The sequence below is a fragment of the Dendrobates tinctorius genome, unplaced genomic scaffold (genome assembly GCF_039654945.1).
Source record: "Dendrobates tinctorius isolate UK_male_01 unplaced genomic scaffold, ASM3965494v1 ptg000022l, whole genome shotgun sequence".
NCBI classification, from domain to species: Eukaryota; Metazoa; Chordata; class Amphibia; order Anura; family Dendrobatidae; genus Dendrobates; species Dendrobates tinctorius.
Window position 1 is genome coordinate 66837864 of NW_027361690.1, and position 288358 is coordinate 67126221.

A 288358-nucleotide genomic window follows, 5' to 3' on the forward strand; every position below is an offset into this window, starting at 1 on the left:
TCACAAGAAACTGACCGTGTTGCTCAATATGTTATTCTGCTTAGTAAAAATCTTGCTAACACCTATGTTCTAGTTTCCTTTTCTTTTCCAGATTCAGCAGAAACCGACAACTGTTATAACCTGAAGCCTGGTGATTTGGTAGTCGTGAAGAGGCATGTCAGGAAGCACGGACTAGAACCCTTGTATGACGGTCCCGATCAAGTCCTCCTCATCACCCAACAAGCCAATAGCAAATGAAGGGGCATAATGTTTTGGTTTTTCGCATTTTTCATATTATTATTATTGGTAGAAGTTAAAAGTTAGAAGATATTCAAAGACTCAGAGATCAATATGATAAAGATAATGATCGTAATAAGGACAGTTGGTGGTCAGACACTTTCTCCTTTCTCAATCCAGCCAATTGATTTAAGGGAATTGGGGGGCTGGATAGCTGGGATCTTACAGAGCTTGTTACACATCGCTGCCTGTATCCTTGTTGTATATGTGATACTAAAACTTGTTCTTTGGTGTATTTCTGTATGTATTAGGAACTTCTGCACTAAGACAGCTAATGATGATACCAAAGGTGTCGTTGCCCCTACTCTTCAATGCACCGATCTCAAAAGGCTACTTGATGAAGATGTTGAAGCCAAGCACATGGCTACCTACAAAAGTTCCCCATCACCGTCATCAAAAATTGTTATTTGTGAACTGCAGTATACAGGGGGGACGGGTGAGCCGCGACAGCCATGACTGGTAACACGGCATCAGTCATGTGAAGACCAGTACCCCTCAAGCTGTTAGCTTGGGATAGCACCTCTGATGCTGCATATGTGTTAAAAAAATTTATCTAGGGGGGAATGTGAAGGGTTAATACTAAAATCAGAGTTGAAGTTTCGTTTTATCCATTCTCTGTAGGTTTTGTTTCTTAACTTTTGTTGCTGTAAGATAAATTTTTATAATTGGCATGGGCTGTCATGAAACCAGACTGTTCCCATCTGTATAAGATAAGGGAGGCGGGGGGTGTAAAACTCTGAAGAATATGTCATTATACTACTTTCTACGCTATCTAGGTACGGACATATATGTAGTTTCCGGTTTTCTTGCAATATTATTGGCTTATAAAGTGAAATGATGCTATTGGTACTTGAGAACTTTGCATAATTAAGCAAAAGATTATAAAAGATGTGACTAAAATAAAGGGGCTTAGTGATCTAAGTCAGCATGGGTTTCTAACTAATAAGTCATGTCAGACTAACTTAATTTCCTTCTATGACGGTATCACTGATTGGGTGGATCAAGGAAATGCTGTAGATATAGTATATCTTGACTTCAGCAAAGCATTTGACAAAGTCTCTCATACAATCCTTATTGAAAAAATGACTAAGTATGGAATGGACAAGGCAACTGTTAGGTGGATTCATAACTGGCTTAGTGATCGGACCCAAAGAGTGGTCGTAAATGGCTGCACATCCAGTTGGAAGAATGTCTCAAGTGGGGTACCACAGGGCTCTGTCCTGGGCCCTGTATTGTTCAACATCTTTATCAACGATTTAGATGAAGGAATTGAGGGTAAACTGATTAAATTTGCTGATGACACAAAGCTAGGAGGGATAGCTAATACTAGAGAAGAGAGAGAGAGGATTCAAAAAGATTTAAATAAACTGGAGAAGTGGGCAGCAACTAACAGAATGGTTTTTAACAGGGAGAAATGCAAAGTACTACATCTGGGCAATAAAAATGAAAAAAGCATATATAGAATGGGAGGAATAGGGCTAAGTGACAGCACATGTGAAAAAGACTTGGGTATACTAATAGATCACAGACTGAATATGAGTCAACAGTGTGATGCAGCAGCAAAAAAGGCAAATGCAATTCTAGGATGTATTAACAGAAGCATACAGTCTAGATCACGTGAAGTCATTATTTCCCTCTACTCCTCTTTGGTCAGACCTCATCTGGAATATTGTGTCCAGTTTTGGGCACCACATTTTAAAAAAGACATCAACAAACTGGAGCAAGTTCAGAAAAGAGCGACCAGAATGGTGACCGGTCTGCAAACCCTGTCTTATGAGGAAAGGTTGCAGGATTTGGGAATGTTTAGTTTGCAAAAGAGAAGACTGAGAGGAGACTTAATAGCTGTCTACAAATATCTAAAGGGCTGTCACATTGTAGAAGGATCAACTTTATTCTCATTTGCACAAGGAAAGACTAGAAGCAATGGGATGAAACTGAATGGGAAGAGACACAGATTAGATATTAGAAAAAACTTTTTGACAGTTAGAGTGATCAATGAGTGGAACAGGCTGCCACGAGAAGTGGTGAGTTCTCCTTCAATGGAAGTCTTCAAACAGAGGCTGGACAGACATCTGACTGGGATGATTTAGCGAATCCTGCTTTGAGCAGGGGGTTGGACCAGATGGCCCAGGAGGTCCCTTCCAACTCTACGATTCTATGATTCTATGATTCTATGATTCTATGATCTGCCTCGATCCTCCCGTACAGAGACCCCAGTCTCCGTGTGGTCATTTGAGTTGCTAGCAACACTGGAATAATTTGGAAATCACTGGCTCAACTGTGAAGGGTTAATTTTGCCCTCCCTAAATAGCTACCCCGACAATTGGAGTGAGAGTCTTACTGTGTCAGTGACTGGAAAAAATTTCTGCCATAGATAATTCCACAGGTCATCATGAAGTACACGAGCTGTGGCATTCCACCCCTGTTCCACTTTAGTACTGCCCATTTTTGCGGCGCTGACCAAAACTAGGGTGATAACACCAAGAATAGCAATATTTTTGCTCAACTCAGAGTTGTGACTTTTCAAAGCTATTTACTGAGCTTTTATGAATCAGGGCCATTGTGTTATAGAGACCTTCCATACTTATGTCAAGCTCTGCACCATGCGGCTATTTAGAACAATAGGATAAAAGGATAAGGATAAAAGTGTTCTTAAGTGTCCATGCAAAGAGAAAAGGTCGCACTCATCGAGATGGAAGTTTCACTGATTTGTTGACATATCATGAACATGTCAAGTCGGGGGAGTGACATAAGGAGTGCAAGAAAGGCTGACAACGGCCGTTTTGCGCTGCTCGAGCGCTTCAACGGGTCAAACAGTGGGGGGAAGTGCCGGGTTCATATGCAAATCACATCTCTCCATACCTCCTCCCTCCACAGCTGCTGTCTAAATGACATTGGTGAATTAAAAACATGCTGAGAGGCATTACAACATACAAAAGCATAAATACAACTTACTGCACAAGCAGAAAAAATGGTTACATCGAGAGATAAATTACAATGCATATTCATATATTGAAGACTACTGTTATTTTCATATGTCGAAAACTACTATTTTTTTCTTTTCTTTTTTCTTATGGAAAACATCTACAATCATATGTATTCAGAGACCAAACTGTCTCACTATTATTATAATGAACTATTAATATACTCACAGAAAGATAAAAAAAAAAAAAAAAAAACTTTTTCAAAAAAATTCTCCCAAAAAACTTTTTTCCCAAAACATTTTTTCCTGAAATAAAAATACAAATTGTGTGCAGCTTAATATCTGTTTTTTCATAAACAACTATGTACATGCATAGCTGTGTCTTATTATGGATAGACACAAAAATGGACTATCAATGACAAATCTCAATCCTAGCGGACAGAAACCGCTGCACTGAAAACGCACAATGTATATGTGCACGTATACTAAACAAACAAAAAACAAGTCACTAAACGATTCAAATGTTACGGGAAAGAAAACCCACCAAATTCAAAAAGATGTCTTTGCCTCAAATATGTGAAACTTCATCAAACTGCAATAAGAGACTCCAGAAAAAAGGTACCAACCAGGGAAGTCACATGTATACATATGTGACCTAGTTCTCCTATCAACATCAAGGGAAATGAGGGAAAATATAAACTCCTTCATAAAAAAACAGCCATGTCTATTCTATCATTAAAACCCAGCGGACCTGTCGCCTGAGTATTCATAATCCACCTGGATTCTCGTTTTAATAAGATTTTGTTTAAATGCCCTCCCTGCGGTGGTAAAACCACCTTCTCGATTCCTGCAAAGGAGAGAACATTAGGGTCATTTCCATGTGCATCTCTTACATGGCTAATTAAACGTGGGACTCCTTTTCCCGTTCTAATGGACTTAAAATGCTCACGAAAACGAATGTATAGCGGACGTATGGTTTTACCTATGTAGGAAAACCGACATGTGCAAAAAATCACATAGACTACATGGTCTGTCTTGCATGTGATCAAATCTGTTACTGTATGCGTGACCGCGCCCATATGTAATGTACGATCAGTACGATGAAATTTACAATAAGGACAATGGCCACACCTATAATTCCCTTGTGGTGTTCCTTTACTCAGCCAAGTGTCACGCTTAGTGATGATCCGATTCTTAACCAAAATATCTCTAATTCTTGTACTCCGCTTACATGAGATAAGGGGCCCTCTAGATACTATGTCGCTTAAATCCCTATCTTGTTCCAAAATATGCCAATTTTTTCTAATTGCTGCTCGTATCTGACGATCCATGGGACTATATCGAAAACAAAAGGTAAATCTCTTATCATTTTCGACTCTTTTATTTTTTAGAGGCACAACTCCTCTAACTTTATTACTGTGCTGAGATTTTACTTTTTCAAGTGTGATATCTAATAGAACCTTAGGATATCCCCGTTGTCTGAACCTATTATATAACTCTCTAGGTTGTGTTTCAAAGCCCTCCAAGGTATTATTTAAGCAGTGGACTCTCAAAAATTGGCCATATGGCAATGAATTAATGGTATGTGATGGATGGAAACTTGTCAAAAGAATCTCTGGTGCCATCCCAGTTTGTCAGTCACCTAAATGAGGTGAACCAGATGAACATGCTGTTCACACACAATTTTGGAGGGACACGGCTGGAATTTCTTGATGTCTTGCTGGAAGTAAAAGATAATGAAATCTGCACGTCAGTTTACAGTAAACCTTTGGCTACTAATTCCATCTTGCGTTATGATAGTTTCCATCCATCACTAGTGTTGAGCATTCCGATACCGAAAGTATCGGGTATCGGCCGATACTTGCTGTATCGGAATTCCGATACCGACTTCCGATATTTTTTCAATATCGGAAGTCGGCATCGGAATCGGAAGTTCAAAGTTGATTGACAGCCGAAATGACGTCATCATGATGCGCGGTAGTATGTATGTGGTATGTATGTAGCATGTAGTATGTATGTAGCATGCATGTAGTATATATGTGTTATGTATGTAGCATGCATGTAGTATGTATGTAGTATGTATGTAGTATGTATGTAGCATGCATGTAGTATGTATGTAGTATGTATGTAGTATATATGTAGTATGTATGTAGCATGTAGTATGTATGTAGCATGCATGTAGTATATATGTAGTATGTATGTAGCATGTAGTATGTATGTAGCATGCATGTAGTATGTATGTAGTATGTATGTAGTATGTATGTGGTATGTATGTAGCATGTAGTATGTATGTAGCATGCATGTAGTATATATGTGTTATGTATGTAGCATGCATGTAGTATGTATGTAGTATGTATGTAGTATGTATGTAGTATGTATGTAGCATGCATGTAGTATGTATGTAGTATATATGTGGTATGTATGTAGTATGTATGTAGCATGCAGTATGTATGTAGCATGCATGTAGTATATATTTAGTATGTATGTAGCATGTAGTATGTATGTAGCATGCATGTAGTATATATGTAGTATGCATGTAGCATGTAGTATATATGTAGCATGCATGTAGTATGTAGTATGTATGTAGTATGTATGTGGTATGTATGTAGCATGTAGTATGTATGTAGCATGCATGTAGTATATATGTAGTATGTATGTAGCATGCATGTAGTATGTATGTAGTATATATGTGGTATGTATGTAGTATGTATGTAGCATGCATGTAGTATATATGTGTTATGTATGTAGCATGCATGTAGTATGTATGTAGTATGTATGTAGTATGTATGTAGCATGCATGTAGTATGTATGTAGTATATATGTGGTATGTATGTAGTATGTATGTAGCATGCAGTATGTATGTAGCATGCATGTAGTATATATTTAGTATGTATGTAGCATGTAGTATGTATGTAGCATGCATGTAGTATATATGTAGTATGTATGTAGCATGTAGTATATATGTAGCATGCATGTAGTATGTAGTATGTATGTAGTATGTATGTAGCATGTAGTATGTATGTAGCATGCAGTATGTATGTAGCATGCATGTAGTATATATGTAGCATATATGTAGTATGTATGTAGCATGTAGTATATATGTAGTATGCATGTTGCATGCATGGGTGTAGTATATATGTAGTATGTATGTTGCATGTAGTATATATGTAGTATGCATGTTGCATGCATGTAGTATATATGTAGTATGTATGTTGCATGTAGTATATATGTAGTATGAATGTAGCATGTATGTAGTATGTAGTATGAATGTAGCATGTATGTAGCATGTAATTTTTTTTTTTTTTTTTTTTTTTTTTACATTCAACACATTAGCCGGATGATGGGACTACTACTGTCCCATCATTGGCTAATGTGTCAATCACTGTCATGGCAGCAGGCATCGCCCGATGGGACTTGTAGTCCCATCGGACGATGCCTGCACAGACCCCCGAAGCCTGCACAGACCACCGGCAGGCCGGCACAGCCCCCCGGCAGGCCGGCACAGCCCACCGGAGCCTGCACAGACCACCGGCAGGCCGGCACAGCCCCCCGGCAGGCCGGCACAGCCCACCGGAGCCTGCACAGACCACCGGCAGGCCGGCACAGCCCCCCGGCAGGCCGGCACAGCCCACCGGAGCCTGCACAGACCCCCCGGCAGGCCGGCACAGCCCCCCGGCAGGCCGGCACAGCCCCCCGGAGCCTGCACAGCCCCCCCGGCAGGCCGGCACAGCCCCCCGGCAGGCCGGCACAGACCACCAGAGCCTGCACAGACCCCCTGGCAGGCCAGCACAGCCCCCCGAAAGGCCCGTACAGACCCCAGAGAGGCTGTACAAGGCAAAAACAGGGTTTTTCTTATTCCGATACCGGAAGTCCCATAGACTTGAATGGGACTTCCGGTATCGGAATCGGCGATACCGATACTTTTTTTTAAGATCGGCCGATCCATTCCGATCCGATACTTTGAAGTATCGGACGGTATCGCTCAACTCTATCCATCACATACCATTAATTCATTGCCATATGGCCAATTTTTGAGAGTCCACCGTTTAAATACCTTGGAGGGCTTTGAAACACAATCTAGAGAGTTATATAATAGGTTCAGACAACGGGGATATCCTAAGGTTCTATTAGATACCACACTTGAAAAAGTAAAATCTCAGCACAGTAATAAAGTTAGAGGAGTTGTGCCTCTAAAAAATAAAGAGTCGAAAATGATAAGAGATTTACCTTTTGTTTTCGATATAGTCCCATGGATCGTCAGATACGAGCAGCAATTAGAAAAAATTGGCATATTTTGGAACAAGATAGGGATTTAAGCGACATAGTATCTAGAGGGCCGCTATACATTCGTTTCCGTGAGCATTTTAAGTCCATTAGAACGGGAAAAGGAGTCCCACGTTTAATTAACCATGTAAGAGATGCACATGGAAATGACCCTAATGTTCTCTCCTTTGCAGGAATCGAGAAGGTGGTTTTACCGCCGCAGGGAGGGCATTTAAACAAAATCTTATTAAAACGAGAATCAAGGTGGATTATGAATACACAGGCGACAGGTCCGCTGGGTTTTAATGATAGAATAGACATGGCTGTTTTTTTATGAAGGAGTTTATATTTTCCCTCATTTCCCTTGATGTTGATAGGAGAACTAGGTCACATATGTATACATGTGACTTTCCTGGTTGGTACCTTTTTTCTGGAGTCTCTTATTGCAGTTTGATGAAGTTTCACATATTTGAGGCAAAGACATCTTTTTGAATTTGGTGGGTTTTCTTTCCCGTAACATTTGAATCGTTTAGTGACTTGTTTTTTGTTTGTTTAGTATACGTGCACTTATACATTGTGCGTTTTCAGTGCAGCGGTTTCTGTCTGCTAGGATTGAGATTTGTCATTGATGGTCCATTTTTGTGTTTATCCATAATAAGACACTGCTATGCATGTACATAGTTGTTTATGAAAAAACAGAAATTAAGTTGCACACAATTTGTATTTTTATTTCAGGAAAAAAAAATTTTGAAAAAATTTTTGGGGGAGAATTTTTTTGAAAAAGTTTTTTTTTTTTTTCCTCTTTCTGTGAGTATATTAATAGTTCATTATAATAATAGTGAGACAGTTTGGTCTCTGAATACATATGATTGTAGATGTTTTCCATAAGAAAAAAGAAAAGAAAAAATAGTAGTTTTCGACATATGAAAATAACAGTAGTCTTCGATATATGAATATGCATTGTAATTTATCTCTCGATGTAACCATTTTTTCTGCTTGTGCAGTAAGTTGTATTTATGCTTTTGTATTTTGTAATGCATCTCAGCATGTTTTTAATTCACCAATGTCATTTAGACAGCAGCTGTGGAGGGAGGAGGTATGGAGTGATGTGATTTGCATATGAACCCGGCACTTCCCCCCACTGTTTGACCCGTTGAAGCGCTCGAGCAGCGCGAAACGGCCGTTGTCAGCCTTTTTTGCACTCCTTATGTCACTCCCCCGACTTGACATGTTCATGATATGTCAATAAATCAGTGAAACTTCCATCTCGATGAGTGCGACCTTTTCTCTTTGCATGGATTCCCAGGATTGACTGTTTCCAGGTCTGGCACCCGAGATTCCCAGCTGCTGGGCTTCTGTATGCCGCACATCATTTGAAGTCACACGGTAACAGCGGTGCCGTCCGCTTTTTATCTTGAGTTTTGTGTTCTTAAGCGTGTTGTCAGCGACAAGCAGCAAGTCGGTGAAAGCATCGGATTTCAAAGAAACCTCCTACACTTGTACTAACAATTCTGAAATGACAGATTTTATTTTACTTTTAGTAAAACTTAAGCAAATTAATTATTTGTAGGTCTGCAACTGATGTAACGAGAATTGAAAATGCATTCAAATGTAGGAGGAAAACATAGAAACAATCAAACAATATGCCCATGGTGCTGTAGTATCAGATTTGAACCCAGGTCTACAAGTTAGTACAACTGAAATGGTGTAATGAAATGACAGAGTTCATTTTCCATGGCCTGCTAAAAATGGAATGTTAGTATTAGATTGTTTTTTCCACCTTGATATAAAGTAGTAACAATATGCGTAGTTTCCCACCTGAATGCAATTTATATTGTAAAGAATTACCGGTACATTATTTCCAGTATAGCATTTAGTAATATATGACGGCATCATAAATGTAAAGCTTTAGAAGTTCATATTTAGAAATAACATATCACTTGTATTTTACTTTTCTTGCTGGACCATGGAGTTGTGCCCAGATGGTGCAAAGAAAGGAAGAAGTCTACGCTAATATTAGGCGGCAGAACTCACACTGTTTGCCCTCCGAAGTATCAGTTTTAAAACTGGGCTTGAGAAACTGTGCAAAAGCAACAGCTGTGATGACAGCAGAAGAAATAAATGAGCTGTGACACCATCCAGGGGAAGGCGAAAACATAAGGGAGCTCTGTGTCAAACCAGAGATAACAGGCAACCTGCAGAAAGTTCACTGACCCATACAATACGCGACTCAAGGTGACAAAAAACGTGGACTTTCCATGAACTTTAGCAGAAACTCATTCTAGCATAGATTTGCTCTGATATATTTATTTTTATCAATTACAATTTATTACTGCAATAGAGATCTAGCTGAAGGGTGCCAAGTCCTGCTAAAATATAGAACGGGAACTGCCTTAACCTTCCATCAGGAACAACTGATCTGACAGGCGCAGCTCTTTTAGTTTCATACCTACAGCCAGAAGGTCCATACCTTGTCAGCAACAAACCCAGTGATGTTGTGAAAAGAATGGCTGAGCCCTTATTTGGATCGGGTTGCAATATAGCAGCTGACAATTGGTTTTCAAATTGTGATCTGATTGATTATCTGAAAATGCAGAATTTTTCATATGTAGGTACTGTAAGAAAAATCAAAAAAGAATTGCTGCCATAGTTTGTAAATTTGAAAGGGAGAAAACAGTACAGCAGTATGTTTGCATTCAATAATGGAAATGTTTTGGTTTCCTGTGTACCGCGCAAAAACAAAAATGTAATTCTTGTCTCAACGCTTCATGATGATGATGCTAAAGATGCAGGGTCTGAAGCGCACAAAAAAATGGAATTAATTACATTTTATAATGCAACCAAAGGGGGTGTTGATACAGCTGATCAGATGTGCTCAACTTTCAGCGTCAGCAGAAACTCCCGGTGCTGGCCAATGGTCATATTTTTCACTATGTTGAATTTGGGTGGTATAAATTCACAAGTGGTTTACTTTGAAAACCAGCTTGAACCACTCCATAGAAGAGCCTATCTGAAAAAACTGGCCCATGAACTAGTGCTTTGAGTGCTACGCAGGAGAAGTATGAAAACTATTGGTATCCCCTCAAGTTCGGTTCAAAAGATTCCGCCCAGAAGATGAGAGTGAAAATCCACCACCTCTACCACCTCCCAAAAGAAGGAGATGCACCATCTGCACCATTGAAAGTGGACACAGAAGGCTTTCTAATTATGAATGTCACAAATATCATAATGCAATCTGCCTGACGCATGCAAAAATGATGTGCAATTTTTGCTCTTTGCTCTGCAGATGTGTTTTTTTCTGGTGAACCTTTAACATGTGTCTATTACAATTTTAGGTACCTTAAACTTAAGCTTTTTTCCCCTTTATTTACTTTTTAATAATAGTTATGCATTGAAAACTGGGGGATATTTGGCTGGAGTTGTGAAATGTGTGTACTTTTAGAGTTATTACTTTTCTGGTAAGTAAATGGGGGTTTTTTGCATCTGATTTTGTGTACTCTCTTTTATGACATCCCTATGAAGGTCACTGATCACTTTTAGAGTGCTGAAATTGAGACAATTAGATATTATAGGCATTTTTCTAGCCTGCACCTGACAGGCGCATTGTACCTGAACTCATTAGTGAAGGTATTGTTCATGTTGGAGGGTTACAAGTGTGGGGAAGGTGACTTGACGGACAGACTTGACTGGAAGTAGGAGGGAACGGTTGGTGCACTATGGACGGAGATTGACAAGGACAGCAGGGTGATAGCTGGGAAAGACAGACAAGAGAGTGCAGTTCCTAGAAATGACCACAAGATGCAGGGGGAGTAGTTCAGGACTCAACAGCAGCTTAGGGCTTGAGAAATGCTTAGTCATGGGGGTGTGGGGAGATAGGAACCCAGGAGGGGAATTCCCGGTGAGAGAGGGGATAAATAGGACTGGTTGGGGTTCCAGGTAGGCTAGTCCCTGGAGGAGCTCGGCAGAAGATGGAGAACAGCGAAGAGCTTGACCAGGGGACCGACAGGAAAGAGAGTCAGGGGGGTGGCCCTGACCCGACAGACCGCAGGACAGATGAGGCCCCGGGGGTACCGATTGGACGACGACCTCGAGCAGGTGAAGCGCTGGCAGTAGATTGGTCTAGGACAGCCCCAGCGAAAGATCCGCGAGGGACATTACTTCGACTGGAGGAAAGGTGCAGGTATCCGGGCCTGGAGACGGAGAACTGTAAAGAGGCTGCGGTGCGTTGCTGTGGTCATCAGGAGGACGACGAATAAAATCCGGAACTGTTACAACTGAACTCTGCCTCCGTCTTGTCCTTGCTTCGCCTGGTGTCTGTGTTGCCCGGACGTGGTAAGCAGTGGACCACCCCCCAATCCCAGCCCCTATAACACAGGGAACTGTCACATTGTATGTGCAATCTAATCCCCATCGCCAACTGCGCTATCCCCCGTCTCCCCTGCAGCTTCCCGGCCTAAATTTAGTCCCTACTTCTACTGCGGCCTACTACAGCGCTAGGCCATGCCCCCCGCAGGTCACCCAATCACACGCGCTGCAGCTCCGCTCTAACTCCGCCCACTCCGGCCAGATCCGCCCACTCCGAGGAAGCCTAAATTTAGTCCCCGGCTTCTACTGTGGCCTACTACAGCTCTAGGCCACGCCCCCCGCAGGCAACCCAATCTTACCTGCTGCAGCTCTGCTCTAGCTCCGCCCACTTCTGACAGCTCCGCCCACTCCGACCGCCCACTCTAGGCCACACCTCCCGCAGGCCGCCCAATCACATGCACTGCAGCTCTGCTCTAGTTCCACCCACTCCGCCCAGCTCCACCTACTCCGGCCGAACGAAAAATCTGCGCACCTCTCCTGGTCCTGGCATCACCGTATGTGGTGCATGGAGAGCAGGGCTGTGGAGGAAGGAAGACAGCGGGGCTGTAGAGGGAGAGAGCGGGAGAGCAGGGCTGTGAAGAAACAGAACGGGGCTGTGGACGGGGAAATCAGGGCTGTGAAGGAAGAGAACGGGGCTGTGGAGGGAGAGAGCGGTAGAGCAGGGCTGTGGAGGGGGAGAACAGGGCTGTGGACAAAGAGATCGGGGCTGTGGAGGGGGAGAGCAGGGCTGTGGACGAAGAGACCGGGGCTGTGGAGGGAGAGAGCGGGACAGCAGGGCTGTGGAAGAAGAGAGCGGGGCTGTGGAGGGAAACCGGGACACGGATGTAAAGTGCGGCTGCGGAGGGATAGAACGGGATGGCGGGTGAAGAGCGGGGCTGCGGAATGAGAGAGCGTGATGGCGGGTGGAGAGCGGGGCTGCGGAAGGAGAGAGCGTGATGGTGGGTGGAGAGCGGGGCTGCGGAAGGAGAGAGCATGATGGCTGGTGGAGAGCGGGGCTGCGGAAGGAGAGAGCGTGATGGTGGGGGAAGAGCAGGGCTGTTAAGGAAGACAGCGGGACCCATAGTTAGGTACTATGCCCGGGCAACGCCGGGCTCTTCAGCTAGTTGCCTATAAAAATGATGAACTCCTTTAAGCAGGGAGTGGTGGTGCACATATACGATGGGAGCAAACACAGTATTGTTAACTTGGTCAAAAATTCTGGTTGCACGCAGCCCAAATACAAGAGAGGAGCTGTTTCTCAAAAACTAAGCAGACGATTTTCTCCGATCCTCTTTAGTGTTTTTATCTTTGGAGTTGTTCTTTTATGTAATAAGGAATAATCCCCAAAACATACAAAATGATAGAAAATGAAGTTATGGCATGTAACACATTATGTTTGTTTTATTTATTTATTGTCATTTTTCCTCCGGTACGCCATAATTCAGTGATGCTGTAAGGTACATGTGTATTATCTACACAGTAATTAGAGAAGTACAGCGATGTGCTAGTTTAGATTAATGAGACGTTTTAACGAGCCATCCACTCATATAAGACTTGTTGCATTGTATGAGAGACACAAGAAGGACCTTTTTCTAATAAAAGGTTGTTGTATCGTCTGTATCATATGAGAGATCAGCCATATTATCTTAAATGCTTTAAAACATGAGGTAGTGGAAAAATCATCACTGAGCTAAATCCTGAAAGCAAATATAAAATCTTTGATTGAGAATAGGTCAAATGAATAGACACGAAGGCTATGTGCACATGCTGCGAATTCACCCGCGGATTTGTTTCTGCGGATCCGCAGGTAAAACCGCAGGTAAAATGACCTGCGGTTTTACCTGCGGATTGACCTGTGGTGTTCCCCTGCGGTTTGACACCTGGACAATGGAACAGGTGGCAAACCGCAGCGGAATCTGCAGAAAGAATTGACATGTCAATTCTTTCTGCGGATTCAAAACCGCAGCTTTTCCGCAGTGAAAAAACCGCAGCATGTGCACTGCGGATTGTAAATCCCATAGACTTACATTGTACTGTACACTGTCTGCAGAACTGCTGCGGATCCGCAGAGGCCAAATCCGCTGCGGATCCGCAGCAGAATCCGCATCGTGTGCACATAGCCTAAGAAAGATTTTATAAGATTTTCAGAGCATAACACAAAATAGTGCAGTAGAGATGCATATAGCAAGAAACCAAACAAATAAGTTGAGCTCAGTGATTGGCTGCAGCAGTGATGTGTGCTGTCGACACAATATCACTGCTGCAGCTGTAATACCATGGCCGCCGGGGGGTAGTCTTTTTCGGTCGCTCCAGTACTCACTGTGCTGGAGACTGTTCCATCTCCAGTATGCTGTTCAGCTTTGGGACTTAAATGACTGCAGACAGAGGCTGGAAACAACTTAAACAGTTCAACATTATTCTCTTCAGGGCACAGCACGTCCACAACGGCTACAGGACACTTTACTTGGTACCAGCAATACATCTTCATCTACAGCAGCATGTTTCTTCTTCTTCTCCATTACACACGATGCGAACACATGCAAGCAAGCGAGCACGCCACATGGAACACGGTGAACACGGCACTTAGACCCTTCTTCCTGAGACTGACTTCAGCCCACGAAGGAACCTCTCTACTCCGGTTTATCTCACACCTTTACGGCACTGTTGTCCTGCACGTCTCTATAAGCTGGTGGCTCACTAGACTCTTCACCCAGCTCCCGCTCTCAGCTGTCACTCCACAGGGGTTCACCCACTGACCTCCCTGACTTGACTCTTCTCCAGTCTTGGGCTGGTTTTCACAGACTGGCTTTGGTTGTCATTTCAGCTCTTGACTTCTAGCTGACTTGACACTTGAGACTCCTCCGTTAGTCCCCCTAGTCCTACAGTTCCAAGTCTCTAACTGTAGGACCTCCAGTGACTTCTCCTCACTGGTTGCTGCTGTAGGCATCTGCTGTCCTCCACCGTCCAATTTCGCTACCCCCGGCTCAACTCACTCATGAGGGAAAACTGTCTTCTTTTTGCCCAGGCTAGCCACTCCTCTAAATTAACCCACTCCACAGGTTCCCTCCGTTAGTGTCCCTTAATGATATTACAACTAACTCTATCTCTCTAACTAACTATTGTCATGCGGCCGCAAACACACACACATAACATATATACTGCACACAGACATGTAAGGAACACAGTTAATATATAATAACAATATTTACAGGGCTAGAGCCTCACCTCCTTACAGAGCCAACACACTCAGACCGAAGTAGTAGAGGTAAACTGACAATAACTGACCATGCTATGGACAGATTTCCAGAAGTTAGCCTAGGCCCATTAGTTCCAATGAAGGGAACTTTTAATGCTTCAGAATACCATGACATTTAGACCAATTGTGTGCGGAGTGCGGAGAAGGACTGTGCTCCAGTGTAGCAAGTAAGATTCCTAAAGACATGGATGGGTGGGTTTCAAGTGGAAAAAATAGACTGACCTGCAAAGACCTCAACCCCAGACAAACTTTTGGATGATTTATAATGTAGATTGTAAGCCAGACTCTCTTGTACAACATCAGTTTCTGACCTCACAATAGTTCTTCTGGATGAATGGGCAAAAAAATCCAACAAACTCACTCCAAAATCTTGCAGAAATCCTTTCCTAGCTAGATGAAGCTGTTAAAACCACAACAGGGACACCGACTCTATATTAATGCCTATTGGAGACTATCAAAAAGATTAGTACTCCCCTAGTCCATCAGCTGCCTCACGGTAGCTCTGTCAGAGAAGTGTGAACTTGCTTGGCTGGCACTCATATGCCTGCATTCTGGTTTCCAAGTGGTAACACTTTTGTACATAGAGTGTACCTTTATAGTGGCACTCTAACATATCTCATAAATAATTTCTTGGCTTCTTGCTGCCACTACTAGAGGAGCTAACTACATATCAGTTTATTAATGGGGACGTGGCAGCAGGTTTTCCCAATGCAATCTAAAGCCACCAACTTTAACTCCTCTGGTATCACAGTCCTGCAATCTGTTTGTAATCCCCCAACTTCCCCTGTAAATCCCCAAAATACCTTTTAAAATTCTCCCACACAGCATGCTTATTGGCATTGGCATGGCCCGGTCAGATGGATGTTCCTGATCTTTGCTGAATGCCTCCTCTATACCAACAATCATGTCCTCCAGCTTTGATGGATGTACAGCGCTGTGTGGATGACATAAGAAACGTCATAAACATCAATCCAGGCAGGAGAGCCCAATTGCAAGGATAGGGGAGGTGACGGGTAAAGACCAGCAATGCTCATTGGACCAGACAGTTCCAATTAGCATGGGAGCCTATAATTTCTGGACTGTGGTATGAAGGAGTTAAAGGTGGTGTCTAGAGTTGAGCGACTTTTGTTTTTTTATGGTCGAGTTTCGTTTCGTGAAACCCGACTTTTCCAAAAGTCGGGTCGAGCAAGACCGGCCGATTATAGGGAAAAGTCGGGGTCGTCCCGAAACACGAAACCCAATGTAAGTCAATGGGGAATAAAAGTCGGCAGTGAGAGGAAGACAGGAAACACACCTACAGTGCTCATTTAAATGCCAAAAGCATCAATTCTTCTTACTTAAGCTGGTCAACCTTAATTAACATCATAATACAAGTTACGCACTGAAAAATGGGGGTTATTTGGCTAAAGTTGTGGGGGGGTAGGGCTGGCTCCAGGTTTTCATGTGCCCTGGGCGAAAGAGCGCCCCTTTAACACATAATACCACAACTCATCATGCTCCGATACGGCAGATAAATAGCGGTATAGTACAATGAAAAATACTTCACTTTTTACATCTCATGACGAGGCCCATCTATTTCTCCATATAGAATCATTGGTCCCATATAATGTTTGAAACAGTATATGATGAGCTCCACATAATGCTACAGTATATGTTGGTCCCCATGGATGAAGCTCCACTGTCTTATGGGCCCAAATAATGCTCCAAACATAATGGGCCCCATTTCTAATGCTCTAGTGTATAATGGGCCCTGTAAATGCTGCTCCAGTGTCTGATGTCCACCTTTGGAATGTTCCAGTGTATGGTGGGCCCCATCTATCATTCTCCAGAGTATAGTGCTCCCCAAAAATTGCTGTCCCAACATTGAAAACAATCAAATAAGTCTCCTCGCTAGGGAATCCCTGTACTAGTCTGGACTCCTCGTCGTCCCCATCTTCCATCTCACTGCACAGTATTTCAACCTTGCAAGTGCTGTGATCCTGAGCAAGCAGGGGGGGGGCCACTCGTTGGCGACAGCACTGGCACAGGGCCCCTGATAGTACGGTGTTGTGTCTGATGGTGGGTGGGCCGAACCTGCACTTTCATCTGCAGCTTCCTCTTTGTCACCGTGTAAGATGGAACTGTATATGGGAAGGGTAACCTGAGTTTCATCAGGGTCAGATTCAGGCCGGGTAGCGTGCGAGGGGAATGTAGTGGTCTGGGTCAATGTACCAGCAGATTCATCGAGTAGTGGCTGGGCATCAGTGCACTTGTGTCGCCCCCAGGAGTACGGTCGCCACAGTGGCATTACCTTCCTCCTAGGGAGTGTGATGTCATGCTTGGGAGCAACAAAGGATCTCTCTAGCAGGTTAACTGATTGGGCGGCGTTATTCCCACGAGTCATGACCCTCCAAACAGCGTTCATGAAGGCAAAGTGTTTGTTTTACGTGGGCAGTATTGTTGCAAAGCTGAACCTTAAAGGAATGTCCAGAAGGGCACCACCAGGAGTGGAGCCTACGGCGTAATTTGACTCAACACGGGCAACCTCAACCATGCCAGCTACAGAACAGATGCACACATTGCAAGCTTAATTCCGTTAACAAACGAGACTCCGTCATGCCCCGCGGTCCGAGTCCGGCTTACTAGAGGGACACGTGAGGCTCTGGCACATGAGATTGCCCAATAACTGGTGTGTCATGCCCTTACATGTCCGTGGCTGCATGTGCGCTACACTGAAAAGGCCAGTGTTTGTCGCTTACAGGTGCAGATAACCCGCTGAACAACGTTAGTGATGGGGATCACTGATTACAATTATTACTCGCGAACGATGATTTCCCAGTAAGTGCAGATCAACAGCAGTTCCGGAATTAGGCCTAATCGTCATTCCTGAAAAAAATGAAAAACTTACGTGTGCAAACCACAGGTGCTGTAGCTTGCTTAACAGCTCGCCAGCCGTTCTCACGCCCAGTATGGGTTACACGTGATTGCACAAAGGTGAGAAAGGGTAGCGTATCCCCGGATAACATGTATGGATAGCGTACACATTCAAAAGATATGTCTATACATCAGGAGGCAGGCTCAGACGGTGTTAGGCCCAGTATGGCTTGCACGTGATTGCACAAAGGTGAGAAAGGGTACCGTATCCCCGGATAACATGTATGGATAGCGTACACATTCAAAAGATATGTCTATACATCAGGAGGCAGGCTCAGACGGTGTAAGGCCCAGTATGGCTTGCAAGTGATTGCACAAAGGTGAGAAAGGGTACCGTATCCCCGGATAACATGTATGGATAGCGTACACATTCAAAAGATATGTCTATACATCAGGAGGCAGGCTCAGACGGTGTCAGGCACAGTATGGCTTGCAAGTGATTGCACAAAGGTGAGAAAGGGTACCGTATCACCGGATAACATGTATGGATAGCGTACACATTCAAAAGATATGTCTATACATCAGGAGGCAGGCTCAGACGGTGTAAGGCCCAGTATGGCTTGCAAGTGATTGCACAAAGGTGAGAAAGGGTACCATATCCCCAGATAACATGTATGGATAATGTACACATTCAAAAGATATGTCTATACATCAGGAGGCAGGCTAAGACTGTGTCAGGCACAGTATGGCTTGCAAGTGATTGCACAAAGGTGAGAAAGGGTACCGTATCCCCGGATAACATGTATGGATAGCGTACACATTCAAAAGATATGTCTATACATCAGGAGGCAGGCTCAGACGGTGTCAGGCACAGTATGGCTTGCAAGTGATTGCACAAAGGTGAGAAAGGGTACCGTATCCCCGGATAACATGTATGGATAGCGTACACATTCAAAAGATATGTCTATACATCAGGAGGCAGGCTCAGACGGTGTAAGGCCCAGTATGGCTTGCAAGTGATTGCACAAAGGTGAGAAAGGGTACCGTATCCCCGGATAACATGTTTGGATGGCGTACACATTCAAAAGATATGTCTATACATCAGGAGGCAGGCTCAGACGGTGTCAGGCACAGTATGGATTTGACGGCCCAGACTACACAGCGGAGGAGCAGGGAGAGGTAAAGATTGCAAATGCTGGGGCCCTGCCCAAGCAAGGGGGGCCCACTCGTGGGCGTCGGTACTGGCACTGGGCCCCTCATAGTACGGCGGTGTGTCTGATGGCGGGTGTGCACCACCACCGTCAGAGACACTTGATTGCACTATGAGGGACCCTGTGCCAGTGCCCGCGCCCAAGAGTCGGCCTACCCACCTGTCCAGGGCAACGGCACTCGCACGGTGTCGTGCGCTAGGTGGTGACCTCGGCCATGGGGGGGAGGCAGCACAGTTAGGGAGTTTTAGAAAGTGGCATATGTTGATGTTGGACATTCAGCTGATGCAAAAGGCGAAATAGGTCAAGTCCCAGGAAGAGGTGGACCAAAGCAAGCCATTTTTCTGTCACCCTATGTGTCATCAGGGGAAGGTGGGACAAAATCCTTGGAAACCCATGCATGGTTCATTTTAATGAAGGTTAGATCATCCACATTTTGGGTTGACAGACGGGTCCTTTTTTCTGTCAGGATTGATCCAGCTGCACTGAAGACTCTTTCCGATAGCACACTTGCAGCTGGGCAAGCGAGCTCCTCTAAGGCATATTGTGCCAATTCAGGCCAGGTGTCCAGTTTAGCAGCCCAATAGTCAAAGGGGAATGACCTGTGTGGGAGAACATCGATATGGGAGGAAAAGTAGTTTGTAACCATAGTTGACAACTGCTGTCTCCTGTCACTTTCCATCGATGCTGTATTACCAGTTGTGTGAGCGGTACTTGAAAAATCAGTCCACAACATTGTCATGAAACCCCTGTCTCCAACGCCACTTCTGCTCTGTGCACCATGAACACCTCTGCCAAGCTGCCCCGGCCCGTACGGCTCGTGTGAGAACCATCACCGCTGCTGTGTGCTGGGAATGCCTCAAGCAACCGATTTACCAGAGTTGCTTGTTTATTAGCCAATATTAGGTCAAGGTTCTCCTGTGGCATGATGTTTTGTAATTTGCCTTTATAGCGTGGATCCAGGATGCTGGCCAACCAGTAGTCGTCATCGTTCATCATTTTGGCAATGCGGGGGTCCCTTTTTAGGATCCGCAAGGCATAATCTGACATGTGGGCCAATGTTTCCGGTGTCAATGATGCACTGCAAGTGCTGGTTGGAGGAGCACTTTCTGGCAAATCCACATCCCTCCAGTCACGCACAAACCCTGTACCAGACCTTGCCACGCCAACATTTTCACTTGCCCCACGAGATGCATCCTCCTCCCCTAAGTAATCATCCCCATCATCATCCTCCTCCTCTTCTTCCTCCAACTCGTCCAGGAGAGGTCCCTGAGCAGACAATGGCTGAATGTCATCAAGGATTCCCTCCACCTCTTCCTCCTCGTCAACATTGGCTGCAGACGCCTGCTCCTTAAGGTGCGTCAAAGTTTGCATGAGCAGACGCATAAGTGGGATGCTCATGCTTAGGATGGCGTCGTCTGCGCTTACCAGCCGTGTGCATTCCTCAAAACACTGAAGGACTTTACAGAGGTCTTTCAGCTTCGACCACTGCACACCTGTCAACTCCATGTCTGCTCTCAAAGTGCCTGGCCGTGTATCTTCCCACAAATGCATTATGGCCTGCCTCTGCTCGCACAGCCGCTCCACCATTTGCAGGGTGGAGTTCCACCTTGTTGCAATGTCGATAATGAGGCGGTGGTTGGGAAGGTGGAGCAATCGCTGCAGCTTCTGCATACGAATGGAGTGTACAGGCGACCGGCGGATGTGCGCACACAGTCTTCGCACCTTATGGAGCAGGGCTGTTAACTCCGGATAATTTTTGAGGAAGCACTGCACCACCAGGTTCAAGGTGTGAGCCAAGCAAGGTATGTGGCTGAGTTTTGAAAGGGCTATGGCTGCCACAAAATTACGGCCGTTATCACTAACTACCTTGCCTGCCTCAAGATGTACACTGCCCAGCCATGACTCAGTTTGTCGCTTCAAGTACTCGGCCAGCACCTCGACGGTGTGTCTGTCGCCCAAACACATCATCTGCAACACAGCCTGCTGACGCTTTCCACTAGCTGCTCGATAGGGGGACACCTCGTGTGCAACAGTAGCAGCTGCAGAAGGAGTGCTCGTACGACTGCGCTCTGTGGACGAGCTTTCGCTTCTGGAGGAAGAGGAGGAGGGTGGAACGCCTACAGCCAACTGTTTCCTATACCATGGGCTAGGCAGCACTCTCCCACCACCGCTGTCCCCTGTGGACCCTGCATCCACCACATTAACCCAGTGCGCAGTGATGGACACGTAACGGCCCTGGCCATGCCGACTGGACCATGCATCAGTTGTGAGGTGCACCATTCCACTCACTGACTGCTTGAGTGCATGGACAATGCGGTCTTTCACATGATGGTGGAGGGCTGGGATGGCTTTGCGAGAGAAGAAGTGGCGACTGGGTAGGTCATAGCGTGGTACTGCATAGGCCATGAGTTCGCGGAAAGCTGCGCTTTCCACCAACCGATAGGGCATCATCTCAAACGAGATTAGTTTGGCAATGTGGGCGTTCAAACCCAGTGTACGCGGATGAGAGACTGAGTACTTTCTTGACCTACTCATAGTGTCTGGGAGGGTGAGCTGGACTTGAGAGCTGCATATGGTGGAAGTAGCGGTGGACAGGGAGGACTGAGAGAGGGTTGATGATGGTGATGGAGTTGGTGTTCTTTCTGATGGCCTAGATTCAGTATTTCGTTGATATAACAGTGGGATTCCCTGACTGCTGTGGCCTTGCAACGACACCTCAACATTTGCTGCTGTGCTAACCGGTGGGCTTACAGTGGGGGAAACAATGTAGCGTTGCTGACTACCTTCTTTGTGATCAGTTGCACATGTGGCACTTGAGGTTTGGTGTTGTGTCCACGCTTGCAAGTGCATGGTGGTTAAATGTCAAAGCATGCAACTGGTATTCAAATTTTTCAGATTTTTCCCTCGGCTAAAGGTCTTTGCGCACTTCTTACAGATAACCTTGGCCTGATCATAAGGATTTTGTTCAAAAAAGTGCCACACTGCACTCTTCCTACTTTGGCAGACATTTTGCGGCCTAGCACGCTGTGATGTTTTGACCCTCTGGACAAGCTGTCCAGCAACTCTTTTGATTTGTCTTTGGAGTACTCCGGGCCTGCCAGATAACAGCTGTTGCGATGTTGATGTCTGCTGTGGATGCTCCTCATCTGAGCTATTGGAAGCAGCACCCTCTTCCCCCAATGGATGCCAATCTGGGTCAACAACTGGGTCATCCATCACCTCCTCTTTAATGTCATGTGCACCTTCCTCTGTGTCACCGTGTATGGTGGTATAGTGTGCGGGAAGGGGCACCTGAGTCTCATCAGGGTCAGAATCTGGCTCTGTACACTGCGAGGACAATGTAGTGCTCTGAGTGAATGTACCAGCAGAATCATCTATCAGCGGCTGTGCATCAGTGTACTTCATGTCATATTCATCTTGGCCTGGGTAATTCACCATTTCACTTGATAATCCAGGCATGGTATGTGAAAACAGCTCCATGGAGTAATCAGTAGTATGGCCTGCATCATCCTTCAATCTTGGTTGTGGTGAAGGACACAAGGAAAGGTGTGGTTCATGAACATGAGCCTCCAATGACGACTCAGTGCTTTTACTTTTTACAACTTCAGAAGAGGAGGCAATAGAGCTGGAGGCTGAGTCAGCAATGTAAGACAAAACTTTTTCCTGATGCTCTGGCGTTAAAAGCAGTTTGCCAACTCCTAGAAAACTAAGCCTTCGAAGCCTTATGGAGCCAGACGATGATGCAGGCTCAACAACTCCTGCATTCGGTCCTATTTTGCTTTTGCCACTACCATCAGATCCACCACCAACACCATCATTACCAGCTGCCAACCCCCGCCCAATTCCACGGCCTCTTCCACCAGCCTTCCTCATTTTTGGTAGAAATGTAGACAAAATCCTACAAACTATATAGTAATGTAAAACAAGGTACAAGGTGTCTATAGGACAGGGGAGATTTAGATTTTCTGCAGACACTTGTGGACACTGGACACTTGGATTGTGTGAGGCCCACTGAATATCACAGCGCTATGTCACAGGCTCGATGGCACAGGTGTGAAAAAAGTGACTACAGGATAAGGGAGATTTTAAATTTCTGCAGACACTTGTGGACACTGGACACTTGGATTGTGTGAGGCCCACTGAATATCACAGTGCTATGTCACAGGCTCGATGGCACAGGTGTGAAAAAAGTGACTACAGGATAAGGGAGATTTTGAATTTCTGGGAGATTTTGAATTTCTGCAGACACTTGTGGACACTGGACACTTGGATTGTGTGAGGCCCACTGAATATCACAGCGCTATGTCACAGGCTCGATGGCACAGGTGTGAAAAAAGTGACTACAGGATAAGGGAGATTTTAAATTTCTGCAGACACTTGTGGACACTGGACACTTGGATTGTGTGAGGCCCACTGAATATCACAGCGCTATGTCACAGGCTCGATGGCACAGGTGTGAAAAAAGTGACTACAGGATAAGGGAGATTTTGAATTTTTGGGAGATTTTGAATTTCTGCAGACACTTGTGGACACTGGACACTTGGATTGTGTGAGGCCCACTGAATATCACAGTGCTATGTCACAGGCTCGATGGCACAGGTGTGAAAAAAGTGACTACAGGATAAGGGAGATTTTAAATTTCTGCAGACACTTGTGGACACTGGACACTTGGATTGTGTGAGGCCCACTGAATATCACAGCGCTATGTCACAGGCTCGATGGCACAGGTGTGAAAAAAGTGACTACAGGATAAGGGAGATTTTGAATTTCTGCAGACACTTGTGGACACTGGACACTTTTGGATTGTGTGAGGCCCAATGAATATCAGAGCGCTATGTCACAGGCTCGATGCAGCAGGTGTGAAAAAAGTGACTACAGGATAAGGGAGATTTTGAATTTCTGCAGACACTGGACACTTTTGGATTGTGTGAGGCCCAATGAATATCAGAGCGCTATGTCACAGGCTCGATGCAGCAGGTGTGAAAAAAGTGACTACAGGATAAGGGAGATTTTGCATTTCTGCAGACACTTGTGGACACTGGACACTTTTAGATTGTGTGAGGCCCACTGAATATCATAGCGCTATGTCACAGGCTCGATGGCATAGGTGTGAAAAAAGTGAATTGTAGAATTGGGCAGAATAGGAATCTCCCTAGAGTGTAGGTCTGTAAGAACGGAACAAGTCCTCCACTTATCCTTCCACAGTGACACACAGATAGCTTCACTGTGGCTGTGATAACAGCCGTTACACGGTACTGTGTGAGGAGCGTACACCGCTGTATGGTGTGAATAAATGCACGCTCAGTACCTTAGCAGGACAAAAAAAAAATTGTGATTGCTTTTAAAAAAGCAGTTTGCAGAGCAGTGGGGAAACAGCAATGCAGCTGTCAGGAAGCCTTAGAAGGCAGCCTAACAACCAACACCGCTGATCCACCACAATATAGCCTCCCCTTGCACTGCACACACAGTGACTGGTGTGTTGCACAGGCAAAATCGCTAGCAGCAGAAGCAGTTTTTTTGTCTTCTTCCCTGCCTAACACTCTCCCTACAGAATCAGCAACCTCTCCCTATGCTAAGATCGGCAGAAGTAAGATGGCGGTCGGCGTGCACTCCCTTTTATAACCCCTGTGACGCCCACCAAAGCAAGCCAATCACTTGCATGCCCTTCTGAAAGATGGTGGCGACCCCTGCCTATGTCATCACGTTGCCCACAGTGTCCGTGGATCCTGATTGGCTGAAAAAGAGCGCTAAACAAACTTTTGAAACGCGACTTTGGCGCGTAAGTCGCCGACCTCGTGGCCGACCTCATCCTAGGGTCGGGTTTCGTTTCATGAAACCCGACTTTGCCAAAAGTCGGCGACTTTTGAAATTGTTCGACCAGTTTTGCTCAACTCTAGTGGTGTCTTTAGTTATGTTGGGAAAACCTGCTTACAGGTTCCCTTCAAGGTTCCCAAAACATTGGGCAGCATAGTGGCTAAGTGGTTAATACTGTTGTTTTGCAGCTGTGGGGTCCTGGGTTCAAATTCCACGAAGGACAACATCTGCAAGGAGTTTGTATGTTCTCCCTGTGTTTGCGTGGGTTTCCTCGGGGTACTCCAGTTTCCTCTCACACTCCAAATACATACTGATAGGGAATTTAGAGTGAGACAGTTAAGATAATGTCTGTAAAACGCTGTGAAACATGATGGTGCTATATAAGCAAGTAAAATAAATAAAATAAACTTAATCGATGATGTATAGCACATTCCCTCTAGGGGTGGCTCTTTTTAGCCACTATGTCAACAGGCAGGGGAAGCAGAAGCCTGCTGAATCCCACTCACTGCCACTATGACTCTCGCATCAGTCTTGTGTCCTCGCTAGCAAGAATAGTCATGCATGCTTTTTAATTTTTAATCTAAAAAAATCCTGAAGCCTGTGGTTCATGATTTTTATTAGAAGTATTATGCAATATAGAGACATCTTTATATTAATACAGAAATGTCTACATATACCTGTTTGCACAGGTATCAATTAGGAGGAAACATGTACCTGTCTTTTTCATAGGACAGTTGCAAAATACCTGCTAATTATACCAGTAATACCAGTATCTCTGTAAGCAGGTTGCAAGATGCAGTGATCGACAGGAGGCAGAGCAACAGTTAACAATTTTACTTAACAGGGGAATACTCCACACAGGGAGGCAAACAGTTAAAGGGAGGACAAAAACAGTTCAAATGCAAAACGATGTGCAGAGTCAATGAAAAACAAGGGAAAATATAGTGGTAGTTCATGTTAGATCAACTTAGCCAGTAGTCTTCCAGGCTGTGGCAATTACGGAGCCATTACTGTCACGGGTTTGTTCCAGTGGGGTCCTGTAGGCAACGATGGTCAAACTTCTGGTGTCTGGTACCTTCCGCTGAGCCCCTAGTCCATATGCTGCAGTAGCTGACAAGTTGCGGGCCACAGCAGTTTACAAGTTCAACGTGACTTGGAAAATATACACTGGCAAAATCAGGGCTCAAGCGTCTATCCCGTACCCGGTCCCTCTAATGTGGCACGTGAGCTGTACTCACGGGCCTGAAGCGTTTGACACCATGCTCTCTGTAGTCATCGGCACACTGCACCTCTCTTTGTCTCTCTCTAGTCACCGCTGATGGTGGGAGAATTAATGGCCACTGGCCTGCACAATGACGGTGCTCGCAGGATGGGTCACTCTTCTCTCTGGCTGCTGCAGAGCGCACGGCTCCCCTCACCGCAGCGGTCCCTCTGCAGATGGCAGGGGACCCTCTCAATGCGGCCTGTCGCGGCACAGGTACTCTGTAGGGGGAAGGGGGCGTACCGCTCACCTGACTGCGCTCTGCCCCGGGTTGGCGCCAAGCTCCTCGCTGCTGCGCGCTTTTTCCTCTTTAGAACGCCACCTCCCCGGGTCAAGAGGTTGGTCCGGCTTCTTATTTCTTTCCCCAGGCAGCAGGGGATGCAGCCTCGACTGGACCCAGCACGCAGGTATCCGCGGTCCGGTCGTCCCCCTTACATCTCTCATCGCCATTTGAAAACTGAGTGTCACACAGAATAAACCTTCAAGAAAACATGATTTTAAATCTGATAAAGGTCCTTCACTATTAGCCAGGCAACCACCTAGTCCCTGGGTGTATCGATACACAATTCCTACCACTAACTGTACAATGTTAGACTTTGCACTCTAAAATTAATATCACCCAGTTATGCATGCATTTTTAAAATTAATAACAGAAAAACAACACAAATTAGGGAACTAACAAAAGATGTTCCATTACTGTTGTGGGAGGAACGGCCCCCGTCGAGTGTCCAGGCCGGAACCAAGGGAGCCGTCATCTGGGTTCCGGGGGAAACTGTCCCCGGGGGACAGAATTCGGGGACGGACCGTTCTGACAGACAGATGGGCTGGGGGAGGGACCAGTATAAAGAAGGCGGGGAATTCCCCGGACGATGAGTCAGCAGACCGGGACAGAGCTGCAGGAGAGCATGGGAGAGACTGGAAGCTAAAGCGACCCACTAGTGCCAGAGAGGACGCTCACCGAGACTCCAGAGGGACGGTGCCAAGGCGACCGGCCGAGACTTCCTGCCCCGCTCCAGCCTGCGGCCACTGTGGCCTCAGTTCAACCCGCGGCCGCTGCCGCCTCTTCTCAGCCCATGGCTGTAGCCTATCCGCGGTCACCCATGGCCGCCGCCACCTCCCCTCAGCCTGTGGCTGTGGCCTGTTCCTGCCACCCACAGCCACCCCACTCTCGCCCGTGGCCGCGGCAGGTACCGTGCCGTCGGCGAACACCACTGCCCCGCTCTGGTCCGCAGCAGGGGCCGGGCCTCTGCTGACCGCGGACTCCCCATCACAGCCACTAGCTGCGCAGGCGGCCTGTCATTCGCCACCACCCATCGCTACCGCTTGCCCCAGGCCGGAGCCTGCGGCCCACCCGTCCAAGGGCGCGAAGACTCCGTCACACCTCAGCAACTGGGCCCAGCAACTACTATGTCAAAAGACCACCAACCCAAATGGCGTGAGACGTCTGGACAGCTAAGTTGACTTTACAATTAAGGACCCGTAGTCGGCCATACCGCGGCCCTATAGTGACCGGCTATTGCCAGAAGTAGTCGTGTTCTACCTATTTGTGTTTGCTTGTCTATAGCCCCTGCGAGGGCAACCCGTGTTACCCCTGTTGGCGATCAGGCCAAGACTGAGGAAAGTTCCCCCTAGTCTTATAAACATTATTTTAGAAAGCACCAAATTGTCTCGCGACTCGTCACTGCATCCTGCGTACCTGCAATTACCATACTATCACTATACAGCTTTGGCAAAAATTAAGAGATCTCTGCACAGTTTTATAAAAATCAGCATCTCAACATGTCTGACAGTCATTCTATTCCAGTGTCAGTTGAATTCCAACCAGAGTGCACCTCACTCTACTTAATGTGCTTCTGATTAGGTGATCACCTGAAACAAATCTTATTTAAAGAAGGAAAGTATAAAAAAAACCCTGCTGTGGTGTTCACAATGCTCTTGCAATAGGACAAGCTGGATGGCAAAACAAGTGCTAGTAATATCCCAAAAGAAATAGGGATGAAAAAATAACTTTTAACCATGCCAAATGAGTTGAAATGTCTTGAGTGAGGAAAAGAAGGGCTCAATTTTGGCTTTACTAGCAGATGGATACAGTGAGCGTCATGTTGCCTCCATCCTTAAAATTTCTATCAGTTTGTCCATCAAAGGTACCAATCATCCTGACCAGATTTTTTTTCTTCCGCACGGGCACATTTTTCTCCCAAAAGAGAGTGCCTATCAGTAGATAAAACCTCCTAGGGTGTACCAAATCTTTAGAAAACACTGGGGAATGCTTCTAGCAGATCTGAACTTGAAGGTTTTTGTTGCACCAAAACCTATCATTACATATAGAAGGGGACGATCTATTGGGGACCTGCTGGTTCATAGCCTATATCAGAGACCTAGGAGGATAGGGACTTGGTTGGACAGAAAACCTGTGGGGTTTTTTTAGATGTGAAAATTGCTCTAGGTGTGGGGTCATGTCTCAATGTAAGACCTTCTCTAGTGCAGTGGATGGTAACAGCTATTGTATTAGGGACTTTGGTAACTGTAGATCCATGGGGTTGGTGTACAAGGCCACATGCACCTGTCCCTTGGACTAAATTGGAAAACCATAAGAGAACTGAGGGTGAGGGTGGGTGAACACCTGAGTGATATAAAAAACAAAAGGGATACACCCGTTGCCTACCACATGAATGAAATACATGGTGGTCACCTGGGCGATATCACCTTCAGTATGATCGAATTGGTCAGACCCAAGGTTCGGGGGGGTGATTTAGACAAAATCATACAGAAGAGGAAGAGTGGATTTGTAGGCTCCAATCCCTCACCCCCAAAAGGTTAAATGAATGCCTATCATTCACATGCTTTATTTAAATGAACTGATACTTTGGGGTTAACTTGGTGTCATCTGCACTGAAGGCTTTCTGGGGCAATGGTTATTTTTACTGCATATTACATATTATGCAGTATCTTGCATATGCTACATTGAGAGCGTTCATCTATTTACATTTATTAATTTATTCTTTTTTATGTATTGGTTTATATTTGACTCCTGCTTAGCCTCTTACCACTAAATATATGCACGTTTTGTGGTTATTCTTTGCATAATATATGTTTCACTGTTTTCTCCGTTGTATGCGTTCCACAACATGGAACGCAAATTCAACTAAACCTCCGGACATGCGCAGAACACTGGAACGCATGTTGAATTTGCTTGATTTCTGGTCATGCGCATAGCGCTTGGTACACATGCTGGATTACAGACAGTGGAACACAAAGTAGGCTTCCGGCGACAGTGCCATGCAGAGGCTCTTATGATTGGGTAGGTGGCAGGTGCTTTCTAATTGTTCTGACCCGGTCTACTACGGCGATGTCAATTGGGTGTCTCTGGCACATCATTGTGCCTATGGATTGGTGAGGGTTATTTAAATCCGTCCATCTCTGACCGCTGGTTTTGCTTACTTCATCATGGCATCCAGCATTTGATGGCATCTGTCATATATTCTGTACTGTATAAGCCTCTTGATGAACCGTCACAGCAGGGAAACACATTTGGGCGTATACTATGCACGATAAGTGATTTCTAATGTGGATTTCTGTTTTTGCTGTTATTAATGCATTGACTTTATTAGGATTGCAACCTTTAAGCCAAAGTCATTTTTAGCCTATGGTGCCACTTGTTGGTCATGTTAGTGCATGGTAATAATGTTTGGTTAAGATCCTATGCATGCCAAGTGAATTTGAATGTGGCTTTCAGTTATTGCCACTATCAAAGCATTGACTAGTTTTAGGCGCCTTTAGTCTTAGATGATCTTAGTAGTTCCTAAGGGTGCCACTTATTGCTCATGTGTATGCACAGTAATAGGATGCCTATTGTTGTAATAATATATTTTGTTCCACAAATTACCTGCTAGTTCCTTCCTTTTTCTGCTTCTTTCATTTCTTCCCTATCAATTTATTGCTTTCCCACCTTTTCATTTAGGGTGAGTTAGGGGAGTGAGGGACAGTTCTCGCTGAGTGGGGGCGCCAAAATAGTTTCTTTTTAGGGTGCCAACCTCCACAGCAAGAAAGGTGTCAAATTGGTCTATCGCAGGGTTTTGTAGGGAGTTTTTGGTCTAGGTATTGTGGTATTTTCCTATTTTGTTCCCAGGGACAGGTGTTTTTTAAGCATGAAATATTAAAAAAGTATTTTTAAGGGAATATATGTTCACGGTTGGCACTGGGTTCCCCTTTAAAGAGAACCTGTTAGCATGATTTTTATAGTAATACAGTTGATGACCTGGCTGGAATGGCACTGAAATACAGATTAAATTGACACCTTTGGTGAAGAAATCCACTTTAAGGTTCTTCTTTAATCCCCATTTAAAGTTTTCTGCTAATTAGATTTTGGTGCACAGGGTCTGGACTGTGCACCTGGTCTTCTCCTCCCTGTCTGCAATTCCCTGCCTCTCCACCTGCCTCTAGCCTGTCAATGACTAGATAGTACTGAGATTTCAAGTGGAGGAGGCTGCTCATTCAAAGATCAGAGGTAGCTGTAGGGGCAGGGAAATCAAACAGGAAGTGCACAGTCCGGTCCATGTGCACCGAAATCTAATTAGCAGAAAATTTCAAATGGTGATTAAAGAAGAGCAGCAAAGTGAATTTCATCACCAAAGCTATGAATTTAATCAGTATTACAGCAACATTAAAGCCAAGTGTTTACTGTACATTGCAAAATTGTGCTGACATGTTCTCTTTAATTCTCCGCAGTGAATACCATTCCATGTCAAGTTTTCAAACAATTTATACATCTGAGCAAAGGAACGTAAAAAGCTTGAAACAAAGGAAATAATAAAATAAATTGTCAATAAAGATCATTCACAGGGGACTGGGCAGTAAATCATATGTAAATGTTTACGCTGAATGAAGATTACAGGGAAGGAAAGAATTCAACATTCCTGTGGTGGGATATTCTCCAGAGCATAGAGCACTGATAAATAGAGTTATCTATATAGGGCCATTCTACAATGAAATGTATGTCTATGATCTCCAGAGGTCTTTCCTAAAGATTTATTATTATTCTCTATAATTGTATATAATACTTTGTGAGAGATAAAAAGGTGCAATTATAAAGGGTTGCTTCATTTTAGCCATTTCTTAACTCATTTTCCTATTTCCCTCTTTCTCTATGCTATTGCCTTCTTTAACCCCTTCCCACTATATCCAATTTTCTTTTTTGAGTTTTAATCTTTTCCTCCCCTTCTCCTAAAAGCCATAGTTTTTTTATTTTTACTGGAATGACATGATCCATTTTACCAAACAATTTGCTGTGACACTGCCCAAAAAAATGCTTTTTTACCTTTTTACAGTGCTGATTTTGCGGTAAAAATTACCTATCATCGAGATTCTCCAGGTCAGTGTAATTACAGACATGAGTGTCCAGTCTTTTAATATTTTAGTGGTGAAAAAATTTTGTGGATAGATATAACATTTATTTATTTCATATTTTATTTTCCTGGTTTTATACCAATTCAAATAAGCGCAATTTTTACTTTTTGATCTTTTTTTCTGTTTGGTAAAGTAATCAGGTTAATTTTATATTTTGATACATTAAATAAATATTAAATATAAATATATATGATTTATTTTTTTACATACTTTTATTTCTAATAAGGGATGATTCACTTTTTTATGTTTTTTCAATTTACTTTGTTTTATATTTTTTTAAATCATATTTTTAAACTTTTTTACATTATTTATTAGTTGCCTCTACCAACTGATTGCCTGTACTATATTCAACAATACTTCTGTATTGCTTTATATAGTAAAAATCATTGTTTATTTTGAAGCCTAGTCACAAATTGTAATTGCTAAGGCAACCCATCAGCGCACCGTGATCATGTCATGGGAGGAACGATGGGCATGTTACATTTCTGGTGAGGCAAACAGAGGCATAAGCCACTGATAAGGTGTGCTGAGTTCATTGCAGAGGTTGCATCAAAAACGAAGTAAATTTTAATTCATAGATTTTGGAATAATAAAGTTTCAGCTATTGGATGTTTAAAAAAATGTTACTGTGTTAAAATAATCTAATTGTGCCCCTGCTAATTAAGGCTACTTTCACATTAGCGTCATGCGACGGCCGTCACCCTGCGTTGGGGCGACGTGCCGTCGCACGTTGTGAAAGTTGTGCAAAACGGGGGCAGCGGATGCAGTTTTACAACGCATCCCCTGCCCCATTGTAATGTACGGGGAGTAGGGGGCGGAGTTTCGGCCGCGCATGCGTGGTCGAAAATGGCCGAGATGACGCACAAAAAAAGTTACATGTAACGTTTTTGTGTGCGTCGCGGCCGCCAAAACACGACGCATCCGACGCACTACAGATGCGACGTGTGGCAATGCGTCGCAAAGCGTCACTAATGTAAGTCTATGGAGAAAAAACGCATCCTGCGGGCAACTTTGCAGGATGCGTTTTTTCTTCAAAACGACGTATTGCGACGTGCGTCGCACGACGCTAGTCTGAAAGTAGCCTAACATGTAATGGCTGTCTCTGACCATGCATAACTGCTGCAGTTCACTGTCAGCAGAACTGGTCAGGGAAGATAACTAGAAGGAACATAAAGCGCACATAGAGTCTTATCCAAGATAAAAGGAATGATAGATAATTCAAATTCACTCACCTATTGTGGTTTTGTGAGGCACAACCACTGTACTTAGCATTACCAGCTGCTGCAAGCCCCGGAGCGATGATTCCGTGTTGTGTAAAGAGAATGGGGCATAGGACTGCGCTGCTTGCTTCTCAGAATGATGAACCAGAGGAGTCCAAGTGGATAAAATAGATAAATAGACTTTATTTCAATGCGTTTCTTGGTGATCACATCACTTCCTCAGGACAGTTTAATAGATAGACTGTCCTGAGGAAGTGGTGTGATCACGACGAAACGCATTGAAATAATGTTCTGGTTTATCATTCTGACAGGCGAGCAACGCAGTCTGATGCCTCATACTCTTTATCTATCAAGGAATGGTCAGGGAAGATAGCATAAGTCACTTATGATAAGTGAGTATTCAGATGAAACAACACAGCTGCTGCTTTGTGAGGTAACACATTTCCCTGAGGTAACACATTTCTCTGCCTGTTTTATCACAGGAGTGTTTCTAGCCCATTTCCAGCTCTCTGAGCTCATCATAAATCAAGTTAGTGACATACAGTTGTGGCCAAAAGTATTGACACCCCTGCAATTCTGTCAGATAATACTCAGTTTCTTCCTGAAAATGATTGCAAACACAAATTCTTTGGTATTATTATCTTCATTTAATTTGTCTTAAATGAAAAAATACAAAAGAGAATGAGGCAAAAAGCAAAACATTGATCATTTCACACAAAACTCCAAAAACGGGCCAGACAAAAGTATTGGCACCCTCAGCCTAATACTTGGTTGCACAACCTTTAGCCAAAATAACTGCGACCAACCGCTTCCGGTAAGACCATTCTTCTTTGGCAAACTGCTCCAGGTCCCTGATATTTGAAGGGTGCCTTCTCCAAACTGCCATTTTTAGATCTCTCCACAGGTGTCCTATGGGATTCAGGTCTGGACTCATTGCTGGCCACCTTAGAAGTCTCCAGTGCTTTCTCTCAAATCATTTTCTAGTGCTTTTTGAAGTGTGTTTTGGGTCATTGTCCTGCTGGAAGACCCATGACCTCTGAGGGAGACCCAGCTTTCTCACACTGGGCCTTACATTATGCGTCAAAATTTGTTGGTAGTCTTCAGACTTCATAATGCCATGCACACGGTCAAGCAGTCCAGCGCCAGAGGCAGCAAAGCAATCCCAAAACATCAGGGAACCTCCGCCATATTTGACTGTAGGGACCGTGTTCTTTTCTTTGAATGCTCTTTTTTTCTCCTGTAATCTCTATGTTGATGCCTTTGACCAAAAAGCTCTACTTTTGTCTCATCTGACCAGAGAACATTCTTCCAAAACGTTTTAGGCTTTTTCAGGTAAGTTTTGGCAAACTCAAGCCCGGCTTTTTTATGTCTCGGGGTAAGAAGTGGGGTCTTCCTGGGTCTCCTACCATACAGTCCCTTTTCACTCAGACGCCAACGGATAGTACGGGTTGACACTGTTGTACCCTCGGACTGCAGGGCAGCTTGTACTTGTTTGGATGTTAGTCAAGGTTCTTTATCCAACAACCGCACAATCTTGCGTTGAAATCTCTTGTCAATTTTTCTTTTCCGTCCACATCTAGGGAGGCTAGCCACAGTGCCACGGGCTCTAAACTTCTTGATGACACTGCGCACGGTAGAAACAGGAACATTCAGGTCTTTGGAGATGGACTTGTAGCCTTGAGATTGCTCATGCTTCCTCACAATTTGGTTTCTCAAGTCCTTAGGCTAATTTCACACTTGCTTTTTTTTGCAGCGCGTTTTTCCCGCAAAAAAACGCATTGGAAAAACGCATACAAACGCATACAAATGCTGCGTTTTTTTCAAGCATTTTTATGAGCATGCATGAAAAAAACGCAGCGTTTTTATGCGTTTGTATGCGTTTTTAGTGCGTTTTTACCGCGTTTGCGTTTTTTTCCAACATTAGGTGGCCCCTCACACTAACCCAAACCATGACTTTACTAACCCTAACCCTAACCCTGACCCTAACCCTGACCCTAACCCTAACCCTGACCCTAACCCTAACCCTGACCCTAACCCTAACCCTAACCCTGACCCTGACCCTAACCCTTAACCAAACCACACTAACCCTAACCCTAACCCTGACCCTAACCCTAACCCTTAACCAAACCATACTAACCCTAACCCTAACCCTAAACCCTAGCTAACCCTAACCCTAGCCCTAAACCCCCTTAACTAACCCTAACTCTAACCCAAACCCCTAAATTCCATTGTCCAACTAATGGTAAAAAAAAAACGCATGCGCAAAAAAACGCATACATAAGCATGCCAATGCGCACATATGCGCACCCATAGACTTATAATGGGTGTCTTGCTGTAAAAAAACGCATTGCGTGCGCATGCGTTTTTTTGAGGCAAGTCGGACGCCCAAAAAATGCAACAGGATGCATTTTGTGCGCCCGAGCGCATACCGCAAAAAAACACATGCGCGGAAAAACGCATACAAGCGCATGTGTATGCGCACATAAGCGCATCCCATGCAAAGTATAGGGGAAAAAAACGCATGCGCTTTTTAGCGCTAAAATACCGCGAAAAAAAACGCAAGTGTGAAACCAGCCTCAGACAGTTCTTTGGTCTTCTTTCTTTTCTCCATGCTCAATGTGGTACACACAAGGACACAGGACAGAGGTTGAGTCAACTTTAATCCATGTCAACTGGCTGCAAGTGTGATTTAGTTATTGCCAACACCTGTTAGGTGCCACAGGTAAGTTACAGGTGCTGTTAATTACACAAATTAGAGAAGCATCACATGATTTTTCGAACAGTGCCAATACTATTGTCCACCCTCTTTTTTATGTTTGGTGTGGAATTATATCCAATTTAGCTTTAGGACAATTCTTTTTGTGTTTTTTCATTTAAGACAAATTAAATGAAGATAATAATACCAAAGAATTTGTGTTTGCAATCATTTTCAGGAAGAAACTGAGTATTATCTGACAGAAATGCAGGGGTGTCAATACTTTTGGCCACAACTGTATATTGTAAGTTCAGATGCTGCTAGTGCTCCTATATCACTAACTTGATTTATAATTAATTCAGAGGCTGAAAATTCAGCAGAACCTCTCACTCCTGTGATAAAACAGGCAAGGAAATGAGTGACCTAAAAAACTGCAGCTGCGAACCCCTGCTGTCTCATCTATATACTCACTTTTCATAAGTTACTTAATTTTTTTCCCCTGGCCAGGAGTTTTGGTATGTGCCAATCATGAACTGGAGCAGCTCTGTATGCTTGAACACACCAAATAACAGTGGCACATTTCTAAGATCTCGGGACAGAAAAACTTTTTTTGAGTACAGCCAACTGTGGAACTTATTATTATTATTCAAAGATGTATTAATTCAAATGTACTTTGTGGGACAACCGATTTAAGTGTTGTGTGCTTTTTAATTAATTCAGTGCATCTTATTATTGCACGCTCCCTTATAGTTTTCAAGTATTTTCAACTCAGATAGTAGTCAGAAAAATAAATAGATAAGGACTAGCAATCACTCTATATTCTGTGGACCAGACAGTTCCAATTAGCATGGGAACCTATAATTGCTGGACTGTGGTATGAAGGAGTTAAAGGTGGTGGCTTTAGTTATGTTGGGAAAACCTGCTCACAGGTTCCCTTCAAGGTTCCCAAAATATTGGGCAGCGTAGTGTACAAGTGGTTAATACTGTTGCTTTGCAGCTATGGGGTTCTGGGTTCAAATCCCACGAAGGACAACATCTGCAAGGAGTTCTCTCTATGTTTGCGTGGGTTTCCTCCTGGTACTCCAGTTTCCTCCCACATTCCAAAGACATACTGATAGGGAATTTAGATTGTGAACCCCATTGAGGACAGAGCCAATAATGTCTGTAAAGCGCTGTGGAATTAATGGCGCTATATAAATGAGTAAAATATATAAAAATAAATAAATTTATACTGAAAGACTTTCTGCAAGACCCCTAAATGAGATTACCAGTGAAAACAAGTACAAGTTATCACCTATTCACATGATAGGTGATGACTTGCTGACAGAGATGGGCGAACCCGAACATGGACTTCTCCAGGCACCCCAAACACCTGATGTTTCTCCGGTTGTCATCTGCATGACAGCGTGAGAAACACCGGCGGCTCTGATCAGCGTTAAGGTAAAAAAAGGTCTACCTCTGGTATCAGATGTCGGCTGATGGGACTACTACTCATATCAGCCAATGCCTGCTGTTGCTGATAATTATTGGTCCTATAACCGTCTTAGCTCTTCCTGTCCAGGATTCTGCCAGCTACTTGTCTACATCATAACATACCATACATAAGAGCATATGCACACATTAAGTATTTAAGGCAGACATTTCTGCACCAAAAGAAAAATAGAAAAAATGCTGCATAAAAATGTTAATTTTTGTTGTGTTTTTTTCATGCATTTTTGAAAAACGCTGTAAGATGAGGAAAGATTCAGCATACTGCAAATTTGAAATTGCTTCAGATCTGCAAGGAAAAAATAAGGAGCATGTGCAGGAGATTTCAGAACTGTCATTTACTTTGCTAGGACAGTAAAATGTTGTGTTTGTCACAGTAACAACGCAAAGTGTGAACCTACCCTAACTGATAAAATGAATAAAATATAATATTTATGTCATTTGGTAAATAATGAGAATTGTTGTTTTTGGTCACTTCTACATCTCCAAAAAATGGAATAATAATAACAGGTCAGAAAGTCATATGGCACTCAAACCAGTAATGATGGAATTAAGGGCTTGAATGACACAAATGTAAAAAGAAACTGGGTCTCTCTGAATATAGCAGCACATTTTTTTACTGTTTAAATAGTAAAACATTAAAAAAAATACATCAATGTCGTATCACCATAACTGTGGTGGCCGGACAGAGCTAACACGTTATTTTTACAATAAAGTGAACTTTACAAAAACAAAAAGCAAAAACATATTTTATTTGCCCTACCACTCGCCTCACAAAAAACAAATCCTTGTAGAGGTATTAAATTGAAAATTAAAAAAGTTACATCTCTTGGAAGGCAAAGAAGAATATTTGAAAGCAAAGAGGGGCTCACTGGACTCTGTCGCCCAAGGGCCAGCATAGACCTGAAGCCGGCCCTGCTCCCAACCAGGCATAAACCTGCTCTTGTTCTCTTCCTAATCTTCATTAGATATTCTTTCTACTTACTCACACTAGTGTGGGCATAAGGAGGAAAAGACAAAATGGATACTTTCTGGGAAGCCTACAGAGGATTGAGTCAACTCTTGATGTAAGCAATGTGCTTTCTATATACAAAGAAACATCCTTTTGCTGAAGTAGGAAATATGGCAGAGGAGACCTACCCTGTATAATAAAGAAATGTTCCATTGGATCTCAATGATGTATTGAGAAACGTTGCTAATGAACTTAGTAGAACTGAAGATGTCATCTATAATTTCACCTCAAACCTGACAGTTTGTTTTCGTGCCATGAAGGACAATCTTTAATTTCTCACCAAGAAACATACTTAAGGAGCTCAAAGGTCAGTTTCATTTGGTTTATCTCTGACATTAAAGGGGTTTTCCAGCTAAGACAAAATGGAGTTAATACATTATTTTAAATGAGTAAGGCATGTAACTAATATACAGTATATTACATCTGACAAGAGTCAAAGCTTTAATAGGCATTGATCCAAGGTTAAGGCAGTTCCTTTTGTGGCTTGTGTCCGACACAAGATAGCACTACCTGTGATGAGTATGAAGGAGGCGAGCTGTCTGTTCATTTTAATAGCAAAGCCAGCCCCCTTGTGTCACAGCTGTTGGAATTGCCATTTTCTTGGTTAGTTTAAGCCATTGTGTATCATCATCTCCGTAGCATCTTCCAAATACCAGTATTCAGTGAATTAGGACCCTATTGTTTCCATGCAGGGGCAGTAAACCTGTACAGTCACAGTACCGCTGTCAGTCTTGGGCACAGTTGTATCCAGTCTAGTTTGTGCTGTCTATCAGCAGTGGAACAAATCTCTCTGCTAGTTTGCAACATATTTAAGATATTTAGCTCAGAGTACATTTCAAAAACTGGGTAAAGTGTACACATTTTTTCTTTTGAGAGGACGACTAGATACGTAGTGTTCTCAGCATCTAATTCATTAAAAAATAATACTTTGAAAATGGTGAGGAATTGAAACAAAGTATACTCCAAAAGTTGTACAACTTTTCTTTCATATAGTATGTGAACATTATTTATACAAAATTACAAAACTATCCATTGCCATTTCTGGATGCTGCCTGTACCCTCTTTTGTGCTCTTCAGCCTTCATGTTTTGATCCTGTGATTTTTTTTCTGGACTCTTCCACTCCTTGTTTCTTGGGTGTGTTGTCATCGATTCATCCCTTCAGTTTGACCTCTGGCTCGGATTAATAATTCTACTCATTCATTCCTCACAGACCTCATTTGGCATAACTCACAGACCTGGATCTGACTCACAGCTACTGCCTACCGACCCTTCCGTTTTTTTACCGCTGATGTGTAGAGCTGTCGACCAGTTACTATCCTTAGGACCATGACCAGGGGATCTCATTAGTTAAAACTAAACCTACTTGCAGGAGTCCTTCATAATTTTATCTTAGGTCTCAATAAGGCCAAGGCTTTATAGGTTAAGATTGAGACTTGGGTGCAAAAGACAGATCTGGAAACATCTGACCATCTATGCATATGATGGTTATGCAAACATGTGGTATGTGTATGCAGTTAGGTCCAGAAATATTTGGACAATGACCGAATCTCTGTGATTTGGACTCTGCATGCCACTATTCTTTAATTAAAATTAAACAACTGACATGTAATTGAAAATGTAGACTTTCAGGCTTAATTTAAGAGATTGAACAAAATATCCTGTGTAATGTTGTAGAGAATCCTTTGCCGGCAATGAATGCCTGAAGTCTAAAATCCATGTATGACACCAAATTCTGGGTTTCTTCCCTTGTGATGCTTTACTACAGCTTTCTTCAGTTGTTGCTTATTTGTGGGTCTTTCTGCCTTAAGTTTTGTCTTAAGCATGTGAAATGCATGTTCAATTTGGTCAAGATCTGGTGATTGACTTGGTCATTGCAAAATATTCCACTTCTTTGCCTTAAAAAAACTCCTGTGTTGCTTGGCAGTATGTTTTGGGTCATTGTCCATTTGTACTGTGAAGCACCGTCCAAACAACCTTGCTGTATTTGGTTGCATTGGAACAGAAAGTAAAGTCCTGTACACTTCAGAATTCATCTTTCGTCTTCAATCATATCATCAATAAACACTAGTGACCCATTGCAATTTGAAAGCCATGCATGCCCTTGCCATTATACTGACGTCACCATGTATTATAGAGGATGTGATGTGTTTTGAATCATGAGCCGTTCCAAGCCTTCTCCATACTTTCTTATTCCCATCATTCTGGTACAGGATGATCTTACTTTCATCTGTCCAAGGAATGTTTTTTTCCAGAACTCAGATGGCATTTTTAGATGTTTTTGGCAAATGCTAGTTTGGCCTTTCCATTTTTAAGCTTCATTAATGGTTTGCACCTTGTGGTGGACCCTCCGTATTAGCTCTCATGAAGTCTTCTCTTTATGGTAGACTTAGATACTGAAACACCGACATCCTGGAGACTGTTCTTCACTTAAGGTAGATGTTGGGAAGGGGTTTTTCTTCACCATGGAAATGATTCTGCGATCATCTACCACTGTTGTCTTCTGTGGACATTCAGGCCTTTTTCAGTTCCCAAGCTCATCAGTGCGCTTTTTTTTAAAGAATGTACCAAATTGTTGATTTGGCCATTCCTGACATTTTTGCTATCTCTCTGATTAAGTTTTTACGCCTTGTGAGGTAGCGCTGTCATTCAGGGTTGGGGAACACTCGCTTAGCAGCGAATAATCATGTCTGGCACAGGTTTCCATAAAGCAAAATCACAGTCCATGAGGTTTATTCATCATCATAAACCAATCACGATATGCAACAGTCTTACAGCAGGGTATCTTCACACTGGAGCTCTGCTCCCCTTTAGCCCTCCTAGTCACACAGGCTGTGCTTCATCTAACCAACAGGCCATACAGTCTCTCAGTTGCAATCCCATCTCCGGGTTACCTTGCATGCTGCTTTACCCTGCAAACGTCCATCCCTTTCTCCCAGGGAATTGTCAGGCACACATCGCCATTAGTCACAGCGTCCAGACGTGCTGTCAAGCAGGAAGCCACACGAGACCTTCCAAACGGACCAATCAGGTCTCTGCATTCCCCACATGTGACCAGACCTCTGGTACCTTATATGGTCCATAACCACACCCACAGGTGATCACATGGCTATGACCTCACCCAAGGTCCTATTGCACACAACCACACACAGGCTTCCCTGACACATTGTAACAGAACGTACTAGTCAGCAGTACCTCTGCTGATCATTATGATCTTTCAGTATCCTACACCTATCAGGGCAATAAAAATGTTTATACGGCTGTCCTGGGACACCCACACAGCACCCCCTAGCGGACACAGCGGTCACTGCACCACATACCTCCCCCCTATGTTCAAACCTGTGGGGTTGAACACACAGCATAACCCCCGGCTCTCGAGACTGGGCACTCACTACACCTTGCCCACCAGATCGAGAGAACCGTCTCCATTTGTCATACGGCCTCATCTCTACGTTAGGCCTCCCCCGCTCCCAGCGGTCATAATACCGGTCATTGTCTTTGACCCTCCAGTCACGGTTTGTCTGCGTCATCAGACACTCTCTAGTCTCCACCTGTCTGCAGTACGCTTCGTCACTTGATCTGTCTCTCACTGACCGTCTCTCTCGGTTGGTGCGGTCATAAGTCTTAGTAGAGCCTGCTGTCTGGTCTGAGTCTGGCTCAGTCAGCGTCTCACAGGAACTATGGTCTTTCAACGTCATCCTGCCAGTCGAACTACCCCTTGCTGACACTCTTCTGCCATCTGCCCTGTCACTTCTTGGAGGAACCGTTTGGGTCCTTACATCTTGGGTTGGAGGCGGCCGCCACCTGGTATTCTGTATTTCTTTATTAATTCGCCGACGGTCCAGCCTCAACTGCTCAATTTCTTGCAGGTACTCCACTCGATACTCCACGAGCATCCGAAAGTCTCTCAGGCTTTCCACGGAGCCAACCACCATGATGGAAATCCTATCCACTTCCCTGGATACCTGGTCATCATCAGGAGGGATCCTCACCCTCACCACACCGGAGATATTCACAAGGTCTTGCATTACCTTCCCGGACCTTCCAATGATTCTCCCAATCAGAGTTTTGGATACCGGAACCACATCTTTCCTCAAACCCAACCGATCCATAGCCTCTCTTGCTATCTCTAGGCGTCGAGCAGCCTTCATATTACTCTGCCTAACCAATTGTTTGACACGTAGACACTGCAAATGCATCTCTTTCAGGACAGCTACTCGGTTTGATGTATCTTCCCTGGCTGATACTATCACCAACTGCCGAGTCTCAGGTGCCCAGTGCACCTCACACGCTTTGACCGCCTCTTTGAAAGCCTCATGTACCCCTTCCTCCGCACAGGCTTCTTGCATGTCTTCGGGTACCTCGATCACAGATTTGATGGTCGTGGTCTTGCTCTCTTCCTGGACAGAAGACTCTGGCTTTACCACGGACACTTCCCTCACTACAGTTGACCCGACCGGGTGACTGTCTTCTTTGGCTCTTTGCTCACCAACTTCAGGAGATTTTATCTCTTCGCGAGCCTTTGCCAAGATAGGTACCGGCAGTTCCGTCTTGTTATCACTCGGACCCAGCTGCTGCACATCTCCGTCCAAGCTCTTCTCCCGCAGAAGACCTTCTACTACTCCTCTGAGTTCCTCCATATCTTCCTTAAGGCTCTTGTTCACACTTTGCCAGGTGGACAGGTGACCTCTGAGCTCCAAGACTTTTTTCTCGAGCCCCTCCACCTTGTGCTCGGCCAATTGTCTCAAGATTCTTTCTTGTTTAACATGTTCTTCCACTGTCTCTTTTATTAGTTGTATCTCCTGATCTTGTTCTCTTTTGGCCAGCACATGTCGCACCACTAATTCTTTAACTATATCGTCAAAGGGTACCACTGAGTCAGTCCTATCAGTCGAGTGAACCCCCCGGTTACCCTCTGACTGTGTTTCTATTCCCGTTATCTTCTCGACCAGGTTACCACAGGTCCTGTCACAAGTTTCAGTCAGCACAGCATTAGATTCTGTCCTAGTGGTGGCTACTGGCAACAACATGTCACAGTCACACCACATCGTACGGTGAACTCCCAAGACACTCTCTATCCGTGTGTCAGCTCCGCTCTTTTTGTTTACCACACCATTCTCATTCACACTGTGGTACGCTTCAGGTGACGTCAGGTCAGTTAATTTGTCTGACGCAATTCTTTCTCCGGTCGCCCTTACGTCTGGCCTGTCCACATTAGGAGGCGTCAGCGTCTCAGTGTCTGCTAGCCCTACAGTAGAAACGTATCCATCCTCCTGCCCCACATCTTTAAACATGACAAAGTCCCGGTGTCTCTCAAAGGTATGCACTAAGTTTGGTGGAATACTACCACCTTGGTACTCCCCCTTTGTCATCTCAATTAGGACTATGTCCACCTTATAATTCACGATGACCCTGTGGAGGCAGCGACCTCTGACATTTTTCTCGGTCAGAGCTAAAATGAGCGGAGTTCCTGTGAGAGTCACCTGACTCTTTGAGTCCAGCCTACCAGGGACTCCTTCCCGATGCAGCATCATGGTACACACCTGCGGCCCATCGTCACTATCCGGAAAGGATATCCCACATTCTGAACAAGTCATACACACACTGCGGTACTCCAGACATACCCACTGAGTCATCTAGTGCTGTCATTTCTTCAAACTTGGCCCTTTTCTGGACCACCACCCCACTTTGGGTTGCCGCCCCCTCCCGGGACTCCACCCCTTTTTGGGTTACCGTGCCAATTTGGGACTCCACCCCCTTTTGTGCTACTACCCCGATTTGGGTCACCGCCCCCTTTTGGGACTCCACCCCCTTTCGGGATCTCCCCATGTCTGTTATACCGGTCTTCTCAGACCACAGTTCACACCACACAGCTTGTGTCTCTTACGATACCACACAAGTCTTTGTTGGCACCACCACAGCTCCTGCTGTCACGGATCACCGGCACCACCGGCTGCTGTTCACACACAGCTGCTGGTGTCACTGCAGCTCCTGCTGTGCCGTCTTCGTGGACCCGCCGATCCACCGGAAGCCGCTTGTCCCCTTCGTAACCCCGCCGGGTTACCGGAGCCGCTTGTCACCCTCGAAGATAAAAGAAACCACAAAAGCACGCCCATAGGGCCTTACCAGTGCAGGTGTAATGGGTATAAAGAAATAATACAGGGTACTCACCCTTAATAGTTGTGTAAAGCCACAACTACTGTATCCGCTTAGTCACATGCAATAAAGCTGCAGCAGGATGGTGTAGACAGACAGCGTCTGCTACCAATGCTCAAAGAGGAGATCCCAAAAAAGGAAAAACACCAGGTCCCTGTGCTGCGAGACCTTCGTGACCCCACTGAGCCACAGCAAGCACCTTCAGGTTTTGCAGAGGAAAAAAAGAAAAAACACATGCACGAAAAACCTCCAAAAACTCACGTTTCCTGTCTGTGCGCTATTCAGGATGTACCATCTCTGTACCGTCCAACACACAGGGCACACCGGGTGCTATTCAGGGAGCCGACCCTCCTCCCAGGGTCTCCCAACACACCGGCCTCACCAGGTCCAAGGTCATATCACGTGTTCCAGGGATCCGATTTCTCTCCCAGAACCTCCCAACACTGACCCTCCAGTACCTTGCTCACTGACCCAGGTCAGTACAACAACGAACACCTGTCCGTTACCTGTGTTGGCCACACAGGTCCTCGGGTACCTCTTATCCGCAGAGGCACCCTAGCAATCACCAGTCTCTTTCACTGAGCTGCTGTCAGTATATGGCTTTCACAACCGTCAGCCCTCCTGGCTCAGCGTTGCCAGTACTGCAACATGTGCTGTTGGAACCGCAACACTTAGCAACTGTTTTTTTTTTTTTTTTTGGCAGTCCTTTTCCGTTGCCCCCAGCAACAACGCTACTATATTGCCCGCATTCTCCACCATTTGTGAGGTAGCGCTGTCATTCAGGGTTGGGGAACACTCGCTTGGCAGGGAATATTCACGTCTGGCACAGGTTTCCATAAAGCAATATCACAGTCCATGAGGTTTATTCATCATCATAAACCAATCACAATATGCAACAGTCTTACAGCAGGGTATCTTCACACTGGAGCTCTGCTCCCCTTTAGCCCTCCTAGTCACACAGGCTGTGCTTCATCTAACCAACAGGCCATACAGTCTCTCAGTTGCAATCCCATCTCCAGGTTACCTTGCATGCTGCTTTACCCTGCAAACGTCCATCCCTTTCTCCCAGGGAATGGTCAGGCACACATCGCCATTAGTCACAGCGTCCAGACGTGCTGTCAAGCAGGAAGCCACACGAGACTTTCCAAACGGACCAATCAGGTCTCTGCATTCCCCACATTTGACCAGACCTCAGGTACCTTATATGGTCCATAACCACACCCACAGGTGATCACATGGCTATGACCTCACCCAAGGTCCTATTGCACACAACCACACACAGGCTTCCCTGACACATTGTAACAGAATGTACTAGTCAGCAGTACCTCTGCTGATCATTATGATCTTTCAGTGTCCTACACCTATCAGGGTAATGGAAATGTTTATACGGCTGTCCTGGGACACCCACACAGCGCCCCCTAGCGGACACAGCGGTCACTGCACCACAGCCTACTGATGGCATGTTTTTCATCCATTGAAAGCTCCTTTGACTGCGTGTTATAGGTTCATAGCAACAGCTTCTAAATGGAAATGCTACACCTGGAATGATCTCCAGACCTTTTACCTGCTTAAATGATAGATTAACAATGGAATTGTCCAATTACTTATTTTTGCTTTAAAAAGAGGCAGCTACATATTAAAGAGCTGTAATTCCTAAACCATTACTACAATTAAGATGTGAATACTCTCAAACTAAAACTGAGAGTCTGCATTTTAAGCCCATACAAAATTATAGAACTGTATCTTGAATATATTTTGGTAAGCAGCTAAAATGCCAAAAACTTGAGTCACTATCCAAATATTTCTAAATGTATTTTCTAATTAATTTTTATTACAATTTTCAGCAAATTAAATTAACAAAAAATTCAGTAACTCCTTTTCTTTCAATGGAACTTTATTCAGTGGGTTGACATGATGATGACAATACCAAATGTACATAGTTAGTATTTGGATTGTAAGTGTTAGGCATCAGGTTCCTGCAGCTGCACAGCAGGAATCCAGAGCCTTGCATCCTGCAGTCTCCCATTCTTCTCTGACCGCTCAGGAGCCTGCACGGCAATCTCAGCATCGCAGGCGCTCTGCTCAGACCAGCTCTGTAGGACTGGTTGTTACTGCCACCTCTGGGTCAGCAATAGCAGCGCAGGCTGCCCTGCAGCAAGCCACTCCAGTGGCTAAGTCCTCTCATCACGCTACTGGGCATGCTCACGAGACGATCTCCCATTGGAGATCGGGAGTCACATGCTCAGGTCCTTCTCCTGATCTGATTGGTCCATCCCAGAGATCTGGAAGGTCCCGCATGGCTATAAAAGGTCCGCATGGCCGCTCGGCCATGTGCTAGTGTAGTCTCTAATTGCTACTGTGTGAATGATGATGGATGCATGATCCTGCGAATGACTCATTAAGATCCCCTCCCTCTTATATTACATGTGTGGATAGGGACTTAGCCTTAGAGTCAGCACCAGTCAGTGGCAAGCTACAAGCCACAATGCTCATCTCCACAGAGCTAGCGTCCGACAGTGCGCCCCTCCTGGGCATTGTCGTATAGCGGCTGAGTCAGTTGCTGCACTGCTGTCAGCAGCACTTGTGGGCGTCCGCGGTAGCGACGCCGCACGCACGGTAGGTCTAGACAGACACCGACCCTGTGTCTTGGGCCCGAGTCCTGTGACCATATACCGTGCGTGCACACCGCTGAGACCTGTGAGGTCAACAGGCTCGGCATTTTTGTTTATGCCTTAAGGCGCCTCTGTGAATATAACAGAGTACGCCCAGTGCACACCGGGTGACGTTCAACCCGTGTGCGATATACCGCCATATTGTGCATTTGCCATTATATAGCAGCAGTTTAACACCTCTGCACAGTGGACCCCGGGCGGCGAACGCACTTTCTATTATTTTATATTTAGTGCGTTCCGCCGTCCCTAACAGTAAGCTTGCGAGCAGGGCCCTCACTCTTCTTGTTTGAATCGTTGAATAAAGTATTGATGTGTAATGTCTTACATAGTACCTACTTGTCTCCTCTGATTTATAAAGTGCTGCAGAATATGTTGGTGATGTAGAAAAAGAATAACTATTGTTATTTTTTTATGGTTTATGATTTCCGCAACGTAAAAAACATGTTTTACTTATACGCTGCTCAAAAAAATAAAGGGAACAGTGAAGAACCACATCCTAGATATCTCTGAATGAAATATTCCAGTTGCAAATTTTTTTTCATTGCATAGTGGAATGTGTTCAGAACAATAAAACATAATAATTATCAATGTAAATCAAAATGAATATCCCATGGAGGTCTGGATTTGGAATGATACTCAAAATCAAAGTGGAAAATCAAATTACAGGCTGCTCCAACTTCAGTTGAAATGCCTCATGACAAGGAAAAGATGCTCAGTAGAGTTGAGCGACTTTGGTCGGATCGGGTTTCATGAAACCCGAATGAAACAAAATAAGTTTCAGATGAAACTCGTCCGACTAGAGCAAAACAAAGTCGGAGTTTCGTCCGAAACCCGACCCCAATGCAAGTCAATGGGAAATAAAAGTCGGACCAAACTCCGACTTTTTTTGCTCTAGTCGGACGAGTTTCATCTGAAACTTATTTTGTTTCATTCGGGTTTCACGAAACCCGATCCGACCAAAGTCGCTCAACTCTAATGCTCAGTATTGTGTGTGGCCTCCACGTGCCTTTAAGACCTCCCTACTGTACAACGCCTGGGTATGCTCCTGATGAGGCAGCAGCCTGTGGTGCAATGTGACGTTGGTGGATGGACCGAGACATGATGTCCCAGATGTACTCAATCGGATTCAGGTCTAGGGAACGGGCGGGCCAGTCCATAGCTTCAATGCCTTCATCTTGCAGGAACTGCTAACACACTCCAGCCACATGAGGTCTGGCATTGTCTTGCATTAGGAGGAACTCAGGGCCAACCGCACCAGCATATGGTCTCACAAGGGGTCTTGGGATCTCATCTCGGTACCTAATGGCAGTCAAGCTACCTCTGGTGAGCACATGGAGGGCTGTGCGGCCCTCCAAAGAAATGCCCCCCCACACCATTACTGACCCACTGCCAAACCGGTCATGGTGAAGGATGTTGCAGGCAGCAGATCGCTCTCCATGGCATCTCTAGACTCTGTCATATGTGCTCAGTGTGAACCTGCTTTCATCTGTGAAGAGCACAGGGCGCCAGTGGCGAACTTGCCAATCATGGTGTTCTGTGGCAAATGCCAAGCATCCTGCATGGTGTTGGGCTGTGAGCACAACCCCATCTGTGGACGTTGGACCCTCAGACCATTCTTATGGAGTCGGTTTCTAACCATTTGTGCAGACACATGCACATTTGTGGCCTGCTGGAGGTCATTTTGCAGGGCTCTGGCAGTGCTCCTCCTGTTCCTCTATGCACAAAGGCGGAGGTAGCGGTTCTGCTGCTGGGTTTTGCCCTCCTACGGCCCCCTCCATGTCCCCTGGTGTACTGGCCTGTCTCCTGGTAGTGCCTCCAGCCTCTGGACACTATGCTGACAGCCACAGCAAACCTTCTTGCCACATCTTGCATTGATGTGCAATCCTGGATGAGCTGCACTACCTGAGCCACTTGTGTTGGTTGTAGAGTCCGTCTCATGCTATCACGAGTGTGAAACCACAACCAACATTCAAAAGTGACCAAAACATCTGCCAGAAAGCATTGGTACTGAGATATGGTCTGTGGTCCCACCTGCAGAACCACTCCTTTATTGAGGGTGTCTTGATAATTGCCAATAATTTCCATCTGTTGTCTATTCCATTTTCACAACAGCATGTGAAATTGATTGTCAATCAGTGTTGCTTCCTAAGTGGACAGTTTGATTTCACAGAAGTTTGATTTACTTGGAGTTATATTCTGTTGTTTAAGTGTTACCTTTATTTTTTTGAGCAGTGTATATACTGTACATACACAATCCACAACACTGAAATTACAATATCAAGAAAGAAAAGTCATGGAATTATAAAAATCACAGAATATCCATGTTAATGATATGCAAATTATGAAAAAAATGGAAACAGAATTTTTAAAATATTTAAATTTATTCAATATTGAGCATAAGCGTCACGCGCAGAGACACACACATTTACAAGACGTGACTGCTATCAATGACGTTATTAATGGTTGCCTTAGGAATGTTCTGCAACTCTGAATGCACTTGGGAATGCAAATCATGAAGACGTCCAAGCTGTACTCAAAGAGATACAAGTCTGGAGATTGCTGCAAGCCATGGAAGTACGTATACAGTGGGGAAAAATTTAATCAGCCGCCAATTGTGCAAGTTCTCCCACTTAAAAAGATGTGAGAGGCCGGTAATTGACATCATAGCTAGACCACAACTATGAGAGTAAAAATGAGAAAACAAACCCAGAAAATCACCTTGTCTGATTTGGCAAGAGTTATTATCAAATTATGGTGGAAAATAAACATTTGGTCACCTAAAAACATGCAAGATTTCTGGCTCTCACAGAACTATAACTTCTTCTTTAAGAGGCTCCTCTGTCCTCCACTCATTACCTGTAGTAATGACACCTGTTTGAACTTGTTATCAGTATAAAAGACACCTGTCCACAACCTCAAACAGTCACACTCCAAACTCCACTATGGTGAAGATCAAATAGCTGTCGAAGGACACTAGAAACAAAATTGTAGCACTGCTCCAGGCTGGGAATACTGAATATTCAATAGGCAAGCAGTTTGCTGTGATTAAATAAACTGTGGGAGCAATAATAAGAAAATGGAAGACATACAAGACCACTGATAATCTCCCTCGATCTGGGGCTCCATGCATGATCTCACCCCATGGGTTCAAAATGATCACAATCACAGTGAGCAAAAATCCCAGAACCATACGGAGGGACCTAGTGAAAGACCTGCTTAGAGCTTGGACCACCATAACAAAGGCAACCATCAGTAACACACTACGACACCAGGGACAGGTCTCACAATGCCAGATGTGTCCCCCCTACTTAAGCCAGTACATGTCCGGGCCCATCTGAAGTTTGCTAGAGAGCATTTGGATTATCCAAAAGAGTATTGGGAGACTGTCATATGGTCTGATGAAACCAAAGAAGAACTGTTTGGTAGAAACAAAACTTGTCATGTTTGGAGGAGACAGAATGCTGAGTTGCATCCAAAGAACACCATACCTACTGTGAAGCATTAGGGTGGCAACATCATGCTTTGGGGCTGTTTCTCTGCAAAGAGACCAGAACGACTGATCCATGTACATGAAAGAATGAATGGGTCCATGTATCGTGAGATTTTGAGTACAAACCTCCTTCCATCAGCAAGGGCATTGAAAATGAAACGTGGATGGGTCTTTCAGCATAATAATGATCCCAAGGACACCACCAGGGCAACGAAGGAGTAGCTTCATTAGAAGCATATGAAGGTCATGAAGTGGCCTAGCCAGTCTCCAGATGTTAACCCCATAGAAAACCTTTGGAGGGCTTTGAAAATCCGTGTTGCCCAGCGACAGGCCAAAAAATCACTGCTCTAGAGGAGATCTGCATGGAGGAATGGACCAATATTCCACCAACAGTGTGTGCCAACCTTGTGAAGACTTACAAAAAACATTTGACCTCTGTCATTGTCAGCAAAGGATATTTAACAAAATATTGAGATTAACTTTTTTATGACCAAATACTTATTTTCCACCATAATTTGCAAAGTAAATCTTGCCAAATTAGGTGATTTTCTGGATTTGTTTCCTCATTTTGACTCTCATAGCTGTTGTCTACCTATGGTCTATTTCACACATCCGTTTGTGTCCATCAGTCAAAATCCGCCGTTTTGCAAAAAAAACGGATCCGCCATTTTTCTTGGCGGATCCGTTTTTTTTCCCATTGAGTTGTATTACCGGCGGATCTTGACGGATGGCCATCCGTTGGATCTGGGTTTTTTTTGGATCTGCCAAAATTTTGACGTCCGCCGACATGCCCGAACGGACCATGCAACGTTTTTTCGGGTGGCCGGATCCGCATTTCTCACTGCGTATGCCCAAAAGACTTCACTCAGCCGCAAATTTAACCCTAAACTCTGTTCTGGCGGCGGAAAAATTCTCTATCTCTCTCTTCCCCCCCCCCCTCCCCAGGCAGTGGTTCCTTTAAAATTCTTCCTTTTACGGATCCGTTAAAATAACGGTCCGGTGCCAAACGTTGTGGTCAGTACAGCAACGGATCCGTTATCCGTCATTTTGACTGACCAAAAAAACTGATGTGTGAAACAGGCCTATGATGTCAATTACAGGCCTCTCTCATCTTTTTAAGTGGGATAACTTGCACAATTGTTGGCTGACTAAATACTTATTTTCCCCACTGTAGGCCAGGCAGGCTGCTCACAGTAGTAGAAGCTACGTGCGGCCTGCCATTGGTGTGTTGAAAAACGACTCCTGGATTAAACTCTTCTGCCTACACATCTAAACCTATTTGTCTATGCACACCTGCAAAAACCACCACTGCCAGTCCCCAAAAGATTTCAGACATGTTTTGTCAAAATCTCACTCAACTATATAGCAAGTTCTCCCCGTTTAGTATAGACACTGCCACTAAATTTTTTTGATCACGTTATTCTTCCCATTCCATACCATGAAGATGTCAACTTCATGGAAACAAATGTAACATTACTGGAAGTCCAAGCGCCTTCTAAATCCTCAGGCCCTGGTGGCTGCACAGCTCTCTGTTTTAAGAAAAAAATCACAAACCCTCGAAGCCCACACATTTTTACTCTCTTTAACACCCTCAAATCTAGCTCCACTCTAAATCCAACCTCTATGTTATCTCACATAGTTATTATGCCCAAATTTAATAAAGATAATCAAGCTTGAAATAACTTTCGTCCCATTTCATTATTAAAGAGATTGTCCACTACTCAAACCCTTTCTGAATCCCTGTTTTCCTCCAGTAAATTAATAGCACTTATACTCACCTCTGGTGCTGGCACCATTCCAGCGATGTTGGCAATGGCTCTCCCTGGGCTTGCATGACATTATGTAATGCAATCCCCAATCCAATAAGGCTTCAGTTCCCTCTTATCATTCCATTGTCTGAGTGCCCCTCATGTTACTTCTTTCTGCTCTACCTCCTTTTTTTTTCTTTGTACGTTCGGTCTTGTTTTCGTTGTATGTTCATTATTATATGATCTATTAAATATAAAATTCAATAAACATATTTAAAAGAATATTGACTCTTGGAATGTTTTCATGTTACATTGTGACAAATTCTTCATGGCGTTGCCCAAGTGGTCTCCATCGATCTCTGGCTAGCATTGTGTCCATGACAAAAGTGGGACTCATGGCTCCATTCCAGCCTCCATTGTCAACTTGCTTTGCACCATGATAACCTTTAAGAGCGATGGTGTGAAGTCAATGGAACACATGTACAGTTGTGGCCAAAAGTATTGACACCCCTGCAATTCTGTCAGATAATGCTCAGTTTCTTCCTGAAAATGATTGCAAACACAAATTCTTTGGTATTATTATCTTCATTTAATTTGTCTTAAATGAAAAACACAAAAGAGAATGAAGCAAAAAGCAAAACATTGATCATTTCACACAAAACTCCAAAAATGGGCCAGACAAAAGTATTGGCACCCTCAGCCTAATACTTGGTTGGACAACCTTTAGCCAAAATAACTGCGACCAACCGCTTCCGGTAACCATCAATGAGTTTCTCACAATACTCTGCTGGAATTTTAGACCATTCTTCTTTGGCAAACTGCTCCAGGCCCCTGATATTAGAAGGGTGCCTTCTCCAAACTGCCATTTTTAGATCTCTCCACAGCTGTTCTATGGGAGTCAGGTCTGGACTCATTGCTGGCCACCTTAGAAGTCTCCAGTGCTTTCTCTCAAACCATTTTCTAGTGCTTTTTGAAGTGTGTTTTGGGTCATTGTCCTGCTGGAAGACCCATGACCTCTGAGGGAGACAGCTTTCTCACACTGGGCCCTACATTATGCTGCAAAATTTGTTGGTAGTCTTCAGACTTCATAATGCCATGCACACGATCAAGCAGTCCAGTGCCAGAGGCAGCAAAGCAACCCCAAAACATCAGGGAGCCTCTGCCATGTTTGACTGTAGGGACCGTGTTCTTTTCTTTGAATGCCTCTTTTTTTCTCCCGTAAACTCTATGTCGATGCCTTTGCCCAAAAAGCTCTACTTTTGTCTCATCTGACCAAAGAACATTCTTCCAAAACATTTTAGGCTTTTTCAGGTAAGTTTTGGCAAACTCCAGCCTGGCTTTTTTATGTCTCGGGGTAAGAAGTGGGGTCTTCCTGGGTCTCCTACCATACAGTCCCTTTTCATTCAGATGCCGACGGATAGTACGGGTTGACACTGTTGTACCCTCGGACTGCAGGGCAGCTTGAACTTGTTTGGATGTTAGTCGAGGTTCTTTATCCAACATCCGCACAATCTTGCGTTGAAATCTCTTGTCAATTTTTCTTTTCCGTCCACATCTAGGGAGGTTAGCCACAGTGCCATGGGCTTTAAACTTCTTGATGACACTGCACACGGTAGACACAGGAACATTCAGGTCTTTGGAGATGGACTTGTAGCCTTGAGATTGCTCATGCTTCTTCACAATTAGGTTTCTCAAGTCCTCAGACAGTTTTTTGGTCTTCTTTTTTTTCTCCATGCTCAATGTGGTACACACAAGGACACAGGACAGTGGTTGAGTCAACTTTAATCCATGTCAACTGGCTGCAAGTGTGATTTAGTTATTGCCAACACCTGTTAGGTGCCACAGTTAAGTTACAGGTGCTGTTAATTACACAAATTAGAGAAGCATCACATGATTTTACGAACAGTGCCAATACTTTTGTCCACTCTCTTTTTTATGTTTGGTGTGGAATTATATCCAATTTGGCTTTAGGACAATTCTTTTTGTGTTTTTTCATTTAAGACAAATTAAATGAAGATAATAATACCAAAGAATTTGTGTTTGCAATCATTTTCAGGAAGAAACTGAGTATTATCTGACAAAATTGCAGGGGTGTCAATACTTTTGGCCACAACTGTAGCTAGATGTTTGTCTTGTACCCCAATGTCATGTAAAAGCCTTTTGATACTTTGTGTAACACTGTTTAGGCTTGGCTTGTGATGTCTAACTTAATTGTCAGAACAGAATGCATTACTATCAGCCATTCCTTCAATCTGACAGGACCATGTAGGCAACACTTTGAAGAGGTTTCCATAATGGAATGTCACACCGGTCCTAATTTTGGGAATATGTAGGGTGGCACAAGGTATGGTGGCTGGACACCTCTCATCTTTGCTTCACGTAAACTAACAGCTCAACATTACATTGACTTGGGTGGGGAGCCAGTGGTACTGCCAATTCTGCAAAGTATCTTAGGGGCAGTTTTAAATCACAGCAATGTCTGACTGCATGTTGCTATTGCTACCGTTGGCAACCTGTGTGGCCAAAGCATGCTATCATGGACTGCAGCCTGTCCATACTTGTCTCCCTTTGAGCACATCTGGGATATCAATTGCAAAGGGAGCTGCTAGCAGTGGATCTTGATGATTTATGCGTCAAAGTGATTTCAAAGTGGTAGAACCTTCCTCAGACATACACGAGGAATGTAAGTGTGTTTCTGCGCTTGGTGCTCATACTTGATAAGAAAATCAATGTTTTGTAAATTTTGTTTAGATTTCTTCACTTGCATATTATTAACAAGTCTATTAATCATGCAGTTTTTATAATTCGACAGAGCTGTGTGGAAGTTCATGGGACAAGCTGTAGTATTCACTAGTGCCATTTTGTGGTATATGCAACATTATGATCACACTTTCTTCTGGGTTTTTTTAGACAGTAGGAACAAAATACAGCAATTCTGCCATTTTTAACATGTTTTTACTTCTTTTGAACAGTAAAGTATATTTCTAAAGAAAAGCATATTTTTTTCTCACTTTCCCACAGTCATAACTTTTTCATATTAGTTTAGAGAGCTCTATATTAGCTTCTTTTTTTTTGTTACAGGCTGTAGTATTTAGGTACAATGTTGAGATACAGTAGATATAACTTTTTATGTCATCTTTTGTGAATCAGGATGAACAAAAATAAAAAAGGTGCCTCTTTTGCGGGGTGGAGGGTTTTTTTTCACATAAACCATTTATGTTTAGCAGTATATTGTCCAGACTATCAGTGATAAGCTATGATCACATGCCCGGTAATCATCCATAAGACCGGATCCAGCAGCAATCCATTGGCAAAAAAGTTGTGAAGACAACGTTTTTGTCCCTTTTAAAAAAAAATGATTTCAGCTAGATTCGTTTTTTTAAGCACTGAAGTCTGCGGAAACTGATCAGTTAATTAGCCATCCGTTGTTCTCCAATTTGAATTGGATCTGTTTTTTGTTACTGTATCAGTCTCAAATAGATGATTACTTGAAAATTGACATCCAGTAGTATACGGTATATTAAATATTTATCAGTTTTTTTTAAAATGGACAAGAAAATTGTGTCTGTACAACTTTTTTGCCAATGGATTGCTGCTGGATTCATTCTAACAAATTATTACTGGGCATGTGAACATGGAAATTTCCCATTTTGTTCCCCTTTTCTAGAACATCACATGATAAAATTAATGGTGTCATTCAAAAGTATGTTGTCTTGCAAAAAACAAGTCCTTATATTTTACAGAAAAATAAAAAGATTATGGCTCTTGGAAGAAGGTAAAAAAAATAAAATGCAAAAATAGAAATTAGCCATGTCAAGAAGGGAATAATAGGTGGTTGGTCTATGGCAGGTCAGGAGATGATCAGCCATAGCAATCCAAGAAAACCCAATAATAGAGCGCTAGGGAGTGGTATAGGAGATAATGGATTGACAGACTGAGTGCTTTCCCTGGCACTCCTTGGATCTCTCTGTCAGTACTGATAGCAGCATCTGAGGGAATAAAGTGCTGGGATTGGAGCTAGCTCTGAGCCCAGCAGCTGTAGTCCAGGTATACATTACAGTCAGCACACACAGTGAAGACCACAACTCTATCGTCTGCATCATCCTAATCATTAGACGTGTACGTCTTGATGTACACTCCCGTTCAGATGTTTGGGGTCAGCCAGACAATTTTGTGTTTTCCATGAAAACTCATACTTTTATTAATCAAATGAGTTGCCAAATGAACTTAAAATCTAGTCCAGACGTTGACAAGGTTCGAAAAAAAAGATTTTTCTTTGAAATAATAATTTCCTCCTTCAAACTTTGCTTTCGTCAAAGAATGCTCCCTTTGCAGCAATCACAGCACTGCAGACCTTTGGCATTCTAGCAGTTAATTTGCTGAGGTAATCTGGAGAAATTTCACCCCATGCTTCCAGAAGCACCTCCCACAAGTTGGTTTGGCTGGATGGCAATTTTTGCGTACCATACGGTCAAGCTGCTCCCACAACAGCACAATGGGGTTGAGATCTGGTGACTGCGCTGGCCACTCCATTACAGATAGAATACCAGCTGACTGCTTCTTCCCTCAATAGTTCTTGCATAATTTGGAGGTGTGCTTTGGGTCATTGTCCTGTTGTAGGATAAAATTGGCTCCAATCAAGTGCTGTCCACAGGGTATGGCATGGCGTTGCTAAATGGAGTGATAGCCTTCCTTATTCAAAATCCCTTTTACCTTGTACAAATCTCCCACTTTACCAGCACCAAAGCATACCCCAGACCATCACACTACCTCCAACATGCTTGAAATTAAGGAAAGAGAGCGCACATAGGGTGATAAAAGTGATTTTTTTGGGTGACAATACACAGTTAGTGCACTCACCTTTACATGTTGTGAACAGTCACAACCCCTTGCAGAATGTGAAAGGAACCAGTGATCGCTGCAGACTCCCGTAGACACCAATGTCACAAAGGAAGAAGAAAAAGACCGGGTTTTTATATGCATCCGCGCTGACCACACAAGGACAGAAATATTCTTCATGACTTTATTGTGCTGATGCATTTTGTGGCAGAACTGCCACTTCCTTTCTTTGGCTGTGAGGAAGTGGCAGTTCTGCCACGAAACATGTCGGCACAATAAAGTCATGAAAAATATTTCTGTCCTTGTGTGGTCAGCGCGGATGCATTGAAAAACCCGGTCTTTTTCTTCCTCCTTTGCTCCACCATGCTTGACAGATGGTGTCAGGCACTCTTCCAGCATCTTTTCAGTTGTTCTGCGTCTCACAAATGTTCTTCTGTGTGATCCAAACAACTAAAACTTGGATTTGTCTGTCCATAACACTTTTTTGCAATCTTCCTCTGTCCAATGTGTATGTTCTTTTGCCCATATTAATATTTTCCTTTTATTAGCCAGTCTCAGATATGGCTTTTTCTTTGCCACTCTGCCCTGAAGGCCAGCATCCCGGAGTCGCCTCTTCACTGTAGACGATGACACTGGCATTTTGCGTGTACTATCTAATGAAGCTGCCAGTTGAGGACCTGTGAGGCGTCGATTTCTCAAACTACAGACTCTAATGTACTTGTCTTGTTGCTCAGTTGTGCAGCAGGGCCTCCCACTTCTCTTTCTACTCTGGTTAGAGACTGTTTGTGCTCTCCTCTGAACTGAGTAGTACACACCGTTGTAGGAAATCTTCAGTTTCTTGGCAATTTCTCACATGGAATAAAAAAACAAAAAGGAAGAAATGAGGATGGCACTCACCGTTCATAAAATCCACTGACGTGGAAAAGGAGGGAAGGCACCTATATCTGTGTCTGGCCAAGGTAACCACCTCCTTCCTGACATCAGAATGTTTGATATCAAACAAAGCAACCAGCCCACTTAAATAGAGTACATAATTAAAAGACATAATTGTTACAAGAAACGATCGACAGCATAGATAACAAATATACAAAAACATACTTATTTTCACAAAAACACTGACATGTCAACCTTGTCATTCAGACCCGTCGGACCTGTTGTATGTGTCTGCATAATCCATCTAGCTTTCCTTCTCAAAAGCAGTCTGTGTAGATCACCTCTCTGCCTAAGTAAATTAACCTTTTCCACAAAAGCAAAACAAAGAACTTCTGGATTCCCCCCATGGTGTTCCCTAACATGACTTATCAGGCGGGGAACTCTTTTACCCAACAAAATGGAATTAAAATATTCCCTAAACCTCACATATAGGGGCCGAAGAGTTTTTCCAATATAAAAAACCTGTGGAAGCGCGGCAGCGTTCAATGGCCATCGTTCCCTAACCATACACATTGCTCCCCTGCCGAAGATTTTAATAGTGAAATAAAGGTGGATTTTATGAACGGTGAGTGCCATCCTCATGTCTTCTTTTTTGTTTGGATCAAAACATTGTATTTTCCAAGGATAGAGCACCCGTTCTTAGGGCGTCTTAGTTTGTGTTTCAATTGTGGGAACAAATTGGTTGAACAGCGGTGCCGGTTTCTTGCTTCTTTTTTGGATTTTGGACTGTTGTATCTGGCATGTTGCAATTTATATCCACCTAATCCCTCTCCACACCAGGTGATATATCACCTGCTTTGACTCCCTGTTATGGAATCTGACGCTTGGCCTTTTCCAATGGACTATTGGCAGGCCAGGAGAATGTGGACACCTATTTTTTAGAGTATGAACAGCATGCTAATATACACTCTTTAAGTACAAAAACTTTGGAATATAAGTTATCCACTATTGCTGAAAGAGAAGTCAACTATTTTTGGACCAACAATTCTTTGAATTCGTATGTGGACTGTGGCAAAGTCCCTCGAGGTCTCAGAGTATATACAGAATATATACAGTGCCTTGTAAAAGTATTCGGCCCCCTGGAACTTTTCAACCTTTTCCCACATATCATGCTTCAAACATAAAGATACCAAATGTAAATTTTTGGTGAAAAATTGTGAAGTTGAACTAAATTTATTGACTATTTTAAATTTTTGTGGAAATTCAAATACTGAAAAGTGGTACTTGCAAGTTGAAGGTACCACCATGGGAACTCCGATATCCTGTACTCTGGCCAATCTTTTCCTTGCTATCTTTGAGGAAATATATGTTTATTCATTGAATAATCTTTTTTTTAAAACATATTAAATTATTTGTGCATTATGTGGATGATGTTTTCGTGGTTTGGGACGGTACCCAGGATGCCTTCACATTATTTGTGGATTACCTGAGCCGGACCAATACCATGAACATGAAGTTTACATCACACTTTGGAGGCATGGCTTTGGAATTTTTGGGTGTAAAATTGTGGATAGAACATGGGATGATTCACACAGCAGTGTTTCGAAAACCATCAGCAGTCAACTCTCTATTACATTATAACAGCGCCCACCCTCAATATGTTAAACACTCTCTACCTTATAGCAAGTTTTTCAGGATAAAAAGAATCAATTGTAACCCCATGGGTTGTAGAAGACAGTCTCAAGATCTATATAAAAGACTAGCTGAAGATACCGGCGTTGCCCAGGCATAGTAACTAACTACGGTTAGTGATAACAAATTATAATGATTATATCTATATATATAAAGCTGAGTGTAGAGCCCCGCCCACTCCGCATAGCCATATTCACTATAATATCCCACATCATCCTGTCAGCCAGAGCTAACGGACTACTACCCCTAATCTCCCACATCGTCCCGTCAGCCAGAGCCGCCAGACTACTACCCCTAATATCCCACATCATTCCGTCAGCCAGAGCCACCTGTCTACTACCCCTAATATCCCACATCATCCCGACAGCCTGGGGTCAGAACCAGAGCGCTGAGTGGAACGGTCATAACTTCCATACCGGGGATCCCTTTAAGAGAGGCCTAGCGTCAGAACCAGAGCGCTGACTGGATTTGCCCTGACTTCCATGCCAATCATCCCTTTAATAGAAGCCTGGGGAGAGAGAATCAGAGCGCTGAGGGATTATCCCTATCTTCCATGCCGAAGATCCCTTTAAGAGAGGCCTGGGGTCAGTACCAAAGCGCAGAGTGGATTTGCCCTCACTTCCATACCGGGGATCCCTTTAAGAGGGGCCTGGGGTCAGAACCAGAGCGCTGAGTGGAATTGTACTAACTTCCATACCAATGATCCCTTTCAGAGAGACTGGGGTGAGAACCAGAGTGCTGAGTGGAATTGTCTTACCTCCCATACCGGAGATCCCTTTAATAGAACCTGGGATCAGAACCAGAGCGCTGAGTGGATTTGCCCTGACTTGCATACCAGTGATCCCTTTAATAGAATCCTGGGGTCAGAATCAGAGCGCTGTGGGATTTGCCCTAATTTCCATACGGGAGATCCCTTTAAGAGAGCCTGGGGTCAGTACCAGAGCATTTGAAGGCAATTGCCCTGACTTCCATACCAGGGATCCCTTTAAGAGAGCCTGTGTTCAGAACCAGAACACTGTGTGGAATTGCCCTAACTTCCATACCGAAGATCCCTTTGAGGCCTGGGGTCAGAGCCAAAGTGCTGGATGGATTTGCACTGATTTCCTTACCAATGATCTCTTTAATAGAAGCCTGGGGTCAGAATCAGAGCGCTGAGGGATTTGCCCTAACTTCCATACCGTAGATCCCTTTAAGAGAGGCCTGAGGTCAGCACCTAAGTGCAGAGTGGATTTGCCCTCACTTCCGTATCGGGGATCCCTTTAAGAGGGGCCTGGGGTCAGAACTACAGAGCTGAGTGGAACGGTCCTAACTTCCATACCGGGGATCCCTTTAAGAGAGAACTGGTGTCAGAACCAGTGTGCTTAGTGGAATTGCTCTAACTTCCATACCAATTATCCCTTTAAGAGTCCCTGGGGTAAGAACCACAGCGCTGAGTGGAATTGTACTAACTTCCATACCAATGATCCCTTTCAGAGAGACTGGGGTGAGAACCAGAGCGCTGAGTGGAATTGTCTTACCTCCCATACCGGAGATCCCTTTAATAGAACCTGGGATCAGAACCAGAGCGCTGAGTGGATTTGCCCTGACTTGCATACCAGTGATCCCTTTAATAGAATCCTGGGGTCAGAATCAGAGCGCTGAGGGTTTTGCCCTAACTTCCATACAGGAGATCCCTTTAAGAGGGCCTGGGGTCAGTACCAGAGCATTTGAAGGCAATTGCCCTGACTTCCATACCAGGGATCCCTTTAACCCCTTCACCCCCAAGGGTGGTTTGCACGTTCATGACCGGGCCAGTTTTTACAATTCTGACCACTGTACCTTTATGAGGTCATAACTCTGGAACGCTTCCATGGATCCCGGTGATTCTGACATTGTTTTCTCGTGACATATTGTACTTCATGTTAGTGGTAAAATTTCATTCAAATAACTTGCGTTTATTTGTGAGAAAAACGGAAATTTGGCGAAAATTTTGAAAATTTCGCAATTTTCCAACTTTGAATTTTTATGCCCTTAAATCACAGAGATACGGCACACAAAAAACTTGATAACTAACATTTCCCACATGTTTACTTTACATCAGCACAATTTTGGAACCAAAATTTTTTTTTGTTAGGAAGTTATAAGGGTTAAAAGTTGACCAGCGATTTCTCATTTTTACAACACCATTTTATTTTTAGGACCACATCACATTTGAAGCCACTTTGAGGGGTCTATATGATAGAAAATACCCAAAAGTGACACCATTCTAAAAACTGCACCCCTTAAGGTGCTCAAAACCACATTCAAGAAGTTTATTAACCCTTTAGGTGCGTCACAGGAATTTTTTTGAATATTTAAAAAAAAATGAACATCTAACTTTTTTTCATAAAAAAAATACTTCAGGTTCAATTTTTTTTATTTTACCAAGGGTAACAGGAGAAAATGAACTGCAAAAGTTATTGTGCAATTTGTCCTGAGTACGCAGATACCTGATATGTGGGGGGGAACAACTGTTTCGGCGCATGGCAGAGCTCAGAATGGAAGGAGCGCCGTTTGACTTTTTCAATGTAAAATTGGCTGGAATTCAGATTGGACGCCATGTCACGTTTGGAGAGTCCCTGATGTACCTAAACAGTGGAAACCCCCTACAAGTGACCCCATTTTGGAAACTAGACCCCCCAAGGAACTTATCTAGATATGTGGTGAGAACTTTGAACCCACAAGGGCTTTACAGAAGTTTATAACGTACAGCGGTACAATTAAAAAATCATATTTTTTCCACAAAAATGATCTTTTCACCCCAATTTTTATTTTCCCAAGGGTAACAGGACCCTAAAAGTTATTGTGCAATTTGTCCTGAGTACGCTGATACCCCACATGTGGGGGTAAACCACTATTTGGGCGCATGGCAGAGCTCGGAAGGGAAGCAGCGCCATTTGACGTTTTTGGCTGGAATTGAGATCGGACACGATGTCGCGTTTGGAAAACCCCTGATGTACCAAAACAGTGGAAAACCCCCACAAATGACACCATTTTGGAAACTAGACCCCCTAAGGAACTTATCTAGATGTGTGGTGAGAACTTTGAACCCCCATGGGCTTCACAGAAGTTTATAACATAAAGCCATACAATTAAAAAATCATATTTTTTCCACAAAAATGATCTTTTCACCCTCAATTCTTATTTTTCCAAGGGTAACAGGACCCTAAAAGTTATTGTGCAATTTGTCCTGAGTACGCTGATACCCCACATGTGGGGGTAAACCACTATTTGGGCGCATGGCAGAGCTCGGAAGGGAAGCAGCGCCATTTGACGTTTTTGGCTGGAATTGAGATCGGACACCATGTCGCGTTTGGAAAACTCCTGATGCACCAAAACAGTGGAACCCCCCACAAATGACACCATTTTGGAAACTAGACCCCCTAAGGAACTTATCTAGATGTGTGGTGAGCACTTTGACCCCCCAGTGCTTCACAGAAGTTTATAACACCCGGGCGTGAAAATAAAAAATTCGTATTTTTTCCACAAACATGATCTTTTAGTCACCATTTTTTTATTTTCCCAAGGGTACCAGGAGAAATTGGACCCCAAAAGTTGTTGTCCAATTTGTCCTGAGTATGCTGATACAGTAGTTTTCTCCCACATATGGGGTATCAGCATACTCAGGACAAATTGGACAACAACTTTTGTGGTCCAATTTCTCCTGGTACCCTTGGGAAAATAAAAAAATGGTGACTAAAAGATCATGTTTGTGGAAAAAATACGAATTTTTTATTTTCACACCCGGGCGTTGTAAGCTTCTGTGAAGCACTGGGTGTTCAAAGTGCTCACCACACATCTAGATAAGTTCCTTGGGGGTTATAGTATACAAAATGGTGTCATTTGTGGGGGGTTTCCACTGTTTAGGTACATTAGGGGCTCTCCAAAGGCAACATGACACCCGCAGACCATTCCATCAAAGTCTGCATTCCAAAACGTCACTACTTCCCTTCCGAGCCCCGACGTGTGCCCATACAGTAGTTTTCTCCCACATATGGGGTATGGGCACACGTCGGGGCTCGGAAGGGAAGTAGTGACGTTTTGGAATGCAGACTTTGATGGAATGGTCTGCGGGTGTCATGTTGCCTTTGGAGAGCCCCTAATGTACCTAAACAGTGGAAACCCCCCACAAATGACACCATTTTGTATACTATAACCCCCAAGGAACTTATCTAGATGTGTGGTGAGCACTTTGAACACCCAGTGCTTCACAGAAGCTTACAACGCCCGGGCGTGAAAATAAAAAATTCGTATTTTGCCCACAAACATGATCTTTTAGTCACCATTTTTTTATTTTCCCAAGGGTACCAGGAGAAATTGGACCCCAAAAGTTGTTGACCAATTTGTCCTGAGTATGCTGATACCCCATATGTGGGAGAAAACTACTGTATGGGCACACATCGGGGCTCGGAAGGGAAGTAGTGACTTTTTGGAATGCAGACTTTGATGTAATGGTCTGCGGGTGTCATGTTGCCTTTGGAGAGCCCCTAATGTACCTAAACAGTGGAAACCCCCCACAAATGACACCATTTTGTATACTAGACCCCCCAAGGAACTTATCTAGATGTGTGGTGAGCACTTTGAACCCCCCAGTGCTTCACAGAAGTTTACAACGCCCGGGCGTGAAAATAAAAAATTCGTATTTTTTCCACAAACATGATCTTTTAGTCACCATTTTTTTATTTTCCCAAGGGTACCAGGAGAAATTGGACCCCAAAAGTTGTTGTCCAATTTGTCCTGAGTATGCTGATACCCCATATGTGGGAGAAAACTACTGTATGGGCACACGTCGGGGCTCGGAAGGGAAGTAGTGACGTTTTGGAATGCAGACTTTGATGGAATGGTCTGCGGGTGTCATGTTGCCTTTGGAGAGCCCCTAATGTACCTAAACAGTGGAAACCCCCCACAAATGACCCCATTTTGAAAACTAGACCCACTAAGGAACGTATCTAGATGTGAGGTGAGCACTTTGAACCCCCAAGGGCTTCACAGAAGTTTATAATGCCAGGGCATGAAAATAAAAAAATTGTATTTTTTCCACAAACATGATCAATTAGTCCCCAATTTTTTCATTTTCCCAAGGGTAACAGGAGAAATTGGACCCCAAAAGTTGTTGTCCAATTTGTCCTGAGTACGCTGACACCCCATATGTGGGAGAAAACTACTGTATGGACACACGTCGGGGCTCGGAAGGGAAGCAGTGACGTTTTGGAATGCAGACTTTGATGGAATGGTCTGCGGGTGTCATGTGCGTTTGGAGAGCCCCTGATGTACCTAAACTATTGAAACTCCCCACAAGTGACCCCATTTTGGAAACTAGACCCCCCACGGAACTTATCTAGATGTGTGGTGAGCACTTTGAACCCCCAAGTGCTTCACAGAAGTTTATAACACTCGGACGTGAAAATAAAAAAATCATTTTTTTCCACAAAAATGATATTTTTGCCCCCAATTTTTTATTTTCCTAAGGGTAACAGGAGAAATTGGACCCCAAAAATTGTTTTGCAATTTGTCCTGAGTAGGCTGATACCCTACATGTGGGGGTAAAACACTGTTTGGGCGCATAGCAGAGCTTGGAAGGGAAGGAGCACCATTTGACTTTTTCAACTCAGAATTGGCTGGAATTGAGATCAGACGCCATGTTGCATTTGGAGAGCCCCTGATGTGCCCAAACAGTGGAAACCCCCAATTCTAACTCCAACCCGAACCCCAACACGCCCCTAACCCTAACCCTAGCCCTAACCCTAGCCCTAACCCTAACCCTAGCCCTAACCCTAACCCTAACCCTAGCCCTAGCCCTAACCCTAACCCTACCCTAACCCTAACCCTAACCCTACCCCAACACACCCCTAGCCCTAACCCTAGCCCTAACCCTAATGGAAAAATGGAAATAAATACATTTTTTTTATTTTATTATTTTTCCCTAACTAAGGGGGTGATAACGGGGGGTTTGATTTACTATTTATGGCGGTTTTTATGTTTGGCGGCTGTCGCACGCTAAAAGACGCTTTTTATTGTAAAAATAGTTTTTGCATCACCACATATTGAGAGCTATAATTTTTCCGTATTTTGACCCACCGAGTCATGTGAGGTCTTATTTTTTGCGGGACGAGTTGACGTTTTTATTGGTACCATTTTCGGGCACGTGACATTTTTTGATCGCTTTTTATTCCGATTTTTGGGACGCAGAATGAACAAAAACCAGCGTTTCATGAATTTCTTTTGGGGGGGTGCGTTTACACCATTCCGCGTGCGGTAAAATTGATAAAGCGGTTTTATTCTTCGGGTCAGTACGGTTACAGCGATACCTCATTTAGGTCGTTTTTTATGTTTTTGTCGGTTTTATGTAATGAAAACTATTTTATATAAAAAATAATTATTTTTGCATCGCTTTATTCAGCGAGCTATAACTTTTTTATTTTTTGCTGATGATGCTGTGTGGCAGCTCGTTTTTTGTGGGACAAGATGACGTTTTCAGCGGTACCATGGCTATTTATATGCGTCTTTTTGATCGCGCGTTATTACACTTTTTGTTTGGCGGTATGATAATAAATCATTATTTTTTGCTTCGTTTTTTATTTTTATTTTTTAAGGGGTTCGCTAAAGGGGTTAACTAATGGGACAGTTTTATAGGGCGGGTCGTTACGGACGCGGCGATACCTAATATGTGTACTTTTATTGTTTTTTTTTTTATTATTTCCAAAAAATTGATTTATTGGGGGGAATATTTTTTTTTTTTTTCTAATTTATTTGGCGATTTTTTTTTAATTATTTTTACACTTTTTTTTATTTTTTTTTTACTTTATTAAATAGTCCCAGGTGGGACATCACTGTCCTGTGGCAGATCGCTGATCTGTCACATCACAGATCACTGTGACAGATCAGCGATCTGACACAGGCAGTGCAGAAGGCTTCCTCATGCCTGCGCTTTGCAGGCACTGAGGAAGCCAGCTTCCGCAGGCCCCCGAAGGCCCCCGTCGCCATCTTGGATTCAGGGGCCTGGAGGAAGGGAGTCCCCCGCAGCAGCGCTGCACATTGCGCTGCCGTGGGGGCCTCAGGGAAGCACGGAGGGAGCCCCCTCCCTGCCGATGCTTCCCTTTAACCCCCGGTACACCGCGATCGTGTTTGATCGCGGTGTGCAAAAGGTTAACGTGTCGGGGGCGGTCCGTGACCGCCCCTGACACATTGTGCCGGGTGTCAGCTGTGGTAATCAGCTGACACCCGGCCGCGATCAGCGGCGCTCACCACGTGGGCGCCGCTGATCGCGCCGATGTACTATCCCGTCCCCGGTCATACGGGCCCGGGTACCGTGGACGGGATAGTACGTCGGATGGCAGAAAGGGGTTAAGAGAGCCTGTGTTCAGAACCAGAACACTGCATGGAATTGCCCTAACTTCCATACCGAGGATCCCTTTGAGGCCTGGGGTCAGAGCCAAAGTGCTGGATGGATTTGCACTGATTTCCTTACCAATGATCTCTTTAATAGAAGCCTGGGGTCAGAATCAGAGCGCTGAGGGATTTGCCCTAACTTCCATACCGTAGATCCCTTTAAGAGAGGCCTGAGGTCAGCACCTAAGTGCAGAGTGGATTTGCCCTCACTTCCGTATCGGGGATCCCTTTAAGAGGGGCCTGGGGTCAGAACTACAGAGCTGAGTGGAACGGTCCTAACTTCCATACCGGGGATCCCTTTAAGAGAGATCTGGTGTCAGAACCAGTGTGCTTAGTGGAATTGCTCTAACTTCCATACCAATTATCCCTTTAAGAGTCCCTGGTGTAAGAACCACAGCGCTGAGTGGAATGGTCCTAACTTCCATACCGGGGATCCCTTTAAGAGAGGCCTGGGGTCAGTACCAAAGCACAGAGTGGATTTGCCCTCACTTCCGTACCGGGGATCCTTTTAAGAGGGGCATGGGGTCTGAACTAGAGTGCTTAGTGGAATTGCCCTAACTTCCATTCCAATGATCCCTTTAAGAGACCCTGGGGGTCAGAACCACAGAGCTGAGTGGAACGGTCCTAAATTCCATACCGGGGATCCCTTTAAGAGAGGCCTGAGGTCAGCACCTAAGTGCAGAGTGGATTTGCCCTCACTTCCGTATCGGGGATCCCTTTAAGAGGGGCCTGGGGTCAGAACTACAGAGCTGAGTGGAACGGTCCTAATTTCCATACCGGGGATCCCTTTAAGAGAGATCTGGTGTCAGAACCAGTGTGCTTAGTGGAATTGCTCTAACTTCTATACCAATTATCCCTTTAAGAGTCCCTGGTGTAAGAACCACAGCGCTGAGTGGAATGGTCCTAACTTCCATACCGGGGATCCCTTTAAGAGAGGCCTGGGGTCAGTACCAAAGCACAGAGTGGATTTGCCCTCACTTCCGTACCGGGGATCCCTTTAAGAGGGGCATGGGGTCTGAACTAGAGTGCTTAGTGGAATTGCCCTAACGTCCATTCCAATGATCCCTTTAAGAGACCCTGGGGGTCAGAACCACAGAGCTGAGTGGAACGGTCCTAAATTCCATACCGGGGATCCCTTTAAGAGAGGCCTGAGGTCAGCACCTAAGTGCAGAGTGGATTTGCCCTCACTTCCGTATCGGGGATCCCTTTAAGAGGGGCCTGGGGTCAGAACCACAGAGCTGAGTGGAACGGTCCTAAATTCCATACCGGGGATCCCTTTAAGAGAGGCCTGGGGTCAAAACCAAAGTGCTGGTTGGATTTGCCCTGACTTCCATACCAATGATCCCTTTAATAGAAGCCTGGGGTCAGAATCAGAGCGCAGAGGCATTTGCTCTAACTTCCATACCGGAGATCCCTTTAAGAAGGAAGATGTGCCTATGGGATGGAGGATGTGTGATGGGTATATGAGCAGGGGAGGGGGGATTCATTTCTGTCATGTGCTCTTTGCTCCTTTCTGGGGGGCAGACAATGTCTGGGAGCTTATGTTTTCGGGGATGATAGATTTCTCCCACCATGTCAGTATCTGCAGAGGTGTTGTGGTGTAGTGGGAAAACTGTTGCTCATAGCAACCAATCACAGCTCAGCTTCTTTTAAACAGCTCTGGTGAAATGAAAGATGCTTCGTGATTGGGCGGTGATACCCACATACAATTTTATATATAGAGATTTCAGGATAGGGATTATCCCAGTGCAGTTTTGGACAGGGCTCTATCGAGAGCCGGAAATTTCTCTGAGAATGAGTCCTCTATTGTTAATCCTCCAAAAAAGAAAGAAAAGAGATTTGTCTTTAGTTTTAAGTTTGGTCCCATGGATAACTATATAAGATCAATCATTAGAAATAACAGGCATATCTTAGAGATACAGACCTTCAAGAAATTGGAGCAGAGGTCCCCTTTTTGCTAGTCATCGTAGCACTAACCTTGGAGATTTGCTAGTTAATAACCGCATGAGGGATGAACAGGACAATTGGTTGAGATCAGGCATCCCTAATGGTCATTTTAAATGCGGCCATTGTACTATTTGCCCCTTTAAATTAACTGGTAAATCCATCAGAATTGGTTCTATTTGTCAGCAAATACGGGACTTTATATCTTTGAAAACCGCATATGTGGTGTATGTCATATTTTGCTCTTGCGGCTTTTTTTATATTGGAAAAACTATTCGGCCCCTCTATGTGAGGTTTAGAGAACATTTTAATTTCATTTTGTTGGGTAAAGGAGTTCCCCGCCTTATAAGTCATGTTAGGGAACACCTTGGGGGGAATCCAGAAGTTCTTCGTTTTGCTGGTGTGGAAAAGGTTAATTTACTTAGACAGAGAGGTGATCTACACAGACTGGTTTTGAGAAGGAAAGCTAGATGGATTATGCAGATACGTGCAACAGGTCCGACGGGTCTAAATGACAAGGTTGATATGTCAGTGTTTTTGTGAAAATAAGTATATTTTTGTATATTTGTTATCTATGTTGTCGATCATTTTTTGTAACAATAATGTTTTTTAATTATGTACTCTATTTAAGGTGGTTGGTTGATTTGTTTGATAGCAAACATTCTGATGTCAGGAAGGAGGTGGTTACCTTGGCCAGACACAGGTATAGGTGCCTTCCCTCCTCTTCCACGTAAGACCTGCGGAAGCACGGCAGCGCGAAACAGCCATCATCCTCTAACCATACACTTTGCTCCCCTGTTGAAGATTTTAAGTGAAATAAAGGTGGATTTTATGAACGGTGAGTGCCATCCTCATTTCTTCTTTTTTGTTTATATCAAGACATTGCATTTTCCAAGGATAGAGCACACGTTCTTAGGGCATCTATGCGTCTTAGTGTGTGTCAATTGTGGGAACAAATTGATGGAGCAGCGGTGCTGGTTTCTTGCATCTTTTTTGGATCTCGCATGCAATAGCCTTCATTTCTAAGAACAAGAATAGACTGTCGAGTTTCATATGAAAGTTCTTTTTTTCTGGCCATTTTGAGAGTTTAATGGAACCAACAAATGTAAATCTCCAGATTCTCAAGTAGCTCAAAGGAAGGTCAGGTTTATAGCTTCTCTAATCAGCCAAACTGTTTTCAGCTGTGCTAACATACTTGCACAAGGGTTTTCAAGGGTATTCTAACCATTCATTAGCCTTCTTACACAGTTAGCAAACACAAAGTACCATAAGAACACTGGAGTGATGATTGTTAGAAATGGGCCTCTATACAATTATGAACATATTGCATTACAAACCAGACGTTTGCAGCTAGAATACTCATTTACCACATTAACAGTGTATAGAGTGTATTTCTGAATCATTTATTGCTAACTTCATTGGAAAAAGCTGTGCTTTTCTTTAAAAAATAAGGACATTTCTAAGTGAACCTAAACTTTTGAATGGTAGCGTAGCAAGCTACACCTCATCAGGATGTACGTGATATTGTGTTAAATGGTAAAGGACTCCAATTTCTCATAAAACAAGTTTAATACATTATTGTGGCATGCCAGTAATATCCTCAATAGGCTGAAGCTCATCACTACTGGCCACAAACAGCTGTGAAGCAATGACCCCTGTTACAGCTAGGGGGCGCTGTATGTGCTCCTCAGGATACGCACGAAGGTGTAACTGTGATGGTGAAACAGTGACTAGAATTATCATAAATGGCCGGTATGTGTCGCAGAGGAAGAGGAAGTCTGCGCTGTAAGCCCGAAATGTTGTTGCTATGGGACGTGTATTCCACAAGTGTTTTTGTTTACTTATAAGGGGGGCTTACAGGGTTAGTGGGAGAGCTGGGTGGAACTGACTGACCACACATACACCGCCCACCTATGGGGGTGGTTACAGCCATATAATGTGACCAGGGTTTGGGTCACATATTCAGAGTATATGGACCCGAATGGGGCTGTCATGTAAGGTCCTGGAAGGCCAGTGTGTTGGAAGGTCCTAACTTCCTAAATAGCACATGGAGAGGCCTTGGACTTGAAGGCCTGTGTGTTGGAAGGTCCTAGGAGTGGACGACTTCCTGAAGAGCACATAGAGAGGCCATGTATGTGCAGAATCTGTGACGGCACTGCGTTGGGGAAGATATCGTCCTTGTGTGGGTCTGGACTGTCGGGAGTGCCATGGTCGCAAGGACAGTGATCCCAGTGAGGCAGCTTTCCCAGGAGTGAGGACTGACAAGGAGACAGAGTGTGCAGCAGGAGCTCCTGTAAGGTAACTCCACAGACTGTTAGTGCTTGTTATGTTTCATGGATGTTATTGGATTGTTCGGCGTGCGGTCACCCACAGCAACTGGATAGTGAGAAGTCCGGCATGTTTAGTGACTGAGTCAAGTCGTGTACTAAGAAGTGTTATGGACTATATGTTAAGCCTGTGATATATAACGTGGCCTCAAGTGGTTTATGATGTCTAAATAAACCAAATAGACTGTTTTTGTGAGAAAACGTGCCTGTGCCTTTATCCTGTTGCCAAGCGAATGTCCCCCAACACACTCAGTAAGTGCTGTCTTACATAGCATAAACAACATCTGACAGAGTATTGCACAAAACCACGTTTTTTTCCTTTAAGGCCGGAGTCACAGTACCGTAGAATACGGACGAGTGCTGTGCGAAAAAAAATCGCATAGCACTCGGACCAATGTTAACCTATGGGGCAGCTCCCATTATCCATTTTTTTTCTCGCCTGTTTTATGTGCGGGTGAAATCGCAGCATGCTGAAATTTGCACCATATCTCGGCCGAGACTCACCAATGCAAGTCTATGGGTGCGAGAAAAAAACAGATTATACATGGACCATGCGTGTGACTCGCAAGAAATACGCACTGGTGTCCTTTAGAAAAGCCAGCAATTCAGTGCGCTATACTGTAAAATCACACTGACATGTTAAAATAGGATGTATACACATAGTATAGGTATATATATATGTCATTGACACATATACATATTTATATTTCATAGCGCTATAGATAGCAGAATAGGTGATAATTTAAATGTCGGCTTCTGTAAAATCATTGTAGAAGCCGACAGGATATGAGACATGGTTTACATACAGTAAACCATTGCATATCAGTTAGATTTATATATGTCCCTAACTAATAATGTTTTTACTGTGTGTGTGTAAAATATTGGAGATGTAGGTGTTAAAGAATTAATTCACGGGATAAAATTGTGTGGGCTCCCACGCAATTTTATCCACCAGAGCGGGAAAGCCAGTGACTGAGGGCAGATATTAATAGCCTAGAAAAGGACCTGTTTTTGGCCTCCCCCTGGCTAAAAGCATCTGCCCCCAGCCACCTCAGAAAAGGCGCATCTGTAAGATGCGCCAATTCTGGCACTTAGCCTCTCTCTTCCCATTGCCTTGTAGTGGGGGCATATGGGGTAATAAGGGGTTAATGTCACCTTACTATTGTAAGGTGACATTAAGTCCAGTTAATAATGGAGAGGTGTCAATAAGACACCTATCCATTGTTAATCTTATAGCATGAAAGGGTTAATAAAATACACACATTAAGAATAAAGTATTTCAATGAAATAACTAACACATTTTCTCCATCTTTATTAAACTCCCAATCCAATCGAAGCCCTTGTTCTCCTGTAAAAAATCAAAGATAAAAAAGCATCAATATCCCATACCTGTCCGCCATACAGTCATGTCACACGCCGCAACCAATCTCATGGGGATAAACAGTTTACAACTGGGAGTGGTGCGAATGCTACCACCCCAGCTATAAACCACTGTGGAATGACTGAAAAGCTGCCTGCGCAACTTCCCAACCTGACCGGTGATGAACTCAGTAGCGTGGGAAAGTTTCTGCCGAGTTCACCACGGGTCAAGCGGGGAGTCTGCGCAGCCTCAGTGATCATTTAATGAATTAACGGCTATTCTGCTATCTAGCTCTGTATGACATATATATATATATATATATATACACTGTATATATGTTTTTACGATTATTTGAGGCCATGGATCCTTCATATGTCCATTTTGCAAGCCGGCGAGAAAATCTCGCCATACGGATGCCACACGCATCCTTAGATGCGAGAAAATTGCATCCTCACATTCAAAACAGATTAAATACGAATCATTGTTCAGGGAACATTTCTGCGATTATCGTTCGTGAAAAACGGACCTATTTTTTATACGTTGCGTCTGACTCCAGCCTAAATCTGATAATCTTGTGCCATACATCTTGAAATATGCTGATCTACATAAAAAAGGCAAGGAAAGGCGCATTTGTATATTCTTCAGCTGCAGCTTGTGTACCTCACCGGATCCTTATGAGGCTATTGTGTTGCTGACTATGCTGTTGAAAGTAAGGATTCTCATCCAAATGACAAAAGTGTAATTCTTACTTGTTATGTGCATATAAAAATAGTTTTTATTTTTCTCATTAAAAGGGACCATTCCAGTTCTGAAATACATTAATGTACTGAAACACTGAAAGGGGAAAAAATGAATCGAAGCGAATCCTGCTTTGAGCAGGGGGTTGGACCAGATGGCCCAGGAGGTCCCTTCCAACTCTACGATTCTATGATCATGCGTAGCTATTTTGGGTTGTACTGCTTTGACAACAGTACCATTCGTGACCTAATTTTTATACTAAAATCAGCTCTGATAAATATACATGGCCGTTAATCATGTCACCAAGTGTTGGTAGGCATAGCATATGTATTATGTTGGTAGTTTCCAATAAGCAGCTGTGAAATGTTAAGTTTTCTGAAGTCTGAAAAAATTTAACCCATTCTGAATGATACAGTTTTGAGTAATATATGACAATGCAATTTTCCGGTATAACAAAATGGTTCCAAATTTACAGCATTTTAATTGAAGCTCCAGTCTGCATCGTAAAACTCTATCAGACAATGGGAAATATGTGGCGATACTCCTACAGCTGACATTAATATTAGCAATGACACCACAGAGGCAATGCAGACCGGAGACATCTTGTGGGTGTTACCTTTAACAAATGGATCATGTTATTTTGGAACACAAATGCCCAGAAATGTACAGCTACATGGGCTGTAATCGGAAAAGAAAAAAGCACATTAACACTCGCTACACTTCTAAAGAATGTTTTATTAATTGCAGGAATTGACCGTGGTAATACAAAGGATTGCTTCAAAACATTTCAAACAAAATCTAATAAAAGATATGGTTTCCGTCTATGGGAGACTGGTCTCAACAATAATATGTTAAAATACTCATGAACATGTGCTTTGAATTATATTTCAAATTCATACATCTGGAAGAAAGAAAATCCTTGACTATACAGATAGTTTACAAAACAGCACGGCGGAGCTGCACAAAAAGGTCAGAGGCGTTTCCCGTTAGCATAAATATGTAAATCTAGAAATATATTCTAACATATCACTATGTACACTTTGTCATTATATAAATTAAAAAATAAACCACCTCTGTCCCGTTAAACTCTGAGATTGTAACTCTATAGTTAAATTATATAATAACTCCCACCCCCTCACCTCGAAACAAAAGAGCACGCAAGAAAAGAACACCTAAAAGAAGACAAAACTTTAGTAAAAAAATTGCTTTGGCGACCCGTCCAGCATATATAGAAAGCAGCAGATTCATTTAGTAACAGTACAAAGAAAGAGATAAAGGGGTTATCAGAAATGATAAGAACAAGGCTACTCTTCCATAAACCGCCCCTTTTAAGTCTGCAGGCGGTGTGTGGTTTTGCACCTTGGATACCAAACTGTGACCGTGGACAAGAGTGACACCATTTCTGGAATAAAGTGTTCAATCCTTATAATATTAGACAACAATCAATATCTTATAATGGCCGAGATGGAGGAAAAAATGAAAAAAGCCGAGTATATTCTCAGTTAAGTAATATCACGTATGACCGCAAGACTTTGATGTTAGGCTGTGTGCCCACGATGCGATTTTTAAGTGTTTTTGCCGCGATTTTCGGCGCGAAAACGTTTAAAAATCTTGTACATGACACACCCCATGCATTCCTATGGCATTCCGCACATGCTGTGCTAATGCTGCGCTTTTTTCCGCGGCGGAATCGCATCGCGGAAAAAATTGCAGCATGATCATTCTTTTGTGCGGAATCGCAAAGAATTGCCACGATTCTGCACCCATAGGAATGCATGAGAATCACTTACTTCCCGCATGTGGCTATGCCCACCATGCGGGAAGTTAAGCATCTCATGTGCGGATGGTACCCACGGTGTGGAGGAGAGGAGACTGTCCTCCAGGCCCTGGGTACCATACCCCTGTAAAAAAAAAGAATAAAAAATCGGGGTATATTTACCTTCCGACGTCCCGCGCTGCTTTCCCGGCCTCAGCGTTCCCAGTAATGCCTTGCGGCAAGGTCCTGTGATGACGTAGTCTCGTGTGACTCTAGTAGTCTCGCGAGATCGCTATAGTAAGGCGAGACCAACATCATCACAGGTCTCGCAAGGCATTGCTGGGAACGCTGAGACCCGGGATGGCAGCGCGGGACATCGGAAGGTAAATATACCCCGATTTTTTTAATCATTTTTAACATTTTATCTTTTACCATTGATGCCGCATAGGCGGCCTCAATAGTAAAAAGCTGGTCACACTTGTCAAACACTATGTTTGACGAGTGTGACCAACCTGTCAATCACTTTCCAAGCGATGCTTCAAATCGCTTGGAAAGTGCTTGAGAAAATCGCGGCAAAATCGAGAACAGAATCGCGGTAAAAACCGTGCAATTTCTGGGAAGGAGTCCGGTTTTCATTGTGCGTTTTAAAACGCTACGTGGGCCCATAGCCTTAAAAGGCTTCATCTAACCTAAAGTTAATGATTCATATACTGAAGTTAGATTGCTGGACAAGGAATGCTACATCTGCTATAGACGCATGTACAGAAAGGTTCTTGAGCATGACTACAGGAGGTCCGTCACTGTAGTTGTCATTTTTTACTTGCTGCTATTCAGAATCTGGAGTTGTTGGGTTTTTTTTTGCTCCTGTGCCTCTCCATTCCTAAGATACAGCCTCCTCTTCCTTGGGTGTCAGCTCAGTCTTGTTAACCTAGGAGGCATACTCCGAGAAGAGATGAGGACCAATGTCTTCTAAGCCACCACTTTCTAGTAGGCGAGCAAAAAAAAAAATCGGCATAAGCTGTAGTACTAAGGAGGAGCCAAATATGTACACCTCGCTTTTGTGGTGAAACAAAAATTCTACAATTTGTCAAAATATGGAGAGCTTCCAATCAGAACTTCAATTAAAGACAGAATCAAATTAAAATGTCCCCCCTTTCTTATAAGGCATGAACAACACAGATCTGTGTAATGCTGAGTACAATGGATCCCTATTGTCTCTGTAAAACATATTTTGAGAAGTGCCCCTAAATGTGCGTACTACACCACTAAAATGGCAGCCTTTATCATTTTAATATCTGTAGCTACATAGAGGTAAAAAATACCAATATAATTATTTATGTAGGAGATATTTACTGTTATAAAGGATTGTGCTCAGTCACGACTCGTGTAGGCCGAATAATTTGACCTAATGGGATTTCTATGAAATGAAAAAAAGTCTATAGGCCTAACTTATGAAATCTGTGTAAAAGAAAAACTGTCAAAAAATTGAGGCTCAGCTTACGTTTTTTTAAAACCGTTTTGATAAAATGAAAGCTGCTCTGTTATTGGACACTCTGGGCAACAAAGGCAGTTTTCCCTTCTTTTTCGCACTGAAGTGAGAGTGCAAACGCTTTTCCTAACCCAGACAAGCCTTTTAACCTCCACATCGTTTAAGCTATCCTAATACATGTGACTGCACAAAGGCCACCGCAAGGTATGGCCTACAGAACCCTACGTCAGACTTTTGTGGATTCGGGCACATCACATGAAGAGGCCGACCAAGGATCACAAAGGAGTTGCCACACAATCCCTTTCCATCTGGCCCGCTAAAAGCTTTGAAACGCCAAAAGTGCTGGCATTCATTTGCAATCTTGTCTCAAAATAAGCAACACTGTTACTTTAAACACAGACATGCCGTTACAGAGCGCACAGGAAGTCTGCAGCCAGCTTGCTTCATTTGCCTAAATGAACTGGTAATTAAAGCACAGATGAGGTCTTGCAGTCATTAAATAGCTAATCAAAAAGGAATGACAAAGTACTTGTACTCTATTTTTAGCTTGTTTTTCCCTACAACCACACAAAATGGAACATGCAAAAACTAAGAGTAAGACAACACAGATCACATAGCAGCAAACAGAAAGAATTACAATCACATCCTTGTGGATATTTGGCAGTGTCACACACTTCTCAGAAAGGAAGCACATTATCCCGACGGTTAACTCTTTCTTGGCACATTGTCTTTGGGATGTGTGCTAAAAGGGGTTAAATGAGTCTACAATCAATTTGTGATTAAAAAAAAAAATAAAAAAACTATTGCACGCCAAGTTGTAGCTTGTATGCATAGTTGCTATATTGGTTGCTTACCTGACATGGGGGGAACTTAACCAAACCAGGACTGGCAGAAAAGCATCACATGGCTTTTCTGTAATATAAAGGGGTATTCCCATTTCCCCACTTCTGCCTCTGCTGCCAGCTTCCTGTGGTAGCGACCCTGCCTCCTTCCCAGTAAGCTACTGTAAAAGCGGAATATAAGATGCGCCGCACCATTTTATTAAAAAAAAAATTCAGATTTTCCTCCCCAAAATTTAGGATGTGTCGTAAGACCTGGTGCATCTTATAGTCCGCAAAATATGGTAATCCAAGCTTTGTTAGACCTAAATTATTATCCCAGCCCATGTAGCTTAATCTATAGAAGCAAAAATCCCATATATCTGTATTTTACATACATCTAATATGGAACCCTCAATGCGCCTCCAATTAGAAACATATGGAGGTTTTCGCATAGAATAAGTAGCAAAGTTTGTATATATCATAGTGGCATACTCCTTCCCCTAAAATCATTGTTTCTTGAGTACAGTGCTTCATAGAAGCTCCAAAAGTATTACACAGTCAGTAGGGACTCACTGGGGCTTCAAGTGGCACATTTTCTGCCACATTACATGTTAGTCAGTACTCGATCTCTTGTTCTATACACACCAGTCTGAACCACCTGGAAATAGATGTGGAGCTGTGTGTGAAGCGGAGTCATTACTATGAACTCCATATACAGTACATGTATATGTACATACATTGGGCCAGATTCCTAAAAGTTTTTGACGTAAAAAGTTTAGAAAAATTGCAAATTACATGAGGCTGTACTACAGTTTTGTGACTTCTGACATTCTCACACCATTTTTTGCCCAACTCTGACAAATTAGGTGGGCTGGGATGAGTGGCAGCATTCGCTATGCACAAATCTTACTTCAGCAGGGAAGTTATGGCGAGGTATACGCCATTTGTCCAATACTCCCGATTCATTAAGAGGTGTTCACCTCTGACTCCAGTATGCCCCCTCATCAAACCCAGCATGAACAGCGTCGGTCTTGATAAATCAGGGACCAAAGAATTATAAATCACCACATACTTATACCTTATGTTATAGATACATCACCTCATACATACCAACATCCACAGGATACAATATTGTATACATTTACATTAATAACACATTTCACATATTACTGAGCTACCTTATTAACCAATCCATATTACTACAACTCAATATACAGAGCTAAGAGAACCATTAGCGTTGAGATGTTCAAAGGGCTTTCCAACACTAAAAGAAAAGAATTTCAAGACTTGCTCTCCTTTCATATTTTAAGGCAGATAAAAAAATAAAGTTAAAGAAATTGCCCACTACTTATACATTAGTTATCTATCCTTAAGATAGGTCAATGTCTGATCAGACGGGGTACCTCCATCGAACAGTTATTATCGGTGGCGGCGGCCACATGTCGAGCTGCTCCGTCTACTTGTAGCAGCCGGTGTTTGATACTGAACATCCGCGACATATTCAAATCAAAAGCTAGGTCATCAATGTAAAAGTAGTGGGCAACCTCTTATGGGTGAATAATTATTGATACACTGCGCTGCCCCAAGATCGCGCTATACTGCAGCTATATCGCAGCCTAACGCCGGTGAATGGGGACCGTGACTGCAACAAGCAAATTGCAAAAAGTTGAATCCAGATTTTTACGACTTGCTTGTCGCAGACTTATAAAGGTAGCACTGCGGCTCCATTTACCTGCATTACACTCTGTCATTCTAGCTAGGCCAGAACGTAACATACAAAACAGGAAAACGATCCCAATTTATGGAAATCACGTGGTTTCATAAAAAATAAATCTATCATGGTGAGACGGGAATATAGAGGAGTATGGTGCAATAAGAATAATATTCACCAACCTTCAAGGTCGTGTGCCGACATTATATTTATATATATTACTGGATGTCCATAGCACATTGTTATCAATTTCTTCAACTCTTGGAAGGTAAAGAGTTGTATAAAGCCTCCGTTCACACATAATGATATCCCAGCGATCCCACCAATGATCCGACATGGATGGGATCGCTGGGACATCGTTAGGCTGATCGCTGGTTAGCTGTCACATAGACAGCCCCAGCGATCAGGACCAGCGACGCTGGACGCTGCATTCTAGTGTAAACGTCGGGTATCCAGGAGCCGCGGCTCCAGGATACCCGCTGTTCACCTTGGAAACCGGCATACACGCTGGTTTCCAAGGTAAACATCGGGTATCTAGGAGCAGCGCGACTCCTGGATACCTGCTGTTTACCATGGAAACCAGCGTGTACGCTGGTTTCCAAGTTAAACAGCGGGTATCCAGGAGCCGCGGCTCCTGGATACCCGACATTTACATTAGAAACCAGCGTCCTGCATCGCTGATCGCTGGTCTCTCGCTGCCACACGAGCGGGAGACCAGTGATGGAAAAACGGCCCAGGCCGCTCGAGCACGACCAGCGATCCCCGTCACACACAGCGATCTTGCTGGCGAGATCGCTGATGTGTCAAAAAATCAGCGATCTCGCTGTGTGACGGTACCCTTACTGGTTAATAATCTCCAGAATTACGGTTTATTTAGATCCTAATCTCGGGGTATTAACATTTCACATTGTGAAAAAGTCTAAATTAATTTTCTTTTACTCAGCCAGCGAGCATCTGAAATCCAGACATCCTACTACTGACTGCTTCCAAGGTAAGATATATGAGGGTCATGGCTCAGTCTACGTGGAAGTCACATAGATGAAAGGTTATTGAACGCTACATGAGAACAATAAAAATACAGGTGGAATACTTTCCTCCACTAGTATGGATGGATGCCAGATTGCAGCCCTCATGTGAGGTTTTCTGACTGATATAATATCAGATAAAGCAGAATGTCGTTTTGAATTGTTCTGCTTTTTCCTCTTCCTTATTTATCGGAGATTGGCCTGTATGGCTTCATCGCTCAAGACAAATAATCCCTTGATCTTAAAAACGATAATGGTAAAAAGAAGGCTAAGGGCTGAGAAGATGGAGAAGCTGGCATCTTAATATGATCATTATGGCAGAGTTACGCGGCACATGCAAAATATCAATGTAACAGTATGGCTCCGAGCCTGGTGCAATCCCATCGGAGGCCAGATCTTATCTCATTAAAACATGTAGAGTTAAAGCTATGGGTTTAGGCTGCAGTGTGTGGAAATCTCCGAGGACTTGATTCTTTTTTTTTCTGTGTGTCCTGCGTATTTTTATTTGAATACCTAGATAAAAGCACAGGAGGAAGCGAGGAAATTAAATCAATGCATGCAGTTTAGAGTTACACGTCAGTAAGTCATCTGAAGGTAGATGAGCCCCTATACAGCTGTGCAGCAACATACTGCCTTCCTGATGAACACAACGTGCAAACACTTTGGTCCTGTAGTAAAATCATCATCAGCCTATGAAATATAACCAACGATGAGTGATGGATAAATCAAAAGTAAGGTCCATCTTCTAAAACAATTCGAATGTATTAAAAAAAACCAAAAAAAAACCTTTTATTTAAAAATCACACCGACTGATTGTTCTGCATCTGCAGCTTCTCTGCAGAGGTATATGTCTTTATGGTAACAGACTTCAAACTCACATTGGCCGCCTGTCCCCTACTGATTCCAATCTGAAGCAAGTACTGGAGGTTGGTAATAAGTAAAGAAAAGATGGACGAGAGTAAGACTGCAGGATCCGGTTACCCGTGGTTTGATTTGACCTATTACTATGTTTAGTAGTCTACTACTCATTTTAGAGACGCGAGAACCAAAACATGACTGTGAAGGCGGACATAACTCTGAAGAATTGTTAGGCTCAAAATGTGGAGTGTCAAGAATCCGGTCCAGCTACTTGGAAGAGTAATAACTGCTTCCCATGAAACACTGTTTATCTAAGATCTTACCTCGCATTGTATTACCTTTATTTGCCACGGCTAGTTTATAAAGCATTGCGGCCTATACATCTTAATTGCGCCCATACACCATACAGAATTTCAGTTAAAAGATATGGATGCCAATAGGCACATTTTTCCCACTTCAAAGCAAGAATTTAGAGCTAAAAATGATGTTTAATTAAAGAAACACTCCCAGGAAGATTTTTTTCTTTAACTTATCCTGTGTTTAAGTGGAAGGTGTGTAATGTGTATGTGGTAATACACTCAGCCACCATCATCTTCTCTGGGATCCAGGGCCTTTCCGCTCCTCTTCTCAGTGACGTCACTGCTCTTCAGGCTATCTGGCTCACTCTATGCTCTACACATGAGCCGGAAGTCTCTTACGACGCAAGTCTATAGAAAAAGAGACTTCTGGGTCACAAGACTGGTGACGTCACTGAGGAGAGGAATGGTGCTGGATACCGCAGAAGATGGCAGTTAATGTCAATTGTGTCTTAGCCGTGGTGGCCGCGGACCACTCTATGGCATATATCACCAATATTGAATAACTGATCTAAAATATTAAACAGCTGCCTCCCAGACATGTTTCGCCATTGCTGGCTTCTTCAGGGAAATGAGGCTGCTTCTCCACTCATAGGCTTTGGCCTTACGAAATCAGCTGAGTGCTGCACTAGGCTACCTTATTAAGTGACCAGTTGTAATTGTAGGACAGCCCCTTAAAGTTTAGTAGTCAATTCTCCCACTTTCAAAAGCCACTGCTGCATTTGCACCTATGCAGTAGTTTTTAACCACTGGGGACATTGACTTTGTCAAACATGATTTAGTTTGTTATTCACAGACGACAGACATATATATATATATATTACATACTATATACTTAACATAGAAAATATCCAAATATATTAATGAGAATTATTATTTCATGTACAGCATAGTGACCTATCCTTAAAAATATTTAACCCTCTTCTCCTATAGATTTTTTTCAATCACAAAGGTTTTGCCCTAATTATCTGCTCTAAACAGAGAACAATAAAAATCTAAAAGAAAAAAAAAACATACAAAACAAAAGCCACCACTGGCAGCAACACACTGACACAACAGGATATTGGAGATGATCATTTCATACACATTATTTTCAATGATTGGTTGGTAATAAAAAACAAAGAAAAATTTTCATTTTGAATGGAGCCACAATTAAGGGTTAGAAAATGTTCCCGTACCCTACGCAGCGACATGGTATGAGCAATTATGTGCATACAAACTGGTGGGAAGCATATTGAACACATCGGCCACTTTTACATTAGGTGGAGCGCCTATGTGTGGCTAAGGCACGCTGACATATAGCCAATATTGACGAAAAGGAGGGTTCTCTCCGATGCTGGAGTGTTAAAGTTGAATCACGGTGATCTGCTTAATTCCTCAGACTTCACTATAAAAATTGTGTCATTATCGGTATAATATCGCCTCTTGCTTCGCAGAATCTGGTAGTAGATATCATAAAATGTGCTCCATTATTTTTTAAATTACATGCACTTTAATGAAAAATAAAAATTCAAGTGTTACCTCAAAAAGGACCCAATTTTTGCTTTACCAGTGGAATGTTTCCAGTAATTATGGTTTTGTGTAAGGTCTTATGGCAGCAGGTCTTTGGTATGTACTATGAAAATATCTAATCAGACAAAAATCCCCCCTCCCAGGACTGAAAAGTAATAATCCAGTTAAAAGGTAGTCCACGCTTCTATCCCCATTTTTGAAGTCTTCAGGTACATAAATATGGGCTTTTAGCATAAGGGGAAACTCATTAATCCAGGTCATGTCTTTGCAGATGAAGGTGCGTGAAGACATCATTTTCATATTTGTTTTCCACAAGATTAAAATTTCCAAACTCCACTTCAGACTTTTGGCTTCACTAGAATTTTGTCCAGATGTTGGTAGATCAAACGTTCTTACCTGCCATGAGAAAAAGATCAAAAAGAAGAAGAAATGTAATAAGTTATGTATCTAGCGATCGTGCGTTAATTATTCAGAATGTGTGCGTAATGCAAAGACAACAATGACATTTCACAAGTAACACAAAGAGAGATTCAAAGGAAGATTATGGTGAAAAGAATAACTCAAGCTTGAAAGAAGAACCTAGACTGTATACCAACATACCAAGGAGGCAGTTTTCTTAGTGCTGTGATCAGAAATGAAAGACAATAATATCTTTAACTTGTACAAAGTTTTAAAGTTGATACACAGGTATGATATGATAGGTGATAACTTGCTGATCGATCAAGTCTGATTGCTGGATCTTGCACCGATTCCAAGAATGGGGCTCTGCAGGTCATCATCGGAATGGAGCAGCGAGGGGAATGCCCAAGATCAAGTCATTCTCTACGAAAATGCTGCGGAAAGGGTAGTACAGAGAGCGTCAATTTTAGGCAATCCCGTACAGAATGACTAGAACACCAGCATACAAACTCAACTGAAGCTTCATTCAGGCTGGGATCTGCAGAGACCTGGTACAAAGAAGGGCAAAGCTCTTTTGGGGCAGACTGGATCATACATTGTGGTTGTAAATGTGCCCCTTTCCTTTGTCATTTTACTCTTGATTGAACTTTTGCATTTGTGTTTTTTTTCTACCAGATCAACTACGTAACCCCAATAAGCCTATTCAAAAGCACTAGAAAGCTAGCTCTACAAGATGACTTCAGGAGAGCACCATGTTTTATAGTTTACTGACCGCAGACCCTTCATTCAACTCTTCCACAACTATTTCACAAAATGCACGTTATGCATATTAGAACGCTTCTGAATAAGATATGTGACTTAATTGGGTCCAACAAAAAGCCCAAGTTTAACAGACATGCAGTTTTAGTCAACTGGACCAAAATCATGTAATCTGAACAAATTATAATTTGGGCTACCATACTGAAATCTGAGAATTTTGTGTCACCCCAAGCTACAGAACAGGATGAAGTTCGGTAGTTTTGCATATAAATCTTTTTCAATAGAACACATTCACATGATTGTTTTAGCTAAACTATGCTTCTTTTCCCATTTATTTAAAAAAAAAAAAATTGTATCCTAGTAGATAAGTTTTAAACAGTATTCCTATCTTGTTTAGATCAATACTTCTTCATCTTATGCATTATTATATTAAATGTAATCTGTCACCAGATTTTTGCCACCTAATCTGAGAGGAGCATGACTTAAGGCCCCATTACACGTAATGATGTCCCAGCGATCCCACCAACGATCCGACATGATGGGATCGCTAGGACATCGTTAGACAGCCCTTCCAGCGATCAGGACCAGCGACGCCGGACGCTGGTTTCTAATGTAAACATCAGGTATCCAGGAGCCGCGGCTCTTGGATACCCGCTGTTTACCTTGGAAACCGGCTTACACGCTGGTTTCCAAGGTAAACATCGGGTATCTAAGAGCCACGCGGCTCCTGGATACCCGATGTTTACATTAGAAACCAGCGTCGCTGATCGCTGGTCTCTCGCTGCCAGACGCAGCGATTCGTGCTGGCCAGCGGGAAACCAGTGATCGAAAAATGTCCCAGGCCGATCGAGCACGATCAGCGATAACCGGCAAGGGGGCCGGTCGCTGATCCCCTTCACAAACAGCGATCTCTCTGGCGAGATCGCTGTGTGTGACAGGGCCTTTGGAGTCAGTGACTCCCAATTCCAGCAATGTGACATTCACTTGGCTAATTGCTGTAGTTTTGATATAAACACTTTAACAGATTATCACTTGAGCACTAGTAAGCCTGCTGCCATGTAGACCTCCATATTCATAAACTCTTTATTAGCCCGCCCCCACCACTGATTGGCAGCTTTCTGCCTAAGCACAGTGTACATAGAAAGCTATCAATCAGTGGTGTGGGCAGGGACATACATAGCTCAGGCTTCAGAAAACTGGTAGATCTGCAGCAAATAGATCAAAACTACAGCAAGCAGCACAAAAGGGATATATTGCTTGAATCAGGATCTCTGCCCCTACACCATGCTGCTCTCATATGGGGCAGCAAAAATCTGGAGACAGGTTCCCTTTAATTGATATTTCTCTCTCACAGCAAGAGACCTGTGAATCACCAGAGATGTGCTGTGAAAAGCCAGAGATCTTGCCATGGTCCCCAGACGAAAATCTAAAGTATATTTTCTCTGAAACGCCAGAACGATTCAGAGATACATATATCCGGCCGCAATCGTGCTGCAAGACTCTGGATTCATGATGACTGTGGTTGGCAGTATAAGTAGAGACCTGTCAAACCTGGACAGTGGGCAGAGAGAAGCCTCCGGGGACCCATTCCCAGATACATGCTGCCTGTGGTTGGCAGTATAGGCAGAGACCTGTCAATCCTAGACAGTAGGCAAGAAGAAGCCTCCGGGGACCCATTGCCCGATACATGCTGTCTGTGGTTGGCAGCATAGACAGAGACCTGTCAATCCTGGACAATGGACAGAGAGAAGCCTCTGGGGACCCATTGCCCGATACATGCTCCCTGTGGTTGGCAGTATAGGCAGAGACCTGTCAATCCTGGACAATGGACAGAGAGAAGCCTCTGGGGACCCATTGCCCGATACATGCTGCCTGTGGTTGGCAGTATAGGCAGAGACCTGTCAATCCTGGACAATGGACAGAGAGAAGCCTCTGGGGACCCATTGCCCGATACATGCTCCCTGTGGTTGGCAGTATAGGCAGAGACCTGTCAATCCTGGACAATGGACAGAGAGAAGCCTCTGGGGACCCATTGCCCGATACATGCTGCCTGTGGTTGGCAGTATAGGCAGAGACCTGTCAATCCTGGACAATGGACAGAGAGAAGCCTCTGGGGACCCATTGCCTGATACATGCTCCCTGTGGTTGGCAGTATAGGCAGAGACCTGTCAATCCTGGACAATGGACAGAGAGAAGCCTCTGGGGACCCATTGCCTGATACATGCTGCCTTTGGTTGGCAGTATAGGCAGAGACCTGTCAATCATAGACAGTAGGCAAGAAGTCTCCGGGGACCCACTGCCTGATACATGCTGCCTGTGGTTGGCAGTATAGGCAGAGACCTGTCAATCCTGGACAATGGGAAGGAAGAAGCCTCTGGGGACCCATTGCCTGATACATGCTGCCTGTGGTTGGCAGTATAGGCAGAGACCTGTCAATCCTGGACAATGGGCAGGAAGAAGCCTCTGGGGACCCATTGCCTGATACATGCTGCCTGTGGTTGGCAGTATAGGCAGAGACCTGTCAATCCTGGACAATGGACAGGAAGAAGCCTCCGGGGACCCACTGCCTGATACATGCTGCCTGTGGATCCGCAACATATATCAAATGTAAGGCTCTCTATAATACATGAAGTCTCATTGTGATATTATCACAATAAATACATGGACATCTGACCACAAAGCATAAAATGTATCACAATCCAAGATGAGTAACAGATGGTAGAGCCCCGCAGTGTAGGAAGAACATAAGGTTTGAGATTTCTTATCATAGAGCCATTCATGACAATCTATACCCAGTTTGCAGCGTAGAATAAGGGGGACTTGAACAGAAAAAGAGCCATCAGTTAAATTAAGTACACCTGTAATCTCTAAAAGGCTAAAAGAAGTTACAGCTAACATTAGCTACAATGCCTGTTTCTGTTACACATAGAGATTGCAGAAAGACTTTCCCCTACATCTGAATGCGGTCTTACAGTTACTTAACCGATAATGAACAAATTTAAAATTGTTCATTTTTGTGTTACAGAGATAAGAAACCGAATAATAATAAAAACCGAATTTTGGCTCATCTTTCATCGTTTTTAAGAAATCTCAAGATGGAAGAGGCCAGGAGCCATTTGGTGAGCTGCATTTCTTGCTACATGTTCACAGATTTACCTGTGGAAAAGCCAAACTTCACATGCCACAAATGCAAGCTTGTGTCCCTGTTGGAGGAAAAGTTGCAAAATCTCGAAGAGAGGTTAGCTACGTTGAAGATCATTAAGGAAGGTGAAGAGTTCTTGGACAGAGCAGAATTATCTCTTCATGTTACAGAAAGAGAAGAAATTCGAAGTGCACCTGAAGAAACAGAGGAATGGAAACATGTGACCCAGAGAAGCAGGATGATCAGGAGGCAGTCAGCACCCATACTGCTCAGAAACCAGTACCAGGCTCTCACGCAGGAAAACGATGAAGAAATACATCAGGATAAGACTTTGCCAACAAACAGCAACCTTGTACGCCTTCAGAGTCCTCCTGGATGGAGAAAGAAAAATGTTGTGAAGAAGAAACGGAGAGTGGTGGTCATGGGGGATTCCCTGTTGAGAGGAACAGAGGCCGCTATCTGCAGACCGGATATAACTTCAAGAGAAATGTGCTGTCTTCCAGGTGCAAAAATTAAAGATGTGTCTGACAGGATATCAGGACTCTTCAGACCTACAGATGACTACCCATTCCTGCTACTACATGTGGGGACAAATGACACCGCAAGAAACGACCTGGAAACCATCTGCAGAGACTTTGAAGACTTAGGCAAGAAAGTGAAAGAACTGGGAGCGCAGGTGGTTTTCTCTTCCATCCTCCCAGTGGATGGCCATGGAACAAGGAGGTGGAATAAGATTCTGCAGGTGAACAACTGGCTACGTCGATGGTGCCGTCAGCAACGATTTGGATTTCTGGATCACGGAGTGAACTACTTATACGATGGACTACTTGCTAGAGATGGGGTGCACCTTACGAAGACTGGAAAACATGTATTTGGAAGTCGCCTTGCTACACTTGTAAGGAGAGCTTTAAACTAGAACAACATGGGAAGGGAAACAAAAGACCAGAAAAAGCCATACACCTGACAAATGCTATTGAGAACTCTGCTATTAGAAGTGGAAAGGAAGAACAAAGACGAAAGAATCTAATTAATAAAAATATTGAAGAGAAACCAATCACAAACTAAAATGTTTCTATACTAATGCACAAAGCATGGGCAACAAACAAGGAGAATTGGAACTACTAACACAGGAAAAGAAATATGATGTCATTGGAATCACTGAAACTTGGTGGGACAATACACATGATTGGAATACAAGACTAGAAGGATACAACTTATTTGCAAGAAACAGACTTGATAAACGAGGAGGGGGTGTTGCATTGTATGTTAGAAACGCGTATATCTGCACAGAGATTGAAGCTTCAGAGACTGGGAGTTCTGTGGAAACTGTTTGGGTAAGAATACAAGGACAGAACAATGGAAAGGACACCATTGTAGGCATTTACTACAGGCCGCCTGTGCAAGCTGAAGATATGGATGAACTCTTTATGCATCAAATGGCCAAGTTCTCCAAAAAATATGACATAGTTGTCATGGGAGATTTCAACTATCCAGACATTTGTTGGGAATCTCTCTCAGGCAAAACTAACAGGTCAAGGAAATTCTTATCCTCTCTTGCTGACAACTTTATCTTCCAAAAGGTAGGGGAGAAAACAAGGGGAACTGCTACCTTGGATCTAATCCTTATAAACAGGGAGGAAATGGTTGAGGAGGTAAAAGTGGCTGGAACCCTAGGAGGTAGCGACCATGCTATTTTAGAATTTTGGATAACTAGAGGCGGAAGACCTGTGAAGACTCAGACGTCAAGGTTAGATTTCAGAAAGGCAGATTTTAAGGGATTCAGAAAGATAATTGGAGGGATCCAATGGCTGGATATCCTTAAAGACAAAAATGTCCAGGAAGGATGGGAAATCTTGAAAAATGAAATTCTCAAAGCACAGTTGTTAACAATTCCGAAAAGAGGGAAGAATAGGAAGCATTTAAGGAAACCAGGATGGGTGAACACAGAACTTAAGCACATGCTAAAAAGGAAGAAAAAAATGTTTATAAAATGGAAAGAGGGAGGCATATCTAAAGAAGAATATAATGCTGTCTGCAGAACCTGCAGGGCACAAATCAGATTAGCTAAAGCTGAAAATGAATTGAGGCTTGCAAGAGATGTCAAAAGCAATAATAAAGGATTTTGGGGATATGTCAAAGGTAAAAGAAAAGTCAAAGATGCTATAGGATTTTTACAGGATGAAAATGATGAAATGGTAAGACAGCATATTGAGAAGGCTGAACTTTTAAATTCCTATTTTGCATCTGTTTTCTCTCAGAAAGGAAATGTAACACCAACTGTTATTCACTGTCCTATTAAGGGAATAGAAGAATCCAGGATATCTATAAACAGAAAGATAGTGAGGAAACACTTAGCTAACCTAAATGAATTCAAGTCTCCAGGTCCAGATGAATTACACCCCAGAGTACTGAAGGAGATAGCAGAAGAAATTTTTTAACCCCTCTCCATAATCTTTGAAAATTCTTGGAGAACAGGAGAAGTGCCAGAAGACTGGAGAAGAGCAAATGTTGTTCCTATCTTCAAAAAGGGGAAGAAGGTGGACCCAGGCAACTATAGGCCGGGGAGTCTGACTTCTATACCAGGAAAGATCTTTGAACAAATTATTAAACAACATGTATGTCAATACCTGGATAAGAATGAAGTGATCAAACAGAGTCAGCATGGGTTTGTAACTAATAAGTCATGTCAGACTAACTTAATTTCCTTCTATGACGGTATCACTGATTGGGTGGATCAAGGAAATGCTGTAGATATAGTATATCTTGACTTCAGCAAAGCATTTGACAAAGTCTCTCATATAATCCTTATTGAAAAAATGACTAAGTATGGAATGGACAAGGCAACTGTTAGGTGGATTCATAACTGGCTTAGTGATCGGACCCAAAGAGTGGTCGTAAATGGCTGCACATCCAGTTGGAAGAATGTCTCAAGTGGGGTACCACAGGGCTCTGTCCTGGGCCCTGTATTGTTCAACATCTTTATCAACGATTTAGATGAAGGAATTGAGGGTAAACTGATTAAATTTGCTGATGACACAAAGCTAGGAGGGATAGCTAATACTAGAGAAGAGAGAGAGAGGATTCAAAAAGATTTAAATAAACTGGAGAAGTGGGCAGCAACTAACAGAATGGTTTTTAACAGGGAGAAATGCAAAGTACTACATCTGGGCAAAAAAAATGAAAAAAGCATATATAGAATGGGAGGAATAGGGCTAAGTGACAGCACATGTGAAAAAGACTTGGGTATACTAATAGATCACAGACTGAATATGAGTCAACAGTGTGATGCAGCAGCAAAAAAGGCAAATGCAATTCTAGGATGTATTAACAGAAGCATACAGTCTAGATCACGTGAAGTCATTATTTCCCTCTACTCCTCTTTGGTCAGACCTCATCTGGAATATTGTGTCCAGTTTTGGGCACCACATTTTAAAAAAGACATCAACAAACTGGAGCAAGTTTAGAAAAGAGCGACCAGAATGGTGACCGGTCTGCAAACCCTGTCTTATGAGGAAAGGTTGCAGGATTTGGGAATGTTTAGTTTGCAAAAGAGAAGACTGAGAGGAGACTTAATAGCTGTCAACAAATATCTAAAGGGCTGTCACATTGTAGAAGGATCAACTTTATTCTCATTTGCACAAGGAAAGACTAGAAGCAATGGGATGAAACTGAATGGGAGGAGACACAGATTAGATATTAGAAAAAACTTTTTGACAGTTAGAGTGATCAATGAGTGGAACAGGCTGCCACGAGAAGTGGTGAGTTCTCCTTCAATGGAAGTCTTCAAACAGAGGCTGGACAGACATCTGACTGGGATGATTTAGCGAATCCTGCTTTGAGCAGGGGGTTGGACCAGATGGCCCAGGAGGTCCCTTCCAACTCTACGATTCTATGATTCTAAGACTCTGGGTTTCGTATGATAGTTTGCAAACACTAATGCTACTTGTGTCAACACAATATTAATTTATCATATACGTTTGTTTTTGCAAAAGTTTCTGCGGATCGTACAGCGATCTTATGTGCAAACAATACAGGACCTGGTTTGAGGACAAAGCATAAAAATATAAAAAAAATAAATAAAAAAGATGACACTTTTCAAGAGCACATAATCTATTTTTGGGTGCACTGTGTCATTTCTAAAATGGGAAACTAGTTGGCAAAAACATTTAAACAACATAGTAGGCTAGGATATAACAAGCTCCTGAGCAGAACATATGGTGGCGTGGTTAATAACTAAGAGAATCCAGCAATTGAGAATCATGTGGATTCTTTTATGAGGAAAGACAAGCATGCAAAAGAGCAACAAATCATCCCAATGGGTCATCCGACGTTTAAGATGAAAATAGAATGGAGGCGGATCGCCCCGCTAATGAAGGCATGAGGGATTCAGAGTCTAGTGTTACGCAAGATACAGGCATTTGCAATAATTTTCAGATTTACAAGGCTAATGAAAAATGTGCATCCAAACATGAGGCATATGAAGGCGGAATGTAGTTTGAAGCTGGAAATAAAATGACCAATTCGTATCAAATATGAGAACAAATCTGAGATCAGAAGAAACAACAAAATGTAGGTATATAGATATCATAGCTGTTGTGTCCTCCAAGAGAAATTAGGATGTAAGAATTACCAGTAATGAATGCGTAGGAGAAGCATGCAGCAGATGTAGACATTACAAACCATGCTACTTTGTCAGAAACATATGGCAACTAGAGGATGTAATTAGCACAAACTGGTGCTGAACCCACATGGACATTTCTTGCCACTCTGCTTTTCGCAACTTCATTAGCAGAACAGGCATTTCGAAGAGAAACTTTTCTAGAACCTACATGGAAGTTGACCGTCGATAACACGGCACCATGTAATCACATATCCCATTCAATTAGAACCCAACATTCTACAAAGTCAATTAACAATATTCACATTTATCCTTATGGTACAACTTTCATTACCTTGTACCAGAAGGATTAAGACACCTCGACAACTACAGAAGGTATGGGCAGGCCATCTCAACCAGAAACTACTGCTTCAATATTAGGAGCAATTTCCTTTATGACCGCTTCTGAATTTTTAAGGGAAGCCTAAAAGGAAAGTCAATAAAAGGTCAAAATGGACAAGTGCCAAGATAAACCTGATGGGACAAAAATCATTCAATAATGTATTAATACATTCTCTAAAAACAGTAAACTAATCAAATATAAAGGAACAGCCCATCGAGAAGTTCTCAGCAGAACGTTAATTATTTTGTCGTGAATCGTATCATATTTCATAGTACAAAGAAATGAGATTACTTCAATCAGCACTAAGACTTTCCATAAACCTCTGGGAGGTCAGCCACAAAACGTGAGCTAGTTGTCATGTATTTATCCAACTATGCTACATATTACTAGAATAAGGAGTACAGGAGAAAGGTCAACTAGGCAGCTTTACGGAGAAACACCCACAAAAACATTTAAAAAGCCAAATCCATGACCCCTGTGAATGAACACGAAATACATACACACCTACGTCTGTGGACAACGCTTAGACTCAGTATAGCAGGAGAAAAACAAGATGATATAAGCAAGAAAATGCTGCAAAACAACTAATTTTTTCTACATCAGAAAACATTTCAATTCTCGTTTCTATAGAAAAAAAAAATGCAACAAACTCTGGAACATATTCCACGATATTACACAATACATCACACTCCTTCTCCACCCAAACAGTTGTTTTTCTTTGGCTAGATTTTCGATATTTCACTCACCAGTCGAGGCCATCTTGAAGTAATAATTGAAAAATTAGGATGATTACTGATGCTTACGAAAACAAGTGATTCTTGATTATGTACTAAGTCTCCCTCCCAAGTGTTCTCACAAAATTTTTTGAGGAGGACGTGCTCTCAGATATACATTACTATTTTATGTTCTGTGACAAATACAGCAACCAGAATGTGTTAAGGGCTCATCTTGACACAAGTATATCTGATCAGTGTGTTTGTTGGCGCAACGGAGAGCACACTAACACAATAATAACCAGTATGCTGATGCACACAAGAGATTTTTTTCATACAGATAGAGGGTCCTTGGGAGAAAAATATAGCAGCATACATTAGTCTGGTCCATATCAATAGCAGGCAGGCTCTGCACCTATCCAAAATGTAGATGAGCCCCACAAAGCTAGTAATGGCTCTGTGATCCCAGCCTAAAGGTATTACCTGGTGGACTGGAAGGGTCATGGCCCAGAGAATAGGACCTGGAACCTGTGGAGAATATTCATGCTCCCCTGCTCATTGCGGCCTTTGAGCATAGCGAGGGGGCCCTAGGAGAGTGGGTAAAGTAAGGCATCGGGTTCCTGCCTTTGCACAGGAGGAATCCCAAGCCTTGCATTCTGCGGTCTCCCATTCAGTCCCGACCGCAGAGGAGGCTGCTCAGCAAAGGCGTCAATCCCAGCATCTTGCTCAGGCTAGTGCTGTCGGGTTGATTGCTGCTGCCACCTCTGGTTCAGCTTTAGCAATACGCACTAGCCAGCAGCGAGCAGCTCTAGAGGCTAGGTCCTTTTTGCAGCCTACTGAGCATGTCTGTGGGACGACCTCTCATTGGAGGTCAGAGGTCACATGCTCAGGTCCTCAAGCAGCTCGGATTGGACCATCAGGAAGGTCCCGGTAGGACGCTGCTATAAAAGATTCGCATGACCGCTCGGCCATGCGCTAGTATAGACTCTAATTGTATTATGACTCCCCTCCCTTGGATACGCATGTTATACAGTTGTGGCCAAAAGTATTGACACCCCTGCAATTCTGTCAGATAATATGCAGTTTCTTCCTGAAAATGATTGCAAACACAAATTCTTTGGTATTATTATCTTCATTTAATTTGTCTTAAATGAAAAAACACAAAAAGAATTGTCCTAAAGCCAAATTGGATATAATTCCACACCAAACATAAAAAGGTGGATAAAAGTATTGGCACTGTTCCAAAAATCATGTGATGCTTCTCTAATTTGTGTAATTAACAACATCTGTAACTTACCTGTGGCACCTAACAGGTGTTGGCAATAACTAAATCACACTTGCAGCCAGTTGACATGGATTAAAGTTGACTCAACCTCTGTCCTGTGTCCTTGTGTGTACCACATTGAGCATGGAGAAAAGAAAGAAGACCAAAGAACTGTCTGACGACTTGAGAAACCAAATTGTGAGGAAGCATGAGCAATCTCAAGGCTACAAGTCCATCTTCAAAGACCTGAATGTTCCTGTGTCTACCGTGCGCAGTGTCATCAAAAAGTTTAAAGCCCATGGCACTGTGGCTAACCTCCCTAGATGTGGACGGAAAAGAAAAATTGACAAGAGATTTCAACGCAAGACTGTGCGGATGATGGATAAAGAACCTTGACTAACATCCAAACAAGTTCAAGCTGCCCTGCAGTCCGAGGGTACATCAGTGTCAACCCGTACTATCCATCGGCGTCTGAATGAAAAGGGACTGTATGGTAGGAGACCCAGGAAGACCCCACTTCTTACCCCGAGACATAAAAAAGCCAGGCTGGAGTTTGCCAAAACTTACCTGAAAAAGCCTAAAACGTTTTGGAAGAATGTTCTCTGGTCAGATGAGACAAAAGTAGATCTTTTTGGGCAAAGGCATCAACATAGAGTTTACAGGAGAAAAAAAGAGGCATTCAAAGAAAAGAACACGGTCCCTACAGTCAAACATGGGGGAAGTTCCCTGATGTTTTTGGGGTTGCTTTGCTGCCTCTGGCACTGGACTGCTTGACCGTGTGCATGGCATTATGAAGTCTGAAGACTTCCAACAAATTTTGCAGCATAATGTAGGGCCCAGTGTGAGAAAGCTGGGTCTCCCTCAGAGGTCATGGGTCTTCCAGCAGGACAATGACCCAAAACACACTTCAAAAAGCACTAGAAAATGGTTTGAGAGAAAGCACTGGAGACTTCTAGGGTGGCCAGCAATGAGACCAGACCTGAATCCCATAGAACACCTGTGGAGAGATCTAAAAATGGCAGTTTGGAGAAGGCACCCTTCAAATATCAGGGACCTGGAGCAGTTTGCCAAAGAAGAATGGTCTAAAATTCCAGCAGAGCATTGTAAGAAATTCATTGATGGTTACCGGAAGCGGTTGGTCGCAGTTATTTTGGCTAAAGGTTGTGCAACCAAGTATTAGGCTGAGGGTGCCAATACTTTTGTCTGGCCCATTTTTGGAGTTTTGTGTGAAATGATCAATGTTTTGCTTTTTGCGTCATTCTCTTTTGTGTTTTTTCATTTAAGACAAATTAAATGAAGATAATAATACCAAAGAATTTGTGTTTACAATCATTTTCAGGAAGAAACTGAGTATTATCTGACAGAATTGCAGGGGTGTCAATACTTTTGGCCACAACTGTAGGACTATTTGAGTTAGAGTTAGCGCCTACTAGTGGCTTTGTCTGCACCACTGTGCTTCCATGTCTCAGCACCTCACTCAGCGCCAACATGGTGCAGTCCAGCTCTGGGCACCTTCAGTACCGCAATAAGAGGCTGCATCCGCCAGTGAGACGCCGTGCGCAAGTCTAGCGCTTTCCTCCCTTGTCCGGGTGGTTAGTGGCGTCCGCCAGAGCGGTGCAGTTCGCACGTGGTGCGCTTTATTCATTTGTTCCTTCCTGGCACCACAGTTGCGGTGCCGAGCACTGGTGTGTCTAGAGGGACTCTAACCCAGTGTCTCAGGGGTAGAGTCCTGTGACTATACACCTGCGCTCCCATTGCCGAGCTCTGTGAGCATAAACAGGCTATGGCATTTGTGTTTGGGGGTCGGGCGGCTCTGTGAGGTAACAGAGTCCGCCTTTGTACACACTAGGTTCCTCTATTGTACCTCCATGTAATGTCCGTCATTACCGAGCAGCAGTTAGCATCTCTGCAAGGAGGACCCCGGGCTGCGAACGCACCTAAATACCTTCTTTATTATTTGGTGCATTCCGCCAGTCCGTAACACAAGCCACAGCTTTTTTATTTTTCCCTTGACATAGCAGTATGAGGTCTTTTTTTTTGGTAGACAAGTTGTAGTTATAGTTCTATAAAAATCCAAGTGAAAAACAAATGCAATTTCACCATTGTTTTGGGGTTTCACTTTTGTTGTGCATTTAAATTGACCTGGAAACAATTATTAATGTTAGTACAATTTAGTCAATATCGAACTTTGTAAGGGTTTTTATTTAAGTGGAATAAAAATTAGCGTGGCAAGGTGAGTGAACAAGACGCAGTCCCTGCTCAGAGGGTTAAGGGGACATATGCAACATTACTGGCTTCATTCTAACACTACCCCCCTCCCCTTACGTCCCCTCTTCTTCCACCCAGCGAGGGAGTTCTCTATAAGAAGTGGGGCATGAATATTTTCTTTGGGTTCCCAATACCTCTTCTTAGGGCCAAATCCATTCCAATCAACTAAGAAAAAAGGTTTTTCCTCTCACCTTCTTTACGGCTAGAATATTCTTTACTTCAAAGACATCTTCGGAGCTTATGGGAGCAGGTGTGACACAAGGATCCTTGAAGAAGGAACTCAAGATGACTGGTTTCAGGAGGGTAATATGGAAGAAATTGGATATTCGGAAGGAGGGTGGTAGCTTCACCTTACAGAATACGACATTAATTTGCTGTATTGTTTCAAATGGACCGATGAAGCAGGGAACCAACTTGTAGGACAGGATCTTAAAACGGATGTACTTAGAAGATAACCACACCTTATCTCCTGGACGATAACAAGTTAAATCCAAGTGTCTCTAGTCCGCATTTGCCTCTTCATTTTCTCAGACAATTTCTCTAGAGTGGCTTTAGTGTCTTCCCTTATCTTTGAGAAATCCTTTGTAAGACCATGGGCTGCTGGTACGCCAGAATCAGATGACACCAGAAGAAGAGATCCTGGCCGTTGCCCAAAAACAATAAAGAATGGTGAGTTTGCAGAAGACTCACTAGCGTGGTTGTTATAGGAGAACTCGTCCCATGTGTCACAAGGGTGTCATGTCCCGTGTGAGACTTGGAGCTAGAAGATCACAAAAGGGAAATGAATCGTAGGTCCTCTTTAGAGATGTGTGATTTGTGTACCATTTTAAATGGTTTTCCTTTCCTTCAGCGCTGAAGGGGTTAAGGACTCTTTCCATGCTGACTGAGAACATTCAGCTTTTGTGCACACAGCTGTTGCTACTGTTAATAATCTCTACATTCTTCATATACCAGCTGTGGGCATTTCTTCCTTGCCAGTGAAAGTGCTAAGCTGTGTAGTTGGAGTAGTAGTTGTAGTGATCTGTAGTTTGCTGTAGTACGAGAGTGTTTTTCTCCTTGTCCTTATTCATATTCAGTTTATTCCTCCCTGTTCTTATCCTCATCTCTATTTTTGGTGAATGGTTTTGTATAATAGAGGTCTTCTGTTATCCCTATTTTGTCTTTGTGTCTGGTTTCCCTTATATTTCTGTCCCATGCTTCATGGTGTTGAGGAGGGGACAGACTAGGGTTTAAAAGGAGCATAGTAAGGTTAGAGACCCAGGCCTCTCAACTTTCATGAGTAGCCCTGGGACAGGAATTGTTAGAGTCCCAGTTCCAAGTATGGTTTGAGGCCCCTCTCAATTAAGACTGTCACAGTGTGACACCATTGTAAGAACTTAACTAAGAATTATGATATGCGTTTATGAAGTGCCACAGGAAGTTAGCCAGTATCTGGTTGATTCTCTCTGTCTGTTGGATTGAGGGTGGAATGCAGACCAGAAATCTAGTACAATGTTCATAAGTGTACACAAAGCTCGCCAGAATCTAGAAGTGAACTGGAACATCTCAGTTGCACACAATGTGGCAAGGAAATCCGTAAAGACGGAAAATGCGCTGGATAAAATTTTCCACAAGTTTTGGAGCAGACAGAAGAGTTGGCATTGGGATGAAATGTGTCATCTTCTAGAAGCGATCAACCATTTCCCAGATGACAGCCACAAGAAGATCTGTAATGAAGTACATGGCAATATGCTGCCAAAGCACTGAGGGCACAGGAAGTGGTAGGAGTCGCCAAGACAGGAGTTGTCTAGAAGGTTTGTTGCGGGTACAGGATGGAGAGGTGGAAACAAACTCCATTATCTCCTTATGAATGGTTGGCCACCATATGCAAGTCTGATTTCTTTGTTTGAATGATAGGCCACCAGTAGTGACGTGATATGCAATGTCTTCCTCTGCCCTACATGACTGGCCACCTTATAGGAGTGTTCCCATAGCAGAATTCGCCTCTTGTCAAATTCTGGCACCAAGATCTTACATAGCGGAATTTGGGACAGATATACTGGAGCAACAGTAACCATCTTGAAAGGCTCGTTGATGAGTTGAGGTCCCTCTTCTTGGCGGGTGGGCAGGAAAGTGCGTGTAAGTGCATCAGGTTTGATGTTTTTGTCAGCTGGCTGTAAATGCATAACAAGATCAAAACAGGCAAAAAAAAAGTTTTTAGCTCCACGTTGTCGACTTGACTTGCATAGGTGCAAGAGGTGCTGTAGGAATGGGATGCTCAGAAATGAGTGGCTTTTGGAAGGTTGGAACCAGAAGAAGCGGTTTTCTCACACACACACACACACACACACACACACACACACACACACACACACACACACACACACACACACACACACACACACCATTTCATTCCAATGGCCAGGGAAAATTAGCCTACCAAAAGATTCTAAAGCCATGACATCTTTCTCCAAACTATTTGAAAGGCTCACTCATCTTGGGGTATGTAAACCTCTGATTTTTACATAGTGAATTATAAAAAAAAGGATCCGATTGTATTTGTTTGAAAAATTGGATGTGTTATGTATTGTACACAGTAGATATCTGAAACAAATCGCCTAAATTAATTTGCTAACATTGAATCTGTGGAAGGGATAAATATTTGTTTTCATAATTTCAAGTGTATGTAAATTTATGGCTAACTGTACCTCTAACATTTTTATTTTAATTCCTTTTATACTAGCTGCAAGTGAAGGACTATTTTAAAAGATACTGCAAATGTATGAATTTTGTGTGTAAAGATAGAAAAATAGTTGCTTTTAAAGACGACTTCTCACCAAATTTTTCATGTTCAACTGGACACACAATGTAATATTGGTTGTACAGATTAATAGAACTTTTTTTATTCATCTCTATGGAGATATTAGCAATCAAAGTTTTAGCAACTAACGAATTACCATTAATAAGTCCAAGTGGGAAGTATCAGATATTTTTCATTGTCGGTAGGTACTCGTGATTAGCGATGCATTGAGTGCTCAGGTACACATAGAGAGTCGCAGGTGCTCTATCGCCATGCTCAAGTCCCCATCCTGCGCGTTTCACGACTGCTATACAGCCAATCTTACAGTGTATGGCAAGCAATCCCAACATGTTTATTGGCTGTCTTACATCCGTGAAACAAGTGGGGCGGGGAATCAAGCATGGCGCTTAAGCTCCCGCAATACTCGATGCACGATCGAGTGGCGATCAAGCTCGCTACTCATCACTTATAATCCCTATATGATGGTGACCAATCATAAGCAGGCAGTAACACGCTGGAAAAAGAAAAACGCCCCACAATAGCTTAGCATGAGCTGTAAGTGTGAGAGCATAACGCGGTGTAACGCAGTCCGTTAATGCTGCCATTGACCCCCATTATCGGGCACATTGCGACGCATGCCGTAAAGCAGCATGTGCTCGCGATGTGCCATCATTCAGATGCGGGCTGCAGCGTCTGAGGCTCTGTCACCGCTAGCACAGATGAATCATCTGCGCTAGCGGGTATAGCATAACGCGAACACGTTATGCTATAAAGTTAATGCAGCCCATTCAACGCTATGCGTTGAACGTGCTGGGTTAACGCAATATGAACCTGGCTTAAGGATAGAGCTCCCATCTCCTGGTCTAACCTCCTGCATAACTAGAAAGTGCTGGGAATAGAGTACAAATGACAAACAACTTCTAGATAAGGTCATTATATTAGCAGAGCAGGCTGTCAAATATCTCACACATTAATAGCTTGCTGTGCTCTCAATGCAGAGTGATGACAAGCTGCTGTTAGCACATCAGACATAAGTGTGATACAGGCTACATTGACTTCATCTCCCAACAGACAGAGTGTATGTGTGGGGGGAGCAGTACAACAGAGGTGACAGTGCTATTAGAGGAGATATGCTGATAGAAGGGTTTGTAATGTAGCACAGTTACAAACAGCCCCTCCAGCACTCTGACTGCCAGTACCTTATCTGAAATGTTTCAGTCATTTGTGATCCACTCCCAGCACTTTCTAATCATGCTGGAAGTTAGACCAGGAGACCACTGCTGTATCGCTACATCTCACACACTGAGAAACCTGCTCTAAGCTATGCTGGTGAAGTGTTCTTATTTCCTTCTCGTGTTGCTGGCTGCAGCCAATATTACATTGTGTGTCCAGTTTAACATCAAAAATTGATGCACGGTCATCTTCAAACAGTTTTTTTCCAGGATTAGAAAAAAAGGGTGGAATATTATTCCAGGAACAGCAACATCTTTTTCGATTGGCTTTATCTAGTATTGCAATCACCATGTACTTGATCATGGACTATTCTTTTAATATAGCTCACTCCTTTGCATCTTTATATTTTTTTTAAATGCCAAGTCTAATACCACATGGAATTAATGATCCAGTGCACTGGTTGTTTCTTGTACAGCTAGCAAAGTCCTAAAAGATTACTTTATTTTATATATCCATTAAAATGCAAAGGCACTGACACGTTTTAAGCTTCATTGTCTAACTCATCCAAATGCCTTAAGACATACAAATTCTGACTTCAAACTGACTGCCAGATGCACAGAGGGAGACTGAGGCTCAAACACCTACATAGCCCGGCTAGCGTTTCAAGAACATCAATAGAATGTACTTTCTTTTTTCCGCATTAATCTAAAAAGGCATCACTATCTACCTCTACAAGCTGCTTCGGGAGGCAAACAAAGACCGTGTTATATCTGAAGGACAGGCCATTCTCCTGAAAAACATCTCCTCAGCTATTTACAAACAGAAGAATGAAGTTAAAACTCTTCTTGAAATATCCAAGGTTGCGGGTCTCTAAGGACACATGAGTGTCAGTCTTTAAACAGGATTGCTGTGTTTGTAAAAAAAAAATATAGGCAAAAGTAGTGTTGGCTGTGTGATAAAATACTACAAAATACATTACTTATTTTGAACCCCCTTACATTCCAGGACAGCCGCTCTGGTGCTGCCCACCTTTTGCTTATGCTACTGTATATACCACACTTGACCACTGCATCCAGTGACTGGCCTCAGTGGTCCAGTGATATATACTGCCAAAGTCATTCATAGGTGAAGTAAAGCTTCTTTTATTATTTTTTCATATTTCCTCAACTTTGCCCACATTTTTTTTATCACAACTTGTAAAATTCCCATATGCACACAAGTGAGGAGAGGACGTTCCCTGCCCATGACAGAAAGAATGTGGTGATAAAGTTGAACGGACCCCACCCCAAGGCCAGAAATGAAATCTGGACATCAGGGCAGTAGCCAGAACTAAATGACATAACTAATGCTTTGGTATTTTACATTTAGAACAATAATTATTAAAGAAAGAACACGATAAGTACATTGTAGTGTTCATAGAAACAAAAACATAAACGTAACAACCAGGAGTATAATATATTGGAAATTCTAAAAAAGGTATTTCCTAGACACAGGAACCCAATGTATGTTCACAAGTTAAATCTTGGCGATGACCATGCAGCAATTTTCCAATTTACTTAGTGAACAACTGAGATTTCCAATTTCTAACTGGTCATCGAAAAAGTTACAAGAGCTAATGTCAACTCTATGGAGTTCTCCAACAGTTAAAGTATATGGGGAGACTTCTTGGTAGAGAATAGAAAAAAAAATAAAAATATCATTATATATATGAGTTCCAAAATACCTTTACTGGAAATAGCAGAACTGATTAGGTAAGAAGTAGCTGTTCACACTGCTGTCCCCTTTGCCTGTCTTATCTAATACTGAAGACAGCCGGGTACTGAAGTAAGAGAGGCTGCTCACACTGCTGTCCACACTACCTATCTGATCTAATATTGGAGATACCAGGGTGCGGAGGTAAGAAAAGGCCGCTCACACTGTTGACCACTCTTGTCTATCTGATCTAATACTACAAATAATTAGGGAATTTGAATTAAGACGAGGCTGCCCACCTTGTCTGTCTTATCTAATATTGCAGATACCAAATTGCTGAGGTACGAAGAGGCTGCACACACTGCTATCCACCATGTCTGTCTAATCTAATGCTGAAAATACCAGATGGAATAGGTAAGAAGAGGCTGCTGACACTGCTGTCCACGGTGTCTTTCTGATCTAATACTGGAGATACCAGGAAATTTGAGGTACAAAAAGACTGCCCACACTACTGTCCATCCGGTTTTTCTGATCTTTCTTTCAAGTATATGTATTACATTTTATGTTTTAATATTAGCTAAAAAATAAAGTCAAATATATGACTTCAATATTTTAACAAATCATATAATGATGGACATAAAAAGAAAACAACACAGAATGTACAAAAAAAGGGGGGAGAGGAGTATGACTGGCACATAGACCCTGGAATGGTAAGCATCAGAAATTGATGAGGATATTATGTATGATTAACCAAAAGAAAGACTGGTACAGATAGATGTTCATGTTTTATTCCTGGGTCCCAGATCCTGAAGAATTTAGCCTGAGTGTCACTCCAGACATTAGTGAGTTGTTCGTTGGTCAGACAATTATCTATTCGGGACAGAAATGCTGGGTATGGTTGTGTCTTTTTTTGCTGACAATAAACTATGGTCTGTTTTGCTACTAAGAAAAAGAAAGTGAGAAATTTACACTGAGGATGGGAGTGCATGGATGATTTGTGGTGTATAAGTGCTTCCAAAGGATCTCTTATTAGGGGGAAACAGAAAACGACCCGAGCCAATTTACATACACGAGACCAGAAATGAGAGAACTGGGGCAAGTCCAACACAAGTACAACAAGTCAACTTTGGAGGCACATCCATAGAAACAATTAGCAGAGTGTCCAGGGACCATATGTATTACAAGCGCGCAGAAACAATACACCTGAGGACTTTGGAAGCAGGCTTCAGCACGTTAGATGTATACTACAGGAAGATGACACATTTTCTTTGTATTTTAGGCATAAAAATATGTTGTAATTTTTTTTTCATTTTAAAAATTACAAAAAGAAAAAATGGGCTGATGCAAAAGTTTGGGCATCCTTGGAAATTTCTGTGCTCAGATAAATTTGACCACGATTTCAGACCTTAATTAGCTTGTGAGGTTTATGGCGTGTTCACTATCATCGCTCAGAAAGGCCAGGTAATGCAAAATTGCCATCTTTATAAAACCCAGTCTTCTCTAACTTGTGCCAAAAAACAGCAGCCATGGTTTCTTCTAAGTAGCTGCCTAGGACTCTGAAAATGGTGGAAGCCCACACAGCAAGAGAAGGCTGTAAAAAGATAGCAAAGCGTTTTCAAGTTGCCCTTTCCTCTGTTCGAAATGTAATTAAGAAATGACAGCTAACAGGAACAGTGGAGGTCAAGATAAGAGCAAAACTTCAGTGTGAGCTCTTGTAGTATTGCTAGAGAGGCAAATCAGAACCCCTACTTGACTGCAAAAGACCTTCAGAAAGATTTAGCAGATTCATTAGTTGTGGTACATTGTTTTACTGTTCAGAGACCCATGCACAAATATGGCCTTCATGTTAGAGTCATCAGAAGAAAACCTCTCCTGCTTCCTCACCAAAAAATTCAGCATCAGAAGTATGAAAAAGAACATCCAAATAAGCATGATGCATTTTGGAAGCAAGTCCTGTCAAATGATGAGGTTAACATAGAACTCTTTGGCCACAATGATCAAAGGTATGTGTGGAGAAAAAAGAGCACACAATTTCAGGAAAAGAACATCTTGACAACCATTAAGCATGGGTGTGCATCAATCATGCTTTGGGGTAGTGTTGCAACCAATGGCACGGGGAACACTTCACGGGTAGAGGGAAGAATGGATTCAATGAAATTTCACCAAATTCTTGATAAAAACATATCACCATCTGTAAAAAAGCTGAAGTTGAAAAGAGGATGGCTTCTACAATTGGATAATGATCCTAAACACACGTTAAAATCCACAAAAGACCACCTCAAAAGGCGCAAGCTAAAGATTGAGGGCCATTGCACAATGTCCCTTGATCTGAACATCACTGAAAATCTGTGGCTAGACCTCAAAATAGCAGTGCATGCAAGACGACCCAGGAATGTCACAAAACTGGAAGAATTTTCCAAAATAAGATGAATGAAAATCTCTCAAACAAGAACTGAAAGACTCTTGGCTGGCTACAAAAAGCGTTTACAAGCTGCAATAATTTCACAAGGGGATGCTACTAGGTACTAACCATGTGGGGTGCCCAGACTTTTGCATTGGTCCATATTCCTTTTTGCAATTTTTAAAATGTAAAAAATGAAAATTGGGAGACTAGGTTATAAAAGATGAAAATTGGGAGACTAGATGTTCAATGTGGGATAAAACCCATTTGTTCTCTGTATTTCCGAGCTCCTGTCTAGCTGATTTAATACTGAAGATACCAGGGTGCTGAGGTAAGAAGAGGCTGCTCACATTGCTGTCCACCATGACTTTCTAATCTAATACTAGATACACCAGGGGAGATGAGGGAAGAAAAGGCTGCTCACACTGATGTCCTCCTCATCATTCTGAATGCTGAGTGGTCATACTGAACAAGCACTAGTTTGACAGTATATGGTATAAGTTACCACTGGGTCACAGCAGTGGAGCTTCCTACTACACATGCTCACAGGCACCTGTCTTAGTAACATCGTACGACACAATTCCAGCAGTATAACAAGATGTCGGACATTTTAATGTGATCACCTACCTACTGTGTATAATACAAGCATGATTTCCTATATTAATTGAAAGAAAAGAAAAAAAAAGGTTTGGTAACGTGTTAGCCAGTTGAAAAAAGATTGTTCTCAGTGAGAAAAACAAAATAATAACCTTGTAGTTATGATACCTGTAAAGGCTAACAAAACTGAAATAAATGATGTTACAAAGCAAGCTTTGAAGACTTCTTAGTTATCTTCATCAAGCATGGTATAACAAAGTAACTGAAAAAAACACAAATATATACACAAAAAGAGCAGAGACATGGCATAATAAATGGACATTTAAATAAACAAACTGAGCTTTGAGAGTGAATCCTTAATTAGATTAGATTAGTGATGTGAAAGTTTTATAGTCCAATTATTATGTCTTGTATCTGCTCTTTTATGTATATATTTGTGTTTCTGCAGATACTTTTATACCATGCCTAATGAAGAGACCTAAGAAGTCTTGAAAGCTTGCTTTGTAACATAATTTATTTCATTTTTGCTAGCCATTAAAAGGCATCATAACTAGTGATGGTCGAACCCCTGGATGTTTGGGTCCGGCGAGTTAGACCAAACAGTTAAAAAATGTTCGGGTTTGGGTACCAGAACACCGAACACGGACCCCATTCACCCAAACATCCAGTCTTTGTGACGGTGTCATGTGCATTTGCCTCTGATCGGTGGTAAGATTGTTACAGCTGGTCAGAGAGCAGCAGCTCCCACGCTATCAGATGATAGTGTGAGTCTGCAGCTTTTGACCAGAGGTAAAAGTTTGCCTCCGATCCCAGGCGTCGGCTGATGTGACTACTACTTTATTCAGTCTACGCCTGCTGCCGTTAATAAAAGTGAGAGCAGGCGGCGGCAGATGGAAATATTCATAACCCTTCACCTGCCCTAGAAATAAATACATTTTAAAAGAAAAATGGCGTAGGTTAGCCTGTATTTTTGATAACCAGCCAGGCAAAACTGACAGCTGCGGGCTGCAGCTCTCAGCTGTCAGCTTTAGTAAGGCTGGTTATCAAGAATAGAGGGGTCCCCACACCGTTTTTTTTAAATTAATTAAATAACTTAAAAAAACAGCATGGGGTCCTCCCCATTTTTGACAACCAGCCAAGATAAAGCAGACAGCTGGGAGTTGGTATTCTCAGGCTGGGATTCTCAGGCTGGTAAGGGGCCATAGATATTGGCCCCCCAGCCTAAATATAGCAGCCCGCAGCCGCCCCAGAAAAGGCGCATCTGTTATTTGAGCCAATTTTGGCGCTTTGCCCGGCTCTTCACATTTGCCCTGTGGCAGTGGCAAGTGGGGTTCGTATTTTTTTTAAATTATTTATTTATAGCTAAGGTACCGGCTGATGAATTATTCCATCACCAGCTGCCTGCTCTCACTGTTATTAGCGGCAACAAGTGTAGGCTGATGGGAGCAGTAGTCCCATCAGCCAACGCCAGTGACCGGACATAAACTTTTTACCTCCAGTCACAGCTGCGGGCAGATGACAACGTGAAAACCGCAGCGCCGTGACTGGTGGTATTAATCTTACTGCTCATCAGAGCCGCTGGCGTTTCTCGCGCTGTCATGCAGATGACAAGAGCGAGAAAAACCCAGTGTTCTGGGGCGCTGAACCTGAACAATAACACAGACTTCCTGTGAAGACCATACTCGGGGTCCATGCCCGAACATATGTGTTCAGTTAAGTACAAGGTTATTATTTTGTTTTTCCAACTGAGAGAAATCTTATTTTAAGGTAAATAGGAATTTATTTAGAATTACCGTATTTTTCGGACTATAAGACGCACTTTCCCCCTCCAAATTTTGGGGGAAAATGGGGTTTCATCTTATAGTCGGAATATACTTACAAGTAGTGTGACGGCAGCAAGAGTCGGGGGGTTCTGCAGCAGTCCCGATCCGACGCTGCAGGGCGAAGATCACTTCCCAGGCTGGTGCGGCAGGTTCTGCGGTGCTTTGTGGTGCGGGGGGCTCCGCCTGCATTTTGTGGTGGCCTCCGGGAAAATGGCCACAAGGGCGTCGCATGCTCAGATTGAGATCTCGGCAATGAGCTCTCATCCCGAGATCTCGTTGCCGAGATCTCAATCTGCTGCGATACTTAGGCCTCCGGGAAAATGGCTGCCGGGGGATGTGCATGCTGAGATTGCGATCTCGGCTACTGAGATCTCGGAACGAGATCTGCGTCACATCCTGAGCAAATCCTGATGCAATCCTGACTGTGGAAACATACCCTTAGGCTCCAGTTGTGACTGCTACCTCCGCACCCCTAAATTTACACACAGAGCAGGGTAAGGTGTACGTTCTGGCATATCTCATGATTAAAGCATAAATAATATTTTCAATAATCATTTATTTCTATAAAAATACAGCAAAACCTGAGCAGTTTTTCAGTTTAAGGCTATGTGCCCACGTAGCGTTTTAAAACGCTCACTAAAAACCGGACTCCTTCCCAGAAATCGCGTGGTTTTTTCCGCGTGATTTTACCACGATTTCGTGTGCGATATTCAAGCACTTTCCAAGTGATTTGAAGCATCGCTTGGAAAGTGATTGACAGGTTGGTCACACTCGTCAAACATAGTGTTTGACAAGTGTGACCAGGTTTTTACTATTGAGGCCGCCTATGCGGCATCAATAGTAAAAGATAGAATGTTAAAATGCTAAAAAAAAACAAAAAAATTGGGGTATATTTACCTTCCGGTGTCCCGCGCTGCATTTCCGGGCCACAGCGTTCCCAGTAATGCCTTGTGAGACCTGTGATGACGTAGTCTCGCGTTGCTATAGCGATCTCGCGAGACCGCTAGAGTCATGCGAGACTACGCCATCACTGGACCGTGCCGCAAGGCATTACTGGGAACGCTTAGGCCGGGAATGCAGCGCGGGACGTCGGAAGGTAAATATACCCCGATTTTTTATTTTTTATTCTTTTTTTTACAGGGGTATGGTACCCAGGGCCTGGAGGACAGTCTCCTCTCCTCCACACCGTGGGTACCAACCGCACATGAGACGCTTAACTTCCCGCATGGTGGGCATAGCCACATGCAGGAAGTAAGCGGTTCTCATGCATTCCTATGGGTGCGGAATCGCGGCAATTCTTTGCGATTCCGCACAAAAGAATGAGCATGCTGCGATTTTTTCCGCGATGCGATTCCGCCGCGGAAAAAAGCGCAGCATTAGCACAGCATGTGCGGAATGCCATAGGAATGCATGGGGGGCGTTCTGTACACGATTTTTAAACGTTTTCGCGCCGAAAATCGCGGCAAAAACGCTTAAAAATCGCTACGTGGGCACACAGCCTTAAACGATAAAGCATTCTCTGATGGGACATCCCCTTTAAATTAAAGTTCTAATTGATTACAATGAGAAAATGCACTTCAAGGAACGCTGCACATTTTTCTTTCACATGGTTTGTTTTTCATCCATTTATTTTTTTGTACAAAAAAAAAAAAACTATCAAGTCAAGATTTGTTGCCTTCCAAGCATTGAAAACAATCCAAAGTTGAAACCTGAATAAAGTGTAAGGAGAGAAAAAAATGGCCTAACACAAAGGGCATGTGCACAAGGAGTTTTTTGGATCTGCGGATTTTGTACTAAAATCCGCAGATAAATTAGTCCTGCGGTTTATATGCGGATTTGCCTGCGGTTTTACACCTCATAATGGATGAGGTGTGAAACCGCAGCGGTTCTGCATAAAATAATTGACATGCTGCGGATTGTAAACCGCAGCAAAACCGCACGGAAAAATCCGCCGCATGTGCACAGCGTTTTTTTTTTAACATAGGAAATAAAGGTACTGTACAACGCAGCAAAATCTGCTGTGGACCCGCAGAGCTAAAACAGATGCGCGTGCGCAGCAGAATCCGCAGCGTGTGCACATACCCTAAAAACACCCAGAAAAATGTCAGAAAATCAGAAAAATCCACGCATGAGATTGCATGTGAATATGGTCCCCACAGGATGCTGTAACATGGTGTGTGCTGGCTACCTCCATGTAAGGCATTACTTCTCGTAACTTTATTAACATAATAATTCATCACTTATAACAGAAAGGGCTAAAGATGAATTTTAAATAAAAATGTAGAAAACAGAAAACCCCAATGTCCTTGATTGCCCCAGAATATAAAAATGAGCCACGTCATACAGTAATAAACTGGTATGTAATGAGGTTCTTTACCTATATCTATATTTCACATCAAATACTGTGGAGTCTTCGTCTTCAAAATTGTCCTCATTGAGAGGAGCCATTTCTACTCGTTCGGCTGGCGTCGTTATGATGTCATATTTTCGCGTTTTCCGTATTCGCTTTCCAGACCTAGGAACAGACACATAATTTTAGTATAAAATAACAAACTTTGACTGATCATAATCATTAATACTGAATAGAATTACACTTTAAAATCTCAGCTGCAATGCATACGAGAGTAATTGATAGCAATCACTGGTGGTCACAGCAGACTGACCGCCACTGCTAAAACACTGCTGGCTGATCCAAGTGATATGGCACCACTGCTTGTGGGGCACCCACTCCTTCAAGCCCAAACCACGACGACTAAAAGGGAAGCTATCATCACAAGAATTACTTACTCTTCAAATAAGGTTTTTGTGTTACGTTTTGTTCTTTTTTTTTTACAAATTGGCAAAGTTTTTTTTATTTCACAATTTTTATTCTAAAAAAAAAAAAAAAATATTGTTGCAATTCTCACATTGGCCACTGGGGCATTTTTAAACTCTTACTTCCTGTTCTATCAGGAAGCGCTTACCGTAGTAGAGACAGGATTACAATGACAAGTGACATCTCTGTACACAGAAAACAGGAGCCACCAATCACAATAGGTGATGTCACAGCTGACTCTGCTCCCCCGATGACTTTTGCATGGGGTCGTTAGTCACTTCAATACAAAAGATAGGATTGGAGGCTGACCATTGTGGTTAATGTACATGTGTTGTTTCCTTAAACAAAAGGAAGTAGAAATCTAAAAAAAGCACAAGTGACAATAGGGAAAATTGCCATTGGGGCTTTTTCACACTGCACAATAACTTATTCCTTCCAAACACCATTCTGAGGACCAGGGGTCACTCATTACAGGTGGAACAAAGGAGATTCCGGCAGCTAAATAGGAAAGGGTTCTTTACAGTTAGAGCAGTCAGAATTTGGAATGCCGACCACAAGAGGTAATAATGGGAGACACTATAACAAAAAGAAGGCTGGAGGATTTCCACAGTACACAGAACATTGTGGGTTATAGATAATTTAGTGACAAAAATGTATAATTGATGGAGAAAAATAGAACTTGATGAGCCTAGGTCTTTTTGAACCTATGTAACAGCAGAGCCCAGGGGAAAACTAGATGTTATAGGTGCCAGGGCCGGCCAATGAGAAATTAGGAATGTCACAGGCGGTGTTGTGGCGTGCTAGTCCTGTGTCCCTCACACTGAGCCCTTACAGCCTCTTAGTGTGTGTGTGCAGTTTCAAGGATGAATGTGGACAAGTTTATTAATGTAATCACAAGGGAGTCTTTATTGTATTACCTTCACAATTTATAATCCATAGTGATGGTATCACAGTCCTTCATAAAGCTAGAAATTTTAGGTAGCAAGAGTTCTGGTCACTGTGACGTTTAAGATGGAATCTTCTCAGTTAATGGCTTGAATAACGTGATCGGCTGAGTGCCGGTTATTGGTTATATACCGGGTTACTAGCTTAATTCACACAGTCCTTCAGTTATATTACTACCAAGGACAGGCCTACAAAGTCTGGTTCACTGTGGAAATAGTGTTCACTGCTTACTCACGATACGGTCCCCTGGTGCAGGGCGTACAGTAGAAGATGCAGGAGAACATGAGGCATTCATGCTGGCAGAACCATTAAAGGAGTGGAGTGTAGCAGAAGAGCCCTTGTACAGCTCCATCTCTTCTGTCTCTATGAAGACTGACATTTTAGACGCCCTCCTGTTGTAGGCTGTGGCAGTTTTATGCCGGTTGAAGAGTAAGGGAAGAGGGACCTAGGTTAAAGGCAGAGCAGCCTAGGAAGTCAACCTCTCCTCACAGGAAGGGCAGGTACTCCTCCCTGACTTTTACCTCAGCAGCTTCTAGAGGCTTCCTCAGGAAACACAAGCTGAGAGAGTGTCATGTGACCAAACTTTTGCACCTTTACACTTTGGACAGTAGATGGCAGTATAGGACAATTTATCGAATAAACCACATAACAGGACAACGGTTTTTGGTAACCACCCGACAACTATATTTTGCAACAGATAGAAGGAGGTACTGGGACACTACATAACTATATATTGTGATTAGTGATGGGCGAACCCGAATAGTAAAGTTCGGGGTCCATACATGACACATAGAAATTTCTCACGCTGCGAGCGGTGACGTCAGATAACCTTACTGATGTCAGCGCACGCTAAATCCTGTGCCGAGCAGCCACATTACTGATGTCAGCACTGCATCTGGATGTAGCAGAGTCGGGTTATCGTTGTGGGACGTGGGATGGATTTTCAGTGGCCCTCTTTGGATTATTTGATTTTTTTTTGAAGGTAATAAAATGGTAACAGACGGTCAGGGAGTCCTTTTTACAATTAATGGGCTTTACTCTGTGTGCCTTTATTACTTTTGACTATGGGGTTAATAATAGGGGTGTCTTACAGACGCCTCTCCATTACTAACCCCTGGGCTTGATATCAGCGGACATTACATAGCTGACATCAATTCGAAACCATTACCTCACTTGCCAACGCACCAGGGCAAGCTGGAAGAGCAGAGGCCAAATGCCAGGATCGGCACATCTAATGGACGCACCATTTCTGACGCTGCTGAAGTCTGATGTTATTGGTCTGGGAGGGGGCCAATATCCATGGCTCCTTCCTAGACTACTAATATCAGCCCACAGCTGTATCTTAGCCTTTGCTGGTTATTCAAAATAGGGGGGACCACATGTCATTTTTTCGGGAGGATCCCCCGTTTTTAATAACCAGAAAAGTCTATGCAGGCAACAGTGAGCTGATATTAATAGCGTGGGAAGCTCCATGTTTATTGCCCCCTATTCACCCCCAACTAACCTAAGTCATGGAATAGCACTGGAGAGGGAGCCACAGACTATGTCTGTGAGCAGCCCGGTGGCTCAGTGGTTAGCATTGCTTTTTTACAGCTCTGAGTTCCTGGGTCCAGATGCCACTAAGGACAACATCTGCAAAGAGCTTGTATTTGATTTATTATGCTTTGCTTATATAATGCTATCTTATTCCGCAGCTCTTTACACACATCATTTCCTCTCCCTGTGTTTGCATGGGTTTCCTCCCACACGCCAAAAACATATTATTAGGGAATTGAGATTGTGAGCCCCACTGTGGACAACGACGATAATGTCTGTAAAGCGCTGCGGAATATGACAGATGTATAGAAGCAAAGCATGATGAATAATAATGCCTCATGTTACACTATGAGCGGTGAAAGGAAAAACAAAGCCTAATGTGAGATGTTGGTTGCAAGTGAATTAAATGCTATAGGACACATCTGACATTACTTTTTTATGTTGTTACCATGAATTAAAATATCCCATGCTGCAGAGCCCATGAGGGAGCTATTCTCTAGGGGCAGCTAATGATGCCGATCAGTGGGTGATCCCCCTTTTCCCTCGGCTGGCTGCACTGGGTGCTCTCCTCTCCTTAGGGTGTCAGTACATCTAATGTTTGTCCAGTGGTAATTAGCAGGTGGCAAAAAACACCTGAGGGTTGTGGCATCTACAGGTGAAACACTCTACTTTAATGTACCCCGTGGTATTTAACCCGCCTGACAATCATATCAGGCTGCACGTCTATCTCCCTCTATATGAACGTGTCTTGTCCGATTCAAGGGATTGCAAACATGATCTTTTTGATCTAAAAAACGTAAAGCGGCATAAGTGATGCCAACTTACAGTCGGCCTCCAACTTCATACTTGACTGGGTACTGAAATCCATGACAAGCTTGGGGACCGGCCTCACACTGAAATACAATCTACCGCTTAAATAGCAGATAACAATGACAATCAGCGCTAAAGGCCGAAAAGCTCAATATTGGATGTACAATGCCCAACGTCTTATCTATAGGGTACAATACAATGTCGTGTCAAATGTGCGCCTACTGTAGGTGGTATGGCATTAAAGAGGAATACAAAACAGATATCAAATAGATGCATAATGCTGAATGCCGGATTCGGGAAGGAAGGAAGGGAGGGAGGGAATAGTTAACACACTTGCACAACAGGCTCTGTATCTCCAGTCTTCTCTAAATTAGGTCATAAAAATGCCAGGCCATTTAAGCAAAGTCAAATGCTCCTAAAACCAGTGTTAAGTAGTCACACAGCGCGTGTAAATCAGGCATATGAAAATGTTCCCCTGGGCAACTGGATTAAATATTGTCTTGCTCGCGACAATCTGTTCATTAGCTCGGCCGTCTCTCCTTACTAGGAAGAATACAGGAGGCATAAAACCTCCAAGATTGTTATCATGAGCAAAGGAGATCAATCCACAGATCACGTTTCAAAGGCGAAATCTTCTGTTAGGAAAATGATGGCTAACAGAAGTTCCCCGACATAATATGGTAAATGTTCTGAGGGGCACATGGAAGAGAAGGTTTTCTAGGAATCGCATTCTTCTGTATATAATAACGCTAAACATTTACTGGAAAGTCCTGGAGCTTATCTGGTGTCAGCTTGGCTGCACATTAGTGTCCACCGGAGTAATAGCACAGAATAGGCCAATGCTAGTGATAAGAAGAAGAATGACAGCCTTACACATCAATAAGGCTAGGTTCACACTGCGTTAGGGGCATCCGTTTAACGGATCCGTTAAACGCATGCTCTAACGTAGATGTCATTTTTTACATAATTTGTGACCAAAGCGCTAACGCATAGTAGCAGTTTGTTACCATGCACTACCATGCGTTAGCCCATACAGGTCTATGCACAGCGAACGCGTCCATTCGCTGTGCGCTAGACCCGACGCACCCACGGACGCTGCAGACCGAGTTCGAGGGTGTGTCTTGAAGTAACGCATGCCGATTTTGGCATGCGTTAGGATACGCTACTGTTATTACGGGCAATGGCGGCGTTAACGCATCCGTTACATAGCGTTAGTGCCGCTATATAATGGATGCCGTCAGCGCATTGCCCGCAACGCAATGTGAACCCAGCCTAATAGATTCGTATTCGCAGGAAGCACAGTGTGCTGACTCACAGACATTTTCGGATCATTGGCAAAATAAAAATAAAAAAATTAAATCCAATTCCTGCAATAAGTACATTGCTTTAACTTCGTTGTAAGATTATATATATATATATATATATATATATATATTTGCCTTAAATTGTCCTTCATCCACTTCCGTCTGGATGTCCTCGAATCCCATAATTCACCGCACCGACCGGAAGTACGCCGACCGCCATATTGGAATACCCTAGTGATGGGTATTCTAATATGGCACCCACTGGTGGTACCAGGCCCTTGCGCAGCATCGCCAGCGGGCCCCCCCCCCTGTCAGACCCCCCGCAGCCGGGACACCCACCGCATCCCGCAGCTGCCTGCCCACCCACCTCCGTGCAGTCACAGCCGACAGGAAAGACCACGGCTTGTGGCCTGTGCTGGAGATGGGGGCTCCGCACACACACACACATGCACATGTACTCTCACATACACACACGTACACACATGTACTCACACACACATGTACTCACACACACGTACTCACACACACGTACTCACACACACGTACTCACACACACACACGTACACACATACACACACACATACTCACACACACACTCTCTCTCACACACACGTACACACACACATACTCTCTCACACACACACGTACTCTCTCTCACACACATGTACACACCCACACGAGTACACACACACACGTACTCACACACACACGTACACACACACGTACTCAAACACATACATACACATGTACACAGACGTACATATACACACGTGTTATGAATGAGTCACCGAGGAGGAAAAAACAAAAAGCAAGCAGCGGATTGCAGACCCCTAATCCTATCCACAACAACTAGCAGTAGCCGTGGAGCATGCCTACGGTGGTCCTAGACGCCTCATCACGGCCGGAGAACTAAATAAGCCTAAAGAAAGAAAGGGAAAATCTAAACTGCCCCAGAGCAGACCCCAAAGCAATTGACAGTCTGCAACATGCATTGTCGGTGAAATAAGATGAAAACACAGACACAGATAGAAAGATAGGCTGAGCAAACGATGGGGCCCTCGCTAACTAGAAAGGACAGGAAAGAAAAGCTGCTGTCTGCAATCACGTACAAAACCCTGCCAAAAAAAATGTCCAACACGTCTGATAGAAAAAGGCCCTGAAGTCGCTAGACTTCAAATCACTATATCAGCACTCAGGTATATTCTGAAGACAGAGCAAAAGAGATCAACTGATCAGAGACCAAAAGGGGATTCAGCCCAGTCCCAGCCAGGGCTGGCTGAACACAAAAGCTAAGTAAACCAGACAAAAACTCATATGAACAATAGCAGAGAAAACTTAGCTTTAGGAAGGCAGGAACCAAACTGGAAACCAGAAGCCACAGGCAGGAAAAATCACCAGCAAGAAACTAGGGAGTCGGCTGCCTTAAATCCAATCAGAAACTCCTGATGTCCAATCGCAGTCCTCTTCCTCAGGTGGCCGGTCTCTGCCATTTAGATCAGCTTCATTACCTCCCTTCACCAACATTGGGAGTCCAGATAGAGAACTCACTACTCCTCTGTCAGCACAGCGAGCTCCATAACCCTCAACAGAAGCCAGAGGCAAACCCGAAAATGAGCTCACAACACACATGTACTCTCTCACACACAGTCTATTTCAGTAGGCTCCACAATCATTGGGAAGACTACTGACTTGACAGATGTGCAGAAGGCAGTCATTGACACACTCCACAAGGAGGGTAAGTCACAAAAGGTCATTGCTAAAGAAGCTGGCTGTTCACAGAGTGCTGTATCCAAGAATATTATTGGAAGGTTGAGTGGAAGGAAAAGTGTGGTAGAAAACGGTGCACAAGTCATTGCTTCAAGAGCCACTACACACAGAGGTATCCAGGACATAGGTTACAAGTGTCACATTCTTAGTGTGAAGCCACTCATGACCAATAGACAACGCCAGAAGCGTTTACCTGGGCCAAGGAGAAAAAGAACTGGACTGGTGCTCAGTGGTCCATGGTGTTATTTTCAGATGAAAGTTAGTTTTGCATTTCATTTGAAAATCAAGGTCCCAGAGTCTGGAGGAAGAGTCGAGAGGCACACACCCTATGCTGCTTGAGGTCTAGTGTGAAGTTTCCACAATCAGTGATGATTTGGGGAGCCATGTCATCTGCTGGTGTAGGTCCACTGTGTTTTATCAATACCAAGGTCAGTGCAGCCGTCTACCAGGAAATCTTAGAGCACTTCATGGTTCCCTCTGCAGACAAGCTTTTTGGAGATGGAAATTTCATTCTCCAGCAGGACTTGGCACCTGTCCACACTGCCAAAAGTACCAATACCTGGTTTAAAAACAACAGTATCACTGTGATTGACCAACAAACTCACCAGACCATAACCCCATAGAGAATCTATGGGGTATTGTCAAGAGGAAGATGAGACACACCAGACCCAACAATGCAGACGACCTGAAGGCTGCTATCAAAGCAACCTGGGCTTCCATAACCCCTCAGCAGTGCCACTGGCTGATCACCTCCATGCCACGCCGCATGGATGCAGTAACTGATACAAAAGGAGCCCCGACCAAGCATTGAGTGCATTTACTGACCATACAATTCAGTAGGCCAACATTTCAGATTTTAAAATCCTTTTTCAAGCTGGTGTTATAAAGTATTCTAATTTACTGAGATAATGACTCTTGGGTTCTCATTGGCTGTAAGCCATAATCAGTAACAGAAATAAACACTTGCAATAGATCACTCTGTTGGTAATGGCGCTATATATGAGTTTTCCTTTTTTGTATTGAAGAACTGAAATAAAATAACTTTTTCATGCTATTCTAATTTAGTGAGAAGCACTTGTAAGTCTATGCGTGCGTGTGAAATATTGGACTGCACTCGGATGTTATCCCAGTGCAGTCTGATTACTGCGGATGTTGGCAATGGAGGAGATGGAGAAATTACTTTCTCCATCCCCTCCACACATGGCAATGAGAATGAACAGTTTACGTCCAATATGTAATCGCATACAGTATGCAGCGCAATAAAGGTTCACAATGTAAGGTGGTAATTCCCAGGTGGATTCCATCCCTGAGGAGGGAAAATGTGTTTTCTGAAACATGTGCATGTGTGTGTAAAATCATTGTGACATCACATAACACTGCCACTGGTGTAGAACACAATGACAGGGCTTTCTTCAGAGTGAGTGTCGATGGCTGTGACGCTCCTCATAACAGAGCAAAGATTTACTGCATAGCTTTTACTCACAATAAGTTCACAGATGCAAATGAACTAAAGATATTTTAGTGATCACTGAATATCCAACCAGAATAGTGTCACTAAGCATAGTCAGTAGGGGCAGTTAGTAGGTGCAGTCAGTATTGCAGTCAGTAGCGCAGTTAATAGGAGCAGTCAGTAGGCACAGTCAATAGGTGCAGACAGTAGGGGCAGTGAGTAGTCGCAGTCAGTAGGTGCAGACAGTAGGTGGTTAGTAGGATCAATTAGTAGGCACTGTCAGTAGGTGCAGACAGTATGCGCAGTCATTAGGAGCAGACAGTAGGTGCAGACAGTAAGTGCAGTCAGTAGGTGCAGACAGTATGCGCAGTCATTAGGTGCAGTCAGTAGGTGCAGTCAGTAGGTGCAGACAGTATGCGCAGTCATTAGGTGCAGATAGTAGATGCAGTCAGTAGGTGCAGACAGTATGCGCAGTCATTAGGTGCAGACAGTAGGTGCAGTCAGTAGGTGCAGACAGTATGCGCAGTCATTAGGTGCAGACAGTAGGTGCAGACAGTATGCGCAGTCATTAGGTGCAGACAGTAAGTGCAGTCAGTAGGCGCAGTCAGTAGGTGCAGACAGTATGCGCAGTCATTAGGAGCAGACAGTAGGTGCAGACAGTAAGTGCAGTCAGTAGGTGCAGACAGTATGCGCAGTCATTAGGTGCAGACAGTAGGTGCAGACAGTAGGTGCAGTCAGTAGGTGCAGTCAGTAGGTGCAGACAGTATGCGCAGTCATTAGGTGCAGACAGTAGGTGCAGACAGTATGTGCAGTCATTAGGTGCAGACAGTAGGAGCAGACAGTAGGTGCAGACAGTAGGTGCAGTCAGTAGGTGGTTAGTAGGTTCAGTCAGTATGCGCAGTCATTAGGTGCAGACAGTAGGTGCAGTCAGTAGGTGCAGTCAGTAGGTGCAGACAGTATGCGTAGTCATTAGGTGCAGACAGTAGGTGGTTAGTAGGTGCAGTCAGTATGCGCAGTCATTAGGTGCAGACAGTAGGTGCAGTCAGTAGGTGCAGACAGTATGCGCATTCATTAGGTGCAGTCAGTAGGTCCAGTCAGTAGGTGCAGACAGTATGCGTAGTCATTAGGTGCAGACAGTAGGTGCAGACAGTAGGTGGTTAGTAGGTGCAGTCAGTATGCGCAGTCATTAGGTGCAGACAGTAGGTGCAGTCAGTAGGTGCAGTCAGTAGGTGCAGACAGTATGCGCATTCATTAGGTGCAGTCAGTAGGTGCAGACAGTAGGTGCAGTCAATAGGTGCAGTCAGTAGGTGCAGACAGTATGCGTAGTCATTAGGTGCAGACAGTAGGTGCAGACAGTATGCGTAGTCATTAGGTGCAGACAGTAGGTGCAGACAGTAGGTGGTTAGTAGGTGCAGTCAGTATGCGCAGTCATTAGGTGCAGACAGTAGGTGCAGTCAGTAGGTGCAGTCAGTAGGTGCAGACAGTATGCGCATTCATTAGGTGCAGTCAGTAGGTGCAGACAGTAGGTGCAGTCAATAGGTGCAGTCAGTAGGTGCAGACAGTATGCGTAGTCATTAGGTGCAGACAGTAGGTGCAGACAGTATGCGTAGTCATTAGGTGCAGACAGTAGGTGCAGACAGTAGGTGGTTAGTAGGTGCAGTCAGTATGCGCAGTCATTAGGTGCAGACAGTAGGTGCAGTCAGTAGGTGCAGTCAGTAGGTGCAGACAGTATGCGCATTCATTAGGTGCAGTCAGTAGGTGCAGACAGTAGGTGCAGTCAATAGGTGCAGTCAGTAGGTGCAGACAGTATGCGTAGTCATTAGGTGCAGACAGTAGGTGCAGACAGTAGGTGGTTAGTAGGTGCAGTCAGTATGCGCAGTCATTAGGTGCAGACAGTAGGTGCAGTCAGTAGGTGCAGACAGTATGCGCAGTCATTAGGGGCAGACAGTAGGTGCAGTCAGTAGGTGCAGTCAGCAGGTGCAGACAGTATGCGCAGTCATTAGGTGCAGACAGTAGGTGCAGTCAGTAGGTGCAGTCAGTATGCGCAATCATTAGGTGCAGATAGTAGGTGCAGTCAGTAGGTGCAGTCAGTAGGTGCAGATAGTATGCGCAGTCATTAGGTGCAGACAGTAGGTGCAGTCAGTAGGTGCAGTCAGTAGGTGCAGACAGTATGCGCAGTCATTAGGTGCAGACAGTAGGTGCAGTCAGTATGCGCAGTCATTAGGTGCAGTCAGTAGGTGCAGACAGTATGCGCAGTCATTAGGTGCAGACAGTAGGTGCAGTCAGTAGGTGCAGTCAGTAGGTGCAGACAGTATGCGCAGTCATTAGGTGCAGACAGTAGGTGCAGTCAGTAGGTGCAGACAGTAGGAGCAGACAGTAGGTGCAGACAGTAGGTGCAGTCAGTAGGTGCAGTCATTAGGTGCAGACAGTAGGTGCAGTCAGTAGGTGCAGTCAGTAGGTGCAGACAGTATGCGCAGTCATTAGGTGCAGACAGTAGGTGCAGTCAGTAGGTGCAGTCAGTAGGTGCAGACAGTATGCGCAGTCATTAGGTGCAGATAGTAGGTGCAGTCAGTAGGTGCAGTCAGTATGCGCAGTCATTAGGTGCAGACAGTAGGTGCAGTCAGTAGGTGCAGTCAGTAGGTGCAGACAGTATGCGCATTCATTAGGTGCAGTCAGTAGGTGCAGACAGTAGGTGCAGTCAGTAGGTGCAGACAGTATGCGTAGTCATTAGGTGCAGACAGTAGGTGCAGACAGTAGGTGGTTAGTAGGTGCAGTCAGTATGCGCAGTCATTAGGTGCAGACAGTAGGTGCAGTCAGTAAGTGCAGTCAGTAGGTGCAGACAGTATGCGCATTCATTAGGTGCAGTCAGTAGGTGCAGTCAGTAGGTGCAGTCAGTATGCGCAGTCATTAGGTGCAGACAGTAGGTGCAGTCAGTAGGTGCAGACAGTATGCGCAGTCATTAGGTGCAGTCAGTAGGTGCAGACAGTATGCGCAGTCATTAGGTGCAGACAGTAGGTGCAGTCAGTAGGTGCAGTCAGTATGCGCAATCTTTAGGTGCAGATAGTAGGTGCAGTCAGTAGGTGCAGTCAGTAGGTGCAGACAGTATGCGCAGTCATTAGGTGCAGACAGTAGGTGCAGTCAGTAGGTGCAGTCAGTAGGTGCAGACAGTATGCGCAGTCATTAGGTGCAGACAGTAGGTGCAGTCAGTAGGTGCAGTCAGTAGGTGCAGACAGTATGCGCAGTCATTAGGTGCAGACAGTAGGTGCAGTCAGTAGGTGCAGTCAGTAGGTGCAGTCAGTATGCTCAGTCATTAGGTGCAGTCAGTAGGTGCAGACAGTATGCGCAGTCATTAGGTGCAGACAGTAGGTGCAGTCAGTAGGTGCAGTCAGTAGATGCAGACAGTATGCGCAGTCATTAGGTGCAGACAGTAGGTGCAGTCAGTAGGTGCAGTCAGTATGCGCAATCATTAGGTGCAGATAGTAGGTGCAGTCAGTAGGTGCAGTCAGTATGTGCAGACAGTATGCGCAGTCATTAGGTGCAGACAGTAGGTGCAGTCAGTAGGTGCAGTCAGTAGGTGCAGTCAGTAGGTGCAGACAGTATGCGCAGTCATTAGGTGCAGACAGTAGGTGCAGACAGTATGCGCAGTCATTAGGTGCAGACAGTAGGTGCAGTCAGTAGGTGCAGACAGTATGCGCAGTCATTAGGTGCAGACAGTAGGTGCAGTCAGTAGGTGCAGTCAGTAGGTGCAGACAGTATGCGCAGTCATTAGGTGCAGACAGTAGGTGCAGTCAGTAGGTGCAGTCAGTAGGTGCAGTCAGTATGCGCAGTCATTAGGTGCAGATAGTAGGTGCAGTCAGTAGGTGCAGACAGTATGCGCAGTCATTAGGTGCAGACAGTAGGTGCAGACAGTATGCGCAGTCATTAGGTGCAGACAGTAGGTGCAGACAGTATGCGCAGTCATTAGGTGCAGACAGTAGGTGCAGTCAGTAGGTGCAGTCAGTAGATGCAGACAGTATGCGCAGTCATTAGGTGCAGACAGTAGGTGCAGACAGTATGCGCAGTCATTAGGTGCAGACAGTAGGTGCAGTCAGTAGGTGCAGTCAGTAGGTGCAGTCAGTATGCGCAGTCATTAGGTGCAGATAGTAGGTGCAGTCAGTAGGTGCAGTCAGTAGGTGTAGACAGTATGCGCAGTCATTAGGTGCAGACAGTAGGTGCAGACAGTATGCGCAGTCATTAGGTGCAGACAGTAGGTGCAGTCAGTAGGTGCAGACAGTAGGTGAAGACAGTATGCGCAGTCATTAGGTGCAGACAGTAGGTGCAGACAGTATGCGCAGTCATTAGGTGCAGACAGTAGGTGCAGTCAGTAGTCGCAGTCAGTAGGTGGTTAGTAGGTGCAGTCAGTAGTCGGTCAGTAGGTGGTTAGTAGGTGCAGACAGTAGGAGCAGTCAGTAAGCAGAGTCAGTAGACACAGACAATAGGCGCAGTCAGTAAGGGGAGTCAGTAGGCGCAGTCAGTAGGTGCAGACAGTATGCGCAGTCATTAGGTGCAGACAGTAGGTGCAGACAGTATGCGCAGTCATTAGGTGCAGACAGTAGGAGCAGTCAGTAAGCAGAGTCAGTAGACACAGACAATAGGCGCAGTCAGTAAGGGGAGTCAGTAGGCGCAGTCAGTAGGTGCAGACAGTATGCGCAGTCATTAGGTGCAGACAGTAGGTGCAGACAGTATGCGCAGTCATTAGGTGCAGACAGTAGGAGCAGTCAGTAAGCAGAGTCAGTAGACACAGACAATAGGCGCAGTCAGTAAGGGGAGTCAGTAGGCGCAGTCAGTAGGTGCAGACAGTATGTGCAGTCATTAGGTGCACACAGTAGGTGCAGACAGTATGCGCAGTCATTAGGTGCAGACAGTAGGAGCAGTCAGTAAGCAGAGTCAGTAGACACAGACAATAGGCGCAGTCAGTAAGGGGAGTCAGTAGGCGCAGTCAGTAGGAACAGTCAGTAAGGGGAGTCAGTAAGCACAGTCAGTAGACACAGACAGTAGGCGCAGTCAGTAGCTGAATACTCTACTGTGGATAGAGCATATGGTTTTACAAGTGCATATTGCAACCTGGAGACTGTACATTTATTGTAATTCTGTTTATGCAGTGTTTCGTTCTGGTATGGAATTATTGGATGTCAGTAGTACCTTTATATGATCTGATTTTTGTCACATGCGCAAATAGTGTTAACATACTAGTGGTATCAGAACTTCCCAATAAGACCGAGAGCACGGAAGTTTATATTCTGACTGATGACCTTCAAATAGAACAAAGATGTAAACCAAAGCCAGAAAATCGAGTAAGGACCGTGTAGTTTTTGGTGTTACAGCAGCACATGTCAGTTATAGTATTTTTTACTTCTAGACTACTCCAGCCTTCTGTAACTTTCTCCTCTAGAACTTGAAAACTAGTCTGACATTTCAGGAGTGCTATCTGTAGTGTAACCTGGGGGTGTTTGCGGAGTTTCAAGTCATATGTAGCCTTTCATGGTAATCTGTAAAGAATCATGCGGCTAAATAAACGTAGGCAATAAAGGAAGATAAATAAATGTATAATCTAGTGACGGGTCTTCTGGTGCCATATTTGCCTTGAACTTATTTTTAGATCCATATTAATTGGTAAAATGGTTGTCCGTGAAAAGAAGTGAGAAGTACATAGAAATAATAAAGAAATATACCATATGTTAAAAAGTATGGTAATTATTACTATACACATCTGAAATTTCTTTCTTTGCACATTATGGCGCCTTGAAGCATCTTGCAGAAATCTTTCTAACTTGTCATTGTCATGGTGAAAACTAAAATTGGGGCCAATGAAGGGTTTTCTTTAGGGTGAGATCACATGCAGCAGATATTTCTACCCCATTGAGCTGCATAGCTCTTACAGAAACCAACGTGTATGGCCCCTGAAAAACTGACTAACATCAAGAACGCTGATTTTTAGTCACACAAATGTATGCAACTAATCTGCTTAATAAGAATTCACTCTTATGGTAATTATTATGAACAATGAAAATTTTATTGCCTTTTTTTTTGCGTGGCAACGCCTACAGGCTTAAACAGTTTGGCTGTCTTGTTTTTTTGGCTAACAAGTATTTAAATGGAATATCTCACTAGGCTTTTATTTTACAATCTGAGAGCAGAATATTGTAAAGACAAAGGCCTGATTCCAGCGATGTATTACTTACTGGGCTGCTTTCTGCAGTTTTGATAAAATCCCGGTTTTCTCTGGTGCAGATCCAGCAGTTCTCTGAATGCTGAGCTCAGTATAACCCCACCCACAGCACTGATTGGCAGAAAGCTGCTCATCATTGGTGGGGTTTTACAGAGCAGCAGGACTACATTGCACAACACAAATAGTCCTCTAGTGATAATCTCTCGTTGATAAAACACTGATTTTACTGAAACTACAACAAGCAGCCTAGTAACTGACACATTGCTGAAATCAGGGTCTCTGCCCCTACAACTTGATGCTCTCAGATTAAATAGCATATTTTTGTCATTTCCTGTGAAATTTGACAGACAAAAAACAACTTTTGTACAGAATCAGAGGCATATGGAAGTTGATCTAACGCCCCACTATGGATGATCGATTAGGGTCACGTGGAATCATAGACTTATGCATTCGTCCATATTATATTTGCTTTACTAATCTAATGCTTCATTTGCCGAAGCCCATTATGTGATTTATAATAACCAAAATAGATTCCAGCCGAGAAGGGATATTTACTCGGATTTTTTTCTAGAATGAGATACCGCTAAGTGAATACATCAAACTATATCTGCATGATCAGGCTTGACGGAAAACAAACTATGTTCTATTCAATGCAAAACATAACTTGCGTGAATTCCATTACCTTCCTAGCCATTGTTCTTAAGATCTCAAACACAACAAAGCAGCGCGAGTGACCCCGAGCTTCAAAGTCAGTGGCGAGCCAATAGCGTAAGGAAAGTTAGACAAGTGCCCTTCCTTCCTGTGGATATAAATCAGTCCATCGCTGCAGTCATTGATCATGGTGAGTGCTGTCGCAACCTCGAAATTCCAAAACACAATGCTTTACACAGCAACATAAATTACTGCAAACTACTATACATTGACTTACATCCATGAATAAACAATAGGTAAGATTACTGACGAACTTATCAAGCTACTGTAAGACAAAGAAAAATAATTGGAAAAGAAAGAGAAAACATAGAACAACAATGGAAATATTGTGACTATGGGCAGCACATCCCAGGCAAGGCGTAAATAGGATTTCAAACGCACACACTCCTTTTCCTTACAAGGCCAACAGAGTGAAGAGGGCCAGGGACTTACTTCATTGGATTGTAAGGTAAAATTCAATTGATTTGTAGCAGCTCAATATAATTGACTTTCTTAGAAAGGTTCACAAACCAGCTGCCATAACACCAAGCATATAATCTGGTTTGTATACTTGCCTTTCTACAACCAAGATGCACTGAAAAAATATGTAAAAAAAAAAAAAAAAAACAACTCTTAAAAACAGACGTTTTTTCACTCAGTTTGCAAATGCATTTTTTTTTTTTTACACATAACCTAATTTACCTAATTGGTGCAGGAAATCTGCAACATCAAAAACTCACAAAATACTAATGGTGGGAACGTAGCCTTAAGGCCCCGTTACACCTAACGATGTCCCAGCGATCCCACCAACGATCCGACATGATGGGATCACTGGGACATCGTTAGACAGCTCCTCCAGCGATCAGGACCAGCAACGCTGGACGCTGGTTTCTAATGTAAACATTGGGTATCCAGGAGCCGCGGCTCTTGGATACCCACTGTTTACCTTGGGAACCAGCGTACACGCTGGTTTCCAAGGTAAACATCGGGTATCTAAGAAACGCGCGACTCCTGGATTCCCGATGTTTACCTTGGAAACCAGCGAGTTCGCCGGTTCCCAAGGTAAACAGTGGGTATCTGAGAGCCGCGACTCCTGGATTCCCGATGTTTACCTTGGAAACCAGCGAGTTTGCCGGTTCCCAAGGTAAACAGTGGGTATCTGAGAGCCGCGACTCCTGGATTCCCGATGTTTATATTAGAAATCAGCGTCCAGCGTCACTGATTGCTGGTCTCTCGCTGTCGCACGCAGCGATGCATGCTGGCCAGCGGGAGACCAGCGATCGAAAAATGGCCCAGGCCGATCGAGCACGATCAGCTATACCCGGTCACACACAGCGATCTCGCTGGCGAGATCGCTGTGGCGTCACAAAGTCAGGGATCTCGCTAGCGAGATCGCTGTGTGTGATGGGGCCTTTAGGGTATGTGAACACGTATGCAGAAAATTTCTGCATAAAAACCAGATTCCTTCCCAGAAACCGCACGGTTTTTTCTGCACGTTTTCCACGCGTTTTTATCCACGCGTTTTTAGACACATAGAAATAGCCAGAAATGCGGAAAAATCTGCGAAATTTTCAAACACATAGAAATAGCCAGAAATGCGGAAAAATCTGCGAAATTAATGAGCATGCTGCGTTTTTTACCGCGAAGCGTTTTTTTCACAGTAAAAAACGCATCTATATGCACAAAAAGTGCAAAATGCATAGAAATGAATGGGAAGCTTATGTTAAGCGTTTTTATAGTGGATTTATTGGCAAATCCGCGAAAAAAAACGCGAAAAAAACGCTACGTGTGAACACAGCCTTACTCTTTTTTCTTGCACAACTTCTACAAAACCGAGTCATTCTGCTCAGTGTGAACTGGACGGTCATTCGGTGCTGACTATGAGACCCTTGTGAACTAAATCTCCCACAACCCCCAGCTTCTTTTCAATTCTCCCTGCCCTCCTTTTTGCTCAGATAGCATTAAAGGGATTGTCCATTACTCAGACAACTCCTTCAGAATTCCTATTTTTTCCCCCAGTAAAATAAGAACCCATACTCACCTACGATGCTGGCACCGTTCCAGCGGCTTCACTCTCCCCTCCTTCAGAAAACATCTCTTAGGGTGTGTGCACAAGCTGCAGATTCTGCTGCGGATCCACAGCGGTTTTGGTCCTGCGGATCCGCAGCAGTTTTTGCTGCGGTGTACAGTACCATTATAACCTATGTAAAATGAAAACCGCAGTGCAGACAGTGCGGAATTTTCCGTGGAATTTTCCTGCTCCATGGCAGGTGTCAAACCGCAGGGGAAAACCGCAGAAAAACTGCAGATAAACCGCAGGTCTTTTGACCTGTGGATTTGCCTGCGGTTTTCATCAAATCCACATGGAAAATTCTGCAGCGCAATCTGCAGCGTGTGCACACACCCTTACGCTCTCAAACCATCTGGACACATACAAAATTATTTGATGGAGGGTTACAAACCCATTCACAGGGTGGTGAAGACAGAAAATTACATTTATTGATGTCAATCATAATAATTTTTTTTTTTTTAGTAAATATCGTTTGTCAGCTCTCACCCAGTTGCCATTAGCATGTAATAATGTATATTGTAGCAGTAAAAAAAGGGCTTTTCCACTACTAGAACAAGCCCCTCTTAAACTAAAAGATAGGCCACAATAAAATAATAAAGTCTTTGCTCACCTCCCATGTCGGCTACGATCCAGCGGTGTCGGCACTCACGGTCCCGGGACTGTGATGAGGTGGAATGACACGTGAGGCCCGGCGCTGGCATCACGGTCTCCGCCTTTGGACAAATTGATCATGAAGAGGAAGTCTGGGATCAGCTACAGGCCTGGCTTCCTCTTCATATTCAGTTGGTCTGAAGGCAGAGAAAGTGACGCCGGTGTCAAAACACTGCATCAAAGCACCTTTAAGAGTGAGTGCCGACACCACAGGACTGGCAGCGGCAGGGGAGGCGAGTATCGGTTTTAGTATTTTATCAGGGCCAAACATTTAGTTTAAGAAATATAAAGCATAAAAGCGCGATAGACCACAGTGCATCTCCGAAAAGAAGGACATCACTGACCACATGGAGTCTAGAGTAACTCTGCTGTTTCATTTTAGTAGATGGATCAGTCGAGGTTTCATCTGACTTACGTCATTTAGAGATTTAGATGGAAACCCTGATGTAAGTGCTCAGCGAAGAGCGCAGGATAAATGTGATCCCAAATGTTATGTAAAATGTTCCCAACAAAATATTCAAATCAATCCACAAAAAAAGCAAACCCCCACTCAGGTTAGTCATCTGTTATGCGTCGGTCACCGAGGAGGATTATCGGGATTAGCTAAGCAACCAGGAAATCAGAAAGGTTGGCAACTTAGCGGATTGCAGAGCCCTAAACCAAACAACACAACTAGCATTAGCCATGGGACGTGCCTACAATGCCCTAGACGCCTCAGCACAGCCAAAGCGTTAATTAAGCCTAAAGCAAGAAAGGGGAAAGCTAAACTGCCCCGGAGTAGAACCCCAAAGGAATAGATAGCCCCCAAACATATATTGTCGGTGACACAAGATGAGGCACAAATGCAGGCAGAAAATAGAGTGAGCAAATGATGGGGCCCAAACTGTCTAGATAGGACAGGACAGAAAAGATACTGTCTGCAATCACGCAAAAACCCTAAAAAATCCAACACGTCTGATATACAAAAACACTGAGGCCACACGTCCTCTCCCCCGCTAGATCAGCATTCTGGTGTGAACTGGAAGTGAAGCAAAGCAAAAGATACTAATATAACAGGGGATTAGCAATACTGAACAGAATTACATAAGCTGTGACATATGAGCGAGGTCCAGCACAAATCCCAACAGGGAATAATGCTGAACCCACACAGCAAAGCAGAAAGCAGAGACAGGCAAAAACTATATCAAATGCAAAAGATTCATCAAACAAATAACTTATCTGAATGATACAAGACCAAGGAGGGGAAAAAGCAGACTTCACAATGCACAGGAAGACAAACAAATCACCAGCAGCAACTGAAGGAAGCTTGCTCACTTAAATCCTCCCAGTCAGTAACCCCTGACTTCCAATCATCGTCTTCAGGTGATAGACTTCTGTCAATACGACCAGCTCCACTAACCCCGCTGTAACCACCAGAGGGAGCCCCGACTCAGAAGTCAGATCAATAGAGCTCACAACAGTCATCTGTTAACAGAAAAATAGGGGGCTTCCACGATACTGGTAGTACAAAGGCTCTGGAAAAGCGTTATGGCTCCTCAACCCTCAAAAAGAAATCGGGGTAATTCTGTGCTCCTAAATCCAAATGCCCCCCTCCCTTCTAGAGGAAGAAAACCTGTGAATATTCAAACTTCAAGGTTAGATTTCAGAAAGGCAGATTTTAAGGGGCTCAGAAAGAGAATCGGAGGGATCCAATGGCTGGATATCCTTAAGGACAAAAATGTCCAGGAAGGATGGGAAATCTTGAAAAATGAGATTCTCAAAGCACAATCGTTATCAATTCTGAAAAAAGGGAAGAATAGGAAGCATTTAAGGAAACCAGGATAGATGGACACAAAACTTAAACACGTGCTAAAAAGGAAGAAATAAATGTTTATCAAGGAAAGAGGGTGGCATATCTAAAGAAGAATATAATGCTGTCTGCAGAACCTGCAGGGCACGAATCAAATTATCTACAGCTGGCAATGAATTAAGGCTTGCAAGAGACCTCAAAAGCAATAAAAAGGATTTTGGGGATATGTCAAAAGTAAAAGAAAAGTCAAAGATGCTATAGGATTTTTCCAAGATGAAAATTATGAAATGGTAAGAAAGGATGTTGAAAAATCCAAATTATTAAATTCCTATTTTGCATCTGCCTTCTCTCAGAAAGGAAATGTAACATCAACTGATCTTCACTGTCCTATTAAAGGAATAGAAGAATCCAGGCTATCTATAAACAGAGAAATAGTGAAGGAATACTTAGCTAAGGCTAGTTTCACATTTGCGTATGGAGGAGCTGCGGGGGGCTGCGGACTTCCTCTGTGAAGCTCTGCCCACTGAAACACCTCCTCTGGTCAGCTCCGCCTACATCCACATACTTCTGCATGCGGCCTACGTACCCCATCTTTAGCATTGAGTTAGCAGGTCGTGCGAATATATGCGGATGCCTCCGCATGCATTGTTTTGACGATGCGGCGACTGCATCAAATTGCAACATGTTGCGTTCGACGCGGGTCAATGCATCGTCAAAATGACGCATGCGGAGGCATCCGCACGACCTACGTATGTGAAACTAGCCTAACATAAATGAATTCAAGTCTCCAGGTCCAGATGAATTACACCCCAGAGTACTGAAGAAGATAGCAGAAGAAATGTTTGAACCACTCTCCATAATCTTTGAAAATTCTTTGAGATCAGGAGAAGTCCCAAAGACTGGAGAAGAGAAAATGTTGTTCCCATCTTCAAAAAGGGGAAGAAGGTGAACCCAGGGAACTATAGGCCGGTGAGCCTGACTTCTATACCAGGAAAGATTTTTGAACAAATTATTAAACAAAATGTATGTATGTACCTGGATAAGAATGACGTGATTAACCACAGTCAGCATGGGTTTGTATGTAGCTAATAAGTCATGTCAGACTAACTTAATTTCCTTCTATGACAGAATCACTGACTGGGTGAATCAAGGAAATGCTGTAGATATAGTATATCTTCACTTCATCAAAGCATTTGACAAAGTATCTTACACCATCCTTATTGAAAAAAATGACTAAGTATGGAATGGACAAGGACAACTGTTAGGTGGATTCATAACTGGCTTAGTGATCAGACCCAAAGAGTTGTTGTAAATGGCTGCACAACCAGTTGGAAGAATGTCTCAAGTAGGGTACCACATGGCTCTGTTCTGGGCCCTGTATTGTTCAAAATTTTTATCAATGATGTAGATGAAGGAATTGAGGGTACAATGATTAAATTTGCTGATGACACAAAGTTAGGAGGGATAGCTAATAATAGAGAAGAGAGAGAGAGGATTCAAAAAGATATAAATAAACTGGAGCAGTGGGCAGCAACTAAGAGAATGGTTTTTAACAGGGAAAAATGCAAATTACTACATCTGGGCAATAAAAATGAAAAAAACATATACAGAATGGGGGGAATAGGGCTAAGCAACAGCACATGTGGAAAAGACTTTGGTATACTAAAAGATCATAAACTAAACATGAGTCAACAGTGTGATGCAGCAGGAAAAAAGGCAAATACAATTCTGGGATGTATTAACAGAAGCATACAGTCTAGATCACATGAAGTCATTATCCCCCTCTACTCCTCTTTGGTCAGACCTCATCTGGAATACTGTGTCCAGTTTTGGGCACATTTTAAAAAAGACATCAACAAACTAGAGCATGTTCAGAGAAGAGCGACCAGAATGGTGACCGGTCTGCAAACCATGTCCTATGAGGAACGGTTACAGGATTTGGGAATGTTTAGCTTGCAAAAAAGACTGAGAGGTGACTTAATAGCTGTCTACAAATATCTCAAGGGCTGTCACATTGTAGAAGGATCATCTTTATTCTCACTTGCACAAGGAAAGACTAGAAGCAATGGGATGAAAGTGAATGGGAGGAGCCACAGATTAGATAATAGAAAAAACTTTTTGACAGTTAGGGTGATCAATGAGTGGAACAGGCTGCCATGTGAGGTGGTGAGTTCTCCTTGAATGGAAGTCTTCAAACAGAGGTTGGACAGACATGTCTGGGATGATTTAGTGATTCCTGCTTTGAGCAGGGGGTTGGACCAGATGACCCAGGAGGCCCCTTCCAACTCTACCATTCTATGAATCTATGAATAAGATCTCTGGAGATCGACTTCTAACCTTGAGATTGTTGATATTGCTCAACAATTTTTCATTCTCAAGTCCTCAGTTCTCTTCTCTTTCTGTTTTCCATGCTTTGTGTGGCACACACTGTTAGGCGTCAGGTTCCTGTCGCTGCACAGCAGGAATCCCGAACCTTGCATTCGGCAGTCTCCCATTCCTCTCCAGCAACAGAGGAGGCTGCTCAGCAGACTCATCGATCCCGGCGCTCTGCTCAGACCAGCACAGTGGGTTTGGTTGCTGCTGCCACCTCTGGTCCAGCTATAGCAACGCATGCTGGTCAGCAGCGAGCTACTCCAGGGACTGTCCTCCTTTCGGTCCACTGAGCAAGCCCGTGGGATGATCTCTCATTGGAGATCGGAGGTCACATGCTCAGGTCCTTCTCCAGCTCGGATTGGACCATCAGGAAGGTCCCGGAAGGACGCTGCTATAAAAAGATGCGCTAAGATAGACTTTTGTTGAGACTTGTGTGAGTGATGATGGATGCATGGAACTGGTGACTGACTCATTAAATAACCCCTCCCTTTGATACATGTGTTAGGGTTAGTTTAGCTAGAGTCAGCGCCTTGTGGTGGTAAAGCATGTGCCACAGTGCTCCAGTCAAAGCACAAAGGTTTGCGCCATAGTGCCGCCTTATCTCCCGTACCTCTGGGCGGTACAAGTCTATCCGCTGCACCCTGTGACAGCTAACAGGGTACAGCATTCTCCTAGCGTCACTCTAGCGCCGCTGCAGCGGCTCCGTGCGCAAGCGGGTCTAGAAGGACTCTGACTCCGTACCTCTGGGCAGAGTTCTGTGACCGCATCGCTTGCGCTCATATCTTATTAGTGCGATCCTGTGAAGTAACAGGGTTCACCTCGTACACTCCGGGTGAGGTAACCCGAGTGTGCTACTATCCGCCATTACCTAGCAGCAGGTTACATCTCTGCACAGTGGACCACGGGCTGCGAACGCACCTCTTACCATCATAATTATTTGGTGCGTTCTGCTAGCCGTTAACACACACAGACACATAGTGCAAAGATTTAGTCAACTTCTCCACTTTTCATATGGTTTCAGGTGTAATTCTCATATTGCCCACACCTATTACTTGCCACAGGTGAGTTTGATCGAGCATCACATGCTTGAAACAAAGTTGTTTACCCACAATTTTAGAAAGGTGCCAATTTGGGGGTTTTATGTGAAATTATGTACAAGTGACTCCTTGAAAACACCAATCTATTGGTCGAGCTATTGCATACAAATACCAAGAACCACTTAGTTTTCTAAAGAAAACATAGCTTTCTGGTACATATATAAAAAGATACTCATGTCCAATATGTTGCTTGCTTGGCAGCCAGTTCACTGATTCGCACAAACAAGTCCAGCAGTTTCATTGGTTTAGTTAGGCTACTTTCACACATCAGGTTTTCGGCGTCAGGCGCGATCCGGCGTCGTGCCGGAATGCCGGATCCGGCAAATGTTTTGTAAAACCTGATGTGCCGGATCCGGTTTTCTGCCGGATCCGTCTTGTTCTTGACAGACAAAACCGGATCCGTCTCATCCGGTTCATCCGTTTTTCTATCCGTTTTTCGACGGATTACGCCGGATCCGGTTTTTAAAATTGACCCTCAAGGCAGAGTACACTGGCAGGATGACAGAGTGTGAAAGATTTGTGCCCTAACCAAACTTGTGTACCTTCTGGACCAACAGTATATACCTTTGCCAACCAAAGTTGGCTATCTTGTCATGGTCTACTATTTTTAGCTTTAGGCCACAGGTGTGTACCTGGTTGTGTTTTATGCAAAGTATTTCACCTTTTAACAAAAGTTGTGTACATTGTTAGGAAATCACCAACAATAAACACAACTTTTCAGGTGAAATACTTTGCTTCAAACACAACCAGGAACACAACTGTGGCAAAAAGCTAAAATTTACCCACAGTTATACCTGGTTTTGAATACCTTTTTACTTTTGAAATACCCTGTATTTAACCTTTTTTTTAAACATAGTTCGCCGCAGAAAGAAAAGACAGACAACCATTGTGAAACGATAATTTAACTTTTATTTAAAATTTTTTTTTTTTTGTAAAATGTTTTTAAAGTGCAAAAAACTTTTTTAATAAAGGTTTTAAACCCAATGGGCATTTTTATTAAAAAAAAAAAAATTACAAATCTGTGTAGTGTGGGGTGGAAATACTGCTGGAGGGGCTGCGGGACACTTCGACAATGGGAGTGTGGAGAGAGGACTGGGATCGTGGTGGGGAAGCAACAGTTAGAGGTGAAGGTGTGGAAAAAACTACAGAATGGGTGGACATGTGGGAAGCAGAAGAGGTGGTGGGTGGTGGAGTGGAGGGTTGGGAAGGGACTGTAGGAGCAGATGATGTTGATGGCAAGTTGTATGGGGAAGGAGTTTGGTACGGGGCAGGTTGCTGGAAGTGGGGAGATGTCTGGTACTGGGGAGGTTGCTGGTACTGGTGAGGTTGCTGGTATGTAATAGGAGGGGGAGGATGGAAAGTGGCTGGAGGGGGTGCAGATGTAATAGGAGGGGGAGGATGGAAAGTGGCTGGAGGGGGTGCAGGTGGAGGAACTACAGTGGTGGGAGGTGGAGGTTGGGAGGTAACCTGCTGTAGAGCACCGTGGCACGAATGCATTACATGCATCTGCTGGGTAGGAGATAGTGTTGCCATGCGCTCCACAACAGACCTGAAGAAGGTGTGGTTTGGCGAAGATCTTGCTTCTGAATGCATGGTTTGCAGAAGTGTCTTCACCTCCAGAATGCTGGAGTTGATCTGCTGAAAGCCTGCGGAGATTTGCTCTGACAAGACTTTTAGACAGTTCTGGAAAGATGCATTCAGATGCAAGAACTCTTGCGCATAACTCTTTTCCTGACCCCTCTGCCGCTGCCGCCCAGTACCCGCAGGTGTACTAGAGGTGGCAGGGGCAGAAGGGTGGGGTAAAGGGAAAGCGATCTCCTCACCAGCAGCTTCATGTAATGTAGGCGGCCACGATGCTCCTGTGCTGGTGGATGGGACAGATGGGTCGAATGTGTGGGAAGGCTGGGAAGGTGCAGATGTACCGGGGCGGTCGAAGTGTCCCTCGGTGCCGGTCTCCTCAGGGATCGCCTCAGAAGGGTCCAATCGTGCAGGCTCCCGAGTGCTGCTCACCGTGCTGTGGAATAAAGAGAAAAAAAAACAATTAAAATACTGACATGGTATGGCCCTGGCTGAAAAAAAAAAGTTACATCTAACATTTTTTTTCACATGTGGTGTGTAATATTTACCTTCTGGTGAGCATTGTTTCCCGGAGGAACGACAGGGCTTGTGCGTACTTGTACTTGCTCCTGCGTCCTCCAGATCCACTCGGGGCCCGCATCTCTTTATTGAACTCCTTCTTGAAACGATCCCTCACAGACCGCCACCGATTCACAATTCTGTTCCCTGAAACGAGAAAGGAGTGGTTAGTATACAACATCAGTGTTTCACAAACTCCAGTCCTCATGGTCCCCAGGGGTCATGTTTTCAGGATTTCCATAGTAAATAGAAATCCTGAACACATGATCCGTGGGGACCACGAGGACTGGAGTTCGGGAAACACTGGTTTACATCAAGCAACCGGTACTGTATATACTTACGCTCTTTAATCTGGGCCCGAACATCGAGGTCCTCCCAGCGGCCCACAAGGAGCGAACAGATTTCCTCCCAGAGTCGTCGGGTAACGATCAGGTCAGCGTGGCGGCGGTCAGCCATATTCCAGAGCGGCTCCCTTTCTCTGACGAGATCGATGAGGCGGTCCACATCAATCCCTCCATCCTCACCGTCAGAGTCGGGAGCACGCTGTGAAGGCTGTTAAAGAAAAAGACAAAAATAACATAATTAGCCTCCACAAAAGAAATGAAATAAAAAGTGCAAAAAAACCAAAGCAAAAATATTTATACTTACACGCTGGTGACCGCCGCGTTGCTGTCGCCGACGACCCTGGGAGGCACTGCGAGGACCTCTTGGCCGAGCACCAGATTGGGAAGACTAGAGAAAAAAACAAAAAATGTTATGTCTTTGGATGTAGGCATTTGTTTGCTGTGTGTGGTCTGCAGAACATTGTTTTCTATGTGTTGTGTGTAGTGTGATGTTGTGTTTCTGCGTTGGATGCAAAAAACTTACCAATTGTGAGCCCACTCCAGGTGTCTGTCCACCCCTTCCTTCTTCTTCTGGGAGCTCCTCTTCATCTTGTGATTCCTGTTTTGAAATAAAAGGCAATGAATAGACATATATTACAGAGATGATGGATTTTGGAAATAAAAACTTACCGTCAAACGCTGACGATGCGAGGGAGGGCTCCCAGAAGAAGATGTGCTGTCCTGTTGATGGCCAGACTCCATGGCTGTGGGTATTGCTGCTGCTGTTGCTGCTGCCAGTGATGCCATTTCTGCTGCTGCTGCTGCTGCTGCATCTCTTTGGCGGCTGTTGAATAAAGAGAAACAAAGGGCCAATGAATATCTTGATATTCCATGGCCCTAGTTTGGAGGAATGGGGGATTTGATAATTACCGTCTCTCATCTGCTGCTGGACTCCCCTCCTCAGCATGTTCCATTTGCTGCTCCATTTGTGGTGGTGCTGCTGCTGCAGATGTCTGCTGCCTTCTCCTGCTCCTGGTTCTTGGCTTGGGTGGCATGTTGGGTGTGGCTGAGGGTCCCATTGTCTTGCTTTTATATATCTCCTGTGGGCAGAGCTACTGAGCATGCTCAGACTAAAAAACCGGATCCGGCGCATTGCGGCGCTCATAGGCTTTCATTGTGTGAAAAAGCCAGACGCGCCGGATCCGGCGTGTCCGGCTTTTTCGCCGGAGACAAAAAACGTTACAGTAGCCGTTTTTTCCAGACGCCGGATCGCGACACATTGCCGGATCCGGCGAAAACCGGATGAAACGCATGGCCATCCGGCGCGATCCGGCGCAAATGCAAGTCAATGGGGGGGGAAACCGGATCCGGCATTGCATTTCGCCGGATCCGATTTCTGTCAAAAGCGCCGGATCGCGCCTGACGGCGAAAACCTGATGTGTGAAAGAGGCCTTAACTTGCCACTCGTATGTGGAGTGATTAATGCCTGACCTCCTACTTAGTCTTCATTCAAACATCAGCTCTTCAATTTAGATCCGTCTAACCTTTTCATTATCCATTTTGCAACTGTCTGAACTTTTCTAAGTGCAGTTTTTGTCAGTTATTGTCTTAAAAGTAAAGCCATAATAAAAAGCAAATCTCACTTGGCCACCTAAAGTCTTTGCTGTCTAGTTTAGGTAGTAAACAGGGTGTTCTGAGGCTCAGGAAATAGCCAGAAAAAAATATGGAAAGAAATTTACAGTGTGAAATAGTCTTTTTGTAGCTTTATTAGGTTTTATTCAAATCAGTAATAACAGTTTATATACCGTACATTTTTCTCGCTTATATGGTGACATTAATTTACACAACGATTTACAGACATTATCCTCGTGATGGGGTCCCTTGGGTGTCTTAGTTCAGGGGGACAGATGGTCGCACATGCCATAACAATTTAATATCTTTTAATTCTTCATATGAGTTTGTTCTTCTATTTGTATACTGATTAGTATTTTTGAATACCGACCCCACTTCCTTTTTCCCTGTTAATTTTTCTGAGCCTATTAATCCCTATTTATTGTAGCATTATTTCCTATTTCTGGGGTTAGCGGTGACTTGCCTTGAGAACCTGTTTCCTTTTGATAGGGAAGAGGCTCTTTAATCCGATTAGTTCTCTGTGTTTAACGACGGGAAGAATTTTCAAATATAAGGAGCAGTTTCTGACCAATACCAGCAGTTACCCAAAGATCATTCAAGTGGAGTGTGATTACCGTGGATGCTGGCAACAGAGGAGATGAAGAAATTACCGAACTTTCTCGGTCTCTTATCTGATGTGAGAGAATCGAAGCACGGGATACTGACACTCGGCCCATAATCAGACAGCGCTTGAGCAGAGTGTCGTTTGCATAATCGGCCCGATTCTCTCGCATGATAGAATGAACAGCTGTGGGGCGTAAGACTGAGAAAGACTGTTTACTAAGGCTACTTTCACATTTCCGGATTTTAAATCCGGCGGGCTGCGGCGAAAAGTTGTCAATCCTGATCCGGTAGGAGCCGCAGCCCGCCGGATCATCTGTTTTTGCCGGATACGGTGCAGGAGGGGGAGAGGGAAAGAGAGTCTTCGCGCATGCGCTCTGCAAAAAAGCGGTCCGGCGCTGTCAAAAAACGTTGCATGGAACTTCTTTTGCAGACGCTGGACAGGCATTTTTTGCCGTTTCCGGCTAAAGCCGGACACGCCGCATGGCCATCAGGCGCAATGCGGCGATAATGTAAGTCTATGGGAAAAAAGCCGGATCCGGTGGCAGCAGGCGCCGGATCCGGTTTTTCCATTTTTCGCCGCATCGCGACTGATGCTTCAAAACGGAAATGTGAAAGTAGCCTAAGGCTACTTTCACACATCAGTTTTTTTCCGACAGGCAGGATCCGGCTATTTTTAGAAAAACCGGAGCCGGCGTAAATTTTGAAGAACTGAAGAAACGGATCAGTTTTTCCGCCGGATCCGTCTAGCAGGTTTATATCTGTTTCCTGGCGGCTGGCCAACTGCATCTGAGCATGCTTAGACTTAAAAAAACGGATCCGGTGGCCGGATCTGTCTTTTTCCGGATCCGGCACATTCCGGCGCCCATAGACTTCCATTGTGGCAAAAAGCTGGAAGTGCCGTTTTTTCGCCGCAGACAAAAAACCGTTACTAGAGACGTCTTTTTCCAGACGCCAGAATCAAAATTTTTGCCAGATCCGGCGAAAACCGGAAGAAACGGAAGGCCTTGCGGCGCAATCCGGCACTAATACAATTTAATGAGAGAAAAACGGTTCCGGCGCCTGATTTCGTCGGATCCGGTTTTTCTAAAAATAGCAGGATCCTGCCTGTCGGAAAAAACCTGATGTGTGAAAGTAGTCTAAGCTTCTCTGGTGGAGGAATGTTTTTTTTCCCCTGTACGTTGTCTCTTGCTTATGAATGGTAAACGTCATGCAGGGGAAACAAAAAAATCGACGCGTTTAGAGAAGAATCCTTGCGAACACTCCCTTGAATAAAGGGGAAATTAGAATCTAAACAATAAAAATGAATATCTCTGCAATGGAGGTCAGAAATTAATAAAAATTACATTTTACTCAGCTCTGCAGTCTCAATTCCACGATGTGACCAACTGTATGCCTCGGTAGCATTAATACCATAGAAGCCTGTGCCCATGTTAAGCACTACAGAGAACTCTTCAGAAAACACTTAGCAAAACAAAGATTACTACAATAGCCACACGTGTACACTCATAAACATAATGAAAAACAAAGATTGTAACTCACGTAGATGCTTTTCTGCACCATAGGCTTCATTAATCAAGCTCCCTTACTGCAAATCTTCAAGTTACTTCATATTAAACTACATTGGAAAGGTAAAGTATGGAATGGTTCGGTGCTACAGCCAACATTGCTATTTTTTTCTTTAAATCCATTGAATTATTAGCAGATATCGCAGTTTCCATATATACACTGTGTTCCAAATTATTATGCAAAAAATATCTCCTCATATTTTCTCTAAATTACCTATATGAATTGCAGTCATTGTTATTTTCCAGTCATCTAATATTCTAGTATAATTGCAATGTTTTTGAACAAACTGCCTATGAAAACAGTATATTTTTACAAATAAGAAACACTCAAAATGCATGTTCCAAATTATTATGCACGGCAGAGTTTTCAACCTTTTTATTTTTATTTTGAACAAAAAAAATGGTCTCTTGTGAAATTAGAAGCATTATCAGCTTATTACAAAATGAAATCAAACAGTTTTCAAGTCAAAACTTTATTCTAGGTGATGTTACATTTGCACATAGGACCCCTTGTTGGAAAGAAGCCTCTGAACTCTCTCGTCCATTGAATTTGTCAGTTTTTGGATGGCTTGTGCTTCAGTTGTTTTGCATGTGGACAGAATACCCTCCCAGAGCTGTTGCTTAGATGTGAACTGCCTCCCGCCATCATAGACACTCCTTTTGATGATGCTCCAGAGGTTCTCAATGGGGTTGAGGACAGGGGACGATGGTGGCCACACCATAAGTTTGTCCTCTTTTATTCCCATAGCAGCCAGAGATGCAGATGTGTTATTTGCAGCATGAGACGGTGCATTATAACGCATGAAAATGATCTTGCTGCGGAAAGCACGGTTCTTCCCCTTGAACCATGGCAGGAAGTGCTGTTTTAGAAACTCCACATAGATTATGGAGTTCATCTTTACCCCTTCAGGGATCCTAAAGGGGCCGACAATCTCTCTCCCCATGATTCCAGCCCAAAACATGACTCCACCTCCTCCTTGTTGGCGCCTTAGCCGTGTTTTCATGGGGTGTCCATCAACCAGCCATCCTCCACTCCATCCATCTGGACCATCAAGCGTTGCACGGCACTCATCGGTGAACAAAACAGTTTGGAAGTCAGTCTTCATGTATCGTTTGGCCCACTGGAGCCGTTTCTGCTTGTGTGCAGTGGATAGAGGTGGTCGACAGGATGGCTTACGCACAGCTGCAAACCTCTGAAGGACCCTGCATCTTGTTGTTCGGGGGACGTTGGAGGCACCAGCAGCTACAAAAACTTGTCTGCAGCTATGACAAGGCATTTTTGCAGCTGCTTTTAACCTGACGCAATTGCCTGTTGGAAAGAGTCCTCAATTTTTCCTTATCAGCACGCACACGTGTGTGCTGGGAATCAGCTACATACTTCTTGATTGTGCGAGGATCACGATGAAGTGTCTTGGCAATGTTGATTGTAGTCATGCCTTGACCTAAATACTCCACAATTTGTTGCTTCTCAGCAGCCGACACATCCTTTTTCTTTCCCATTTTGGCAAAAAATGTAGGCTGCTTAATAATGTGGAACAGCCTTCTTAAGTAGTCTTGCCTTTATTTGGACACACCTGCCGAACTAATTTGCACAGGTATCTGCAATTGCTTTCAGTGATATAAAGAGCCCTGACACACATCACCATCAATGAGTTTAAATGACAAACAAAAAAACTCTAACCTTATCACTCCTAAACTCTTTTTGCATAATAATTTGGAACACAGTTTACAGTATATTCTGCCATCTTTTTCCATCTATAGCTAGAGGTGAACTCTTGAGTTCTAGAAAAACTGCAAACTGTTGATTCTGCCTGGGAAGACGCTGCTAGCTTTCTACTGACTATTGCAGTGTAAACATTGTATCCATGTTTGATTAGTGGTTGGCAAACTGAGACAACCCTATTCACGATCAAGGACGGACGAAACACACCATAAGAACTTAGGCTGGCGCTACATGGCGATTTTGGCAATGACACAGGTCACCCCCAGCAAAAAAAAAAAAACGCTCTACGTAGTTGTTACCTCACAGCGTAATGGAGGTAATTGGGGTTGTACTGTGACCCGCAATTGGTTTCCACTTTCTGAGACTTGCTTGTCAAGATGGTAAAGGGATACCAATCTCCTGCGTTATGATGCCATAAAGCGGCGGCACAACGTGATTTTGGCCACACGACGTACGTCACAGCCAATAATCCCTGTGCAGGCAGCTCCAGCCGAAACGAGTGCGAGGTCTGAGCAGATTTTTATCCACAAATGGCAACGAAGATTTTAAATAAAATGGATATTGGAAAATGTATTTATATGATGGAAAATCTTTGATTTGCGAAAACTTTACTCTAAGTCAGCTGACGGTACTTTAGAGGGGTTGACTGTCCGGTCATAATATAGTTATGATCTGTCCATAGACAGGTATCAATATTACATTGGTGGAGGTGTCACACTTGGCACCCCCACGTATCAGTTGGCACAAGCTGCGCGGCAGCCAGATGTGCACACACGAAACAGAGGAGTCCTGCACAGCTCAGCTCAATGTGCGGCGGCTGCTGCAAAGTCCTGCAAACACCTCCTACTCTCGGGAATAGGTCTTATTGATGCCTCTCCATTATTAACCAGGCTTAATGTCACCTTACAATCAAAGGTGACATTAACCCCTTATTACCCCATATGCCACCACCACAAGGCTGTGGGAAGAGAGGGGCAAAGTGCCAGAATTGGCGCATTTTTGAGACGCGCCATTTCTGGGGCGGCTGCAGGCTGGTATTTGTAGCCAGGGGGGTAATATCCATGGCCCCTTCCTAGGCTATGAATATCATCCCGTAGCTGTCTGCGTAGCCTTTCTGGCTATAAAATATAGGGGGACTCCTCATCATTTTTTTGGAGGGTCCCCCTATTTTAATAGCCAGCCGAGGCTATGCAGACAGCTGCGGACTGATATTCATAGCCTGGGAAGACCCAAGAGTATTAACCCCTTTCCAGGCTACAAATATTGGCCACCCTATATTAATAGCCGATAGATAGATCTATCTATAGATCTATCAATCTATAGATCTATCTATCTATCTATCTATCGATCTATCTATCGATCTATCTATAGATCTAGCTATCTGTGTGTGTAATGGAGTGTGGGTTGGACCAGAAATGACATCACAAATCTTTTTTTTTTTTTTGTTAAATAACATACCTTTATTTAACTTACAAAATCCACATACAAATCAGCATGAAAAAACCGCATAAAAAACGCAGGTGAACTGCCAGTGACCTCAGGTGCAGATTTGGTGCAGGTTTTACCTGCGTCACATCCTGATGCAATCCTGACTGTGGAAACATACCCGTAGGCTCCAGTTGTGACTGCTACCTCTGCACCCCTAAATCTACACACAGAGCAGGGTAAGGTGTACGTTCTGGCATATCTCATGATTAAAGCATAAATAATATTTTCAATAATCATTTATTTCTATAAAAATACAGCAAAACCTGAGCAGTTTTTCAGTTTAAAACTGCAAGGAACTAGCAATGTGACAATTCTGTTGCTGCTCTCTTTAACCTATAAGTGGACAATACAAGCGCCACAGGGTAAGCTGTCATTCATGCTAAAAGGATCAATCATATACTTTATTTACGGCATATTTGTAAAAGTTATCAAGCGCTCTACTCCACAGGACAGGGGGTAAACTGACAGGTAGTTCACACCGGTCTCCATCCATGTTCAGACTGTTAGTGGTCCCTGCTGCCTGTGAATGACTGCATGATTAGCACAAGCGAGCGTTATGTGACGCCCCTGCTGTGACACCCTCCGAGGAGCCCGACCAGACTAGACTTCAGTTTGTGCACATTTTGCCAGGTCTCACGTCAGCCACCTACTGCCTCCTTCTATAAAAGGGTGTAAGGGTACAATCAGTACATATGTCTACATTTATGTGCCGGCGGGCTCCTGCATCAACAGTACCAGTCGCTCATCGTGACCCCATGTGAAGTGTTCACCGCACTTATAAAATCAGATACAGATTAGTAACGTAATTCCTAACTGCAATCAGACCGTGCTAACCTACTGTAATCAGCCCCTGAGACTATGCAGAAGTAATATCCCAAATACATACCTTTCAGCTCTCCACATATCATATATGGAAAAGTAATCCATGAGATCTACTGCAGACCGTATTTCACAGTCATATGAATTCAGCCTTAAGCCAGGGTCCCACGGCCATCAATTATCTTATACGGTAGAATCAGAACCGGGCAGATTATGCTAATGACCTTCTGCTCAAAGTTTGCTAGAGTTTGAACCAAGTGTCACCTTCGTGTGATCCGATTCTCAGCACAGGTGCAGAAAATATATAGAACTTACATTCTCCCTTCCCTGTGTCTGCAGTAACTGGACTGCACTTGGATGACATCCGAGTGCAGTCGCATATTGTACATGCACATATGGGTGTGTGCGATCTGATGATGCTTGCGCTGCATGCTGCGATTGTTTTCTCATGCCGAATCAGCATACAGGCACGACTTCTTGGTATAATATTGTCCCAAGTGCTATCTGATACAACATACGATAGCATTCGGCCGTGTTATACGCTCATGTGAGCGAGCCCTTAGTCATTGAACCACAATATCAAAGCCAAATTGCTCCTATGTTTTCTATAAGACAGCGCTTATAAGTGTAACTGGGAAGATGTATATCTTTGTACCGTGTTAGCCAGTAGATAGAAAAATATTCAGGATTGAGAGTCCTCAGTAGTTGATACCTTTTAATGGCTAACTGAAAAGATGGTATCACATTGCAAGCTTTCGAGACTACTCAGGTCTCTTCATCAGGCTAGACTAATACAAAATCTGAAGAGTCACATATTTATGCACAATACAGCCTAGAAAAAATGCAATAGATGAGACAAGTGACGTGAAGCAGAACTATCAATATGGGAGAGGGAGAAACATAAATATAAACATTGGACCAGTTCATAGATAAGGAGTCCAGATGTTTTATGGTCCTCTGATTGGGGTCTAGTTCTGTGTTGTGATGCCCCCACACGGTTTTAAAAGGAAATTCCTTAATTGATGTAAAAAGACATAAATCCATGCGACACATTCATTCCAGCACTGAGAGTGTCAAAGTTCGTCATAAATTTGTACTCCCAAACTCGTCTCTCTCTCTGAGATGTGAAGTTACCTTTCAATACCAGTAATTTCATATCCATGCTGCTGTGATCAGGGATACAGAAATGTTTTGCCACCGGTAGATCCATTCTTTTTTCTCTTATTGTGTGACGATGAGCATTCATCCTTGTTCTAAGCTTTTGCCCGGTCTCCCCCACATACAGACCCCCAGTTGGACATTTAGTACAAATAATTAAGTACACCACATTAGATGTAAAGCAGCTGAAAGTACCTGCGATCTTGTAGTCCTGATGTGAGTTGGGGATCTTTATCTTGTCCGTGGTCATTATAGATGGACAGGTTTTACATTTTTTCTGGTTGCAAGGAAAGGTTCCTGCAGCTGTTGGAGAGGACAAGGAGCTTCTGGCAATGATGCTTCTTAAATTTGGGGGCTGCCTAAAACACAGCAGTGGGGGGTCTGGAAAAATGGATTGTAATCGGGCATCTTTTTGTAGTAAAGGTTGTAATTTCCGTGCAGCTCCCCTTAGCACCTCCAGATTTGGGTTGTAGGTGACTACTAGAGGCACTCGGTTATTTTCTTCATTAGCTTTGTAATGTAGCAGGTGATTCCTTGACAATCTGGTGGCTCTTGTAATTTGGTTTTCAATTGTTCTTGGATGGTAACCCTGATTCAAAAAGGTCTTTTTGAGGCGACCAAGGTGTTTGTCTCTGTCCATGGGGTTGGAACATATACGATTGTATCTGATGGCTTGGCTATAGATAATAGAGTTCTTTATGTGTTTTGGATGGAAACTGTCCCATTTAAGGTATGTTGGACGGTCGATTGGCTTCTGATACAGGGATGTCTCTATTTCATTGTTTTTTAGCTTAATGATGGTGTCCAAAAAATTAATCTCGGTACTGGAGTAGTTGAGTGTTAAATTGATGGTGGGATGAAATTGATTAAACTGTTCGTGGAACGTCTTTAGCTGTTGCTCAGACTCTGTCCAGATGATTAAAATATCATCAATGAAGCGGTAGTAGGCCAGGGGCCTGATGGGGCATGAGGACAAAAAGTCGCTTTCAAGCTTTGCCATGATTCAAGCCACCAGATTGTCAAGGAATCACCTGCTAAATTACAAAGCTAATGAAGAAAATAACCGAGTGCCTCTAGTAGTCACCTACAACCCAAATCTGGAGGTGCTAAGGGGAGCTGCACGGAAATTACAACCTTTACTACAAAAAGATGCCCGATTACAATCCATTTTTCCAGACCCCCCACTGCTGTGTTTTAGGCAGCCCCCAAATTTAAGAAGCATCATTGTCAGAAGCTCCCTGTCCTCTATAACAACTGCAGGAACCTTTCCTTGCAACCAGAAAAAATGTAAAACTTGTCCATTTATAATGACCACGGACAAGATAAAGATCCCCAACTCACATCAGGACTACAAGATCCCAGGTACTTTCAGCTGCATTACATCTAATGTGGTGTACTTAATAATTTGTACTAAATGTCCAACTGGGGGTCTGTATGTGGGGGAGACAGGGCAAAAGCTTAGAACAAGGATAAATGCTCATCGTCACACAATAAGAGAAAAAAGAATGGATCTACCTGTGGCAAAACATTTCTGTATCCCTGATCACAGCAGCATGGATATGAAATTACTGGTATTGAAAGGTAACTTCACATCTCAGAGAGAGAGACGAGTTTGGGAGTACAAATTTATGACGAACTTTGACACTCTCAGTGCTGGAATGAATGTGTCGCATGGATTTATGTCTTTTTACATCAATTAAGGAATTTCCTTTTAAAACCGTGTGGGGGCATCACAACACAGAACTAGACCCCAATCAGAGGACCATAAAACATCCGGACTCCTTATCTATGAACTGGTCCAATGTTTATATTTATGTTTCTCCCTCTCCCATATTGATAGTTCTGCTTCACGTCACTTGTCTTATCTATTGCATTTTTTCTAGGCTGTATTGTGCATAAATATGTGACTCTTCAGATTTTGTATTAGTCTAGCCTGAAGAAGAGACCGGAGTAGTCTCGAAAGCTTGCAATGTGATACCATCTTTTCAGTTAGCCATTAAAAGGTATCAACTACTGAGGACTCTCAATCCTGAATATTTTTCTATAAGTGTAACTGTCATTTCAGGAGAACGTGCAGCAGAATGCCTGTGTCTGGCTCTAGTTCCCTGCCCTCCCCTCTGCATAGATCTTTATAAGCACCAATTGTCATCTCCTATTTCACCAATGGGAATACCTGGATTCACTAAAGATAACATTTTACCCATGAATTCAAAATATGGAGAATAAAAGATCAGTCCAGAAGGAGAAAGAAGCAGATTTAGCTGATAAAAAATATTACAAAGTATCTTATTTTCATGTAAACTATTGATTTATGGAGAAAAAATGATGGTCGCTTTACGTTTTTTAAAGCACCACGCCAGCGTTTTTGACTTTTTTCAGCCATGGAGTGGCGCTTTAAATCCCAATCAGAGTCACCGTGCCGAGGTGGGATGGGTTTATATGCTATTTTTGATCAAAAACAGTATTACTGCTCAGGTGCTGCCGGACCTCTCCCAGCACCTGAGCACTGCAGGACTCTGCTCTGCCCCCAACAGGACAGAGCAGTGCGCCTGCGCAGGAGCCACGACGGGAAGGAAAGAAGAGGACGGCATCATATGAAGATGGGAGGCGCCAGACCGGACGGCGACACCCATTGGACCGAACCGGACCCTGGGGTGAGTATAATATAACTCATTTTTCTTATCTTTCAGGTTACATCAGGGGCTTATCTACAGCATTACAGAATGTTGTAGATAAGCCCCTGATGGTGGTGCTGGCAGCTGATACTCGAAAAATGGGGTGACAGATTCCCTTTAATATTAAGACAGTGTAGGACTGTCCTGATCTGGGTCACCTTGTTGTGGTGGAATGGCTTTTATGCCATTTTTGATCAAAAAGAGTATTACTAAATCTGTGTCATTTAAATGCACTTTTGCTTTTACTTATTTAGTTACAGCAGAGTTTTTGCTCATTTTTTTTTCTGTAGGTTTTTTATATCATGTGGCCAATGTGAACATGCGTTTATTACAGAAAGGAGAACACGAATGTTTTAGTGGTTGTTTGTCGTTTTAAAATTTAAAAAATTACAAAAAATTAAAAATACATTTGCATTTTCTAATTTTCTTTACATTTTGCTCGCTAATCAGCAAAAAAATAAAGCTAAAAATTGCTTAAAATTAAGCCTCTTGTGCCATGAAAAAAAAAAAAGGTAAAATTCTCTGAATATCTGAACGAGAAAAACATTTAAAGCGGTTATAAGACCGTATAGGATAAAACCCGAAAACAAAAAAGGGAAAAAAAGGGCCTGAAAAGCGTGGTACAAACATCCTCACTTTGCTCCACGCGTGCTCAGTCTGTTGCCATCGCTGCGCCTACAGGAACGGGCGGCACTGGATTCGGCACGTCACAGGTCTTCTGCTGGCCAACATACCAGCGCTATGCCGTGTGGAAAGTGTAGACTGGAGAAACGCGCAGAATCGGGATCATCGGAAAACAGTCAAATAACACATTGGGTATTCGATTTTATTGCAATGTATGAAAATGTGGTTAGACCTTTATTAAGAGATGGCAGCATATGTAATAAGTCCACACGTTTGCATCCACTCCTCACTTTTCTTGGGATTGATAGTGTGAAATAAAATTAAAAAAAAAAAATAAGACAATTGCCAAATCCTCAATATTCAGCAGGCTTATCATTTAATTAATGACGGCATTGGGAGCTTGGGAATCCCTAAGCAGGCAGCACAATGAGTAAAGATGGCAGAGACGGCGACAGTAAATGAAATTCTGCTGTCACAGGTCCATCTTCTCCATCTGACTGATGATTTCTGGATTAATTCCGCCTGGGTTTAGATAAGGCGCTTGTGTTTTTTCCTTTGTAGCTTTCATTCCAATTGGCACACCGGAGAGTGGAGCGCTCCGCTCCGGAGCCTGCGCGGTTGTTATTCTTAGTGTAAGTAATCCATGCTGTGGCTGGAACAGAGGAGGTCTCCACCAAGACCGGAGCACAGAGAAGAGAGGCCTCGCGTCCTGCGACGTCACCGCAATTACTGCTTGGAAGAAAAACACACGATAAATCGGCGTGGCTTTAACCCTCCTCGGTGGGGTTTGCCAGACTCCAGAAAGGAGCCTGGTCTATCCAGCAGCGCAGGACGTAGGAGACAGACCACTTCTGCTATACAGAAAGCATCACATCGGCGTCCACCTAAAGAAGTCAATAGTCCGTCCTATGCGGAATAAAGGCTACAGACACCATTGCTTTCCTTATCAGGGAGCGACTCAATCTACCGAATTACAGTTTGCAAATTGTAGAACAGCTTCTAACAAAAAATAACTTCCATGGGATCGGCTTCTAAGAAGGTTTTCCAAAGTTATACAGTGGTTTTGTAATAGGAAATCTGTTTTCCAAAAGGTTTTCAGTTTATTCATAATGTTAAAACAAACACATACATTTAGAGATGTATTCATTAGAGGAATACAAAGATAAATGGTAACATTTTTGCTGCTTGCCGACACAACTAAGGGAGGCTTAAAGGGATGTTAGTAGGATCAAACCTCCCAAGTCATATATATGGCGATGTATGTCATAGAAAGTTTAATAATATGATACCTCGGTATCTGCAATCTGATGTCTTTTTCCAGAGAAATCTGTGTTTTTCTTAATATGTAAATGAGCTGTTAAAGGGAACCTGTCACCCCCCCAGGCGTTTTTAACTAAAAGAGCCACCTTGTGCAGCACTAATGCTGCATTCTGTCAAGGTGGCTCTTTTAGTTGGGGTCCCTTCCACCACTGAAAGAATCGTTTTTATAATTTGTCCCTCATACCTCTAGTTTGTCAGGGGGGCAGGTCTTTCCCCCCGGACACAGACGCCTCACAGCCATCAGTCATTTCCTCCATTCTTCTGGGCGCCGCCTCCTCAGCGTTCAGTTATGTACCCGGCGCCTGCGCTGTAATCTTGTTTCTTGGGCATGCGCAGTTAGCGTTGCCCAAGAAACAAGATTACAGCGCAGGCGCCGGGTAAATAACTGAACGCTGAGGAGGCGGCGCCTGTTATGACTGGGTCACCGAGGAGGAAAATAAGACCAAGCTAAGCTACAGAAAACCAGAGAGGTTGGTAACTAAGTGGATTGCAGACCCCTGATGCTATCCATACAACTAGCAGTAGCCGTGGAGCATGCCTACGATGATTCTAGACGCCTCGACACAGCCGGAGAACTAAATAAGCCTAAAGCAAGAAAAGGGGAAATCTAAACTGCCCCAGAGCAGACCCTGAAGGAATAGACAGCCCCCAAACATATATTGTCGGTGAGACAAGATGAAAACATAAACACCGGTAAGAAAATAGGCTGAGCAAACGATGGGGCCCACACTAACTAGAAAGGACAGGAAAGGAAAGACACTGTCTGCCATCACGCAAAAAACCCTGCAAAAATGTCCAACACTTCTGATAGCAAAAACTCTGAAGTCACTAGACTTCTCCCACTATATCAGCACTCTGGCATATTCTGAAAGCAGAGCAAAAAGAGGCCAATCTAATAAGGGACAAAAAACAAACTGACACAAACAGTAACATAAGGATGGAAATTCAGCGCAGCACCAGCCGGGGCTGGCTGACCACACAAAACTGAATAGACAAAACCAGATCAAATGTGAACAATAGCAAAGAACACTTAGCTTGAGCATGCAGGGACTGAACTGGAAACTAAGACCTCAGGAGGCAGGAAAAATCACCAGCAGGGATCGAGGGAGTCGGCTGTCTTAAATCCAGTCAGAGACTCCAGATGTTCAATCGTCGTCCTCATTATCAGGAGGCAGGCCTCTGTCAATTAGATCATCTCCATTACCTCCTGTAACCACCAGAGGGAGCCCGGAAAGAGAACTCGCGACTCCTCTGTCAATACAACCAGCTCCACTACCTTCACTAGCAACCAGAGGCAGGCCAGAAAGTGAATTCACAACAGGCGCCTAGAAGAATGGAGGAAATGACTGATGGCTGTGAGGTGTCTGCCTCCAGAGCTAGAGCTTATTTTAAATGACAGGGGATGTTACCAGTGTGAGACATGTAGATGACAAGAGCAGACTGTCAGTCGTTGCATGTCTCACACTGGCAACGCCCACTTTAATTTAAGTTTAGAAGGCAGACATTCCTCCCATATTCAGTTGCAGACAACTAGATTTTTATTATTTGACTCTCTGCCTGGGTCCAGACAAGGATAATAATTTCCACATTTGATTTTGCCACATTATTTGATGCTATAAATAAATTCATTAAAAAAAAAGTGTCTCAAGTGCAGTAACAGCTATCGGACGCACATGTGCATTAGCAAGTAGTAACTAATGGCGACCAGATAGATGATACTGTGCAGGCGCCCGGTGGCACCATCTTGGAGGACATTATTTTTCCTCTAGCAAGATGGCGCCGCCAATACCTGGGCAGTAAAGATAAAGAATAAACAACCACAAGACGGATTTCATCAACAAAGTTATCATTTTAATCAGTATAACGGCGCCGACCTGACCCTGTCTGTAGGTTACTGAGCACAATCCTGCTGATAGGTTCTTTTGATAAAATGCTGCGCTCCCTATGTGAACTGACATAATGAATTGAGTGCGGCTGTGCATGTCTAGTTAGAATGTGGCCTTTTAGGGCTCATCCCCATTTGCGAGAAAAAAAACGGTCCGTTTTCTGGATGAAAAAAACGGACCAATTCTATGCAATTGTCATGCGAGTGGTCATGCGAGTGTCATGCGATTTCAGTGTGATTTTTCAATATGACATGCGTATGACATCCGTATGCAATGCGATTTTAACATGAGGTTTTACATAGAGCAGTTCTCTCCATTTAAAAACTCATGTTAAAATAGCATTGTAAACTGACAATGTACACATCGTTTTTTTTTAAAAAAAAAAAACCTTTAAAATACACACACACACACACACATATATATATATATATATATATATATATATATATATAAGAGAGAAAGATAGCAGAATAGCCGCTGATTCATTGTAAAATAATTGCAAAAGTCGACAGGATATGAGACATGGTTTGCATATAGTAAACCATTTTATTTCATTTAGTTTTTTTATATGTACATATATACACATAGAGTACATACACATGTTAGTGACAAATACAATTATTCTAATGTTGGTTCTAAATTATGGATATGTATTTATTTAATACATGATTATTTCAAGGAACAAAATGTCGTGGGATCCCCTTTTATAGACAGCAACACTATACTACGGTAATTGTATATGTCTCTGATATATATATATACAGTGGGGAAAAAAAGTATTTAGTCAGTCAGCAATAGTGCAAGTTCCACCACTTAAAAAGATGAGAGGCGTCTGTAATTTACATCATAGGTAGACCTCAACTATGGGAGACAAACTGAGAAAAAAAAATCCAGAAAATCACATTGTCTGTTTTTTTTTCATTTTATTTGCATATTATGGTGGAAAATAAGTATTTGGTCAGAAACAAGCAATCAAGATTTCTGGCTCTCACAGACCTGTAACTTCTTCTTTAAGAGTCTCCTCTTTCCTCCACTCATTACCTGTAGTAATGGCACCTGTTTAAACTTGTTATCAGTATAAAAAGACACCTGTGCACACCCTCAAACAGTCTGACTCCAAACTCCACTATGGTGAAGACCAAAGAGCTGTCAAAGGACACCAGAAACAAAATTGTAGCCCTGCACCAGGCTGGGAAGACTGAATCTGCAATAGCCAACCAGCTTGGAGTGAAGAAATCAACTGTGGCAGCAATAATTAGAAAATGGAAGACATACAAGACCACTGATAATCTCCCTCGATCTGGTGCTCCACGCAAAATCCCACCCCGTGGGGTCAGAATGATCACAAGAACGGTGAGCAATAATCCCAGAACCACGCAGGGGGACCTAGTGAATGAACTGCAGAGAGCTGGGACCAATGTAACAAGGCCTACCATAAGTAACACACTACGCCACCATGGACTCAGATCCTGCAGTGCCAGACGTGTCCCACTGCTTAAGCCTGTACATGTCCGGGCCCGTCTGAAGTTTGCTAGAGAGCATTTGGATGATCCAGAGGAGTTTTGGGAGAATGTCCTATGGTCTGATGAAACCAAACTGAAACTGTTTGGTCGAAACACAACTTGTCGTGTTTGGAGGAAAAAGAATACTGAGTTGCATCCATCAAATACCATACCTACTGTAAAGCATGGTGGTGGAAACATCATGCTTTGGGGCTGTTTCTCTGCAAAGGGGCCAGGACGACTGATCCGGGTACATGAAAGAATGAATGGGGCCATGTATCGTGAGATTTTGAGTGCAAACCTCCTTCCATCAGCAAGGGCATTGAAGATGAAACGTGGCTGGGTCTTTCAACATGACAATGATCCAAAGCACACCGCCAGGGCAACGAAGGAGTGGCTTCGTAAGAAGCATTTCAAGGTCCTGGAGTGGCCTAGCCAGTCTCCAGATCTCAACCCTATAGAAAACCTTTGGAGGGAGTTGAAAGTCCGTGTTGCCAAGCGAAAAGCCAAAAACATCACTGCTCTAGAGGAGATCTGCATGGAGGAATGGGCCAACATACCAACAACAGTGTGTGGCAACCTTGTGAAGACTTACAGAAAACGTTTGACCTCTGTCATTGCCAACAAAGGATATATCACAAAGTATTGAGATGAAATTTTGTTTCTGACCAAATACTTATTTTCCACCATAATATGCAAATAAAATGAAAAAAAAACAGACAATGTGATTTTCTGGATTTTTTTTTCTCAGTTTGTCTCCCATAGTTGAGGTCTACCTATGATGTAAATTACAGACGCCTCTCATCTTTTTAAGTGGTGGAACTTGCACTATTGCTGACTGACTAAATACTTTTTTTCCCCACTGTATATGCATAGATTATATATATATTATGTATCTTATATATGAATGTATGTGTACATATATATACAGTCATATGTTAAAGTTTGGGCACCCCTATTAATGTTAACCTTTTTTCTTTATAATAATTTTGGTTTTTGCAACAGCTATTTTGCAAAATACAGTTATATTTTGCAAAATACAGTTTCATATATCTAATAACTGATGGACTCAGTTATATTTCTGGATTCAAATGAGGTTTATTGTACTAACAGAAAATGTGCAATCTGCATTTAAACAAAATTTGACCAGTGCAAAAGTATGGGCACCTCAACATAAAAGTGACATTAATATTTCGTAGATCCTCCTTTTGCAAAAATAACAGCCTCTAGTCGCTTCCTGTAGCTATTAATGAGTTTCTGGATCCTGGATGAAGGTATTTGTGACCATTCCAGTTTACAAAACAATTCCAGTTCAGTTAAGTTTGATGGTCGCCGATCATGGTCAGGCCGCTTCAAATCATCCCACAGATGTTCAATGATATTCAGGTCTGGGGACTGGGATGGCCATTCCAGAACATTGTAATTGTTCCTCTGCATGAATGCCTGAGTAGATTTGGAGCGGTGTTTTGGATCATTGTCTTGCTGAAATATCCATCCCCTGCGTAACTTCAACTTCGTCACTGATTCTTGCACATTATTGTCAAGAATCTGCTGATACTGAGTTGAATCCATGCGACCCTCAACTTTAACAAGATTCCCGGTGCCAGCATTGGCCACACAGCCCCAAAGCATGATGGAACCTCCACCAAATTTTACTGTGGGTAGCAAGTGTTTTTTTTGGAATGCTGTGTTTTTAGCCTCCATGCATAACGCCTTTTTGTATGACCAAACAACTCAATCTTTGTTTCATCAGTCCACAGGACCTTCTTCCAAAATGTAACTGGCTTGTCCAAATGTGCTTTTGCATACCTCAGGCGACTCTGTGGCGTGCTTGCAGAAACGGCTTCTTTCGCATCACTCTCCCATACAGCTTCTACTTGTGCAAAGTGCGCTGTATTGTTGACCGATGCACAGTGACACCATCTGCAGCAAGATGATGCTGTAGGTCTTTGGAGGTGGTCTGTGGATTGTCCTTGACTGTTCTCACCATTCTTCTTCTCTGCCTTTCTGATATTTTTCTTGGCCTGCCACTTCTGGGCTTAACAAGAACTGTACCTGTGTTCTTCCATTTCCTTACTATGTTCCTCACAGTGGAAACTGACAGGTTAAATCTCTGAGACAACTTTTTGTATCCTTCCCCTGAAAAGCTATGTTGAATAATCTTTGTTTTCAGATCATTTGAGAGTTGTTTTGAGGAGCCCATGATGCCACTCTTCACAGGAGAATCAAATAGGAGAACTACTTGCAAGTGGCCACCTTAAATACCTTTTCTCATGATTTGATACACCTGGCTATGAAGTTCAAAGCTGAATGAGGTTACAAAACCAATTTAGTGCTTCAGGTAGTCAGTAAAAAGTAGTTAGGAGTGTTCAAATCAAGAAAATGATAAGGGTGCCCATACTTTTGCACCAGTCAGGCTGGTTTCACATTTGCGTTTTTTTTCGCGGTATTTTAGCGCTAAATAGCGCATGCGGTTTTTTTTCCTATACTTTGCATGGGATGCGCTTATGTGCGCATACACATGCGTTTGTACGCGTTTTACCGCGCATGCGTTTTTTTGCGGTATGCGCTCGGGCACACAAAATGCAACCTGTTGCATTTTTTGAGCGTCCGACTTGCCTCAAAAAAACGCATGCGCGCGCAATGCGTTTTTTTACAGCAAGACACCCATTATAAGTCTATGGTGAGCATATGTGCGCATTGGCATGCTTATGTATGCGTTTTTTTGCACATGCGTTTTTTTTTTACCATTAGTTTAGATAATGGAATTTACGGGTTTGGGTTAGAGTTAGGGTTAGTTAAGGGGGTTTAGGGTTAGGGTTAGGGTCAAGGTTAGGGTTAGGATCAGGGTATGGTTTGGTTAAGGGTTAGGGTTAGGGTCAGGGTTAGGATCAGGGTATGGTTTGGTTAAGGGTTAGGGTTAGGGTCAGGGTTAGGATCAGGGTATGGTTTGGTTAAGGGTTAAGGTTAGGGTCAGGGTTAGGGTTAAGTATGGTTTGGTTAAGGGTTAGGGTCAGGGTTAGGGTCAGGGTTAGGGTCAGGGTTAAGTATGGTTTGGTTAAGGGTTAGGGTCAGGGTTAGGGTTAAGTATGGTTTGGTTAAGGGTTAGGGTCAGGGTTAGGGTTAGTAAAGTCATGGTTTGGGTTAGTGTGAGGGGCCACCTAATGTTGGAAAAAAACGCAAACGCGGTAAAAACGCACTAAAAACACATACAAACGCATAAAAACTCTGCGTTTTTTTCATGCATGCTCATAAAAATGCTTGAAAAAAACGCAGCAGTTGTATGCTTTTGTATGCGTTTTTTCAATGCGTTTTTTTGCGGGAAAAACGCGCTGCAAAAAAAAGCAAGTGTGAAACTAGCCTCAAATTTTGTTTAAATGCAGATTGCACATTTTCTGTTAGTACAATAAACCTCATTTGAATCCAGAAATATATTAGTTATTAGATATATGAAACTGAAATAGCTGTTGCAAAAACCAAAATTGTTATAAAGAAAAAAGGCTAACATTAATAGGGGTGCCCAAACTTTAACATATGACTGTATATATATATATATATATATATATATATATATATGCATAGTAAGATTGAACAAAAGCCGCTAATTCAATTGCCGGCTTCTGTGAAATCAATACAAAACCCGACATGAAATGACACATGGTTTACATACTGTAAACCATTTCATTTCATGTATTTTTTTATATGTCCCTGACTAATAATTACTGTATATACTTGTGTATAAACCGAACCGTGTATAAGCCGACCCCCCTAATTTTGCCACAAAAAACTGGGAAAAATTATTGACTCGTGTATAAGCCTAGGGTGGAAAATGCAGCAGCTACTGGTAAATTTCAAAAATAAAAATAGATACCAATAAAAGTAAAATTATTTGAGACATCAGTAGGTTAAATGTTTTTGAATATCCATATTGAATCAGGAGCCCCATATAATGCTCCATACAAAATACACCCCATATAATGCTGCACAAAGGTTAATAATGGCCCCATAAGATGCTCCATAAAATAATATGCCCCATATAATGTTCCATAAAGGTTATGGCCCCATAAGATGCTCCATAGATTATGCCCCCATAAGATGCTCCATAGATTATGCCCTCATAAGATGCTCCATAGATTATGCCCCCATAAAATGCTCCATAGATTATGCCCCCATAAAATGCCCCATTATGCTGCTCCATAGAATATGCCCCCATATGCTGCTCCATAGATTATGCTTCCATATGCTGCCCCATAGACTATGCCCCATATGCTGCCCCACAGACTATGCCCCCATAGGCTGCCCCATAGACTATGCCCCCATATGCTGCCCCACAGACTATGCCCCCATAGGCTGCCCCACAGACTATGCCCCCATAGGCTGCCCCACAGACTATGCCCCCATATGCTGCCCCATAGAATATGCCCCCATATGCTGCCCCATAGAATATGCCCCCATATGCTGCCCCATAGAATATGCCCCCATATGCTGCTCCATGGAATATGCCCCATATGCTGCTCCATGGAATATGCCCCCATATGCTGCCCCATAGAATATGCCCCCATATGCTGCTCCATAGATTATGCCCCCATATTCTGCTCCATAGATTATGCTCCCATATGCTGCCCCATAGACTATGCCCCCATATGCTGCCCCATAGACTATGCCCCCATATGCTGCCCCATAGAATATGCCCCCATATGCTGCCCCATAGAATATGCCCCCATATGCTGCTCCATAGATTATGCCCCCATATTCTGCTCCATAGATTATGCTCCCATATGCTGCCCCATAGACTATGCCCCCATATGTTGCCCCATAGACTATGCCCCCATATGCTGCCCCATAGAATATGCCCCCATATGCTGCCCCATAGAATATGCCCCCATATGCTGCTCCATGGAATATGCCCCCATATGCTGCCCCATAGAATATGCCCCCATATGCTGCCCCATAGAATATGCCCCCATATGCTGCCCCATAGAATATGCCCCCATATGCTGCTCCATAGATTATACCCCCATATGCTGCTCCATGGAATATGCCCTCATATGCTGCTCCATATAATATGCCCCCATATGCTGCTCCATAGATTATGCCCCCCATATGCTGCTCCATAGAATATGCCACCATATACTGCTCCATAGAATATGCCCCCATATGCTGCTCCATAGATTATGCCCCCATATGCTGCTCCATAGAATATGCCCCATATGCTGCCCCATATATTATGTCCCCATATGCTGCTGCAAAAAAAAAAATGCCATACTCACCTCTCCTGCTCAGGACTCGGCACCTGTGATATTCACCTGTCCGGGGTCCATCACTGCTCACCACTGTCTGCGCGTCCTCTGTCAGTGATTGTTCAGCCAGCAGGAGGCGCGGCGCGCACTAACCACGTCACCGTGCCCCCTGCTGGCTAAATATCACAGACACCGGAAGCAGCAGATGGCGGTGAGCAGCGTGGGAACGAGGACAGGTGAATATCGCTATACTCACCCATCCTGAAACGTTTCTGCAGCCTTGCTTCTCCACTGTCTCCCTTCCTGCCTTCAGCGGTCACGTAATACTGCTCATTACCACTCATGAATATGCGCATATTCATAAGTTTAATGAGCGGTACCACGTGACCATTGAAGGCAGGAAGGGAGACAGTGGAGAACCGAGGGGGCTGCAGAGAGTGCCAGGACGGGTGAGCATGATCAGTGACACCCCCGCCCCCCCTCCCCCGCTGACCCCCAAGTAAATGACTCGTGTAGAAGCCGAGAGGGGACTTTCATCCCAAAAAAATGGGCTGAAAATCTTGGCTTATACACGAGTATATACAGTAGATTAGGGTTTGTGTGTAAAATTAGGGAAGCCAGCAATTGAATTAACGGCTTTTGTTCAATCTTACTGTGCAATATAATTTATAAAATAATATATATAATTTATATGTAATATATATATAATTTATATATATCCATTATATATACGGTATATATAATATATATATATATATATATATATATATATATATACACACACACACACACACAAAATATATATAATATATTATTTTAAAGCTATAGGGAATATATATACATGTAATATATATATTAAATATAAGATATATTATATATTTAATATATTGATATTTTATATATACATATCATATATAATATAAATATACTACAAATATAATATGTATATATATATATATATATATATACATGTTAGTTCCAAATACAATTAGTATAGTGTTGTTCTAAATTATGGGCATATATTTATTAAATAAATGATTATTTCCAGGAACAAAATGGCGTAGGGTCCCCCTATAATTTATAGACAGCAACACTAAACTAATTGTATTTGTCACTGGCATATATATATATTGTAGGGATTCAACTCGCATAGGTGTGACGGGAGACAACTAGGAGGCACGTTCCTTTAAAAGTTCATAGGGTTTATTGCTCCATAAGCCATAAACCAGCACATAACATAAGAAATAGACTTTAGATCAGGCGAAAGCAAGCATAAGTGTCCATTATTTCAGGCTCAGTCCTGGAGCCTCAGCAAACACAGGAGGCTTATCCCTCCTCACATACAGCCAATATACATAGGCCTCCCCGGTTCAGCAGCCTCAGCACGTGGTCTTCAGGAAGGTAGCACACCTTCTTCCACCTAAGCCTGCCGGGACCTTCCACATGGCTCAATCAGATCCATGCGCTCTCTCTCATGTGACCTACTCTGGTTACCTTATATGGTCCGTAGCCACGCCCCGGGGTCACATGGCTATGACCTCATCACAGGTCCTTCAAGCATTCATACACATATACTTTATTATGACACTCTTAAACACACCCCTGGGTGGGTTTGTAGGTAACTGGTGGCCCATCTCCCTAGTTACCTGGAAACTTCTCCCTGTCACATTAAAGCAGCACCTCAGCAGTATCACTGCTGATCAACACATAAGTCTCCATCTCAAAGCCACCCACTTTGAGATACATAATGGACATTCAGTATTCTGCCATTCATCCTTTCTCCTGGGACATCCACACAGCGCCCCCTAGCGGACACAGTGGTTACTACACCACATACCTCCCCCCTCTGTTCAAACTTGTGGGGTTGAACACACAACATTACACCAGGGTCTCGTGACCGGGCACTCACTACACCTTGCCCCACAGGTCGAGAGAACCGTCTCCATCTGTCATACGGCCTCTTTCCTACATTAGACCTCCCCCGCCTCCAACGGTCAGAATATCAGTCATTGGCGTTGACCCTCCAGTCATGGTCTGTCTGCGTCGTCAGACACTGGTTAGTCACCATCCTTTCTCTATCTAAGCGTCTTGTAAGAAATGGTACCCCACCACATCTAAGTTTACTTTTCAGTGCATTAACCTCACAGTTCTTTGCATCTACTGTCTCCGTAGCAAACTCCAGTTCACACTGTAATCTATGGTGCAACGTATTGGCACGTTGAGCCTCTTTCTCTGCTTCTTCCACCTGGCGTTTCAGCTGTTTCAGACGCACATCATTTCCCTCCACCAGGTCTTTGCACTGCTCAGAACTACGCCTTTCATCATCCTTTTGCCTTAGAACAACCTTCAGTTTTTTCTCCGTACGACATACTTGTTTGCTTGCAGATTGTCGCACTTTAATTTCCGCATGAAGCTGTTCCTCCAGTAGTGCAACCTTTGCTTCTAACTCCTTATTCTGGCGAACTAATTGCTGACAGGCACTCTCATTCTTCTGAGCATTACTACGTTCTTCCTCCACTTCGTCTTCAAGCTGAGCCATGCGAGACTCTAACCGCCTCTAAGCAACTTTGGTTCATGAATGTGATCCTCATTCAAACTCGCCTGTGGCAAGTAACAGGTGTGGGCAATATTAAAATCACACCTGAAACCAGATAAAAAGGGGAGTTGACTCAATCTTTGCATTGTGTGTCTATATGTGCCACACTAAGCATGGAGAACAGAAAGAGAAGAAAAGAACTGTCCAAGAACTTGAGAATCAAAATTGTTTAAAAATATCAATAATCTCAAGGTTACAAGTCCATCTCCATAGATATTGATGTTCCTTTGTCCATGGTGCATAACATAATCAAGAAGTTTACAACCTGTGGCACTATGGCTAATCTCGACGTGGATGGCAGAGAAAAATTGATGAAAGGTTGCAACACAGGATAGTTTGGATGGTAGATAAGCAGCCTCAATCAAGTTCCAAAGAAATTCAAGCTGTCCAGCAGGCTCAGAGTGCATCAGTGTCAGCACAAACTATTGACATTTGAATGAAATGCCATGGCAGGAGACCCAGGAGGACCCCACTGCTGACACAGAGACAAAAAAGCTAGACTGCAGTTTGCCAAAATGGACGCAAGTCAAAATCCTTCTGGGAAAACGTCTTGTGGATAGATGACACCAAGGCGGAGCTTTCTGGTAAAGCACATTATTTTAATGTTTACTGAAAACAGAATGAGGCCTACAAAGAAAAGAACACAGTACCTACAGTAAAATGTGGTGGTGGTTCAAAGATCTTTTGGGATTGTTTTGCTTCCTGTGGCACTGGGTGCAATGACTGTGGTACTGTTGATATTTCATGATGCTTTGCACAAAGTATTTTGGGCCGCAATGCTGTGCCCTGTGTCAGAAAGCTGAGTTTGTGTCCCAGGACATGGGTCTTCCAGCAGGACAATGACCCCAAACAAACTTCTAAGAAGCACCCAGAAATGGATGGAAATAAAATACTGGAGAGTTCTGAAGTGGCCAGCAATTATCTAAATCCCACTGAACACCTGTGGAGAGATCTTAAAATTGCTGTTGGGAGAGGGCGCCCTTCAGATATGAGAGACCTGGAGCAGTTTTCAAAAGAAGAGTGGTAAATATTCCAGTTGAAAGGTGTAAGAAGCTTGTTGATGGTTATAGGAAACGATTGGTTGCAGTTATTCCAAAGAGTGTGCAACCAAATATTAAGCTGAGCGTGCCAACAGATTTGTCTGGACCATTTTGGGGGTTTTGTGTGAAATTGTGTCCAATTTGCCTTTATTTATCTGTATTTTTTGTGGTGTTCCAATACACATAAAGGAAACAAACATGTATATAACAAAACGTGTAATTGCAGTCATTTTCTTGGAGAAATACAGTTAGGTCCATATATATTTGGACAGAGACAACATTTTTCTAATTTTCTAGACATTACCACAAGGAATTTAAAATTCTGATGCAGTTGAAGTTCAGATTTTCAGCTTTCATTTGAGGGTATCCACACTAAAATTGGATGAAGGGTTTAGGAGTTTCAGCTCAACATGCGCCACCCTGTTTTTAAAGGGACCAAAAGTAATTGGACAATTGACTCCAAGGCTATTTCATGGACAGGTGTGGGCAATCCCTTCGTTATCTCATTCTCAATTAAGCAGATAAAAGGCCTGGAGTTGATTTGAGGTGTGGTACTTGCATTTGGAAGGTTTTGCTGTGAAAGAAACATGCGGTCAAAGGAGCTCTCCATGCAGGTGAAACACAAGCCATCCTTAAGCTGCAAAAACAGAAAAAACCCAACCGAGAAATTGCTACAACATTAGGAGTGGCAAAATCTACAATTTGGTACATCCTGAGAAAGAAAGAAAGCACTGGTGAACTCATCAATGCAAAATGACCTGGGCGCCCACGGAAGACAACAGTGGTGGATGATCGCAGAATAGTCTCCATGGTGAAGAGAAACCCCTTCACAACAGCCAACCAAGTGAACAACACTCTCCAGGAGGTAGGCGTATCAATATCCAAATCTACCATAAAGAGAAGACTGCATGAAAGTAAATACAGAGGGTTCACTGCACGGTGCGAGCCACTCATAAGCATCAAGAATCAAAAGGCTAGACTGGACTATGCTAAAAAACATCTAAAAAAGCCAGCACAGTTCTGGAAGAACATTCTTTGGACAGATGAAACCAAGATCAACCTCTACCAGAATGATGGAAAGGGAAAAGTATGTTGAAGGCGTGGTACAGCTCATGATCCAAAGGATACCACATCATCTGTAAAACACGGCGGAGGCCGTGTGATGGCTTGGGCATGCATGGCTGCCAGTGGCACTGGGTCACTAGTGTTTATTGATGATGTGACACAGGACAGAAGCAGCCGAATGAATTCTGAGGTATTCAGAGCCATACTGGGTGCTCAGATCCAGCCAAATGCAGTCAAACTGATTGGTCGTCGTTTCATACTACAGATGGGCAATGACCCAAAACATAAAGCCAGAGCAACCTAGGAGTTTATAAAAGCAAAGAAGTGGAATATTCTTGAATGGCCAAGTCAGTCACCTGATCTCAACCCAATTGAGCATGCATTTCACTTGTTAAAGACTAAACTTCAGACAGAAAGGCCCACAAGCAAACAGCAACTGAAAACCACCGCAGTGAAGGCCTGGCAGAGCATCAAAAAGGAGGAAACACAGCGTCTGGTGATGTCCATGAGTTCAAGACTTCAGGTAGTCATTGCCAACAAAGGGTTTTCAACCAAGTACTAGAAATGAACATTTTATTTACAATTATTTAATCTGTCCAATTACTTTTGGTCCCTTTAAAAAGAGGGTGGCACATGTTAAGGAGCTGAAACTCCTAAACCCTTCATCCAATTTTAATCTGGATACCCTCAAATGAAAGCTGAAAGTCTGAACTTCAACTGCATCTGAATTGTTTTGTTTAAAATTCATTGTGGTAATGTCTAGAACCAAAATTAGAAAAATGTTGTCTCTGTCCAAATATATATGGACCTAACTGTACTTGATTTTCAGGATCAATTTCAAGGGTCTCAACATTTTCGGTCATGACTGTACGTATTTCTGAAAACCTCGGGACAAATTTTCCAAGCTAAATGAGCCAGAAGTCTGATGTAATTTGAGTGAAAAAAAACTATCCTTCATGACTAGCACTCTTTTTACACCTTGTTCGACAAATAGGTGTAGCATCTATGGGAAAAGTGGATTAACCTACAAAACAATGAGAAAAAAAAATGCACAAAATTGTGGCGCACATTTCTGACATAAAGTAAGCCAAGTAATAGGTGATGTAAACATAGACAAGACAGTCTTCAAAGGAGACAGGTTTTAATCAAAACAGCATGAACCGTTTTGATAAGTTTGGAGCATTGTAGAACTGTGCAAGCAAAATTTGTGCTGAGAATTAGACAGATCAGTCTTGATAAATATGGCTCACTGACTTTTTTAGTATGAAATCAAGGAGGCCAGGAATGTTAACCACAACGGTATGCTTTGTTCCTTCACACTTGTAGTCTTTTATACCACTCTACCTAAAATAGTTATGGGACCCAAAAGTGAAAACCCCCCCATCTATAAGCCATTTACGATGTATCCTGAGTAGTGATGAGTGAGTATACTCGTTGCTCAGGTTTTCCCGAGCATGGACGGGTGTCCTCCGAGTATTTTGGCGTGCTCGGAGATTTAGTTTTCGTCTTATCTGCTTGATTTGTGACTTGTAGACAGGCTGAATACATGTGGGAATTCCCTAACAAACAGGCATTCCACACATGTATTCAAGCTGTCTAGCAGCAGCAAATCATGCAGATAAGACGAAAACTAAATCTCCGAGCACGCCAAAATACTCGGAGGACACCTGAGCAACGAGTATACTCGCTCATCACTAATCCTGAGGATGTCATCAATGTCTAATATGGGAAAACCTCTCAAGGATCCAAATCTAGATGTTTCTGGAGAGGTAGTTACCTTCACAACTACAGAGATAAAAAAAAACAATTCTTGCATGATACTGACAAACTTTGGTCTTGATACAACAGATATACAGGACATAAAGCTGTGCACTGAGCGGAATAGCCCAGAATGAATAGTACACATAAGCACTTATGTCAGATAAGGCTACTGTTCCCCACGCCCCCCACATGTCTGTCCTAGAAGTAAATTGGATCTTTTGTAACTTGTGATGCACCAAGAAACATTTTTCAGAAGATAAGAACTGTTTGTTTTTAGGACAATGAAACATTTACATTGCGAAGTACGACAGCTGCAAAACGCCCCATCTCCTAATCACCAACCGGCCATGTCCGCATCCAAAAGCAAAGAGCAATGTCATGCTTTGTTGTCCTACAAATGAGCTGTGCAAAAAATAAAATACTTGGCCCTCTGGGATTATCAGATAAGAGCCACAGAAGGTAAAAAACCTACTTACACTATTGCCTATATAATAAGCTAACGGCAATGTGGGATCCAAAAAGCAAATGTTGGTCTGACTTATTTCTGGCAAAAATGTTCTTTTCCTGAAGAGCAAATAAAAACATTTTAGGTGAAATTTTCCTTGTTTGTTGATGCCACCAATGTCGATCTAAATCCATAAGCAGCTCCACTCTGAAATCCTGGTCTTACAAGTCACTTGAGGTTCCCCCCTTCCAGTTGTTGGAAAGGAGCACCACTCCTTACAAGAGAGAACCTTCCTCTCCCTCATAGGACTAAAAATGGTGGCCATCCCTCCACTCAAACCTGTGTCCTGCATTTTGCCCAAATGAAATAGACCTATGATCAGGGAATGGACAACGTGCAAAATTACACGATGAGTAAAGTAACAGCGAGATCGACAATCAGCGAAATAGGGTCTTAATCTGGTTTAAACAGAAATAGTAAAAAGCAGGATTTGCTCACCTGGTGGGGTTGGGACAGTCACAACCCCTGCATTAGCTTGTTGCAATAGGCTGCGGCAGATCCACCATAAATGATAAGATACAAACTTGGCGGGAAAATGGATGTCACTCCGCGCTGTCAGAGGTCCAATATACGGTGGGAGACCAAATGTGTTTGGATGTGGTTTGTAGTGATGAAGAGGTCTGAACACCTCGAAACGCGTTGACAAAGGAAAACCGCCTACCAAACAACCTTGGTCTCCTATCATATAGCGGATCTCTGGCAGCGCGGATTTATATCCATTTTTTTTCTTCCAGTCTGTATCAAAATGACATGATAGCAGAGCGTCTGCTCTGTGCATCTGCAGAAGAGTTGCCTAAGTGAAACCTACTTTTATCATAAGCAGTGAAACATTAAGAAAATGTAATTCCCTATGCCTCCACCTTGAAGACGGTTACAGTATATATGTGCAGCAGCTGCTCACTATCACTATATGGCCGGGGTCAGACTTGTGAGTTCAATGCGAGAAACTCGCATCAATACCCGGAGTGCGGCTGCATGTATTTCTAGGCAGCTGCACACTCCGATCTCAAGTGCCGGCGGCAGTGTGTTCACAAGTCTGACCCCGGCCTATGGAGCAGACTCAGGAGTTGAGCCTGATCCACGCCTCACAGGTGCTGGCTGCATGGCATAGTCAGCACTTAAAAGTAACTGATGCGATCAGAGCTCTCTCTTAATAGGCACACTCAAGAATGACAGCTTCAACATGGCAGTTGTCACTTACGACTGCCATCTGCGCCTTGTCTGACGCGTTCGCAGTGTGCCAATAACTCTTGGAAGAAAGAGAAGGGAACAAAAAGTGCACAAATAGAAAATCATCCAGTCCTTAAAGAATTAATGGAATAGTTATATGATATGACCTGCATCTATCTTCCACATGATGGTGTTGGAATCCAGAGTAACCTGGTAAACCACCCACAGGCCTAAGAAAACAAGCAAGGGCTGTGCACTATGGAGAGGCGGACACACATGTGCACTGCTCTCTCCATTCATTTCTTTGGTGGCTAGAGACCCGCACCTACGAGGCATTTATGGTATATCACATGAGTACACATAGAGTACACTTTATCGCATGTATATTAGAAAAAAAAAGAAGACAAAAGTAAAAAAATAACAAAGTGGCTCCATATGTGAATGTCCATGTAAACACCTGCAGATGAAGACCAAGATGACATTGCAGAGTGCATGGGTTTTCTAGAGGAAAGAGGTTTACATGATCTACTCCCAATGTGTTGTCCATATGGCCTTTCAGATATAATTCTTGCATTTGGAGACGCAGTAGGATGACCTCGTGCTCTGCACACGGCCCCATACTTTCTGCAGCTTATGAATTTTATATACAACTGGAGATTGAAGTGGACTTGTTGTCAGATTAATAAATAGATCTCTCAGACCTGACGAGGCTGGTTTATTTACTTTGAAAATCCATAGCAATATGGCTCTGTAATAATCCTTTATAAATGTTTAAGACCATTTTTCACCCACCTAGCCTGACTATCAGCTCCCCAGTGTCCCTCACAGTGCTCAGTACAAGCTGCAGCCTTCAGTCAGGTGGATGGGCGGAGACTGAATATGCTGGCGCTCATGAACTGTCTTTTAGGCTGGAGCTACAGGGTGACATAGGACACACAGAAGTCGCAGCAACACACTGCAACACTGGATGCAATCATCTCCAAGTCGCAAATGTTTCCCAATGCAAGTCTAAAATAGTCACATGACAGCAAGTCACAGGCAAGTTGCACAAATGTTTTTGTTGTACGTCTTTTCAGAGAATTATTGATGCAGAACTAGCCGGACTCAGGAAATGTTTATCTCAATATTAGGATTATTTAGGCATTTGGGAACACCAGCCTCAGCAGAAGGTGGATTGTCCAGTGCTGCCGTATGAAAAGAGAAAAAAAAAGACCATATTTAACTTCCAGACTGGCGCTGTTCTTTTGATCGCAGCACCATGTTCCCTGGGGGTTACATGACATTGTTACATCACATGCCTGCTGCAGCCAATCATCACTCACTGATCGGCTGCAGAGGTCGGCCCTAAGAACAGTAAGGGTGCAATCACACATCCGATTTTCTCACACGAGTGCTATTCGTGTATTTCACAGGTAGAATTCGTATCTATGGGGCTTTGCACATGTCCAATTTTTTTCCTTGGTCAGACCAAGTGGTCAGCGGGAAATAGCGGAGACATGTCTGATATTGATCCGAGCGTCAGATCTCAATTGGCAATGCAAGTCATTGGGTCAGAGAAAATAAAAATCAGGCCGCACTCGGATTTTCACAGCCTGTCAGAACGTAGACTGTGGAGAAACTCGTTGTTCCTCTCCACGTACGGGAACAACTGATGACACTCGGACACACTGATCAAAGTCTGATCAGAATAATTAGTCCGTTTTTCTCATACGTGGAAAATCCTGCCGTCTGGGTAAGCCCTACGGCTCATAATCGGAACCTCCATATATCTGCTTTCTAAACGCAACCATCCGAAGACGTGAGTAGCGGACTTCCTCTCTTACGGGACGGTAAGGCTTCTGCCGGTAATATCTGTATTCGGCATGTTTGCCCGTCACAGTCCTCACATAGAAGATTGCACGGTATCCGCAGTCTCTAGTGCCAGGCCTAAGCCCAGGAACACTCATGTTTTTTACACATGTGCCACTAAGCGGAAAGCTTTATGGATGAGACATTCCAGCGTGGGGAGACGATGAATGCACCACATTATAGCAGACGCTACAGTGTGTGTCTCGTGACAATGGGCAAATAAAAGAGTCAGTGAGAATCCAGCAGATACGGATCTCACTATTACTACAGTAACTTGACCCAGCAGATGCTCTGACTGCGCAGAACTCAATCACAAGACTCCTTTATGGTAAATGGCGGCAAACTGAGCGCATTCAGCTTCACCTGCCTGCAGGAGCACTGCGTAGGGTGAGTCCGGTGTAAGCTGCAGTGCACAATAGACGAGCAGTGCCACCTACCCTAGGCACAATGTCAGTAATGCAGAAATACCTGATCGGGAAGGTCAAACAATAAGAAATGTAGAGTACAAACATTTCCTGCAATGTAAGATCACAGAAACCTACTCCTCCTCTCCAGGTGCAGTCCGGGCTCTCCGACCCTGCTCCCATCTCAGCGCTTACACTGACTGCAGCAGCGACATTGCATCAAGAGCTCACACCACCAGTCCACCAATCACTGAGCTCAGCGGCTCACGCCGTCTACATTGGTCGAGTTCCTGAGCTCAGTGATTGGCTGCAGCGGTGATGTGAGCCGTCAACATGAAGTCACTACTGCTGCCAAAAAACTGAGGCGAGAGCAGTGGTGGAGAGCCGGCGATGGACCTAGGGCAGGCAGGTTACTATCTGATTTTGTTCTGTTAGTTTAGAACACCACTCCAGAGTTTTCATTTCACTTCCAGGGTGGTGTCACTCACGTAAGTTCTCTTCCCCCCAGTGTTATACTTACCAGCTGCCGTCTTCTTCTGCTCTCAGCACCGCTCTGGTCAGCCTCCAGCAGTTTGTGACCCGTCTGATCTCTCCATTGTTTGCTGGGTGATCCGGAAGTCACTACTCAATGGAAGTCTATGACAGCCAGAACTTTGGTCTCATAAGACTTACACTGAGAGCTTCTGACCGTTACCTCTGATTTCTGGCCAATCAGGAGCTACGGTCACAAGATAGCGGAACGGGACCATAGCCGTGTCAGGAAAAGAAGAAGGCATCTGTCAAGAACATTACTGGGGACAAGGAGCAAACATTAGTCACACCACTCCCAACGGTGAAATAAAAAAGGTGCAGTGCTGGGGTCCAGTTATTTAAAATTGGAAAACTCTTCAGATTAAGACTCTCCAAACTGAATAGCTAGATAGTGATACATACCCTCCAGTGTGTATGAATCCGGGGGATTCATGAGTGACTGCAGCCTTATCGATTGGGAGCGGACAGCCCCTTTAAGCTGTGTGCTGTCTATTTACACTGATCACCAGGACCTTACCACTGCCTAGACTACAGCAGCTCCTGAGCCATGGTCCTACTGCTCCTCCTCCTGTGATAAGCAGCTCAGTGTCTACATACAGAGCTTGATGGAACTGTGAGGGCGGGGAGGGGGGCAGCTTTCTCAGCCCTGCTACATCTAAGAACTCTGACTGTATCACAACTACTGAACCCAGTATTCTAAGCGTCACATTGCTGGAATCAGAGTCTCTGCCCCTACGTTATGTTGTTCTCAAATGAGATAGCGAAAACATTGTGACAGATTCCCTTTAAATAATATATAAAGCAGAGGACCTCATAAAAGTGGATCTGTCATCAGATTTCACAATGTAAGCTGGAAATATTGCTAAAAAGACCTCTTAGACCTGATGCTACTGCTGTATTTACTTTGAGAAATCATCTCAAAATGGCTGAATGATTCTTTCTGAAGGTTTAACAATCTTTACCCACCCAGCCTGATTGACAGCTGTACAGTGTCCCTTCTGCTGCTTAAATCTCACTCTGCTTAGTGCAAGCTAGCGAGGCTGAATAAACTTAGATTCAAAGTAAATACATCAATCCCATCAGGAATAGGAGGTCAATTTAATAATGTATGTGTCACGCTCACCGCCGGCTCCACGCTCGCCGCTCCCGCCGCGTCCTCGGCTCCTGCTGCCGCCTCTCCCCGCGCTGGGTGCGCCCGCCGCCTCCGGCGTGCTCCCGTGGCGGGCGCGCGCTCACCTGCACGCCTGTCCTCCACCCCGCGCTCTGTCCCGGCATTCGGCCCGGGGCGCATGCGCACCCTGCGCTCCAGGTCCCACTACAGGCCTAGCCAGGCCTTCTCCCCGCCCTCCTGACCCTGCTGACCTGACCCGGAGACTCCTGCCTCTATAAGAGGCAGCCTCTTCCTCCAGCTCACCGCCTGATCGTCACTTCCTCTCTCTGTGACTCTGGCTCCAGCCTGCCTGCCTTTTTCCCTGCTGCTCTTACCCTTTCCTCGTCCTCCCTGTCTAACCGTTCCTTGTGTTCCTCCCAGTGCCCGCCATCTCGTCTCCGTGTTCAGCCTGTGCCCTGCGTCTGACCCGTGTCTTGCCGTTCCAGCCTTGCCTGCCTGTATCCTTCAGCCTCCGTTCCTGGCCTCCAGTCCTGCCGGTTCCAGTCCAGCTCATCCTTCCGCCTGCCCGCTGCACCCTCTACTGTGCACCTCCGTCCTCGGGTACCAGCTGCCGTGGTGAGTAGTTTCCCCTGGGCCTGTCCCAAACGCTCCCTGTATAGGGGGTGGTCCACCTGGTCCGCTCGCCCAGGGGAGGTTCGCTTGCCGCGGTCCAGTGGGTTCACCCTTGGGAATCCTTACAGAACGATCAGGCCATGGACCCCGCTGGTACTTCTACCCTGACCCAAAAGGAACTTCTGTTCCGGCGGGAAAATCAAGCGAGGATCATGTCGTTCCTCAAATCCATGGAGTCTCGTCTCTCGTCACTACAGGCCTCGGATCCAGGGAGTACCACCCAGATCGCCGGCCTCCAACAGGAGCTAGCCCAGCAGCGCGACACTCAGGCTCATATCCTGAACTACATGGCCTCGGTGGACAACCGCCTGCTGGCCCTCCAGACCGCGGCCGCAGCCCCGGCACAGCCTGCGGTTCCGCTCCCCTCCCCTCGGCTGGCTAAACCCCCGCGTTATAGTGGCGACCCCAAGATGTGTAGAGGGTTTTTAAATCAATGCCAGTTACATTTTGAGTTGCTGCCACATCAGTACCCCACTGACCGTGCCAAGGTGGCCTTCATTGTGTCCCACTTAGAAGGAGAGGCTCTAGCGTGGGTTAACCCCCTCTGGGAGAAAGACGATCCCGTGGTCACTCAACTCTCCTTTTTTCTAGACACCTTTCGTAAGGTGTTTGATGAACCCGGTCGCCTTGCCTCCGCTACCGAGGCACTATTCAATCTGCATCAGGGCACGCTTTCAGTAGGTCAGTACGCCATTCGGTTTCGCACCCTGTCCTCAGAGTTGGGTTGGAACAATGAGGCCTTGGTGGGAGCCTTTTGGCGGGGCCTTTCGGGGCGGATCAAGGACGAGCTGGCGGGGCGGGATACCCCCACCTCCTTGGAGGATTTAATCTCTTTGGCCACCCGCATCGACCTCCGCTTTCAAGAACGTTCCCGAGAGCTCGCTAGGGACAGGAGACCTCTCCGCGCTCCTCCGGCCGCTCGGAGTCCACCTCGAGCCCGCTCGACTCCAGCCTCCACGCTCCCGCTACCGGAACCCATGCAAGTGGATCGCCTCAAACCGGTGGAGGAGCGTCGGAGAGAGAGGGTCGAACAGGGGCTCTGTTTCTACTGTGGGAGTGCGTCCCACTTTCTTCGTGCCTGCCCCACTCGTCCGGGAAACGCCTCCGCCTAGGACAGGTAAGAGAGGTCTTCCTAGGTAATTTTGACTCCTCTCTACCCTTGACCCTATCTGTCCTTTTGCACCTGGATTCTAAACGTTTTTCAGAATGGGCCTATATAGATTCTGGGGCGGCCGGTAACTTCATCCAACTTGAGGCGGTTAGGAGACTTGGAATTCCTGTCAGATCCCTGGAGACCCCTCAGCAGATTGCTTCGGTCGACGGTCAACCCCTGCGGGAGTCCGTTACTCAGGTTACCGAAGAGGTGGAGCTTCAGGTCGGAGCCTTACACCGGGAGAAGATAGTATTCTATGTGCTACCTTCTTTGTCCCATGCCATCCTTCTGGGACTTCCCTGGCTAAGGACCCACGAGCCTATCCTGGATTGGCGCTCTGGTGACGTTCTGTGATGGGGTCGACTTTGTCAAGATAAGTGCTTACTCCCTGTACAGCCGCCGAAATTTCCACGTCCTATGTCGATGTCTACCGAATTACCCTCCGCCTACTGGGCCTTTTTGGATGTCTTCGACAAGAAGGAAGCAGAGGTCCTGCCTCCGCATCGTCCATATGACTGCCCCATCGATCTGCTCCCCGGTTCTACGCCGCCTCGTGGTCGCATCTACCCGCTGTCTCCCTCCGAGACCCAGGCCATGTCCGAATACGTTCAGGAAAACTTGGCCAAAGGCTTTATTCGTAAGTCTTCCTCTCCTGCAGGCGCTGGGTTCTTTTTTGTCAAAAAGAAGGACGGGTCCCTGCGTCCCTGTATTGATTATAGAGGGCTCAACGTTATCACCATCAAGAATAAATATCCTCTGCCCCTCATCCCGGAGTTATTTGACCGTCTACGGGGTGCACGGATCTTCACTAAATTGGATCTTCGAGGGGCCTACAATCTGGTCCGGATCCGCTCCGGTGACGAATGGAAGACCGCCTTCAACACTCGTGACGGCCATTATGAATACCTCGTCATGCCCTTCGGCCTATGCAATGCCCCCGCAGTGTTCCAAGAATTTGTCAATGATATTTTCCGAGATCTTCTTTACTCCTGCGTGGTGGTTTACTTGGACGACATTCTGGTGTTTTCTCCTGATTTGTCCACACATCGAAAAGACGTGCGTCAAGTTTTACTTCGGTTGAGAACACATCGTCTCTACGCCAAGCTGGAAAAATGCGCCTTCGAACAGTCGTCTCTGCCGTTCTTGGGTTATATCATTTCCGATTCTGGCTTGCGCATGGATCCGGGAAAAGTGTCTGCGGTACTCAACTGGCCGCGTCCTCAGGGAATTAAGGCTATCCAACGGTTCCTGGGTTTCGCCAACTATTACCGGCAGTTTATTCCGCACTTTTCCTCTCTGACTGCTCCCATCTCTGCTCTGATCCGAAAGGGAGCCGATCCTCACCACTGGCCTCCTGAGGCCGAGAACGCCTTCCGAACCTTGAGGCAAGCCTTTGCCACAGCCCCGGTGCTACATCGTCCAGAGGCGAACAAACCATTCACCCTAGAGGTAGACGCTTCTGCCACCGGAGCCGGTGCGGTTCTCTCCCAGAGATCTCCTTCCGGTCGCTTGGTGTCCTGCGGCTTCTTCTCCAAGACTTTCTCCCCTGCGGAGAGAAACTATACCATCGGGGACAGAGAGCTGCTTGCCATTAAGTTAGCCTTGGAAGAGTGGCGGCATCTTCTGGAAGGAGCGGTACACCCACTCCACATCTTCACCGACCACAAGAATCTAGCCTACATTCAATCAGCACAAAGGCTTAATCCCCGGCAGGCCCGATGGTCATTATTCTTTAACCGGTTCGACTTTGAGCTCCATTTCCATCCGGGTGAAAAGAATCTCAAAGCGGATGCCCTGTCTCGATCCTTTCTGGTCACCGACAACGAGGAGGAGCTTTCACACATTGTGGAGCCAAGCAAGCTCATCGTAGTCGCGCCTGTTAACCTGACTTCCGTGCCCCCCGGCAAGACTTTTGTCCAAGATGATGACAGGAGGCGAGTTCTACATTGGGGTCATGCTACCAAGTTAGCGGGTCATGCCGGCCTCAAGAAGACATTCTCCCTCATCTCTCGTTTTTATTGGTGGCCTTCTTTGTCTCAAGATGTCCGAAGTTTCATCCTCTCCTGCCCATCGTGTGCCAAGAACAAGGTCCCACGTCAGCCACCCTCCGGTTTTCTGCATCCACTTCCGGTTCCCTCGGCTCCGTGGCAGCATATCGCGATGGATTTTATTACGGATCTACCGCGTTCCTCAGGTCACACGGTCATTCTGGTGGTCGTGGACCGCTTCTCCAAGATGGCCCACTTCATCCCTCTGCCCGGTCTTCCTTCCGCTCCTGACCTGGCGAGAATTTTTATATCTCATGTCTTCCGGATTCATGGCTTCCCCAAGCACATTGTCTCGGACAGAGGAGTTCAGTTTACTTCGCGTTTCTGGAGGGCTCTATGTAAGCTGATGGAGGTAACGTTGGACTTTTCCTCTGCTTATCACCCTCAGTCCAACGGTCAAGCGGAACGCACGAACCAGATCCTCGTAGCATACCTCCGACATTTTTCCAACGGCCATCAAGACAATTGGTCCAACTTGCTTCCTTGGGCCGAATTCGTTTTCAACAACCATACCAGCGAATCCTCCGCCAAGTCGCCTTTCTTTACGGTCTACGGTCAACATCCTGGTATACCTCTGCCGGTACTCCCGACCTCGGGTGTGCCGGCGGCCGATCTTCTGACCAAGGAGTTCTCCAGGGTCTGGCAGGAGACCAAAACCGCACTTAAGCGAGCACGAGACGGGTTCAAGAAGCACGCCGATAAGAAACGCCTAGATTCTCCGCTGTACCACCCTGGGGATAAAGTTTGGCTATCCTCAAAATTTGTTCGTCTCAAAATTCCCTCCTACAAACTGGGTCCCCGCTACATCGGTCCCTTTGAGGTTCTAGCCCGTATCAATGACGTTGCCTACAAGCTAAAACTCCCCGCTTCACTGCGGATTCCTAATTCGTTTCACGTTTCCCTCTTAAAACCGGTCATACTCAACCAGTTTCATGCTTCTACTGGCAGCGCTCCCGCGCCCGTTTCCGCACAGGATGTCTTTGAGGTTAAGGAAATTCTTGCTATGAAACGATCTAGAGGTAAAACTTTCTTTTTAATTGACTGGAAAGGTTTTGGCCCTGAGGAGAGATCCTGGGAACCCCGGGAGAACATTCAAGCTCCCCAGATTTTAGCTAAGTTTCTTTCCGGCCGTGGGAAGAGGGGGCGTAAAAGGGGGGGTACTGTCACGCTCACCGCCGGCTCCACGCTCGCCGCTCCCGCCGCGTCCTCGGCTCCTGCTGCCGCCTCTCCCCGCGCTGGGTGCGCCCGCCGCCTCCGGCGTGCTCCCGTGGCGGGCGCGCGCTCACCTGCACGCCTGTCCTCCACCCCGCGCTCTGTCCCGGCATTCGGCCCGGGGCGCATGCGCACCCTGCGCTCCAGGTCCCACTACAGGCCTAGCCAGGCCTTCTCCCCGCCCTCCTGACCCTGCTGACCTGACCCGGAGACTCCTGCCTCTATAAGAGGCAGCCTCTTCCTCCAGCTCACCGCCTGATCGTCACTTCCTCTCTCTGTGACTCTGGCTCCAGCCTGCCTGCCTTTTTCCCTGCTGCTCTTACCCTTTCCTCGTCCTCCCTGTCTAACCGTTCCTTGTGTTCCTCCCAGTGCCCGCCATCTCGTCTCCGTGTTCAGCCTGTGCCCTGCGTCTGACCCGTGTCTTGCCGTTGCAGCCTTGCCTGCCTGTATCCTTCAGCCTCCGTTCCTGGCCTCCATTCCTGCCGGTTCCAGTCCAGCTCATCCTTCCGCCTGCCCGCTGCACCCTCTACTGTGCACCTCCGTCCTCGGGTACCAGCTGCCGTGGTGAGTAGTTTCCCCTGGGCCTGTCCCAAACGCTCCCTGTATAGGGGGTGGTCCACCTGGTCCGCTCGCCCAGGGGAGGTTCGCTTGCCGCGGTCCAGTGGGTTCACCCTTGGGAATCCTTACAGTATGCAGTTTGTATTGTGAAATCTGGTAACAGATGCACTTTTAAGCGAATGGGTCATCTGAAATTACCTATTGTGTAAATTAGGTTTGTCTGTTACATACTCTAAAAAAAAAATCAGGATATTGCCAATTTGTTTTTAAATATAAGTACTAAAATACAACGTTGCAATCTTGCAATTTTCACATGGACCATGGGACTATGCAAGAAGCATATTTCCTGTCCTTTCAGGAAGAGTTTTAGGCAGGCTCATTATCTTCACAGGCAGGATTACAATGCCAGGAGTCAGCCTAAAGCCGCTACCATACATGCGGATGTCCTGAAACAAGTATGGAGGCAGAATGGCTCCAGTGGCCACTGTGATTTCTCATTTTTATTTTAATACAAAATGTCTGTAGGGTATTGGAGGCTGGGTATTCAGGCTGATGCTGATAAGGATGCTCAGGTCTTTGATAAAAGGACTCCATCTATGACTGACTACATGGAAACCCTTCACACCTCCACCAGACCGACTCCAGATCACTAACCATTAACTCGTCTCCCACGACCCCTCCAAAAAAACTATGGTAATTTTAATACCTTGGCTTCTTTTTGGGAGGCATCACCCCATCTTCACGATGCACAAGTGTCCTTGTGTAACATCTCTTAAATTATGCATTCTTAACTTATTCATTTATAAACGTTTCAGGTGAAGGGACATATATATTGTTTTCTGGCTAGCCATTAAAGGTTTCACTAGTAGAATACTTTTCGTCTTGTTTGGGACATGAAAATATTTATAGCTAATGAAAAATGTGATATATATAAAAAATTGCATTTTTTTTTAAATGACATTAAAAAAATATTTATACACATATCATTTTCTAGTGACCCTTTCGCTTTAATAATATGCTCAGATTTTAATAGAGGTTTATTAATTAGGATTAAGCTAACTATAACTAGGCATTGTATATAGAAAGGTATACATGAATGTATTGTTTTCCATCCCAGATCCTGCAGCCATGGACACTAGCACTTACACTGAACTCTAATAACCCCTATATTAGGAAGTTTGTGTACGTTCAGTGATCTTTAGTATCAATCCTGTTGAAGGCATCACAAGACATCTGCTAGAGATCTAAAGGTCCAGTCCTTAGGGATGGAAGTTCTCATCTGACGGCTGACTTTTTCCTAAGCCGTGGTTGGTGCGTCTATACAGGGCTCCTGAAGTGTGGGGACGTCTATGGGACCAAATACGGCTCCCAAAGTGTGGGGACGTCTAGGGGACTACATAGGGCTCTCGAAGTGTGGGGACGTCTAGGGGACTAAATACAGCTCCCGCAGTGTGGGGACGTCTAGGGGACCACATAGGGCTCCCGAAGTGTGGGGCACTCTAGGGGACCACATATGGCTCATGAAGTGTGGTGAAGTCTAGGGGACCACATAGGGCTCCCGAAGTGAGGGGACATCTAGAGGACCACAGGTTAGGGGGTTCAGCGCATAAAACATATGTGCCATATATGAGCACAGCAGGCAAAAGTGAGCATGACTGTACAAGTGCATGCATTATTATGTAGACACAGAACTCCAAGAATCACAACTGTAAAACTATCACACAAGTGGCATGAAATTATCACAGTCGTCATCTAAAGCAAAATAAGAAATATTTTGTAAATATATTTCATCTTGTAAATATATTTCATCACTTATCTACTAATCCCGAACTGTAAACTATATTTATCCACCAGAGCTAAATTTCACAATTCAGCAAAATCAGTAAATGTGTGCCGACAGAACTTCATCCAGTGCTCTGCACCCTGCTGGCACTGTACAGTAATATGTCAAATTAACAATTTCACTGGGAGTTTGGCCGACCGGCAAACTAGCTGGTTGACTGTTTACAGTAACGACCGAGAGAATTATGATTACAGCTCTTAAGTATAAGGCCCCATTCAGATGTCAAGTTTGATCTAGGTGCTAATTCTGTATATGTGATAACATGCTGCATCCAATGCAACCAAAAAGGGAAACTTAGGAACGTGCTCACGAAGAGGATGTGGAAGCGTTTTGGATGCAGCGTATTTTCGCTACGTTCTAATCATGCAGGCGAATCCACATGTTCCCTGAATCATGCGGATTTACAGTATCCAGCTCATTCTATAGTGGAAATTTCTGTTGCAGAGACTAACATCTCGGCTGCAGATAAATGGCATGCTGCGGCTCGTAAACCAGCACCACTGGTGAGTTTATGCAGCGTCAAATAGAAGCACAGTGGGCACGGGACTCCTATAAATCCAACCCAGTGTGCTTGGATCGTAGGACGCAGCGTTTTGGGTGCAGCGCAGGTGATCTGAGTCAAAAACACTGCTATTCCGGATCGTAGACACATACCTAGAACTCCTCACTGGAAAATACTGTGCAGATTTTTGTTTGCGACGCAAAACAGAAAAGAAAATCACTGGAGAGTAGAAGGAATGCCCAATATACTTATGGAAAAGCCGCAGATCAGTCCAATTCCATAACAAACCGCATGCGGATCCACTGACACATCTGTAGCAGAAATCTTAATTTATCCTCGGATTTCTGCTGTGGATCCTCTTGCCACAGGCAAATCCTGAACATGTGAACATGTCCTAACAGGCAGGAACTCAGGATCAGCGCAACAAAAGGAAAGCAAAGTATTACAGAATTTCTTAACTTTCTACCTACATAACATAGATAGATGACTAATAGACCCATTCTGTGTATGGCTATGGTAGCCAGGGTGGCTGATAAGACCCATTCTGTGTATGGCTATGGTAGTTAGGGTGGCTGATAGACCTATACTGTGTATGCCTATGGTAGCCAGGGTGGCTGATAGACCCATTCTGTGTATGTGTATGGTAGCCAGGGTGGCTGATAGACCCATTCTGTGTATGGCTATGGTAGCCAGGGTGGCTGATAGACCCATTCTGTGTATGGCTATGGTAGCCAGGGTGGCTGATAGACCCATTCTGTGTATGGCTATGGTAGCCAGGGTGGCTGATAGACCCATTCTGTGTATGGCTATGGTAGCCAGGGTGGCTGATAGACCCATTCTATGTATGGCTATGGTAGCCAGGGTGGCTGATAGACCCATACTGTGTATGGCTATGATAGCCATGGTGGCTAATAGACCCATACTGTGTATTGCTATGGTAGACATGGTGGCTGATAGACCCATTCTGTGTATGGCTATGGTAGCCATGGTGGCTGATAGACCCATTCTGTGTATGGCTATGGTAGCCAGGGTGGCTGGTAGACCCATTCTGTGTATGGCTATGGTAGCCAGGGTGGCTGATAGACCCATACTATGTATGGCTATGGCTGATAGACCCAGTATGTGTATGGCTATAGTAGTCAGGGTGGCTGATAGACCCATTCTGTGTATGTCTATGGTAGCCAGGGAGGCTGATAGACCCATTCTGTGTATGGCTATGGTAGCCAGGGTGGCTGATAGACCCATACTGTGTATTGCTATGGTAGCCAGGGTGGCTGATAGACCCATTCTATGTATGGCTATGGTAGCCAGGGTGGCTGATAGACCCATACTGTGTATGGCTATGATAGCCATGGCGGCTAATAGACCCATACTGTGTATTGCTATGGTAGACATGGTGGCTGATAGACCCATTCTGTGTTTGGCTATGGTAGCCATGGCGGCTGATAGACCCATTCTGTGTATGGCTATGGTAGCCAGGGTGGCTGATAGACCCATACTGTGTATGGCTATGGTAGCCAGGGTGGCTGATAGACCCATACTATGTATGGCTATGGCTGATAGACCCATTCTGTGTATGGCTATGGTAGTCAGGGTGGCTGATAGACCCATACTGTGTATGGCTATGGTAGCCAGGGAGGCTGATAGACCCATTCTGTGTATGGCTATGGTAGCCAGGGTGGCTGATAGACCCATTCTGTGTATGGCTATGGTAGTCAGGGTGGCTGATAGACCCATTCTGTGTATGGCTATGGTAGTCAGGGTGGCTGATAGACCCATACTGTGTATGGCTATGGTAGCCAGGGTGGCTGATAGACCCATACTGTGTATGGCTATGGCTGATAGACCCAGTATGTGTATGGCTATAGTAGTCAGGGTGGCTGATAGACCCATTCTGTGTATGTCTATGGTAGCCAGGGAGGCTGATAGACCCATTCTGTGTATGGCTATGGTAGTCAGGGTGGCTGATAGACCCATACTGTGTATGCCTATGGTAGCCAGGGTGGCTGATAGACCCATTCTGTGTATGGCTATGGCAGTCAGGGTGGCTGATAGACCCATACTGTGTAGGGCTATGGTAGCCAGGGTGGCTGATAGACCCAGTATGTGTATGGCTATAGTAGTCAGGGTGGCTGATAGACCCATTCTGTGTATGTCTATGGTAGCCAGGGAGGCTGATAGACCCATTCTGTGTATGGCTATGGTAGACAGGGTGGCTGATAGACCCATTCTGTGTATGGCTATGGTAGCCAGGGTGGCTGATAGACACATTCTGTGTATGGCTATGGTAGCCAGGGTGGATGATAGACCCATTCTCTGTATGGCTATGGTAGCCAGGGTGGCTGATAAACCCATTCTGGGTATTGCTATGGTAGCCAGGGAGGCTGATAGACCCATTCTGTGTATGGCTATGGTAGCCAGGGTGGCTGATAAGACCCATTCTGTGTATGGCTATGGTAGTTAGGGTGGCTGATAGACCCATACTGTGTATGCCTATGGTAGCCAGGGTGGCTGATAGACCCATTCTGTGTATGTCTATGGTAGCCAGGGTGGCTGATAGACCCATTCTGTGTATGGCTATGGTAGCCAGGGTGGCTGATAGACCCATTCTGTGTATGGCTATGGTAGCCAGGGTGGCTGATAGACCCATTCTGTGTATGGCTATGGTAGCCAGGGTGGCTGATAGACCCATTCTGTGTATGGCTATGGTAGCCAGGGTGGCTGATAGACCCATACTGTGTATTGCTATGGTAGACATGGTGGCTGATAGACCCATTCTGTGTATGGCTATGGTAGCCATGGTGGCTGATAGACCCATTCTGTGTATGGCTATGGTAGCCAGGGTGGCTGGTAGACCCATTCTGTGTATGGCTATGGTAGCCAGGGTGGCTGATAGACCCATACTATGTATGGCTATGGCTGATAGACCCAGTATGTGTATGGCTACAGTAGTCAGGGTGGCTGATAGACCCATTCTGTGTATGTCTATGGTAGCCAGGGAGGCTGATAGACCCATTCTGTGTATGGCTATGGTAGCCAGGGTGGCTGATAGACCCATACTGTGTATTGCTATGGTAGCCAGGGTGGCTGATAGACCCATTCTATGTATGGCTATGGTAGCCAGGGCGGCTGATAGACCCATACTGTGTATGGCTATGATAGCCATGGCGGCTAATAGACCCATACTGTGTATTGCTATGGTAGACATGGTGGCTGATAGACCCATTCTGTGTATGGCTATGGTAGCCATGGCGGCTGATAGACCCATTCTGTGTATGGCTATGGTAGCCAGGGTGGCTGATAGACCCATACTGTGTATTGCTATGGTAGCCAGGGTGGCTGATAGACCCATTCTGTGTATGGCTATGGTAGCCAGGGAGGCTGATAGACCCATTCTGTGTATGGCTATGGTAGCCAGGGTGGCTGATAGACCCATACTGTGTATTGCTATGGTAGCCAGGGTGGCTGATAGACCCATTCTATGTATGGCTATGGTAGCCAGGGCGGCTGATAGACCCATACTGTGTATGGCTATGATAGCCATGGCGGCTAATAGACCCATACTGTGTATTGCTATGGTAGACATGGTGGCTGATAGACCCATTCTGTGTATGGCTATGGTAGCCATGGCGGCTGATAGACCCATTCTGTGTATGGCTATGGTAGCCAGGGTGGCTGATAGACCCATACTGTGTATGGCTATGGTAGCCAGGGTGGCTGATAGACCCATACTATGTATGGCTATGGCTGATAGACCCATTCTGTGTAAGGCTATGGTAGTCAGGGTGGCTGATAGACCCATACTGTGTATGGCTATGGTAGCCAGGGAGGCTGATAGACCCATTCTGTGTATGGCTATGGTAGCCAGGGTGGCTGATAGACCCATACTGTGTATGGCTATGGCTGATAGACCCAGTATGTGTATGGCTATAGTAGTCAGGGTGGCTGATAGACCTATACTGTGTATGCCTATGGTAGCCAGGGTGGCTGATAGACCCATTCTGTGTATGTGTATGGTAGCCAGGGTGGCTGATAGACCCATTCTGTGTATGGCTATGGTAGCCAGGGTGGCTGATAGACCCATTCTGTGTATGGCTATGGTAGCCAGGGTGGCTGATAGACCCATTCTGTGTATGGCTATGGTAGCCAGGGTGGCTGATAGACCCATTCTGTGTATGGCTATGGTAGCCAGGGTGGCTGATAGACCCATTCTATGTATGGCTATGGTAGCCAGGGTGGCTGATAGACCCATACTGTGTATGGCTATGATAGCCATGGTGGCTAATAGACCCATACTGTGTATTGCTATGGTAGACATGGTGGCTGATAGACCCATTCTGTGTATGGCTATGGTAGCCATGGTGGCTGATAGACCCATTCTGTGTATGGCTATGGTAGCCAGGGTGGATGGTAGACCCATTCTGTGTATGGCTATGGTAGCCAGGGTGGCTGATAGACCCATACTATGTATGGCTATGGCTGATAGACCCAGTATGTGTATGGCTATAGTAGTCAGGGTGGCTGATAGACCCATTCTGTGTATGTCTATGGTAGCCAGGGAGGCTGATAGACCCATTCTGTGTATGGCTATGGTAGCCAGGGTGGCTGATAGACCCATACTGTGTATTGCTATGGTAGCCAGGGTGGCTGATAGACCCATTCTATGTATGGCTATGGTAGCCAGGGTGGCTGATAGACCCATACTGTGTATGGCTATGATAGCCATGGCGGCTAACAGACCCATACTGTGTATTGCTATGGTAGACATGGTGGCTGATAGACCCATTCTGTGTTTGGCTATGGTAGCCATGGCGGCTGATAGACCCATTCTGTGTATGGCTATGGTAGCCAGGGTGGCTGATAGACCCATACTGTGTATGGCTATGGTAGCCAGGGTGGCTGATAGACCCATACTATGTATGGCTATGGCTGATAGACCCATTCTGTGTATGGCTATGGTAGTCAGGGTGGCTGATAGACCCATACTGTGTATGGCTATGGTAGCCAGGGAGGCTGATAGACCCATTCTGTGTATGGCTATGGTAGCCAGGGTGGCTGATAGACCCATTCTGTGTATGGCTATGGTAGTCAGGGTGGCTGATAGACCCATTCTGTGTATGGCTATGGTAGTCAGGGTGGCTGATAGACCCATACTGTGTATGGCTATGGTAGCCAGGGTGGCTGATAGACCCATACTGTGTATGGCTATGGCTGATAGACCCAGTATGTGTATGGCTATAGTAGTCAGGGTGGCTGATAGACCCATTCTGTGTATGTCTATGGTAGCCAGGGAGGCTGATAGACCCATTCTGTGTATGGCTATGGTAGTCAGGGTGGCTGATAGACCCATACTGTGTATGCCTATGGTAGCCAGGGTGGCTGATAGACCCATTCTGTGTATGGCTATGGTAGTCAGGGTGGCTGATAGACCCATACTGTGTAGGGCTATGGTAGCCAGGGTGGCTGATAGACCCAGTATGTGTATGGCTATAGTAGTCAGGGTGGCTGATAGACCCATTCTGTGTATGTCTATGGTAGCCAGGGAGGCTGATAGACCCATTCTGTGTATGGCTATGGTAGACAGGGTGGCTGATAGACCCATTCTGTGTATGGCTATGGTAGCCAGGGTGGCTGATAGACACATTCTGTGTATGGCTATGGTAGCCAGGGTGGATGATAGACCCATTCTCTGTATGGCTATGGTAGCCAGGGTGGCTGATAAACCCATTCTGGGTATTGCTATGGTAGCCAGGGAGGCTGATAGACCCATTCTGTGTATGGCTATGGTAGCCAGGGTGGCTGATAAGACCCATTCTGTGTATGGCTATGGTAGTTAGGGTGGCTGATAGACCCATACTGTGTATGCCTATGGTAGCCAGGGTGGCTGATAGACCCATTCTGTGTATGTCTATGGTAGCCAGGGTGGCTGATAGACCCATTCTGTGTATGGCTATGGTAGCCAGGGTGGCTGATAGACCCATTCTGTGTATGGCTATGGTAGCCAGGGTGGCTGATAGACCCATTCTGTGTATGGCTATGGTAGCCAGGGTGGCTGATAGACCCATTCTGTGTATGGCTATGGTAGCCAGGGTGGCTGATAGACCCATACTGTGTATTGCTATGGTAGACATGGTGGCTGATAGACCCATTCTGTGTATGGCTATGGTAGCCATGGTGGCTGATAGACCCATTCTGTGTATGGCTATGGTAGCCAGGGTGGCTGGTAGACCCATTCTGTGTATGGCTATGGTAGCCAGGGTGGCTGATAGACCCATACTATGTATGGCTATGGCTGATAGACCCAGTATGTGTATGGCTACAGTAGTCAGGGTGGCTGATAGACCCATTCTGTGTATGTCTATGGTAGCCAGGGAGGCTGATAGACCCATTCTGTGTATGGCTATGGTAGCCAGGGTGGCTGATAGACCCATACTGTGTATTGCTATGGTAGCCAGGGTGGCTGATAGACCCATTCTATGTATGGCTATGGTAGCCATGGCGGCTAATAGACCCATACTGTGTATTGCTATGGTAGACATGGTGGCTGATAGACCCATTCTGTGTATGGCTATGGTAGCCATGGCGGCTGATAGACCCATTCTGTGTATGGCTATGGTAGCCAGGGTGGCTGATAGACCCATACTGTGTATGGCTATGGTAGCCAGGGTGGCTGATAGACCCATACTATGTATGGCTATGGCTGATAGACCCATTCTGTGTAAGGCTATGGTAGTCAGGGTGGCTGATAGACCCATACTGTGTATGGCTATGGTAGCCAGGGAGGCTGATAGACCCATTCTGTGTATGGCTATGGTAGCCAGGGTGGCTGATAGACCCATACTGTGTATGGCTATGGCTGATAGACCCAGTATGTGTATGGCTATAGTAGTCAGGGTGGCTGATAGACCCATTCTGTGTATGTCTATGGTAGCCAGGGAGGCTGATAGACCCATTCTGTGTATGGCTATGGTAGTCAGGGTGGCTGATAGACCCATACTGTGTATGCCTATGGTAGCCAGGGTGGCTGATAGACCCATTCTGTGTATGGCTATGGTAGACAGGGTGGCTGATAGACCCATTCTGGGTATTGCTATGGTAGCAAGGGAGGCTGATAAACCCATTTTGTGTATGGCTATGATAGCCAGGGTGGCTGATAGACCCATTCTGTGTATGGCTATGGTAGCCAGGGAGGCTGATAGACCCATACTATGTATGGCTATGGTAGCCAGGGAGGCTGATAGACCCATACTATGTATGGCTATGGTAGGCATGGTGGCTGATAGACCCATTCTGTGTATGGCTATGGTAGCCAGGGTGGCTGATAGACACATTCTGTGTATGGCTATGGTAGCCAGGGTGGCTGATAGACACATTCTGTGTATGGCTATGGTAGCCAGGGTGGATGATAGACCCATTCTCTGTATGGCTATGGTAGCCAGGGTGGCTGATAAACCCATTCTGGGTATTGCTATGGTAGCCAGGGAGGCTGATAGACCCATTCTGTGTATTGCTATGGTAGCCAGGGAGGCTGATAGACCCATTTTGTGTATGGCTATGATAGCCAGGGTGGCTGATAGACCCATTCTGTTTATGGCTATGATAGCCAGGGTGGCTGATAGACCCATTCTGGGTATTGCTATGGTAGCCAGGGAGGCTGATAGACCCATTCTGGGTATTGCTATGGTAGCAAGGGAGGCTGATAAACCCATTTTGTGTATGGCTATGATAGCCAGGGTGGCTGATAGACCCATTCTGTGTATGGCTATGGTAGCCAGGGAGGCTGATAGACCCATACTATGTATGGCTATGGTAGCCAGGGAGGCTGATAGACCCATACTATGTATGGCTATGGTAGGCATGGTGGCTGATAGACCCATACTGTGTATTGCTATGGTAGCCATGGTGGCTGATAGACCCATTCTGTGTATGGCTATGGTAGCCAGGGTGGCTGATAGACCCATTCTGTGTATGGCTATGGTAGGCATGGTGGCTGATAGACCCATTCTGTGCATGGCTATGGTAGCCATGGTGGCTGATAGACCCATTCTGTGTATGGCTATGGTAGCCAGGGTGGTTGATAGACCCATTCTGTGTATGGCTATGGTAGCCAGGGTGGCTGATAGACCCATTCTGTGTATGGCTATGGTAGCCAGGGTGGCTGATAGACCCATTCTGTGTATGGCTATGGTAGCCAGGGTGGCTGATAGACCCATTCTATGTATGGCTATGGTAGCCAGGGTGGCTGATAGACCCATACTGTGTATCGCTATGATAGCCATGGCGGCTAATAGACCCATACTGTGTATTGCTATGGTAGACATGGTGGCTGATAGACCCATTCTGTGTATGGCTATGGTAGCCATGGCGGCTGATAGACCCATTCTGTGTATGGCTATGGTAGCCAGGGTGGCTGGTAGAACCATTCTGTGTATGGCTATGGTAGCCAGGGTGGCTGATAGACCCATACTATGTATGGCTATGGCTGATAGACCCAGTTTGTGTATGGCTATAGTAGTCAGGGTGGCTGATAGACCCATTCTGTGTATGTCTATGGTAGCCAGGGAGGCTAATAGACCCATACTGTGTATTGCTATGGTAGACATGGTGGCTGATAGACCCATTCTGTGTTTGGCTATGGTAGCCATGGCGGCTGATAGACCCATTCTGTGTATGGATATGGTAGCCAGGGTGGCTGATAGACCCATACTGTGTATGGCTATGGTAGCCAGGGTGGCTGATAGACCCATACTATGTATGGCTATGGCTGATAGACCCATTCTGTGTATGGCTATGGTAGTCAGGGTGGCTGATAGACCCATACTGTGTATGGCTATGGTAGCCAGGGAGGCTGATAGACCCATTCTGTGTATGGCTATGGTAGCCAGGGTGGCTGATAGACCCATTCTGTGTATGGCTATGGTAGTCAGGGTGGCTGATAGACCCATTCTGTGTATGGCTATGGTAGTCAGGGTGGCTGATAGACCCATACTGTGTATGGCTATGGTAGCCAGGGTGGCTGATAGACCCATACTGTGTATGGCTATGGCTGATAGACCCAGTATGTGTATGGCTATAGTAGTCAGGGTGGCTGATAGACCCATTCTGTGTATGTCTATGGTAGCCAGGGAGGCTGATAGACCCATTCTGTGTATGGCTATGGTAGTCAGGGTGGCTGATAGACCCATACTGTGTATGCCTATGGTAGCCAGGGTGGCTGATAGACCCATTCTGTGTATGGCTATGGTAGTCAGGGTGGCTGATAGACCCATACTGTGTAGGGCTATGGTAGTCAGGGTGGCTGATAGACCCAGTATGTGTATGGCTATAGTAGTCAGGGTGGCTGATAGACCCATTCTGTGTATGTCTATGGTAGCCAGGGAGGCTGATAGACCCATTCTGTGTATGGCTATGGTAGACAGGGTGGCTGATAGACCCATTCTGTGTATGGCTATGGTAGCCAGGGTGGCTGATAGACACATTCTGTGTATGGCTATGGTAGCCAGGGTGGATGATAGACCCATTCTCTGTATGGCTATGGTAGCCAGGGTGGCTGATAAACCCATTCTGGGTATTGCTATGGTAGCCAGGGAGGCTGATAGACCCATTCTGTGTATGGCTATGGTAGCCAGGGTGGCTGATAAGACCCATTCTGTGTATGGCTATGGTAGTTAGGGTGGCTGATAGACCCATACTGTGTATGCCTATGGTAGCCAGGGTGGCTGATAGACCCATTCTGTGTATGTCTATGGTAGCCAGGGTGGCTGATAGACCCATTCTGTGTATGGCTATGGTAGCCAGGGTGGCTGATAGACCCATTCTGTGTATGGCTATGGTAGCCAGGGTGGCTGATAGACCCATTCTGTGTATGGCTATGGTAGCCAGGGTGGCTGATAGACCCATTCTGTGTATGGCTATGGTAGCCAGGGTGGCTGATAGACCCATACTGTGTATTGCTATGGTAGACATGGTGGCTGATAGACCCATTCTGTGTATGGCTATGGTAGCCATGGTGGCTGATAGACCCATTCTGTGTATGGCTATGGTAGCCAGGGTGGCTGGTAGACCCATTCTGTGTATGGCTATGGTAGCCAGGGTGGCTGATAGACCCATACTATGTATGGCTATGGCTGATAGACCCAGTATGTGTATGGCTACAGTAGTCAGGGTGGCTGATAGACCCATTCTGTGTATGTCTATGGTAGCCAGGGAGGCTGATAGACCCATTCTGTGTATGGCTATGGTAGCCAGGGTGGCTGATAGACCCATACTGTGTATTGCTATGGTAGCCAGGGTGGCTGATAGACCCATTCTATGTATGGCTATGGTAGCCAGGGCGGCTGATAGACCCATACTGTGTATGGCTATGATAGCCATGGCGGCTAATAGACCCATACTGTGTATTGCTATGGTAGACATGGTGGCTGATAGACCCATTCTGTGTATGGCTATGGTAGCCATGGCGGCTGATAGACCCATTCTGTGTATGGCTATGGTAGCCAGGGTGGCTGATAGACCCATACTGTGTATGGCTATGGTAGCCAGGGTGGCTGATAGACCCATACTATGTATGGCTATGGCTGATAGACCCATTCTGTGTAAGGCTATGGTAGTCAGGGTGGCTGATAGACCCATACTGTGTATGGCTATGGTAGCCAGGGAGGCTGATAGACCCATTCTGTGTATGGCTATGGTAGCCAGGGTGGCTGATAGACCCATACTGTGTATGGCTATGGCTGATAGACCCAGTATGTGTATGGCTATAGTAGTCAGGGTGGCTGATAGACCCATTCTGTGTATGTCTATGGTAGCCAGGGAGGCTGATAGACCCATTCTGTGTATGGCTATGGTAGTCAGGGTGGCTGATAGACCCATACTGTGTATGCCTATGGTAGCCAGGGTGGCTGATAGACCCATTCTGTGTATGGCTATGGTAGACAGGGTGGCTGATAGACCCATTCTGGGTATTGCTATGGTAGCAAGGGAGGCTGATAAACCCATTTTGTGTATGGCTATGATAGCCAGGGTGGCTGATAGACCCATTCTGTGTATGGCTATGGTAGCCAGGGAGGCTGATAGACCCATACTATGTATGGCTATGGTAGCCAGGGAGGCTGATAGACCCATACTATGTATGGCTATGGTAGGCATGGTGGCTGATAGACCCATTCTGTGTATGGCTATGGTAGCCAGGGTGGCTGATAGACACATTCTGTGTATGGCTATGGTAGCCAGGGTGGCTGATAGACACATTCTGTGTATGGCTATGGTAGCCAGGGTGGATGATAGACCCATTCTCTGTATGGCTATGGTAGCCAGGGTGGCTGATAAACCCATTCTGGGTATTGCTATGGTAGCCAGGGAGGCTGATAGACCCATTCTGTGTATTGCTATGGTAGCCAGGGAGGCTGATAGACCCATTTTGTGTATGGCTATGATAGCCAGGGTGGCTGATAGACCCATTCTGTTTATGGCTATGATAGCCAGGGTGGCTGATAGACCCATTCTGGGTATTGCTATGGTAGCCAGGGAGGCTGATAGACCCATTCTGGGTATTGCTATGGTAGCAAGGGAGGCTGATAAACCCATTTTGTGTATGGCTATGATAGCCAGGGTGGCTGATAGACCCATTCTGTGTATGGCTATGGTAGCCAGGGAGGCTGATAGACCCATACTATGTATGGCTATGGTAGCCAGGGAGGCTGATAGACCCATACTATGTATGGCTATGGTAGGCATGGTGGCTGATAGACCCATACTGTGTATTGCTATGGTAGCCATGGTGGCTGATAGACCCATTCTGTGTATGGCTATGGTAGCCAGGGTGGCTGATAGACCCATTCTGTGTATGGCTATGGTAGGCATGGTGGCTGATAGACCCATTCTGTGCATGGCTATGGTAGCCATGGTGGCTGATAGACCCATTCTGTGTATGGCTATGGTAGCCAGGGTGGTTGATAGACCCATTCTGTGTATGGCTATGGTAGCCAGGGTGGCTGATAGACCCATTCTGTGTATGGCTATGGTAGCCAGGGTGGCTGATAGACCCATTCTGTGTATGGCTATGGTAGCCAGGGTGGCTGATAGACCCATTCTATGTATGGCTATGGTAGCCAGGGTGGCTGATAGACCCATACTGTGTATCGCTATGATAGCCATGGCGGCTAATAGACCCATACTGTGTATTGCTATGGTAGACATGGTGGCTGATAGACCCATTCTGTGTATGGCTATGGTAGCCATGGCGGCTGATAGACCCATTCTGTGTATGGCTATGGTAGCCAGGGTGGCTGGTAGAACCATTCTGTGTATGGCTATGGTAGCCAGGGTGGCTGATAGACCCATACTATGTATGGCTATGGCTGATAGACCCAGTTTGTGTATGGCTATAGTAGTCAGGGTGGCTGATAGACCCATTCTGTGTATGTCTATGGTAGCCAGGGAGGCTGATAGACCCATTCTGTGTATGGCTATGGTAGCCAGGGTGGCTGATAGACCCATACTGTGTATTGCTATGGTAGCCAGGGTGGCTGATAGACCCATTCTATGTATGGCTATGGTAGCCAGGGTGGCTGATAGACCCATACTGTGTATGGCTATGATAGCCAGGGTGGCTGATAGACCCATTCTGTGTATGGCTATGGTAGCCAGGGTGGCTGATAGACCCATTCTATGTATGGCTATGGTAGCCAGGGTGGCTGATAGACCCATACTGTGTATCGCTATGATAGCCATGGCGGCTAATAGACCCATACTGTGTATTGCTATGGTAGACATGGTGGCTGATAGACCCATTCTGTGTATGGCTATGGTAGCCATGGCGGCTGATAGACCCATTCTGTGTATGGCTATGGTAGCCAGGGTGGCTGGTAGAACCATTCTGTGTATGGCTATGGTAGCCAGGGTGGCTGATAGACCCATACTATGTATGGCTATGGCTGATAGACCCAGTATGTGTATGGCTATAGTAGTCAGGGTGGCTGATAGACCCATTCTGTGTATGTCTATGGTAGCCAGGGAGGCTGATAGACCCATTCTGTGTATGGCTATGGTAGCCAGGGTGGCTGATAGACCCATACTGTGTATTGCTATGGTAGCCAGGGTGGCTGATAGACCCATTCTATGTATGGCTATGGTAGCCAGGGTGGCTGATAGACCCATACTGTGTATGGCTATGATAGCCATGGCGGCTAATAGACCCATACTGTGTATTGCTATGGTAGCCATGGCGGCTGATAGACCCATTCTGTGTATGGCTATGGTAGCCAGGGAGGCTGATAGACCCATTCTGTGTATGGCTATGGTAGCCATGGTGGCTGATAGACCCATTCTGTGTATGGCTATGGTAGCCATGGCGGCTGATAGACCCATTCTGTGTATGGCTATGGTAGCCAGGGTGGCTGATAGACCCATACTGTGTATGGCTATGGTAGCCAGGGTGGCTGATAGACCCATTCTGTGTATGGCTATGGTAGCCAGGGTGGCTGATAGACCCATTCTATGTATGGCTATGGTAGCCAGGGTGGCTGATAGACCCATTCTGTGTATGGCTATGGTAGGCATGGTGGCTGATAGACCCATTCTGTGCATGGCTATGGTAGCCATGGTGGCTGATAGACCCATTCTGTGTATGGCTATGGTAGCCAGGGTGGTTGATAGACCCATTCTGTGTATGGCTATGGTAGCCAGGGTGGCTGATAGACCCATTCTGTGTATGGCTATGGTAGCCAGGGTGGCTGATAGACCCATTCTGTGTATGGCTATGGTAGCCAGGGTGGCTGATAGACCCATTCTATGTATGGCTATGGTAGCCAGGGTGGCTGATAGACCCATACTGTGTATCGCTATGATAGCCATGGCGGCTAATAGACCCATACTGTGTATTGCTATGGTAGACATGGTGGCTGATAGACCCATTCTGTGTATGGCTATGGTAGCCATGGCGGCTGATAGACCCATTCTGTGTATGGCTATGGTAGCCAGGGTGGCTGGTAGAACCATTCTGTGTATGGCTATGGTAGCCAGGGTGGCTGATAGACCCATACTATGTATGGCTATGGCTGATAGACCCAGTATGTGTATGGCTATAGTAGTCAGGGTGGCTGATAGACCCATTCTGTGTATGTCTATGGTAGCCAGGGAGGCTGATAGACCCATTCTGTGTATGGCTATGGTAGCCAGGGTGGCTGATAGACCCATACTGTGTATTGCTATGGTAGCCAGGGTGGCTGATAGACCCATTCTATGTATGGCTATGGTAGCCAGGGTGGCTGATAGACCCATACTGTGTATGGCTATGGTAGCCATGGCGGCTGATAGACCCATTCTGTGTATGGCTATGGTAGCCAGGGAGGCTGATAGACCCATTCTGTGTATGGCTATGGTAGCCATGGTGGCTGATAGACCCATTCTGTGTATGGCTATGGTAGCCATGGCGGCTGATAGACCCATTCTGTGTATGGCTATGGTAGCCAGGGTGGCTGATAGACCCATACTGTGTATGGCTATGGTAGCCAGGGTGGCTGATAGACCCATTCTGTGTATGGCTATGGTAGCCAGGGTGGCTGATAGACCCATTCTGGGTATGGCTATGGAGCCCCATTGCTACTTGTTGGGACCCTATTAACAAAGCTATATAGAATAATTAGACCCAAGGATTGATGCCAGGCGGCTTAATAAACCCATGGGCATCTTCACAGTAACCTGTGCCCCATGCCACTGCTGCCCACTGGACGACACAATTCATTGCAATCAATTAAAAGAATCACTGTCCATAAGATTTACACCGACTTCTATGGCAAGAAACAAGGGGCCGGCACAGCATGGATTCCGGGAGCAGCCGCCACTCCCGGGCAGCACCAGCCTGCAGCTCGCGGTACCTGAATATCTTGACGATGAGGCAGGCGATGAGGAAGGTGCTGAAGCCGCACACGAAGATGAAGACGCTCTTGATGGTGGGCATGTACTGCCCGATGTTGCTGAAGCGGGTCACCCTGGCAGTGTCGTTGCCCTGTGAGTCCGGAGTGTGCAGGCTGCTATTACTGAGGGAGAGGGATTCCTCCTGCTCCCGCCTGTACACGGCGCTGCCCAGGGCGGCACACAGCAGCAGGCACAGCGCGCAGCTCTGCAGGACGCCTCTCATCTTCTGCCCCCTCTAGTACCACAGCGCGGGGGAACGAGCCCTGGAAGCTGTGCCACCTCAGCCGCTGCCCCGTGTGTCCGCCCGTGCCCGGCAGTCCCGGCTGCACGATCCTGCTCTGGGCTGGCGCTCCGCTCACACTGCAGGAAATGGGATCGGGAACCCGGAAGGGTTATTACACCACGTTGCAGCGAATCATTAGATGAGAGAGTACAGGGGAGGGCAGAGGAAAGAGGGCACAGACAGGACCCTCCTCACAGCCCCTGCCATCACTGATAGCCATAGAGGGCACAGACAGGACCCTCATCACAGCCCCTGCCATCACTGATAGCCATAGAGGGCACAGACAGGACCCTCATCACAGCCCTCCTGCCATCACTGATAGCCATAGAGGGCACAGACAGGACCCTCCTCACAGCCTTCCTGCCATCACTGATAGCCATAGAGGGCACAGACTGGACCCTCATCACAGCCCTCCTGCCATCACTGATAGCCATAGAGGGCACAGACAGGACCCTCATCACAGCCCTCCTGCCATCACTGATAGCCATAGAGGGCACAGACAGGACCCTCATCACAGCCCCTGCCATCACTGATAGCCATAGAGGGCACAGACAGGACCCTCATCACAGCCCCTGCCATCACTGATAGCCATAGAGGGCACAGACAGGACCCTCATCACAGCCTTCCTGCCATCACTGATAGCCATAGAGGGCACAGACTGGACCCTCATCACAGCCCTCCTGCCATCACTGATAGCCATAGAGGGCACAGACAGGACCCTCATCACAGCCCTCCTGCCATCACTGATAGCCATAGAGGGCACAGACAGGACCCTCATCACAGCCCTCCTGCCATCACTGATAGCCATAGAGGGCACAGACAGGACCCTCATCACAGCCCCTGCCATCACTGATAGCCATAGAGGGCACAGACAGGACCCTCATCACAGCCCTCCTACCATCACTGATAGCCATAGAGGGCACAGACAGGACCCTCATCACAGCCCTCCTGCCATCACTGATAGCCATAGAGGGCACAGACAGGACCCTCATCACAGCCCTCCTGCCATCACTGATAGCCATAGAGGGCACAGACAGGACCCTCATCACAGCCCTGCTGCCATCACTGATAGCCATAGAGGGCACAGACAGGACCCTCATCACAGCCCTCCTGCCATCACTGATAGCCATAGTGGGGACAGACAGGACCCTCATCACAGCCCTCCTGCCATCACTGATAGCCATAGTGGGGACAGACAGGACCCTCATCACAGCCCTCCTGCCATCACTGATAGCCATAGAGGGCACAGACAGGACCCTCATCACAGCCCCCTGCCATCACTGATAGCCATAGAGGGCACAGACAGGACCCTCATCACAGCCCTCCTGCCATCACTGATAGCCATAGAGGGCACAGACAGGACCCTCATCACAGCCCTCCTGCCATCACTGATAGCCATAGAGGGCACAGACAGAACCCTCATCACAGCCCTCCTGCCATCACTGATAGCCATAGAGGGCACAGACAGGACCCTCATCACAGCCCTCCGGCCATCACTGATAGCCATAGAGGGCACAGACAGGACCCTCATCACAGCCCTCCTGCCATCACTGATAGCCATAGAGGGCACAGACAGGACCCTCATCACAGCCCTGCTGCCATCACTGATAGCCATAGAGGGCACAGACAGAACCCTCATCACAGCCCTTTTGCCATCACTGATAGCCATAGAGGGCACTGATAGGACCCTCATCACAGCCCTCCTGCCATCACTGATAGCCATAGAGGGCACTGACCGGACCGTCATCACAGCCCTCCTGCCATCACTGATAGCCATAGAGGGCACAGACAGGACCCTCATCACAGCCCCCTGCCATCACTGATAGCCATAGAGAGGGCACAGACAGGACCCTCATCACAGCCCTCCTGCCATCACTGATAGCCATAGAGGGCACAGAAAGGACCCTCATCACAGCCCTCCTCATCACTGATAGCCATAGAGAGGGCACAGACAGGACCCTCATCACAGCCCTCCTGCCATTTCTGATAGCCATAGAGGGCACAGACGGGTCCCTCATCACAGCCCTCCTGCCATCACTGATAACCATAGAGGGCACAGACAGGACCCTCATCACAGCCCTCCTGCCATCACTGATAGCCATAGAGGGCACAGACAGGACCCTCATCACAGCCCTCCTGCCAGCACTGATAGCCATAGAGGGCACAGACAGGGCCCTCATCACAGCCCTCCTGCCATCACTGATAGCCATAGAGGCACAGACTGGACCCTCATCACAGCCCTCCTGCCATCACTGATAGCCATAGAGGGCACAGACAGGACCCTCATCACAGCCCTCCCTGCCATCACTGATAGCCATAGAGGGCACAGACAGGACCCTCACCACAGCCCTCCTGCCATCACTGATAGCCATAGAGGGCACAGACAGGACCCTCATCACAGCCCTCCTGCCATCACTGATAGCCATAGAGGGCACAGACAGGACCCTCATCACAGCCCTCCCTGCCATCACTGATAGCCATAGAGCGCACAGACAGAATCCTCATTACAGCCTTCCTGCTATCACTGATAGCAAAATTGGGCACACAGAAGACCCTCATCACAGCCCTCCCTGCCATCACTGATAGCCATTGTTCTGCCATTATTGCCGCTGCCATAGTAATATTCTCTAGTAATGTCGTTGCTGTCTACATATTCAGTGGCCAAGTACCATGTCACCAAGAAATTGGCGATAGTATATTATTATTATATTTTATGTTTCTTATTATTATTGAGCCGTTAATTATTTCTGTTTCATTATATCACAACCTCTTCCCTCCTCACAGACATTATATCATAATACTTTCTATTCTTTCCTTCTAATCTTTTTTTCTTTTTAATGATATCACATCACACGTTTCTGGAGTCAATATTTTTAAACAAAAGAACATACGCATTTCTATGTAAAACAACTTACTCGGTGAAGATAATCGTCTGATGCCTATGTCCCCTGTAAAAGAGTAAAAAATAAACAACCATATTCCTCACCTCTCCAACGAGAGCGTAATTAATTTGTCACTTGAAGAGTCTAGCTCTGCTACATCTGTTAGGCACAGGGACCCCCCCGAGGAAGCTGCTTGCGAAACGCGCGTAGGGGTAGGCGTGTACCAATGGACACTAGCACGGGTAATGGCTAAAGACACCCCCTTCCCTCCCTCCACACCCATTTACTTGTGCAACTGATTACTTATGGCTGTAGGTTTGTAGGATACCTTTGATGATTGTATTGATCGGTGCATATGGTGACTACTACTTGGAGAAGGGGGTTGTGGACCCTCACAACTCCATCTTGATTTTCACATAATGAGGATACCTTTAATGATGTTTCGAGTTATATATGGGGCCCTTGAGGAGGACCTTGGCTATTCTCCATGCTGAACATCTGTGTCTGGTAGCGCATTTTTTCCAATTGTGGTGCATTCTGATCAATGTCTTACACTTCTGTCTTAGTTTGTATCATGTTCTAATAATGTCTTTTACAATACATATCTTTTTGTACTAATAAAAGCAAGATTTAGATTACTGTTGTTTTTCTTTATGGATTTTTGCTCCATTTTTTTTTGAGTTGTTCTACATCTGGTAGCCAGGCTGAAAGTTGGCATGATGGGAGCGCTCAGCCTGGCAGCCAGCAGTCATTGTCTCACAGTGACATGAATAAAATGGGCTGAGTTCTTAGCCAATGAACTTCGTTCACGTCACTGACGTCACTCTCATGCTCTAGCAAAGTTCTCACGCTAGCAGTGACGTCAATGAGATAAACAGTTCATTGGCTATGAACTCCACTCACCTTTCTCATGACACTGCGAGGCACTGATGCTACGCTATGATGCGCTGCTCAGTGACTGCTGGCTGCCGGGCTGAGCACTCGCATCATGCCAACGTTCATCGTGGTAAATAGATGCAGCAGAGTTTAGACTCGTCAAGGGACAAATGGATTATCTTCTCGTCGGAGAAGTGAGGAATATAGTTGCTCATTTTTTTACTGTTTTACAGGGGACATGGGCATCAGAGGATTATCTTTAATCCTCCCTAATCTTGCAAAAACAAGAAACCAAATAAATGCAAACATATGGGCCATGCACACAGTGAACAAGTCTGTAGGACAGTGTTCAAACCACCAAAAGACTGAAACACAGAAAAACAATAAAACTTGTAAAAATACTGTGTTGTAAAACAGTAGCAATAAACAGCAAGTGCTAGTAAAAAGATGATAAAAAACAATATTTGGTTGATACGTTTTTTTTGCAAAATATTATTATTGAGCCGTTAATTATTTCTGTTTCATAATATCACAACCTCTTCTCTCCTCACAGACATTATATCATCATAAATCCTCACTTCATTACTGGCTTTAGCTCTTCTAATGCTTGCCCTGCATTCCCTGCAAACAGCGTTATATTCTTCTTTAGATATGCTCTCCTCTTTCCATTTAATATATATTTCTTTTTTCCTTTTTAACAAGTGATTAAGTTCTGTGTTCTTCCATCCTGGTCTCTTTAAATGCTTCTAATTCGTCCTTCTTTTCGGGATTGTTACTGATTGTGCAGTGAGAATTTTATTTAAAGGGAACCTGTCACCAGGTTTGGCCGCTACGAGTTACAGCCACCGCCTTTCAGGACTTATCTACAGCATTCTATAATGCTGTTGATAAGCCCCCGATCCGACTTGCAAGAGAAAAAAAATAAGCAAGCAGGAGGGCGGCATCGCAAGAAGATGGGAGGCGTCGGAACAGGACCTGCGACACCCATTGGACCGGACCTCCCTGCAGGTGAGTATAATAAAACTTATTTTCTTCTCTTGCCTGAAAGGCAGTGGCCGCAACTCGTATCGGCCAAGACTGGTGACAGGTTCACTTTAACAAAATCTCCCATCCTACTTGGACGTTCTTTTCCTTTAGAACATCCAGCCATTTAAAGTGTGAGTCCTCACTGGTCTTTTTCCTCTTGTAATCCAAAATTCTAGTATAGCATGATCACTGCCTCCTAAATTCCCAGCCACCTTTACTTCAACCATTTCCTTCCTGTTGGTAAGAATTAGATTCAAAATTGCAGATCCTCCTGTTGTCTCTTCTACCTTTTGACAGAAAAAGTTTCCAGCAAGAGAAGATGAGAAGTTTCTGGACCCATTACTTTTGCCTGAGAGAGGTTCCCGACAAATATCTGGATAGTTAAAATCTCCCATGATCACAATGTCATACTTTTTTGAGAACATCTGAAGGAAAAAGAGTTCATCCATGTATTCAGTCTCTCCAGGTGGACTATAGTCAACACCTAGAATAGTGTCCTTTCTGTTCTCTCCTTGGATTCTTATCCAAACAGTTTCTACAGAGCTACCATTCTCTGAAGCTTGGATCTCTGTAGGGATATACGTTTTCCTAATATACAATGCGACATGTCCTTCCTTCTTGTTAATCCTGTTTCTGATAAATAAGTTGTAGTCTTCAAGGTTTGTATTCCAATCATGTGTATCATCCCACCTAGTTTCAGTGATGTCTAAGACATCATATCTCTCTTCATATGTTAGCAGCTCCAAATCTCCTGTTTGTTTCCCATGAGCTGTGCATTTGTATAGACACATTTTAGTTTGTAGTTGATTTCTCTTGCTCATCTATTTTCATTCAGAGTTTGTTGTTTTTGTTCTTTATTTCCACTTCTAACAGCAAGGCTCTCAAAATAATTAATTAGCTGCATATTTTTTTCTGGCTGTATATTTCCCATCCCAAATTGCTCTAGTTTAAAGTTCTCCAGATGAGTGTAACAAAAACTTGTACCAAATATGTGTTTTCCTTTTCGTAAGATGCAATCCATCTCTAGCAAGTACTTCATCATACAGGTAATTCACTCCACGGTCAAGAAACCCAAAACATTGCTCACACCACCAGCGACGTAGCCTGTTGTTCACCTGTAGCATCCTGTTCTATCTCCTTGGTAAATGTCTATCCACTGAGAGGAGGATGGTTGAGAAAACAACCTGCAATCCCAGTTCCTTCACTTTCCTGCCTAGGTCTTCAAAGTTTCTGCATATAGTTTCCAGGTCCTTTTTTGGTGTGTCATTTGTTCATACATGTATTAGTGGTTGTGGGTGTTCCTGTAGCACTGAAGAGTCTTGATACCCTATCAGACCGATCTCTCATTTGGGCGCCTGGAAGATAGCGCACTTCTCGTGAGATGTCGAGTCGGCAGATAGCTTCTGTTCCTCTCAGTAGGGAATCCACCACGACCACCACTCTCCTTTTCTTCTTCACCACAGAGTTTCTTTTTCTACCTTCAAGAGGCTTCTGATTTCTTACTGAGGTGTTCTTTGTAGGCAAAGCACTTTTTTTGATTTACATCTTCATATTTGTCCTGTGCGAGAGCATGGCAGCGGTTCTCCAGCAGTATGGGTGCTGACTGCCTCCTCATCCTCCTGCTTCTTTGGGTCACATGCTTCCATTTCTCTTCTTCTGCAGTTACCTTGAAAGTTGCTTCTCTTGGAACATTCTGAACAGTTATTTCTTCTCTGTTATTAGCTTCTGCAGGAACAATGAAAAGTTTTTCTCTTGCAACATTCTGAAGAGATTTTTCTGCTCAGTCAAGGAAATTGTCATTTTCTTTGATGAACTTCAGTGTAGCTATTTTACCCTGAAGACTTTGCACTTTTTCCTCTTACAGAGTCACAAGCTTGCATTTCTGGCAAGTAAAGTTTGTCTTTTCTTCTGACGAGTCTGTAAACATATAGCACACATTGCATCACATCATATGGGTAATCTCCTTCTCCATGGTAAACAAAATGAATTTCTGTAGAATCACCGTAAAAATTTGGTTTGACGATATTCATCAAGCAGCTCAATAGAGCTACACCCAAAAATTCTCAGACTTGCGGCTACTCTTTACTCTCCCCAGAATGCACCAGTAATATGCAAATTATCTCCCTCAAGCTTCAATTCCTGGTTCTTAATTTAAAAAAGTGTCAGAGTCTTTATTTCAAATAAAGGACTTTATTCAGGGTGTTTTTTTTAATTTAAAATATGACTATGGGATTAGTAATGGGGGCGTCTTATAAACATGTCTCCTTTACAAACCCCTGGGCTTGATGTCATCTTATGAATGCGCCTTTTCTGTGGCTGCTGAGAGCTGATGTTTTTAGTCTGGGAGGGAGCCCCTTCCTAACCTATTAATATCAGCCCACAGCTTTCTGCCTAGCCTTTGCTGGTTATTAATTATTGGTGGGCCCCACATCATTTTTTTGGGGGGTCACCCATTTTAATATCAAGTAAAGGCTAAGTATACAGCTGTGAGCTGATATTAATAGCCTGGGAAGCTCCAATTTTATTACCCCTTTTCCATGCTATAAACATCAGCCCCCATCTGTCCACTTTCCCTCTGTTAGGTAACAAAATTTGAAAGGGATCCCTAGCTTTTTGTCTATGCACAGTACACAGTTGTGAGTGTTTTATACAGAGCTCAGGGCTCAGAGAACTTTTATCAAAATTGCAGCAAGAAGCCCAGTAAGTGGCTCATCACTGGAATCAGGGTCTCTGCTCCTACATCATGCTGCTGTCGTATGGGGCAGCAAAAACCTGATGATAGGTTTTTTCTACAGTCTGTCAGCATGGGTGGTCAGGAGCCAGAATCTCCAGGAGTGGACCCTCTGGACCGTGGCACCGATGGGCCCCAGGCGAGCTGCCTGGTGGAACCGACCCCTATACAGGGACCGTTAGGAGCAGGCCCAGGGGTTCAATTTCCACGGTAGCCGGTACCGAGAGGGGTGGCTCAGGATGGACTGGAGTAGGAGTGCGGGACTGAAGTGTAGACTGTAAGGCTGGAACATGGAGAGATGGCTGGAGTGGAACAACGAAGGCAGGACTGGAGTAGGGTGGAACAGGAACACAGGGACAGGACTGGAGTAGGACTGTAGGAGTGTGGATAGCTGGATGGAGCAGGAACACCTGAGGCAGGACTGGAGTAGGATGGAACAGGAACACAGGAACAGGACTAGAGTAGGACTGTAGGAATGTAAATAGCTGGATGGAGCAGGAACACCGGAGGCAGGACTGGAGTAGGATGGAACAGGAACACAGGCACAGGACTGGAATAGGACTGTAGGAACGCTGGAGCAGAGCAGGAGGGAACAGGAACACTGGAACAGGACTGGAGTAGGACTGTAGGAACGCTGGAACAGAGCAGGAACAGGAACACTGGAGCAGGGCTGGAGCAGGACGGAGAAGACTGCTGGGAACACGGATGACAGGGCTGCGAGGCTGCTGCAGGAAACACCGAGGACGGAACCGAGAAGCTGCAGAGAGCACAGGAGGAAGCAGAGCCCAGTGTGCAAGGTAACACAACGATCAGGCACCTCCCTCAGGGGGAAGCGGCCTGATATGGCCCCGTCTGGTCTGCCATTGGTCCGATGGTGCTACCAGGTCAGGGCACAGCCGGAGCACAAGAAGCAGAAGGGAGGCGCGGCCTATGGCGCATGCGCATTGCATGCAGAGATGGCGTCGGCCGCGACCCTGTCAGAGGTGACCGCCGTGGCCATCGGGTGGCGAGAGGCTGCGGCGTGGGAGCGGAGGCCGGGTGAGTATGCAGAGACGGCGTTGGATCGGAGGCCGGGTGAGTATGTCGGAGTGGTGTAACAGTGTTGATGAGACGATTTATTAACTAACACAATATTTAGGAATGAGAAGACATGTCATGCTAATTTACACATACTGTCACAATTATAACTTTTTATAGAAAACAATTGTACCAAGACAAATGAGTGATTGTTCTGGAGACAGATGTCTTCACACGGCTTTCATTTAAAGATGGTTTATGGCATATTTCAGTGACGTAAAGTATTAAACAATCATCTACATGACACAGCTCATAAAACAAGTTCTAAAATAGCACGCTTGTTCTTTCGTGTGGCTGCGCCATACTTTCCTGTTGGCATAATTACTGTTATTTTTAATACTCTTGCATCACACATACATTGTTGCCTAAAAATCAGGAGTTTTCCTTAACGAACACATAGAATAACACCATGTTTATTATAGATATATTTATTATATATTAAAAATGTGTTGTTATTTCTTAGCCTTGCCATAACATGGATTGTTGATTTGTAAAGGTCACTTCTGTTACATTCAACTTGATATGTACACAACAAAAATCACTCAAAGGGCCTCGTTCACACCACCGGATTTTAGCTCTGAGTGCTGTCCATAAAAACAGGCAGCACACAGACACCACTTGGGTCAATATTTTTCTTTCAGGGAGTCCAGATGGGCGATTTTTTTTTTTACTGCCCAAATCCTTAGGAAGATAAAATCGCAGCAAACACTAGTTTCTTCCATGTGTCGAATGAGACTCGTCGATTCAAGTCTTGGGATTCCCAAAAGAAAACAGATGCCATAGAGAGCCACAGTCTAGCATCTCTTTTTATGGATATATTGCTATTCTGTAACATAGGAAACTGTAAATGGTCCTGTAAATGATTAATAGCTGCTGCTGTAAAAAAACGGATTGCATATGGATGACAAGTAAGAAAAAAATCGCCCGAGTTTTCTGGATGAAACTCACAATTCTTTATACAGTCTTGTGAACCCAGACAAGCTGACAGTATTATAAAATTCATAGGGAGGGGAGAGAACCAAAGAGACAATCTCAGGGTCCATGGTAAAGTGCATGTAAAATTGCTTTATTAAGCCGGCCTCTGTACCTATGGGACTATGGGCAGTAGATTACGTGGGGCTGGTGACGCAGAAGCTTCCGGTTCACGGACACCGCACACTTCCGGGGCACAGCCTTCTTAAACTCAGTCTGTACTTCAAATGCTATGCCCCTGATGAAGGTGCTTATCTGAAATGGGAACGGAAGATGCTGGCAGCATGGCTGAGAGGCGGGAGGACTCCGGGGGCCGATAGAGAGTATATCCCTATTTTTTATTTTTTATTATTATTTTTAACATTCTATCTTTTACTAGTGATGTTGCTTGTCAATCACTTTTCCAAGCGATGCTTCAAATCGCTTGGAAAAGCGCAAGATTTCTGCAAGCTAAAAACGCTTGCAAAACGCTTGTGTTTTGCGGGAAAACACAAGCGAATTCCGCATGCATTTTACCCATGGCAGGGAGTTGCGGAAATGCGGACATTTCCGCAGCATTTCTTCAACATGGGCACTTAGCCTAAATGATTCAGAAATACACTCTATACACTGTTAATGTGGTAAATGCAAACGTCTGGTTTGTAATGCAAAATCTGCATAGGTGTATAGAGGCCCATTTCCAACAACCATCATTTCAGTGTTCTTACGGTACTTTGTGTTTGCTAACTGTGTAAGAAGGCTAATGGATGGTTCGAATACCCTTGAAAACCCTTGTGCAAGTATGTTAGCACAGCTGAAAACAGTTTGGCTGATTAAAGAAGCTATAAACCTGACCTTCCTTTGAGCTAGTTGAGAATCTGGAGCATTACATTTGTTGGTTCCATTAAACTCTCAGAAAAAAAGAACTTTCATGTGAAACTCAACAGTCTATTCTTGTTCTTAGAAATAAAGGCTATTCCATGTGAGAAATTGCCAAGAAACTGAAGATTTCCTACAATGGTGAGTGAGTACTATTCCCTTCAGAGGAGACCACAAACAGGCTCTAACCAGACTAGAAAGAGAAGTGGGAGGCCCCGCTGCACAACTGAGCAACAAGACAAGTACATTAGAGCCAATTTCTTCCTACAACAGGACAATGACCCAAAGCACACCTCCAAATTGTGCAACAACTATTTAGGGAAGAAGCAGGCAGCTGGTATTCTATCTGTAATGGAGTGGCCAGCGCAGTCACCAGATCTCAACCCCATTGAGCTGTTGTGGGAGCAGCTTGACCGTATGCTATGCAAAAAGTGCCCATCAAGCCAAACCAACTTGTGGGAGGGGCTGCTGGAAGCATGGGGTGAAATTTCACCAGATTACCTCAGCAAATTAACGGCTAGAATGCCAAAGGTCTGCAATGCTGTAATTGCTGCAAAGGGAGCATTCTTTGACGAAAGCAAAGTTTGAAGGAGAAAATTATTATTTCAAATAAAAATCTTTTTTTCGAACCTTGTCAATGTCTGAACTAGATTTTAAATTCATTTGGCAACTCATTTGATTAATAAAAGTATGAGTTTTCATGGAAAACACAAAATTGTCTGGGTGACCCCAAACTTTTGAACGGTAGTGTAGCTTTAGGGGATTTCTTATGGTCCAACATGCCGCCAGCATGCAGACTGTGTTGGTTTATATGTGTCTGCTCACACTTATTCTTGCCTGCTTAGTATATTTAATAAAGCAATTTTATATGCACTTTACCATGGACCCTGAGATTGTCTCTTTGGTTCTCTCCCCTAACTCTGACTGTTATAATTTGACAATTGGTCCTTATTGAGTCCAGCATATCTTTTACAGTATTATAAGATGTCTGATTTCTTCCCTGAGACCTTATGTAGCACATTTATAAAAATTGTTCTAGCTTTTTTGGTGTCGATCCAGAGTGCAAAATTGTGTATTTATAGAACAGCTTAACTCTATTTTTTTTCTGTGGGAAATAACTAAAAGATTGCAGGTGGACACCAGGTTTAGAAAGGCCATTTTTCAGCTTCAAAATAACTACAGGTACAGTACATGCAAGTGAAGCCACTGCACATTTATTTTACTAAGGGCTGCAAATGCAAAACATGTTTTATTTTCTGCATCCATTCGGTTTTTAATGGTTGCATTCTAGTAGAGCTGTTTATGAACATACCAAAGTGTGCCAAATTTTGCTGGGCTATGCGTATTTACCAGAGACATCACCCTTGACAATAGAAATCTGCAGATGCAGATACAATCTCACTCATAATTCTGGTACAATAATATGCAATCAGAAGAGATAACAGGGAGTCACTGAGCTCATGAAAGTACCATGAATCTAAAATGTTCCCAATGTGGAAAACAGTGTGGCTACTCGGTTTCATTTGTATTTTACCTCAAGAGCATTTACCATGAGGGTAAGCCCAACACACGTTGTTAGGCTGGCGGAACCCACCAAATAATAAAATAATAATGAGGTGCGCTCACAGCCTGGGGTCCACCGTGCAAAGATGTTAAACTGCAGCTAAATTGAACAATGGCGTAGCGGAGCTGCGAGCAAACACCGTAAACACGCCGAGTTAAAACGTCACTCGGTGTGAACTGAGTGCAACGTACCTGACTCTGTTGCTCCACAGAGCGGTACAACAATTGAGTGCACTCGCAGCTATGCCCTGTTAAACGTCACAGGTGCATGGAGGTTATAACGCTAGATGAGGTCCCTATAGCTATCCCCCCAGGGAGACTAGACTGGTGGTTGAACTCGCTCTGCTAGACGGTTTGTGCTGAAGGCACAGGCAACTTAGGACGCCCGGTGCAGATGCTGAGTCAAGCGGGGTTCCCACCCTACCCTGCCTATCTAGACACACGCACGCTGTGCTGGTAACGGCACATGTGCACACAGGGTGGTAACATATCCACCAACACACCATACACATAAGAGTCTATACTAGCGCACGACTGTGCGAACATGCGGCTCTTTTATAGCAGCGTCCTTCTGGGACCTTCCCCGTAGTGGACAGATCAGAGCAGGGACGGGACCTGCGCATGTGACCCCCGACCTCCAATGAGAGGTCATCCCATGGGCATGCTCTGTAGGCAAAACACAGGACTTAGTTCCTGGAGCGTCTGTTTGCTGCAGAGTCAAGCATGGTGTTACAGCAGAGCCTGAAGGAGCAACCAGAAGCCTAATATTAGCAAGATTCCTGGACCGACGTCTTTGCTGTGCAGGAATCTCTGCAGCTGCAGAGGAATGGGAGACCGCAGAGGACATGGCTTCAGATCCCCCCTGTGCAGTGGGGGAAACTCGATGCCTAACACACGTCACTATGTCTTCACACATTACCATCCCTGTACTTTTTATATAGGCCTGCAGGATATTTTTTCTTACACCTCATTCTTTTGTGCCAAGTATACACTGATATATGTAGCTCCTTCATATCAGACACTGTTGAGTGAGAAGATATTAATTAAAGCAACTTATATAATGGCATGCATATTTCATGTGAATTACTCACCTTGCTCTGTACTACGGCCAATGATGCCCCAAGCTACAAAAATTAATTGTATTCTTTATCTATGGTGATGATAGCACACGACTGTAAACTAACTTCTACAGGGGGATTCGTAATAGCTTTTAGACATTAAGAGTTGCGTGATAATTTTCATGCCAATTCAAGCAGCTTTGCCAAAATGGATGGAGCTTTTGAGGAGATGGAACGTGGATATGCCCTCCCATCTAATTCACCAAAAGTGTTTTTTACACCAAAAATGCCACTCCAGTCCCTCACTAGAGTAACATTTTTGGTGGGGCGCATGCAGGTGCACGTTATTGAGAAAATGTGCTAAATTCATTATGTGGTGTGCGCCTCTTAATGAATTCAGCGTATCGTACTCCAGTTAGCCCTTCATTAAAACTTCCGTGCGCAATGCCATTCTTAATGAATGAGCCCCTAAGCATTTTCAAAACTAAATAATTTAAGAGGGTGACTAGATTGAGTAAGATCAACTTTGGGTGTCACATGGCACATTAAGGTTCCTTTTACATACTATATCTTGATTCTGCAGTCTTAGCTGTAATCAGTATACACAATAAGCCTTTATCTGTCTAAACATTAGTAATATGCCTTACCCTTTGCACAATAACTCATTCATTAATACAGTTTTCCCAATTTCTGCAAGTCACATGTATATCTATAATCCTGTAATGAGGTTTTCACATCAATCTGTATTGGGGCTGCAATGTGCTCATTTGCAGGTGCACATCTCACACAAGGGTATCTACACGGTGAATCAAACCAGCAGGTGACACGGATTGGAATAGAGAAAACCTTCCAGCGGTGGCAATCTAATTATGCTTCACTGCTCCGCCAGTTACTGTCTCAAATGGGTACACCTTGCCGTGGTGGGACAGCTTTATACTTTTTTGATCAAAATAGTGTTTACCAAGTACCCTATGTTATTTAATGCACTTGCTTTTTTACTCATTGATTTTCATTAGGGTATATACATACATTGTTTTTCCTTTGGTTTTGCTATATCTATAATCCTGTAATGAGGTTTTCACATCAATCTGTATTGGGGCTGCAATGTGCTCATTTGCAGGTGCACATCTCACACAAGGGTATCTACACGGTGAATCAAACCAGCAGGTGACACGGATTGGAATAGAGAAAACCTTCCAGCGGTGGCAATCTAATTATGCTTCACTGCTCCGCCATCTAGTTTATTAGAGGTATACCGTGAATCCACTGACAGGTGAAGTTAGTACTATTAATTATCTCATTACACATGTTCAAGGGTGGGATGAATTAGGCAGCATGTAAGCAAGTTAGTTTTTGAAGTGGATAGATTGGGAGCAGAATGAAATGGGCAAGTGTACTAATGTCAGCAGCTTTGACAAGGGCCAAATTGTGATAGCTAGATGATTGGGTGAGAGCATCTCCAATACAGCAGGTCTTGTGGGAAACAGAGGTTGGTACCAAGTGGTACAAGGAAGGAAAATAGTTGAATTGGCATCAAAGTCATGTGTGCTCAAGGCTAATTAATCTATGGAGGTCCTGTGGTGATGGCAGGTACGCGGGATGCAGTGACGAGATGTGAGACGGATTTAACTTTAGGTAGTAACTTTTATAAATGGAAGCCGGTAGGGCTATCCTAAGCAACCAAACAAGTCAACAGAAATTGTCCTCGCAGGGCCCCAAATACAAGAAAACACTAATTATCAGAACACGACTACTCCGGCAAAGGCTGGTCACTATAGGGCCGCGGTATGGCCGACTACGGGTCCTTAGTTATTATGTGTCACTTAGCCGTCCTGACGTCCCTCGACGTGCTGTTTGGTGGTGCTTCGGCGTCGCAGCCGCTGGGCCCAGCAGCTGAGGATCTGGCATAGTCTTCGGGCGTTCCGACGCCCAGAGGAAGCAGGGGCACAACAGGCGCTAGAGGATTTCTTTGGCGGAATGTCCCCCCAGCGGAGGCAGCGGAATACCGCCTGGGAGTGAGGGAGTAGAGGCCGTAGCCCCCGGACAGGGGCGGGCAATGGCGGTGCTGAGTGGCGGTTGGTAGGCCACTGACGCAGCCTGCGGCTGCATTAGGGGACCCGCGGCGGGCAACAGCTCAGCCCCTACCACGGACTGGAGCGGGGCGGTGGCGACTGCGGGCGGCAATGGACACGCCATGGACGGGAGTGGAGCGGCAATGGCCGCGGATGGCTGCGGGCAGGCCGCAGCCGCGGGCTGGAGCGAGGTGGCAACGGCTGTGGGTGACTGCGGGCAGGCTGCAGCCGCGAGCTGGAGTGATGCGGTAACGGCCGCGGGTGACTGCAGAGTGGCAGTCTTCAGTCGGTCGGCTCAGCGCAGTCTCCCTGCGGTCCACTGAGAGTCTCCCTTCTGTCGCTGTCCTCCTCTCCGGTTACTGCTGGAGGCTCTGGCTCCCTGGCGCTTCCACGGTCTCTTTCTCCTTCTCTCCCATTCTGCTGACTCCCCCTGACTGGCGTCCTCTGCTACTTTAATATAGGCTCCTCCCCAACCATTCTGGAAGTCCCAGCGGTCCGCCCCATAACTCTGCTCCCCGGGAACAAACCCCCTAGGAACCTAGATGACGGTCCCCTTGGTTCCGGCCCGGACACTCGGCGGGGGCCCCTCCTCCTACAGTCCTACCACACAATTATTTTATTTTTGACTTATAACACAGGACATCTTTAGGGGTCTTAGTCTTTGCCTCCATGTAGGGGTAGGGTGAACTATACTATGTTTTGCCAGTGATTGTAACGTCATGACATTATAGCTATTATAGATCTTCAGCTTCTGAAGCACCTAAAGAGACAGAAGGATTTGCACAAGCCTACATCCACAAGTGATCTGAGTTTAGTTCTCCTACGTTTGGAACAATCTCCCAGCCAAATTTCTTCAAAAACTGTGTGCAAGTGTACCTAGAAGTGATGCTGTGTTTGAAGGCAAAGAGTCGTCTCATCTAATATTGATTCTCTTGGGGGGGCCCCTTCCGCTAATCTAACTGTATTCTCAAATTCATTGTATGTTTATTGTTGTATGGTTTACTGCTGTTTACACTGTTTCATATTATTAACTGTTCCCTAACCACTGCGAATTCCCACTATATAGGAAAAAAGAAATTGCTCTTTGTCTGTTCCTGCCTCCTGTGCATTGCATTCAGTCTCCTGCTTTACATTTGGCGTAGTCGGCAAAATGCAACACTTAAGCACAGAGATGGCAGACCAGTCAATGACCGAGTCCATCAGGGGACATACACCCTGGTGGGCTATGCTCGGCAATCTTATGAAGTTCACAGGAAGCAATGTATCATTGTGGGATTGGGTAGAGAGACTGAAGAGCATGTTGCGCATGTACCCCCTGACTCCCGCTGTACAGGCTGAGTTAGCTCTTCTGACCCTTGACAGAGAGACCCGATATACAGTCATCTACCACCAGCCTAGTGACCATGACCCTGTGGACAAAGTGATAAAAATCTGAAAGGACATGCATGATGAAACAACGGACTTAGGACACCTGCGCATGCGTTTGTTTTGGTGGGTCCAAGGGGAAAGTGAGACTGTTACTCAGTTTGTGTTGCAGGAAGTGACGTCCCATATCATTAAGAAAACCCAAAACAATTACAAAGGGCTGGGGCCATTGGATGAAGTGCTGCGGGACCAACTGGTTGAAGGACTGAGGGAACATATTGTACTTATACAAATACGGACTGATCAGTTTATGCAGTTGTTAGAGGAAGCGAAGGTACCCCTGAAGAGCCCCTGTGTGATGTGGCATTAGTGAGGAAAGACTACAATCTGCTGGCTGGATGAAACCATGCGGAACCAACCGGCACCAGTAAAGTTGCAGGGGGAACAAATTCATGTGCGGGGTCCGGTCAGATGCCTTGCATAACAGATATAAAAGTTGTGCGCTCCAAACCGTGGTGGGATTTGGTGCCTAGGAGAGGAGTTGTTCGCACGTTGGCCAGAAACGACGATGAAGTCAGTGTGACAGGCCTCAGTGGAAAGCATGTGCAAGTGTGGCGCCCCTGAGGCTTCAGTCGCCACAGAGGTACTGCACCTTCTCCTAAGGTGTGGTGCCCCACCATCCAGGTAGGCTGGGAACTCCCTTCCGCATTCCAACACCTGCACCCCACACACAGGATAGTTCAGCAAGGACCCATCCATGCTTTATGCTGGAAAGGTCATAGGGTGCCTTTTGTGGTCCCTGGCTTCGTAACACGAGAGGTGCTGGGGAGGCGGGTGGAGTTAGATATAAAAGAGAGAGAAGGTGTAGGATTTCAGGTCAGTCTGGGGTGACTCCCAGAGAAGGAGTACAGTCAGACGAGGGTCTGAGAGAGAGAGAGAGAGAGAGAAAGAGAGAGAGAGCAGGCTGACAGCAGGTTAGCCTGAGAGGAGCTCAAGGCGGAGGAAGGCAGTCAGTCAGGAGAGGCTGAGGACTGGTCTTAGTGGAACGAGCTCCCTAGGGAAGGAAGAGAAGGAGAAAGAGACGTAGACTGGAGACTACAGATTCCATAAGAGAGATAGAACAGATCGGAACGAAGGAGAATAGAAGGACGGTGGGAAACTGGTTGAAGAAAGATAGAGAACCCTTCCAGTCCACAGAGCGCAAAGGCCAAGGCCCGGTCTCCGAGGTTGATTGGATCTTTATGTCCGGCAATAGACACCGGAGGAGTAGTGAGCCGCTAACGCCTTGCTCCCATCATAGACTTGGGACACAACAGCAACTGAATAGAGAGCCGGGACGCAGTGAGGAGTCCCCGAAGCAGGCTACAGCTGTCAGTCATACAAGTAGAGACTAGGAACACCTAGAGAGAGGCATTCCAGGGTAACTAAGTACTGGAGTGCTTCGCACCTAAAGGCGCAATGGAGGAGTCGTTCAGTAAGGTACATGTTGGCGGAGTGTGGAAGGGAGAATCCTACCCTGCCTCCCTCCCTGCAGGTCCCCGGATCCAATATGGCGACGGGGACCTGCAGGGAGCTGGCTTCCTCACTGCCCTCAGAGCGCAGGCATGAGGAAGCCTGCAGCAGTGCCTGTGATGTGACAGATCAGCGATCTGTCACATGACAGTGATGTCCCACCTGGGACATTATAATAAAGTAAAAAAAAAGTGTAAAAATAATTTTAAAAAAATCGCTACAGTAAATAAATAAAAAAAAAATATTCCCTAATAAATTCATTTTTTGAAAATAAGAAAAACAAAACAATAAAAGTACACATATTTGGTATTGCCGCGTCCGTGATGACCCTCCCTATAAAACTGTCCCATTAGTTAACCCCTTAAAAAATAAAAATAAAAAACGAAGCAAAAAATAATGATTTATTATCATACCGCTGAAAACATCAGTTTGTCCCACAAAAAATGAGCCACCACACAGCATCATTAGCGAAAAAATAAAAAAGTTATAGCTCACAGAATAAAGCGATGCAAAAATAATTATTTTTTATATAAAATAGTTTTCATTGCATAAAAGCGCCAAAACATAAAAAAAGACATAAATGAGGTATCGCTGTAACCGTACTGACCCAAAGAATAAAAGCGCTTTATCAACTTTACCGCACGCGGAACGGTGTAAACGCACCCCCGAAAAGAAATTCATGAAACGCTGGTTTTTGTTCATTCTGCGTCCCAAAAATCGGAATAAAAAGCGATCAAAAAATGTCACGTGCCTGAAAATGGTACCAATAAAAATGTCAACTTGTCCCGCAAAAAATAAGACCTCACATGACTCGGTGGGTCAAAATATGGAAAAATTATAGCTCTCAAAATGTGGTGATGCATAAACTATTTTTACAATAAAAAGCGTCTTTTAGCGTGTGACAGCTGCCAAACATAAAAACCCGCTATAAATAGTAAATCAAACCCCCCTTTACCACCCCCTTAGTTAGGGAAAAATAATAAAATTTAAAAAAATTATTTATTTCCATTTTCCCATTAGGGCTAGGGTTAGGGCTAGGGCTAGGGATAGGGCTAAGGTAAGGGCTAGGGTTAGGGTGGGAGTTAGAATTGGGGGGTTTCCACTGTTTTGGCACATCAGGGGCTTTCCAAACGTGACATGGCATCCGATCTCAATTCCAGCCAAAAAAGTTAAATGGCGCTGCTTCCCTTCCGAGCTCTGCCATGTGCCCAAATAGTGGTTTACCCCCAATTATCTCCGCAAGATAAATTGAAATGCTGCGGTCTGGAAAGGTGGGCCATATGTCCGTCTCCGTGGGTGATCTGTGGGCGTCGGTGCACGCATAGCGGACATAGGATTTCTTGAAATCCAATCCACTATGCTGTAACATCTGGACGCTGTGGGTTGGACGCTGTGGATGAACGTGTAAGGTGGTGGTAGGGAACCTCGTGTGCCTTCTCTGTCCTGGATACTGTTTGCATGGTTACATGCGGCACCTCATTGTTATTGATGTCATGTACTGTTATAAAATTAGGGCTAGAATAGGATCTTAGATAGTATAGGACCATAGTGGAATAGAATAGAGTGGGGCACATTAGAGATAGAGAAGAGCATAAGAATAGACTAGGAGATAGGCAGCACAGGGGTTAACTAAATGGGAGGAACAGCACAGAGCAGGGAAGTATAGTCAGGATACTTCCTGATTACAGTCAGAAGCCCATTCAGCCTGCCCAAGAGCAGGGTGCATGCAGTGCAGGAGACAGTTACAGGCTGTGGGGATAAAGCTGTGGATGGCAGTAAGGGGACCCAGGCTGGAGAGTAGTGCAGATGGGCACCAGCTCAGCAGGAGCATCCTCAGGAAGGATCCAGGGTCTATGACTGGAGTGGGAGTCGTTAGGATGGCACTTCATGCACCTTTACCAATTGGCACCGAAAGAGGGGTTGACAGGGAGCTGGTGACACAGGAAGTACAGATGGGACACAGATTGTCCACAGAGATGGCAGGGATTGCCGGGAGAACAGAATAAGAGGATACAGAAAGAATGGAGTCTGCCCTGAAGGCAGGGAAAGTGCAGGATATGCGGCTCTGTGTGAATTGTGCTGCCAAAGTGATGAGTGCCTATGTTATCAGTAAAGTTGAATTGTTTGAAAAGGACTGTGACTCTGCAGTGTTTTATGGAACCTGGAAACACGAAGCTGGAGTGACAGAGACTGAGGGGAATCCAGCAGAAGTGAGTACTCTGCTGCACACATCGCACACACAACAGAAAGGACTTTGTATTTCATCTGTAGGGTGCCAGGGTGTGGTAAAACTACAGCTTGTTGCCATGACTACCACCCTGGCCACCTAACAGAATTGGCATAGTCGGCAGGATTGTGGTGCCTTCTGTGTAAAGAGCAGGGGAGCCTTCAAGACGGTAAAGATGGCGGCAGTTAGAGAGTTAAGGATGGCACCGAGCACTGACATGAAGATGGAGGTCAGTGGCGCGAAAGTTGAGAGTGGTGCCACACACTGTGGGTGTCCTAAATGGAAAAGGGCACGAAAATGGAAGAAGTGGCCTGAGCAGAGGCCACATACCATAGTGAATGTTGGGTGTGGCAGAAGAAGAAACCCCCAATCCTGCAGCAGGATCTGCAGAAACGGGTGGAGCAGCTGGAAGTAACTCTACCCACGAATGGGTGGAGCCCAGGGGAGCAAGACAGTGTGTCCAAAGGTGGCAGGGAGAATGTTCTCCAGCCTGGAGGAGAGACAAGCGCGAGAAGCAGAGTATCGTGTGTGGCCGCCTGCAACGGTCACAGCCCTTGTAGTCAGTCAGGGAGCAGAGGCGCCGTTAGTGGATACGGTGGCTGCAGTCGGGCCACGGGAGCTGGAGGCTCTGGGGGCGCTGAATTTGCTGCAGGAGGAGAGGAGGAGTATTAGAAATAGTGGAGAATCCTCCTCCAGCGGGTCTTTGTGCTATACGTTCATCCAGTGTCAGACTGAAGATCATTGGGCCCACCAGAGGATTTGATTCTGAGGGCCCACCTTTCTCCCCCACTCACGGTTTTGCACTGTGAACTCTCCAGAAGAAGAAGCCAGGGCCCACCGGAGGAATCTCTGGTTCTCTGGTGGGCCAGTCCAACTCTGCGTTCATCATTATGCAGGGCCAGAATGCGGCCCACTATCCACCGCACTACCCAGCAGCCCTGTATTGACTGATGTGGCCCCTCTAAGAGAGTTGTGCCGGTTGCACCGATGAAAAAAAAAGTGTGAAATGACTGTTCCGCGTCTCTGGATGGGCAGGGAGCACTGGACGACACCAGGATTGTGTGTCAAGGTGACCCGAATGTTCACAGTTGAGAGGCTTCTGTTTTTTACCCCCCCCCATCCAAGTTTTCTTTGTGTACCGTTGCGCATTCCCTGCTGGATTATGGGATGGAAACCATAAAAGGGTTAATCGCTATGAACTGTGTATACAGCTGCTTTAAGAACTTAATTGTTCTAACCTTGAACTTTACCTATTTTAACCCTGAACTGTCCCCTGTTAAAAACAACCCATTTGTGATTTAATGAGCCCGTAGTCTACTAAAAGGAGGGAGAGGGAAGAATCTGTGCAAAAGGACCCGAGGAGCGAGCCGGGGCAGGACTGAATGGACTGCTGCTGAGATGGCCGCTGGCCAGTGTGTTTGTTATAGGTCCCAGGAGCCAAGGGACCAGGGTCATTCGGACCCAAATGAAAAGAACTTGAACTCTTTTGTTCCGGGGCTCCAATCGAGTGGAGCCGGGGTCACTGCTGACCCACCATCAGATACACCATGGTTGGGGATGACCATATTCTAGGAGGGAGGAGTGTAATTAGGTGGTGGAGAACCTCGTGTTCCTTCTGTCTCTCATGGACGCTGCTCGCATGGTTACATGCGGCACCTCATTGTTATTGATGCCATGTACTGTTATAGGATTAGGGCTAGAATAGGATCTTAGATAGTATAGGACCATAGTAGGGTAGAATAGAGGGGGGCACATTAGAGATAGAGAACAGCATAACAATAGAGTAGGAGATAGGCAGCACAGGGGTTAACTAAATGGGAGGAACAGCACAGAGTAAGTATAGTCAGGATACTTCCTGAATAGAGTCAGAAGCCCTGACTGGCTGCTCAAGGGCAGGGTGCATACAGTGCAGGAGACAGTTGCAGGCCATGGGGATAAAGCTGTGGATGGCAGTAAGGGGCCTCAGGCTGGAGAGCAGTTGGGCACCAGCTCAGCAGGACCATCCTCAGGAAGGATCTGAGGTCTATGACTGGGGCCGGAGTTATTAAGATGGCACCTTTCCCGATTGGGACCGGACGAGGGGCTGACAGGGAGCTGGTGACGTAGGAAGTATGGATGGGACATGGACTGTCCACAGAGACAAACAGTTTAAACAGTTTTTTCTCAATCTGTGAGGCACATCTCAGCAGTGGTATAGCATGGCTTGCCAATGCCCGAGGCAAAGCAAGTATTCTGCAACCCCTAACCTGTGGACCTTTAGACATAACATTTTAAAAATAAAGTTATACATTATTAGATTTTTAATTGATGAATTTTTTTATTACATTTTTGTTTTTTATTTCTCTTTTTTATTACCCAGCCCCTAAAAACAACCCTATCTCTAATAGTAGCATGATTCTTAACCCGAGACCTAATCTTAAAGGGGACCTGACAACTGATCAACTGGCAGCATGAATTAAATGCTGACTGTAAGATTTCAGCCATATATGCTTCTTAACTTAAACAGAAGCCACTGGGGACCGAGCGTTAAGGGAGATTAGTTGGACAGACAGGTCCCCGACTGCTTCTCCCTGCCAGCTGCCTTGGAGTTACAGGTCTCTCTCTATGTGCACATGTTGGGAGAGATCTGTCAGTCCAGGGCAGTGAGCAGGACAAGTCACCAGGGACCTGTTTGACTAATCTTTCATTCAACTCAGTTCCCAAAGGCTTTTAAACTATGTATTTTTCTGAAATGCCGCAGCATTTCAAAGCTATGGCTATAATCGTGCAGCCAGTGTCTGTTATATGCTGTCCATGGATTGAGCACCATATATCAGCTGCCAGATTCCCTTTAGCCCTAATCCTAAACCTAAACGCTAGTCCTAATCCTATCCCTAGTTAGGGTTAGATAAAGTATGTAAAAACTTACAGTTTATTATAAGATTGGTGATTTTCTTTCTTTTTTTTTTTTACAGGAGACACTTTTATAAATTGTTGTTACCTATGCTGAGCATAGCAGTCAAGATCAAGATGAGTTTGTTATTGGCTGCTGCACTCTGCATAGGCAGCAATCTATTATACAAAGCTCACTTCATATTAAGAGATTTAGTATCTTGGTCGCTGCTTATGCAGAATGCGTCAGCCTATGACAATCTCATCTCGACTGCTATGCTTCGATTAGGAACCTGTAGCACCAACATAGATGTCAAAACATCCCCAGGCTGCTTTAACCCCTTTACCTCCAAGGGTGGTTTGCATGTTAATGACCAGGCCAATTTTTACAATTCTGACCACTGTCCTTTATGAGGTAATAACTCTGCTCTGGAACGCTTCCATGGATCCTGGTAATGCTGACATTGTTTTCGCGTGACATATTGTACTTCATGAGAGTGGTAAAATTTCTTTAATATGACTTGCGTTTATTTGTGAAAAAAACGGAAATTTGACAAAATTTTGCAATTTTCCAAATTTGAATTTTCATGCCCTTGAAACAGAAAAAATTATGTCACACAAAATAGTTATTAAATAACATTTCCCACATGTCTACTTTACATCAGGATAATTTTGTAGCAAAAAATTGTTTTTGTTAGGAAGTTATAAGGGTTAAAAGTTGACCAGCGATTTCTCATTTTTACAACACCATTTTTTTAGGGACCACATCACATTTGAAGTCACTTTGAGGGGTCTATATGATAGAAAATACCCAAAAGTGACACCATTCTAAAAAATGCACCCCTCAAGGTGCTCAAAACCACATTCGAGAAGTTTATTAAGCCTTCAGGTGCTTAAAAGGAATTTTTGGAATGATTAAAAAAAAAGGAACATTTAACTTTTTTTCACAAAAAATTTAATTCAGATCCAATTTGTTTTATTTTACCAAGGGTAACAGGAGAAATTGGACCCCAAAAGTTGTTGTACAATTTGTCCTGAGTACGCTGATGTCCCATATTTGCAGATAAACCACTGTTTCGGCGCATAGCAGAGCTCGGAAGGGAAGGAGCACCGTTTGACTTTTCAAAGCAAAATTGGCTGGAATCAGATCAGATCCGATGCCATGTCGCGTTTGGAGAGCCCCTGATGTGTCTAAGCAGTGGAAACCCCCCCACAAGTGACACCATTTCAGAAAATAGACCCCCTAAGGAATTTATCTAGTTGAGTGGTGAGCACTTTGAACCCCCAAGTGCTTCACAGAAGTTTATAATGTAGAGCCATAAAAATAAAAAAATCTTATTTTTTTCACAAAAATGATCTTTTCGCCCCCAATTTTTTATTTTCCCAAGGGTAACAGGAGAAATTGGACTCCAAAAGTTGTTATGCAATTTGTCCTAAGTATGCTGATACCCCATATTTGGGGGTAAACCACTGTTTGGGCACATGGCAGAGCTCGAAAGGGAAGGAGCACCATTTGACATTTTGAACGCAGAATTGGCTGGAATTGAGATCAGACACATGTCACATTTGGAGAGCCCCTGATGTGCCTAAACAGTGGAAACCTCCGAATTCTAACTCCAACCCTAACCCCAACACATCCCTAACCCTGATCACAACCCTAACCATAACTCTAACCACAAACCTAACCCTAACACACCCCTAATCCTTATCCCAATCCTAACCCTAATCCGAACACTAACCCAACTTTAGCCCCAACCCTAACTTTAGCCCCAACCCTAACCCTAACTTTATCACCATCCCTAACCCTAACTTTAGCTCCAACCCTAAACCTAACTTTAGCCCCAACCCTAACCCTAACTTTAGCCCCAACCCTAACCCTAATGGAAAAATGGAAATAAATACATTTATTTTATTTTATTATTTTTCCCTATCTTACGGGATGATAAAGGGGGGTTTGATTTACTATTTATAGCGGGTTTTTATGTTTGGCAGCTGTCAAACACTAAAAGATGCTTTTTATTTCAAAAAGTAGTTTTGCATCACCACATTTTGAGAGCTATAATCTTTCCATACAGTATTTTGTCTCACAGAGTCATATGAGGTCTTGTTTTTTGAAGGACGAGTTGAAGTTTTTATTGGTACCATTTTGGGGCACATGACATTTCTTGATCTCTTTTTATTCCGATTTTAGGGAGGGAGAATGAACAAAGACCAGCAATTCATGATTATACCGTTCCGCGTGAGGTAAAATTTATAAAGCAGTTTTATTCTTCGGGTCAGTACGATGACAGCATTACCTCATTTATATCATTTTTTATGTTTTGACGCTTTTATACAATAAAAACTATTTTATAGAAAAAAATATTTTTTCATCGCTTTATTCTGAGAGCTATAACTTTTTTATTTTTCCAGTGATGGCGTTATATGGTGGCTTGTTTTTTGCGGGCAAAGATGACGTTTTCGTACCACGTTTATTTATATCCATTTATTTATATCCGTCTTTTTGATCGTGTGTTATTCCACTTTTTGTTCGATGGCTTGATGATAAAGCATTGTTTTTTTGCCTTGTTATTTATGGTGTTCAATAAAGGGGTTAACTAGTGGGACAGTTTTATGTCAGGTCATTACGAACACGGCGATAATAAATATGTGTACTTTTATTGTTTACATTTTTTTAACTCAAATATTGATTTATTTATGGAATAAATATTTATTTTTTATTATTATTTTAAAAAAAATATTTTTACAATTATTTAATTTTTTTTTTTATTTCACTCTACATTTTACACTGTGTCCCACTATGGGACACTCATTTTGTGCGGGCTGATTGCTTATATGGCATGCAGATCTGCATGCCATGTAAGCTGTCAGAGCTGCAGGGATTTGTCACAAACCTCAGAGACTTCCTGACATGCACTGCACATGACTGGAAGTCTCTGAGCTCTGGTAACCCGGATGTTGTCATGACGACATCAGGTTACCATGGGAGTGATTGGGACCCCACGTCATGTCTCCGATCCAAAGGATGAGGGGCTGTTACAGCTGACAGCCCCGCGGCCTGCTCCCAGAATGCTGGGATCAGGTTTTATAGCAATGTGCTGGGGGTTAAAGTACCGGGAGCGGTCCAAGACTGCTCCTGGCACTTAGTGCTGGGTGTCAGCTGTAAGAATCAGCTGACACCCGGCCGCTATCAGCCGCGCTTCCCCTATGAGCGCGGCTGATCGCGTATGACTTACTATTCCGTCCATAGGGGCGTCAAAGGTCAGAAAGGGGTTAAACACTTAGTTCATCAGTGGCTGGGCAGGAACTTACTGCACCCCTGCTTTGCTCCCAGAAAAAGTGGCTGTGGGAAACCGCCCCTCTGCCACCAATCCCACCCTGACTAAACCTCTACACTTCAGCTTTGGATGATAAGCAGCATGTCTTCCAGGTATCCTAATTGAGTGGGGAAGTCCTACTACACCCTAGTTTACAAGACAAAAATTCTGGGCTTAGCTGCACCATGAAAAATAATAGGAAATTAATATTCATAATATATGAGGCATTGGTCGATATTTTGGCCATGATATGCAAGGTCAAATGGGGTGCGCTTAGATAGTGCTCAGCAGCTCACCTAATCTAATAGTCACTAGTAGGCTGTAAGCCAGACACTGCGCATTACCTGCATATGACAAGTGCCCTATACAAGCCGATTTTGTGCAATTTAATAGTAAACAATCACCCCCTCCATGAATTGGTAGGTTGAGTGGTTGTCTCATTAATATTTTGCACCTTTGTTGCCGCCATCTTTACTACATTGGTTTTCTGCATTCTGAAGGTCTGAGGCCAGAGCAGGTAAATATTGCTGCCCTTTTTTGCTGTGTTAATTCTTGAATTTTTTGGAGGATTTTTTATTCCTCTATTTGTGGCTTTTCTTTTAAGCTTAGTGTAAGTACTTGCAAGTGTGAGGACATTTGAGGCGGGTTGCGAGCTTGCATATCTTGGCCAAAATATCGACCAAAACCTCATATATTATGTATATGTTTTTGCACGTCATTTTTCATGGTGCAGCCAAGCTCAGCATTTTTGGCACTTTAAACTTGGTTGTCTGTTCTCATGGGGTGCACTTAAATAGTTCTGGGCAGCCTGCCTAATCTAATAGTATGAACATCACTATTAGGCTGTAAGTCAGACACTGTACATTACCTTTATGTGACCAGCGCCCTATACAAGCTACTTTTGTGCAATTTAATACTAAGCAATCACCCCATCCATGAATTGGTAGGTTCTGAGTGGTTGACTAATCAGTATTTTGTTTCCACCATCTTTACTATATGGGTTTCCTGCATATTGATAGTGTATTTGTTCTGAGACCTGGGCAGGTAAATACTGCTGCCCTTTTTTACTGTGTTTATCCTCTAACCTTGTGACAAAAAATAGCAGCCATTGTTTTTCTAATCAGCTACCAGCACTCTGAAAATGAAGATGGTGGAGTCCCACAATGCAGGAAAAGGCTTTGAGAATTTCTAAAAGTATTTTCAAGTTCAAAATGTAATTCAGAAATGACAGTTAACAGCAACGATGGAGGTCAAGATAAGTTCTGGAAGACCAAGCAAAATTTCAGTGAGAGCTGCTGATAGGATTGCTAGAGAGGCAAATCAGAACACCCACTTGACTGCAAAAGATCTTTGGAAAGATTTAGCAGACTCTGGAGTTGTGGTACATTTTTCTACTGTTCAGAGACACCTGCACAAATATGACCTTCATCGAAGAGTCATCAGAAGAAAACCTCTCCTGCATCCTCACTATGAAATTCAGTATCAGAAGTATGCAAAAGAACATATAAGCAAGCTGATGTATTTTGGAAACAAGTCCTGTGGACCAATGAGGTTAAAATAGAACTCTTTGGCCACAATAATCAAAGGTATGTATGGAAAAAAAGGCACAGAATATCAGGTAAAGAACATCTTACCAACTATTAAGCATGTGGGTAAATCAATCATGCCTTGGGGTTGTGTTGCAGCCAATGTCATAAGGAACATTTCACGGGTAGATGGAAAAATGGATTCTGTGACGAGCATCAGCTTAAGCTGAGTCGTTTTTCTTGAATGAGTGGACCCTCTGGGCCGTGGCACCCACCCACCTAGGGCGAGCTGACCTAGTGAGGAACCACCCTCTATACAGGGAGTGTCAGGGGCAAGACCAAGGAGGTGAGCCACCATGGCAGCTGGACCAGACGGCCGGCTCAGGGAAACAAGACAAGGCGAGACAAGATGTTAGTTCAAGGAAACTTCATTAAGGAACACTTCTGGGTACAACAGGTGCAAAACGTGAACACACAAAGTACATAAAGCAAGATGCATGCAAGGGCATGCCGAGGTCCAAGGCATGAGGAACACTTCAGGGTATAACAGGTGCAAAATGTGAACACACAGAGTACATAAAGCAAGGTGCGTGCAAGAGCACGCCGAGGTCCAAAGCATGGTACATGCAGATGGTAGACAGAGGCACGAGGACATCGGACTCCGAACAGCAGGCAACGATCAACCGGGACATCAGGTTCTGTAGCTCTGAAGGTGATCAGCAGGTTCCGGACATTCGGTAAGCAAACCAGGGTTCCATGCAAGGAGACAAGACAAAGTTAGAAACAGGATGCGTGTCAACGAACACGCCCGAGTCAGGTTCACAGGACAGAGGCCTGCGCATGCCAAGGGGCATGCCAGGGACAGGTACAGGGACAGTGGCCTGCGCGTGCGAAGAGACACACCAGGGAGAGATACAGGATGGGGGCCTGCGCGTGCAGAGGACACGCCAGGAACCAAGATAAGGTATGGTGGCATCGGAATCCGGGGTGCTGGCATCGACCGACAGGGTCCAGGACTCAGACTGCGGAAATCAGCTCCGGACATCAGGCCGCAGTCATCCAGGTCCGGACCTCTGGCAGCGGTCAGCAGGTTACGGAATCCGGCAGGCAAGACAGGGTTCAGAGCAGAGCAAAGTAAGCAAAAGACTTTGTGCAAGAGTAGCACGAAAAGGCACAGTGCGAAAACCAGTGTGCGTGCAAGGGAGCACAGAAACCACGGCTGGGGCACCAGCAGGCAGTACCGACGGTGGCATAAGCAGGCGGGCATGACTTAGAGGCGGCACAGCTGCAGCTCACACAGCCGGCAACCACTATAGCACTGGATGGCAGGCACGGCTGAGGCACACAGGCGAGCATGACTAGAGGCGGCACAGCTGAGGCAAAACAGGCAGGCACAGCGACCAGGCGCGTGCAAGAGGGCACGGAGTCACAAGGCAGGGCTAGGCAAAGGTACAGGACAGAGACGCGTGCAAAACAGCACGGCAAAGCCTAGTATGAAAAGTGCAAGGGCGCACGAAACATCAGAGACAAGGCATAGGGTAAGAGGCAGAGTCCTGCCCATGCAGAGGGCATGCCAGGGGCAAAGTACAAGACGAGGCCTGCGCGTGTGGAGAGACACGCCAGGGACAGGGACAGAGTCTAGCAGCGGAGCGTAGGCCGAAGCCCAGAGCCGGGCCAAGGGAGAGCCTTGGGACTAGACAGAGTACAGAGCGGAGGCCTGCAAGTGTAGAGAGGCACGCCAGGGACAGGGTACAGAACGGAGGCCTGCACGTGTAGAGAGACACATCAGGGACAGGGTACAGAGCGGAGGCCTGCACGTGTAGAGAAACACGTCAGGGACAGGGTACAGAACAGTGACCTGCACGTGTAGAGAGACACGTCAGGGACAGGGTACAGATCGGAGGCCTGCACATGTAGAGAGACACGTCAGGGACAGGGTACAGAGCGGAGGCCTGCACGTGTAGAGAGACACGTCAGGGACAGGGTACAGAGCGGAGGCCTGCACATGTAGAGAGACACATCAGGGACAGGGTACAGAACGGTGACCTGCACGTGAAGAAAGAAACGTCAGGGACAGGGTACAGAACATAGCATAACAAGGAAGCATAGTGAGGACAAACAAAGCACGAAGGACAACGCGAGACAAAACACGAGACAAGAGACGGAATACAAGCACGGAGCGTGTGCAGAGACGCACGACAGAGCCAAGTGCAAGGGCACAGAATAGAGGGAGCGACCCAGCAGACCAAGCAGCTATGCAGGGAAGCAACACAATACTCAGGCCCCAAGCAAAGGAAGGGGCGGTCTGATATAGGGCATAGCACCTCCACTTCCGGGTCAGGACCAGCGGAGAACTTCCAGTTCAGATACTCCAGGATCACAGGGAGCAGTCACATGATCAGGATTCCAGACATGCAGGGATGATTGCAGAACCAGTGCTGAAACCTAGGCAGGTCACATGATCAGAGATCCAGACATGCAGAGATGATTGCAGAACCAGCCTATGCTGGAGCATAAGAAGGACACATGATCAGAGGTTCTAGACATGACGAGATGATCACAGTAGGCAGAGCAGAAACGCAGGCATCCTGCAGCTCAACAGACATGAGGTGAGTGTGCACACTGCTCTAGGGAACATGCAAGATAGCAGACACGAGATGCGCGTGCACACCGCTCCAGGGCTTCTTGAGGCAAAACAGACAAGGCAGACATGACAGACATGGCGGACATGACAGATTCAATGAAATGTCAACAAATTCTTCATGCAAACATAACACCATCTGTAAAAAAGTTGAAAAGAGAATGGCTTCTACAAATGGAGAAAGATCCTTAATGCACGTCAAACAGTAGACTACCTCAAAAGGCACAACCTGAAGGTATTGCAATAGTCCTCACAGTCCCCCAATCTGAACATCTTTGAAAATCTGTGCAAGATGACACAGGAATCTCACTGATCTGGAAAAAGTTTCCGAGGAGGAATGGTTGAAAATCCTTCAAACAATCATTGATAGATTCTTTGATGGCTACAAAAAATGTTTAGAAGCTGTGATACTTTCAAAAAGGGTGGTGCTAGGTACTAACCATGCAAGGTGCCCAAACTTTTGCATCGGCCCATTTTCCTTTTTGGAATTTTTAAAATGGAAAAGATTAAAAAAATTTTTTGCCTAAAATACATAGGAAATGTGTCATTTTTAACTAGGACTTTTGGAGATCACTTCATTTTCAAGTAGCCTAACTCTTCACAATACCAGTATTTTTGACCAGGGGTGACCAAACTTTTACATGCCACTGTTTATGAAATGATTGTACTGGTGCTTTCATGCAGCTCTTGAGGCTTGTTTACTCTTTATGCAAAGAATATTGTTTCCTAAATCAACCTTACAAACATTTAATAGTATAAGGTGTTAGCTATAAAAGGTGTAGCTAATTCATTAGTTACAAGTAGAGTTGAGCGATACCGTCCGATACTTCAAAGTATCGTATCGGATGGTATCGGCCGATCTTTAAAAAAAGTATCGGTATCGCCGATTCCGATACCGGAAGTCCCATTCAAGTCTATGGGACTTCCGGTATCGGAATAAGAAAAACCCTTTCCTGCCCTTGTACAGCCTCTCTGGGGTCTGTACGGGCCTTTCGGGGGGCTGTGCCGGCCTGCCAGGGGGTCTGTGCAGGCTCCGGTGGTCTGTGCCGGCCTGCCGGTGGTCTGTGCAGGCTCCGGGGGGCTGTGCCGGCCTGCCGGGGGGCTGTGCCGGCCTGCCGGGGGGCTGTGCCGGCTCCGGGGGGCTGTGCCGGCCTGCCGGGGGGCTGTGCAGGCTCTGGGGGTCTGTGCAGGCATCGTCCGATGGGACTACAAGTCCCATCGGGCGATGCCTGCTACCATGACAGTGATTGACACATTAGCCAATGATGGGACAGTAGTAGTCCCATCATCCGGCTAATGTGTTAAATGTAAAAAAAAAAAAAAAAAAAAAAAAATTACATGCTACATACATACAACATGCATACTACATACATGCTACATTCATACTACATACTACATACATGCTACATACATACTACATATATACTACATGCATGCTACATACATACTGCATGCTACATACATACCACATACATACTACATACATACTACATATATACTACATGCATGCTACATACATACTACATGCTACATACATACCACATACATACTACATATATACTACATGCATGCTACATACATACTACATGCTACATACATACCACATATATACTACATACATACTACATATATACTGCATGCTACATACATACTACATATATACTACATGCATGCTACATACATACTACATGCTACATACATACCACATACATACTACATACATACTACATACATACTACATATATACTACATGCATGCTACATACATACTACATATATACTACATGCATGCTACATACATACTACATGCTACATGCATGCTACATACATACTACATACATACTACATGCTACATACATACCACATATATACTACATACATACAATACATTCATACAATACATACATAGACATACAGTACATATAACATAGAGTAACATACTTACCAATACTTGTCACATTGTTCCCCGAAGCCATTGTCGTCTACGGAATAAATATTAACATAACAAACCACAAAAATACTCACCCACGATCCGAAGCAGTCCACGAGTGTGTCCCACGACGATCTTGGGTAGAGAACTGCAGCATCAGATGATGCTGCCGTTCTCTACGGGCTGCAGGAATCCAATGACGGAAGGTAGGTATCCTTCCGCACTGTATTCCTCCGCCACTTAAAAAAAAAAGTCCCTAGTCTCACTTTATGCCATTGCTGTGTGGGAAATTCACACACAGCAATGGCATAAAGTGAGACTAGGGACTTTTTTTTTTAAGTGGCGGAGGAATACAGTGCGGAAGGATACCTACCTTCCGTCATTGGATTCCTGCAGCCCGTAGAGAACGGCAGCATCATCTGATGCTGCAGTTCTCTACCCAAGATCGTCGTGGGACACACTCGTGGACTGCTTCGGATCGTGGGTGAGTATTTTTGTGGTTTGTTATGTTAATATTTATTCCGTAGACGACAATGGCTTCGGGGAACAATGTGACAAGTATTGGTAAGTATGTTACTCTATGTTATATGTACTGTATGTCTATGTATGTATTGTATGAATGTATTGTATGTATGTAGTATATATGTGGTATGTATGTAGCATGTAGTATGTATGTAGTATGTATGTAGCATGCATGTAGCATGTAGTATGTATGTAGCATGCATGTAGTATATATGTAGTATGTATGTAGCATGCATGTAGTATATATGTAGTATGTATGTAGCATGTAGTATGTATGTAGCATGCATGTAGTATATATGTGGTATGTATGTAGCATGTAGTATGTATGTAGTATGTATGTAGCATGCATGTAGCATGTAGTATGTATGTAGCATGCATGTAGTATATATGTGGTATGTATGTAGCATGTAGTATGTATGTAGTATGTATGTAGCATGCATGTAGCATGTAGTATGTATGTAGCATGCATGTAGTATATATGTAGTATGTATGTAGCATGCATGTAGTATATATGTAGTATGTATGTAGCATGTAGTATGTATGTAGCATGCATGTAGTATATATGTAGTATGTATGTAGCATGCAGTATATATGTAGTATGTATGTAGTATATATGTGGTATGTATGTAGCATGTAGTATGTATGTAGCATGCATGTAGTATATATGTAGTATGTATGTGGTATGTATGTAGCATGCAGTATGTATGTAGCATGCATGTAGTATGTATGTAGTATGTATGTAGTATGTATGTAGCATGCAGTATGTATGTAGTATGTATGTAGTATATATGTAGTATGTATGTAGCATGCATGTAGTATGTATGTAGCATGTATGTAGTATATATGTAGTATGTATGTAGCATGTAGTATGTATGTAGCATGCATGTAGTATGTATGTAGTATTTTTTTTTTTTTTTTTTTTTTTAACATTTAACACATTAGCCGGATGATGGGACTACTACTGTCCCATCATTGGCTAATGTGTCAATCACTGTCATGGTAGCAGGCATCGCCCGATGGGACTTGTAGTCCCATCGGACGATGCTTGCACAGACCCCCGGACATCAGCACAGCCCCCCGGCAGGCCGGCACAGCCCCCCGGCAGGCCGGTACAGACCCCCACAGGGTGCACAGACCACCGGCAGGCCGGCACAGCCCCCCGGCAGGCCGGTACAGACCCCGGGCAGTCCACACAGCCCCCCGGCAGGCCGGCACAGCCCCCCGGCAGGCCGGCAGAGACCCCCGGAAGGCCCGAAATGACGGCGCATCATGATGCGCACACACCGCGCATCATGATGACGTCAGGCCGTCAATCAACTGAACTTCCGATTCCGATGCCGAATTCCGATATTGAAAAAATATCGGAAGTCGGTATCGGAATTCCGATACAGCAAGTATCGGCCGATACCCGATACTTGCGGTATCGGAATGCTCAACACTAGTTACAAGTGAAAAGGCTCATGACATCATCGCCTGTAATATTCCTGCATTTTGAATATAAGTCTCTAGGCTGTCTGTCTGCTTTCTTTCATCTTATCCTGTGCAGCTGGAAACACTTGTTCAACATGTATAGCTTATAATTCATAAGAATTAGGTTTACAAACTGGATGGTCACATGATGTAACCATTCAGGCTGAAAACCATGGCAGAATCAGATGCTGCTAGCGCAGCATTAGTGACTAGCGGTGACAGTCCACATTGTAAACTTAATATCGCAGACATGGATTAAGGTGTGGTACAGTATTGCTAGTGATCACTTCAGACATGTGAGGGATATGGTTGGTTTTTATTTATGTTTTTTTTACCGGAGACAAGGGCTCAATGGAATGGGTGTAAGGTGGGTATAACGTTGTTTTTTATTTTTAAATACATTTGTAAAACAGGAAATAGATTTATTTAACTATGGGATTAGTAATGGATAGGCATCTTATAGACGCTTCACCATTATTAACCAGTGGGCTTCATATCACCTGACAATACAAAAGTGACATCAATCCCACAAATATTACCCCACTTGCCACCACCACAGGGTAAGTGGGAAGAGCGAGGCTAAGTGTCAGATTTGGTGCATCTTATGGATGCGCCATTTCTGGGATGGCTGAGGGCTGATGTTGGTAGCCTGGGGGGTAGAAGGCAATATCTCTGACCCCTTGCCAGGCTATTAATATCAACCCACAGCTGTCTGTTTAGCCGTTGCTGGTTTGAATTAATAGGGGGTCCCTATGTAATTTTTTTCTGGGGTCCCCCGTAAATTCACCAGCAAGGCTAAGCTGTTATTAATAGCTTGGGAATCTTATGGGGTATTGTCCTTTGTCCTGGGTTATTAAAATCAACCCCCACCCATGGGCTTTCTCTCTGCTGTTTATTAAACCTGTGCAGGAGCCCACACCGTTCTTTTTATTTAGTTCTTTATTTAACACATGCATTACACAGCTTCTGCTGAGTACAATTCCCATCGTTGTCTCCTAATTACACTGAGATCAGCGCAAGCAGGAAACAATGATAAGAGATGCCTTCAGGAGCTGGCACCTGGGATCAGCACAAACTGTACCACTTATTCCCAGGCATTGGTTTTTGTCACAAGGACACATGGACAACACACGGAAGGCACATGGATGTGAAACACAGACACACAGACCGTGGACAGCACAAGTATACACGGATGTCACACAGATGTGATATATGTACAAACTGATAGCACACGGACTCCCGACTCCAAGACTTCTCCCATGCTGCTCCTATCCTCTGGAATGCTCTACCCCAAGAAATCAGGACTATCCACAATTTGCAGTTTCAGGTGCTCCCTCAAAACACATTTGTTCAGAGCGACCTATCATGTTCACTAATCAAAGTCATTCTATGAGTAAGTGTGCGTGTGTAGCCCATTCACTATCTCCATCCATCCCTCACTCCCTCAAGATGGTTGGACCTTCATTGTAAATACACCATTGTAAATAAACACCTGTACTTTGTATCTCCCTCACCTCATTGTAGATTTTAAGCTCTCACGAGCAGGGTCGTCTTATTTTGCTTTAATTATTGTATTGTTAACGTTGTTACTTATGACTTGTGTTTTGAAACTGTTAAACTGTAAAGCGCTGCGGAATATGTTGGCGCTATATAAATAAAGATTATTATTATTATTATCTCACCAGTACTGGTTTTTCCTGTATAGCAATTGCCAGGACGTGTGAAGGAGGCCTTACTAACCTGATAACAGAGGACTAGTCAGTGACGCAAGAACCAAAGAATAAAGTGAGCGAGCACAGGATTTGCGGCAGCAGGACAAGTGAGGGGCAGGCCTAGTAAAGGTGAGTACAATTTTTTATTATTTTTCTAACCCATTCTCTGCTGTAATGGGCTGGGTGGTGGAAGTACTGTGCTTGAGCCCAAAGGAAGCCAAGATGGGGATAACTTGGAGCATCACCTAATCTGACCTTGGATACACAGCGGCTGACGATACCGTGATCTGAGGAGAGACAAAGGAGGTTTACCAAGTGCTACATTAGGTAGACCTTGAGTAGATGGCAGCTGACCCTCAAGGGACAGGTAACTGGAAGGACCCTTATGAAGGTACAGTAGTTGCAGGCATGCACTGTAGGAACTAGAGTTGAGCGAAACAGGTCGGTTAAATTCAAAAGTCTCTGCCTTTCGCTAAAGTCGGGTTTCGCCGATCGAAACCCGACCATAGCGTGAAGTCGGCCATGAGGTCGCCGACCCGCGCACCAAAGTCACGTTTCACATAATGCTTCCAGCGCCTTTTCTCAGCCAATCATCAAGGATGCACACTGTAGGCAATGCGATGACATGGGCAGCGGCCACCACCATCTTAGAGAAGGGCATTCGTGTGATTGGCTTGCTTTGTGTGGCGTCACAGTGGCTATAAAAGCCCTGACTGCCGACCGCCATTTTACTTCTGCCGATCTTAGCATAGGGAGAGGTTGCTGCCGCTGATTCTCAATAGGGAGAGCGTTAGGTAACAAAGAAAAAAAAAATCTGTGCTTCTTCTGATAGCAATTTCAACTGTACAGTTAGTGTGCAGTGACGGGGAGGATTTTTGTGTGTGCAGCAGCGCTGGTGGTTATTAGGCTGCCTTATAAGGCTACCTGATATCTGCATTGCTATGTGCACACTGCTGTGCAGACTGCTTTTTTCAAAGCAAAAAAACTTTTATTCTGATTTTCTGCACAGTTACAGAGCGTTCATTTTTTCACACACCGCATAATGGTGTACGCTCCTCACACACTACCGTGTACTGGCTGGTATCACGGATATATAAATGCTATCTGTGTGTGACTCCGTAAAAAAATCGACGGAGATTTAAAATTTTCCATACATACACCGTATAGAGCTGTCCGCTTGTCAAACAGTATCGTATATCTGCTGTTTGAGTATGGTCAAATCTATACAGAGACAGCATGTGTGTGTGACTCCATAAAAAAATAGACGGAGATTTTAAATTTTCCTTACATACTTCATATAGATCTGTCCGCTTGTCAAACAGTATCGTATATCTGCTGTTTGAAAACGGTCAAATCTATACAGAGACAGTGTGTGTGTGACTCAATAAAGATTTAAAATTTTCCATACATACACCGTATAGAGCTATCCGCTTGTCAAGCAGTATCGTTTGATTACGGTCAAATCTATACAGAGACAGTGTGTGTGTGTGACTCCGGAAAAAAATAGATGGAGATTTAAAAATTTACACACATACACCGTATAGAGCTGTACGCTCCTCACACACCACCGTGTACCAGCTGGTATCACGGACAAATACATGCTATCTGTGTGTTACTCTGTAAAAAGATAGATGGAGATTTTCATTTTTCCATACATACACCATATAGAGCTGTCCGCTTCTGATACAGTACCGTATATCTGCTGTTTAGATTACAGTAAAATCCATACTGAGACAGCGTCTGTGTGTGACTATGGAAAAAAATAGTCATAGATTTTCATTTTTCCATACATACAACGTATAGAGCTGTACGCTCCTCACACACTACCATGTACCGGCTGGTATCAAGGACAAATACATGCTATCTGTGTTTGACTCCGTAAAAAACAGACAGAGATTTAAAATTTTCCATACATACACCATATACAGCTGTCCGCTTCTCAAACAGTATCATATATCTTCTGTTTGGATTACGGTCCAATCTATACAGAGACAGCGCGTGTGTGAGTCCGTAAATACATAGACGGACATTTACATTTTTGCATACACCGTATAGAGCTGTCCGCTTCTATAACAGTATCGTATACAGTATCTGCCGTTTGTCTTACAGTCAAATCTATACAAAGACAGCGTGTGTGTGACTCCGTAAAAAAATAGACAGAGATTTAAAAATTTCCATACATACACCGTATAGAGTTGTACGCTCCTCACACACTACCATGTACTGGCTGGTATCACGGACAAATACATGCTATCTGGGTGTGACTCCGTAAAAAAATAGACAGAGATTTTCATTTTTCCATGCATACACCGTATAGAGCTGTCCGCTTCTGATACATTACCGTATATCTGCTGGTTGGATTATGGTCAAATACATACTGGTAGAGCGTCTGTGACTAAGGAAATATATACAGAGATTTAAATTTTTACCTACACCTTATACAGCTGTACGCTCCTCATACAGTACCATATATCTGCTGGTATTTTTGTTACATTTTCCCAAACATGAGGAAGTATGGAGGAAGAGGTTGTGAATTTGGGCGGGGGGGGGGCAGCTGGTACTGATAGTGGTGATGGTGCATCTGCTGGTTATGCCAAAAGCATAATAGCAGCTAAGACAGGAAGTGTTGAGCCTGCATCATCGTCTGGCACAAGAAGGCCTGTAAGGTTCCCTTTTCTGGGAGTAGGAAAACCTCTTTTAAAGCCGGAGCATCAGGAACAGGTTTTGGCTTACATTGCCGAAACAGCCTCCAGCTCTATTGCCTCCTCTTCTGAACTTTCAAAACCTGCAGCACTGAGTCGTCAGTGCGGGGTTCTGGTCAGGAAAAAAACACCTTTCCTTGTGTCCTTCACCCCACCAAAAGTGAAGGATGCGGCAGCCCACACTTCAGATTACTTCATGGAGCTCTTTTCACATACCATGCCTGGGTTATCCAGTCAAATCCTGAATTCCCCAGTCCAAGATGAATCTGACATGGAGTGCACTGATGCACAGCCACTGCTAGATGATTCTGCTGGTACATTGACCCACAGCACTACATTGTCCTCGCAGTCTACTGAGCCAGAATCTGACCCTGATGAAACTCAGGTGCCCCTTCCCGCATAATATACCATCTTACACGGTGACACAGAGGAAGGTGCAGATGAAATTGAAGAGGAGGTGATGGATGACCCAGTTGTTGACCCAGATTGGCAACCATTGGGGGAAGAGGGTGCCGTTGGCAATAGCTCAGAAAAGGAGAAGGATCCGTAGCAGGCATCGACATTGCAGCAGCGGTTACCTGGCAGGCCTGTAGCTGTCCAAAAACGTGGAACAAAAACCAAAAGAGTTGCAGGACAGCTTGGCCACACGGTCGAATTAGCACAGCATGCAAGCCCTGAAAATTTATACCATAGTATGAAGAGTGCAGTGTGGCACTTCTTTGTCCAAAATCCTACTGATGAGGCGGTTATCTGTAGGAAGTGCGGAAGGACCTTTAGCCGAGGGAAAAATCTCAGAAATTTGAATACCAGTTGCATGCTTAGACATTTAACCACTATGCACTTGCAAGTGTGGACGGACTACAAAACCTCAGGTACCACATGTGCACCTTGTCCGACTGAAGGTAGCCAGCAACGCTTCATTGCTTCCCCCACTGTAAGACCACCGCCACCGGTAAGCACACCACCAGCAATAAATGTTGAGGTGTCGTCACAAGCCAAAGCAGTCAGGGAATCACAATGGCTTTGCAACAAAACACTGAATCTAGGCCAGCACCACCAACATCATCACCATCACCAACCCCCTCTCAGTCCGTCCGGTCCACCGCTAGTTCCCCCATATGCAGCTCTCAAGTCCAGGTCACCCTAGCAGACACTCTGAGTAGGACAAGAAAGTACTCATCCTATCATCCACGTACACTGGCTTTGAACGCCTACATTGCCAAACTGATCTCATTAGAGATGATGCCCTTCCGTTTGGTTGAAGCAAAGCTTTCTGAGAGCTCATGGCCTATGCTGTCCCACGCTATGAACTACCCAGTCAGCACTTCTTTTCTCGAAAAGCCATCCCTGCCCTCCACCTGCATGTGAAAGACTGCATTGTCCATGCACTCAAACAATCAGTGAGTGGAAAGGTGCACCTCACAACAAATGCATGGTCCAGTAGGCATGGCCAGGGCCGTTACGTGTCCATCACTGCACACTGGGTTAATGTGGTGGATGCAGGCTCCACAGGGGACAGCGGCGGTGGAATAGTGCTGCCTAGCCTACGGTATAGGAAACAGTTGGCTGCAGGCATTCAACCCTCCTCCTCCAGAAGCGAGAGCTCGTCAACAGAGCTCAGTCGCATGAGCACTCCATCCGCAGCTGCCAGTGTTGCACACGAGGTGTCCCACTATCGAACAGCTAATGATTAGCAGCAGCAGGCTGATTTAAAGATGATGTCTTTGGGCGACAACAAACACACCGCGGAGGTACTGGCCGACTACTTGCAGCGACAAACTGAGTCATGGCTGGGCAGTCTAGATCTTGAGCCAGGCAAGGTAGTTAGTGATAACGGCCGGAATTTTGTGGCAGCCATAGCCCTTGCAAAACTCACACACATACCTTTCCTGGCTCACACTTTCAGCCTGGTGGTGCAGTGCTTCCTAAATAATTATCCAGAGTTAACAGCCCTGCTCCATAAGGTGCGAAGACTGTGCTCGCACATCTGTCACTCTCCCGTACACTCCAGTCGTTTGCAGAAGCTGCAGCGATTGCTCCAACTCCCCAAGCACCGCCTAATCATAGACGTTGCAACAAGGTGGAACTCCACCCCACACATGGTTGAGAGGCTGTGTGAACAGAGGCAGGCTGTAATGCATTTGTGGGAGGATACACGGGCAGGCAGTTTGAGGGCAGACATGGAGTTGTCGGGTGTGCAGTGGTCAAAGCTGAAAGACCTCTGTAAAGTCCTTCAGTGTTTTGAGGAATGCACACGGCTGGTAAGCGCAGACGACACCATCATAAGCATGAGCATCCCACTTATGCGTCTGCTCATGTAAAGTTTGACGCACATTAAGGATCAGGCGTCTGCAGTGGAGGAGGAACAGGAGGAGGAGAAGGAGGGAAGCCTTGATGACAGTCAGCCATTGTCTGGTCAGGGAACTGTCCTGGACGAGGTGGGGGAAGAAGAGGAAGAGGAGGAGGAGGATGAGGGGGATGATTATTTTGGGGAGGAGGATGCTTCTCAGGGGGCAAGAGAAAATGTTGGCGTGGCAAGGTCAGGTACAGGGTTTGTGCATGACAGGAGGGATGTGGATTTGCCAGAAAGTGCTCCTCCACCCACCACTGCCAGTGCATCATTGACACCTGGAACATTGGCCCACATGTGTGATTATGCCTTGCGGATCCTAAAAAGCGGCCCCCGCATTGCCAAAATAATGATGGATGACGACTACTGGTTGGCCAGCATCCTCGATCCACACTATAAAGGCAAATTACACAACATCATGCCACAGGAGAACCTAGAGATAATATTGGCTAACAAACAAGCAACTCTGATAAACCATTTGTTTGAGGCATTCCCAGCACACAGCAGCAGTGCTGGTTCTCCCACGAGCTGTAGTGGGCAAAATGGAAGAGGTGCTCGTGGTGCACACAGCCGAAGTGGCGTTGGAGACAGGGGTTTCATGACCATGTTGTCGACTGATTTCTCAAGTACCGCTCACACAACTGGTAATACTGCATCGATTGCAAGTGACAGAAGACAGCAGTTGTCAACTATGGTTACAAACTACTTCTCCTCCCATATCGATGTTCTCCCTCACAGGTCATTCCCCTTTGACTATTGGACCTGTAAACTGGACACCTAGCCTGAAATGGCACAATATGCCTTACAGGAGCTCGCTTGCCCTGCTGCTAGTGTGCTATCTGAAAGAGTCTTCAGTGCTGCTGGATTAATCCTGACAGAAAAAAGGACCCGCCTGGCGACCCAAAATGTTGATGATCTAACCTTCATTAAAATGAACCATGCATTGGTTTCAAAGGATTTTGTCCCACCTTCCCCTGATGACACATAGGTTGCCAGAAATTTGGCTTGCTTTTGTCTTCCTCTTCCTCGGACTTGTCCAATTCCTCAATTTGCAGCTGCTGAATGTACAGCCTACACATCAACATATGCCATTTTTTAAACCTCCATAATTGAGCTGCCCCCCCCAAGGGCTGGGTTCACCACCTGGTGCACCCGGGCAAGTGCCGTTTCTCTGAACAGGTGGGTGGGCCCAATCTTGGCCGACGGCACTGGCACAGGGCCCCTCATAGTACAATACAGTGTCTCTGACAGTGGGGGGGCCCACTGATCGATGATGGTTAAGATGTAGCTATGGCCTGTCCTGCTGGCCTCTACCTTCAGATGATCAATGGCTACCATTTGTAATGGACATCAACTCACAATCGGATGCAGTGGTGCTTTATGATCAGCTTTCACAGTTTTCTTAGTCACAGACGTGTGACATTCCTGCCACCATTTTTCAATGTCTCCTCTCATGCCAATCCAATAGAATCGCCTACGGCCTGTGTCTTCTGTCTTTTGCACACCAAAGTGACCAGACACATCATGATAAGCAGTGAGGACCATGTCTACATCTCTCCCTGTGATTGTTGCATTGGCACCTCCCTTAAGGTGCAGGTGCCTTAAATAGTGTCACCCAGCCACCGGCTGGGGACACTTTAGAATGATACGCGTTGTCCCTTTAAGATGATGAGACCGCGCGCACACCTTAAAGGGGTTGTTTGGGCTTTTCACATAATCTCAGTACATATCTGGGCTGCAGAATTATGACAATAAGTAATTTACTTTCTGTCACTAGTTTGCACGGTTTTCTAGATATTCTGAACAGAACGTCCAAGGGGGGTGTTATGGCATTGAAATGAGAACTGGTTGTAACCTCCTACTCTACTCCAAACATGCCCTTTATAGCAACAACTCCACCATCCGTAGCTACAGGCCCTCTCCGTCCACATGAAGAAGCCCTCATCACACAGTAACAAATCCTCCCCCTCTAGCAGCCTCACTGCAGAGAGCAGGACCACCCAGCTGCTCCTCCCTCAGACACACGCTGAATAGTGATCTATGTAAAGTGAAACTAGTGAGGAGGGAAAATCGTCCTGTATTCTGGGCCACTCCATGATTACAATACATAACTCATTATCAGTAATTCCTTCCCTCACTGTCCCAGGCTGCTAGCAGCAGTGAGAACAGACTGTGTGATGGCCAGTGACAGGGGTCTGCAGCTTCTAATCTGAACAGGGGATGGCAGTCACTGATGTAATCTGTTGTGTGACAAAGCCTCTGCTGTGTGAATGAGACAGCTCTGTGTCACTGATGTCTTCACACAGCAGCAGATTTGGTGCAGTGTATGTGTGAGCACTGTGTCTCTAATGACACAAATACTGATGGGAGCAGCCTGTCCCAGAATACAGGACGATTTTCCCTCCTCACTAGTTTCACTTTCCATAGATCACTGTTCAGCGTGTGTCTGGGGGAGGAGCAGCTGGGTGGTCTGCTCTCTGCAGTGAGGCTGCTAGAGGGGGAGGATTTGTTACTGTGTGACGAGGGCTTCTTCATGTGAACGGGGAGTGCCTGTAGCTATGGAGGGTGGGGTTGTTGCTATAGAGGGCATGTTTGGAGTAGAGAAGGAGGTTACAAATAGTTCTCATTTCAATGCCATAACACCCCCCCGGACGGTCTGTTCAGAATATCTAGAAAACCGTGCAAACTAGTGACAGAAAGTAAATTACTTATTGTCATAATTCTGCAGCCCAGATATGTACTGAGATTATGTGAAAAGCCCGGACAACCCCTTTAAGCACAGTGCCCATAGACCTGCGCACAGTGCGTGCACTCCAGGCATCAGCAGCCTGAGCAGGAAATGAGGGACAGGAGCTGCGGCAGTGAGTAAGTCGGAGTCTCTGCTGGAGAAGGGGGCAGCGCGACACCAGGCCTTAAAAACATAAAACAAAATTGGAGTTTTATAATGCTGTCATCTTGCTGCTGTCGTGTGAATTGAAACAGAAAATTTCATTATTGCCAAAATCCATATTTTTGGGGAAATTCATAGCAAATTTGTTTAATTACAAATTGATTTGCTCATCTCTAGTTAGCACATACCTTTGTTCCGTACCCTGATAATACCTTTAGATTGTATTTCTATAAATCAAGATCGGCAAGAATACTTCTTATTCCTTGATCTGAAATAAAGAGACAGAAACAAGAAAGAGGCCTGACAACTTCGCACATAGATAGATGGATAGATTACAAGCAAGGAAAATGGGCAGCACTCAATAGCGAATTTGATGCAAAAATATAGTCTCTTAAGTGGTACATATGAACAGGTAGCTACGTTTTGGCTCAAGAGCAAGTGCGCCTTTGGAATTTACTATTGGGTGCTTCCTACTTGTCTTGCATTTTTATGTACAATAAGTTAGTGTGTTGCAACTTTGTTACCTACTATCTACAGTATAGATTGAGTGGATACCAGGTAACAGAAATATATTGTTTGATATTGGAAGAATTAGAAGAAGGAGTCAAAATGCCTTCTCTGATCTGAATTCCAGAAGACATGTTTGTTATTACCATATATTTTGGCCTGTTTACATGTGTGGATTATTTTAAAATGACTGTGCAGTATTTGCTTACAAGTGCCTCATACAACAAGATGGAATGCTGAATGAAAACAAATACTAGAATGCCATACCATTTATTTTTTTAGTAAACCTTCAAAGACTTCTCTAGGCATAGCTTGTTTGTAATTTAAGATGTTTTCTCCCAAAAGGGCCGCAAAGTGCCTACTAATGTATTGCAGACCTCCTAGCAGAGGAAGGCATTTACTTGCATATGCTTTAAGCTACAGGTAAGTTACAGACTAATAACCAACGTCCACATGTATTTAGATTTTAAGAGAAGGTTTTGTCATTTATCAATTTCTTTGAAAGTCTTTCATTTGACAATTTGAATTTTACTTCCAAATGAACTTAGAAAAGAATGCAACAGCTACTTATCCCAATCTATAAAACATACTAAAATCTAAATAAGGCATAGAGAACCCAATTCATTAACAAGGGCTTTTTGTATGCTGGTCTTAATGAAGAAAGCCTCTGCTGGGTCATCAGTTAGGTATATGAGGCATCGGCCTATGTGCCTACGTCTTTTGGAAGCCCCACACAATGTTACAGCAAGCAGCAGTAGCATACTTCAGCTGTTGTCGGATATATTCGAGAATTCATGAGTAGTAGAGGAGGGACCTCTATGCAATTGGGCATGGCAACTGTGTGGCTGGCCATAATGTTGAGTGGGAGTGAAGAAGAAGTGTCTCACCAACTCTAGATCATGATAGAACATTAATGAGTAGAAGGTTTTGGAACACAGATGAGTATATATCGTCCAACACCCATGGTCAATGTTAGTTAATTACCTTTTTTCAGTTATAATGAAGGTTAATTAACCTAAGTTTTGTTCTGTTCAACAAACATCCCGGTCACATGACCTGGGATGACATCTGCAGTCACATGACTCAAGCTACAGTGGCGACCAAAAGTTTTGTATTTTTTTTTTAAAGTGTGATTACTTCTGTATTGTAGAGAAATTAACTTGGCACTCAAAGTTGATAATAAAGAAGGGTTCCTTTTATTTTGCATCCAGTGATTACGTTGCTTGGTTAAACGTTTTCGACCCACTTATGGACCTTCATTAACAGTTGTGTTAACTGGTTCTGTAGGTGAGCTGCAGGGTTATTATATCCTCATGGGTCAATCCTATTGTATTTCAGGATGAATCTCAGTGGAGCCTGGATGCTGGAAGGAGTCACTATGCTTCAGCACGTGGTACTGCGAGTAATGTCGCCTGGGGAATGCGTTGTAGCTCACCTACAGAACCAGATAGCAACTCTTAGCTCTGATGAAGGTCCATAAGTGGGCCGAAAACGTTTAACCAAGCAACGTAATCACTGGATGCAAAATAAAAGGAACCCTTCTTTTTTATCAACCTTGAGTGCTAAGTTTATTTCTCTGTTGTTACTACGGGCTGGACACCCTACTTGAGCACCACTGCCTAGCACCCGTATGAGTTCTGTGTTTACTCTTCTGTACTTCTGTCTTGTGATGCCATGTTGCTGGTGATTTTAATAAACTGGAAGCAAATGATTGTCACTTGTCAACTATAAGGATGAAAATTGTGTTTGACATTATTTTATCACTTTATGTGTTAGGATCATATAAAGAAAAAATGCAATAAAGACCAATTAAAAAAGATTATAGAATAAAAACTAAATTTTATTAAAGGTGATAATAAATGTGTATAGATAATAATAACAGCTGAGTCAGGTAGTGGCGCACGTACAAAAATAGTACACTAAACCCCTTATAGGCTCATTAAGGAGAGGTAATATTGCAAAAATGCCCAGGATTTTTTTTTTTTTTTTTTCAATTTAAAAAATCTCAGTCAAATATAAATATAAATATCATAACAGCACCATAATAGTAGAACATATGTAAATTAAACAAATATAAAAAGGTGACAACATATCAGAGTGTTATTATGATATAAATTAATGTAAAGACATGTAAATGTGTTAACATATATAAATAGCTTCCCACCTCTGATTGCTGTCTCATCTGCTGCAATAGACTCTAATGGTAAAAATTCCCTCTGCTTGCTGTCTGCTGTGTCATCTGCTGCTTTACCATCTAGAAACATATTTTAATGTGTCTGCTAATTCATTGTTATAAATCATTTGGTGCATTGTACTTAAAACTCACTGTTGCATTTCCATGACTGGGATCAGTGTAGATCTTATCTGGTGGAGGTGTTAAAATAGATGTTGCCAGGCTGAATGTCTTTGATCATCCCCAAAAAAAACCCTGGTGTGCTGAGCCCAGCTGCCAAATTATCCTCAACCAGTTCCCACAATCCATCTCTTCTGACCCAGCAGTCTGGACTATAAATTTAGAACCATTCTTAGGGGTGCACGCATGTGGGGGTGCACGCATCACAGAAGCAAAGCGTCACGAAGATAAGCGTCGGGATACAGCAGTTACTACATGGCAGTTAGTCAGGACAGGAGTCAGGTAACCCACACTCTGCTGTCCCATTTATCCATGTGCTTTATTCCTATCCTCCTATGTTCTCTTGCAATCCACTTTCACAGACCAATCCCCCCTCCATCACGACTCATACACATCAGCTCCTCTCTCTTTCCTTCTCCCATGTACAGCTCCCATGCACTTCTCACCTTCTTAAACAACCTCAGCCCATCTTGCCCTAACACACTGCACAAAAAATCTTCATACAATTCCAAAAACTACTTGCTCTTTATCTTCCTGCTCCTACTGATTTCAGGGGACATCTCCCCCAACCCCGGTCCACCATCCCCCAACCTCAACCCCTACCCTACCCTACCTCACATCGAAACCTTAATAATCTTACTAATATCATTTTCACTCCTTCATCTCCTTCTTTCAATTGTGCCCTTTGGAATCCACGGTCTGTATGCAACAAGCTTCCTTTCCTACACAATTACTTTCTGAAAAACTCTCTGAATCTGCTGGCCCTCACGGAAACCTGGATTCAGGATTCTGACACTGTCTCTCCTGCTGCCATTTCCCATGGTGGCTTACAATTCTCCCATTCCCCGAGACCGACAAACAGACCTGGTGGTGGAGTCGGCATACTCCTGTCCCCACAATGCACTTTCCAGGTCATCCCCCCAGTTCCATCACTCTCATTCCCTTCTTTTGAAGTCCACACCATCAGGCTCTTTCGTCCCCTCTCCCTCAGAGTAGCGGTCATATACTGGCCCCCAGGCTCACCCACCCACTTCCTGGACCATTTCTCTGCCTGGCTGCCGCACTTCATGTCCTCAGAACTACCAACCCTTATCCTGGGAGACTTCAACATCCCCATTAACAGCCCCACTTCCACATCTGCATCCCAGCTTCTATCACTAACCACTTCTTTAGGCCTCTCTCAGCTCTCAACCTCTGAAACACACAAAGACGGTAACACCCTGGACCTGGTTTTCGCCCGGCTCTGCTCAATCTCCTACCTAGATAACTCACCGCTTCCTCTCTCTGACAACAACATTCTCTCCTTTACACTCACAAATCCTCGCTCACCCCAGCACCCTCCTACCTACCATTCAGTCAGAAATCTACAAGCCATTAACCCTCATACACTTTCAGACTCCCTACACTCATCATTGTCCCCAATCTCTTCTTTGTCCTGTCCTGATCTGGCTGTACATCACTTCAATGACACTCTTAGAAGCACCCTTGACCAAGTAGCTCCCCTCACCCTCAGAACCTCCAAACACAGAGTGAAACAGCCCTGGCTCACATCGCAAACCCGATTTCTCCAGCGATGCTCTAGGTGTGCTGAACGCTTATGGAGTAAAACACGCACACCAGAAGACTTCATACACTTCAAATTTATGTTAAGGACATATAACTCTGCCCTTCACCTCGCCAAACAGACCTACTTCACCACCCTGATCTCCTCACTATCCAACAACCCCAAGAAACTTTTTGACACCTTTCACTCCCTCCTCAGGCCAAAAGCACAAGCCCCTATCACAGACATTTGTGCTTATGACCTGGCCTCCCACTTTATAGAGAAAATAGACAATATCCGTCAGGAAATCCGCTCCCAATCACCAAGTTCAGTGACTCCCATCCCTCCCTGCATTTCCCCTGGCTCACTCTCCACATTTGCTCCCATCACAGAAGAAGAAGTCTCCAGGCTCCTCTCCTCTTCTCGTCCGACTACATGCACAACCGACCCCATTCCCTCACATCTCCTCCAGTCTCTCTCCCCAGTCGTCACAACTCATCTAACTACAATCTTTAATCTCTCCCTCTCCTCTGGCATTTTCCCCTCCTCCTTCAAACACTCTATCATTACTCCATTACTAAAGAAACCCACCCTCGACCCATCCTGCACAAACAACTACAGACCAGTCTCCAATCTCCCCTTCATCTCTAAACTCTTGGAGCGCCTGATATACTCACGCCTTTCCCGTTACCTCTCCACTCACTCCCTCCTACACCCTTCACAGTCCGGTTTCCGCCCCCTACATTCGACAGAAACTGCACTCATCAAAGTGACCAATGACCTTCTGACAGCAAAACGTAATGGTGACCACTCTCTGCTCATTCTTCTCGACCTTTCTGCAGCTTTCGACACTGTTGACCATCCTCTCCTACTCTCTAGGCTCCAGTCACTAGGCATTAAGGACACTGCTCTTTCCTGGTTCTCCTCCTATCTTTCCGACCGCTCCTTCAGTGTTCTGTTTTCTGGCTCCACTTCATCTCCTCTTCCTCTCACTGTTGGGGTACCTCAGGGCTCAGTCCTTGGCCCCCTTCTCTTCTCTCTCTATACGGCCCCAATTGGACAGACCATCAGCAAATTTGGCTTTCAGTACCATCTTTATGCTGATGACACACAACTGTACACATCATCCCCTGACCTTACCTCCGCTGTACTACAGAACGCCACTGACTGTCTGTCTGCAGTCTCCAACATCATGTCTGCTCTCTATCTGAAACTCAACCTCTCCAAAACTGAACTTTTTCTGCTCACACCATCTACTAACCTCCCTAAATCTGACATTTCCCTCTCTGTGGGTGGCACCATAATAACACCCCGACAGCAGGCGTGCTGTCTGGGTGTTATGTTCGACTCCGATCTCTCCTTCACCTCCCATATACAATCTCTTGCCCGCTCATGCCGCTTACACCTAAAGAACATCTCTAGAATCCGCCCTTTTCTCACCATGGAAACAACAAAAACTCTCACTGTCGCCCTGATCCACTCCCGCCTGGACTACTGTAATGCTCTATTAATTGGCCTCCCTCTCACTCGACTCTCCCCTCTCCAGTCTATCCTTAATGCAGCAGCCAGGGTTGTCCATCTGGCTAATCGTTACTCAGACGCGTCCGCTCTTCGCCAGTCGTTACACTGGCTGCCAATTCATTACAGGGTACAATTCAAAGTACTTGTTCTCACCCACAAAGCTCTCCACAGTGCGGCACCCCCTTACATCTCCTCCCTCATTTCTGTCTATCGGCCTAACCGACCGCTGCGCTCTGCAAATGACTTTCGACTAACCTCTGCCCTAATCCGTACCTCCCACTCCCGACTCCAAGACTTCTCCCGTGCTGCGCCAATCCTCTGGAATGCTCTACCCCAAGATATTAGGATTATTATTGTTCAGAGCGGCCTATCACATTCAGTAATCAAAGTCATGTTTGTGTGTGTGTAGCCCATTCACTATCTCCATCTAACCCCCACCTCCTGAAGATGGCTGGACCGTCATTGTAAATACATCATTGTAAATACAAACCTGTGCTTTGTATCTTCCCCACCTCATTGTAGATTGTAAGCTCCACGAGCAGGGTCGTCTTATTTCGCTTTAATTATTGTATTGTTAACGTTGTTACTTATGACTGTTGTGTTTGAAACTGTTCAACTGTAAAGCGCTGCAGCATATGTTGGCGCTATATAAATAAAGATTATTATTATTATTAAATAAACAGTAAAGTGCTAAAGTGCATTAGACAGATATATGACCAAAGTTATAGGCACAATGTGCTAGTAACAGGGATAAGGTGCATGATTAAAGAGCATCAAAAAGTGTCAGAAAGGCATTTTTCACCTACAAGAAACGTGCTGCCAGGTCCCCTAGGTGTTTTGGCGCTTGCCTTCTTCCGACGCCATTGACCCTCAACATCTGCCATTGACCCTCTACATAGAATTAATGGAAATATAAATGCTACCATGTACAGGATATACTGGAGAACGTAATGCTGCCACATGGTAAAACCAAAGTAGTCAGAGGCAGGAAATTCCAGCAAGACAATGATCCTAAGCACACATCAATTTAGTCAAACATTGGTTAGCAAAGAAAAATGTTCGCCTGTTGCAATGGCCAAGCCAATCACCTAATTTACACCCTATAGAGCACCATTGGGATGAATTAGAGTGATGAGTTGGGGCCTGCACCTATAGCAATAAAGATGAATTGATTGCAGATTTGCAAATGGAATGGAGCAAGATCCTTCAGGATATATTGAATACCCTAGTGGCTTCAATGCCCCGTCGGTGTGGTGTAGTAATTAAAGCAAGAGGTTATGCTACAAAGTGCTAAGTTATGGCATTGTAAGCAATGAATTACTCTCTATGTTGTGATCAATAAATAGTATATGTAAAACTTTTGGCAGTCAATTTTCTTTAATTAAATGACCATTCCTATATTCCAAAGCATTTTTGTTAAAATTAAGGTCTTGCATGATGACATCTTAATGCACTTTTAATTCATCACCAGGGAAATGGCATCACAACAACCAAACAGAAGTAATCACACTTTTAAAAAAATGCTAAACTTCTGGTCGCCACTGTACATAACAACGATTCCATTGGTCAATACTATATAAACCTTGATGTCACTCCTCATTAGTACCCGCCCCTGAATACTATATAAACCCTGATGTCACTCCTCATTAGTACCCGCCCCTGAATACTATATAAACCCTGATGTCACTCCTCATTAGTACCCGCCCCTTTGAAGAAGCAAAGGTGAAACGCCCGTCGGGAATAGAGGCAACAGACTGTTCATACTCTCCTTCCATTATTATTTGATGCTATTTATATCTGACTTATCACCAACATGTACTGTTTTCCTATGGAATGGCACAAATTGCAGCTATTCAGCATGAAAGCTTTGTATTTCCCTATGCACTATGCACTTTGCAGTATTATGAGGTGTAAAATCTAAAAAGTATACATACCTTTCATTAACTGCATTCAATATATTTTGATGTGCTCCTATCTCATTACGTACTGTATATACGTTTATACTTTATTTTTTGCTTTGTGCGGTGCTTGGATTATTGATCATAATTCATATATATTGATGTAGATACTTATAACTGCAATTTCTGTATTTGGCAGTGACCATACTAATTCCGGGCACTCCTATTTTTGATGAAGTTCACCACTTTTAACTATATTTTTAGATGTTTTTGAAGTATGTAGTTATGGTTATGTAAATTAATAAATTATTCATGTATATTTCATTGTAATATAATAAAATAATCACAATAAAAAGAGAAGTTTAAGTACAGAAAGTAGCTGTGAAGTTCAAGTACAGAAAGTAGCTGTAACGCAGGGGTCAGTAATACATGGAAATTGAACAATTTTAGCAATGTATAAAAGTGAAATGTTCAGTTTGGAAGTAAAAGCAAGAATGGGTAATGAAAAACTTCCAAATGTAATAATAAGCTGGACATACATTGGGCTGCACATTGTATAGTGCAGTGTATATGGTACGTATAGTGTATGTCCAGCTCATTATTACATTTATTTTTCTGCTACAATAAAATATAATTTTTTAACAATTATGGTTTTGCTTTGTATCATTTTGTGTATACGTATACTGCATATAGTTTTTTATGTTTTAGTGGTTAAAACATTTCAGAATTTTGTAAAATAATTTGGTTTGTACTTTCTGAGACCTGAAAAGTTTTAGTTTCTTTAAAGCTATGTAACAATAATAATAAAAATTTTATATAGTGTCAACATATTCTGTAGCACTTTACAATTCAGATGGGTGCATGTAAATAGTATATGAGACATTACAGAGTAAAGCCCCCGTTGCACATAGCGATATCACTAGCAATATCGCTGTAACGTCAATGATTTTGTGACGTTATAGCGATATTGCTAGCAATATCGCTATGTCTGATACTTACCTCCGACTGGCTCCCCTGCTGCTCATCGCTGATCGCGCGAGAACGTCCTGGACCATTTCTCGTCGTCAGCTTCCTGCTGGGCTTCCTGTGGCACCGACGAGCGACGCGTGGACGCGGGCGGGAGGATGTCAGGATCGCCTCGTCTGACAGGTAAGTAGCGACCCCCGACTCCTGCTATGTCGCTGGTGAGATCTGCCTGTGTGGCAGCTCACTAGCGACCACTTAGCGATGCACCAGCGATCCATATCGTTGTCGGGATCGCTGGTGCATCGCTAAGTGTAACGGTACCCTTACACATAGTTTAGCAATTCAAACAAATGAAGTGAGGACCCTGCTCACAAGTGGTTACATTCTATAAGGAAGTTGGAATGGTAAAAAGGCCTTCGTCAGGGAAGGCAGTATGCCGAAACGCGCATTGGGGAGGACGCCATCCAGGTGCCAGGGAGCCTTTCTGCCATTGTAAGTTATTTGACTTTTTTGTATTTTTTTCTTACTCTGCATTATTACATTTATGAGCTATATGCAAGGATGATGCGCACTCAGGTCTATCAGTAGAGCTAGGTGCAAGTGAATTAAACCACTGCGGGTTTGACTGAGCAAAGAAAAATGATTGTATGCAAAAAATTCATATATTTATTAAACATGTCCAATCCAAAAAGAAGAAAAGGATGTGCCCAAGAAAAAATTAGGGTATTTTTGTTAATTTGAATCATTTTTCTTTTATTACATTTATGTGCAGCCATGTATATTTCACACTGCACTGTGCATTGATTGCTTTATATTTACAATGAGCACTTCGTATTTATTGATTGGATATTACCATGCGCTTATATTTATTATGATGTAAATCTCCCTTTGTCATTTGTACAAGCACTTTATACATTCTCTATGTATTTTCACATATTTTTTATCACATATTTTGCTGTGCATATTTTGTTAGCAATTTTTAATTTTCCCTGGGTGTGTCCTTGTTTTTATTTATTGTAATATTTTATTGATGTTTTTTCCATTGTTGTACCTGATCTACATAATAAACTATTGTGGTTGTACATTACACCCTATTGGACTTTCTGGTCATTTTTTTTCTGTGTTTTTTCTGCAGTTCTTTGCTCTTAGTAGTCAAAACAAGAATGAATCTGAGCAATGTAAAATTTTTGCCACTTTAAGGGTAAGCGATAGTCAAATTTCAGAGCAGGTTTTGATATGCAAGTGACTTGAGTGAGTGACTGGATATAGGGAGTGAAGAAAAGACCGTAGGCAAGCTATCTTAGAGTTATGATATGACCATACATAAAAATGGAAATGATAGTTTTAGATAGGATAATAAAGTGAGGAGACACAAGAAGTTGAGATTTGGAAAGATTTATTTTCATAGAGGGAGGACATGATTTTATAGACAGCAGACAGACTGGTATTACATAGTAAAGCATGGGGGAAGTCAGGAGAAGATATGTATAATTTGGGTGTCACCAGCATTGAGATGCTACTGAAAGTCAAATCTGCTGATGGTTCGTCTAATAGAGGCAGTGCGGAGAGTAAAGAGAAGGAGACCTGGGACTGAACCCTGAGGTGCTCAAAAGGTAAGAGGAAGAGAAGAAGAAGGATAGCATATTCTGATAGATCAGACTTTTGCATATATGGCAATAGACAATTGGGAAAAGGGGGGCTTATCTGCCCTTCTGTTTCTCCTGTGACAGCCGGATTTTTCTTTGTAAAGAAAAAAGATGGTGGTTTGCGCCCTTGTCTCGACTTTCAGGAACTCAATAAAATCACTCTGAGAAACGCGTACCCACTCCTGTTGTGAATGGGTCACCGATGAGGATGGCAGGAATAGGCTAGGCCACCAGGAAACCAGAAAGGTTGGTAACTTAGCAGATTGCAGACCCCTAATCTTAACAACACAACTAGCAGTAACCGTGGGGTGTACCTACGATGCCCTAGACGCCTCGGCACAGCCGGAGAGCTAACTAAGCCTAAAGCAAGACAGGTGAAATCTAAACTGCCCCGGAGCAGACCCCCAAAGGAATAGAAAGCCCCCAAACATATATTGTCGCTGAGACAAGATGAGACACAAACGCAGGCAGAAAATAGACTGAGCAAATGATGCGGCTCAAACCGACTAGATAGGATAGGAAAGGAAATTCACTGTCTACAATCACGCAAAAACCCTAAAAATCCAACACGTCTGATGTACAAAAAAACACTGAGGTCTCACGACCTCTCCCCCACTATATCAGCATTCTGGTATGAACTGGCAGCAAAGCAAAAGAGACTAATATAACAGGGGACTGAACAAACTGACACAAGCTGTAACATATAGAGCGGGGTCCAGCACAACCCCAGCAGGGAGAATGCTGAACTCTCACAGCAAAGCAGAAAGAGGCAAAACCAGATCAGATGCAAAGGATTAGCAAATGAACAACTTAACTGAAAAATGCAGGATCAGGCAGGAGACAGCAGACCTCAAAAAGCACAGGAAGAAAACTAATCACCAGCAGGGATTGAAGGAAGCCTGCTCACTTAAATACTCCAATCAGTAACCCCTGATTTCCAATCCTCATCGTTAGGTGGCAGACTTTGGCCAGCTCCACTACCCACAGTAACCACCAGAGGGCGCCCCGACTCAGAAGTCAAATCGAGATAGTTCAAAACAGTACCCTCCCCTTGAGGAGGGGTCACCGAACCCTCATCCATGCCAACACGTCAATAAGGTTGGGCCCGGCGAAAAGCACGAACCAATCTCTCGGCATGAATGTCAGAAGCAGAGACCCAAGAATTATCCTCCTGGCCATAACCTTTCCACTTGACCAAGTACTGGAGTCTCCATCTAGCCAGACGGGAATCTAATAACTTCTCTACCTCATACTCCAAATTACCCTTAACCAATACAGGGTCAGAGGGCGCCGCCATGGGAACTACAGGCTCCACAAACCTTTTTAACAAAGATTTATGAAAAACGTTATGAATCTTAAACGTAACTGGAAGAGCCAAATTGAAAGAAACGGGGTTAAGGATTTCCAAATTCTTATAAGGTCCAATGAACTTTGGCTGGAATTTTGAAGACGCAACCTTCATAGGAATATTTTTTGAGGACAACCAAGCCATATCACCCACTTTAAACCGGGGACCAATGGTCTTATGCAGGTAGGAAAACCGTTGGGCCTTTTCCTTAGAGAGGGACAACTTATCCACTAATTGGTCCCAAATCTGCTGCATTCTCTCTACCACAGAATCCTCACTTGGGCAGGCCGAAGCTTCCACCTGCCCTGAAGAAAATTGAGGAGGAAACCCAAAATTACAGAAAAAAGGAGACATCAAAGTGGCAGAACTAGCCCTATTGTTTAGCGCGAATGTGGCCAAGGGCAAAAATGAGACCCATCATCTTGATCAGCAGATATGAACCATCTCAAATAGGATTCCAAAGTCTGGTTTGTTTTCTCAGTCTGCCCATTGGTCTGAGGATGAAATGCAGAGGAGAAAGATAATTGAATTCCCAGTTTGGAACAAAAAGCTCTCCAAAATCTGGAAACAAACTGGACTCCTTTGTCCAACACAATGTTCTCAGGAATCCCGTGCAAACGAACCACCTGTTGTAAAAACAAGGGCACCCACTCAGAAGAAGATGGCAACTTTGGGAGTGGTACAAGATGGACCATCTTAGAAAATCTATCACAGATCACCCAGATAACAGTCATTCTCTGAGAGACAGGGAGATCAGAAATAAAATCCATTGAGATATGGGTCCAGGGCCTCCTGGGCACCGGCAGGGGCATCAACAAACCACTAAAACGAGAAAAGGACTTGGACCGAGAACAAATCCCACAGGACTGCACAAAATTCCTGACATCACGAGATAAGGCAGGCCACCAAAAAGACAGATTCACCAAATCTCTGGTACCAAAAATACCTGGATGACCAGCTAACGTGGAGCAATAAATTTCAGACATTACTCTTCTCCTCCACTGGTCAGGGACATACAATTTTCCCATAGAGCATTGTTCAGGTTTGTCCTCCTGAAATTCTTCCAGGGCACGTCTCAAATCGGGTGAGATGGCGGAAAGAACTACACCCTCATTTAGAATGGTAGTGTCATGGTTAGGACATGGTTAATATCCTGTTCTCAGAGGGTAAACTTTTGCCAGCCTTTCTTTGGATCTGGGAGGAGTATTTATACTCACTCCAGACTAGGATTCCCTATCAGCTATACTGTTATTCTGGCTGTGTGTCTGACCTCCTGATGTGTGTATACTGCATTGCTTGTTTGATTCCCGTGTATGACCCGGTCTGTCCCCTCACTCTGTACTCCGTCTCTCGTGTTGGTACTATTGTCTTCTCCGGTTCTGACCTCCTGGCTTGGCTATTGTTACTCCGTTACAGTTAGCCCCTATTGTACCATCCATTGCCCGTTCTGATTTTCTGATCTATTGCTACGTCCTGACTATTCGCTCTGTCTAACCCTTTGGTACTGTCCTGCTATCTCGTGCTTTGACCAAGCTTGATCTGGTTTACGTCCCTGTCTATGCCCCTTGGTAACTTGTCCTATAGTTACCTTTCTAGGAGTTTCCCTGCAGCTCCTAGCTCTGTGGAGCTTAGGTCACGCCCCCAGCAGGCATGTGCTTCAGGTCCTGATAGTCTGAAGCACGCGTCGTCACCGCTGCTGCCCCGCTCCACAGGTATCTCTGAGCACTGTTTTTGTACTCAGGACACGCGCACTGGCTCAGTGAGCAAGTGCAGTGCGGTGTTCCTGACAGGTAGTAGGCTCGGTCACATCAAGAGAATCCACAAAGAACCTCCTAGAAAGGGTGTCCACCTTTGTGCCCGGAAGAAAGGAGACCACAAAATTAAAATGTGTGAAAAACAAGGCCCACCTAGCCTGTCTAGGATTCAAGTGCTTGGCTGATTCAAGATAAATCAAATTCTTGTGGTCGGCAAGGACCACAACTTGATGTCTAGCTCCCTCCAACCAATGTCTCCACTCTTCAAATGCCCACTTCATGGCCAACAATTCCCAATTCCCCACGTCATAGTTATGTTTAGATGGGGAAAATTTTTGAGAACACAGGGATTCATTTTAGAGATTACCGGATCTCTTTCAGACAAAACGGCTCCTGTACCAATCTCAGAAGCATCTATCTCCACCTGAAATGGGAGTGAAACATCAGGTTGCCGTAGAACTGGAGCAGAAGTGAATCTCTGCTTAAGCTCCTGAAATGCCGAGACTGCCTCTGGAGACCAATTCACCACATCAGCGCCCTTTTTGGTCAAATCTGTCAGTGGTTTAACAATACCAGAAAAATTACTTATAAATTTACGGTAGAAATTAGCAAAACCCAAAAACTTCTGGAGAGCCTTCAGCGGAGTGGGCTGAACCCAATCATAAATGGCCTGTACCTTGGCCGGGTCCATTTCAATAGCAGACGGGGACAAAATGAATCCCAAAAATGAAATCCTCTGTACACCAAAGTGAGATTGCGATCCCTTAACATACAGAGTATTTTCTCTCAAATTCCAGAACACAGTCCGGACATGTTCCACATGAGAATCCCAATCACTGGAAAAAATCAAAATATCGTCCAGATAAATGATCAAAAACTTATCCACAAAGTCCCGGAAAATATCGTTCATAAAAGATTGGAAGATGGAAGGGGCATTAGTGAGCCCAATAGGCATCACCAGGTACTCAAAATGTCCCTCAGGAGTATTAAACGCCATCTTCCATTCATCCCCGTGCTTGATGCGAATAATATTATACGCCCCCTGAGGTCAAGTTTGGTAAACCAACAAGCCCTTTTAACTCTGGAAAATAAATCAGAAATCTGGGGTAATGGGTACTGATATCTAACAGTGATTTTGTTAAGGGAACGATAGTCAAAACATGGCCTTAAAGAGCCATCTTTCTTGGCCACAAAAAAAAAACATCATCTAAAGGTGAAGAGGATGGTCTGATATGACCCTTCTCCAATGACTCCTTAATATAAGATCGCATAGAATCATGTTTAGGTACCGATAAGTTGAAAAGCCGACCCTTGGGAAATTTACAACCGGGCATTAACTCAATTGCGCAGTCATAACTCCTATGAGGAGGCAAAGACGCGGACTTACTCTCACTAAATACATCAGAAAAATCAGCCAAATAGTCAGGAACATCATGAAACTGGGGAGAGGTGGAGAAAACAGGAGTGTCGCTAAGAACAAATTGACAACCCCAACTCACCACAGGATTATGGGTTTGCAACCAAGGAAAACCCAGAACAATAGTAACATGCAAATTGTGCAACACCAAAAATTTTCAATTCTCTTGGTGGTCAAGGGCGACCCGCATTATCACCTGGGTCCAAAATTGGGGTTTATTCTCCGTCAAAGGGGTAGCATCAATACCCCTCAAAGAAATAGGGGTCCGCAGGGGCACCATGGGAAAACCACAACATCTGGCAAAATCAAAATCCATCAGACTCAAAGCTGCTCCTGAATCAACAAAAGCCTTAGCAGAAAATGTAGACAAGGTAACCACCAAAAGGAACTTAGGCTGTACACTGCCCACCGCAAATGAGTGAGCAAAACGTTTTTCTCGTTTAGGGCAGACAGAAATAGCATGAGACGCGTCTCCACAAAATAAGCACAAATTATTACGCCTTCTGAACTCTTGACGTTGCGCCCTAGACAAAACCCTATCACATTGCATGGGTTCAGACGTTTGTTCAAAAGGCAGCACCGCCTCTCTCATCTTTTTAAGTTCACGTAAACGTCGATCAATTTGAATTGCTAATGACATAGAGTCGTTAAGACCAGAGGGGACAGGAAATCCAACCATAACATCTTTTACGGTTTCTGCCAAACCTTTCCGAAAAGGAGCTGCTAGGGCATCATCATTCCATTTAGTAAGGACCGCCCACTTTCGGAATCTTTAACAATATAACTCTGCAGCATCCTGACCCTGGTTCAAATCCAATAAGGTTTTCTAAGCTTGATAAATAGCATTAGGTTCATCATACAACAAGCCCAGGGCTTGAAAAAACGCATCCACATTAGCCAGAATAGGATCTCTAGGTGTCAAAGAAAAAGCCCAGTCCTGGGGATCGCCGCGCAGCAGGGAGATGACAATTTTAATCTGCTGCACCGAGGTCCCCGAAGAGTTAGGTTTCAAAGCAAGAAATAATTTACAATTATTCTTAAAATTCAAAAATCTTGACCAATCCCCAGAAAACATCAGGAGTAGGGATCTTTGGTCCTACAGCAGATGATTGAGCGAGATAGGCAGAAATTCCCCGCACTTCAGCAGCAAGCTGCTCAACACGATCGGACAATTGCTTAGTCTCCATTAAAGAAAAAATTCTCCTATGGCCCCAGAGCAAAAGAGGAAAAAATATTAAAAAAAATTGTGACACTTTTTTTTTTTTTTTTTTTTTTACAATTCTTTCCTTCTTTCGAGTACCCTAGAGTCTACAGTTTAGGCTGGTGATTCTGTTGTGAACGGGTCACTGAGGAGGATGGCAGGAATAGACTAGGCCACCAGGAAACCAGAAAGGTTGGTAACTTAGCGGATTGCAGACCCCTAATCTTAACAACACAACTAGCAGTAGCCATGGGGCGTACCTACGATGCCCTAGACGCCTCGGCACAGCCGGAGAGCTAACTAAGCCTAAAGCAAGAAAGGTGAAATCTAAACTGCCCCGGAGCAGACCCCCAAAGGAATAGATAGCCCCCAAACATATATTGTCGCTGAGACAAGATGAGGCACAAACGCAGGCAGAAAATAGACTGAGCAAATGATGGGACCCAAACTGACTAGATAGGATAGGAAAGGAAAGACACTGTCTGCAATCACGCAAAAACTCTAAAAATCCAACATGTCTGATGTACAAAAAAACACTGAGGTCTCACGACCTCTCCCCCACTATATCAGCATTCTGGTATGAACTGGCAGCAAAGCAAAAGAGACTACTATAACAGGGGACTGAACAAACTGACACAAGCTGTAACATATAGAGCGGAGTCCAGCACATCCCCAGCAGGGAGAACGCTGAACTCTCACAGCAAAGCAGAAAGATGCAAAACCAGATCAGATGCAAAGGATTAGCAAATGAACAACTTAACTGAAAAATGCAGGATCAGGCAGGAGACAGCAGACCTCAGAAAGCACAGGAAGAAAACTAATCACCAGCAGGGATTGAAGGAAGCCTGCTCACTTAAATACTCCAATCAGTAACCCCTGATTTCCAATCCTCATCGTCAGGTGGCAGACTTTGGCCAGCTCCACTACCCACAGTAACCACCAGAGGGCGCCCCGACTCAGAAGTCAAATCAAGATAGTTCACAACACACTCCCTCTCATTCCTGATTTATGTATCCAATTGTCCGGGGCTAATTGGTTTTCCAAATTGGATCTATGGGGAGCGTATAACTTGATAAGGGTTTGAGAGGGGGATGAGTGGAAGATGGCGTTTCTCACGTCTGAAGGTCTCTTTGAGAATTTGGTTATGCTCTTTGGCGTGACAAATGCTCTGGCCATTTTTAAAAATTTTATTAATGTTGTGTTTTCAGACCTTATTGGGTGGTTATATATCTTGATGATATCTTGATTTACTCCTCTGATCATCAAACCCATTTGCAACATTTGCGTACTGTTCTCCAGAGACTCAGGGAAAGCCAACTTTTAGCAAAATTGGAAAAATATTCATTTTTTGTGCAGGAATTATCATTTTTGGATAGATTGTTTCTAATTAGGGCTTTCACATGGATCCCAAGAAGGTGCAGGCTATCGTTGACTGGGCTCAGCCCCGAGACGTGAAAGGTTTGCAACATTTCTTGGGGTTTGCAAATTATTATCGGAAGTTCATCAGGGGATTTTCACAGGTGGTTAAGCCTCTTACAGATCTCACGCTATGGGTGTGGATGTTAAAAATTGGTCAGAGTCCGCCGTAGAATCTTTTTTGGCGTTAAAGAGGTGTTTTATGACCGACTGGTGGTGGTTTAACCGGATCCGTCTAAACCTTTTGTTGTGTACGTTGATGCTTCCGAGGTGGGGTGGGGTCAGTGTTGTCACAGGGACCCGCCACTTTGACCAATCTTATACCTTTTGCCTTCTTTTCCAAGAAGTTCTCTACAGCAGAGAGAAATTATGAGGTGGGCAATAGAGAACTTCTCGCTGTCAAGTTAGCTTTTGAAGAGTGGAGGCATTTTTTGGAGGGGGTGGCTCATCACATTACTGTGATTACCTATCATATATATTTAGCTTACATCGAGTCTGCCAAAAGATTGACTGCTAGGCAGGCCCGGTGGTTGCTTTTTTTTTCTTGGTTTCAATTTTCCATTGCGTTTCGCCCCGGATCTAAAAATTTTAAGGCTGATGCTTTGTCTCGAAGTTTTGATCCAGTGTCTCCTCCCGAGTCTCCATCATCCATTCTTCAGCCTGGGGTGGTTGTGACCGATATCTCATCTGAGTTGAAGCAAGATATTTTTGAGGCCCAGTCTCTTGCTCCTAGTTCTAAGTCGGTTGGTAAATTATTTATCCTGGTACAATTTCTTCTTAGGCTCCTTCGAGAGTTCCATGACTCTGTGTTAAGTGCTCATCCAGGGATTTCGGCCACTCATGATGCTGTGGCAAGTGTTTTTTGGTGGCCCTCGCTGGTTGTTGATGTCAGAAAGTTTGTGACTGCATGTGGGGTTTGTGCTCGTTCTAATAGCTCTCGTAGCCAGCCGGCCGGCCGGGGAATTGGTGCCTTTGCCAGTTCCTGATAGACCATGAACTCACATGTCAATGGATTTTATCACCAATCTCCCTCCTAACAGGGGTAATACCGTTGTATGGGTGGTGGCGGACAGGTTCTCTAAACAGACCCATTTTATACTCTTATCCGCATTGCCCTCAGCGGAGAACTTGTTCAGGCTGTTTGTGCAACACGTGGTCTGTCTGCATGGTGTGCTGATGAATGTGGTGTCTGACAGAGGTGTGCAGTTCGTCGCTAAATTCTGGAGGGCGTTTTGTAAAAAGTTGGGGGTTACCTTGTCCTTTTCTTCTGCTTATCACCCGGAGTCAAATGGTCAGTTCAAGCGTACTAATCAGTCCCTGGAGCAAATTCTACAGTGTTTGGCCTCTTCTAGGCAGGATGATTGGTGTGATGCTTTACCTTTGGCTGAGTTTGCTTTCAATAGTCGTGTGAGTCAGACCACTGGCATGTCGCCCTTCCTTCTCAATTATGGATTTAACCCGCATTTTGGGGAGTTTTCTCTCTTGGACTCTGGTGGTCCTGGGACTGAAGGGACTGTGCAGCATTTGAAGGGTCTGTGGGCTTAGGTTCGTCAAAACATCACCAAGGCTCAGGGGAGGTACAATTTTTTTGCGGACAAGAAACGAGTGTCAGGTCCTACTTTCCAGGTAGGGGAGAAGGTGTGGTTGTCCACTCGGAATATAAAATTCAAGGTTCCCTCTGCTAAGTTAGGTCCTAAATTCATTGGCCTATATGAAATTGTGGAAATTGTTAATCCGGTTGCCTGTAAGTTATGTCTTCCAGCTTCTTTTAAAATTTCCAACGTATTTCACAAATCCCTTTTGAAGCCTTTGGGAACTGATGAGGAAGGTTCTTTGTCCGCTGTTCCTCTGGTATTGGTAGAGGGTCACATTGAGTATGAGGTGGGATGCATTGGATTCCTGGTGGGTGCGTTGTACTTAGCAGTTTTTGGTACACTGCAGGGGGAATGGTCCAGAGGATCGGTCGTTGGTTCCGGCCCGGTCTGTACATGCTGATCATCTGGTCCGGGCATTTCATGCTAGGCATCCTGAGAAGCCTGGGGGTCCGGTGGCCCCCCGTTAAGGGGGGGTACTGTCATGGCTCTGGAAGGGATTTCCCTCAACGTCCTTCTAGGGTTAATTTTGCATGTCCTCCCTTTGATTTGGGGAGGGCTATAATTAACCGCCCCTGTGCTGGACTCATCATCAGTGATACTTCCGTTTTCAGCTGAGCAGCTGACCCTTGTGATACCTGTGTATACTGCCTGTTCTTGTATGCTTGTACCTAGGGATGAGTGAGTATACTCGTTAGGATGCGGTACTCGCGGTACTCGAATCCTGGTGAGTATTTCACTACTCGCTTTGCAATATTCGGCACAGCCCGCACAGTCCCCGCACAGCCCAGCACAGTCCCCTTCACAGCCCAGCACAGTCCCCGCACAGTTCCTGCACAGCTCAGCACAGTCCCGCACAGTCCAGCACTGTCCCGCACAGTCCCGACACAGCCCAGCACAATCCTGCACAGCCCAGCACAGTCCCGCACAGCCCGGCACAGTCTTCGCACAGTCCCCGCCCAGCACACACACACAGCCCATTACTCGCATTTCCCATAGACTTACATTGGACTCGCTACTCATTACGAGTACCCGAGTATTAGGAGCTACTCGTAATGAGTACAGCGAGTCCGAGTATCTCACTACTCGCTCATCCCTACTTGTACCGTGTAGGACCCAGCCCATTCCTCGTTTTGTATCTGCACTAAGGGTCCCGTCACACCAAATGATGCACCAGCGCTGGTGCATTGTTACATGATCGCTGGGGAGCTGTCAAACAGGCAGATCTCACCAGCGATCAGGACCAGCGAGGACGCTGGTATCCAAGGTAAATATTGGGTAACTAAGTGCGCGTGTCGCTTAGTTACCTGCTGTATACCTTGGATACCAGCATGCTCGCGCTGGGAGCTGGTATCCAAGGTAAATATTGGTAAACTAAGCGCACGTGCATGCTGGCCAGCGGGAGACCAACGATCAAAAAATGGCCCAGGACATTCCTGCACGATCAGCGATACCCGGTGGGGGGGTCAGTCGCTGATGCCTGCCACACATAACGAGATCGCTAGCGAGATCGCTGATGCGTCACAAAATCAGCGATCTTGCTAGCGATCTATGTGTGACTGGACCTTAGACTCTGAACCTTCTGTGTTATCTCTGGTTTTGACCTTGGTTAAAGCTCCCTGACTATTCTTTCATTTGTGCCCTATCTGTCTCCTCCTTTGGTTACCGCGTTACCCTCTGGTCTGACCTCGGCTTGCTTGACTCTTCTCTTTGCTCCGCCAGCTCCCGTCGCCATTCTCGGGAGTTCGGGGCTTTGCCCCGCTTCCAGCCACTCCCCCGGTTATTATGTGTTGCAGGTCCTGTTAACCTGCGGCGCACTCATGTCCGCGGCCGTACGTTACAGCAGGAGTCCCCCAGCTTCCTCTGCACTTCCCCGGGCACACATTCTAAATCTGGTGCTGTGTCCATTACACATAGCTTTTAAAGAGTAACATTATACTAAGAGTTACATGCTCACTATGTACAGATATTGTATTGTGTGACACTACGGTTATTGGTGTTGTACGCTCACATCTTTATAACGAGATATTCACATTAACTGAAGGAAACCTGGGAGATTCATTTAACAGTAGAAAGTGATGGAAATGCTATACATTTGCCCTCAGTATGACTTTGCCCACATTTCTCATTCATTTGTATGTGTAGAAAAAACTGGTGTAAGGACTTCGTAAAATTGCACCAAAAACTGCTGTAAACACATTAATAAATATGCCCCTCTTTATCCAACATTCATAGGTTTCTACATAGTCTCATGCCTATGACTATATTTACTATGTATATTAAGGTATCAATAAACAGATGAATGTCTGTTGAATATGCTAATTTAGTATCTCCAGCCGACTTTCTGTGTGTGGAAGTGTTCCAACTCCCAAAAGCAAAAGGGACAAAGAAGTGTATTGAAAAAATGCAAACCCGGCTCTCGGCTTGTATGGGTTCAAGCTGTTGGCAGCAGACAGCTATCCAAAATTTTTGAGGAGCTTTTGTATGTGCTTATACAATCCACCATTTATTTCTATTGTTTAATAAACCATGTACTGTATTGCACCATGAACAATATGCTTTACTGCTGGATCCATTTTTTATTGAAAGCATAGTTACATAACGAGTTTCAAGCAACGCTTTTCATTACACCTAGCAATTGGATCACAGCATGAAGCAACCTGCCACTTTTTCAGCATTAGTTAATTATAGCATATGTATTTTGCATATTGGCATTTATGATAGGATGCCTTCCTCATCTTCCTATCATACCGTTTCTTTGAAAATTATTTAACTTCATTGCAAATGTAGGTTAAAATGTACAAATGTTCTTCTGTTTGTAATAAACCAATGAAATAAGAATAAAGTAATGAGCTCCATGTAACTATTATAGCAAGTGGTTTCTTCGAGCACAACATAAAATGCCACTTTTGGTAACTACTGCAATAGCAGAATTCTTCAATATTTAAAGTTTGGGACTAGCCAATAGTGGGGAGGGAATACCCCAGTAAAAAGGGATTGCTTCCTGATAAGAGTCAGATAGGGAAGGCCATACTGGAATCCCTTACTGGACATTCCTGCAACGTCCAGGGCTCAAGGCTCAACACAGGTAGTACGGAAAGTGCCTTATCCTGGGGCATACAGAGGAAGATGGATGTGGAACTGTGTGAAGGGAAGGTAACAGATCCCGGGTGTACTGCAGATCTGACAGAACCAATAAATGTAGGGATAGTCCAGGAGGCATGGATAATAAGGCTGAAAATGTGCTGTGTTAAGGAAACTAGAGATAAGAAGTGTTGTGCCCGATACTGCGTGTTGCAATCTGATTAACTTGAACTGTATCCCATAAACTTCTGTGTGTTAAAAAGAACTATGTGACGGCTCCGGAAGATGGATGCCTTGAGTCAGTAGAGCCCTGTGGCCTAAAGTGAGTGTGATACACCCTACATCTGAAAGCACATTGAGGCGGGGATACTATTTTCTTGCAAAGTGCCAGGGCGTTATGGAGCAGCAGTTCATCCACGGCTACCACCCTCTGTCACTTTATACTAGCTTTGGTAGAGTGACTTCTGTGTTGGTGTCTGTTATTTCTGTTTCTGCTTCCCTCAATGGGCGGCATCGCAATTTTCTGAAACTTGTGGTCCGTCATCCTGGCTGGGAGTTTGGGGGCTAACTTCTGTCTTTAGTGTCTTGCTGTTAACCCTGGGCAAGGTTGCTGGCTATATAAGGTCCTGAGTTCCTGTTCCACATTGCGTGATATACCATACTGGACAAATGTTTTATGCAGCAGTGGAAAATATGCAACAAAACAAGAATGTTTGAAAAAAAAATAGAAGCAGTTTAGTAGTTTATTTTTATCAATAGACACAAATAAAAAGTGTGTGAACAAAAGAGAATTCTAAATAAAGACAATATTTGGTGTGACAAATCTTTGTTCTCAAAGCAACATCAAAGCACCAATTTCTCTAGCTATATTTGCATACAGTTTTAGGGAACTTGGGAAAAATACTGCTCCAAACATCATGAATAACTAAATAAAGATATTCTGTGAATGCAGACGTATGAAAATCCTTCTGTTCCTTCATGTAATCCTAGACCTCTATTTTTGATAGCATTCTTTCTTTGCAGCCAAATGTACAGTACTGTAGGTCTTTTACCTTAGGTCTAGATGTGTCTGTTTGCCTTTGTACGCCTAGCATACTGATCAAAAAAATAAAGGGAACACAAAAATATTAAATCCTAGCTTTCACTGAATGAAATATTTCAGTTGCAAATCTTTATTCCTTACATAGTGAAATGCGCTGAGAACAAGTATAGTATGCACCTTACTATAAAAATATATATCAAATCTTGCTGCACGTCATTTGCAGTCATTCAAGGGTGATTTACCATGTACCTCCTTGGATCTAGTGGGATCCGTTGATAGCTTTCTTTTTCTGCCAAGTTCAGCCAGTGTAACCAGTGCTCCTTTAACTTTGAGATTACAAACTATATCTCCACCTGTATCAATAGATACATTCAATGCATTTTTCTATATTTCATATCTTATTCCTTGTTTGTGCAAGACAGTAATTTATTTTGTTAACTTATTGCACCATTTTCTTACCCTATTTCTAACATGTGACATTTGGTCTGACAGTCAACACTCCCCATGTTAGGGACGGCGGAACGCACTAAATATAAAATAATAGAAAGTGCGTTCGCCGCCTAGGGTCCACCGTGCAGAGGTGTTAAACTGCTGCTATATAATGGCAGACGCACAATATGGCGGTATATCGCACACGGTTAGCTTCACAGAGACGCCTTAGACATAAACATAAGTACTGAGCCTGTTGGACTCACAGGTCTCAGAGAAGTGCACGCACGGTATATGGTCATAGGAGCTGGACCCAAGGCAGAGGGACAGAGTCCGTCTAGACCTACCGTGCGTGCGGCGTCGCTACCGCGGACGTCCACAGGTGTTGCAGACTGCAGCGTGGAAACTGACACAGCCGCTATGTGACAGTGCTCAGGAGGGGCACACTGTCGGACGCTAGTTAGGTAATGATATGCACTGTGGTCTGTAGCGTGCCACTGACTGGCACTGACTCTATGACTAAGTCCCTATCCACACACGTAATATCAGAAGGAGAGGAGTCTTAATGAGTCATTCGCAGGTTCATGCATCCGTCATCATTCACACATGTAGCAATTAGAGTCTATACTAGCACATGGCCGAGCGGCCATGCGAACCTTTTATAGCCGGGACCTTCCAGAAGCTTCCATATCCCTGAGAAGGACCAATCAGATCACGAGAAGGACCCGAGCATGTGACTCCCGATCTCCAATGGGAAATCGTCTCGTGAGCATGCCCAGTAGCGCGACTTGAGGACTTAGCCTCTGAAGTAGCTTGCTGCTGAGCAGCCTGCGCTGCTATTGCTGTCCCAGAGGAGGCTGCAACAGCCAGACCCACAGCTGGTCTGAGCAGGGCATCTGGAATTCTGGGATAGCTGTGCAGGCTCCTGAGCGGTCGGTGGAGAATGGGCGACCGCTTAATGCAAGGCTCTGGATTCCTGCTGTGCAGTGGCAGGAACCTGACGCCTACATTACCCCCTCCCCTCTGAGCCTCGCTACACTCAAATGCTGCGATTAGGAGCGGGGCGTGGATGTTCTCCACTGGTTCCCAGGTCCTGGCCTCTGGACCATGACCCTTCCAGTCCACTAAATAAAAATTTTTGCCACGCACTATCCTGCGTCCCACAATGGCGTTGACCTCAAACTCGTCTAAAAACAAGTCTGATGTCCCAGCAGATGACTCGGAAAACCGGGCCATGTGAACAGGCTTGAGAAGGGACACGTGGAAGACGTCAGAGATGGCCAAGTGTGGTGGAAGAGCCAGACGGTAGACCACTGAACTGATCCGCTCGAGGACTTTGAAGGGACCATTGTATCGCGGAGCGAACTTGGAGGACTCAGCCCATAGCCTGATATTTCGGGCATAGAGTCACACCAAGTCACCAGGGGCAAAAGTTGGAGCGGGGCGCCGATGTGTGTCGGCGGACGCTCTCATTCTCTCTTTAGAGGCTCGAATGGCATCCTGGGTGTGATCCCAAATGTCGCAAGCCTCCACAGCCCTGTCTGCCACCCTGGAATCAGTGGAAGACACTGGCATCGGGATGGGGACAGGCGGATGCTGGCCGTAATTAAGAAGGAACGGCGTCTGACCAGTGGAATCAGCCACTGCGTTATTTAGGGCAAATTCAGCCCACGGTAGTAAGGATGCCCAGTCATCCTGCCTGGCAGAGACAAAATGTCGCAGGCACGTGACCAGGGTTTGATTGGCTCTCTCAACCAACCCGTTCGTCTTGGGATGATATGCGGAGGACAAATACTGGAATACTACTCGATACTGAGTAGACTGCAGAGCTCCCTCCAAAATCGAGACGCAAACTGAGGACCTCGGTCACTGATTATTTTGTCTGCCATACCGTGCAAACGAAATACGTGCTTTATGAACAGAGCGGCGAGACCACGAGTGGAAGGCAGCCGTGCGAGTGGCACTAGATGCACCATTTTAGAAAAATGATCGGTGACCACCCAAATGACCGTGCTGCCACCAGATTTGGTCGGCCACAAAATCCATGCCTACCATCTCCCAGGGTCTATCTGCCACCGGCAAGGGATACAGTAACCCAGCCGGCCTCTGTCTAGATGACCTGTTCCGAGCACAAGAGACGCATGCCTGAATGTACTCTTTAATGTCCCGAACCATGTGCGGCCACCAATAAGACCTTGACAGGAGTTCTGTGGTACGCTTATTGCCAAAGTGACCACCCACCCTGGACACGTGTGCCCACGCGAGGACCTCTGGTCACAGGCGAGGAGGGACAAAGGTCTTGCCTGGCGGTACTGCCTCAAGTGCGACCGGGGCCACGGTCCTCGGGCTCTCAGTGGGGACAATTAGCCAAGGCTCAGCCTCCTCTTCCTCCGCTGAGACCACCGGGCAAGAGAGAGCATCCGCATGGACATTCTTCTCTCCAGACAGATAGTGCAAGGTGAAACGGAAGTGGGAGAAAAAGACCACCTAGCTTGACGAGAGTTCAAGCGCTGGGCCGTTTGTAAATAGACCAGGTTTTTATGATCAGTGTACACCTGAAAGGGAAACTGGGCTCCCTCCAGGAGATGCCTCCACTCGGAAAAGGCCAATTTCATGGCCAGCAACTCCCTGTCCCTGATGGGGTAGTTTCCCTCTGCCGGTGAGAAGGTCTTTGAGAAGAAGAAGCAGGGATGCTTCCGACCTTGAGCATCCTACTGGAAAAGGACTGCTCCTGCACCGACAGACAAGTCATCTACCTCTAGCATAAAGTTTTTATCCACATCGGGACGGTGGAGGATGGGAGCGCCAGCAAAATGGGTTTTCAGAGACAAAAAGGCCGTGGAGACCTGCTCTGACCAAACCATAGGATTGGCTCCTTTCTTGGTGAGAGCGACCAAAGGAGCTACCAGTGTGGAGAAGTGAGGAATGAATTGGCGGTAATAGTTAACGAACCCCAAAAAGCACTGCACCGCTTTCAGAGAATGGGACTCCTGCCAGTCCATTACCGCTTGCAGTTTGGCAGGATCCATAGCCAACCCCTGGGGCGAGATGATATAGCCCAGGAACGACAAGGACTCCTGCTCAAACTGACATTTCTAAACTGACATTTGTAAAAAAGACATCAACAAACTGGAGCAAGTTCAGAAAAGAGCGACCAGAATGGTGACCGGTCTGCAAACCCTGTCTTATGAGGAAAGGTTGCAGGATTTGGGAATGTTTAGTTTGCAAAAGAGAAGACTGAGAGGAGACTTAATAGCTGTCTACAAATATCTAAAGGGCTGTCACATTGTAGAAGGATCAACTTTATTCTCATTTGCACAAGGAAAGACTAGAAGCAATGGGATGAAACTGAAGGGGAGGAGACACAGATTAGATATTAGAAAAAACTTTTTGACAGTTAGAGTGATCAATGAGTGGAACAGGCTGCCACGAGAAGTGGTGAGTTCTCCTTCAATGGAAGTCTTCAAACAGAGGCTGGACAGACATCTGACTGGGATGATTTAGCGAATCCTGCTTTGAGCAGGGGGTTGGACCAGATGGCCCAGGTGGTCCCTTCCAACTCTACGATTCTATGATTCTATGATTCTCCAGCTTGACGAAGAGAGAATTCGCCCGCAAACGGTCGAAGACCTTGCAGACGTCTCTCCGGTGGGAGGTCAAATCTGGAGAAAAGATGAGAATGTCATCCAGATAGACCACCACCGAGGTAGAGAGCATATCACAAAATACGTCATTTACAAAGTCCTGGAAGACAGCAGGCACATTACAGAGGCCGAAGGACAAGACCAGATACTCATAGTGGCCATCCCTGGTATTAAAGGATGTCTTCCACTCGTCTCCTTTGCGTCTGCGGATCAGGTTGTATGCCCCCCGTAGATCCAATTTCGTAAAGATCCGGGCCTCTCGCAACCTGTCGAACAACTCAGAGATCAAAGGGAGAGGGTATTTGTTTTTCACTGTAATGGCTTTGAGACCTCTGTAGTCAATGCAGGGGCGCAACTCTCCACTCTTCTTCTGCACGAAGAAGAACCCTGCACCAGCCGGCGATACCGATTTTCTGATAAACCCTCTTGCCAGGTTCTCCCAAATATATTGTGACATAGCCTCCGCCTCCGGGAGAGACAGAGGATACACGCGGCCGCTAGGAGGTTCCGCACCTGGCAATAGGTCTATCGGACAATCGTAAGGACGGTGCAGCGGAAGCGTCTCCGCAGATTTTTTGGAGAAGACGTCCGCGTACTGCCGGTAGTGTCTAGGAAGCGCGGAAAGATCCGCGGGCACTTTCGTGGAGGCTACTTGAACACTGCCCCTCATGCACCTTCCCTCAAAGTCCTTGCTCCAACCCAGTATACTCCCCGACGACCAATCTACAGTGGGGCAAAAAAGTATTTAGTCAGTCAGCAGTAGTGCAAGTTCCACCACTTAAAAAGATGAGAGGCGTCTGTAATTTACATCATAGGTAGATCTCAACTATGGGAGACAAACTGAGAAAAAAAAATCCAGAAAATCACATTGTCTGTTTTTTTTTAATTTTATTTGCATATTATGGTGGAAAATAAGTATTTGGTCAGAAACAAGCAATCAAGATTTCTGGCTCTCACAGACCTGTAACTTCTTCTTTAAGAGTCTCCTCTTTCCTCCACTCATTACCTGTAGTAATGGCACCTGTTTAAACTTGTTGTCAGTATAAAAAGACACCTGTGCACACCCTCAAACAGTCTGACTCCAAACTCCACTATGGTGAAGACCAAAGAGCTGTCAAAGGACACCAGAAACAAAATTGTAGCCCTGCACCAGGCTGGGAAGACTGAATCTGCAATAGCCAACCAGCTTGGAGTGAAGAAATCAACTGTGGGAGCAATAATTAGAAAATGGAAGACATACAAGACCACTGATAATCTCCCTCGATCTGGTGCTCCACGCAAAATCCCACCCCGTGGGGTCAGAATGATCACAAGAACGGTGAGCAAAAATCCCAGAACCACGCGAGGGGACCTAGTGAATGAACTGCAGAGAGCTGGGACCAATGTAACAAGGCCTACCATAAGTAACACACTACGCCACCATGGACTCAGATCCTGCAGTGCCAGACGTGTCCCACTGCTTAAGCCTGTACATGTCTGGGCCCGTCTGAAGTTTGCTAGAGAGCATTTGGATGATCCCGAGGAGTTTTGGGAGAATGTCCTATGTTCTGATGAAACCAAACTGGAACTGTTTGGTAGAAACACAACTTGTCGTGTTTGGAGGAAAAAGAATACTGAGTTGCATCCATCAAACACCATACCTACTGTAAAGCATGGTGGTGGAAACATCATGCTTTGGGGCTGTTTCTCTGCAAAGGGGCCAGGACGACTGATCCGGGTACATGAAAGAATGAATGGGGCCATGTATCGTGAGATTTTGAGTGCAAACCTCCTTCCATCAGCAAGGGCATTGAATATGAAACGTGGCTGGGTCTTTCAACATGACAATGATCCAAAGCACACCGCCAGGGCAACGAAGGAGTGGCTTCGTAAGAAGCATTTCAAGGTCCTGGAGTGGCCTAGCCAGTCTCCAGATCTCAACCCTATAGAAAACCTTTGGAGGGAGTTGAAAGTCCGTGTTGCCAAGCGAAAAGCCAAAAACATCACTGCTCTAGAGGAGATCTGCATGGAGGAATGGGCCAACATACCAACAACAGTGTGTGGCAACCTTGTGAAGACTTACAGAAAACGTTTGACCTCTGTCATTGCCAACAAAGGATATATCACAAAGTATTGAGATGAAATTTTGTTTCTGACCAAATACTTATTTTCCACCATAATATGCAAATAAAATGAAAAAAAAACAGACAATGTGATTTTCTGGATTTTTTTTTCTCAGTTTGTCTCCCATAGTTGAGGTCTACCTATGATGTAAATTACAGACGCCTCTCATCTTTTTAAGTGGTGGAACTTGCACTATTGCTGACTGACTAAATACTTTTTTGCCCCACTGTATATGAGGGGAATGGCAACGGAGCCACGGAACTCTGAGAAGCACCTGGTCGATGCCATCTGGTAAAATGAACAGGGACAAGGTCTCGTGGTGAGATGGTGCGATTGAGAGACCAAGAGGTGCTGTCTGGTGGGTAACCTGATATGGTAAAGGCGCACCATTAACCACCCTGATGGTCATGGGATGGGGCAGTAGTACCAGCGGAATAGCGCGCTTTTGGGCGAAGGACGAGGATATGAAATTTCCTTCTGCCCAGGAATCCACCGTGACCTCTACCTCCCAGGTGGAAGCATCGCTATCTAACGTTAGTCCCTTGGAATACTGGTCTGGGGGAAAATGGTTTCATATCAGGTAGACCCCAACCTACTACCATGGTACGTGCTCATTTTTTTGAGCGCTGCGGGCACCTGTTAGCCGCGTGACCAAACTGTCAACACTGGTAACAGCGTGCGAAGCTTCGCACCGGACTCGACTTGGGACCGGTGCGAGACACCTCTGTGGGTACAAGAGATACAGAGAAGGTTGGAGCCAACCTAACCTTCTGTCTGGATTGAGCTCGCTCCATCCCGCGCTCAGTATAACAGAGATCAATGCGGGTGGAGATAGCAATCAGCTCCTCCAGAGTTACAGGAACCTCCCTGGTAGCTAAAGCATGTTTGACATGCTCCGTCACACCCCTCCAGAACACAGGGACGAGTGCCTTATCAGACCACTCCAACTGTGAAGCCAGTGTCCGAAAACGGACGGCGTAATGGCTGACGGAGAGGGAGCCCTGTATTAAAGCTAATAGCTGGAGAGAGGTGTCGTGAGTGACCCGTGGTCACAAAAAGAGGTTAGAAACTGAGTGGTGCTCAGAACCACAGGGTCACCACGCTCCCACAGCGGCGTGGCCCATTCTAACGCCCTGCCAGACAAGAGGGAGACAATAAACCCCACCTTAGCCCGCTCTGTAGGGAATCGCACTGCCAGTAGTTCAAGCTGGATAGAGCACTGGCTCACGAAACCCCTGCAGGAGGCGCTATCACCAGAAAATTTATCGGGAAACGGGAGGCGGGACAATGTCGGCACTGGCGTGGGTGTGGGCACACGCGAGACAGCCTCTGTGACTGCCTGGGCAGCGGCCACTGTAGCATTTGCAGCTGAGGTGGAGCTCTCGATAGCCACCAACCTGTCTCCAGCTGCCGAATGTACTGCCGTAGCTGCTGCAGGTCCGCCATTACTAGCCAGGCCCTGGCGCTAGTATAATGTTAGGGACGGCGTAACACACTAAATATAAAATAATAGAAAGTGCGTTCGCCGCCCGGGGTCCACCGTGCAGAGGTGTTAAACTGCTGCTATATAATGGCAGACGCACAATATGGCGGTATATCGCACACGGGTTGAACATCACCCGGAGCACTGGGCGTACTCTGTTAGCTTCACAGAGACGCCTTAGACATAAACATAAGTACTGAGCCTGTTGGACTCACAGGTCTCAGAGAAATGCACGGTATACGGTATATGGTCACAGGAGCTGGACCCAAGGCAGAGGGACAGAGTCCGTCTAGACCTACCGTGTGTGTGGCGTCGCTACCGCAGATGCCCACAGGTGCTGCAGACTGCAATGCGGCGACTGACTCAGCCGCTATTCGACAGTGCCCAGGAGGGGCACACTGTCGGATGCCAGTTAGGTGATGATATGCACTGTGGCCTGTAGCACGCCACTGACTGGCGCTGACTCTATGACTAAGTCCCTATCCACACTCGTAATATCAGAGGGAGGGGAGTCTTAATGAGTCATTCGCAGGTTCATGCATCCGTCATCATTCACATATGTAGTAAGTAGAGTCTATACTAGCGCATGGCTGAGCGGCCATGCGAACCTTTTATAGCCGGGACCTTCCGGAAGCTTCCAGATCTGTTATGAATGGGTCACCGAGGAGGAAAACTAAACAAGCTAAGTCACAGAAAACCAGAGAGGTTGGTAACTTTGCAGATTGCAGATCACTGATCCTAACCACACAACTAGCAGCAGCCGTGGAGCATTCCTACGATGAATCTAGACGCCTCGTCACAGCCAGAGGACTAAATAAGCCTAAAGCAAGAAAAGGGGAAAACTAACTGCCCCAGAGCAGACCCCAAAGGAATAGACAGCCCCCACACATGTACTGACAGTGAAACAAGATGAAAACACAAACACAGGCAGGAAAATAGGTTGGGCAAACGATGGGGCCCAAACTAACTAGAAAGGACAGGAAAGGAAAGACACTGTCTGCAATCTGCCCAAAAAACCCTACAAAAATAATGTCCAACACTTCTGATAACAAAATTAACCCTGAAGTCACTAGACTTCTCCCACTATATCAGCACTCTGAAATATTCTGAGACAGAGCAAAAAAGAGGCCAATCTAATAAGGGACAAAAAGCAAATTGGCAAATACAGATAAATAAGAGTGGAAATTCAGCACAGCCCCAGCCAGGGCTGGCTGACCACACAAAAAACTGAATAGACCAACAAAATCAAGTGTGAACATTAGCAGAAACACTTACCTTGAGATGACTGGAACAGAGCTGAAAACCAAGACCTGAAATAGGGCGTCGACTGTCTTAAATCCAGTCTGAGATTCCAGAGATCCAATCGTTATCCTCATCATCAGGTGGCAGATCTCTGCTAATTAAATCAACCTCACTATCTCCTGTTACCACCAGAGGGAGCCCGGAAGGAGAACTCACAACTGGTAGACCAGAAAATGAGTTCACAACACAGATCCCTGAGATGGACCAATCAGATCACGAGAAGGACCCGAGCATGTGACTCCTGATCTCCATTGTGAGATCGTCTCGTGAGCATGCCCAGAAGCCCGACTTGAAGACTTAGCCTCTGAAGTAGCTTGCTGCTATTGCTGGCCCAGAGGTGGCAGCAACAGCCAGACCCACAGAGCTGGTCTGAGCAGGGCGTCTGGAATGCTGGGATTGCTGTGCAGGCTCCTGAGCATTCGGTGGAGACCACTGAATGCAAGGCTCTGGATTCCTGCTGTGCAGTTGCAGGAACCCGATGCCTAACATCCCTAAGCCAATCCAGGAATTTGATATGTTTTATCTCAAGCTCACCAGATTCTACAAATAAAGCCTTTGATTACTAGAATCACATATGCCCTAGACAATACCTGATTCGCTAATGTGTGCTCTTGATTCAGGGGTTTAGGGTTTAAGACTATGTTACCACGATGAATATTTGGTGAGGTTTTGATGTTACAAATTTTCTGCATGTAAGGGGAGGCCAGGTCTGTAGTCATGGCCAAAGACTCTGAAGCATCTGTGTCCCTACCTTCCCTCACAGAAAACTGTATTCCAATTCTCAGCATACCTGCATCTCCAGGTTCAAGTCCCCCTGGGCACTTCCCAAGCGGCGACGGCCCTTCGTCCAGGTGACCCCCAGTAATGGATACATAGTCCAGGATAACTTGAACGTTTTCTTAACTTTGAACTTCACACATTATATCCACAGTTGGAGTTCACATTCAACTTCACTTGTTTCCTCAGCTTTCCCTACTTTGCTGACAATACTGTGCGGCACACGACCGTCTTTGATTGCTCCCCAGATTCTTCCTGTCCTAACCTTGCCATGATAATTCCTTCTGCCTGTTTCACCCCAGACTCAAAATCATCAGTCACCCAGCTTGGTTGACTCTGGAAAAGCATCTGACCAGTCTATACTGTTCCCTGTGAAACTCCAACTCCCTTCTATTCCTCACTCCAACTGACTCCTGCCCTAAAGGCATCTACCCAGGCTATGAGTCGCCACAACTTCTTCTTACTGTCCTGGCCCACTGCAATGATGTCCAGTGGCCATGGATAACCTGGGCTGCAACTACTTAATGTTGCGTGGCTGCCGAGCCATCCTGGGCCTATAGTCCATGTGGACACTTCAGGCACCCTGGCCCCGTCTGAATAAACTTCCCTTCTGCTCTAGCCTTAACTCTCAGCAGTCCCTCCTACACTTAACCCTGTACTATCTACCAACTATTCTGTATGCTAGAGTGCCCCCCTCTAGTGTCCACCCAGCAGTGCTACACTTTCCCTACACTGTACACGCAAACATAGTGAACATTATCATACTATATACAATGTAGAACATGAAAGCAAAGCTATGGTAATACCCAGAAGGGGTAGCAGTACCATATCATAAATTAGGTAGTACATAGAACATGTAGCAATAGCAGTAAAGAAAAAGACACAAATACAGCAATGAACATTATTAAACCAACACCCATTACATGCAGAATTTTTACACTCATTAGGTAATTTATTTTATTTGCATTTTTTTCATTCCATTTTTGAGTGCAGTTTTTACATGCTTTTTTATTGCATATTTGATCTTGTCATTTTTGTCTATTTTGGTATGTCATGTTTTAAATAAAGCTGCTTTGTGTTTGATACTTACTGGTATTTTGATTTGACATAACTTTAATGATAAAGTCAAATGTGGATTACATGCCTTTTAGTGAGTTTCCTTAGCAAAAAATGCACTAAAGCTACTTTCCGCATCTAATGCAATTCTTTAGGGAAAATCGGCACATAAAATTCAGCATACCAGCAAGACAAATTGACATGTTGTTGATTTCAAACACGCACTGCAGGTCAGTTTTACGTTGCATAAAACAGCACAGTGGCCATGAGATTTATATAAATCCCATCTTATTCGCTGTTTTTTTGTGCAGCGAAAATATGAAGCATCAAAAATTCACCAAAAACTCATTACGAGAACTTAACATAATAATTCTGAGACTCAAGTAGTCATTGAAAGTGGAGCTTTGTCTGAAAATTTTGAAATTTTGCTAATAAATGAACAGTTATAGCCAAGTCCTGTAGCCAGAGAACCCCAAGTTAATTGTTACATTTCCCCTTATAAAATATCAATAACCTATACTCACCTATGCTCACCTCCGATGCTGAGGTCATTCATGAGATGCTGATGCCTGATCTCCCGGGGCTCGTGTGAAGTTGTGTTCTGCGAGCCCTGCAGACACTCAAGGTCCATTTCACTGTTACTTCCATCCGGCGTAACTGACATTCGGAAGAGGACACAGAGAAGCAGTAGCTCTCACTACTTTCAGGTGTCAGTTTCATCTAAAGGAAGTGAGTGAAGCAACTGCTGATTGACTGCAGAGTTTGCGTGATATAGTGTCAACTTCACATGAGCCCTGGGACACGAGGTGCCCATGTACCAGGACAGGTGCCAGCAACGGAGGTGACTATAGGCTGTTATTTTATAAGATGGAATATAGCAGTTGAGAAGAGAATGTCCGACTAGTGGATAACCCCTTTAACACAGATATATGGCACAAAAAAGTGCTAGTCGGGGATACCGCGTTGCTGCTGGCCGCACGCTGTCATCACTACGTCTTAGGGACATCCCACAGCACATGCTCTATGATCAGCGTTGCATTTGCTATATTCCTCCATTTAAAGTGATTGGGTGAATATCCTTCACACTTCATTTGACCAGACACCACCATTCCATTGCAGTCTGCTACTGATGAGGGCCAAGTCAGGCCGAAACGTCTATTTATTTTTGGCTGCATTAAACTACATAACATCTATCCAGAAGTTGAGTACCAATTTCATTTTACTTATGTAAGGTATGGGGACCTACTTGTGCACCTTCTTAAGTAGTGCATATGGTGTTTTTCGTCTCTGACCTTTCCCAGCGCCTGCGCACTGCAGTACTTTGCTCTGCCCTCAACAGGGCAGAAAAATATGCGTACACAGGAGCCACGATGCTGGGGAGCCATGAAGCAAGCAGGAGGGTGGCATCTCAAGAAGATGGGAGGTGCTGGACTCGGAACTGTGACACCAATTGAAACGGACTGCCCCCTGGGTGAGTATAATAAAACCTTTTTTTCTTATCTTTCAGGTCCGATCGGGGGCTTATCTACAGCATTATAGAATGCTGTAGATAAGCCCTGAAAGGCGATGGACGTATCTTAGATTGGCCAAAACTGCTGACAGGTTCGCTTTAATAGTGAAATGATGAACAGACTCACATTTTCGCTTTATTTGGTGGGAAATTGAAAACATTTGGGTCTGTCACTTTGATGAACGTTCATGACCACATTTAAGATTGGGGTACATGCTTGCCATATAGAGGTTTATTGTAGGTATATTCTATAGGTAGAGGAAAGATCCTTGTACTTAGACATGAAACATGGGCATATGGTTTTTCTGTACCACAAAATGAATTTTTATACAGTATACAGGCTCCTTGGAAACGTGTATGTAGCTGCAGGACAGCAGGTTACATAAATCTAAGGAATGTTAATTATCTCTATTATATTTTGATTTAAAAATTAATCCAAAGTGTTTTATAATATGTTCCATGACTCAAAAGCTAGTAATATGTCCCAAATATTGCATATCCTGCGTTTCAAAGAAAAAATCTTGTGTACTAAAAACATCCCCATGCAAACTGAGCTTATGTTTGCTAAAAATCAACTCCTGACACAACCCTTCTGAGGAAAAAGCAGGAGAACTGGTTTGTGATGAGCCCAACCTTGTAAAGCAAATAAGGAATATAACATAGCAATGAGTATTGAGTTTTGCAGCCAGTATTCAGTGTTCTGCTAAAGGATAAAACCCCAATGGCTTAATTAAATACACGATCGGATGGATTTGAAGCCATTATTACAAACAGTGTAAAGTGGGCTACTGAAACAATCCTTTATATGGGGTACCTAGAGGGTCTGCATTTGATTCAGTTCACTGATAGAGCATGAGGTATTTATTAAATCTTGCAAGCTTGGGAAGCTCAGCAATGCAGCATAACTGTGGCTGCATAGAAATTACTTCAAAATCAATGGAAACTCAAGTCAAATGTTCCCTTGAGGTTCAATATCATAGATAAGCATTAGTGATGAGCGAAAGTGCTCGCTAAGGTAATATCCGAGCATACTTGGATGCTAACTGAGTGTCTTTGACTTGCTTGACATATATGTTCGAACCCCCGTGGCTGCATGTATTCGCAACTGTAAGACAGCCACAATACATGCAGGGATTGCGTAACAAACAGAAAATTACTGTATGTGTTGCGGGTTTCGATCAAGTAAGGTCAGTACTTGTTTAACTGTAGATTTTGACACAATTGTACCAGCTTCCGCCATCATCTTCACAAGGTCTTTTGCTTTTGTTCTTGGGTTGATATGCACATGTCGGACCAAAGCACGTTCATCTCTGGGACACAGAACCTGCCTTCTTCCTGAGCAGTATGATGGCTGGACATTCCCCTCTTGTTTGTACAGGCACATAATTGTTTGTACAGATGAATCAGGCACCTTCAGGTATCTTGAACTTGTACCCAAGGATGAGCCAGACATGTGCAAGTCTACACTTCTCTTCCTGATATCTTGGCTGATTTCTTGAGACTTTCCCATGATGCTACACAAAGAAGCAGTGTGTTTGAGGTGTGTATTTAAATACATCTAAAGGCATGTCTCTAGTTAACTCAGATGTTGCAAAAAAAATTATCAGAAGCTTCCAAACACATGACATCATCATATGCGCAGTCCAGAATTGTTTAAAGGCATAGCAGTCTTAGTATATATAAACTTTTGACTTTGCAGTAAGTAATAAAAATGCCTTAAAACATTCTTTCATTATTCTGGCATTTGGCAAATATTAATAATTATGGTAATCCTAATTTACCGAAAATGGGAAAGGTTAATTCTGATTTCATGTCAGATATTACTGTAATACATAGGGATAGGAGGTGTACTATAATAAATGTGTATGGGAGCGCTACTGTAATACACGGGGATAGAAGCTGTGCTATAATAAAAGTGTAACGGAGTGCTACTATAATACATCCGGATAGAAACAGGATGGGATGATCCTATGGGCATTGAATCTCTATTCCTCACATTGCTGTGACATGCAGTGTACCATATGCAATCTGTTTGAATAAGGTCCTTTCGACTGAAACGTCACAGTTTTTGGATTGCTTTGCTAATAAATCTAATATTATATTTGAGCAAGTCGATGAGTGTCGGATTCTTTCTTCACTGAGTATATGGAGTGGTAGTCTATCTTAGCACCGTATTTTTATACAGAGTGACATATATCAAATTTGTATAATATATATATGTCCCCGCTTAATTGTAAAGTGCTGCGGAATATGTTGGCGCTATGTAAATAAAAATTATTATTATAATAAATGGGGAAAGGAGCGCCACTGTAATACCTGGGGATAGGAGCCGTACTATAATAAATGGCGATAGGAGCGCTACTATAGTACACGTGGATAGGAGTGGCACTATTAGGGTGTGTGCACATGCTGCGGATTCTGCTGTGGATTTTTCAGCGCAGATTTTGCAAAATCCGCAGGTCAAAAGACCTGCTGTTTATCTGCGTACTGACCTGCGGTTTTCCCCTGCAGTTTGACACCTCTACAATGTCAGAGTCAGCATGGGTTTGTAACTAATAAAGTCATGTCAGACTAACTTAATTTCCTTCTATGACAGAATCACTGATTGGGTGGATCAGGGAAATACTGTAGATATAGTATATCTTGACTTCAGAAAAGAATTTGACAAAGTATCTCATACAATCCTTATTGAAAAATTGACTAAGTATGGAGTGGACAAGGCAACTGTTAGGTGGATTCATAACTGGCTTAGTGATCGGACCCAAAGAGTGGTCATAAATGGCTGCACATCCAGTTGAAAGAATGTCTCAAGTGGGGTACCACAGGGCTCTGTCCTGGGCCCTGTATTGTTCAACATCTTTATCAATGATTTAGATGAAGGAATTGAGGGTAAACTGATTAAATTTGCTGATGACACAAAGCTAGGAGGGATAGCTAATACTAGAGAAGAGAGAGAGGATTCAAAAAGATATAAATAAACTGGAGCAGTGGGCAGCAACTAACAGAATGGTTTTTAACAGGGAAAAATGCAAAGTACTACATCTTGGCAGTAAAAATGAAAAAAGCATAGGCAAAATGGGAGGAATAGGGCTAAGCAACAGCACATGTGAAAAAAACTTGGGTATACTAATAGATCACAGACTGAATATGAGTCAACAGTGTGATGCAGCAGCAAAAAAGGCAAATGCAATTCTAGGATGTATAAACAGAAGCAAGTCTAGATCACGTGAAGTCATTATTGCCCTCTACTCCTCTTTGGTCAGGCCTCATCTGGAATACTGTGTCCAGTTTTGGGTGCCACATTTTAAAAAAAGACATCAACAAACTGGAGCAAATTTTTCTTTACCATCCATCGCAGATTAGCTCATAAAAAAAAGGGAGGACGTCAATCTCTTTAGTGCTATATTTAGGACAAGAGTCTATTGGAATGCTACATGATATAAATAGCTTTTGTTGCTATCATTAACCCCTTCACCCCGAAGCCTGTTTTCACCTTCCTGACAAGGCCAATTTTTTCAATTCTGACCACTGTCACTTTATGAGGTCATAACTCTAGAACACTTCAATAGATCCCACTGATTCTGAGACTGTTTTTTTGTGACATATTGTACTGCATGATAGTGGTAAAATTTATTTGATATGACTTGCGTTTATTTGTGAAAAAATCGGAAATTTGGTGAAAATTTAGAAATTTTCAAACTTTTAATTTTTATGCCCTTAAATCAGAGAGTCACATCACGCAAAATAGTCAATAAATAACATTTCCCACATGTCTACTTTGCAACAGCGCAATTTTTGAAATGTAATTTTTTTCTATTAGGAAGTTATAAAGGTTAAAAGTTGACCAGCGATTTCTAATTTTTACAACAAAAGTTAGAACACCATTTTTAAGGGCTCACATCACATTTAAAGTGACTTTGGGGGGCCTATATGACAGAAAATACCCAAATGTGACAGCATTCTAAAAACTGCACCCCTCAAGGTACTCAAAACCACATTCCAGAAGTTTTTTAACCCTTCAGGTGCTTCACAGGAATTTATGGAATGTAGAAGGAAAAAATAAAATTATACCTTTTTTAAAAAAATTTTTCCTTTAGACACAATTTTTTTATTTTTATAAGGTTAACTGGAGAAAATGCACCATACAATTTGTTGTGCAATTACTCCTGAACATGCAGATACCATATATGAGGAGGAAAACCACTGTTTGGGTGCACAATAGGGCTTGGAATATAAAATTTGCTGGAATAATCAGCGGACGCCATGTCATGTTTGGAGAGCCCCTGATGTGCCTAAACCATAGAAACCCCCCACAAGAGACACCATTTTGGAAATTGAACCCCTCAGGGAACTTATCTAGATATGTATTGAGCACCTTAAAACCCCAGGTGCTTCACAGAAGTTTAGACCGTTAAGCCGTGAAAATTAAAAAATCACATCTTTCCCACAAAAATGATTTTTAGTACCAAACTTTGCATTTTCAGAAGGGTAACTGGAGAAATTACACCATTCAATTTGTTGTGTAATTTCTTCTGAGTATGCCGATACCCCATATGTGGGGGAAAACCACTGTTTGGAAGAACAACAGGGCTTGGCGCCATTTGACTTTTCAAATGTAAAATTTGCATCCCAAGGTGCTTCACGGAAGTTTATAACATTGAGCTGTGAAAATAAAAAAAATCCCATTTTTCCCACAAAAAAATGTTTTTCAGCCCAAAATTTTGTATTTTGACAAGGTTAACAGGAGAAAATGAACCCCAAAATTTGTTGTGCAATTTCACCTGAGTTCACCGATACCCCATATGTGCTTGAAAACTACTTTTGAGGCATAGTGCAAAGCTCAGAAGGGAAAAAGCACCATATTACAGTGCATTTTGCTGCACTAGTTTGAGGGTGCCATGTCACATTGGCAGAGCCCCTGAGATGCCAGAACAGTAGAACCCCCCATAAATGACCCCATTTTACAAACTAATCCTCTCTATGAATTCATCTAGGGGTAAAGTGATCATCTTGACACCACAGGTGTATCAAATCGGGTAGTGAAGAAAAAATAATTTACATTTTTACCACCAAAATTGTGTGTTAGCCCCATATATGGCTGTATAGTATTGCTTAGCCATACAGAGAGACTAGGGAGGGACGAAGCGCTATTTGCCTCCTAGAGCGCAGATTTTCCTAGAATAGTTTACGGACTCTATATACAGAGCCCCTAAGTGCTAGAAAAGCAGAATCCCCCTCAAGTGACCCCATTTTAGAAACTTTACCCCTTTGAGAATTTCTCTACAGGTGTATTGACGATTTTGACTCCATGGGTGTTTTTCTGAAATAAACAGTAGTGGATGTTGCTTACTAAAAATTGCAAACTGCCGTTGTAGTGACCAGTACGCTGTAGTGACAAGTACATTGCAGTTACCAGTAGATTATGCCCAGCCCGTGCTTCTGGAGACATGCACCATAAATTTGGTGGGCTCTCTTCACTACAGAAGAGCCAAACATGTGGTTGGTATATGTGGTTTAAGCACACTGGGGCTCAGAAGGGAGTGTGGGCATTTGGATTTGAGAGCGCAGAATTTGCTGAATTTGTTATGGAGGGTGAGGAGCCAATTCACTTCTCCAGAGCCTTTTAACTACCAGTAATGTGGAAGCCCCCTGTATTTCCGTTAACAGATGACAGACCTGAGTGGGGACTTCTTTTTTTTGTGGATTGAGTTGAAGCTTTTATTGGGAACATTTTAAGCATAACATTAGGGATCACATTTATCTAGTGCGCTACGCTGAGCACTCATTTTGTAGTTTCCATTTAAATCTCTGAGTGACATGATTCAGATGAAACCCCGAGGGACCCGTTCACTATAATGGGGCTGCAGAGTTAAGCCCTCGTCACACACAGCAATCTCGCTAGCGAGATCACTGCTGAGTCACAAGTTTTGTGACGCAACAGCGATCTCACCAGCGAGATCGCTGTGTGTGACACTTACCAACGACCGGCCCTCCTGCCAGTTATCGCTGATCGTCCTGGAATGGCCAGGACATTTTTTTGATTGCTGGTCTCCCGCTGGCCAGCACGCGTCGCTGCGTGTGGCAGGCGGGAGACCACCGATCAGCGAACAGGAGCTGGTAACTAAGGTAAACAGAGGGTTTCTAAACAGAGGCGTGCAGCACTTAGAAACCCGTTGTGTACCTTAGTTACCAGCGCGCTGGTGCAGGGAGCTGGTAACCAAGGTACACATCGGGTTTCTAATTGTCGCGCGCCGCTTAGAAACCCGATGTGTACCTTGGTTACCAGCTCCCTGCACCAGCGCACTGGTAACTAAGGTATACAGTGGGTAACTAAACGACGTGCGTCGCTTGTTACCCCCGTGTCGCTGGTGCTGATCGCTGGTGAAGCTGCCTGTTTGGCAGCTCACCAGCGATCATGTAGCGACACACCAGCGATCCTGACAAGGTCATATCGTTGTCGGGATCGCTGGTGCGTCACTATGTGTGACGGGGCCCCTACTCTAGACTCCGTCTCGCCTCTGTTCAGAGTTGTCCTTTTCAGAAGTACACAAAACTGTGGTCAACGGCACTTTTATGCAATCCTAAAAAGACGGACACCGCTGGATCACAGGTCTGATGGCATCCACAGTGCCTCCAACTGCCTCATTATAGGGAATCTTCCGCCAGGGGGTTCCGTCTGAATCACGTATTTCAGACATTCCCAGTGTAAGTGCTCACTGCAGGATAAATGTGTGCCAAGTCTTACTGCGGGTGAAGAATTGGTTTTATATACTTTTTACGCTGTTCCTCGTGTGTTATAAGTGATTAGGTGACTTTATTCTTCAGGTCGGTGCGATTACAGAGATACCAGATTTATAGTGGGTTTTTATGTTTGGCTGCTGTCATACACTAAAAGACGCTTTTTATTGATAAAACTAGATTTTGCATATCCAAATTTTGAGAGCTATAATTTTTCCATATTTTGGCCGACAGAGTCATGTGAGGGCTTGTTATTGTGGGACCAGTTGACGTTTTTATTGGTACCATTTTCGGGCACATGACATTTTTTGATCACTTTATATTTTGATTTTTGAGAGGCAGAATGAACAAAAACCAGCAATTCAGGAATTGTTTTTTTTAATGTCGTTCCGCATGTGGTAAAATTGATAAGGCAGCTTTATTCTTGGGGTCAGTATGATTACAGCGATACCCCATTTATATTTTTTTAATGTTTCGGCGCTTTTACACAATAAATTTATTTTATAGAAGAAAGAATTATTTTTCCATCACTTTATTCTGAGCGCTATAACTTTTTATTTTTCTGCTGATGGTGCTGTGTGGTGGCTTGTTTTATGAGTGACAAGATGATGTTTTCAGAGCTACCATTTTTATTTGCATTTGTCTTTTTTATCGCGTTTTATTGCACTTTTTGTTCAGTGGTATGATGATAAAGCATTGTTTTTTGCCTCGTTTTTTATATATTTTTTTACAGTGTTCATTAAAGGGGTTAACTAGTGGGACAGTTTTGTAGCGCGGGTCGTTACAGATGCAGAGATACCAATTATGTGTACTTTTACTGTTAATTTTTTATTTACATAAATAAATGTATTTATTGGAAAAATATTTGTTTTTTTGTTCTTTATTTGGGGATTTAAGAAAAATATTTTTACACTTTTAAATAATTTTTTTAAAACTTTGCACCATCATTGTCCTTTCCATCACAACCACCATTGCCTTCTCCCCCATCACTCCATCATTGCCCATTCCACCACCTCCATCATTGCCTCTGCCCCCACCATTCAGATCGTGCTTTCTACCACCAACAACCTTGCCTTCTCCCCCACCGCCTTCATTACTGCTGTCTTCATCACCCTCATCATTGCCCTCTCCAATACACAAACACACACAGCACCACACCCACACACATAATACACCGCACCACTCTCACAAACACACACAGCACCTCACCACATACATACGCAGACAGACAGGCAGAGACACAGCACCACTCACCTCCCCGCACATTCCAGGCAGCCGCAGCACATGCTGGCATCATCTTCGTAGCAAGCAGCTTTCTCTCTGAAACAGCTCCGCGTTGAATGATGATGTCATTCAGCTGCGCTGCTGTGTCAGACAAGAAGCGCCGGGCAGGAAGCAGTACGGCATCGGAACCCTGCTACTCCGCTCTGCTGACATTTTCTACTGTAGGCAGCGGAGATGCAGGGATCGCTCCCTGTCTGCTGATTGACCTCAGTGTTAGCTGCCCTGCAGGGGCCCACTTCCGGGACCCCGATGCAGCCGCATCGGCTTTACATGCATTATGTCAGTCACTGTGGGCAGTGTTAGCCTCAGCCTGTGGCTAACACTGCCCGAAATTAAAGTGAAATGAATATTGAATCCTCTCCATGCCCATGGGGGCGTGGGGAAGCGTGAATATTCATTTCTCTTTAGCAGCGGGGACAGGCTCCTGTCTCCAGCTGCTGCTCCTCTGGCACCGGGGCAGGCCCCCTCGACTCTCGGGCCCCATAGCAGCTGGGTTTGCTGCTAGTAGAGACACCCACTGGCTGGGAGCCCCTGGAGCCACGGGGACCCTAGGCAGCTGCCGGCCTTTTATGCCAGCAGGTGTAACTGCCTGGGCCCACCGGAGATTCCTCCGGTTCCACAGTGGGCCAATCCGACCCTGTCTGCAATGCTTCTGCACTGGAAGGCAGGGAAGGAGGCATGTCAGTGCCTGCTCTCAGCAGGCACTTACAAGCCACCTTCCCTACAGGACTCTGAAAGACCCAGCGGCCATCTTGGGGCCGGGGGTCTCCATGGAAACTATCAGAACAACACAATCGCATTGCGTTATTCTGATGAGAGCACTCAGCGAGCCCTCTCCCTGCATACGATCTCCTCGATGTTGCTGTCACTATTTACAGAAGCATCACAAGGGTTAAAAGCCCTCGATCAGTGCTAGCTGCTGTTAGTGGGCATTGCTGCAGGGTGTCAGCTCTCACACAGAGCTGACACCCGTGCCGGATCGCTGTGGCGCTCAGCGTGAGCCTGCATGATCGCTGCGTCGTACCTATACTGCTGTTTCCAGGAATGCAGCTCCCGCAAAACAATATATGTACGGCACATGTCGGGAAGTTAATATTATTTTTCCTAATAGTAAAACTCTACTTAAAACCTGTTTCAAGTATTTTTGTGCATAAAATCAAACCTCTTGAAACTTGCCTGGCCTGTGCATAGGAAGTTTCTATGCGAGCAGGATGTGAGAACAGCAGCTTTCCATCATCCTGTGCCATTCTCAGTTGTCACCCAGAGATTATGTGGAGCATTTCCTGCTTTCTATTAAATATCAAATTACTTCCCCCTTAAAGCTGCAGCTAGCCAAGAAATGATACTTAGTTCTGCCTAAGGAATGTATTGTGATTTCAATCAATATGTTGCTGGACTCTTCTCACATGCTGAGCTGATTATCAGTTACTCTGGCTAAAATATCAACAATTGTTTGTTGCTTTTGCAACTGACATGGCAATATGATTCTCCAGGTCAGCACGAGTATGCAGATACCAAACATGTACCGGTATACGGTATATATATTTTTTAATTAAGTGGTAAAGAAATCAAAAAATTATACAAAAAAAAAATTGCTGTTCCTTTTTCCAAGGTCTGTAACGGTTTCATTTTTCAGGATACAGGGCTGTTTTATGGTTTATTTTTTGCACTCTGAGCTGATACAATTTTGAAACGCTGTTTTGTTCGACTCTGCATTGTATTGTAATGTTGCGGCAGCTGAAGATACATAATTCTGGCATTTTAATTTTTTTTATTCATTACTAGTGATGAGTGAGCATGCTTGGAAGTGCTCGGTGCTCGCCCGAGCATCTCGCTGTTTGCGATGCTCGGCGAGCGCCGACCATTTCCGGGGTTGCTCGGTGGGAGCTTGGGTCCCTGCCCTGCATGTTTGGCACTTTTTAGAGAGCCAATCAACACGCAGGGATTGTCTGCCATATACTGTAATGCCGCAGCCATGTTGGTTCTAGCATTACAGTGATTGGCTGGCCGCACAGACTCATCAGGTCTATATCAGACCTGGTGCCGCCCTGCTCGTCACAGTCAGTCAACTCCGGACTTAGGCAGTGTAGGGAGAGTTGCTGGAGAGATAGGGACAGATTTGGTGGTGTATACATTAGTGTGGATATACCATATTGAATACACAAATCCATCTAAACCAACAGTTCTTCTGAGGACTAATTACTGTGTATATACAGTAGATATCAGTGCTAGGCAGGCATTGTATGCCACATACTTCACTGCATACAGCAAGAAGGTCCATTCCATTACTGTTTGCTGCTCCTGCCTATTACAGATATTTACCGTATATACAGTGCATTGCGAAGGTATTTGGCTCCCTGGAACTTTTCAACCTTTTCCCACATATCATACTTCAAACATAAAGATACCAAATGTAAATTTTTGGTGAAGAATCAACAACAAGTGGGACACAATTGTGAAGTTGAACAAAATTTATTGGTTATTTTAAATTTTTGTGGAAATTCAAAAACTGAAAAGTGGGGCGTGCAATATTATTCAGCCCCTTTAACTTAATACTTTGTTGCGCCACCATTTGCTGCGATTACAGCTGCAAGTCGCTTGGGGTATGTCTCTATGAGTTTTGTACATCGAGAGACTGAAATTCTTGCCCATTCTTCCTAGGCAAACAGATCGAGCTCAGTGTGGTTTGATGGAAATCGTTTGTGAACAGCAGTTTTCAGCTCTTTCCACAGATTTGTCCCAGTCTCAGGTCTTTTGCAGACTCCAACAGGTTTTCTTCAAGAATGGTCCTGTATTTGGCTCCATCCATCTGTAGGGGTGGGCGAGACGAGGGCCCAGGACAAAATTAGGTGGTGATGCTGCTGATGATGCTGATAGGCGGAGGAGGTGTGCTGTGCTCAGATGATACGGATCCAACAGGGCTGGGGGGGTGACCCACCTCTTAGCGCAGACAGATGGGAGGCTGAGACAGGAAAGCGTATTCAACAGGTCCGTGTTTTATTCTCCAACTCCTTTAACAGCATCCACAGATCATGACAAGACCTCTTAGGTATTGCTTCCCTCACAGACCCGGGTACCTCCACTTATGCTGTGTGTCACCGTCGTGGTGTCCCCTGTGGTTCTCTTCACTGTGGCTGCCCTAGGCACCTTCACCACAGCGCTTCACCACCCAGGGTACACCGTTATCCTCACCCTCAGGGTGTCACTGTCTGCTGCTACCGTCGTCTGGTTCACCCCCTGTGACCGCCCTCACTGTCAGGCTCTCTCTCTGAGGGTTCTCTGCTGCCTCTCCTAACAGCAGACCCTCCTATCTCGTGAGCTCCCCAGGCTGACTGAAGCTTCTAAAAACTTACCTCAGCCTTTATACTCTCAGCCCAGGTAGCCCCGCCCACTGTCACCTGACAGTCACCTCTGACCAATCAGAGTGACCATGACCTATGGCAGTTATGTAACACTCTCATGGCAGTTACATAACCACCCCTTACTAGCTCCTCACTGCCCTCTAATGGTCACTCTCATTATGACACCCTTTTCCTCGATCTGAGTGTCCCTGTCAGGTCAACCTCCCCACACATCTTCCCATCAATTTTAACCATCTTCCCTGTCCCTGCTGAAGAAAAGCAGGCCCAAACCATGATGCTGCCACACCATGTTTGACAGTGGGGATGGTGTGTTCAGGGTGATGAGCTGTGGATCGGTCGCCCTCACCCAGGGCAGCGGGGTACTCGGAGCCGGGCCCGGTGGATTTCAATGGGAGATGTCACGGTAGCTGTGACCCGGTCTGTGGCCCTGGGCGTCCATTGTAAAAAGGGGGAAATGTTGAGTGTGTGGATGATGATTAAAGTTTATGAGTGAATGATTTGTGACGCCTCCTGTGGTGTTCGGCAATGAAGATGTTAAGCCGACGCTGCAGACAGATCCTCTGGGACAGATGGTGGGGTGCAGCGATGATGGTGTAGCCCTCCACAGGCAGGGCTGAAGTCCTAGGGCAGTGTAGATGGAGCGAGAGTGAGGAGGGCATAATGGTGCAGTGTTAAGCACAGAGATGTAGCAGTGCTGAGTGAGTTGGCGCAGGAATAAATGGAGGAAACCAGGGCATGCAGTTCCAAAGCTTTACTCACAGTCTGTTGTGCACACAGGTGCCCGCATCCATGCTGTGTCCTCCAGGTGAGGGGCTCAGCCAACCTCCAGGCATGATGAAGCACTCCGTTCCAACACTCCGCCAACATATGTGCCTTTGCTGAACGTCTCCTTTTTGCGCCTATAGTGAAGTATTCTCAGTACTGAGTTACACTGGAGTTCCTCCTGTCAGATGTTCCTAAGAACTCTACTTGTACAGCAGACAGCTGTAGCCTGCATCAGGGACTCCTTGCTACTAAGTCAAGGCTCACTCACGTTGCTGTTGTGCCCCCAAGTCTTGTGTGGGAATAAAGTGGTGACAACTTCTATTCCTCTGGTGTCTGTCGCAGGACCATTAGTATCCATACAACCTCAGGGACCGGACCCCAGCCATGCGCTGTGAACTTGGGAAGGGTTCTGCACTAACCCTAATCCTTAGTCCTCCTCTCCTTGCATTCCGTACTAATCCTTCTTTCTTATGGAGAGAGTCAGGCTTTCCATCAATGTCTCTCCTGTGCCAGCGGACCCAGGTCACTGAGGTCGGCTGCAGCACTTCCTTCATCTATCCCACTCAGGGGATCTTCACTCTTCCACTGACTCTGTCAGACTGACTGAATCTTAAACTCTTCCCGCTCTTTTGGTGCAGACTAAACTCCACCCGCCTCCCAGCACGCTTCGTGTTCCAAGCAGGGAGCCACCAAAGGGTGCTTTGCTACACTACTGTGTTGTGTGGGATGCAGGTGTTGGAGTGTGGTCAGGTGTCTCCACCTTACCTGAATGGTGGGGTACCACACCTCAGGAGGAGGTGCAGTACCTCTGTGGCAACTGAACCCTCAGGGGTGCCACAGCTGTGTTGCCTTTACCCCAAACATATCGTTTGGCATTGCTGCCAAAAAGTTTGAGCACCTTCTTCCACATGTTTGGTGTGTCTCCCAGGTGGCTTGTTGCAAACTTTAAATTACACTTTTTATGGATATCTTTGAGAAATGGCTTTCTTCTTGCCACTCTTCCATAAAGGCCAGATTTGTACAGTGTATGACTGATTGTTGTCCTATGGACAGACTGTCCTACCTCAGCTGCAGATCTCTGCAGTTCATCCAGAGTGATCATGGGCCTCTTGGCTGCATGTCTGATCAGTCTTCTCCTTGTTTGAGATGAAAGTTTAGAGGGACGGCCGGGTCTTGGTAGATTTGCAGTGGTATGTGTTAGGGACGGCGGAACGCACCAAATATAAATAATAGGAGGGGCGTTCGCCGCCCGGGGTCCACCGTGCGGTAGGTGACAAGACCGCTGCTGGACCATGGCAAACTCGCAAGATGGCGAAGTAGAGCACTCGGGTTAACGTCACCCGAGGTAGTCTAGGCAGACTCTGTTTAGCACACAGAGTCGCCCTAACACAAAAGGGAAAGAAACGCTGGACCTGTTAACGCAACCGCGAACGCCAATAGATGCTGCTACTGCAGCGCGGCGGTAACTGTAGCCGTTAAGCAACGGTGCTGGAGAGCCGGACACCGACGGACGCTAGTGTAAGGTATGGTTAGTACAGTGGCGCCTAGCTTGCCACTACCTGGTACTGACTAATACCAACACTCTGTCACCATTCGTAATATCAGAGGGAAGAGGGTTTCAAATAAGTCAGTCACCAGACACATGCATCCATCACCTTTCACACAGCATAATAGTCTACACTAGCGCATGGCCGAGCCGCCATGCGGGCTTTTTATAGCCATGCGCTTCCGGGACCTTCCAGTACTCTGGGAAGGACCAATCAGATCCGACACAGGACCTGAGCATGTGACCCCTGCTCTCCAGTGAGAGGTCATCCTGCAGGCATGCCCAGTAGCATGGCGAGAGGACTTTGCCTCTGGAGCGGTTCCCTGCAGAGCAGGTTGCGCTACCATTGCTGCACCAGAGGTGGCAGCAACATCTAGGCTCACAGGATGAGTCTGAGCAGGATGCCTGGATTGCTGGGAATGCTGAGCCGGTCCCTGAGTGGTCGGAGGGGAATGGGAGACCGCTGGATGTATGGCTCTGGATTCCTGTTGTGCAGTCCCAGGAATCTGATGCTTAACAGTATGATACTCCTTCCATTTCAATATGATCGCTTGCACAGTGCTCCTTGGGATGTTTAAAGTTTTAGAAATCATTTTGCATCCAAATCAGACTTTAAAATTCTCCACAACAGTATCACGGACCTTCCTGTTGTGTTTCTTGGTCTTCATGATGCTCTCTGTGCTTCAAACAGAACCCTGAGACTATCACAGAGCAGGTGCATTTATACTGAGACTTGATTACACACAGGTGGATTATATTTATCATCCTTAGTCATTTAGGACATTGGATCATTCAGAGAGCCACAATGAACTTCTGGAGTGAGTTTGCTGCACTGAAAGTAAAGGGGCAGAATAATATTGCACGCCCCACTTTTCAGTTTTTGAATTTCCACAAAAATTTAAAATAACCAATAAATTTTGTTCAACTTTCACAATTGCGTTCCACTTGTTGTTGATTCTTCACCAAAAATGTACATTTGGTATCTTTATGTTTGAAGCATGATATGTGGGAAAAGGTTGAAAAGTTCCAGGGAGCCAAACACTTTGGCAATGCACTGCACATAGCCCCAGGTATCAGTGGCCAGGAATATTTTTTTTGTATCTTAATCCCTACTGTCAAATTTTGTTGGAGTGTCATATACAAGTTATTGACACAAGTTTTCTGAAAAAAAATAGTTACCTACAGGCAAGCTACTTTAAACTCAGCCATTTGTAGTGACCGTGCAAAATATTGTCCTCCATGATGATGTTGGTTCAGGCAGAGGCCGAGGCCGTGGGCAAGCTGAAATTGTGCCACAACATACACCCACATCTTCGCGCCCGACCTTCCTGTCTCAATTACTAGGGGAACGCAGCAACACACCACTATTGAACCTACAGCAGTGTCAAAAGGTTGTTGGTTGGCTAGTGCTTCCAGGCACTTTGACACCACCACCCTGTCTTTCACACAGTCAAGTCTGAGTAGCCGTGAGCCTGTACCACATATTCCTCATCCTGATCCTCCTTCCTCTCACCATGCTGAGTGCCCAGAGACAACTGATCCCACACTTGGACACTCTGAAGAGCTGTTCACTTTTCCATTTATAGAATCGGGACTCTCGCCACGTCCACTTGAAGTGGGGCAAGAGGAAATGGCAGGTAGCGATGCCCAAATTTTTGAGTAGCCACGGTCACTCAAAGGCGAATGTGTCACAAGAGGTGGACAATGATGAGACACAATTTCCAGAAAGTCAGGAGGAGGGCCAGGGTGCGGAAATGGAAGATGAGGTGGTGAATAATATAGTAACTGACCCAAGCTGGCAGGAGGACATGCAGAGCGAGGACAGCAGCACACAGAGGGAGGGAGGCTTAGCACCACAGCAGGCAGGAAGAAGCAGTGTGGTTGCGGCAGATAGAAGGCGGGCAACCTTTCCCCGTAACACCAATATGACGGAAGTTACCAGTCCAACTGTTAGGTTTTCCCGAGTCTGGTCGTTTTTTTAAAGACTCTGCTGATAAACCCAAAAAGGCCATTTGCACCACCTGCTAGGCCAGCATCAGCACGGGTAGCAAAACTACCAGTCTGACCACCACCAGCACGATCAGGCACATGGCAGCAAAGCACCCGACTTTGTCGGCCGAACCCCAGGGTCCATGAACAGTGTCTGCGGGTGACACCACTGCTTCTTCCACTGTTGTGCATGAAAGCCAATCCCCTGTGCATGGTGCATCCTGCCCTGCACCTGTCGTTGCACACACTCAACTAGCACCATCATCAAGCATGTCCATGTCCTGGTCTCAGCGCAGCGTTCAGTTTTCCATACCCCAGTCTATGGAACGAAAGCAAAAATACGCAGTCAATGACCCACAGGCTACACTACTAAATTCACACATTTCTAGTCTGCTTGCGCTCAAAATGTTGCCTTTTAGGCTCATGGAGATGGAAGCTTTCTGCAAACTGATGGTCCCCAGCCACCACTATTTCTCCCGGTGTGCTGTCTCCGTATTACACAAGCACATGTAAAGAGCAGGCAGATCTGGCTGACACCGCTGAACTTACAGCCAGGCATAGTCATGTGTGAAAATGGCTGGAACCTGGTGGCGGCTTTGAGGCGAGGCGAGCTCACACACGTAGCATGCCTGGCCCATGTGCTTAACCTCGTTGTTCAACAGTTTCTCAAAAGCTACCCAGAGCTGCTGGATCTGCTTGTGAAAGTACGCC

At 44.7% G+C, this 288358-nt stretch overlaps 1 protein-coding gene across 1 annotated transcript; it reads right to left on the reverse strand.

Moving 5' to 3' along the window:
* Nucleotides 1–82751: 82751 nt before the first annotated feature.
* FAM174B (family with sequence similarity 174 member B) lies at nt 82752–192312 on the reverse strand. Its single transcript, XM_073568748.1, has 3 exons — nt 191900–192312; nt 109182–109319; nt 82752–83190 (listed from the first exon to the last, which is right to left on the reverse strand). Exons 1-3 carry the CDS (start codon nt 192160–192162, stop codon nt 83187–83189), a joined length of 405 nt encoding a protein of 134 aa, XP_073424849.1. The 5' UTR covers nt 192163–192312; the 3' UTR covers nt 82752–83186.
* Nucleotides 192313–288358: the final 96046 nt, after the last annotated feature.

Coding starts and splice junctions, on each gene's coding strand:
- FAM174B (XM_073568748.1), bottom strand. CDS start 192,162: ATGAGAGGCGTCCTGCAGAGCTGCGCGCTGTGCCTGCTGCTGTGTGCC. Junction 109,320..191,899: donor CTCATCGTCAAGATATTCAG/GTACCGCGAGCT, acceptor GTCTGTTCCTAG/GTCTGGAAAGCGAATACGGA.